The following is a 259,697-nucleotide window of genomic DNA, read 5'->3' on the forward strand; positions in this document are numbered from 1 at the left end:
TTCACTTGTTTCCTCTGCGTGATCAGAAGAGTAACTACAGTTGTTGCATCCCAGTTCCTCCCCTTACATTGCGATGGCAAGCCCAGGTCCAATTTCATTCCTACTGCACTGTCCTTACCATACTTCGCCTTTCCAGAGCACACACATTCTCTAAGCTTAATTTTGAAATATCTAAATTGTAGTCACAGGGGAAGTAAGCAGAAGATTCTTCAGCTGAGATTACATGGACGAATCCCAGTAATAATGATCTGTGAAGGGATATAAAAGATCACCTGTGGGATAGAGAATGGGAAGATTGAAAATACAGGTGTTGACCAAGAAAGGAGCAGAGCTGTAAGCTCTTCTTGACAGGGTAAATTCTCCTTATACCTCATGAAGAGGAAAGAGGTTCTGGTTTTGTGGGATCCCAGTGCTACCATACTCACCACTGTGATCCCTTCTGGGAATGATTAAAGCTTTGCACTCTAACATGTACCAGAAGAGCAATTATCCTGATACTAAGCTACTCAGGAGATGGACTTCAAGTAGAACAGACAGTACAGTCTGCAGATGCCTCCTCAGTTCACAGAAAAGGCAGTAATTACCACTTCAAAATCTATGTTCTTGTCTGCCCAGGGCACAGAACAATCAGACAAACTTTGGTTCTAGTTTTAAAGAAGTTGTGTGGAATTGGTGATCAAAAATGCTCTAGCTTCTGGAAGTGGCAAAGAGCACTGGCATATGCTGAGATCCAGCATCACTTCTGCCACCACTTGACCTAGAGCAAAGTCTTAACTAAAATGCTACAACAATCTTGGCAGCATTTCTTAAATTCTAGATGCTTCACTTTGCAACAGGGACTGGCTTTTAACACTGTAGTTCATAGTTCTGAAATACGTGCTCTAAATCAACATAGTTGTTGCATCATTAGTTTTCAAAACAGAAGTCTTCAAATTCTCCAGAAAACCACTGAACTCCTGCCATTTCTGGAGACCTAATGTTTCAAGGGAGGAAGAGGCAGGTACGCCAGGATCCCACTCCTCTCACACGTTAAATGAATACACATGACTTTATCTGGAGTTACTCTCACTGTGTGAAGTTTGTCTCTGGCTTTTCAAAGAACAGAACCAGCTAGAAAAACACCTTTCTTCACTCTGTTCTATAGCCTCCCACTCCAGTACTGCTCCATGTATTTGTATCTAGGCACCATGTGTCTTCAGAAGGAATTCACTGTACCTGCATTACCGGCCAACGTTTTGGTTTTACCAGCTTTGACACACATGCACACTTAAAACATCAGCTGCTCCATGCAGTGCTGTGGTCACGATACAGCCTTTGGTTTAACCCTCATTGAAACACAGTGATGCACGTGGGCACATGCATGACTGAGAGTGAGAACTGTGTGTTCTCCATGGTTTTCAATGGCTAAGGATTTCAGATGCAAAAGCTGACATTTTTTTTCTATTGGTGGTGGGGTTTTCTGCCCGTCTTTGCTTTGCATGCCCCTTCTGCAGGGCTGTGCAATTTGGCACCACAAGCTCTGCTCACCCCCCTCGCTCCCCAGAATTCCCACTGCTTTGGAAACTCATAGCCAGTGTACTTACAGAGCACAAGGCACCACAGTCCCTCCCACTTCTAGGACCTTAATATCGGCTTCTTTTACCTAGACTTGCTATTTCCCAGGTTCACCTTCCTTGAATTCAGCTTCTTGCTTCTAACCTTTCAGCTTATCAGCATTGATTTATTTAATATAAAGTAGTGAGGTTACCTTAGATCAATTATACCTTCTTTTCTGTGCAATTTCCAATGCTTAATATGTCTGTTACTGCTCAGCCGCAGGGACAACTTGTCCAGCTGGATCCTAAATTATTTCGATCCTTAATTCAATTGTATTTTTGCCACAGCCCAGCCAATGAGCATAATTCTTTTATGGCTAAGAAGCCTCTTTAGAAATAATCCAATAGCCCATATTAAAATATAGGTCATTGTGAAAACTGCCAAGTGCCTGACTTGTCATAACTTCAAAGGCAGGCTCTGAGTCTCCTTTGGCACTGCTGATTCTTTCAGGGCTCGAAGGCTTAATTTTAAAACAATCAGCTCAACAGAAACAATTTACTTGTAACTGTCCAAACTAGTCAATGTTAGATGGGAAGCTAATCTGCTACTTTGTGCTGCACTTGGAGAAATGCTACCACTGAGGGCAACTGGAGGTTTCCGAGCACTGCATCAGCTCACAGTACTTGGATCTGTTGCTATAGAACCGCAAAGGCTTTCAACTGTAAAAATAAGTAAAATCTATTCAAACCTGCTCATGATGTGAACACCCCTGTGAGACAAATGTGTAAACTCACACAGGCAAAACACACAAAAGTTCTTAAACTTTGAGAAGTCAGATTTGGCACTACAACTAATACTTGTGGTAAGACTTGGGTCCTTTCAAGTGTGTATGTTTATACAGATCCCCTCTTTTTAAAAGAAATAAAGAACTGGCCTTGTTCAGTGTTTTGGAGGAGGCTACCTTCAATTCCCTGCTGTTCTTTCTCCATCTCAAAGAGCTGGAATCACAACATCTTAAAGAATGTTTAAGAAAATCAGTGGCTTGTTTTACGAGTGCTCTTAGAATAAATGAGAAATGAGAAAATTGGATAGGTGAGGCTTTCATTTCTACATCTCCTCTCCAAGCATGTGCTTATCACTGCCACTGGTCAAAAAAGGGAGTTCTGGTTCTACACCAAAGAAAACACTTTAGTCCCAAATGTTCATATTAGGCCGAGAAGAAAGCACTGTCACTGAATAACAAACATTCTCAATGCTTGGGCTTTAGAGTAACCAGTGAAGTCAGATGCTATGCATTTGGAAAAAGAATGACCTGTCTGTTTTATTGTCTTCAGATACATGTGCATAATGCTTCTTAAAATGAATGAGTCTACATAAAGATTGGCTTTCAATTTGTCCAACAGCCAATGTAATACTCAACAAATTTAAGGTCAGAAAGCCACATTAAAGGGGCTATTTCTAGTTAAGGAAGATACCAGTACTCATTCTCAGTCTTTTTTGCAGCCTGCACAATTAGACATGTTTTACTTGCGGTACAAGCAGAGATATCAGCGAGAGACTGGCACGAAGAGGAAGGACAGGTTCTCCCAGCAAGCAAGGACAGATTGCTTCAGTTTTTTTGTTTTGTCTTTTCAACAGGAGAAAAATAACACCCAGCACCTTGTTATTAGCAGTGCAGTAAAAAAATCTACTCATGTGAAATTCAAGTTTTCGTATCGGCACACATTTTGGGACATCCCTACATCTAGCTCTGGACATTTAGGTGTCTACATTAGGGTCTGCAGGCAACAGAAATTACAAAGTATTTTTGTGAAATCCTCGATTAGGGAAATGCATGTAATCCTACGACCATGTGGAGTTCCCATTATCCTACTCTCATTTAATAATTAGGCTGTTAAAACACTTCACAAAACCCAGACTTCCAAATGAAGCCAGATTAATCTGGTATCTTATTTTGATAACTGCCTTTTATAAAAACAAGGACAATGAAGTAGATATTAACCTATCAGTAATTCAGAAAAGCAGTTGTTACAATGACAGTTTAATTGTTAACCTGAGCAGAGGAGGTGAGAATAAATAAAAGAACCGTTAAGGCAGGAATGAAACTGACAAAATAATAGTATGTTGTGTTGTAAGGATAATTATAGGCTTGGAATGAGGTTATACATCCCAAAAGATCTGTTATTGGGAATGAGCTTATTTAATATTTGCATTAATAATACACACATATAAAAGTTTGTGCTTGCTAATTAAATTTGGAGGTGGCGAAGTTGGCAGACAACAGCAAAGGTGGGAAGAATGGTGCTCGCACAGGAAAAATTGATGTTCTTAAGCCCTGGAATTACAAAAATGGAGACAAGATGGAAATGAACAGAATAAAATGTTGAACCTGGTCTTCAAGGATTAGAAACAAGAATATCTTCCATAAACTACAGGACTATCACCTGGAAATGACAGAGTAGAATGGGTGTTCATAACTGCTTCTGACCAAACTTAAAATACAGGTGGGGAAAAAAGCAAGCAAGATCCCCTTAAGATGAAGGTCATAGCTGATAATCATCAAATCAGAATCCTTAGAGTTGGAAGGAACCTTTAAAAGCCATCTAGTTCAACTCTCAGCAGAGCACAGGGACACCACAGCTCCATCAGGCTGCCCAGGGCCTGATCCAGCCTGCCCTTGACTGCAGTCTGCAGGACAGGGCAGCCACCACCTCTCTGGGCAACCTGTTCCAGGTTGGAATTATTTGTAATTCACAAACTGCTGAGAAGACTTCACTGAAATTTAGGCCATTTTTGTTCAAGGAAGGTTTCTTTTAACTAGTAAATAGAGATTGCACGTAGATAGAACAGGATGGACCAAAAAGATAGATCACAGCAGACTCAAGTGTTCTGGTTCCCTTACTGCTCAAAGCAGACCTTAGGTTGGTGAGTGTTCTCACCCTTTCCTGGCCCCTGCACAAACCAAGGTGAAAAGAAGAGGATGAAATGCACTTCATGCGGTCAGATTGAAAAAAGATTTTCTCCACACTGATTGTATGTTTCCTGGTTACCTCAGCCATTTTACACAGAGCAACACCCAGCCACAGAGCCCGAGCTGGAGTGATCCAATATATCTAAGATGAATCAGGTGCCATGGGATATCTGCCTGGGTAACCCTGATGGCTGCCTTGCAGAAGGCAACCAGTGCTGAGGTAGTGGGTCCCAGGAAATAAACCTGGGAGGTTGTGATGATCTCAAACAGCTTGACTGGAGAAAACAACAATGTTACTATAGTCAGTTATAGGAAGAAGTCAGTTACCTTCCCTTTTAACCTGGTTTTCTTTTGCAAATGCAATGTCAGCACATCCTAGAGAACTTCTATAATATCTGCCTTCAGCCTGAAGGCAGTTTGTAGTACGGCAGACCAGCTGTCAATATGCAGACTTGGACCAACACGGATGGGCCCTCTCGGTGAGAGAGATGTATTTCTCTGGTTGTAGGGATGAGATGCTATAACAACAGCCTCCTAAGAACACAACACAAAGCTTCTAAATGCTAAGTAAACTCAACATTTGGAATGGCAACGTGATCTTAGAGATACTGAAAAGCGAAACTTCCCAACCTGCACACAACAACCAACGAACTGGAGCCAATACATCTGCTGTCATCAAAAGGTGTCTCATACAGTCAGCAGCACGGTGTCCTCTACCTGATAACTAGAAAGATGGGCACACCCCTGCCACTGCCATGTTCCTATCGCTAGAAATTGATTTAACATTGATTTAGTAAGAAAGCTGTTCTCTACTTTGCTCCCAGTTCCTACCGCAATTGGCTATTGTCCGAGTTTCTTTTATCACAGAATAACCAAACCTAACTGCATTCAGCTCATGTGGTTCATTTGAAAAATGTTTAGTCTTTCAGTGCTGATAAGCCCAACAGCCAGAGTGAGCTCAGGGTTTCTGTGGATATATCAGGACATGAAATCAAAGAGGTGGTTCATACATCCTATGTCCTTTTTTAATCTTTTCATGATATATTGGATTACAACAAGGGCCTCCAAACCCAAGCTCTCACAAGCAACATCATCATGCAACCCTGTCCATTAAACAAAATCCTACAACCCTCTATACTCATTGCTCTGATACTTAGAACTCTTCTCTTTATCCAACTACCTTTATCATTACTCTTTTGTCCTCTGGTTTCAATGCTGCTGCTGTTTTGTTACTTGCTTTCTCAGTGATGCTTAATAAGGCATTCCCATCCCTTCTCAACCACTGCTTAGTCTGGCACGCATGCCAAGCTCTGTCAAGTACAGCAAACTTTGCACAACGCAAGACCCTTCTGAATGCAACAGCTGTTCTAAGACACACGGTTCGACAGAGCCCCTCTGGTGCTGGTTCACAGGAAGGACAGCAGCCAGCTCCTGCAGTTCTGCCAGATCAGTGGCAGAGGGCTGTGCTGTGCTGCTGGAGCCTGTGGATGCAAGCCCTGCTGTCAACGAGCCTTCACACCCGCAGCAAACTGAGGTCTAGGGGCACGCACTGAAGTGTTCATTGGGGTTTTTTTCTACATAGACGTGAAGGTATGACAGTGACAATCCCAGCTTACTATTACAACACAGAGTGTATTCTCCTATACCTTACCAAGAGAATGACAGACACGCATTTAAATAATTAATGACTAATCCAGCAATGCCTGACTATTTTTTAAAGTAAGATATCACCTATTTTCCAGTCAAAAGTGGAACACTGCTAACAGCATGCCATCTTGCCTGTCTCCATTGAGATTTCTAAATACAATATTCCCTTCCCTGACTGCCACTCTACCTGCTGTCAGGCTCCATTAGGCATAACAAGATCCAGACAGATTCAAGATTAAGCAACTTTTTTATAAAATCCAATTGAGGACTTTCTTACCTTGAGGGTGCAGCAAATATTACATTAACCAGATTGCACACACTTTCCATGCAAAAACTAAAGGCAGATACATATATATTTATATATATATATGCATGCACACAGTGATTTAGTTCTCCTAGGAAATAAGTGGGGGCTTTCTAGATTCCTCCCACAATAGATATCATAATCAAGCTCAGCTAATTGAGACCACTGTGGGGAAAAGGGTGTTCCTTAGTAAGGCCCTATTTTTCCAGAAGCAATATGTGAGTGCCGCTGCCTAGTGTAGGAAGTCTGTGCAGATTAGTCACGTGGAGAGAGAGGAACAAGATTTAAAAAGCTCCTTACTGGCCAAGCTACAGCTTCGGCTCTCAGCGAGACTGCAGACCCGGAGTGGCAGAAGCCAGAAGAAGGAATTCCCCTTCCATCACCTGCCCCTGCATACAAGTACCAAGGAATGGGCCAGAGACATCCCCAGTGCTACCTGGTGAGTGTCAGCAGGATGGCTTGGGGGCTCTTGGCTGGGAGCAGGCGCTCTCCTCATGCCCAGAAACAGCTCATCCTTCATTTGCCGCATGAGATGGGTGCAGGCTCAAGAAAACGCAGGGGATGGTGGGCACATGTAATAGCACGCATGTAAATGGAAATATGGGTGCTTATGTAGTGCTTTATGTTATTAGGTGGCTGTGAATGATGGGTGGTGTGAGGAGCAGGCAGCTGTGCAGTGCACGGGTGTAAAGATGTGGGAGCATGGCATGGACTGGGCCTGAGAGCTCACAGAGCACTGTGCAGGGACTGCACATGGGGAAAGTGCTTCAGGCATGCGTAGCATGAAGTGTCGAAAGGATCAGAGAAAAAAGTTTCATGTGATGTATTTGGAGAAGAGTGTAGAAAACTGTGGAACAGAAAGAGAGCGTCTGAACTACGTGTTCTAAGCATGAATTTGCTCTGTAACAGTCTAGATGCTGCTCAAGTATTTTTTCCAGACAAGGACTTTGCGAACCAAGTCACAGCTAAGGATCATGAGAAACCCAGTATGATGCCTTCTGTAATGCCAAGAGCTTTTGTAAGGCATGAAATCCCTAAATCGTCAATAGCTGCCTCAGCAGCATCTTCACAGTCAGAGGCCTAAAGAGATGAGGGGAAGATGCAACTTGCAAGCTTTAACTCTCTCAATTGAGACTATTTTTTTCACACTCTAAAAACCTGAGATTGTTTGTGAACTCACTGAATAGTACCTTTACACGCATTATCAGTCCTAGCAGAGCAAGTAAGGGTGGTAGGCTGTAGCACCACAGACAGTCCTGCCTCCGACCATTTCTCATTGATTCGAAGCAGAAAGAAAGTTATTTAACCTCACTGGTGGGAAGCAGCCTGTTTCTTCTGCTTTTGTAACTCAAATTTTTTTGCCCAGCAGACACAGAAGGGACAGCTACAGCTTGTGGCTGCAATATGAGGTGGGCCCGAAAAGCCCTGTTTGCCAACTTATTTAGACCACTTGTGGCAGCAGCCGCTGTTGACCTGCTAGCTAATTGTTTGCTCGTTTTACATCTAAAAGATCTGGGTCCCACTTAGAAGAACAGTAAATAATGTTATACAAATACTGCAGCCTGATAACCAAGCCCTACCTGTGCTTTCCAGGAAAGCAAAAGTCGGGCATCGATCGGTTTTAGCATGGGACTAAGAGCAGCGTCCAGCTCCGCCGTTCATGCTACACCCCCTCGGGTTCTGATCACAAAAGCCAAATTCTAGCGTCTAACCCAAGCACGCAGGGAGAGCTGCCTCCGTCCCGCATCTCAGCCAGTGAGCGGTGCGGTTCAGCTCCACCTGCCGCCAGCCGACTTCGGACCGCCCGGCCGTGGACGCGCGAGCAGGGCAGGGCAGGGCAGGGCCCGAATGTGATCCCCGATAGCCCCGCTGGGCAGCGCGGGGCGGGCTGCGCTCGGTGCCCGACGGGCCGGGCAAGGCAGGGCGGCCCCAGGTGCGCCGGCTGCCGGCCGCTCCCCCGCGGAGGAAGGGCGCGGGAAGCCCCGCTCCCTGGGGGCACCCCGGTCCCCCCTTCTCCCGCCTCATTTGCATGGCTCTTATTACGGCCGTGCCTCGCTCCTGCAGCGCTGACACCGGCGGGCTGGAGAGCGGAGCCGCCTGCAGCGGGCAGCGCGCTTCCCTCCTTCCCTTCCCCGCCCCGCCTCGCCCGCTCCCCCGCCTCAAGCTCGCTCTCTCTGGATGTTTAAGGCGAGGATGAACAAACAGATCCAGCCCGACCGCAAAGTGTCGGTGGTGGCCCCTTTGCCGGAGCGCCCGGGGCCGCCTCCCCCGCGGAAGGACGTGGAGCTGATCCTGGTGAAGGAGCACAACGGCGTGCAATACACCAGCAGCAACCTCCTGCCCGCCGCCCCCGCGCCCCGCTACGGCCCCCAGGACAGGGAGACGTGGGGCAAGAAGATCGACTTCCTTCTCTCCGTCATCGGCTTCGCCGTGGACCTGGCCAACGTCTGGAGGTTCCCCTACCTCTGCTACAAAAATGGAGGGGGTAAGGCGCTTCGCGAGGTCTCGCTCCCCAGCTCCCAGCCCCGAAACCCAAAAGCTGGGGGATTTGCAGGAAGGCGCCCGCAGAGGAGCCGCCGCTCCTCCCTTCTCCCCGCGATCCCGCTCCGCCAAGCTCCGTCGGGGCACGGACCGCTCGCCTCCCTCGGAGTTGAACTTAGTTTTGGGCACGGGCGTAGCTGCCTTCTGCTGCCGCGCCAGCCTTCTTTCCTTGGCAACAAATAGTATCGAGGGGAGAAAAAAAACTCGAGTGGTATGAAGTAGCATCTAGAAAAGTTAGCACTGGATCAGAAAAAGGTTTCTTTGGGGTGGTTTTAATGGGAGAGCGGGATTTCTGCCCTCGTGCTGCAGTTGAGAGGTTCTTTTTCCCAAAGTAGGTAGGAGACTTGTTACAAAGCCTCACCTCCTGCGCAGTTTGACAGCAACAAACAGATCACACACAATAGTTACTGTTAGCTCAGAGTCCTGGCACATCTTCAGGAAGCTCTTAACTGCATCGGCCCCTTTCATCTCCCCGAAAGTCGCTGTGTTGGCAGTGATGCCTCCACGCTGTGAAGGAGTAACACCATCTGCGAGCCAGGCAGGTGCCTGGGTGCTTTGAAATCTCACACAGGGAGAACAGACCCTGCCTAGCAGATGGAGGAGTGTGCGTGAATGGTGAATGACACAGATGGAAGAACTGCTAGAATGAAAGCACGCTCTGTAAGATAGTTAGGGATGTCTTGTTAATGTGGTTGCCTGGTGATAAAGGCTAAGGGTTCACACTTGTAGCATAAAATACTCGTTGCCCAGAAAAGGAGGAATGCAGGAAGGGAGAACCCTCAGAATTTAACAGGCTAGTAGCAAGGGCTGGTACTGAAATACCTCCTCCCATGTGTTTCCTCTAGAACTTCAGAAGAGGGTCACAGGATCTCTCAGCTCACTACCCAGAAAACGGTCAATACTGAAAAACAAACTTTATCCCTATTTCATTATTGTCCACAACTAATTCCAGCAGTTCACACCGCAGCAGTACAGTGCCCTGTGACACCAGCAGGCTGCAGGTGTCGTGGAAGCATCACTCAGGTGGCTCCATACATACTCACCTCTCCTATATCTCAATCTTAAAAAGTTTAGGGAAAGAGAAATGTTTGCCTATCTCACATTGCACACAGTGACACCCACAGTGTTTGAATTCCTTTCTATCATCCTTTGGGTAACCTTTTATCACCTTTATTCTTAGTTTGCTTCCTTTATAGTTTGCAGCTACTTCAGGCACGAGAGCTAACATCCTGCAACCTCCTTTGGATTAGTGTTTATGCATTATCTTATGTCAGTTCAGTCAGAGACACCTGCATCTTCTTTAGCATCTTTTGATTTAAAAACTTGCAAACTGGAGTGAACAGAAAGCCAACTACTTCACAGTCACAAGAGGCAGCGAAAAGTTTGAACCAATTCTTCCTTTCTGTGAAAGCAGAATCAAAACCTTTACAAGCAAAGGTAAGGGGGCCCTCTGCTATCAAAGTCTGTGGAACGATTGAAAACTGGTTGCTGATATCATAAACACAAACAGCCATAGGAAGCATCTCAATCAACACGCAGGGTGTCATTCTTGAACATATGTTTATCACAACACTCTTTACTGGCACTTGAAAAGACCTATTTTACCATAAAATGAAAGATGAGATAGTCATCATGATCAAAAATCAACAATTCAGAAGGAAAGATGCATGAAGACACATCAGCTTTGGCTGATGTGAGGACAAACTAATACTTCATGGTTTGATTGTGTTTGGTTTAATGAAGTTTAATCGTTCTGAGATTGTTTTTTTTCTTTTTCTATAATGTTTGACAGCCCGTGGCTACCACTGTATCAGCTAATAGTATTCAATGATGACAGTTTCCAGGACAGACCTTGAGCCGCGCAGTAGGGAATACAGATACAGGCTGTGACTTGTGAATGGCTCCATCTCATCCTTCTTTTTACAACAGTTGTCTTTATGGCATCTTAAAAACAAGAATTCCATCTGTTGCCTCCACAGTGGACATACACATCAGTTTCATTTAGCAGAAAATCCTGTAGGAGATTCAGCCTCTAAAAGTGCGAAACTGAGTAAGGCATCAGCTTAGTCCCTCATCTCTGTCACACTGGGGCTGGTGGCTTGTTAGCTCTATGGGTAAATTTTCCTACAAGAGCAAAGAAGAACAAGAGGCAGGGAGCAGAGATCTGAGATATTGTTGGGTTTCAGTTCTATCCTTCCAGTCCTGCACTCATTGATATCTTCTAAATGTGTTTTTTCCCACGCTGCTGCAGGAGGGAACCCTGTTAGCACCACAGCAAGCTTAGCTACCTCAAAAAGAATCCAGTGGGTTACATATCCATAAAGAAGATGTAATAAAAATAAAGGCACTAATTACACTGCCTTAGTATTTTTGCTAGGCTGCTGAGTGAACTGAGTGGTTACAAACTTGAGTGTCTTCAGACTGATGCAAAAAAGGCAGTGAAAAGGAAGTATCTTTCACTGCCACAAGCCCTAAGCCACTAAGGTATTTTAACGCCTTTGTTTTCAGCGTATCTTGTGCCATCTAGATGGGAAAAAAATTGCTATCCTTTCAAAATCTACACCCATATAAGTTCTACATCAGCTTACAAATGTTAAATGGGAATGTTTAAGGACATGGAAGTGGCAGAAAAAGGCATTTCCCTCCACGTTTGACAAAAATGACATGGGTGACATGGACTGTGATGTTCCTGAGACCAGCTATGACTAATTTAAGATGCCAGTGGTCACACTTAAGGGCCTTTCCATGCTTGTAAAAATAGGTTGTTCTTCATAAACCCTGAAACCTTCCAGGACCTTGAAGAGTAAAAATACACACCGTGTTCCCTCAAAGTTGAATTTTCAAGGAGGGAGACAGATATGCACATATATCCACTTCTTACTCGCCAAATCCTCGAGTTTCTTTCTTTGGTGGAGTCCTGGGAAGTTTCCTGATTAAAAACTAGACATAGAGGCTTTCAGGTTGAAGTTCCACGCAGACAAAAGTTCTATTAATTTTTAGTGAGTTCTACTGACACAGAGCACGCACCGCCCAGAGGTACCTATGTAGTCATTTCTACTGTTATGTTACTTTGGAGACAGCACTGGTGATTTCAGAAAGAAAAAAACACAACTATTTACATTTTAAGAAGCTCCCAGTAATAAAAAGCTAGAGGTATCCAGCGGCACTAAAATGCTGAATGAATAGCCAGAAACATCTGTGTTTTGGGAGTAGCCTGCTGAGACACCCCAATGGGACTTCAGTACAAAGATAGATGGCAGAATGTAACCTTTCTGATGACTGTGGCTTTTGGAAACAGTCTCCAGCTATTAAACAAAATAATCCCACGTTAAGTAGGACTGAAACAGCTGGAGTATTTGTCAGTTACCTGCTTCAGTACAAGCTGCCTGCTCATTTGGGCAGACCCAGTGGCTGTGTTACAACATGAAACTGGTGTCAGAAAACTTTCAGGACAGTTTATTCTGAACAGTTTGGATGAGATCTTGTCCTCACTGAATACTAGGAAGCAGGAGTGCCCACTCTGTGTGCTAAACTACTTTATAAAATAACAGGGATGGTACATTAGCAAGCTGCTATTATGCAGATAAGGTGACACTCCAGAAAGGGCAGAATTCTCAAACGTTGCCTTATCAGCTTGGTGATCAATAAACACTGCTCAGCTACTCATCACAACACAAAGGAGAAGCACTGTTTGCAGCAAGACAAATGCTTTTTGTGCAGTCCCAGAGTCCAAAATCAGCACAGTATGTCACTGGAGAAATCATCAACTATGGCTGTCCCTACTGGCTGTTCTCACAAGTGCTCTGAGCTCATTATAACTCATGTCTGGCAAGAACCCCTTTGCTGGTGATGGTGTTTGTTTGTTTCTTAAAAGATTCCCTAACATGTCCAACCTCTTAAGCATTCCTCAGATCAGTACGAGGCTGTGCTGAAGTAATGAGTGGTGTCAAAAGTAGAGCCTTGTCAATTTAGGGAAAGATTTGTCATGATAATTTCGATTACACCTAAAATGTTGCTGATGCCAACTGAAGTTGAGTAATGCCTAGCATGATTAACAGATGTGTTCCCTGTGGGGGAAGGCGATGCTCAGCCTTAGGTAACCAAGCTATTGTCGACTCTGTACCAGATACAATTAATATTAACATTTTTATTTAATTTTCCTGCATAATCTTTGGAAATGTTACTATTTCCCACTGAAATTTGTGGAAAAAGGATTTACCAACATAAAATACTCCTTTTTGTGAGTCAAAGTATTTGCATGGTCAGTTACGCTCCGGCTACTAATTGTTGGATTAGTGACCTGAGACTTTCTGTATCGTAACAATTAGATTAAGCTGTTCATGGATTTACAAACAGCAGCAGATAAATATTTTAACAGCTCTTTAGCTATCATAACATACACTTTTAATCTCCTCTGAGATATTATTTTCTTAAGTGTTCATAGATCACATAAGAAATCATTTGCTTCACAGTACAGCTCACCAGCAGTCAATACCTTTTAGAACAGAAGAATCTTACAGCTTATCATAATGCTTCATTTCTTATTCATACTTCCACAGGCTCTTATGCAGGATTTTGCAATCCACAGTGTAGGTACCAAAGACAATATGCAACCAAATATTCTCTATTATAAATAAGGCTAGTGCATCATATCACAAAAAACAAGATCTGATGCTGACCTGCAAGCTTGCTTTTCTACCAGGCACTGCACCCAAGTGTTTGCCAGCAAATTTAATCATTAATATGAGTAAGAATACAATCTGGCACTTTAACTCTCAAAGGTGGTTGACCTTTTTCTTTTAATATCAGTGTTTACATTCCAAAATAGCACTGATGATGATGATAAATCAACTTTGAAGCAACCTCATTACAAAGACTATGCCAAGAGTTTGACTCATTAATCAATCAAAGCATGGATGCAAATCAAGTGATTTTAGTTTCCTAATACAGGCTTTCAATTCCCACTATCAAACCAGTGACCTCAGACAGGTCAAACTGTTACACTGACATCCCTACAGTGGCCATGAGCTTTGTGCTCCAGGGCTTCACGTGATATTTGGGACAATCTCAGCTATGCCATGTTGACATCCCCTTCTTCCTGGATTCAATGGCCAGCTCACAGCTGCTCTCCTCCTTTTCCCACATGACTTCATCACTCCTCTTTCTTCTCTTTGACAGCTATTAATCAGCTGGTTTATATGTAGCATAGCTTCCGCAAGGCTCACCAGCACTGTAGTGCACATGCCAGCTACTGCTCTGAAATTCCCTGTTCTCCACTTGCCCATCAGTCTCGCTGGCTCCACAAAATAACTCTTCAGAACTGTAATTTCTCCAGGGTTATAAACCCTGGGTATATTTTATACCTACTATGTATGAAACATCCTGAATACTTGACAAGGACAAACGGAGTATTTTTGACCCAAATCTTGCATCAATTCTGAAATTGTAGTTTCTGTTAGACTCAGAATGCCATGAAGTAGTACAACATATGAGCTCCCAGCTAAATACCTTATGAAACAGAGAAGTTATCTGTCCCTGAACAATTCTAATGACCCTTAGCATGACAATTTTACAAAGGTTCTGGAGAAGATACATGGTAAACAGATAGAGGTTGCAACATAAGAGGACCATCCTGCATTCAGTGCAGGACAAGCATTCAGAACTGATTCAAGATCCTCTGCTCAAAGTGGTGTTCCACCTTTGCTCCTCCAAGACAGTAAAAGAAGCTGGTGTGACCCAAATGAGCTGTTTTTCCAACAAAAGCAAGCATGCCTCTTTCTCACTGCAAAGAACGAACATATTTTTTGATTACTGCTCAGCATCATTTTATTCTGAACTAAGAGGAAGGAAAGATATTGAGTAGTGAACTGCTACCTTAGTCCCACTGTTTGGAAACATAAAATCACTGCTTAAAGTGTTTTTCCCCATCCATTTCTTTATGCTCTTCTAAGTTACACGAAGAAGCCAGGCATAGCTCTAGAAAGCCCTTCCCACAGGACAGGCATTCCCCTTCTACAAGTTAGTAATGAGAGTTGAGTTAGGATCCTTTACTACAGATCCAGGAGTTTCTTAATTTGGCCAGGGATCTCAGCTTTAGGACACTCACTGAAGCTAACACAGCGGGTATCTAATCTTCATCTTCTTCTAGTCTGTTTTCTCCCTGACATCTTTTTAAGCTCTTTATTAAATTTGCTAGAAGCAAAGGAGAACAGAAAGGCCATTTCAGGAGTGTAGCAGCAACAGCCCTTCTTTATTAAAGAAATAAAGCATCTGTAAGGAGGCCGAGATGTGGCATGGATGATTTAGGGGCAGAATTTCTCTTTCACCTTTTGGCAAAATGGCACAAAGCTCTCTGTCAGTTCAGTGCATGTGTGAATACAGCAGCCTAAAGGTGGTTTTTTCAAAAGATGAATACTTTCATTTCCATACTTAAACCAATGTGAAATAGAAAACTAATAGAGCTACTTAAATGTAAGATGAGAGGGAGCATACAGTTCTGGCAAGTGTTTAAATTTCCTACGAGGGAAGTTATGATTAAAAGCAGTCCACAAATTACTGAGCCTCTTGCTGTGAATTAAAATGGAAACAAATGGTTTACAGAATTCAGAGCAGCTTAAGCAGCAACATCAAAGCTCACTGCCTAAATTTCTGCTGTGTACAGTGGGAGTCTCATCAGCTGTGCTCAGTTCTAAAGCCTTTGTCCCGCATTCACCAAATGATAAAACAGCTAAGTGTGGCTGTGTTTGTACTGTAGACTCTATAGCATTTACATACACTGTAATTACTAGATGATATTGTAGCTAATTGCTCTCAGCTATGTTGCAAAATAATAAAGCACAACTAAATACATTCCATACTTAGAGATGTTTGTATTAAAACACTGTAATTTAGGAGGCAGGAGACAAGTTTATACGAAGTCTTTGTAGTAACAGTCTGAGATCTTTTACTCCTACCTCTCTCTTTATACTTCCCATTGGCACTGTATATATTCTTCCCATAGAACATACAAAACCATGCTACTGGGTTTCAGGGAATCTTGCACTGAAAAAAGGATCAGTTGTGATTAATTTGCAACTAACTCTTCGCTTCTTGCCTCCTAATGTGACGACAAGAAAATGTTATTATTAAAGTTGAAATAACTTGTATTTGGGCCAACTCCCTCACCCCAATCTGCTTTCAGTGAAGTTGATGTAAAGATTCCAGGATTCTCTCACTGATTATAAACCTCCAATTTCTCTTCCTCAAGCCATTTGAGCCATATCTTGGCAACCTATTATTCTCTCTTCCAACTACAACTCCTTAATCTTCCCTTTCCTTTTCACTGCCTTTGTGACATCTTGGACCTGCCATAGCAGGATTTAAGCTTAATTGTGTAGATCTTATGCACTGGTGCCCGAGTGAGAATAGTTTCCAAGGAAAGGCTTTATTGCCCATCAGAACTTGACTTCCCAATCTGAATTTGAACATCTGAGCCCACTGGGGAATCAGCAGCAAAAGTGCCCACACCCCAAGTAATGGTGAAACAGCCCTGATTTCATGGAAGCCCTGGAGAGAGAACAGCAGTACAATTCAGCATCTCAGCTTAGATTCAGTGCACTTCATTTCAGCCCTATAAGATTTTGAAACTTTTATTTCATAAACAAGGAGAAAGGAGGTAGGAGCAAAGGAGAGGAAACAGTTAAGTTGCCTGCATTGTGACATTCTTTGTGAAGACCATAGAAAAAAACTAACTACTAATCAAGGGAATCCTTTGTTTTATTCTCACTCTTGCTCCTTTCCCCCATTCTGCTTTTAAACATTGTGCAATCTCTCTCTGAAGCATGACAAAGGTTGAGAACTAGGGTCTGCCATACAGCAACAGAAACCATCAGTGGGGAGAACTGTCTCTGTAAGCCACGTATTTCTTTACACCCATATTTATCCAAAGCACACTGGCAAGTTTCCAGTGCACAGAGCTCCATGATAACACGTTCATAAATAAAACACAGGACAGGAATTGGGCAGGCAGTTGTCTTTTGCCAGTCCATAAATGATTTTTGTGACTAGTGTTCTGATTGCTGGTACGCAGTAAAACAGGCTGCCCTTATTATATTGTAAGACTTTTTATAGAAGATGGTAATTTTTACAGTGCTCCTGCTCTTTGTTTAAGGCTTTGAGCACAACCACTCACTTCCAAAGGCACAAATAACTGCAGAAGCTGCACTATTTACATAGGCATTAACTGGTTGCTATTATTTGGCTATTACTATTGTCTAAGAATTTAAATTAAAAAGCAAATTTAAGTGTCTGAAATAGTCTCCAGCACTATCAGACTGCTGCTAGAGTACTTCAAACATGAAGCCTTTCTTGATTTGCTTTGTTATTAACTGCTTCCCTAGAAGATGCAAGTTACACTAGCATAAGCGTGCAGGACCAGAAGAGCAGAGATGGTTTGATCCAACCCCACTGAGGCACACAGGAGTTATGATTTCAGCAGTGAAAGCATATTACTCTTTCAGAGCTTGAGAAAACTATTGCACAAGTTCCAAGCACTGCAATTAGTGACAGAGTGAGCAACAAGCCATGCCTTGCTACAGCCCTCCTGCTAGTTTGAGAAACAGTTTCTGTGGTATTATGTACAGGAAGGATTGTAGCCGGGTGACTGCATGGCATTCCTCTTTACTGAAGGCTGCAGAATGGTGGGAAACAAGCAGAGGGTTTTCTGGCTCCTCAGCAGCATGCAAGAATTGCTTGCATTGGAAGCCTTATTGCTTCCCTAACCTTACAAACAGGCTGCTCCCAGGGATCTAATGTAAGCACTGAAAAAAGCAGCCAAGCACTGTGTACCTAGTTTTGTGCTCCAGGTGTACCAAGTAGCACTCTTCACTGCTTTAACTTTTGTTTCTCCTCCCTTTTCAGTAGTCAAACTCCCCTTGCAGGGTCCGTCCTGAAGCATGCCAAGGATGTCAACACAGTACTTTCCCTTAAAATCTGCATCTCTTGAGGAAAAGTATGAAACTGATGTCAAATTCCACCTTATTTTAAAAAAGAAAAAGAAAATTAATTAATTTAAATAAAAAAAAAAGAGGAAAGGCTGGACTTATTCTGACACACTGCTCTACATAGCAGTGTAACAGGCAAACTTTCTCTGGACCACAAGATGGAGCAGTAGATCCTTATAGATCTCAGTAGATCCTAATCTGATAATCTGAAAGCTATCTAGTATGCATATTGGAGGAAAAATGACTGGAGGACCTAACAATATGGCTCATGACTTTCTCATAGTGTCAGCAATGACTGCTCCCAGGCAGACCCTTCTTTGATTTCCCTACTCCTTTCCTTTAGTAGGAAGTTAACAGGAGCGGCAGCATTCAGTGATATGTAATTTGCACCAAGGGGTATCTTGGTCTGCCTCTAAAGCTCAAATATTTCTGCCCCCTTCCAAGAAGGGCTTAAATATGCACGTGGCATCTTATATATTAGCTTTATAACAAAATAAAGGAATAGCTCATATTGGGGTGTGCAGATGTGTCTGCGAGATCACGAAGCAGGTTTTGGCAAGACTGGTGATATTAAGGGATTTTATTTGGGGGAAGAGTTTGATCATTTGCTCCCTTTCTGTAATTCGTCCTTCATTTTCTAATAGCTCTACACAGCCTTAGTTAAAATCAATAGATTCATAAACCACAAGGGAGAAATCCTGACCCAGCTGAAGTCAATGGGTGTTTTTTTTCCATTGACGTCACCAGAGCCAGGATTTCAACCCAAATAACAGACGTCTCTCTCTTAAGGGCTCCTAAGTAGACAGAATTTCCAGACTAAGAATTTGCGAGAAGAAAAACAGAGGAAAGTAATAAAAAACTATTCAGACTAAACTGATATAGAAGACTTCCACTGACTAGTAACTGATCTGCACTTGGTGCAACAGTTCAGAGCTTCAGCCAATAAACAAAATGCCAGGACTTACATAGATGATGTTCATTATTACACAAAACGAATTTATTCTGTGAGAGTTAGATAATGACCTCAGCATTCTCCTATGTAGGGCTCAAGCTATAAAAATGTACTATTTTAAGAAGTGTGTTCTATTCTGTTTCATAGAGACAAATGATTAGGCAAGAATCTTTTTCTGGCTGTCAGGGCTAAAGAGAAGAGCTGGGAAAACACAAAGCGAGAACAGGACTTCAAAAACCAGGAGGCAAATAAAAGCACTGGACTAGAAGATCTTACATTTTAAGACACTTTCAATTATTCTGGGGCTTAATACATAGTTTGTAAATTTCTAAATTACCAGCTTTAGGAATAGAGCTGTCACCAGTTAGTCTCTTCCTTCACTCATTCCTAAAGTAAAGCAACAGAAAACAGTGATCAGACTTTTCCTAAACTGCAGTGTAATCCTTCACTACTCATATGGAGGCTACTGACAAAATCACCATCTTTAATCCTAACTTAAGGAACTTGGACATCTTCAAGATCACCTACTTTTTTCCTCCTAAATTTTATTTTACAATCATGAGGTGTTATGTCCTCAAAAGCTGTTTAGCTAGGAAAAACTACAGCTGTGCGAACCATCAGGAGTCACCAAGTTTTGCCACACTAACTAACCTCCTGTAAGTTCTGTGTTTGTGGTGAACAAAATGACCCGATTGCAAGCTGCAATAGGCAAGGCTCACATTCTCTTCCAGCATTTCAGCTCGGAGATCCCACACACAACAACAGTGATGGAGCACATGCTGGACTGCTTCAGTTAGGGGAAACATTTGCTTTGCTGCTGAGGAAAATAGTCCATGGAGAATTACTTCGTTCCTTATGGAACTGTGTTCATTTTCTACTTTCAAGCCTTGTATAAATATGCATTATAAATAGTTTAGAGTAGGATTACATTTTGCTTCCTGTAGAGGCATGAGAAAAACCACTGATCCCGAAGGCTTAATTTATAATGACCGAGAGTAAAGCTCTGATTGACCAGATTTCATACAGGTAGGAGTGTACAACTGCCCCATACTTCTGTGATAGAGCACAACCCTTTATTGACAAGAACAATTTAGAGGATTTTTGCTGTATAAGAGTTAGTAAAAATTCAGATAGCACTGAAAGTATTAAAGTATTACGAATAAATCTCTAGTGAAGCCTGGAAGGAAAAGGAATGTTTTGCTTTGGTCACTGTGTCCAAAAAATTAGACTTATAATTTAAGGTTGGATTAATCACTAAACGTACAGCAAATTTTAAGAGTACCTCAGGATGTTTATACTTGACTTTTCTGTAGCCGAATTTCAAGGCATTTACCCCCTATTAGTTTGTACATTAATCCTCTTGAAAGCTGCCTGGCACTTGCCTAGAGCTGATTTAAGATGTCATAAGCGCTTTGTTTCACCTTGGCACAGTTACGAATCTCATGATGCCTAAAACGGGTATTGTGGCCTCTCCAGAGAGTGCTCAACTTGTGGGTTGTTTTTAAGTTTAACAATTAAAGACAACCTGCAAAAGACAAGCAGTCTGAGAGGAAACACCCTCCATTTGATGTTGTGCTGGGAACTCCTAACTGTACTATTACACATGCAGAACAAAGTGCATTTCAGACTTCTTGTTTCACTGTGCACCTGGGTTAATACCAGAGCTCTAATGAGCAGTAGAGCTTAAACCTTCTCATTAATATCCCATTACATTTTGTTGCCATGAGAGAGGTGGCAGTAGAGGGGCACTCTGGCAGAATGGTGCCTGACATGGAAGCGTGTAGGAAGAAAAGGCATGACATTGAATTCCTCTGTACAGAAAAATAGCACCCATTGACATTCATCAGTGTTTGCTGAACAGATGGAGACCAACCAGTGGACGTGAGCACAGTGAGGCAGTGAGTGGTGCATTTCAGCAGTGGTGACACAGTGGTGCATTTCAGCAGTGGTGACACTGATCACCTCCACTGGTGCAGATTTTTACAAGTATGCATGCAGGCTCCTGTTCATCACTGGCAAAAATGCAGAGGTGACTGTTGAAAAAAAAATAGCGTTTTGTAGCTGAGAATGTGCCCCGTCACACAGTGTTATTGTGCTCTTTGCATCTGTTGCAGCTTCTGTGAAAATAAATATGAGGCATTACTTTTGGAGCAACCTGTGTATCTAACAATTTCTTCTGGCATCAGAATCAGACAGGTTCATGAACACTGAAAATACTCATTTTAGTTTACAACTGGCTGAAACAAAACAAATAACAATGAACATACAAGTTCATTGAGAAGGGAGAGAAAACTATTTCTAATGTATCTGAAGTAAAACAGTAGTTGCCAAAATCTCACTGGCACCAAGCAAGGACCTTCCCTATGCTTAAAAGAGAATCTGATGAAGTTATATCTCCTTTCATGTACATGGCTATATTCTGCACATTACAGAAAATGATTTTTAAAACACCATATTTCAGAGGATGCTATCAGATGAAGTTAGTTTACTGAAGATTTTCCACTGCTGGAATCCAGAAAAACTTGCTGATCTCGATCCATCATAAATAGCTTCTGATATCTTTGCTGAAAAATACTGTCAGCCAACCGTGCTCTACTACTGGTAAATCAGAGCACATTTTGACAAACACTTTGATTTCATACATCTCAAGTGCAGCCTACACCTTACATGGGTGGTTTTTTTGATATGATTCAATTGCAGGTGAATATATCCATGTGTCACATCTAATGATTGCAAGGTGGGGGGGAAAAAAAAAAACTGCCAACAGTGGAAAACTAATGAAATGATAGAAAGATTTTTTCCTTCTTAATTTATCAACTCTTAAGCTTCCAAGCACGTCTGTTATAAAGTAGCACCCTTCCCCAGATGAGCCTCTGCACCCTGACCCAGTGGCTCAGTACTGCTCGCTTCTCCCACCCCGCACCTCCAGAACAGCTTGCTAACTGCAAAGCTTGCTGCTTTGTTCTCAACAGGGTCAGCTGCTCTGTAAAGGACACCATCACACCTCACAAACCCCGTCTTGTTGCACATTAGTAATAGAGATTTCATAAATCTCATAACAAAACAGTCTACAAGCTGTCTCCACATTCCAGCTCACTTCTTCTCCCAGCGAGATAAAAAAGAAAAAAGCACAAAATGAACAAGATGGATTCGGGCAGGAATGTCAGCCACTAGACCTTCATGTTCATACAATCTCCAGGTCATTTACTTACCAAACTGTCAAAACCCAAGCAGATGCCAATTAATGTATTTAAAAACAAAGGAGTCAGCTACAATAGCAAACCTGGTACAAGGTTGGATAATGGTGAAACAAATGCTCTCACTGCCACCTCACCTCAGCTTGTTAGACTTCATGCAGTCACAAGAATGGCAGAAGATGGGAATGGCTTAATTCATTTCCTAAGCTTGCAGCAGTGAAGGTCAGCAGCAGAAATGCTGACAGAGCTCCAGAATTCCCACTGCCATGCTGGGCATCTTAGACTAACCTTACCTGTATTGTCTAAAGAAGCATGGTGGGTTTTATTCTTTAGTTTCCTTCCAAAGAACACAGGTCAGAGTTCTGTTCTTCTGAGGTTCTACGATTATCTCTACGATAACTACACACTGTTGTAAATATGACCATTTCATTAATTTATACAAAGGGGACCTTAGCCAATGACTTGGGTGTGATTTATGAATGAATCATGCTGCTCTGAGCAGCTGGGTGTATTTAACTCTCATTAATTTGTTCAAAGTAGCTACTAATGAATTTCTTTAGTTCATTATTCTCATAGCAGAAAGGTGAAGAGATTATTGGGTTTGCACGGAAGAGCAACCCATTCTTTTACATACCAGTAAGAGGCTTAAAAACAGACTACACTTCAAGTCTCTTCAAATGACTTCTAAGCAGCAGGTTAAGAGCTCAAGATAGTAAGTACATAAATAAATAAATAAGTAGAATAAATAAATAAATACATACATAAATAAAGGCTTCAGTTTGACATCAGCCTGTGTACAGCACTGAACCATTTCTGGAAACTATTTGTTTTCATTTTCTATGAGCAAAAGGAACACTATTAAAATTGGACAAAAAAAACCCTGAAGGCTCTTCCCCAGAGTGAGATAGATAGGTTCAAATCTAGCAATTTGTTAGAGCAGCTAAATACGAGGGTTTCAAAAGAAACACGTAAGTCAAGATGGTATAGCTCCACTGCTCCACTGCTTTTATGGTTCAGAAATGCTTTCCATAAAAAAGGCTGCCTACTTGGAAGATTTTATATAAGCAAAGCGCTGTGAAGTTTTTATAGTATGCCGTTCAATCTGTTTCGCAGAAAAATGTTATTTTTGACTACCATAATCTACCTCTGTTCAACATCATCATCTAGCTGCTGTTAAAATCATCTTGGCTTTGGCACTGAGGCTACATCGTGCTCCTTTCCATCTCTGACTTCTCTTTGCTGTACCATGCAAACCCTTACTGTTTTTACCCCCTAGGCAGTAAAGGTTGGGTCTACCCACCTGCTCCTTTCTACTTAGACTCCAACAAATACGGCTTGCTGCAAACTGACCTCCCCAGAGATACTCTCTATGTCTGGGCTGGCAAGCCAGTAACAAGCTTGAAGACCCAGAATTAGGATTTCTGTACTCAGAAATACCTCTCTTTCCAGCCACTTAGTTTTTCTATCTGTGCTGATCTCACACAATCTAGATTTCAAAATCTCTGCATTGGGGATTTCCTTTTTTATTCACAAGAGTCTTACAGTAGTACAGTTTCCACTCATTTTCCTTGTTATCCAGGGAAATTTACTGCATTTTCAATTGGTTGCTGATATTTTTTCAAGTACTCTTTACTCACAGTTTGATCAGGCACAGATCAGGTACAGAGATTAGCTTGTATTTCAATTCATCTTTTGCAAGATCTTTGTTTTTAGACTCTATTCTTGAACAAATACTGGCAACACTCCTATCTGAAAACATACTGCTATACTTGCCCAAAGTTTGTTAGCTTAGCAGACACCCCTGCCAGTTAAAGTTTTGACTACAATATCCTTGGTAACAAAAGCAGAAGGCTAATAATGGACCAGCAGGAGTACTTTAAAATCATTTCAGCTAACCCTGTCCTAGCCAGCTTCTTGTACATGCTTCAGCAAATTCTTCTAGGACAACAGTCATTGTTTAAATGATCATTCTCAAGCATTAGTAATTCACTGCTGCATTCTTTCTGGTATTCAAGAGTGAAATGAGTCCTTCTCATAGGATTGAGAGAAATATTTGAGGCTGTTTTCCTCTCTGCTTCCCCACTAAGGATGCTGTGAATGTTGGGCAACAGAGGGAGGAGAAATTCAGAGTGGACTCTCTTAGACTAAAATGAAAAGGCTGTTTTGGCACTCAACATAGGAATGCAAAACCTGTCCTGTATTTTGCCACATAAATCAGACACTGTAGTTCTTTAAAAACAAAAACAACAAAAACCACTGTGTGACTTTCAACTTGAAGTTTCAAATAGGTGGTTCGTGTAGAAGTAGAGTTTGACCTCATCTTATTTCACATAAACACAGAAGGCTTCCTTAACTCTGTGTGTACTACGGTACCATAAGGGAAGGAAGTGCGCAAATCTCATGAAATCCATAAACACTGAAAAGCAACATGTGCAACAGCCCAAGGGCAACGTGTGGCCTTTGAGCTACACGTGACTCAGTAGCAAGTCAAGCCAAGGCTAGGTTACAAATGTTAATTACTCCAGATTTTTGGCTGGGAGGGGAAAGTGGGAACCGTTAGGGATTACTGAGACCAGTAATGCTTTCTGGGCTGCAGCTGTGTGCTCAGCCCCATGCCCTCACACAGTGAGGGAGTGGAATCCCTTGAGCGCTATCAGGACATTGCTGCCAGTGCAGCAGTCCCACACTTACATTCCCTCAGCTCTGAGGTAGGTAGATCTTGGCTAGTTGCTCATCCAGTCTGAAATGCTAGCCAAACCGTGCGCTCCCTGAGAGTTCAGCTGACAGGGCTATAGGAACGTGCCGGCCTTTTGCATTCATGCAATTGGAGCACAGTAGTTTGCATGGCACAGGCAGGAGGGACACAGTTGGCGTCGCGTCACCCTTCCTAATGGTTTGGCTTTATAGACAAGTAGGCATTTGCTACTCCTTCAGAGAAGCATGTTGCTGTGCACAAGTTCACAGCAGCAGACCCCAGCAAGAGGCTCAGCTGGATGAATTTTGCCCCCTGCCTCATCTCTAGGGCGTTAGCAACAAACTCACAGGATGCTATGAGGTCTCCTTTCCAAAAAGGCCCTGCCTTTCACAGGGTACCGTGCACAAACCAGTCCCACTGTGGAGCCTTTTCTTCCTTGGGTGAGAAGACTAGATACCAAGATACTGACAAAAGTATGTGACTTTTGGTATTCTTTTACCTAAAGTCAAAACAAGAAATGCCCAGAAGTCTCCAAAAACATTTGAGACAACTTAACGTGAATAAGCATCCTTACTTTGTGTGCTTATTAATCTCTAATTTATTTCAAAATGCTTCACACACCATCTTCATTACCTGAAAAGTAACCCCAGCTATGAAACTCTACTATGCCATGTAACTGTTTTTGGCAGAAAATGACATCACGCTTTATTAATCCCTTGGGAAGGAGGAGTGGGAAGGGAAGGAATAGAAGAAAAACTTCATTTATCTAAAGCCTGGAATGATTTGCAGCCAAATATATGATGCTTAAGCAAGTGTGCATAAGTATGGTACACTTCACAGTTCATCAAAATATTAGTCATACTTAGAAAACACGTATTTTAAACTACCATTAATATTTATGTCCACTACACATCTCCAGGAGAGTTGTTTCATACACATATTTCCCTATCCAATTTGTGGCATAATTTTTCCATGCCTCTTGACATAGTTAATCAAATCGCACTCACGCAAACTCCAACACCTGCCGAAGGCAGCATGCGAGGTTTGTGAGTCAGATCTGTATGCTGTAGTAGCGTTGAAGCAAGATAAGTGTGGCACTTGAAAAGCTGTCACTTCCAAGACCTACAAATGGAAATCCACCTCAAATTATTTCTGTAGATATTGCTACTAATGAAAACAATATGAACTTTCCCAGATTGAATTAGTTGAGCATGCTTCAACACTGAACAACAGGATATCAAGTATGTAGAAACGCAAATATTTTTCCTCTATTTTCCTCTATATAAATAAATTGTAGTTCAAACAGTACAGCACTGGAAGGCTTATGAATTCCACTGAAATATTATTAAAGTATGCATCATTTGTACTGAGTAGCTCCTGCGATTATAGGCTGCAGTTGCACTACACTCTTTAGAAACATGAAAGAGAAGAATCATGCCTCCTAATGTGAGAAAACCAATGTATGTAGATTGCTCCAAAAGTAACGCCTCCAATTCATTTCCACAGAAACTACAACAGTTGCAAAGAGCACAGTAACACAGTGTAATAGAGCACATTCTCAGCTGCAAAACACTATTTTTCAACTCAGTCACCACCACTAGCTGTGCATTTTTTGCCAGCAATGAACAAGCGCCATAAAAATCTGCACCAGTTGAGATGACCACTGTCATCACTGCTGAAACAAACCACCCCTTGCCTCACTGTGTTCACATCCAGTGGTTGGTCAACATCCAGCAAATGTCAATAAATGTCAGTGGGCGCCATTTTTTGTCCACAGAGGAAGTCAACAACACGCCTTTTCTTTCTATGCACTTCCATGCCATTTGGTCAGGCTGCCCCTCAGCTGCCATCTGGCAACAAAATGTAACAGAATATTGATGAGAAGGTTCAACCTCTACAGTCATGCCACCTCTGATGTTGTGGGCCATCATAATAAAATAGGGGCATTACTTTCGGAGCAATTCTTGTATTTCAGCTGTTCAGATAAATTTGCAACACTTTAAGCTACTCTTTATTTCTGTTGCTACACGTTGGTCCTGTTTCACTACTAAATTTCAGCTTTAGAATCCCCGAATTTTGGACTGAATGCTGAATACATTGCCCTTACCATTACATTATAGCACATTACTTACTAGAGGTAGACTGTAGTAAGAGTAAGGGAACAGGGCTTGGCTTTGCATTATTTTTTCATTTCTCTCTCTGAGTAGTTATGCTAGCCAGCTCACTCTAGAAATAGCCATGAAAAGCAGACATGAAACATAAAGGAACAACAACAAAATTCATGCTGCTTACTGGCCTGCTGTAGGTAGCTTCAGTAATATCTTTAGCTTTTATAGACTGCACGTGCCTTCTGAAAGTTTATGTATTTAGAAGCAGAGCACTTATTTTCTTTTGCAAGCAGAGCTTTCAAGTGACTAAGCCAGTACAACAGGCCTTAAAGGTTTGCACAGACTCCAACTCCTTGCTGTTGGGAAAAACAGAACTTGCTGTTCCATTACTTTTTCTTTTGCTGAACAATTTTAAGCAGGTTTGTCGCAATCTATTTTCTTTTAAGTCGGTTACTCCTAAGGAGACCAGTCCATCATTCTGCATACTTAGCAATTCTCTCAGTTTCTTATTTATCACAACAATCCAGTCATTTTTTTTTAATACAGTTATTTTACATTAATTTAACTCTTCAGAATGAAGTAAGCTATGCAATGAAATGAAAACTGCACTTTAGAGCCACCACAAAGCAGAAAACTGAGTGAGTATCCAGTTATTAAGTACAATACCAACTGTAACTGATGATTCATACCATCACATATAGCCATCTTTTGGGGGAGTCTTCTTTCTTTGACTTGGATCATATAAAACAACTAAGAAATTTTCAGACAGACAAGAGAACAAAGATTCTTCTTTCTAGGAAGAATCTTTTTTCCTTCCTACTTCCCAAAAGCAGTAGCTTTTGTCTTTAGCCAGTTAGCTAGCAATAAAGTAAAATGTAATCAAAATATAGACTACAATGTCTAATTATTCTATTTTCAGGTGCTTTTCTTATTCCCTACATCCTCTTCCTAATCATTGCTGGAATGCCCCTGTTCTATATGGAATTAGCACTGGGACAGTACAACCGAGAAGGAGCTGCCACTGTGTGGAAGATCTGCCCAGTGTTCAAAGGTAAGCGTCCCTCTGCTCCCTTGGAAAGCACAGTGAGGGTGCCAACACCTGCAACCACAAACAAAGGAAAGGTCTTGTCTTTTCACAGACAGCATGATATTTGCTGACCTTTCTCTAACTCTTGAAGTCAGAAGCCTTTTTGTTACCATGGGTGAAGCAGAAAATGAAAAAAGCCGCACACAGAAATCATCTTGCAGGCTATTGCTCAGGAGCGCAGCAGAGAGCAATAAGCAGAAGGAACAGTTCAACCCTGCCCCCCTTTTGGCTGTACGCTGGGGATGGGGGGAGTTGGGTTTTTCTGGGTGGAAGGAGGGGCTGGAGATGCAAAAGATTAGAAATATCGAACCTCATCCATGTCAGTTCAGCCCTGTCCCCCTCTGCAACACGTAAGCAAGAAACAGCTGGGGTTAGCTGCTGGGGGCACTGAGGGGCTGCCTAAAGTGGTGTTTCTGGATGAAAGAAACCACGTGGCTTCTGTACGTGAAACACTTCTTAAGGAGCCTCAAGAATTTTCTTTACCATTGCTTACCAGCAAAAATCATGAGCTACCCAATGTAAAGTCTTTTTGACACAGAGCTATCAGAAATCACTGAAATGAAACCACTCAAGCCTGACTGATCCTAGAAGCTTATAATTCAGATCATGTTCATCCCATGACAAAAGCTGAAGAGCTTAACATTAGCAATCCAAACTCGGCAGATCCGGAACTTGGATATAGGTTATACTGAGTAAATGTTAAACTTCTTTCTCAAAATAAAGCTCTCCCCTTCCAGGAGGCTACAATCACAAAACAGGAGAACTGCAGAGGTTGGTTATTAATTCATATCAGTCAAACCCAAAACTCATAGTAAAATTAGAGATGTACTAAAAGATAAATAGGTGAGCTAGTAATAAAGATGTCCCTGAATTTAAAAATGAGGTCACGTAGGTTTGCCAAAGCCTTCTGTAATTCTTTCATGGAGGCAAAATTCATCCCAGCACCCAGGAACCTGCAGCCCTTGTTCAGTCAAAATTCCAGCTGGCCTCGGTTAATGACTTTGGATGACAAAGAAGATTCTGAAAATTTGACTGTAATAATTAGACCACAAGGATCTGAGTGTTTGAGCCCAGCAGCACGGTGCTCTGAAGCAGTCTGTTTGTTGACTTCAGGACTGAAACATAAAAAGACAGGAAAGTAGAACTTATTTCGTGTACAGGTTTGTTGAAATTCCAGCTGCTTTTTTTTCTGCTGACATATTCAAGGTGGGCTAAAGATACACTATTGTGATTTTTGAATGTTCTTATTACTGGATATAGATGAACCTGAGTTGTGTGATCCTTGTAATAAATATTGGATTTTATTTCATCTCAGTACTACTGCAAACTCAGTATTGTTAAAGTTTTGATCAATATGATAAAGCATGCACACATTTTACTGCTAAATTCATAATGCTTCTGAGTTCTTTTATGGTTTAACTCAACTGAAAAGTACACAGTCAACCCAAATTTATAATGGCTTTCCTAAAATAAAAGCATTGTAGTACTAATTTTAGCTATGAATATTATTGCCATGATCGCTAAGGGCTCTGCTTCTTGTGTGATGCTCTCATAATGCATGTGATTTAAAATATACCCTGTAACCTTTGCAGCAAAACCTTTTCATCTCTGCATTTTCCAGCACCTATTTTAGGGTGTGGGTGGTGCAGCGCTGCATTTAAAAAGTCAGACCTAGAAATAGGAGAGCACATTCATTCCTGAACATCCTCATAATTTCAAAGAAGTGGCATTGATGATATATTCAATAGAGTATTTCTGAATCTTGATATGAAATGTCTGCAATTGTCCCCCTGAACAGAGATCATCTAATTTCAGTGCAACTTATTATTCTCATTTAGTATCTTACCATTTATATTAACAATTAATTACCCTCTTAAGTGATTTATTTTTCTTTCTATTATGTTTATTGTAATATATCACTGGAGCTTGAGTGTTCATTTAAACACTAAGGATTTCAGGATACAGTTTTATCTTTCTTTTCACTATCTGTCCCCAGTGCTAGGGATGAACAACCTGGCTTGTATATACTAAAAACTTCTCAAGCAAGAAAAACTTTGGTTCAGTCTTTGAGCTGCCAGCTTCTTCAGTCTGCATCTGTTTCTTACGCAAATTTCAAACCAAGGAAAGTTCATTCATTGCTTTATCAGGGAATGTGACAGTTCAAAAATATCCAACTGTTAGGCCTCCAATGCAGTATTTTACTAGAGAAAATAAAAAATGAAAGTTTACACTTACGTGCTTGTGACACTGCTGTGATGGTAGCAATAAAGCAGATGAAGTCTCTACCCATAACACAAAAGAGAACCCTAGGATAGGATTCACAGATCAGTCCTGCTCATAGATTAATGGAAGAACAATATTAGCCAAGATAAAACACGCTTCCTGAATAATTGTGACAATAAGCTTTTATTCTGTTCTGCCGTTAAGTAACAAAGCTTCCATCTAAACTATTAAAAACCAGATATTATTTAAAGGAGAGAGCTGTCCCTCTTAAGAGACACTCCAAGCACACCTCAACAGTATGCAAAAATACAAAGAAATGTTTGAAGCATCAGAGGATGCTTAACACTGGAATTCACCAAATGCCCTGCCCAGACTTAGGTTTAAATTTTCTGTGACTTCCATTCTATAATCCTGGGGATATAATGATATCTCCAGTTTAGCAGAGTTTAGCCCCAAGACTGATATACAGTAAGATTTACTCGTATAACCACTTGCACCACTCAGTGGAACAGCGTAGGCTGTTGTGTGCATGTTTTGGACCTAGTCACAAACTGATAGATGCAATCTGGAGAGGAACAGTGGTAACGAAACAAAAGGGGAATGCTGTCTGATCCAAACAAGCTCAGCAGGAGGCATAGGGAAACTTCAGCTTTACTTTTCCAAGAAAAGTTGCCAAGGATTCCGACACAAAGATGAAATGAATTTCACTCCTAACATGGACTCACAGTCCTTTGCATTGGAAGAAAAACCCCAGTGGCGTTGAACAAAAGCAGATTTTGACACTGAGCTGCCTAATTTCTTTCTCTGGGAAGACAACTGGATTTCCTAAAGGCCAATCACTTTCCAACTTCATTAATGTAATTACTTGTTTTAAGATCAATGGCGTGCACGTAAACATTAAAAAAAAATTATCTGCCTGAGAATCTAAAAAAAATTGCAATTATGGCTGAGAACTAAACTACAGTGTTTGCATATACTGTTGCAGATAAAATGCAATGTATAATCTCCTTTTCCTTTGTCTTTAGGTGTAGGCTACGCAGTGATACTCATAGCTCTTTACGTGGGTTTCTACTACAACGTTATCATAGCTTGGTCTCTATATTATCTATTTTCATCATTCACATTTGAGCTCCCCTGGACGAACTGCGACAACAGCTGGAATAGCCCAAACTGTACAGATCCCAAACTCTTCAACGCGTCAGTGCTTGGCAATGGCACCAAATACTCCAAGTATAAGCTCACTCCTGCTGCTGAATTTTATGAGTAAGTGTTGACTTTACTATTTATTCAAAATTGTATGTCTAAGAGTGTTTCCACTGGAAGATAAAATAGGTTAGCATCCAGCCTCTAAAACATCTAAGCCTCTAAGCATCAGAAGACTAAGGTTAACATGCAGTGGTAACGTTTGATTTATATTCCTGTGTGATTAAGACCCTTGCGTCTGCAGGCTTCAGTTTCTCCAGTACAAATGCAGTATTTGCCACAGAGCAACATGGAATTCAGCAGAAGTTACAAATCTTTCTTATTATTCCATTTCTGTTCACATCAACTTTGCCAGAGCAAGGAAACAGAGCAGCATTATGAAAAAGACCACTGCAATCCAAACCAAACTGACTCTAAGGCTTCAAAGTAATCATTGGTTCTCCACTTGCAAAATGTCTCAGAGCAGAGCTCAGCAGTTCAGTGAAGTGAGACAAAGCACTGAGCAGGGAGGGGAGCACCACAGCTCTAAAAAGACGGACCTTTTCTAATTCCTGAGTGAAAGGGCGTTCTGCAGCATGGCCCAAGACAGGCAGACACACTCAAATCAAAGACTTGAAATCAAAAAGGTGTACAGATAACTATAAAACAATGATATAAATCTGCATATAAATAATTACATCGTGGATCCCCTGAGGAAAATGTTATTTGATTAGGAGAAAGATAAGAGGGTGAGCATCATGTGAATTGAATCAGCTGTTGAATCAATCCCAATAATCAATCAGTTTCTGTGTTGGAAATGAACAAATCTCAGGGCACGCATCTGCTGAGCTGTTGAAACAGAGGGACAACACTGTTAGCAAAAATAACCTGGTGTGTGTTACAGCACTTGGCTACCAGTAGGTCTGCAAGACTGAAACATTTGTGGCTGCTTGTTCCTTATTGAAGACAGCACAATAATCAGTAGAGAAACACTGCGGGCAGGGGTATGGATGCTTTGAAAACAGTAAGGGGATTTGAGTTTAAAGCAACTCAGTACAATGACAAATATTGACAGCCAGGAAATCTACTGCCCTTACACAGACAGTATGCAGTGCGTTCAGAACTTTGATATAAATTGATCATCTTTAGCAAAAAGCTATAGGAATGCCAAGAACATGACTTTAAAATGAAGTATGAGAAATTATATCAGCATCTTCAAATAAAGAACTGTATTATCACAGAACTTCATATGACCAGCATTTAAAGAAAGGTTTTCTTTACAGTTATCTTGGGCTTAAGCTTTTTTAAAGCAAAATGCAATCCTCACAGTCTCGCTTTTCTCACGACTTAAAGCGCATCTCTGCAGTTTCAGTTATCACATCCTGCTTGGGGGTGATTTTGTCTTTGTACTGGGTGCTGGTGGAATCTGCACCATGCTTTAAGCTCTACCAGTCCAGGAAAGAGCTGTTTGCAGTTCTGCATGCATACTGAAACTTGACTTATTAGGGTTCTTTCCTTGCCATGAAATAGAGTTGAATTACAGTTTTTTAAATGTAAGAATAAAAAGGGAATTTGATGTTTCATTGTGATTTGGCTTCTGAATTTTGAGACAGTTCTTAATTCCTTAGGCCCTGTATTCTTTAGTAGCTAGATTATATTGCAAAAATGAAAAAATTCATGTAACGCAATCAGTGACAGCTGCTCTCCCATCTGTAAAAATGGGGAATCACAAGGGGCATTATGTTATTATCCAGTATTTGGATTAGCTCATCAAGTCCAGCTGTAAAGCTCAGGTGTGGACCCATGCTTGTGCAGCTTCAGTGTGTTCAGATCCAACCTAGAAAAGACAGCCCAGTTCAGAAAACAGTGTTTCATCTTATATCCAATAACTGCCTTTGCTCCCATGGTCCTTTTGCAGCAGCCAGAGCTAGATCTTCTGACTGCAAAGTTTCATGTTAAATACAATGGAGTTAGGAAATAGGATGTGATGTGATGTTAAATTTGCATCAATATAGCACATTTACAAAATAATGTACCATTGTTGGATGTAGTATATTATGAACAAAGAGTTCAAGTAAAGGTCTGACTGGTTGTATTCCCTCTGAAAATCCCCTGAAGTAAAGTTCAAATATTCCCTTAAAAATACGAAGTGTCCTTACACCATCTTGCACTACTGCTTGAACTGCTTCTGAACTGGACCCAATTGTTTACGTAGGAATTACACTTGGTTTTCCTTGCTAGATAGCCATAAGACACTTAATTCTCCTTCTAGGTTTAGGTTACATCAAGAATATATGTAAACTTATGTAAACAGGGAGACCTGAAACACCAAACATCTCTTTTGGGTGAAAAGAGGTATTTCCAAAACAAGCCACAAGCATACAGCTGATGTGGCTGAGAGAAGCAGACACTTGTTCCCTCTACAGGACATAAGTCCTTGACAGTGCAAAGCTGGCAGAAACTTCCTAAAACCACCCAGCTGCCAGAGCTGACTCTCCCATCTCTATCTCCACTGCACAGAAAAAACTGTAGGAAGAGGTGGGAGTGCTGTGATGTGATATTACTGTGGTACTTCCAGAAAGGCACCACTAAGCTCCACAGAAATATGCTAATCCTCACTGCTTGTACCAAGACAGAGAAGGGAAAACTTGCTAAGGATCTAGGCCAAATCTTTCAGCTGTCCAGTGCTTGGCAGGGAGGGAGAGCAGGAAGAAATCACTAAGCCGCAGACTTGGAAGAAATCACTTCAAATCGTAATTCCCATGTCAAGGCATGACAGAGGCACTCTGGCAAACTTATCTAGATTTTGTTTTCAAGCCTCAGGAGTTGGGCAATAATGTGGGCTGAAGTGGTCCTACCCTTATGCTTTCTAGAGAGCATTTCATTTCACTGTCTGGTTTCAGTTATTCAGGCGCAATTCAGGCCAAGTTGTCATTGACGTCAATGGGTCGCTTGCTTAAACCAGGAACACAGGAGGGAATGGGACCTCTACAATACCTCATTAGTGATGGTTAAAATGAATTATAAGGCACATGCACACTGCAAAATTAACTGAGCAAACACTCCAAAATCTGACAGCGTCTTTCTGCTCATATTTAGCCATAAGTCCAGGAATAAAAAGTCCGTTCCACATTTCTTTGGAGATGTACTGATTACTTCCCTCTTTTGTGGCTTGGAATTAAACACAATGCAGAGGACATTCTATCCATTCAACATATGTCAAAATGATTCATTAAAAACATTTATTTGGAAGAACAGAAGTCCATCTCTCAAAAAAGGAAAAAGCTCCTCTATCTATTCCATAGCACTCCTATTTAAATATTTAATCTGAATTTGGGAATACTTTATTTTTGTTCTCTCCATCTTTGTGCCTGGAAAGAGTTGGTTTCCATCTTGCTTTCATTTATACTGACAATCAAAAAATACCAGCTTGAAGGAGCAAAAGCACTGCTCTTCTCTTAAGGCCCTGTGCCTGTAACAAAAAAACTTGTTCCTCCAGGAACGGATCTTGACAGTTTTTTAACAAGTAGTAAAATTATCAGCAAATCCATCGAGCTACAGCTATTTCCTTCTGATTCTGCTTTTCCCAGAGCTGTAACCCATTCTTTCTGTATAAGAAATAAAACACATTTTAATAGGAACATCTTCCCACCAGATTCAGTAAAGGAAATCAGAACTCACAAGTCTGCCGGCAGAGATTAATTGCAAAAAGGCTATCTGTGAACAAGGAATGAGGAGAGCATTGAGTTGCAGCAGTCCACATCTATCATATGTGTACACAGTAACTTATGAGGAGGATATGAACCAACAATACCCTGCAAAAATCCTCACTGTATAAAGTAAAGGCGACTTTTATATAAGAGGCTTGTGCTGTGGGGTACAAGCCTTCACAGGAAATACCACCACAGACTGACTGAAGCTCCGCATGGTTCTGTGACATAGCAAACAGTAACACCAACCTTCCCCATGTAAACAACTGTGAACCTGCCCAAAAGAGAGAAAGCACCAGCTCAACTGGAAGCACAGGGAATTGTGTTTGCAAATAAAAACTGAATCAGACAAGATGTCTTAATAAGAGGAGATACTTAGGAAATGTTTGAATGTCTTGTTTGCAAGTTCATAGTTTGAGATTTACATATGTGCATCCCTACACATCATATATTACTGACTTTTTGAGGGCAGAATGTTTTTGGACTCAACTAAGTAAATTAATAATCTTTTTCTTTTGGCTCAGTATACAGGAATTTTTAGTTGAAAGCACTTATGCACAGGAAAAACAGCTATTCCAAAAATATTTACATGTGCAGCTTTGAAATTTGCTTTTCATGTATGTTCACACCTCCACATTTGTTGGCCATTTACTTATACAAAGAGAAAGGAAATTAAATGTGAGCGCAGTGAAAATCAGTCCGCATGCGTTCGCATGTTCTTAGGTTTTGGACAGCTTTATGGAAATGATTCCTAACCCACAACAAGCCGTCTTACAACAAGTTCAGAAGACTGGAGAAATAACAACTTTGCCAAGCTAACTTTTCCAGAGGGTTTTCATGAGCGCACATCAAGAGCAGCACATTACACTGCAGGCATAACAGCCTGCTTTGTGCTAACTTGCAGGAAGAATTTAACTGCTTAGCTCTACACAGAATTCTTTGTAGTTTGGTAGCAGTACCAGGCTCTGAGCAATCATTACAGAGGCCGGGAGCACTGCTACAGCACCTCTCCTGGGCTACCTCGTATTTGAAGTCCTGGCAAGTCAAGGCAGAGCCCCTCTGCAGCACGTCCTTCTTGTGCTCAAGGCAAAGCCAGCAGAGGTGCCACACATGGCTTTTTGCCCCGCAGGTACAGCACAGGGATCCGTGCCCAACCCGCAGGTAACCAGCTCCAGTCCCCTGCCCCACACAGCTGTGCACGTTCACATTGTGTGCTCTTGAAACAGCATGGCAGTAAAAGCAGCGCTGCAACTGCACCAGAAGCATGGCAAACTGTGCAAAATACCTCATCCAAAGCTACTTAATCAGGGAGCCTTCCACAGGGAAAGAAACAACTGTATTTTATACCCTGAAGGAAACCAGCAGCGAGGACAACTGAACCATGGTTGCACAAACATATAAATGCAAGAGATGCATCTAAGAGAGCCTTCTAAATGAGTACAATTATCATGCCTAAAATTGCCTTCTAAATTGAGTATGTAATTTAATTTCTATAGATTGCTCTCTGTATACACTGTCAGTACTTTAACATCTTCAGACTACAATTTGCATTAAATTTTAAATCATAAAAGCTAGTCAAACTGCCCAGATAGGGAACAGCGCTCAGAAGATCAGTTCTATATCTATCTATTTTTCTTTATCAATTTCCTCAATACTCATTCTATGAGAACCACTTGGGCTTGATCCCGACAAGTGAATACTAACTGGAAGAAGTACTTGGCCAACTCCCTAAATTGTATTTTTGAAAGCTATAGCACATTTGTTTTGCATTCACTTGCCATCTCCTCCAAAACTGAGGATTAGCAGTCATTTCTCAGAGACAACTCTGCACTCAGAAGCGATGTTTACAAACACTAAAATCAAACAGATTTGTTCCTAATAAAAGCTTTCTGTTGGAAGAATTTCAGTTTGTTGGACTGTGAATCTGTTAGTTAAATAATTAGTTAGATAAACTGATTACATTTTTCCATCTAAAATCTGATACGAACCATCTAGAAATTGTTTGGATGAATGACCCTTCTATGGATCACATCAAATTTAAGTAAATTATTTTTACATTACATTTTTTAAAAAAGATTGTCTGAGCCCATAGATTTGTGTGGTTATATTAGTATTGGAAAAATAAAATTATGATTGATTTGGGATTGGAAAAGCAAGGCTTATTCCAAGATCTTTAACTTCACCTTTTTGGATAAAAATGTACTGAATTTCTAAAACAGCCTCTGAAATCTCCCCAGGGATGAGTTACAAAAATGTTTCCTTAGAAAAATGTTAGCAAGAACCAATCTGACAAAATCTAGGAGAATTCAACACCTAGAGCTCTTACCATCTCTTTTCTGGGTATGGATTAATGTTTTGAAGTGAAAAAAATTGAAGAATTTTCAGTCCAAGACCCTTAGCATTTCTTTTTCTTTTAAGTCATTCCTTCCCTATACACATCTTTGACCATCCCTAAGGAGTAAGTTCTCAGGTGGAGACAAAGGAAAGGGCTTTAGTCATGGGAACGCTAGGACTCAGGTTTGCGTCACAAGCTGTTACTGGAGTTGTGACTCCTCCAGTTACTGAGTCTGAGCAGCTGCCCCCTGCCTCCCCAATAACCTATGTTACCTAGGTTTTATATGTGAGCACCCAACAGATGGGCTTCCTGTTGGCTCTTTGACACCACATTAAAGAGCAACCAAGTGCTACACAAAGACATAGTGAGAAACAGTGATCCAGCAAATAGCTTGTCGTTTGCTGATTCCAGTAGAGGTGAACTTCTTCCCTTTGGCTAATTGTGGGGAGGAAGGAGGGCAAGAACTGGTGCCAGAGTTATGGACTGACTTGTGGAATCTTCCCAGCAGGGAGCACTGGGAAAGGAAGGACCAGCATAAATCTCCTGGAGAGAGAAACTCTGAATGCAGCTTCAAACTGAAATGATTTTATATTCCTGCTCCTCTTGCAATTAGGCAGACAGACTCTTGGGACCTATATTTACAGTCTCAAAGTCATTGCAGATGTAATTTACAGTCCCTTACATGGAAAGTAGTCTTGGCATAAATCAGGCTCCTTTGCACAAATGGCTGATAAAATTAATTTCTTATTAGCTCCTCTTTTATTTAGCTCAGCACAATATGTCCCTGTTCTACTTTCCATCAGCTCATCTCTTAGTGTCTATTCTCCATCCATCCTCATAATATTTTCTCATCCTTTTTGCATATTTTTCTCACCTATTTTCACCTTTTTTTTCCAATAATAAAGACCTTCAGGCAAAATATTAATTATTTATATCTTATTGCCTCTAACTATTGCTTTGTGTCTGACTCAGAGCCGTGACTTTTGAGTTTATTTTATTATATATGGACAAAATCTCTATACTTAGGAAACAAGAACCATTCTCAGTAATTTTGAGCACAACCTAAAGCAAATGACAGAAAACTGATAGCAAGTGCTACATCTCTCCTGGCTCCCTGATATAGGGACTTAAGAGATCCTACTTTGCCTGTGACATGTACACATCTTTACAGCACTGGGAAATGGGACAATCCTGCAGTAAGACAACTTCAGTATAGGAATGGATCTTGCATTATTCTGCTGTAATATCAACAGGTTGAACTTTGATATTTCAAGCTCTAAGCTTTATGAATGGAGAATCTTGAAGTACCACTTACTTACCATTTTCTTCTTTGTGGTCATTGCAAGGGAAGTGACTGAGTATAATCTAAAGGAGCCAGTCAGGAATCTATCACTCCACGTTCTTTAGGAGAAACAGAGTGAAAGCAGCCTCAACTGCTCCTGAAATAGAGTACTACTTAACGGGAAACAGGTTTAATTGTGGCATAATTGAGCTGCTAACTGGATTTGCAGCAGCATTGTTGATGTATGGTAACTTTGATGAACATGATGAATGCTAAAGTCTTTTCAGATTTGCCTTGTTCAAAAAATGACCATTTTTCAAAGTACATTCCAAAGCTGTACTTCAAGCCAAGAAAGTCTAGTCTAATAGTTTGACTGCTGCTTTTCCTCTCCATATATTCAGATGTCAGCACATCTGAATCCAAATCACAGTCTAGCTACTAGATCTCTTGCTTTTTGCTGCAGCTGGAACCCAAATGTAGCCTCTAATTGGTAAACATTCATGAATTGCTTCCCAGCAACCTTCAGAAAAGGCATTTTTCAGAAAGTTTCTAGGACTTAAGAGGTCAGAAAGGAAAAAAAAAAAAAGTAAAGGAAGAGGAAGCAAAATCCACCAGGATTCCATCTCAGAAACAGCAATGGTCTATGAAGATTTCCGTGCTTAGCTGCTCAGTTACACAGCTGTTTCAATGGGCTGCAGAATATTTTTTCTCTTCCTATTTTATGATCCCTTATCCTGATTAAGGGAGCAGAACTCCTGGTTTGGAGACGCTCCTGAAAATCCTGGGAATCTCACACTTGAAGTGGCAGTTCTGTCAAGTGTTCTTAACAGCAAGACACTGCAGGCTGCTCCTTGGAAAGCAAACAGAAGCACTCTTTTAAAATTCAGAAAAATGTTTAGGCAGGAAGAATAAAAGGTTAAATGGACACAAAGAGTGCAAGGTCAGGTTCTGTTTTTCTAAAGGTTCATCTGCACGTTGTAATCCAAAGGACTTTTTTTATAGCATCCAACCATAATAATGATAATAGCATAACTGCGACAGCACAAACTGCGCAATTTCTCCCAGTCTCTGTACAAATTTGCTTATCTGAATCTGTGATGCTCTTCCCAACTATATTTTTAACACTGCTCAAACTGGTAAGTTTAGAACAGAATCAAGCATCTCTGTCTAGAATCCATTCACGCCTCTGGATCCCCATGAAAACACACTCTACTAGCAGAAATGTGAATAGCTTCCATTTGCCTTCTAAGGAAAAGCTGGATTAGATCCACCTACCAGTTTACATTCAATGTTTTTTTTTTCTAATGAGATATCAGAAATTCTAGCTCTCACCATTTTGCTGTTGTCACAGATAACAGCTGAGCACTTAGCTATACAGTTTGTATAATAAGAGTTAAACTCATCTCGTACATTCTAAATAGGAAGGTTCTTTGAATATATGTCACAGGCACGCTGTCATTACCCTTTTAACGCCTGACATGTAATTATCCTTATAGTGCCACAGGAATTGAGCAGCTGCTTATTTTAGGACGATGCTTCTAAAAAAGAATCTTTTATTCAATGAGGATGTATAATAGCAACAGTCCAAGAATACAGTATTTCCTACAGAACAGAGCTACAGAAGCTGAACTGTTAAGTTCTTGGCCAATTACATCTAGATACTCTTGGTATGAAAATGGAATTATATGCTACACTTGTAGATTACTAAATGCGTTGTATCAGCGGGCCTTTATTTTCCCAGCACGTTTCTACAGTTAAATTAGTATAGAGACTTATTCAGTTTTCCCCCATTTAAGTTGACACAGATTGGCTGTGTCTCAGAGTTCTATCTGACTCATCTCTGGCCTGATAAGACAAGTGCTGAAGATAACTCTGAAGTACCAGCTAGCTAGTAAGAGAATGTATGCACAGTTAGTGGGGCAGGAATTGACTCCTCAGGCTTTACTGTCCACATGTCTGAAGTCACACAGAGCAAAACACTCAGTACTTCAGTTTCTCCAAAATGCAGTTATCTTGTATATGTCAAGGTCCTCCACTGATAGGGGATTCATCAAGTTCAGTTGTATTATCACAGTGCTAAGTCTGTTATCACAGTGTCGATCGAGGTCAACTATTTTACTCAAGCAGTACATAGCAAATAAAGGCAACAGAGAAAGATGAGGAGAAAGATAGAAAGATCACAATTACTTGTTCTGAATGAAAACTAAAAGACTAAGAAATTGCATCCCCAAGCCAACGTCCCATAGAACTGTTCCAGAACCAGGAGTTAGCTTTGCAGTTGCCTCCTGGTACAGGGCTCCAAACACAATGCCATTCCTCCTCGCAAATATAGCTTTAAGTGAAATATTTCTATGTAGATCTGATCAAGCAACACGACCCCTCAACAGCACAGAACCGATGGGAGGAAGGGAGATTCATGGCAACATTCGCCCGCATCCCTCTGTCTTGTGCACACAATGTGTTTTGGCAATTCTAATGGTGGACATCACCAGTCCTTGGAGAGATACTCTTTCCTACACAACTTTTTGTTGATCTCAAAAGAATTACTCTACTCTGCTAAGCAACAGAATTTCTTCTGCTATTTTCCCACTATTTCAATGAACAACAAAGAGTTCTATGTCCATTTTGAATTCACCAATTGTTGCTTTTCCTATCCAACCACTTCCCCATTTGCAGCCTCACAGAAACTCATTCCATCAGAAACTCATTGCCCATGGTGCAAGTAAGCTAGCTGCTTGCTTATCTAGCGTCACAGAACAATTTAAGTTGAAAGACATGGCTGAAGGATATCTAATACAACTTCAAAGGTAAATCAGCCTATTCAGGCTCTTTACTGGCCAACTTTTAAAATTTCCAAGGACAGAGATTCTTCAGCCTCTCTGGGCATCTGCTCAGTGCTTAAGGAAACTAGAAGATAATGAGTGACACTTCCAAAATGTGGGAAGCAGCACAACATATGGCTTCACAAAAAAACCCATTAACTGCTAGCAGTATCTGAAGAGCAGCTCCTAGCACAGTGCAGCATCCATTTCCACTGCCCACAGGATGGGATAGATATAAGCCCTTTTCCCTCAGTGACTTGGCTTTGTTTCTGTGTATCTGGTATGCAGGCGAGGAGTTCTGCACCTGCATGAAAGCCGTGGAATCCATGACCTTGGCTTGCCTCGCTGGCAACTTTCCCTCTGCCTCTTGGTGGTGGTAATCATTCTTTTCTTTAGTCTGTGGAAAGGAGTGAAGACTTCAGGAAAGGTAGAGATAATATTGTCCTTCTATCTCAACTACGTTCTTTGTCTTCTTTAAGAAGTGTCCTTATTCTAGGAACAAAAGACTAAATCACTGCATCTGAGGGATCCCTGGGGACTAAACCAAGCTAGAGGCATTCATATGTGTGCAGTGGAAGTACACAACCCAGATTCAGCCTTTATTTTATCTACAGATTCTGCTTGCATGATGTTTTGACTGGAAATTTTACTAGCATATTTTCAGTTCTGCATTGGTGGTCTCAACTGAGAAAATACCTTGAAAGACACAGATGCTTTAAATTGTCTGATGTGCATCCCATTCTTAGCCAAATGTGCTGATGTTTTCATGCTTTGTTGTTACATAAAATGGCATGAGAAGAAAAATAAATGCCTAATAAAAGGAATTTGAAGTTTCTCTGATATCCCTTCAGAAAACACCTTACCAGAAATTTTGGGGTTACATTTTCATGAAAGTATCACCCAACAACATCAGGCAGTGACAGCAGACCCTTCGTTATTCTTTACGTGTTTCCTCCAGGGCATTCTATAAAGAGCTTCTCCATAGAACTGAATGGACAAAGCCAAGAAAGCACCAGCTGTATTTTTCACACATTCTTAAATCTTCTGTAACAACTTGTTAACCTTTAGGATCTCTGTTGTCTGCAGGTTGTATGGATAACAGCCACTCTGCCTTACGTTGTATTATTTGTCTTGTTAATACATGGAATAACCCTGCCTGGCGCATACAATGGAATAAATGCATATCTGCATATAGATTTCAGAAGATTGAAAGAAGCCACAGTAAGTGTACTCTTCTGCTCTCATTCTGTATTATTAAACCTGTTACCAAGTTGAAATTATTAGTTCTAAACTCTGGAAATAACACAGCCTCATTTCTGCTTTTGAATAAGCATCCCCAGTATTTCCAGTAGTCTGAATTCCCAGCATCCTCCATGACAGGAGTACCTCAGCCTGAATTCAAACTGTGCTGATCACTAAGAACCTGCACAAAGGTGGTTCCATCTGCACTTGTCCCTTGAGAAGTTCACTCTTTGACTGTGCACCCTGTAAATAACACAAAAATGTATTGCACATGAAAATTGAATTATAAAAAATTCAGCTCTCTAAAGGCTGAGAATTACTTCAAGAAGAAAATTTTGCTTTTTGAATCACTTGGCAAAACATTAACCTGGCAAACAAAAATCCAGGCCTATAAGCACTGTAATAAATATACTAAGTCAGGGCTTTAACTCACCTAATCATTGTCATTCTTATGAAGGACACATTCAATAGCATGGTGTTCCCATCTTTCTATAGAAAGTAATGTACATTTCACTGTATCACTTAATACTGTGTCATTCTCATGAAATCCACCCAAACCAACTCAATTTGTGGAGTATCTTGAAAGTGCAAATTATTTCATCCGTTGTAAGACAAGATCGAAGTATAGTCATTAACTGATGAAATTGTCAGCATTTCAGACTAACAGAATGATGATCAGGTAAATCTTCCCAAAGTCCTATTCTAAAAATAATGCTGTCTGAGAAACAACTCAATATCTCTGTGGATAGACCATTCAAACAGATACAAAACTGAAAAGCAAGAATGTGGTTCTACTAGTAGGAAAAGAACTGTCTTGAAAATTGAAAAGCTCTTAAGAGATACCTGTGTAGTCTGCGCATAGTTTAACTGTATGTTTCCTATACATTCTATCTTGATTTTTTATATTTTAAGTACTGCTGAGAAAAACATCCCACATTCTGGATGTCCACGGAGCTGCGTCAGTTTGCATCAGCTCCAAATCGAGGCCTCCACACTCTCAGCTGTCTTCTGTGTTTGGAAGGATACTTCTGTGCACTGCTGTTTCTTGTCTTAACATTTTTGCAGCTGCTGCTTGGCTGACCCCAAACGTATTTGTTGCTATGACGTTTTCAAATAACTTAAAAAAATATTGCTCTAGAATAAGAGACTGGAGATGCGTTATAAGAGAAGTTTCCCAAACTGCTTATCATGTCAGCCACCCCTGCTGGCCCACAGAGCCACCTGCTGCAATACTGGATTTGCATGTTTGATCTTTGTGCTCAGCCCCAAAGAGCAGGCACTTGCTTCAGTTCTATGTCAGTGTTTCCCTGATTTTCATTTACAATTTCTTTTTACCAAATTATGAACTGAAAAACAACGAAAAAAAGGGTCGCAGTGATGACCTGCAGCAGTCTCTGCCAATGCTCCTCCACAAAGCACTAAAGCATCTTGCAAAGGATCTATGTCAAGGTCCTCTCATTTTCCAAGGCCATGTTCTGAACAGCAGTGAGAAAGCCCTAAGACACCTCAGTTCTCAGTGATATTGAACCCACAAATGATCTCTTATAAAGAGAAGAAAATATTCCCCTGAGGATCTCTTTGTTAGACCAATGCCCAGTAACATTCCTTGCTGAAATTCTGAGAGCTATGAAAGTCCCATAATCATCCCCAGTGCACAAAAGGATACAATAAACGTTCATGTAGGGCAGTTATATTTCTGCTCTGCTAAATGATTTGGGATTAAGTATGGAGTGAAATCAGACATTGAGAAGTACTCACTCTTTCATACACCTTAACAAGTCTTCTGAAGAGTGTATAGCATCTGGAGGTGCACAAATTGTTTCTTATCTACAGTAATTCTTTAAATCCATATACACAAGAAAATAACGTGTATTTAAATATAGAATAGTATAAACAACCACAAAGAAAGCTGGGAAGACTGATTACAGTCAGCTACAAAATGTTTGATATATATATATTTTTTTCATTTCCAGAGCATATATGAACAGTATCTTACTGTAAAATATTTTAATATTAATCAATCAGAAGACATTCTGACAGACTATGGACATAAACTGCAGAAGAACCAGTCCCAGTGATCATCTTCTGTCTCATTTTGTTATAACAAAGATGCTTTGCATTTAGTTTTAGTCCTAAGAGAGTTTCTAGTTTCTGTTCTTTTTTCATTTAAGTTGATCTTCCTAGTAGGTGATTAGGAAATAGAAATTATGAGCAAAGACTTTTACTGGACAACTAAACATATGTAAAACTCCTTTGATAGACACCTGCTGATCTCTTACTTGCAACTGCACTTACACAGAGACTTAGCGATACTTGAACAGTAAGAGAGGGGAATTATGATGAGTACAACTTCATTGGCAAGACACAGAAGAGCCACTAGCAACAAATGCTTTGTGATGGTAGCACACACATTTAAATATAACTTAGGAAAAACAGTATTTAAAAAAATTCAGGCATACAATTTATGGAAAGTGCTTTCTGAAAAAAAAAAAAAAAAAAAAAGAATAAAAAAATTAAAAAATACAGGAATTTTTACAATTTTTACCTGCACTCTCACCCACAAAAATTCCCTTTGAAGAGTACAATCCTATTTGATCGCTGCATTTGTGTGGAGGCAGAACATTAAGGTATAGCTGGGTACAAGAGGAATGAGCAAGGAATTCACTTTACAGGATTACATTCCTATTTAGTAAAAAATCCATAATCTTAATCCCTATACGAAATGCAACCATATCTACCTTTCCCCTGGTTCACAGTAAACATCATGGATTGCTCTTCAAAGTAATCACCAACTCTCAATGTCTATCTTCAAACCCAGAGCTCAATGAGCAGTTTTCAGTCATCAGCAAGCAGTAGGTGACAGCATCTACAGTGGGAAAACATAGATCACTAGCATAAATGCTCCTATGCATCATGTTAGGATTGGATAAAGCTCTTGGCTTGGGTCAAATATGAAGGGTTGACATTAACATCCAGATGGACTGGACGGAGTTCATAAGCATCCTAGATTTATTAGAGTCTCCCTGCTAAATAGATGAATTGGGTGTGATCTCGTAGAGAGGGATGAAAATAAAATCCGATGCTTTTTGTAGTTTCAAGCACTTGGCAGATTTAGCCAAAGATGAAGATCTCCTTTTTAGAAATGCTGGGAATTATTCACTCCACTGACTGTTGCCCTTGAGGAATTTAGCTAGAAGGTGCTTATTTAAATAAATATCTCTGTTCAACAACTGTATAAATGAAACCCTTATTAATCAGTGGAGACTATTTCCAGGTTTCTGATCCAGGAGACCAGAACTGTGGCATTGTTCCTGACAGCTGTCTGCACATCATGTGTGGATAGCATTTCAGAAAACGTTAGAGCATTTTAAAAAGTTTTCTCTAGTGGACAATTCTTAAAATGTCTGATCTGTGTCTAACCTGACGTTTAATGACTATCACAGGAGGAACTCCTCCAAACAAATGGGAAGGAAAGCAGAAAAAAAAAAACTTGGATGGTTCTGTTCACAGCATTTCAGTCATGCTCCAGCATCTGAAGAAAGCAAGCATCATCTAAGGCATATTACATGCCATGAATAAAGCTCTCTTATGGGAAAGAAAATGACCTGTAACTCTTGAGCCAGTAACTATTTTAGGTGTTTGGCTGTACATTACAAACTAACTCGGAACAAGAAGTAGTGGAAGTGCACCCCTACCAGCAAGGAGAAGAATTCAAGCGATCAGTTCAGTACTCATCAAAAGCTCCGAAGTACAAAGCGAAGTGGACTCCCCACAGAGGCAGTAGCATGCATGTTCTGCAGGCTTGTCCACTGTGTTAGCCTTTACCATTTCCTGCTCAGGGATTTCAGACCGTGCCCGTGCTACATGCTGGGGCTGAGTTCATGGTGCTGAGCAGTGCTTAACATTTCTGTGAGCATGAGAACTGATCATTTATGTTCAATACTGGTAGCTTTTTACCATCTTCTCATTTGCCTGATGTATCTTTTAGACTGAACTGACGCTCTGACAATGTTGGTGTCGTTATGCAGGTATGGATTGATGCAGCTACTCAGATATTTTACTCCTTAGGAGCTGGGTTTGGTGTTTTAATTGCATTTGCCAGTTACAATAAGTTTGACAACAACTGTTACAGGTAAGACAAGCTATTCTTTCTTTACTGCTTCAGAATAATACTCTTTTATTCGTTAAATGCAGCAGGAATAAATGCTAAACTTCAGTCATTAATGATGGTCAGACTTGTGTAGACGTAGCAACCAACTCAAAACTTGAAACAGTCTTGAAATTTTAGCAACAGGAACCTGCCAAGATATCTGCAGCACCGCAAAACAGAGTGGGATTAGAGTTAAGGCTTTGGACAGCTGTGTAAACTGCGCTTGTGTTTGCCTTTCAAACGTACCATTAAGAGCAACAGCGAACAGAGGATTAAAGCTTATTGGTCCAGGCACTAAAAGCAGAAGGACTCCAGTTTCTAGAACTGTTTTAGTGTTGTGTGATTGTTTCGATATTTTATGTCGAGCTCCAATTTAGGAATGTACTTTAAATCAAGTCAGCTTTTAAGTGTTTTGCTGAATCACCGCCATGGAAATCCAACCAAAGCTGTTCTGCACCTCCTGAGAACTCCCAACGTTTAGAAGTTTTGTTAACATTCCATCTTGGAATGAAAACAAGCATCTTAAAAAAAAAAATTCCCGTGCAATATAAATGCAGAAAGAACACTTATTATAAATACATTGAGAACTGACGGATAGCAAAAATGTTCCAGAGAAAGGATCACAGAGTCATAGAATGGTCTGGGTTGAAAAGCACCTTAAAGATCATCTGCTTCCCCCCCTCCCTGTGCTGTGGGCAGGTTTGCCAACCACAAGACCAAGGATACAAGAGAACATACAAATTTGAACAAATATAAATGGATTGAAACTAAAAGTGTGGAATATTTTCACTGACTTCAAAGAACTTTATACTTAACCAGGAGTGACTTTAGATCCCCTTATTGTTAACAGTAGGTGATACTAGCAGGTTTGAGAACCCTTCACCTGGAAGGCTAGCCACAGCAATCATCCAAATACCACTTATGGTCTCCTGCAGTTGATTTTGCATTAACTTCACAAGTAGCTTCCTCTAGAAAAGTTTTTTTCTTCTATATTCTCAGAAGTTTTACTCTGAAATGGAAGGAGTACACTTGAAACTATGAAAATACCAGAGACTATATGTGAAATCATATTATTTAGTTCTTAGCTTACTAAATTTGTCCAGTGTTACTTGATAAGACCGGCTTTCACTGTCAAATTGTCTGGTGTTGTCAAAGCATACCAATATCCAGAGAACAAAATTTGGCATTTGCCACCTATGTTTCCAGGTAGCATTACTGATGAAAGGAAATATTTACTTTCTGCTTATTGAAGCACCGTTCGGCATCACTAACGTTCACAGAGATATTCCCTCTATTCTAAAGATCACGTGCAGCAGGCAGCTACTTGTCAGCCATCCTGCAGGTTAGGGAGGCACCTACATTAGAGACCATGGCCAGACTTTCCTCAAGCTATGTTTGGTGATAGGGGCTGTTAATACAAAGGAAAACACATGTCTGTCATAATACTGTGGCAGATTGAAAAAATGACGGCTTTGCTACAAGAGCCAATTTGGTTTAAAGGTTAAATATTGTACAAATTGATTTAAAAAGTGAGTTGTGTGCTTGGTTTTTAAATGCCTAGCCAGCTTCATAGATGAAGGGGCCTCATTACAACAGATAACTATCATTAATCTGAGTGGTAGCACAGCTTGCTAAAACTGCACTGGAGTTATCTGAAAATGTTCCTGCATATCTCACATGAATTGCTTCTGACTATTTCAAGTATTCCCTAATGAGGCTCTCTCAGGGTACTTTTTTCCTATAGTATGGCTACCAGGATGATGAATTTACTCCTTGGTATCATAATATAGCTTTACTGATTTTCTTTTTGAGCAGAAGTCAGCGTTAAAACAAATTAGGAAACAGAAGTAGGTCATTTCGTAGCATAGTATGCTGATATGAGCTCTTGATGTTCATAACAATTGCATAATTGGAAACAGTCTTGTGAAACTGCTTTGTAACAATCCCCACCTTAGTATTGTTTTCATTTCTACTGGGCTATTTTTCTTTCCATCATTAGGGATGCTTTGCTGACTAGTACCATTAACTGTGTCACAAGCTTCATCTCAGGATTTGCAATTTTCTCCATACTGGGCTATATGGCTCATGAGCACAAAGTTAAAATTGAGGATGTAGCCACTGAAGGTAAGAAGTGAATTTTACACTACTTTTAATCCTCCTTTTCATCCACCGCTTCCTTGCAAATATGCTGATACTTGTTTCAAACAAGTGTTAAATCTCATGGAAGTGACCTGTGTGACATTACTTGGAACTAAAACTACGTGTAGATGCATTGATGAAATGTGAAGTAAACTGTGTTGATTCATCTCAGCTCTGCTGCATTGAGGTTTCCTAGCACCTTGCCCATCACAAGTTCAGCAAACAGATTTACCACTGTATAGAATCATGGAGGAACGTTGCTCTTTAATGCTATAGGTAAATGTTTTGAGTAGTTCTGGTGAGGTTTGCTGTAGTCTTTTCACTTGTAACAGGTCACCCATGGTCTCATTTCCTACATCTCACTTATCACATCCAAGAATTCTCTTGCCAAACAGCATAGTCTGCACCCACAAGGATCTTCTTCTAATACATAACCGAAAAATATCCAGTAAGAATGTGAATGCCCTAAAAGATTATTAAAAATGCAAAAAGAATGTAATGGATTTTATCTACAAAACTGTGATGAGTAAAACACTAATGTACTTTGGATATATTTCTTGCATAATGCAAGTTTTTGTTTTAACAGTTACTCAGAATTTGATGTGGACTGACGTAGGAGTCAACTTAGTCATACCTTATCTCATTAAAATGCACGCTATTATGAAGTTAAGAGACATATTTTTGTATTACTTCTCTTTTTCCTTTCTATTTCAGGAGCTGGTTTAGTTTTCATCCTCTATCCAGAGGCAATTTCAACTCTCTCGGGATCTACATTTTGGGCTGTGGTATTCTTCATCATGCTCCTTACTCTTGGCATTGATAGTTCTGTGAGTATTTTTTCCTTCTAGCCTTGACCATTTTCCTTTACCGTTATAACAGGAAAAGTATCTACCTGAAAGACCCGTTTTGTTGCTTTTCAAATAAACACTGTGTACCCTCCCTGAATCTGCTTTCAGTCACAGCCAACATACCAATGGCATTACTCCTTGCAGTATATTTAATTAAAGGCTCACAATATTGAAAAGGTTTAGGAAGAGATAAAAGTAACTTACAAGCCAGAAAGCTCATCACTTCTTTTTTATGACCTTTGAGAAGGGCTGTTCATCAATATTTATTACTATTCCAAGGTATGACCCAACATCACTGCTATGAACAACTACTACTACGAACCTGCAATGAGATTTTGGACTCTACTTATAAGATACAAGCTGCAGTGTGGCACTGAGGAGTTTCTAGAAGAGATTTTCACATGCACTCAATTGCACTCATCCGCTAAAAACAATGTCTGATGCTGGCCTGTTTTATTTATTTTTTCCTAAAAGCAGTAATACAGAATTTCCTGTAAATTTAATCAGAATAATTGTATCAGAATATTTCCATGGCAGTTTGATTTCATTATCTTACTATATAAATTCTAACTAATATAAAATGAAGACTGAGAAATACTGAAACACCTGTTTTTACAGTGAGGAAATAAGAATCAGTAACTAGGAATGACAAAATATGCAGATAAATTCAGTATTGAGTTCAACTTCCCAGCTGTTGCTCTACACTAAAGGAGTACATTTGACCTTTCTACAGTATGATGGCTTATACTGTACCGTGATACTCACAATCACAGAAACTTCAGCCTTGCAGAAATTACCCCAAAGGCCTGAAATCTACATCCTGACTCAGAAGTTTCAGCCCAGATTATATCTGGTTGTGTAGCTTAGTCATTTTTCATGTAGAATTAAGCATGAAGGATGGAAAGATCCAGGTCAATGGAAAGACATGAATGGCAGTGCAGAACTAGGAGAAGAAAAAGATCCACGTTTAGATCTAAAATAGTTAATTGTGCAACAGTGGTAAATTTAAGACAATATCTGGAAACATTTGAGTGACAAAGACAAGGCTTTAGATTGTAGAACACTTTTCCTGCAATCACATAAAGCTCTTTCTTGTGAAGTTAAATAAAACACTGTGTGCTGTTAAACCGTGGTCAGATTTTGCTCTTTTAATATATAACTGGAGGAGGAAACAAGGAGCAAGGATGCGCTTGTTAATGCTTTGTTAAGGAGTTTTTTTAATCACCATTACTGAAGAAAACTCAGATTGTCCAGCATCTTTTTATCATGGCCTTTTCAACTCTCTCCCTGATCAAGTACCTCGAGGGGAAAATTTAAAAATTTTAAGATAAAAATCAAAGAATCCCAAAGCTGTAGTTGAATAATTATATACAAACAGTTTTATAGGCATATAAACCTGCACTGGCACAGAAATATACAGCCATCTGTACAAAAATGGAACTGTCAAAATGTTTAAGCAAAGAGAAATCTGATCATGCAGGTTTTAGCAAGCAACAGTGAAAGGAGAAGAAATGGAACAAATGTTTGCAAACACTTTTTGGAGTATGTATCTAGCTTGACATGGGAGATTAACAAATGGAATAAACAGTGACACATTAAGAATTGGTCCTTAGCCAAAATAATACAAACCATCTTTTTCCACTTCAACTTTTCCACTGTCATTATAGCATCAACACAGTAACTATTTCTAAGCACATCAAATAATACCTCCTCTTAACTGCACAACACTCACTGATGCCCCCAGAGATTAGGAAGCACAAACCCACACCAGGTTTTGCAACACTTTTTGTGAACATTAATTATTTTTGGAAAAAAGCTTCACTGCCCCCAGCAACTTGGCTGACTGAAATCATCCATATACTAGAGAGACAGCTCTGCTACTATTGGAACCAGAGATGCTGATTTCACCACATTATTACCAAAGGAATCTTAAGGAAAGCGGCAGATTGTGTCAATACATCTTGACTCCTATATTGCACAAAGCACTCCAGGGTTTGCCATGATCTTTTGACATCAGAAAACACACAGCATCCAGCCTCCTCAAAAAATGATGAAGTATTAAATAAATGCATCATGACAGGAAAGAGGAATTAATTTCCCCATAGCTTCTTTGTGGAGAAGGGACAGAATTCTTTTCTTAGTGGAAAGAAAATTCACAGCTACCTGTATAACACAGCGATTGCAATGAAAACTTGGAAAGATATTTTCCAAGTCAAGCTCAGAATTGACTTCTAGGAAACAAAATAATTTTGTATTATCAACAGAAAAGTAAGATCAAACTTCTTATATAGTGAGCCTTCCTAAACATTTCTGTCTAACTGGATTTGATTAATCAATGGCTAAACTCAGTCTGTGTTCAGTGCCTTTTTCCTGGGTGTGAACTGCATCTTTCTCTTTACACAAAAAAATCTCTTAAGTAATTTAACTTCTTAAGATAAAACTTCTTCCTGAGCATTATTAAATGGATACTATTTTTCCCAAAGTAGCATCTTGCTATCTTATTATCCTGGTGGAGAGAGCAAATTGTCAGCAGAGGGTATGGGAAATCAAGCCAGCAAGCATGGCATTGGATGCTCAATTCCCTCACTCAGTTCTCTACCTATGACAACAGATTCTACCTCAGAAGGCCAGTGATGTGCGTATGAAATGTCAGAAATCACGCAGTGGTTGGGAATTCATTACACAAGCTATTTACAGTCTTTGTGCATAAAACTTTTCGGTACTGTTTAACCAGAGCTTCTGCCTTCCCTTCCTAGATGGGTGGAATGGAGGCTGTCATCACTGGCCTGGCAGATGATTTCCATATTCTGAAGCAGCACAGAAAGCTCTTCACCTTTGGTGTTTCATTTGGCACTTTCCTTCTTGCCCTTTTTTGCATCACCAATGTAAGTACAACAACAGTTTCCATCACAGGATACCTCAAAAATAGGGTTAACCTCACCAGATGGAAATAGAGAGGTTCAGGTGACTGTAATCTGGTTATAGACAAATTTTAATTCTTAAACAACCTCATGGCCAGAGTATTATTATTAGCCTTACCTACATGATAATTCTCTGCTCTTTTTAGATAAGATTATTAGCTATCAACTAGACCTACAAGCCTCTACTCCAAGGAAACTTTTGTGCTCCCAGTGTTATGTGGGGTTTTAAATTGAATTACATTGAGCAATTAGTTCCAATCCGAGGAATTAAAGATTTCAGGTGACCAGTCCATCAGATATTTGGTTATTGGATTTTTGGGTTCTTTTGGTTGGTTTTTTTTTTTTTTTTTAAGCAAATCAGAAGCATTTACTTCACGAGACGAATTTGGAGCAATGATCTACTTAGCCTCGAGTGTTTCTTAATGCTTTTCAATCTAAACTCTTATGCTCAACACCGCACAAATCATACAGACTACTGGATGTTCAGCTATAGTTTTCACCACCATTACTCTGAGGATTTTTTTCTCTTGAATGGTTTGCTTCACCAGGCTTTTGACAATGTACTAGGTTGGATGTCCTTCAGTGAGAACACCTTATGATTTTTGCCAAAAAAAGAAAAACATTCTGTAAGCAAGATGTCAAGACTACCAGAAAACAAGTGAGATGTGAGGTAGCCACTGTGAAAACAGATGTGCTGAACTTCTCTCCCTTCCTGGAAACAGTCTCCAGATCAATTATTAGAACTATTGAGATGGCATTCGTGTATAACGAACCAAGATCTATTAACGCTAAAAAATACCCCAACATTTCCAACCTTATTATATCTGTCCTTTTACTATCGTGCTACCTCTTATTGTTAACTAAAGACTTGATTGCATTCTTCTTCATCCTGAATTGCAACTGAGAAGAAACTTCTTTTCAGTACAAACTCAGTGGCTGGAAACACAGACAGGTGTCAACAGGTGCAACCCCACTGTCTTCAAGCAGGCTAAAGCAGCTCAAGATGACAATCTGGCTCTAGCTGTCACATTATGACACCTGCTTGGAATTAAGATCTCTCCACCAAATGGAATGCACTAAGCTGCCCAGGCTTGTCCAAATGCAATGGTGTGCATAACTGAAGACTATTTCTAATGCGTACAAGCTACTGAGAAAAACCCTTGTGATAACATCACATTGTTTGATTTCATCCTCTGGAAATTCGAGGCTGTATCCTCAAAACATGTTTCTAACAAAACTATTATTCACTTTGCTAAGCTTTGATAGCAAAGGCATTCATTTAGAGCAAGTGTAGAACAAAAACAAGAGGTCAAACTGAAATGCCTTTGAATAAGCATTTTCTAACACAACAATCAAAGTTCATTCAGTTTCCCAACATCCCCACAGAATTAAAAACCTAGACAAGGCCTAAGTACTGTTTTCTCTACTCTTGCAAATAAGCACAGCTGTTCTGGAAAACCATGAAAAAATAAAACTGATTGACTGCACAGATTAAAACTATCTAGAGATCTCCATAGTACAAAATTTATACCAGTGGGAAAAACAGAGAATTATACTTTTGTTCCCCTCAATTCTGAACAGGTGTAGGCAAGTTAAATTTGACTGTGAAAAAAAGACTTTAACGGAAATATACCGTGAAGTGAAAATTTTTAGTAGTTTATATTTGACAAAGTATATTCAGTTGAATACTGAATCCTGTTGAAACAAGTAAACATACCATGCTTTTCCACTCCTCTTTCGCTCAACTTCCATAAAATGAGCTGTAATTTGAACAAATTTGTACCAGTTTGTAGATCAAGAAAAAAAGTTGTCAAATTGCAACTTCAAAATTAAAAATAAAATCAACAGAAGAGTTTAGTAACTGCCATTGCAGTTCTCAGCCACAAGGCACTGAAGATCCAAAACATTCTGCAGTACAGGAAGATGAGCTAGGCTGCTCTCCCCACTTGGGGGGGAGCTTGCCAATGAAATTGCAGGGAAATCGCACGGCTCAAAGCTGCTCCCACAGGCTTAGCGTGCAACTGCTCCCTTCACAGGTGTGGAAAAGAGATATCAATCTAACACAGATTCATTGGACTACAGCCCTTGGGAACAAAGTGAGCAATAATACCTTGTGGAAACTCTTGCAGCACTCCATTCCTGCCCGTAATTTCGGAAGCTTTTCATTAGGGGCTTAGATAGTCCTACAAACTGCTGAGCATTCCCTCAAACTCCACTCAAATGCCACAAAAAACACAGTGTTGAGCACACTCTTTAATCACGTTGTACGAGGCTTCTCTTTCAGCAAGAACACGGGTGAAAGGGCAGTTCATTAAAAAGGTTTCAAGTCTGATTTCACTATGCCATATGCACACATGCACCCATGTCTGCAGTACCAGTACTAAAATGCTTGGGTTAAGAGATTTTAAGTAGAGCAGATTTCTGTTAACTTGTTACTGAAGTACTGAAATTACTCCACTTGTAACTTTGGTTTATTGCATCTTTTAACTCCCGCATGCTAGGGTGGAATTTATGTGCTCACGCTTCTGGACACATTTGCAGCTGGGACTTCAATATTGTTTGCTGTTTTAATGGAGGCGATTGGAGTTTCCTGGTTTTATGGTAAGAAATTAATTTTACTGTCAACAGCACTGTAAATATTTTGGAAGTGTGATTTAGAGGAGCCCCTCCTTTGGACGGATAAGAGAAATATATTCTGGAGTGCAGTATTAATCACAAACTTGTCATGAGCTCTATAACCCATCTAAGACTGAAAATCTTGTATCATACCTAAGTCAACTTATTTCAACAGTCCAAACTATCAGCTGAAGATAAAATTTCTTGATGCTAGATTGATTTTCCTGTTATTTTTCCTCCTTTTTTTCACTCAGTGAAGTCTCTATTGAACTAGCTGCCCTAATTCCTAGTAAGGTTGTTCTAGACCTGAAAGTCATATTTATTTCTATTCAGAGACAATGTTTATAGTTAATATGACTCAGATCTCAGCATGATCATCCTCACTGCCATTTCCCTACCTCAGTTACTGATCTATCTCACCTATACTACACCACTATATTCTTCTAGTCATCCTCTTACAATTAAAAGCTGTTGACGCGTGCATGAAGCATTCATGTCTAAAGCTGTTCAACTAAAGCTTGAAAGCTTTTTCTTCAGTAAAAGTACTGACTTTGTCACTCAGTGTCACTGTGGAGCTAGCAGTTCTTACACTGTTCTCTCAAAATACACGAGGACACAACAACTGTTTTTGTCCCTATAAAAAGAGCTGAATGCAGAAGAGTTAACTTAGCTTGGAAGCCGACACATGACAATATTGTTAGATTAGTAAAAGCGAGTTATTATCTGCCACTCTCAAACTAGGATTTATTGTGTTTTACAATAGCTACGCTTTGGATGTGATTCCCAGGCTAAACCAAGCTCAGCCAGGCTTTGTGTAAACATTGCAACTTCTGCCCTTCACCATCCTTTCCCTTCTCCCTCCTGCCTCCCCCATAATCAAGAAAGCATCTATTCCTTTGTCTTAAGCAGCTGACAGATACTTTTACTGACACAATATGACCTGTTGCTTTATAACAAAGAACTCTTTGCAGCCCCAGGTCCTGTTTTTAAGACTTTGACTGATTAAATCTGGCATGGCCTCATCTACCTCTTTTTCCTGATAGACCCCAGTTGCCTTGATGACCCAGCAAAACATTAAGCCAGCCTGAAGGCAAGCACTGACATTTTGGCAGAGATAAAAACGTGGAAAATCTTACATTAAGTTCAAATTATTACTATGCTCACTTATTGTGAAATCTATTGCAAAATACACCTGAATGCATAAGGGAGAAGGGAAAGCAAGTTCATTTTAATACAAGGAATGTGTTAGTTGTAACTGTTACCATTTTTCCTCTTGTGCAAACCTGATATCATCATAGGTTCTAAACTAATTCAAAATTCCTTTTTTCTTACTACTTTCTTATTTCAGTGCAAGTTCACTTGATTTTTTAAATTCATTTAAATCAAATACATGAAATTCAAGGTATTTCTATTAATTTTTACCTTCTAAATGAAAAATAATCATAAGCCAGGCTTGTGAAAGAAAACTACATAGGAATACAGAGTTAAACAAGACAGAAGCGGTAAATACAACATCGAATGAATGCTTGTAAGGCTCTGATCATCTGCTGAAAGTATTTCACCACTTTCTGAAAACATGCCAATAAAATATTTCAGCTATGGCCACTGAAAAATTTCACCTCAGAGCCAAGGATCTGCTCGAGAGCTTCTGTGCAATTCACATTGCTTTGCCTGCACAGCAAAATGACTTACAGAGCTCTGTCGTGTGGCCACTGCAGAAGGCACTGGCAATGTGTCGACTTCCATTCTCTCTGTACTCTGATCTCATCATCAATGAGAAAAAAAGAATGCTGTACCATCCTAGGAGGATAATGTGCATTTATAGCCAAATCTGTTTCCCACCTTCTTGCTCATTTTGTTCTTTTTCCATGTTGATTCCATTGGCAATACAATATGACATACATAGAGAGCAGGTCAAATTTTCTGTACTGTTTAACAGAAGGTTGCAGTAGAGACATTCCCAAGCAACTGCAAAGTTTATTAGTTCAGAAATAACACTTACATTCCCTTTGGATTTAGTGTATTTAGTCATGGGGCTGGTCATAGACTGTATGTATATCTTTCTTGTTTTTCACTGGAAAATCAAGGAGATTATTCTCATACCTCACACCAGTTCTCTGGCAACTAATCTGGAGTTTTGTTTGCAGTATCAGTTTCCTCCTGTGGCTGAAAGAGTCACTCATAGTTTAGGTATATCCTTCTGAGTTATCCTACAGGATCACCAAACAACTGGAAATGAGCAGCCCTACCGGTAGATAAAGCTAATTTCCACTTCACAGGTTGGTTCTTAGAATCATTTGAAGACTATGATATTGAAAAAACATGCTGTTGAAAAAGCAGCCTGAGAATAGGGCCTACTTATACCCCACTTTCAGTAAACATTGGACAGAAAATACTGTTTGAACTGTGAGTACATCTGTCTGGAATCTAAAAAAAAATTATTCAGATAACCTAATCTAGTTCTAGTATTTGACCTTCTGTTCAACAATAAATTTCAACTCTTAGTATCTGAAGCAGTTGAAATTCAGTCACTTTGAAGTTCACAGAAGGCACTGCAAATAGAATCAGATTGAGTTCAAAGAGCATTTACAGATCTTTTCTTAAATTTGACTACTTCGCTCCACCTGCATGTAATACTGGGAGGCAGTGGAGGAGGAGGTTCACAATGAGACAGAAGTTCAAGAGTCCAGACCTTGTAAATAAATATCCCTGGCTCCTGAGGGAATACTTGAGCTGCCCTCATTATTTAAGAAACACTACTAAACTGGTCCACACAAAGAGAAACTATTATTACAGCAAACAATACACCATCTCTATCAAATGACGAGCCACTCACAAAAAGCCTATTCTATTTCTACTAAAAGTGCTAAAGTGCTTATACATATAATTCATGACACTCAATGTAAATCTGTAAAGGAATTAGGAGACTGAGTGAAATGTCTTCCTTCCTGAGGACACATCAATTCCACAACAGTAAGTAACTTATGGTAGCAAACTTGTTTTTTTTTACCTTGTCCTGAGTAGAACAAACTGTTTCAGTGTGAATTGCCTGTCTAGATGGTGTTTCTGAATGAGTCTACAAGGTCAAGTGATCTTCCTTTCTGTGTTGGCTGCAGGAGATTTTCTACTGCAGCTATTTACATTGTACTCATATTTGTCCAAAAAAGGGCTTCCCTTTACCATTGTTACAGCTGTTAATACTCAGACTGTCAGAAGTACTAAGTACACACATATGTACCAGCATACATCCGAAATCTCAGACTATATGGATTCAAAGAACACTAAAGACTGAAAAGCTGGCACTTGGTAGCTCTTCTCCCCTCTGGCCAGTATGTCACAGTTGCTGAAAATGTTATTGTGGTGACTCTGTTTCCCTACATTTGTGATGCAGTGAATCCCAATGCAAGTAGATACATAGTTGTGAATGGAGTGGTATTACAGATTTTTGCTGCAAGTCTTGTGCACTACTTCATGCCTGCTAAATGTACTGAGTCTTGTAAAGAGACAATATCAAGAGCTGCTGGTTTATTTTGTACATATTTACACTGAACAGAAGAAGCACCTGTCCAGTTCCTTGGAAAGGTGATAAAAATGAAATGACATTCGTCATTATGTAATTAAAAATCTGCAGCATTTAATGAAACACTGAAAAGTTAGTAAAGCATGCCACTAACCAGAACTAATACAACTTCCTTTGAAAAATTATGAATCATACAAATCTACATCAATATCAGAAAGCAGTTTGTGTAATATATATACACTCACAGTAGTGCTGAATAATTAGGTTACAACAGTCCACAACTATTACAAAAAATGTATGAAGTCCATAAATCAAGTGCCAGATGTTTGTTAAGCTTATCTTTCCAACAGTAATGCTATTTGTGACAGACTAAGTGCTCACAGGTGCTTAACTCTTGGACAAAAGTAGGCTGCTCTGAAAGTAATGCCTCCTATTTGTTTCCATAGAAACTACAACAGATACAAAGAGCATAATAACATTACTGGATAGAGCAAGTTCTCAGCTACAAAACACTATTTTTCAGTATAGTCACCACCATAGCCAGTTTGCATGGATGAGCTGATCAAGACAATTTTCATTTTGTGGTGGGAAAGCTATACGTGGCCACCCAGAAAATGTCTTATCCTTTATGTTGCGGTCATCACTGCTGAAATGCACACCACCACTGGTTGGTCTCCATAAACCTTCAGCAAGTGTTGATGAGTGTCAATGGGGACCATTTTTTCTACACAGAAGAACTCAGTGACACACTTTCATTTCCTTCACGCTTCCATGCCAGACACCATTCTGTCAGAGTGCCCCTCTGCTGCCATCTGTCACACAGCAGCAAGAAGTAACAGAATACTGGTGGGAAGGTTCAGCTTCTTTTGCCATACCGCCATCATCTGCTGTGATGTTACGGGCCAACATAATAAACTAGGGGGCATTGGTTTCAGAGCAATCCTGATAGTAATATCAAAGATGCATCTATTCATTGAAAATCAATCAATTTAGTCTTGTACTTCTCCCTCATTTGGAAGTCTTTCTAAAATAAGATTTGTATTTTGGGATAGGCCAGCACCTTATCAGTTTAGATTAATGCCAGTCTGATCTCACATCCCTTCTAGGTGTAGACAGATTCAGTGAAGATATCCAACAAATGATGGGCTTCAAGCCAGGCCTCTACTGGAGACTGTGCTGGAAGTTTGTTAGCCCTGCTTTTCTGTTGGTAAGTGTTATTATTGTTATTTCATTATCAAATAACTGCCAGCACGTCTTTCTTAGAATATCCAATAGTTATCAGTCTGAGGTGATTCTTTTATGCCTGACACTCTCAGGGTGAATACAATTTAATTACTTCTTCCCCTCAATGGCACAGGTTGTATTTTGTGCATAATATTTTGCTTGTTCAGGAGAAGCTAATTGTGGCTGTGGTCATCTTCTGTTCCCTCACCTCTTCAAGATGTAAATTAAGCAAGTTACTAAAAAGACAGCTAGATGCAGCGTGCTCCCAGCATCTATGGACAATAAAAACATACTTCTGTTGCAAAAATAAACTAGCCAGGGATAAGAGATTTTACTAGGGCAAAAGGCTGAGCATATGTGATGTACCTGAAGTCAACAATGTTGAACTTCCCTTACTACTAAAGCTTTACATAATTTTATTTCCTAATGATAGCAAAGTGCATCTGAATGTTCAGGTTCATCACCCCTCCCCGTTCTCATTTCCGCTACTGTGGATTTCAGTTTAAAACTGCAACCTCCTGTAGCTGGCCTCATCTTTGAAGCAGGATTAAAAGGGTAATCTCAAGAAAGTTCAATGCAGAAGGCCTCAAAACTGTATGAAATTTTTAGTGAAATAGAAAAATAAAACCTTAATGAAATGACACTGTTTTATACCAAATCAAATCAGACTGTCTTTTTGGAAGGCACCAATTTAAAAATGTTAAGAAAAATATTAAAATAGATTCACACATAATTAAAGCAACCATTGCCAGCCTTCCCTAATTCCAGTAATAAGATGTTTTGCAGACTCTCCCTGGGGTTCTGTGATTACTGAAACCACGTTCAATCTGCTTTTCCGTAATTCTGGCTCTGTTACTTATTTCTGTGCATTTGATCTTCAGCACCAAGGCTCACTCATTCTGATTTTATTACATATGTCAAATCTAACTTTTAATTTAAACTCTGACTTTCCAAGAAGAGATGTATTGGGCATCAAGTTTGTTTCCAGACACTCAGGTTGATCAGGATTGCAGATCTTTTTCTTAAAGACAAATAATACAGCCTTTGCCTCCATGCGTTGAATCACCATAGACACAACTGTATATACTCATTTTCCCATCCTGACACCTGGCTACTGCAAATCTTTCACTCCTCCAGAAGTGAAGTATCATACCAAAAAGCTTAAAACCATCTACTAATGATTATATATAGCAGTTCAGGAAGATGAAAACATGTCAGAAGTTTTTACTTACTACTAGATTTCATTTCTCTCTTCTCAAGTATATATTACACACACCACTTCTTAAGATAGAGATCAGAGCAACATGCTCAGAAACACTGATTAAAAATCTCTGCATTTGTATTACATCTATTAGAGCACATCTTTCACTGGTAAATTATTTTATTGGAGGGCACCAGGATTCCCACCAAGATGGGATAAGACCTTAGAATAAGTCGCATGCAATTATACCCATTAATTACGTTGAGCAGATGTATTAATTATACCTTGTAAACCACTTGATCTGTAATGAAACAGTTGTGATTTTCATTTAGGAAAAAAATATCCTGAAATGTCAATATATCCTTTCTTTGCTCTGTGTAAAGTTTAGATTCAGAACATAATTGGTTTTGTGTTGGGATCATTTGCCGTGTGTATTTGTAAATCAAGACATCAGGGTGAATAGCATGGAAATCTGATCTTGCTACGATTTAACTATTAATTGCATAAAAGCTTTATATTCTTAGAGCACTGTTATACAAGTTTACAAAAAAACAAAAACAATATATATAGTTCATAACAAATTGGAGAAGACTATAAAATCGTAAGACTGCAGTATAATTGTTCCTTTAACAATTCCATATTTTCCTACCACAACTTGTCCTTGTTTGTGACCGGTAGCATGCTACAAAAGTTTCTAACAATAAATACAGTACTCCCTAAGAAAGGCAAGTTGGGGTCATCCAGATAACTGTTGTGTGGAAGCATCTCCTTGAAGCATTTTCTCCATACAAACTGCTGCTGTGTATATCATAGCAAGGAAATCTCATAAGGAAATAAGCATTTGTCTAAGAATTTTATACTGTTGGTTTCCTTTAACTCATACACTCCTTGCATAGCCTTTGAAATCCTAGGTTCAAAATTCTACAGCTTGAAACTGGACATGGAAGAGAACGTGCAGGCCCAATAAACCAAATCAAGGAACTCTGAGGAATACACAATCCATATGGATTTAACAAGAAAATAAAATGAAGGAAATAGGGTGGTACCTTAATCTTTCCTTCTCAGCCCTGGTGTTGGATAGGGTAGCAGCAGGAGGAAAAGAAACAACAAACGAGAACAAATTAAAAAAACAAAACAACAACAAAAAAAAACAGGCAAACAAACAAAAACATAAAAATCAAACACCTTTGTCTTCCAGGCCTTAAGCTGTATGGCATTTCCCTCACTAAATGAATTGTGCTGGAGTTTACGTCATGATTCTCACTGGAAAACAGGTATAAAACTCCTAAGAAAATAAAACCTCTGAGAAGCAGGAAAAACAAGAGATCCTGAAGAGGTTTTTCTTAATTACAGATTTTTGTTTTTATTCCTTTAACGCTAGTTTAAGTGAGGCCATAGTGGACAACAACACAATCCTCCCCCTAAAAGATCCAGCATTCAGTGTCCAGAGCAGCTGAAATGAATTGTTAATCTCAGCAACTGCAGCAAGAACTTCAACAGCATAAGCAGTTAGAGGCACAAAATAAATAGGATGAAGGTAAATGGTGAAGCCAACTTTAAATACTCCTTAGGGTGCTTGCCTAATCAAACACACAAAATTTGTTTTCCACTAAGTTTCTTCATGTCTCAAAGCAATGGTTGATTTTATTTTTTCTCCCCTAGTTTGTTGTAATAGTCAGCATAATAAACTTCAAACCTCTGACCTATGACGACTACACCTTCCCTCTCTGGGCAAATCGCATTGGCTGGGGAATAGCATTATCTTCAATGATACTTGTGCCTGCCTATATTATCTATAAATTTGTGAATGTGCGTGGGACCTTTAAAGAAGTAAGTGAAATGCTAATAAAATGTCATTAAATGTTGCTCTGAAATGAAATGGCTGGATCTAATGTGACAGTTTGTTTCTCTTGCTCCCCAAACTTATTAGTTATGAGTGACCTTTTGGATTCAGTTTCTGATGCACTGGGGGTTTACTGCATCCTTTCCCTGTTTCTAGATAGAAATTTTCTTTACAGAAAGCATAATTTTTTAAAACTGATTTTTGATACATGTAGTTAACCTGATTGATGAGAAAAAGTATTCCTCATTAGCAAAAAACATACAAACTACAATCTTTATATTCGGTTCTAAGTTATAGTCTTCACATAGTTACAAACTAAACCATGTCCAAGGTATCACCCTATGCTGTGGTAGTGTTATAAACCGTTCTGTGCAAATATAGTTAACTCGGACCTCTCCTGTCACAGAGTCTACATCAGTCTCTAAACACAAATCTACATGCTGGGAAGGCAAGATGCATCCTCAAAATAGCTCCACATTCAGGATTGCCATTGATCACGTAATAAGCATCCAGCAATAGCAGTGATAATGCTTTACTGGATCACAGCAATAGATTCCACTTTGCCCCGTATTTTGTCTTTAGCAGCAGCTACTTAGTATTTTAATTTCTGTCAGATATGTTCCCTTATCCTCTCCTTAGTGGAGTTGCTTCTATTTTTTGCTAGGGTTTGAACTCATGCAGATCTTTTTATTGTTTTCCACACTGATACCAGAATGCTTGGAAAAAAAAAAAAAAAAAAAAAAAAACACCTCTATATCCACACCAAGGTGCTGAAAAAGATCCAGAAATGAAGAAGCACTTCTAAATCCTATACTAAAAGGCATTGGTTATTGTATCATCATCTAGCCTCTTACTTCTGTACTTCAGTAAATGAACCAGGGCACTTGGCAGCAGGATCCTCCACTATGTAAACCCACTTAAGCCATAACATAGATGCTGCATGAACTGAATACAGCAAAACCTGAAGGAGTAACAATTTGTGACCATCTTATTAAAAGCAGCGGTATAATAGAAAGGCACTTAATTAAAGAAATCCTATTTCTAATGAATTTCCTAACAGTACAAAGTTTGACAAAATGCAGCCTTAATAGTGTGAGTTCCGGGGACATAAAGCCTGCGGTACCAGCTTGTTCCTGGTGTTCTTTTCCATATGCACTTGCTAAATATTTGGACTCAGTATTTGCATAAACTTTCTACTCTATCTTATATTAAATGCTAATATCAGGGGGCTTACAAGCAGCTTGATCTCTCAGTGACTAAGTTAAAGACACATGATGCAGTGATATTAAACATTTAAGTTACGGCTTTAAATAAAGTTCACACTTTCCCATTATAGGTTGGGGTTTACAGACATAATCCCACTTCATATGGCTGACTTTTTTCTCTTCTCTCTCTGGTTTAGAGACTAGCTTACTGCATCACACCTGAAAATGAACATCAGCTCGTGGCCCAAGGAAACATCAGGCAGTTTAAGGTTTGTACTCCTTTCACTGTGCTTTGTCTCCTTCCTGCCTTTAGCAGGGTTTGCATCAGCCTCCTCATGGCAGATGTCCACAGGTCTGCGGTCTTTTGTTTCTGCCAGCACGATGGGATGCAGGAGGCTCAGATCTCTGTGTGCCTATTGCTGTTTGGAGGTTTTTGGCACCCTCCTTCCACTCCATAAAGAAATAGCTAAGCAGAATTGATAATGTTACAGATCACTTCAATCCAATATCCTAGGTCATATATCTGAGTACAGCAAAATCTCACCACAAGATGAATATATTACCAGACTATAACATGTGACTGAATAGGTCACATCCTCTTCCCTGGTTATTACACAGCAATCTAAAATCAGATTTTCTAATCTCCATCAGAGATTATCAGAGAATAGGGTAAAAAAAGCAACCAAACATCCACTGTCAGTACACAGACAAAATAATAGTCTGAACAACATGGAATGGACTGCCCACAGGTATACATTTGATTGAAAATACTACTGGACACTTCTTAAGCAGCCATGAAATACATCCTATGTTTCCAAATACTGCTTTCCTTTTAGTAAATAAAATGGCCTTATTGAAATATAGGTCTTTTCATAGAAGATAAAAAGGATGCAAATATGAAACTTGTTACTGTTATCAGCATTCATGTTGGACCACTTTCTGGCTTCAAAGTTGAAAGCAACTACAATTATGCACGCTACCTCAAAACATGACCCAGATATTATAGTGGGGGTTTGTACACTGATATTGAAAAAAGAAATCTGCCTTTTGCCTGCTCTGAAAAAATATTGAAAAAAATACTGTTTGAAGTATATTTTTTAATTTCAGAAAAAAAAGAATCCAAGTGTAGATTCACAGAGTACAGAAAAAGAAAAAAAAACCCTGCAGTTTCCTGTTTTGTGAGCACTGTGTATATAATGTGGCTAAGATTGTGCAGTAACACAGCACCTCTTCGTTCCTTCTCATTACTCCATTTCTGCCCTCAGTTATTCAAAGATTTTTCATGTTCCAGCTGTAATAACATCATTTTTATACAGTCAAATGTTCCTATATGAATAGGCAGACAGGTAGTGATTGCTACACTATACTTCTGACTCCAAGTAATGGCAAAAAAAGGAAGCAAACAGATTTTGCTTAAATTAGAAAAATATACTTGGAAGCAAATCCCTAGTGATCCCTCAAAGGATGCCAAAGACCAGGGCACGTTATATTAACTTGTTGGCGCTTTCACTATACAGCTAGGAATATGTTTTATTGCTAGTTCAGAGTTGTGTGCATAACACTGACCAACCAAAAAGTACAGAAGCTTTCTTCACATCAGCACTCAGCACGTCTGAATTTTCAAACCAAGCTGAAAGCTTATCTCCATTTATCCCAATTTAACAATTCTTAAATTCAGCACATTTCTCACTGCTGACTAGAATCCACAGAAACCTATCAGTAGATTTAAGACTTTGTGATTCTGTATTTGTCAACAACGCACTTAAAATATCTTTAACTATTAAGCATCACTTGAATCAATGTTATTAAACAATCACTTATGTTCCCTTACAGCTTCAACACTGGCTAACAATATGACAACCAACAGGTTGAGGGAAAAAATAAAATCAATGTTAAAGCTAAACTGGGAATACAGAAAAGTCAAGTTCAAAGCTCCCTCAATGATGCTTGGACCAGGCTGGCTCAGAGCTTACCTACTGACTCTTTGAGGGAAGACGTCTGCTCTCTGTTCTCAATGCCTCCCTTCTATTACTTGGCTTCAAATGATCTTTAAAGACTCTGTTTATTTTTTCTTGTATCTTTTGGTGCCATGAGATCCCTACGTGACCAAAACTTGTGAGTTTTGCTATTAGCAGAAGTGGAGGAGGGGGGAGTAGAGAAAAAAAAAAAGCAATCACAGTACATTAAATGCTCCTTTATCATGAAGAAGCAAATTCAACTTTTCTGACAGTAATAATTACTGCAGATATGATCTGATTTAAACCAAGAACTGAATGTTCTTAGATCTAAGAAAGGGTACATCTCAATTGTGAGGAAAGAGCAACTTTACCTATGTATTAATGTCATTAGCTTTCTTGCCATGCTATCCTTTGGGATATGAGTTTGCATCCTTCTGAAATGAAGACTCAGTACTTCATTTTCAGTGGTTTGTTATTAATTTCTTCTCTTGGTGAAGAAGGTTGTCTTTACTGTACATGTCTGTGCCATTTTCTGTCCATTTAATCCTACAGGCTGAGAAGTAGCAGGAACAGAACAGAACCCTTGTAGGAGCTACTAAGTACAGAATCCAGTTTAATATCACACTGTACTTAGTGAAAATATATTATGACAACAATTAAAATGGCTTTATCATACGATCCATACTTTACTGACTTTTTCAGTTAATTGTAAAACATTTCATACAAATAGTCATACATTCAACTTTTTGTTTTACTTTGTGTCAAATAGAGTAGCATATATAAAATACATAGAAAGAGATAATGATTTTTAGAATTATTTAAATCTACCCAGAAGCACCAAAATACCAAACTTTAGTTTTATTCTTCTATTGTAAGCAAAGTGTTATTATTATTATACTCTTACTGGATTCACCTACCAAAACATAACAAGATTGTACTGAACAGCTTAGAAGGATAAGTCTATTCCTGCTCTTCTCTGGTAGCATTATGCAAGCTAAAAGATACAGAATAAACTCTGCATTTGGGTGCTGTCCTCATTCTGTGGCACATACCACTGTAGCATGTTCCCAGTGATCAGTAGATGTGGTTGCTCAGTTACTTCCTGCAGTTATTTATTACTCGATAAGCTTTTTCAGAAGCTGTAGCTTCTCAACTGAATCCAGCCTGGAGTTTACCTCTGGACTTTACCTCTCGTATTTTTTTCTTTTTGTTTTGTTTTGCCTCTGTATATTCAGTTCAGCTTCTTTTCTTTAAATGTATGTAGTGCTTCTTTTTAAAGAGATTGCTTTAAAGGATGGAGCTTTTTTTTTTTATTATTTATAAACCAATTGTTGGGGGTTTCTGTGTTTTTTTTTTCCTCCCCTATTCTTAAAATAGTCCAATTTAAAAGCCCCAAGCGATTTTAGCCTTTTTTATTTAGCTTCGATTTCTCTTCAAAATAACAGTAAGAAAACTTCTCTCCTTATTCATCCTTTTCCTCCAACAGAATCGATACTTTGGAAAGGATCGAGCACGATCTCTTCTTCTTAAAGAGACTGTGTGACAAAGCAGAGGTTTTATTTAAATATGGCTTTGAATCCAAAGGAAATTGTCTACTACTTATAAAGGCAGACATTTTCTGGCCCAGCTGATGGCCAATAGTGGCTTAAACCATGTTATTAAATATATTTCAATAATAAAGGAGTTTCAAAAGGTTGCTGTTCTAGTTCTGTAATTATCTGAAAGTCCATACAATGAAAGTGTCGATTGCTCCAAAGAACAGGGGAAAAGGAAAAAAAAAAAAAAAATACAACCCACCATTCCACCAGCTTTATAGGTAATCCCTTTTTTATTGTTTGCGAAACTTTAATTGTTATAAAGCTTACTTTTCAATACAGCTGCTTCAGTTATTGGATCTGCGAGGTTCAGAAATCTAACAAAGTTACCAAGTTCCAAAACTCTTGGAAGGCTCTTTGATGTGGAGCTTTAACAGCTACTCACATCATTTATGGTTTTGCTCATATCTGTAAATGCTAACAACCTGTACCAATGCTCACTTGTAAGACACCCCACTAGCACTCACACAGAAAATGTTGTTTCATGACCAGTTGGCTCTGAAATAGGTCAAATTTATTTAACGGAGAGTGAAATAAGCTGCATCCAGCATTTCAGGGTTTGACTGCATTTTAAATACCAACTTCCAAGGTAGCGATCCACTTCATTATTTTTATTGCTGTTATTGCTTAACTTCTTAAGTTTACTATAATACTTAGAGCACTTAGAGGACTCCACTGCACCGTTGCCACCTCATTCTGAACTTGGACAGACAAAGCTTATCATCTAAACAGAAAACAGGGAAATCACAGAGAGAAAGAAATCTATCACCAGGAATAGCGCTAATGAAAAAGATAGTTCATGATGCATTGCACAGCTCGGCTTTAAGTTCAAGATTTTGTCCAGAGAAAGTCTCTCCAAAATGACAGCTTCTGTCCTAGAGATGGAGAGCAACGTTCTTGATTCCCATAGAATAAGATGCTCAACTACCTCATGCCTCCTTGATGATAAATGATGCTGTTAGAAACAAACTAATATCCTTTCAAGTAACAAAAAAGCTTTAAGAAGACTGGGTATATAAAAGCAGGCAAAACTCTGGTACTCAGCTTCTTTCAGACTCCAGCTTTGAGCTCCCTAATACATTTTCAATACTGAAAATATCAAATGCCACTAAGATACTCATTTTCATTTAGTTCAGCCACTGTCAGTAAGATCCCCCAGTCAGGTTCTTATTAACCAGGTAATTACCTGCAAGTCTTCCTCCAAGGAAGTCTTGGATTTTCAGCCAAGCAGTAGCTCATCATTTCCCCATCTACTGTGGGAGCAGATACACTCTGGGGACTGGTTCTCCCCAAACATCTCCCTTCAATGATAAGTTACGCTGATGAAGTAAACAGCCCAATTCCAAAAAATAAAGTTTTGATTGCAAGCACATTCAAGATGCAATGTCATCAACAGTTGGCTGTTTTGGTAGCGAGGCCACGGAGAAAATTGGGTGAAGCATATGAATAGATAGCTAAACAGTTCTAGAAAAACACAGTCTTGAAAGCTTTGTTTTAATCCAATAAAGGCAGCAGCTGTCATACATCAGCATCTCATTTCTGACCAACCTTCCTTTCTTCCCTGTCACTGAAAAAGACCTGCCTGAAATCCTCGCTGCTTTACCAAGTCTTGAAGTTAACTAATGCCAAAGAAAGATCCTCTATTTTACCTTGTACTTCTGCTGTCATCCAGCAGGATAATCTTTCCTACAGTTGTTACTTTTCTGTAGTTAAACTACTAAAACTCCAGGGTTTTAGAATCTAGTAGAAAGATGGTGGGCCCTTCATGGGCAACAGCCCATAAAGCAATAGTTGTATTTTGTGTTTGGTCTCTGAACCAAAGCTTTTTTAGTCAGTCTTTCTTGTGCTCTCATGTGCTGATGCATACACCCTGGCAACACTTGAAAGATATCTTACCATAGTGAGGGGTTTTGCAGGAAATCCAGGATCAAACATAATATTTTAAATATAGAATATAGGAGGAGAAATTCTTGGCTGTTACTATCGTACATGTTCCCTAACTGCACGTGCAATGTATGTTGTATGTAATTTCCCCAGAGGAAGTTCCCTATAATTGGCCATTTCTTCCTAGTAAAATAACTTTTAAGCGCTATTATTAAATAAGTCAAGCTCAAACATCTTGTGTATATACACACTCCCCTGGTCTATTGTTTTGACATGAATTAAGTTTACTTTGGACTGTTAGGTTGTAGGAGGAGGGCACGTAGAAAGTCATTTTTCTTTTAATGCCTATTTTACAGTTCTTATGATTAATACAGTTGTCATTAAGATACTTTCTTTTTTGGAGCTGGTAGCTTTTCTTCTTGTCCTGGACTGATTCTGCTAAGTTTCATGAGGCATTGGCAAACAATCTCTTTCCTAACATCCAAATTTAAACCATAAATCGGGGACTTCAGAAGAGATGAGGCTTACAAATGTCTTATTTATTTTGTCCAGTTAAAATATTTTAAATGGGCCTGAGGTTCCCAGACATAAACAGCTGTCACAGCTCCAATGACAGCATATAAGTCTACCTGAAGGAATTATGTCTGCATTTTGAGCCCCTCAGTAAAATATATATTTTCTAATACGTTTTACTTTCTCATGGGCTAAGGATATTCAGTGTCCACAGGTTAGCTGATGTGCCAGAACTTGATCTCCCTGTATTAAACCATGATATTTCAGGTTGGTACCACCAAAAAAAAAAAAAAGAAAAAAGAAAAGAAAAAGAAAAAACAAACAAAGAAACAAAAAAACCCCACATTTGGCTAAGGTATCAGGATACAGTTATTTTAGAAACACTTTCAAACACTTTCTAGATGTTTTACTCAAAAAGAAAGTGTCACTTAGTTTCAGAGAGGCTCAGAGAAGGAAAAGGTTGCATCTTGAAGATCTATTTCAAATGTTTCTGCTCTATGGAAAAGGATTCATTTTATTCAACCATCTCAGTCCTTCTGACAGACTGGAATGGGAGAAAATACCAAGCACTTGCTTCACTCTACTCCACGTTCTTGATTTTTGCCAGCCATCAGACAAGGGTGCTCAAAATAACCAAGTAAGCATGTGTATGTTCTTTATTTGTGATTAAAAATACAGTTGCTTGGTTTTGACTGCTTAAGTTTACCCAGGGAACAAGAAGACCTGAACACCATGTCACATGTGGAGAAACTGCTACTAAGGCAAAATGTTTCACATTTTATACGTTGTTCATAGCAAAAATTACAGAAGTCCAAGAGCTGGTAATTCATACAGCAGTAATGTACACTGCCTGAGAACAAATTTAGACATCTACATACATCAGATCTTGACCACTATCAAGACAGATGTGTCAACCAGCAGATTGATATCACCAGCTGCTTTTGATGTCAGAATTTGATCACTTTTCCTTTGCCATCTAAAACCTGAATATATTCATCCACCCTACGGCTCACCTAGCAAAAGCACACAGAAATTGAAGTAACAAAAATCACAACTACTCAGCGGAACTGCTCTCCTTTGAAGGATGCCTACACACCTCAGTGTAAGTGCTGAGCAATGGTTGGAGACAGATGGAGGCAGGGAACAGGCAGGAAGGCTGAAGTCAGAGCCTAGCCTTCACTCAGAGGAACCATTTCTATACTGCCAGTTGTATGTTGAGGGCAGCAGGCATTTCTGTGCTTAAGCACTGACAGGAAGATTGGGCCACCTGTGTGTTATGCTTTCCTCCTTTTTAAAAGTGTTTTTTTTTTTTTTTTTTTAATGCCATGTTGGACAACAGTTGCTTAATTTCTTTAATGAGGGTAGCAGAATAATTTCAGCAAGCTAAGAAAATCACTAAGCCTTAAGCTGGCTCTCTTAAAGGTCTCATGTTGTTTCTTGGTCACAGTCAGAGTGACCTGTATTTGTAATTAGTTACATTGCACTCTCTGAACCTATCTGCAGGACTTGTTTGTGCCATGGGTAATATTAGTTGTTGAGGGAGTATCTCCAAATAGTATATTTTGAAAATAACTTCAAATAGGCCTAATGAAGATTTGCCTTACAGATAAAAGCTTTATAGTGAGCATTTACTTGGTTTGCACCAATGTTTTTTCTTAATTTTTAATGCATTTTATAGCAGTGACTAGAGTTTACCTTGGATAAGAGTACCTCTATATAGGAAATATTTTAATATTTTTACAAGTTTTTGTTTGTGTTTTTTTTTTTTTAATTTTAATAAAACATAAGTATAAATTGTAAGGCAAGAAATTCAACATTAGTGTAACAAGGTTATCACACAGGACCTCTCTCTCCATTATAAGGTTTTGTAATTAAGCAGTCTAGTTTAACAGCACCTTGGTCTTTGAGTATAAATGTTAACATGAGATAAAAGAATAAAAAAAACATTATCTACAGCTAATGCACATTGTAGCACAATATTCTCCACTGTTGCCTTACTTTCATAAGAGAAATTTATATAGTTTTTAATTTATATTCTTAAAACAAAAAAACAAACAAACAAAAAAGGCAACCTTTAGCTGCATTTTTTGTTAGAAGACATAACATTAAACTAAATGAGTATCAAATAGATCTACTTCCAAAGCAGGAGATTACATTGCAGTTTTTAGGAATAAATTCTCACAGGACTTCAGAACTTGCCACTCATAAAAATATTCTCCGAAGTGCCCCAGTGACCAAAAGTGTCCTAACAGCCATAATGTTTCCATGTCTGATTCAGTGCAATCTGCAGGTCCATTTCCCCCCCCTGCCCCCACCTTTGTTGTTTATGGTGGGTTTTTGTTTATTTTTTTAAATCTTTGATTATCTGGGGGAAATGGCATTCTACTTTTTTTTTTTTTTTTAAAGGGAGACACATGCCCTTGTGTGTAACTACAAATACCTACATTTCTTATAAATATGGATATGGATGTGCGTGATGTGTGCTGGTTAACTGTACTTAAAATGCTGATAAAGATGGTGAATGTTAAGTATTTGTCCTCATTCTTCTGTCTTTCTGTGGTCAGTGTAAATAAGACCTGTTTTAAGCTGTGCATTAATGTAACAGATTATTCCAATATTGTGTATAAAATTAAGTAAAAAATATCTGACAAATATGCACATAAAGAATATAAAGAAAAGTCTTATGTACCAAGAATTTACTTATGGCAGTCAATTAAAAGCTGAAATGAAAACTGTGCTCGTTGTCACTACTATTCCCAGCATTATATCTGACAGGCCCTGCTGTGCTGCTCCAGCCAAAGCTTCCTGCTGGCATCTGGACCTCAGTTCTGCAGTGACCACCCTGGCAATGGGAGGCCGCCCTCCCAGGGGAGCCCAGTACCCTGTGCCAAGGGTCTCCCCACAAGCCAGCCCTGGGCTCCCACTGCAGACCAGCAGCTACCTAGAATTAGAAGCCCAAATGTCTCTGTGCTAAGTGTAGCTCTCAGCCTCTGTGAGGTAGTTCGCAGCCTTTTAGTACCCTAGCAGACCTACTGAATTCCCCATGTGAACTCCTTTCAGGAACATAATTACAGGAGGGCAAATGAAAGTCTTACTGACAGGACTGCTTTCTTTCAGCATCCATGTTGTTAAGGCACAGCCTTCAATCGATTATATAACTCTGCTGCCTTCAAGCAAGAAAAACATTGTAGGTCACTACCCACTACGTTCCTTCAGAGTATGAGTACCAGCATGCTGTAAGTACATACTGTAAGAATATCTAAACGCATTAAAAGTATTCATATATTCAAATATTTACTACTGAAAGTTGTTCTAGCTGTATCAGACTGACTGTGTCTATAATATGAGCATTCTAAAGGACAGTTCTCAAAGTTCATGGTAACGAGACAAGGAACCAACAGCTCACTGGATATAAGCAGCCAGCTCAGTCAGCAAGTGAAGCAGCACAGACCCAGTTAAGGGAGCAACATCATTTAGAAAAACATGCACAAAAGCCTGCTGAAGGGAACCAACCATCAGATCTTTCACTTGTAGGTTCAAAACAAGTTGACACATTGTAGAGCTGTATGAAGTTGATGAAAAAAAATCAACCCCAGAAAAAATCTTTACACTAAATCCGGGCAGAATTTGCATGGCTGCTTTTCACTGGAATGTATCAGCTGTGGGCAGACAGAATGTGATGAGATGGGACAAATATACACAGCTCGTGTCATGACTAAATAAACTGTGGATTATTTTCAGATTACTTTTGCTGGTCAGAAACATGAGTGAATTTCTTCTGACTTAAACATTATGTTTTAAGCGTCTTTAAAACAGAGAAAATAGGAAGAAGTAAGTTAAGACAGCTTCTTGTCAAGTATCTCAGCACATCAGAAGCTTACATCTTGTAAATTAAACATTAGTAGCAGGCATGTTTTCAAGCATGCAAAGAATTGAGAGAACAAGACACAGCAGAAGAACATAAGGAGTCAAAAGTAATGAATTCTTCTGACTCTATACTTGACTGATCCACGTTTCAACAGAATGGCCAATTGGGGTCGGTCAATCTTACGAAGTATCTTAAAACCAGTAGAAGAAAAATGCTCATAAATTCAGTATCACCCTTACCGCATGCATTCAGATTTTCATAACACTTGGCATTCAAAACTCAGCCAACAGGAAAAAAGACGACTGCACTGGGAAGATCAGAGAATTACACACCCCTTTAGTCTTCAAGAACGCCTGCTTTTTTTTTGCCTTGCAAATTAGCTGCTTTTTTTCCTTCCTCTCCCCCCCCCCCCGTTGTTCTTGTAGAAAATATTTTAAACAACAGGTTTCTTAACATATTTGAAAAGTTGAAGTGATCCTTTACAGATCTCTGATTGCATTTCACGTTTGAGAATAGAAGAGCTCAGTGCTTCAAATTCCAGTCATTTTCCTGCCAGATATCCTGTGGCAGCATCCACAGATTTTAATGTATAATGTCTGTTGTTCAAATTAAGAAAGATGAATTACATGCACATATCCTTGGGAAAATAAGAACTTTGCATACATTCTTCTGGGAATTTCTAGTTTGCAAATTATTTGCATATATCTTTTTTCAAATGGCAAAAGTCTGGACTGTTTCACACATCTGTCGGTACAAGATCCAAATCTTGGTAGCAAGCATAAACCAATCTGGAGGAAGCCTATGAAATACAAAGGCTAGCAAAAAGGAACATCTGGATTCCAAGATGAGAAAAGGAGTTTTTACACTGGAATTTCCTTCTCAGTTTTATATTTTGTATTATTTCATTCATACAGCATTTTTTATAGTCCTCAATTCAAATATGAATTAAGGTCAAGACCAAATCCCTGCTCATCTTTTTGACATTAGAACTTGCACTTAATTCATTTGCTATGAGCATGAAAGTCCTTGATACAAATACTAGTTATACACTGATACTGCTCACTTACAAAGTACTATTTTTCTTTCCCAATTTTGCTTCAGAATAAATCAAATTATAAAGTCCTTTTCAGGCAAAAACATATGGTCAAGTCATTGATTCTTTGGCAGAAATGATTTAGTTCTCAAACTACATAGAAATAATGTCAATTTTAACAAAAGTATAACCCTGCATACATTTTCAGAAGCTAACAGTGTTGGTGTTTTATTATTTGTGATCACTGAGACTTTGAAAAAAAGTAAAACTGTTTCAGATACGGATATAAATAGCAAAGCATTTTAAGAATGAAAATCCATCTTATGTGATTTTCCTCCTTTTTGCTACAGTCAGAAAATCATGTAAGGAATTAATGTTGGCCAGTACTTTTTCTCCATCCTAAATTCCTAATCAAACTGCCCACAGATGGGCCTATAAAACATTTGGTTTTCCAGTTCTCAGCTAATTGACACAGAATTCCAGTTCTTATAAATTCATGAGATTAATGCTGAGAATAGCATTCTCAGCTATTTTAGATGAAGCATTTGCTTTCCACAAATACTAACATAAAATATATTGCTTCTACAGATATTTCTGCAAGCATTGCTGGCTATAATATAAACAAATGTGAAATAACAGTTTGCAAACAGTGCAAAACTAAAATTGACATTTCGGTCCAAGCAGTTATTCACAGTTTGGAGAAATATTTGCTCAGCTGTGCCCCTGTAATCCACATAGCTTGGAATATGGCACTAGGCTACACCATTTCCAACTTTGATTTTTGGTCCTCATGACTGCACGGACTCTTGGTGCTGCATTTGCCAGTGCTGTGGTGGTTTCTGTACTCCCTCAAGAGCTTCTCCATTACATACATTAGCACATAAAAACGCTCCTGAAATCAAGTTCAACATGTTCTTTATTCTAACATACATAATACCTTTTATTAAGGGGCTTAGTAATGAGTTGGTGTCCTACTCCTGACAAACCAAATATGCAGAGCTAAACCTCTTTAGCTGCAAAGCCACTTCTGAGATCCAGTGATTCTGAGTAACTGAGCAACATGGAAGAATTCAGTCTATCTTCACATGGAGAATAGTTTCATGAAATCCAACAAGGATTAAGATTTCTCCAGTAATACTACTAGTGACACCTCATTATTCATGTATTCTCCAGGCTTGTTACAGAGAGGATGGTGAAGCCTAATTCCTGTGAAAACTCCCATACACTACTCATTAGAATCCTTGGAGACTGCTTACACCTCCATTGTTTCTACTGTGTTCAGTTTCAGTGAAACTAAGCCAGGTGGAAATTAAGGCTCCATTTGACCTACTAGCTTCCTACTAGCTTTTTCTGTTGGAAAGTTTAAGGACAGTGATAACCTTCAACATTTAAATCGTTGCCTTCTTAGTGTGATTATTTCACTAGAGAGAAGAAACGATCTATGGCTGAGTTTAAGCCAAAAGGAAGAAACATTCATATGATGAATGCTTCCACTCAACAATTCCAGACAAGTTTATGCAAGTATTTGTTTGGTAATATCTGTACTTTAAAAGATGGATTTGCATAGAAAAATAGGCTTGAAAAAGAACCTGGCTTGCTACTTGACTCCAGAGAATAAACTCAATTAATATTACTGCTTTGTATATTGGATGAACTGCACAAATTAAAAAGAGCATGTCTAAAAAGAGGATTGTAACTGCTTGCCTCTGCTTTCAGAAGATGATTATTCAGATAGGAGATGATTTGTGCAGATCATGAAAGATGCACATCAGCATAATCACCATGGTGTCATCGTTAAACATAAGAAGATCATACAATTTCTCAGCCACTAGCAATAGTTCATCATACAGATGCCAGCAATAAGTAGCTTTTCATCAAGCAAACCTCTGAAGCTGCAATAGCCAATTTTGAGATCTCAGTGGATATAAACCATGTGCGATAATCTGATGGCAACAGATTGCTTACAAAGCTAATAGCTGTATTATGCTGCAGCAGATGTTCAGGAAAAGCACCAGAATCTAAAAAGCAGCAATCCTTCCTGCCAAATGATCAATTAGGTTTCAGACCGGCGATTTCATTTTGCCGTTAATATATAAAACAACCATCACTAATATTTTTGCTTATATCCAAAAATTATTTCCTGTAAAGTAGACAAATGCCTTGAAAAGACAAATTTTGAGATGCAGAGGGGCATGAACTCAAATCTTATATCCCAGATGACTGCTCTAATCATTACGTACTGTTGGTACAAGAAGTACCTCTCAGTTATTACTGATACTTGAGTCCTATTCACTTCTCTATTGGAAAGAAACTGGCTTTGAACAATGCACCACAAGATGTGTCTGGACTTCCAAGTTTGAAGAGCTACCATTTGGACACAGACCTCTGCCAAGCATTTCCACCTGGATAGCAGCTCTTCTGGACCTCGCAAGTTCTCTTCCTCTTGCACTAAATATGGAATCTTGAATTCTGAACAGTGGAAATAAACAGGCATCTGATACCTACACTTTTCAGAGTCTGACTTGTAGTCTCCTCATTACACCTTGTCCTTCATAGTAAAGTGCAAATACACTGAACAACAAGAGGAAAGGCCATGAAATATGAAATAAGTTTTCAAGGAAAACAGTTTACATCTCGTCTTCAAGATTTTGTTTTCCAAACTCATTTGAAGACAAAATCAAAAAGTACAGTCTGAAGGCAGCACCAAGCTATTTAGTGACCACTTTGTTAAAGTGGAAGACTACTTATCTTATCGACAGTTCATCTTAGCCCAAAGGAGACAGGACAGGGGAAACCAACTTCTATCTTTTATGAGTCAATGAGACGGCAAAATTTTGAACTCTGCAAACAGAATTCGATGATGCTACTGTGTTGGAAGCTCAACAGTAAATTTATATTTCTAGGAGCCAGATATTTAATCTAACATGATTGGTATCCTTACTGTTCCATAAATTTGATTTCCAAAGGAATAGCTTGCTCAAGGTAGGTTTGACAAGCAGAGACTGTTATAAACACGCCCCAGAACTGCTCACATTTTATTTACTGGAGAGCATCTGGTGACTTGCTGAGAGATCTGCCATGCACACAAGACATGACTATAGTGCAATCTATGGAATAAGGTTAGCATCTAAGCAGAACGCACTTTGGTATAGTCTAAGCAATAACAGTAGTATCCAACATGGAAAAGAAAAGAAATAACTGAAAAATCCACAAGTAAAATCCACAGGATAATATCAAGAGATGGTGAAAAAACAGGGAAACGGGAAGCATTTACTTGTGTGTCTACAATTAGAGTTGCATTCATTCATGTACCTATGGTTAGACAACTATAAGAGCAATCTCTACAAGGAAGTGAGAAGTTAGACACGGACATAAATGGCAGTTCATATTAAGGTATACACAGTGATTTAGTAAGTATTTCTCAAAACCACAATGTTTTGTTGATCTGTCCACAGTGGTCAGTTGACTGGAAAGATATTGTTTTGACCCCTGAACAACAGGCTAGGAGATAAGAGCATTACTGTTGTCTCTACAATAACCTTGTAGCAGCTACTTAAGAAGAACATTAAGGCAGTACTGTAAGAAACCTTTTGAGAGCAGAACTGTTACCTACAAAAGTTAATAAGCTGCTTCCTACTGATGTTTCCAAATACAATAAAATAAAGTTTAGGAGATCAGGGGACATGCAAACAACATATTTAAGAAAACACCGAGACAGGACTGTGAAATCAGTGTCAGTCACTGCTGCTTTTAGAAAATGCTTTTCATTCATATCCACACTTAAAGAGCATGCTTTCTTCCTGTATCCAATGCTAGATAGATACCCACACAGAAAGCATTGATCTAGGCTCATATTCTGTTCTAATTTAAGCAGACATGTTCTTATCTCTTGATGAAGTTGTTTGTCCATCCAGCTACAGAATATGACTGCTTGTCAGCACCACAGGTTAGCTTTCCACCCATATACTACCAGGATCTGCTCCTGATACTGTTACGAAGCTGGAAGAGTGGCTATGCAGTTTAGGTTATCAATAATTTGCCTGGAACATGGAGTGGAATTCAATTCCTTAGAATTCCACCAAATTATGTGATGGTTTTTGTTGTTGTTTGTTTCCTTTTTTGTTGTTGGTTTGGTATTTGTTTTTTTATTGGTTTTTATTGAATTTGGATTTTAATTTTTATCTTACAAAAATCTTTCTAGACATCAACATTAGACATAAAGCTGCTACAGATGGTAAAAATCATAGAAATATATCATGCAATTATCTGCATATTAAACCTACGCAAGAACATCTGAAGCTCCTAATTCACAGGTATCACAATGTGTCAACAGTTTTGCCATTGCCAAACATCTTATAACCATTTATTTCTTGCAGCTGTTTCTAAGGCACCTTAGAAACACAAACACATCCAGCTCCACATCAGTAAAACTTTACAATTAAGGAAGCTATCCTACACACTATTTTAAGCCTGATAATAACTCCTTAGCTATTTCACTTCTGATCAATTACAACGGAAGTTCAAATAGCAGATGCCTAGGTGTAAAAGCAGTGGAGTTTAAGGATCTTTTTTTCCTTTCTAAAATTCAATGCTTTTTGCCATAACAGTGGCATTTTTTTAATAGAAAGATGGAAAAAGAGACAAAAGCATGTTTTGCAAAAGATGTTTCAAGTCATTAAGATAGAGTGAAAGATACTGAAAGTGTCTATCCAGTCAATTACATCCACTTTCCATCATATAGAAACACAGGGAGAAAGAAGTGTACAGAAAGAGAGAGATGTTAGAAAACCTTTACAAGCCCAAGAGGTTCTGGAATGACCTTACGACTGTTAGTCACTTAAATCAACTGTTAACTAAGGAGTTCAACAGAAATATTCATCTTATCATCTCACCCCAAGAGCAGACAACTGACATGGAAATAAAGCCACAGCATTGGCAAAGCTGCTAGACGTGGGTAAGCATTGAAGCCTATTAACTGGAATACAGCAGTGAGAAAGAATATTAGCTTCCTTCTAAAGTGGGCATGTAACTAACTCAGCCCACAGCAGAGGAAGCTTCACTCCCCAATGCTGCTGTTGCTGCAAAGGCAGGCAGTAAGGGTCACAAAACACTGGCATCCCAGCAGGTTTATCTAGTGGCAAAGGCAAACATCAAGATTTTCAAATACTGCTTCAAAATAGCAATGCTTGTCTAATATTTATCTTAAAACGATAGAGATGAATTTAATTTAAAGTGATGAAAGATCTCACGATGACTATTAACCACTGTGCATGCATTAGTCCCAGTACAAAAGTCCTCCTTGTTTTATGGGGTCAGGAAAGAGAGCAAATCTAGAAGTAGATCTCTAGGAATGCCTGGATCAAAGGTAATTCTGAGTACGTGTGGTTGAACTGTACAGAGAGCTCATGTTCTTTCTTAAAGTGCACTATAAGCAGTGAAATAAGGACCTTTCTTCAGCACTTAACCACAAGTAATTCTCACCTTCCCAATAAAATAAGTTTGCCTTAAATCAGAGCTTAAAGTAAGTACAGGCAATTTGCTAGCAACCAAATACACACACAACCAAATATCCAAACCATTTCCTGCCTTCTTTCCAGAACACACATTAAAGGACCATAGACAAGAATTTTTGAGCCCGAGGTGAAACAGACACTACAGGATAATGGATCTTGTTTTGTTTTCAGTTCCTAGAACTGATTGATTTTTCTGCCACCTACTGTCTTCATTATAACTTTGGTCCTCAGACCTGAAAAACATTATGCCTTCCATGTTCTGCTAAGAGGTCTATCATAACTTCCCTTAAGCTTCTGCTTTCCAGCCTTAAAGTTAATTAAACCTGATAGTAAAGAATACATTTATTTAACTTTACAGCCTGTTCTTAACCCTGCTGCCATTATGCTTCCACCATCAATTATGAAGATTCTGAAGTGGACAAAGGCACTGAGGGCTGCGTGGTGAGATGTGTCACTGAGTAGTTCAGTAGAGAAAGGAGAGCCCTCCAGATGAACATCAAGTACTAATGAAGGCCACAGCACACCTTGACCAGCATCAGCTGCTACATGACACTACTACTGCTCCCTGGCTGCACTGCCCCATGTTACAGATTACTGCCTTCCCTTTCCTGTCAGATTTGGCAGCTGTACAACCGCCATTGGGGTTTCCCAATCATCTCTACTCAAAATAGTTTGAGCATTTCAAAGAAGGTGATGATTAAGAAGGCAGTCAAATAGTTCTAGACTATGAAACACTTTAGAACTGGTTCAGAAGCAGGATGTAAAACATTCCATCATCTGTGAAAATGCAGTCTGCGTTTCCCAACTACAAAGGTCATGTGTTAGAAAAAGCTGTTCTGATTTATGATGTAAATACTACATTTTACTTCTGGTTTCAGTGAGCTTAGGCCTGTTCCTAATGGCAGACCAGTAAGACTAAGAACTAACTATATTATAACTTTGATTTTCCAATTTTGTAAAAGAACAGTTTTTCAACTGCTTTTTTTTTTTCCCCTCATTAAGAACACCAGAAAAGAATAACTTGGGTGCTGGCAGGGTGTCAGCACACCTCCCTAGAAAGGCCAACCACCCATACCAGTTTTTCTCTGCTTTGAAACATTTACATGGAATCCAGGAATTTCTGAACCTATCTTTAAGTTGTCATTCTGTTCTTTTGCTTTTTATTAAGCATGTGACAGAGCAAATAACTGAATGTATCTACTGAACTGACCTCAAATCCCTTCAAGTATTTTGTTCTTTGTTTTTAGATCTATTTATTTAAAAATTAGACCTGAAATATTAGTGTCCCTCCCAGGCATATAGAATATTCTGTTATCTGAGAACAAAAAGCTGCTCCCTACTCATCTGATTTGTTGTTTTGGTCCGAGCAGTATGCCAGTGCACTAGTTCACATTTACCATTAACTTCTTGATGCTTTCTGAAGCTCAAATGACATTACCCTTTAAGTACACAAGGCTATCATCATTCAGAAAGAGGCAGCACAAAAAGTCACTGCATATAAAGCTAAGGTACAATTAAGTAGTTAAGAAGAAAAAAAAGAATTGTGATCAACTTGCTCCCATTCACCCCTTCCGTGCAGAGCCCTGCTGGGGATGTATTGACTCTGACATTCCTCACAACACAAATTAGGATAGCAGGCAAGTTCAGGTCAGAAAGAATTCAGTTCAGGCTCTATTCTTTTGTTTCAGACAGGAGTCCCATGCATCACAAAAATTCATTTATGTCATACTATCTCTTACCGAAGTTTTGTTTTAAGTGATATCCTTTGAAACATCTCAGGCATCACGGACACCCTGCCCCTCCAAATTGTGATGTATTTGTTCCATAAGGTTAAAGCAGTGTGTATAATTGTCATCTCCATTTGAGTTCCAGTCTATTACAGCTGAGATGTCTTCGCTTTTCATTAGCTACCATTAGCTTTTACTGGCTCCCCTTAGTCACAAATACAAACTCAATTCCAGGAATATTTTCAACACAGATACATGTAGTGTAGGTGCACCAAAATAGATTTATTTAAAATTTGTAAAACTGGAATTTAACAACTGGGGATCTAACAAAAATGAATTTTTTATTTATTTATTTATTTATTTTTTAAAAAAAAGGTTATTTTTAGGAAAAAGTTAAAGCTTTTGACAAGAGGACTAAGCTAGCTCTCCTTAAATTGCTACTCCTTTTTTTAATATACAAAGTAAGGTACACTTTACTGCTTTGTTTTACATATAATTTTGCTACAATTTCAAAAAAAAAAAAAAAAAAAAAGAACCACCACACTGTGTGTTACATGTATTTAACAGCTAACTCGTGCTCACATCCTTATTAAGATTGACAGACGTTATACAGAGTATATGCAGGTTATAGTGAATATTTTATTAACCTGACTTCTAAGCTTATGCTACATTCCCATTTCTGAGCCAGAAATGAAACTATGACTAAGACCTTTATTAATTTGCAAATAAATAAAAAGAACTGTTCTGTACAGATTTTGGTCCTGTACAAGATCAGCAGGAGTAAGTTGCTATTATACTCCACCAAGATTTCCACTGCTTTTATAGTGCCTGTATACCTTCCTTACTTCCATTGCGAGTCAAATAATATCCAAGAGCTCAAGAGAAATCGTAAGACATTCTCATGGATCTCCTTTATTTCTGTTTCTGGAAGATGACTTAAGTCTTACTAGGCAAGCAGAATACATAGTTATCAGTTAGAACTAAAGCATCGGGGTATCAAAATACGTAGAAAGCAATTACCACCTGGTTTTTCTTAATTTACAGGGTTTCACCTAGAACATAACCAAAACATAGAAGTGATGTGAGCTAAACACTGTTAATTTAAAAAACAAAGATTTGAGAAGTTTCAAAGATCTTCTGCAGCTTTAATATAATCCATTTTCAACACTGATTATATGCTTGAGAAAATCTGACATTTCCACATGTCTTCAGTCAGTTCGTTTACTTCCAATCTCCTGCTGCTCTCTGATGTTAGAAAAGGTCAAACTTAAAAAATTCCTTAAAATTTATTTAAACAATAAGAGTCAGCAAACTGGCCACAAACCACCACATAATTGCTCTTATTACAGCAGTTTAATCCAATTCAATGAGAAAAAGTTTTGGTTAGCTGTCTGCTATCAAACACATTCAGACAGTTTCAACTCTAATCTAATTGACAGAACATTAAGCTGTCTGGTTCCTGATAGAAAAGCTACCGTACTCAAAAAACTTGTACCTGATTTTATTTAAATATTTTTGAACTGTCTAAAACATTGTCAAACATCTTCCAGCAGGAAAGAGCGCACAAGCATACTAATGCATTGACTTGTTTACAAGCTGTCAGAAAAATCTGTGATTTTAAATATTAAACATTAAGTACCATCCAAAACTTAAGGTAGTCTAGAAATCTCTCAGAATGGAAAGTAAACCCTGAAGCTGAAGTTCCTGCAGCGTTTGCTCTGTGTGTAGTTACCATTGGTGTTACACCTTTTGCAGATATTCATAACACACCAAAGAATAATCTGATAATATGTATCAAGTTAGAAAAAGTTTCTTCACCAGAGAACTTCCACAGAACAAGGGCTTCATTAAAAAAAACTGTTACTGATCCAGCTTTCCCCACACTGCAGAGAACAGACTATTCCAACCCTGCCCTATTATGACCCAAGTACTCTGAGTTACAGATTCCTTATTTCTTGTTTATGTACTTTGTGTGCCTACTCAGTGGCAACTAGATTGATGCATGTTTACCCCAAGAGCAAACTCCTATATTAGATCTGACTATGATAAACTATAACTCAAATCCACTGACCATAGTTAGTGTAATCCCTAGAGAAGGGGCTTTAATAATTTTCTAAAATTTCCACAGCAGCAATATTTTCGTGAATTCCAACCCAGAAATATACCCAGACTCAACTGTATGAATAAACCTGTATTCATCTCTTGAAAATCCCAAAGATATCTGCAGAAAATACTCCAGTTTGGCTGTTTGGTGGGTGCACTGTCTGTTTTGAAACACTGAGACAGAATGTAGGACAGAGGAAATACAGGCAACAACTTCCAAGTACACATATCAGAACCCAACATGAAATGTTGAATTCTGCAAGCATGAGAGGGCTTTGCTCAAAAAGTACAGTTACAAGCCAGGTGATGGTTTGGTGATATTTCAGAAGTCATAGGAAAAGATAAATAACTAATCCATCGCTGAAGGCAGCGTAATCATGGCCTTCTGCAGATACCATCACAGCAGGTAACGTGCACTCGAAACCACTCCAAGGCTGTTCAGTACAAGCCAAAACATGAGGAAACGGATAGGAAGCGAATTAAAAGTACAATCCTAAATTTAAACACTAATGTACACATTTAGATTTCCTCTGCAGTCAGAAGAAAAATTCATGGCCAAGCAGCTTTAGATCTGTAAGGGGCTGAATTGCTTTCTGGAACATCTCTTTAATCTTCAAGAAAAATCTTGAGAGGCTCATAGCTGAAGCATCAACCACAGTGAGGTGCATTCACAATTTCTATGGTGTAGCATCCCAACTGGCCCACCAAGCTTTCCTTTCTCAATTAACATCAGTGTACAGTCTCCCGTGAAGAAGCTGCATGTATTTGCAGGCACGCACAGTCTCCAGATGTTATCACAGATGTGGACAGCCTGAGAATAGAAGTAGTCAGTGCTACAGCTAAATAAGTGCACAATAATCAACAAAAATCGCTGAGAGACAGTGAGAAAGAATCCCAAGCAATAGATGCATTCAAGGATTTCATCCATTCAACAGAAGCTTCATGCCAGGAATAGCAGCAGGGGTGAAGGGGCTGTTTTGTGAGCCATTAACAGCTTGATAACTGTCTTTTGAAATCCAATATACAACACAAACGAGCAGAGCTTCCACCAGTCCACGATGATTATGCTTTTTCTACTAACCATGAAGAATTTTACACTAAGTTCTAAAGCATTTATACAAGTACATAAAAGGGGAATCTATTCACGAACACACCAGCTTAATTTCTGTGCATACAATCTAGAGCCATAGTTACTCCTACCAATTCAGGCTGGAAGTGCCTGTTTTTTGCATTTTGTAACATTTTAAGACACTAAACAAGCTTGTATTTTTAGCTTGTCGTTTGAGGTAGTGGAACAACATCTGTAGTTTATTCCATGTTTCAATTTTCAAACTTCAGTACAGGCCTCAAAACATGAAAACATTTTCTAAACTTTTTTTTTATTTTAAAGAATCATGCACCCTGCCTTACTTTCTCTGAAGTATAATAATGCCCTTTCTATGAGAGAAAACAACTGGACTTCTCTCTTGTGACTCAACTAAAGCACATGTAAATCCCCAGAGAAAAGGTCCTGGCACTGCACAGGCATCACAGTGTTGAAATGAAATGATGGCACCAAGCAAATTTAAATAAGTTTTCAATTAGTTGCTATCGGAATTATTAATTTGGAACAACATTTCCAGCATTGTAAAAGGGAGCTCTCTCCATCTGAGTAACTGCCTTCTCTACTAAAAAAATCTCAGCCATTTATAAATAATGTTTACTACAGCCTTTGCAATACAATGCCTATAAATAGCATCTTCCTTGTCAAAAATCTATCAAAATACACAACCAAAACATTATTAATTGTTCCCACGTCACCAGATTAAAATGCAGACACACAGAAAGAAATTGAATCCCTGCTATAGATGGGCAAGGAATCTCAAACCTCTGACCTAGCAGGCAAATGTCTAAACCACAGGAAAAAAAAAACCTATGGCCCGTTAAACAGAATGACCGCTCCCTTCTGAATAAGGAAACTTGTATGCAGATGTAAAGGAAACTACCAACTGTGCATGCCTGTTCTGTTGCAAGAAAGGCTTTACTGCCCCAAAAAGGAGCATTATCAGTAATGCTGCCTTCAGAATCCATCATCACCACGAGCTGCTGTGGGGCATGACAGAAACTTCAGACCTGCTGTGGTACTACAGCCGTGCACCACATACACACATACTGCTTTATGCTGACGAGCAAGATTCTCAACCTTCTCTCTCCTAGCAGATGCCTTATACACACAGGGCAAAAATAGCACATGTTGTATAATTCACTTCAGCTCCTACATCCCCGTCCCCAGGCCCCACCAACTATAAGCAAGCCAGATCACTGCTGCTTTCCTGTGCAGAAATGTTTTTGGAAGTTGCCATTATACCACAGATCAGGGTTCCCAATTGAAAGAAGAAACTGTGGGAGAAAATGGCAATAAACAGAGCTTGCCCTATGTATTTTCTGAATCAAAGATCAGTACCACACAATTAAATACTGCCAAATTAACTTGTGTAGCAACTGCTAATTGTTTTTTACGTACTTTGAAAACAAATAATTAGTAACAGATAGCAATTAGCACCTCAGGACTTCCCAGCCATTTTTTGTGTCACTGTTTGGCTTTCACACAAAAACACCAAAGCTTAGGAGTGACACTAATAAACAAAGCCTGATACGACTGACTTTTATTGCAAAATTTATATAGACAACAACACTGAGAAGCAACGGAGAACACTTGAGTAATAAAGAACTGCTTTTTGTCCTCAGGAAGCACAGTGTTTAACTTTGCTAATTTATCCCATTCATACTCAAATTTGAAGAAATATTTTGCAATATTAAATGCTCATCTTATGTTGATTCTCTACATTTCCAAGCTCCAAGTGTCATGCTACATTCAGACCCACGGCACAGGCGGGGGTGACCCTGCCATGCCTTATTCTCCCCCTATAAATTCAGTGTGGCATTCAATTCCCTCACAGAAGTCTGTGTGCCCTCTAAATAAAGAGCAGGGAATTTAATACAGCTGCTTGGCTTTTCTTGTTAACATACTATACACAGCTACTATCGATGATTCATTCCCATTGAAGCATTCTACTCATAATATTGCTCTTCATATTGTCATTTCTGCACATCTATTCACTACCAGGGCAAATAGTGCTAAGATAAATAGCAGACAAGTACCAACATACTGTGTTGGAAACGGCTGTAACAGGACATCAAGCAGTGACTTTCTTAGAGTTCAGACATTGCTACAGAAATCCACCCACTGCCCCCAACATCTGACTCAGCCTTCCGTAGGCAGATGAGTTCTCAAGTAAAGAAGTAGTTCATGTATCAGACAATTTATCACAGCTCACTACTACCAGAAAAAGCTGCCATAACCCCACTCATGCAAATATAATTTTTAACTTTTTTTGAATTTTTAATTTTTGTATCCATAAAGCATTACAAAATATAATCAAGGGATGTCATAAGATTTGCAAAGATATGACATTTATAGATGGACAATAATCCACATCCTTCACATCTTTTGTAGTATATCTTGAACAAAGAAAGCCTTATTTAATCTTAATACTGATTTTAATATGAACATAAGTACTATTACCCCCAAATAACTATAAAAATACACAAAGCTAAGCAGAAACCTTGCTACTTCAGGCCAATTTTGTTCAAACTTTAATCAGAAGAATGAACAGTGCAAAAAAAAAAAAAATAATAACAAAAACACCAGGGGATTAAATGAGACAGAAGTGCCCTGAATTTAGAAGGTTTTCCCAACATTCAGTCCCACCACATTTGAACTTGCTTCAGTTTTATCAGCCTGCATGAACAGAACCTACTGTATAACATGTAGCAGCCAGAGCTATAACCAGTAGTCCCATCTTAATAAAAAAAATGAAAAAGATTTTATGGTCATGTGTTAAACTACAGACTGAAATAGTTCTGCTAGGAAGAGTCATTCTAGGACAGCTTAAAACATGGTAAGATTTGTGACCAGTATTTTTGGTTGCTAGTAGATCATGTAGGTGTTAACATCATTAGGATCTTTGCTTCAGGGTTTTGTTTGTTGCCCTTCAAAGACATAGTGATCCACTGTATCTTCAACAATAATCTTTCAACATTAACTCCTTACTGAAAACGGCATCACATTTAAGAGATTACCATAAAAGGACATTTTTTCAGTCCCTATGCATTACTGAGAAACCACACCACTATTTGCAGCATCCTGCAGGAAGATAATAGCTCATTAAAAACAAAACAATAAAGCTGGAGAGCAACCTTATGTACCAGTTCCAAAAGTCATCACAGAGACACACGAGGTCACTTTATAGCCTTATGTCACAGCATTAATCTTTCCATGACACATACAGACTAAAGCAGCTGGGAAAACCTGCAGGCACCACAGCGTCTCCAGTTGCATTACAAGGCCACCAACAGAGTCAATTAATCAGCATGTGCAAAAGTGTGTTCCCTGTAAGTTGTTCTTCTCTATCTACTACCTTATTTGTTCCCTTAACTGCAGGACACTCACATTTGAAGTGTAGCACTGGTGTGTTGGCTTCCAAACAATTTGGAAAGGTGAAGGACAGTAGCGTAAAGGGAGAAACAGCATAATGCAGATTCACAGCTGCAGCTCACTTCCCTTTGAGAAATGGGCCTGAATGCTCTCCTTCTCATGACATTGCAGAGTGCCCCTCACTCATGCACTAACCTCTCTGCCATCTATGCAGACTGCAATCTACAGGAGTTTTTTTCCTTATCTTTTTTTTTTTTTCTCCTCTCTAGCTAGATATGCTAGAAAGATGAAGATACAGCTTTCACTTCAAAGATCCTATGGCCAGTTATTTCTGTTTTCTAGGAGAACTGCAAGGACCACAACGTGATTCTATAATGCTGAGAATCTCTACCAATTTTTAAGAATATATCCAGTGTGGAGGCTGAGGCTATAGTGCTTACCACTGTGTAAGGGGAGGGAGAGTACAAACTCAGCTCCCTTCTCTTGCATGGAAATTAGAGGACTGATTAGAGGATCTGCTTCTGATCCCTTCCACTGATTTTACACAGACAGGTGGCTCAGCTGCATATTTGAATGGCCATATCAGACATCATCTTTACTCACTGCTGATGTAAATCCCTCCAACTGTCTTCTGAAGAACTCAGGATGCTAGTCTGCTAAGACACATGACATGCCATAAAATAAACAGCATTATAACCCTTCAGCTCATTGGAGAGTTGCAGATAGCTCATATAAACCCTTTATTAGAGAGAGTTCAGCTCAAAAGGGAAAAGTCTCAGCTTTAATTTCATGTGAGATTTCCTTCTAAACACTGAAATGTTATAAGACACAATATAAACCCATCAACAGAGTGCAATTAAAGAACTTGAGGCTCATCCCAGTAGGCATAGGTCACAGAGCATTTTTATAGTTAATAGTTTATACTATGTCTTATAAAAGCCAAGAATAAGATAACTGCAATACACTATGCATTCACTGGAATTCCTTATCCTACAAACAAAGCTGCAACAAAGCACATTTCACACACAATAGGTTTACTTCAGCAAGCTACACCTGCAGTGCTCTTCAACCAAAAGAGCTTTGTTTCAATTGCCCATATGGAACTGGGGACTTTGTTTCCTTTTGCTGTGTGTATGATGCAGAGTAGATAAAAACTGATGGATCCTAACTCCAGACACTTTGGACTTAAGTGGACACTCAGGTGCCTATGAGACATAATACACTGCAGAAACTGGATTAGAAGCATAGATAAGTCAAATACATGTGCAGGAAATAAGAATGGCACTGAATGAAGTTTTTGTTTCGCTGTGCTGCTTTTTTTCGGGATCTTTCTGGCAAGAGCCGAATGCCATTAATGGTCAACATTCAAATAACAGAAAAAAAAGTTTTCAATATAAGCACTTCTTTAGTGGTCATAAAACACCAAATAATCAAAGAGAACATCTATGCTCACATCTATAGGGAAGCCACAGCAGTCATTCCCTAAAACAGTTTAAGAAGTCATCGCTCAAAGAAGGGAAGGCACAGAGGGACTGGATTTGCAAAAGCCACCTACCCATCCAAATCCAGAGAAGAACGAGGTTCGCCAAGGCCCAGACTACTATTTTGGGTCCTTAAAAAGATTTTAACACAAATTTCAAGGAAATGAGTGTTATACCTGACCTTAATTCCATTTCCTGCCACAAGCAAAATGCAAACATCAGCAGTAGAAAGTGTTTATTTTTATATGGCTGACCCTATTTCAATGACTTCCACCACAAAAATGATGGGTTCTGTTTCCCCAGTAGCTGTTGTCCCAGAAGAAGCTACCACCTTTCAAAGATGACCAGACTACCAATAATTTGCTACAAGAATTTAAGTGTTTAAAACAAACAAAAGCTCCAATGGTTGCTATTAAAATGTCAGAACTCTATGGTAAATGCTGAAACTATTGACATTTTAAATGTCAACTATTTTATACTTGCAACCCTATAGAGAAGCCCTTTATCATTTAAATGGTACCTGTTCATTTTTTTTTTTTTTTTTTAAAAAAAAACTTTGTATCTGTGGAATTATTTTAATTTTCATCAGCTCTTGCAAGGCAGCATTATGTCCAATTTAACTCCAGCACATATAACCAAACCTAGATTCCTTTATATGACTTCCCCTTCCATGGCAGCCAGGCAGCATCAAGGCAAAATCTATCACATACCTTTCCTGTGTTATTTCTTACCTTCCCCCTGTCTAGAAAACATCCCTACAGTGCAGAATGACAATTAAGCATGGCTGCTGCCTGCCAGCCTCACCAATACCACCACAGTAGGGCAGGGGTATTTCTAAATGGATTCATTCCAAAAATCAACCTCTGTTTCCCTTCAGTTAATTTCAAAGGGATGAACAGTGCAATATTGATTTGGGAAATACTACATAAGTTAATACAGTTTCTACGGCCAAGAAGCGCTCTGCACAAGCTGCTTTCCTTGCATGTGTTGCATGTAATGGATGTCCACAGGCTTCAAGATGACTGATCAAGCTACCCATATATTAGCCAAAATTAAAGGTATTTGCTTATCCAGAAATAAAAACAAACAAAACCTACTTTCATATGCAAAGGAATTTAGCTAGAGAAAAATAAAGGAAAGCATGTCTTCATCAAAGCATCCTCAGAAGGGTTCATCAGCTCATGAGTCACAAAGAAGGCTCAGTAACATGTATTGCAGGAGTTCAGAAGCGCCCTTATCACAGATGTGTGGTCCCACAAACCCCTCAGTAACAGGTAACTTCATTAACTCTTCCCATGTTCCCAACATGGCTGCATAGGCAAGATTTCCAGAAGACTAGTGCCCATTTAGACTCCATTATAAGAGGGCAAATCTTCAAGTTGTATTAAACACAACTGAATGCCAATTCCAAATCTTTGTTGATACGCATATATAAAATTAAGTACTTTGCCTCCCTGCCAGGTCTTGTCTGTTATAACACTTTAGACCATAATGTTCAGAGGCTCTTGTTAAACATTTTACACATTTGTAGCTCTGCACAGCACAATGGAACCAAGATTTATTAGGCCTCTAGCTATAAGGCACAGAAAACTAAGAAATATTCTAAATAAATTCCCTTTTCCCCACTCAAGTGGCTGTTTTACTTCACTTACTGACAACTGAGCCCCAGGAGAGACATAAGACAAAGGAGAACACACAAAAATATTTGCCTTACTCTTTCAAAGCAGTTACCAACATCCCACTGTTTTCATAATCTTTCCTATGTCAAAGGCCACTTATGTTTAACTAATTAAAAATAAAGCCAAGAAAGAACAAACCAGCAGAGCAAAAAAGAAAAAAAGAGAAAAACAGAATAGATTCAGGAAGTATGAGCAAAATGGAGTAAATGTGAAAAAGGGCTAACATGACTCAACCTCACAACTCCCAGGTGACCTAGGGAGACATTTTTAGATATGTGTCAATGAAATCACATTTAACAAGTATTACCCTTGATATTTTTCACTCATCATTTTACACTTTTACCTGGAATTTTCCATAGCTGCTACACTCCACTGTTCAGTCAGTAATCATCAGCAACATAAAACAAGTATTTGCATTGTTTCAGTAGTAAAATTTATCCCTACTGAAACTAAATGATTACCCAATTTATTGCTTTTCTAGTGTCATTTCACTAAGTCCAAACATGAACTTGAAATAAATATTTTAAACCTTAAAAAGTTGAAGTCTGAGAGATGTTTAAAGAACTACCAAATCCTTAGTCAGATCATGATCAATACTAGATAATCTATCACTGCCAATTGAAATAACCAGTACCACATATGAAAAAGGAGCAAAGGAAGTAAGAGATGCATTAATTTCACTTTAAAGCAAACCGATTCAAGATACCTCAGCAGTCAGATCAGTGGCAACAACCACAAGAAACCTCACATAAGCTGTTACAGAATTTGTTTCTTCATGCTAATTTCTATAGCCTACCAGTTTCTTTTTGCTGTAGGAAGATTTGTATCATGTATCCAACTCAAGCAGCATCTCTGAGCATACTGCATTTCAGATGAACAGTTAACTCTAAACCAAACAAACTTCCACACCTTACTGCACTAAGTTCCACAACAAGCTCAGCAAACTGCAGCTTGTAGCTTAGCTCTCTTGCTATCACTGCAGCCAAAATAAGGACAACCCTACTCAGTACCTTAGAACAAATGAAAAAACAAACACTAAGTGTCTCCTCCAGTACGCAGTATGGAATCTAGGCCATGTTCCAGGGTTTGCAATTTCTGTAAAGCAGGCTTGCAGGTAATTGTCTCATGCATCTTCCACAGACTGCAACCCTCCAAAAATCTGTGTTCAACTCTGATCACATTAGTAATATAGCTTCAAGGGTTTTCCCAGAAAACTATCCTCAAAGGAAAATTAAGGCAGTGGTGAAATAGAAGCATGGGAACATGCAGCTTGGTAGCATTTTGTAAGCTGGTTTACTAAACTATTCAAAGTTACCACATCAACAGAACAGGAATTTATGGTAAAAGATCAGTTCAAACTGACAAAAGATGCTTCTGTGATATTTCTGATCATTCTAGTCACTCTGCACGTATCTTTAAAGCAGCACAACACAGACCAACTACTTAAACTTCTGTCCTAACACAGCTCATTTTTGATACCACAAAACTTTGTTTGAAATGAGCTCATCAGGAATTGTTCCTCCAAATGAAGGTTGATTCTGAGTTTAACTATTAAAAAAGCAGTTTCTGTATGCATTGTTTGTTTTTTAAATTGATACCATTGAAAACATCAGTAGTTAATATTAAAAGATACCATCACAAAAGTTAGCTAAGTAGAAAGCACACTGAGGGTTCAAGGCCTACCAGCCTGTCCCAACCAGAGTGCAATGTGGGGACACCAAGTGGAACTGTGTCCAATCTAACACTTGGAGAAGATGCTTTCCTCAAAAGCAGTTCCTTCAGGAACTTGGTGGTTCTACACACGGTTACACTCCATTCTCTCTGCAGCTTTTTATTTCATTAAAATCAACTCACCATTACCTTTCTTGAAAAGTGTGAAGTTTGGGAGTGACTCTTGATTACCACCAAAAGGTGAGAATGAAGTAGAGAGGTGGGTTGATTTGTGTCTATCTATATATGTATTTTTCTTTAATAAAGAGCAGTTTTTGAATAGAAGGAATCACATTTTTAGTATATTTTTTTTCCTGCTGAGGCAGAAAATGCATGAATCTAGCAAAACTGGTCAGTAGTATATAATACAGCAGGGAACAAGATTTGATGACTTCAAGTATTCTCTAAAGACTATTAAAATATAAAGAAAAAGCTCGTATGGGAGGCAGTTCAGTTTATGATTTGTAAAGGTGAACTTCAAAGATCTGAACTCAACTTCAGCTTGAACTTTTGGCTGCTTATCTAAACAACCAAAAATCTCAGGAGAGCAGGCATTTTCATGAAATAAAATCTCACAAGTTGGGGCAGGGGTGGGAGAAGAGAAGAAATAGAAGAAAAAACTACTTTTACAATGTCAGAGCTACAGATCTCTAAGCTTGGATGCAGCCTAGAAGAGAAGCTGGACACCAGAACAAAATACAGTTTAAAAGGATAATGACAGAACATTTTAAGACTTTTGAGATCTGTTTTGATGAGCCTTGGCCAGAAAACAAGAATTCTAACAACCAGTAAGTGTTTTGTTCTGCATCCAAACAAAAAATTACAACTTTCAAATTGAATTTTCTAAGAGAGCAGAATTAAAGAAATCAAAACTGACTCAGCAACCACAGCCCAGCAGTTGGTCACTCATTTTACAAACTCTCTTCTCCTTGTTCCAGATGTAGAAAAGCAGAAGTTTGTACTCATGTACACAGTAAAAATCCTAATGCTGAGAATTTTGGAGTCACACATTGAAAACCTTTGTCTCCCTTTAATCTTTGGAAAGGGTGCCCCAAAATCATTTCTGGTTTATTTCTGCCTATCTGTATCATTCACGTGTAACACAAGCTCTCACAGAAATTCAAAAGACTCCCACCTACAACAGGATAATACTTCTGGTCTACTTTTACCTTGCTTATTTCTTTACTTCAAAGGCCTGCATGTTTGAAGGATGATAAATTTTCTGATACAGGTGGTAGAAAACTGCACTGCTATTTGGGGGTAAAGTTCTTTCTTAAATATTAGAAGTACATCAGAAACTTTTTTTTTTTTTTTTTTTTTTTTTTGGTTATTCAGTCTGTAGCTGCTGTTCTTCCTGATTTAAGTTTGGTTGGAAATGCCACATCTTGCCTTGCTAGAGTTTCTTCTCTAGAAGAAAGCCTCTCCAGGCTTTATTTAGGGGAAGAACAGAAGTCTAAACATAGATCTTCAAGATATACAGCACAACTCCAGCACAAAAGGGAAAGGGCCAGAAAACCCCAGCCTAGTATTTGTTATGGGGTTTCCTTCACTAGTCTGGTTAGCCCAACCACTCATACACATGTCGATAATGTGTTCTGCAGTTAGTGAAACAGCACACCTCTGCAACCAAAGTCTGTTTCATCTCCTAATCACTTCCAAACATTTCTTTCAGATTCTTCTTGCCACTCTTTTTTTCAAGTCCCTAGTTGAATGGCTGAAAATACTTGGCCTTTAAGTTTCCTTGGTAAATAAGAGCATGTACTTTTGTGAGGCACGTGCGTGAAAAGCCAGCGCTTACTTCAGATTTGGAATATTTAGCAGCAAAAAAGACTTGGATTATAAAACAAACGGGACAGAGGAGTAACTACACACAAAGCTTGTAAAGGTAAGGTTTTAGTTAGGAGGAGACTGGGAGCCTAGGTTACATACACACTGGGGAAAACACAGCTTTTGGAGGAATAAGCTGAAGATTACATAATAAAGTGCCAAAGCTTTGAAGTCTTAGTAACAGTCAGTACTTTCTAATAAATTAATCCTTATGTGAGGCAGGACGCAACAACACGCTTGGCCAACACACCGTCATTCTTGAAAACAAGGTCAAGAACAGAACAGAATACCTCCTGTCCTTCTAGGTAAACGCAGCACATCGTCTGCAAATCGCACTACAGGCACAGCAAAGGTCTGCTGATGAACTCTCAACAAAATGGGTGAGTGTAGCTGCCCATTATCACAAACTTAGTACTCTTGCTACTCATATCAAAGGACAAATGCTTACACTGGAACGGAAAACAATAATATGTTGTGTTTGGCACAGCTCTGACATTCTCTTTTCTTAATGATAAACATTTAAACTTTCTAAAAGCAAGAAAGGACATTATTTTGTAGCATCTTGTACTTCTGTCCACCATTAGAAGATTTTTCTTGCTAAGTAAAGCCATTACAAGGGTCTTCTCTACAAAGGGTAGTATTGGCAGTATTGTCATACAAGTTTCTAGATCCAGACCAAAAACAACACTTAATAAAAAAAAATTAGAGCTGAGACTATCAACAACACAAATTCCCTATATAATTTTCTCAGAGTAATAAATTAAATGCTTCAAAGCAAAGTCAGACATATTAGCAGAAGACCAAGAGCCAGCCACAACAATATACCAGAAAACCTCAGAGACACCAGTTTTAGAAAATCCACAATTCTGTAATAAGTAGCATAGCCAACAACGTGGTGATTTCACATAAGTAAAATAAAACAGATTACCTCAGCAGGGCTCATAACTGCAAGCAGCAAACATTTCAACAAAGAATACATTAAATGCATGCCATCATTAACACCTGCTTTCCCCAGTCTCAGTTGTAGATATTTTTCCACAAATTCACTTTTCACTTACCTTGATGACTTCATTTCAGGAAGTCCCATTTCTATCAGGTCATTGGCTTGAAGAGTCTGAAATTTTATCTTGGAGTAATTTCACCGTGGTCTCAGCAATAAAGCTAAAAGAAACATTTTAAAAGTTATTTAGAAGTCTCATTTTCAGGGCAAAATACCTTATATAAAAAAAAAACAAAAAACAATTTAAAGTACAACACTCCCAAGGAATCGCAACTAAATAAAAATACACACAACTCTGCCATCTTAACTTTTGACCATCATTCTATACAATGTTAATTCATAGTCTTTTAATTCATAGTCTTCTTACATGATTTCAAGAGCATGGGGTAAAAGTGGTACCAGCCTGCTAGGAGTGCTAAATAGCCACAATATCCCATCTTTCTGAGTTTTCATATTCCATCTTCAAACATATGGACTTAAACAAGTCCAGGAGGCAGCACACCAGAAACTCACATTAATTTACCAAAGACTATAACATTTGCTACCAATTACAACTTACAAGAAGTGGGTTAAAAAAACCTACATAAGCCCATGAGCAAGGCTGAATAGTTGACAGCATGCTTATCATTAAATATTTGAGTTGGAAAGAACCCTTAAAGGTCACCTAGTTCAATTCTCCTGCAATGAATAGGAACATCTGCAGCTCAGTCAGGTTCTCAAGGTCCTGTCCAGCCTGACACTGAATGTCTCCAGGCAAAGGACATCCACCAGACCTCTGGGCAGCCTGCTGCAGTGCCTCACCTATAAAAAAAATTCTTCCTTACACCCGGTGTAAGTCTCCCTTCTCTAGTTTGAAACCATTTTGCCTTGTTCCACCCTAGCAGATCCTACTAAATAGTTTGTCCCCTTCTTTCTTACAGCTCCCTCTTAGATATTGAAAGGACACTATCAAACATCTCAGAGCCTTCTCTTCTCCAGGCTGAACAGCCCCAACACTTTCAGCCCACCCTTGTAGGGCTTTCTGAGCTGCAAGAACACATTGCTGGCTCATGTTCAACTTACCATTCATCACTACCCCCACATCAGCACAGCTGTGCTCTGCTTCCATCCCCCAGCTTATACTGATAGCAGAAGTTTGCCACAGCCCAGGTGCAAGAAACTGCACTTGAATTTATTGAACCTCATGATGTTCACCTGAGCCTACTGCTCCAGCCTGTCTAGCATCCCTTGGGTGTGTTGATCACACCACACAGCTTGGTGTCATCTGCAAACTGCTGGGGATGCACTTAAACCCACTGGTGAAGACATTAAAGAGCACAGGTCCCTGCACTGACCCCTGAGGAACACCACTCATCTCTGATCTCTATCCAGACATCGAGCCATTGACCACCACTCTCTGGGTACAATCTTGCAGCCAGATCCTCATCCATTGAGCAGTCTACCCATCAAACCCATATGATATTTCCAGAGAAGGATGTTTTTCCTCACACCAGTACCACCAGCAAAAAGAGTAGCTCAGATGCCAATACATTGGCAATGAAGGCCATTACACAATTTTACATACACATTAAATGTTTTGAAAAGTGCTTCAGTAAATACACAGCATTGCCAGAAGGTGCATTAGGCACTGCACAAAACTACGAAGGCTACTACTCTTACAAAGAAGTGCTGAGGATTATATAAATCCAAACAGGATAAAGATTCTATTTCCTTTTAATTCCAAACAAAGGGAAGAACAGCAGATTAGGTCATTTCTTAAGTATAGATATCTCCAAGCAAAGGGAGTAATCAGCTACAAAGGACTCCCACTTATGCTGTGTTCTGAGAAAAGATTATTAAAAAGGAACGTAACATTACCATGACATTTGCCAACCAATATGCTGATTTGCAGAGTAGAACACTATCATAAAATTCAGATTATGTAACTTCTATAATCATTCTCAAACCCATTGTCACATGAGTTCACCAGAAAATACTTGTTTTCTATGAACTTTTGTAAATATACATCTAGAGCTAAGAAATATATCAGTGCCATTTTGACACTGTGTGCATCCACTAAGAGACTGGGCTTAGGACAAAACCATCAGGGAGATTTGATCCTGCCAAAAGTTTACTTGGCCAAGAGAGTTGTTTTAGTCATCTTTGCTCATTAACAAGATCAGACCAAAGCCTTTTCCTCTCTTTCTCATTCTCCAAAATCAACAAGAGGATAAATTCCTACTTCAATTCCTACAGATTTCATAATCCAGAAGAGAAGCATCTTGGTTCCTGCCTTTTGGAGAAACTTCAAAAGGATGAGGACTGCACAAACAGTCCTGCAATACTGGGCCAGAGCCATTGGTAAACAACAGTAGTTGAAATCCAAGCATAACTGACCAGTTTGTTATCCCAGTTCCCAAATCCCAATTCCTCATCCCTTGAAGCTAACATAAGCCATCTGTTATTTGATAATTAGAAAGAAACAAAGGGCTTTTTCAACAGGTAGAAGTGGGTTTAGAAAAAAAAAAAAGAGTGGTTTGGTTTCTATCAAAAAATAAAAGTCTCTTGGCTCATTGCAACACAAAATTTGTGAAGTAGTCATAAAAATGCAAGAGAAGTTTAACACAGACACAGAATTCTCCAGCTAAATTTGCTGAGCGATTATGCCAGGGCTGGTTTATAACCAAACATATTAGTAGATCCTTGCCATTGAATACATTTTGGAGACTGGGTTTCAGAAACAAGCCAGCTCCACTTTTATGCATCCCCAAAGATCTGCGGCTCTATTTCTGGATAAGATATCTGCACCCTACATTTTGCTTCAGAGCTCAAGCTCTCCCCTCAGGCCCTCCCATGGACTTGGCTGCCCCACTAGCAGGCCCACTGTCTTTTCCTCAGCACTTACAGAAAGCACTCAGACACAGAAGCGCTGCATCAGCAGCCTCACCAGAGCTACTGAGGTACAACTCAAAGTTGCACCCAGAGCATCTGAAGTTTTACCTTCTAAAGCAAGAAAAAGATGGGATGGCCAGGTAGTATTCCAGTCACATTGACTCACTTTTCTTCCTTCTTTGAGATCAAAGGGGAAAAAAAACACACTGTGACCTGTAGCTGAAATGTATCTACCATATTTTAAACCACACTGAACACTTTTTTGTCTCTCCAGAGCAGTCCCCTTGGGACTGTACTTTGAGAAGGAGACAGTGAGAATTCAGTAGCTTGAGGGGCCATAATTAGACTGAAGCTCTTGTAAGTGGTTACCATAGTTAATTTTAAATAAAAAATGTTCCTCAAGAATATGCCTTCCCTCTCTCCCCACTGTTCTAGCACACCTGTACATCACAGGAAGGGCTGGCCAGCACAGCCCCCCTAACTCTTAACAGCGTGACTTGCTAACATTCTTAATTCCTGGAGCGCTGTCTTGATGGCATGTCAGCCCATGCAGCCAGTCCAAGGTAAGAGGTGATGAGATGGAAAGGTTCACTGTAATCTCAGACTTGATAGACAAGTCACCATCCAGAAACACAGATCTGCCACAGCCTCTAAAACAAAATAGAGTGCTTGAGACTGTATCTTTGGACATCACTTATAGCTCAGTTCTTAAATTCTGAGTATTCTAATAGATCTTTGCATAGCTAATGCCTGGGCCTGCCTTCTCACCAGCCACAAAGAGCAGGAAGGCAGTGGATGGTAGAGGGGAATGTGGAATGCAAAACACAGGTCCTAGTAGCCAATGCTTCTTAAGCATGCTTACCTAACCAGAGCACAAGTGACTTGAGGTCAGTGACTGCCACCCATTCAAATGTCTGAAATTAAAGTGACTGAAAGCAAACCTGTACCAGATGCCACTAATCAGTCTGCAGGAAAATTGAGCTGCAGGTATCACCTCTCCACTGTCTTCAAAGCCTACAGGCCTGCCTTGGGTTTCAGCTGTAACAGCAACTCTGTAACATCCAGGGTTGAGGACAAGGTGGTGAACTGCCACTTAGTATGGCGAGTCACCAGAAACAGCAGGTCCAATTGCCTCATTTGGTAAGCTTCTTCACCAGTTTCAGTGAATGCAAATACTGTTTTCCCCCTACTAATCAGACTTCTGGAATGGTTTCATGCTAGAAAACACTATTAATATCATTATTCAAAAAAATATTTACTATTTGTGAGCCATAATCAGGTCAATAAAACACTCCAATATGCAGAAAATTGGGAAGTTACCTATTATGTCTTTGCATGCAAGCAGTTGGAATTGTGACCTTTATACTTGCTGTTCGCTCCACATCTAGTGTCAAAATATGCTTCATGCCATAACATGAGCCTTGGCCTCAAAGAACAAGCACTATGCATGAGAAATTAAGGCTACATTGATTGTCACACAGGTGCCTTCTAGTATGGTTGCACTGTAGGCAAACCTGTTAGGAAAGCCTGCAGCCACCAGAGCCATACCTACATACAGGGTATGTGAACAGAACACAGCACAGGGCTCAGAAACCACTGCTTAACATCTGCTCATGGATTATTCCTTTTAGTAGTGTTGCAATGAAGCTATAGCCAAACTCAGTTAAACAAAATAAATCTTGGCTTGCTGAGCTCACCAAGAGAGGCTTCTACTCTGACAACTTGATCTGCCCTCTATGAAAAAGTCTTGCTTTTGCTTGTCTTAATACAAAACACCAAATCTAAAGAGTAAGGACCAGAATCATCCTAGTCTGCTGCAGTCATGCAACTCCATTCAAGATGTGGCTTATCGCTTTTACCAATCTTTATATTTTGAAGCTTTCTGCTTGCTGGAAAGTTTAATACACTAAGTGTAATTAAGCTGTTCTGGACTCCCTCAGAATTTACATTCTTACTTGTGACTGTGTATCAGCAATAGAAGAAAAAAATAAATCCCCATAGCTCTCTGAAGTATGATAGAATGAGAACGTGAGTTACGGCAGATATGTGACATAGCTCCTCCTTTTCTTATAGGCCATGCAGCATGATAAAAGCTTGAATCCGCCTGTGAAGTAGATGCCTCCTGCTTTTTGTATAGACTTCCAGCTGAATAGTTTGTCACAGCAGTTACTCTTCTTTTAATCATGTGTACAAGGGACAAAAAGCCAAGACAATGCAGTTTGCTCATCATTGGAAGAGCAACTGAAGCATATTTGATGTTGTAGCATTGTTACCAAAAACAGACCCTGCACTTCTGAAAAAAATGCATGTTTAGAAAGGAAACCTGGTTTACTTTCAGTGCAGAGTGCCAGATGCAATATTTCCACAAATCAAGCACAGCCTCTCGCTCAGTTTTTTTTGTTTTGTTTTGTTTTTTAAACATACTGTACTACATTATTAACAAGGTGGAGTAAAGAGACATCTACTACCTATATATTCATTGGGTTAAGCAAGCATTGTACTCCATCCCCTTTTTGGCTACTTTCCTTGGCCACCTGCACTTGAACATTGTATGGGGGTCTTACAGGACTCTCAGTGACTGTTCGGGAGTGCCCTCCTTACTCATTTTGCACAGTCCTTACTGCTTTTCAAGCTGAAGCATTAGGTCAGGCAGCACTGCCAAGAGCCAGATACATCTCATAAGTTGTTGCTAGGATCTCAGTCAAGTCAGTATTACCACTTTCATTGTTCATTTTCTTCTTCTTAATCTGATACAGACCATAAACTCTCCTCTACAGACCCAGCCGTTGCCAGCCTAGCAAAAAAAAAAAAAAAAAAAAAAAAAAACCAGCTGCTTTAAAGCTAAATAATGGAACTCTTGTCACCTATAAATATTAACCAGAACAGAAATACTAGTCAGGGTGAAGAGTTATTAAAGATAAAGGGCAACTTTGTTATGAGATCAAGCAGCAATAAAACAAGAACAAATCTAGGCTTGAAATCAGAAAGCTTCAGAAGAGTTCTTGAACTAGACTTCATATCTCAATAAGTTAAAAAAAAAAAAAAAAGTAGGTATTTGCAAGGGAGAACACATCCTATTCTTCCACATTCACAAAAGAGATTGCATTAGTTCAATCCTATTATCAGTTGTGGTTTATTTGCTCTTGGCCAGGCCACTATGATGCTCTAATCTAAATGTGTAAATCACTTATTTTAAACATCCACTGTTTTAAGATCTGGGATTGTTCCCTTGCTAAATAACAGCCATTCACCTAAGGTTTCAGAAGTTACAACTCTGGTCATTTCAGTACCTGAGCTCAGAAGTCTTTCATGTGAAACATGAATACTTCTATGAGGATGAGAAATGATGTATTTTGCAAATAATAAAAATACAGAAAAGCACAGGTTATTAGCAAAAACGTACACATGCACTGGATGCAAAGCCTCATTTCATGATGTCCTTCAGACTTCAGTGATTGCACTGGATTTTAATCTACCAGCACTGCTCCTGTAACTCCCCACTATTCTTTGTGGTAGAAAGCTCTTAGCAGCAGTGTAACACAGTGGAAAGCACAGCAGTGCAGCAGAACAACAAGGTCCTAGGCTGCAGAAAGCGAGGATTAGCTCAAACACAGCACCTGTGTGTACAGAAATAAAAGAGACTACTTACCTACAGAAGGCCCAAGCACACAAGAGGGTCTCCAACAAGATACATTTGCCTTCACTGCCAACCCTTAAACGAGGCCTGGGAAGAGGTGGATCCTGGCTCCACCCCTTCTGCTCACTCAGGTACACTGCTTGCACCTGAGCTCCCCTGGGTTGTCCCTGTCCTCCTACCAGGTGCTCAATCACTGCTTCAAGCTGTGACTTTGCATTTCCACTTCAGGCCACCAAGAGGAACCAAGCTTTATCTTACCTTCTTCTTCAGTAATCACACTGGCATTGAAGTTAGTATAACAGCATTATTACCCTAGATAGATAATAGTACTATTAACTGAACGTCAGAGATGGGCTAAGCCCGAACAGATGTTGGTGTGGTACTCTAGGAAGTATTTTGATATTTCAGGAAGAGGATGAAGCAAGTATACTCTGAGAATGGATTCTTTTCTGCATCATGTACTTCACCTTTTTCTTGTTTATCATAACACATTCCTCCTTTCTTCTCTCACATTTGCTTCTTCTATTTGCCACAGAGCTCTATTAGCCTTATAAAAGTTACTCATGTTTTAATAACTTCTTTACACGTTCTACCCTCCCTAAGCTGAAAAAATCTTACAATATCACAATGAGACTGCCAAATGAGCTGTAACTATCATTCACAGCTGGAGACAAACTTTGCTACACATAAAATGACAGGTTATGAAACAGCAGAGGCAAGATCCTCCATGAGAATTGAATTGAATCTAATTGATCCACCCGTGGACATCATTAAAGATGCTTCATCACCTGCAGCACTAAGTCTCCAGAATGACGTCTGTGGTGCCTTCCATCTCACAGGTCTGTCACGGTCTGTTTTGTTTAGGTAGCCACGTTACTGCATGGTTTCATTGCTGGCAGCAGCTGCAAAATCTGACTGTCCAGAATCTCTGAAGACCCCAGAATTTCATCCAAACCAAGAGTTGGGAAGAATTGGGAAACTTTGAACAGTCACTCCTTAACACACACCTATCAGGAGGCAACTCAGTGAGTGCTCAGATAAAAGTAAAGTTTGTTTAGTGCTGCCTCCTGCTCCGTCAAAAGCCTGGCTAATTCAGGAACACCTGACTTCAATCTCCATTTCTCAGGGCGGCCAGGAGCACGCTCAATAAATGCAAGACAGTAGTTTGTAAATCCAAAGTTCACTGCAAACTTGCAGTTAACATGAAATCTTCTTTCCCCTAATTGGAAAAAAAAAAACCAACAACCAAACTCCTCCCTGCCCACCTTGCACAACCGTTACTGAATTCTAATCAGTGTAGGCATGCAGTGTAACTGAAATCATTCCCACCTGGTGCAGCCTCCGTACCTCAGCAGCTGGGCTGAAAGATGGGACATCCTGGGAGAAGGAAGGGTTGAGTTTGCCTACTCCCTTTTTTTTTAATCTTTTGTGCTTTGATTGAATACCTTTTTCTCCCTCACATCAGCAGCTTCATCCTCACTTAGCTTTGTTGACCATACAGGCTGTCAGTAATGTTTTCTTCCAGAATCAGAGTTACTATCAGCTCAAAGGTACAGATTTTGTCTCCCAGCCAGCTCAGATTACGGTCCTTATACTAAATATATCATAAACATGTATTTTGTGAGCGTTGTAACTGCTCTCGCTGCCGATAGCTCACAGCATCGTGTGGGGATGCCTTCCTCAGCGCTGCCCTTCTGCTCCCCGATAAAAAGGCGGGAAAGCAGCAGCACGGCCAAGCGCGAGCCAGCAGCGGGTTTTCAGGCCTCAGCGCCGCCACGTGGCGAGGGGCGGGAACTGCAGCGCCGGCCCGCGAGCGCCGCCGCTAAGTTGCATCATTGCAGCTGCAAACAAAAATGCGTTCGTTCCCAAGGCTCCTGTGAGCTCCAGCACCTCGCAGAAATTCACACATGTCACGGCTTGGTAACAGTGCAGCGAGTCTGGAGTCTCTGTATGAGTCTTTGCCACAAGCTTTCTCCATGACGCCAGTATACAGAGCAACCAAGATCAAAGCTGGCTAATTCCTTAGGCACAATGGTGAGATCCATCTCATGGACAGCTTTGGTACCTGTGAGGCATACCTTAAAGTAAAAGAAATGTCAAAATCAAGTGAAGAGCAGCTTTTCTAAAATACATAGACTTCTTCCTCTCAACTTTTATCAGTGGGAATATTCACTTTTTGAACAGTTGTTCTCCAAGTTGCCTTCGCTGCTTCTTAGAAAATCTGCCACTTTCTGCTCCATTTAAAGATGTTATTGAGTTTCCCTAAAAACGCCGACGGGCACATTGTGGAACCCAGGATCTGACTGTGGAAATATGGTTAGTAGTGAGATTTTAATGAGATTTTGATACTTAAACCTGGTGTGAGAAGGGTCAGTCTCCTAATTGGATTAGACTTTGAAGAGATTACAGGAGGGACTTTTTCTTCACAGCCTCCATGCTGAGCCTCCTCTCTTCAAACAGGTCAGACCATCAATGTAACCTGATAAAGTGTTGGCACTTGATGCTGAATCAGCTATAAAGTCAGACATAAGTTTATTCTTTCTGCAGTGGGAAAAAGGACAACACCCCACTCCACACTTCTGCTGGAATAAATTCTTGGCATAACCACAAACGTCCAGTGAAACAAATGCTGGGAATTCTGACAGGATTTGTTCTGTCTGCAGACTTCACTGGCAGAAGCAAACCCACACAGATATTTCTGTGACTACTTCTATCCCCAATCTCACTGTGAATTTTCTCCAACGGAGGTACAAAATAGTACTTGAGGGCATCTCTGCCACTTCTGCTGCCATTTCTGTTCTGAACTCATGCAAAATAAGGGCATCGGGAGAACAACTTCTGTTTTCAGAGAAAAGCTTAGAGCTGGAGGGCAGTGAGGGAGAACATGCTGAAATATAAGTACATGGCCTAGAAGGTTACGTTCATCAGGATTTATGACTTGATGTTCTCCTTTCACACAGCTCTCCTTCTTCCACCTCCTTCCCAACAAGCACAGACCTTACAGCTTAAGACACCTTTTAAGTAATTAGATTTGCCTTCCACAGTTTTTCAGTAGCACCAGCATTTTATTTTTTAATCTAAATTTAAAATTGGTGTGTGCTTTGGAGCAAAGGTTGGACTCTGAATTAATCTCCCTGATTTTGCATGTAAGTTTACAGCCATGGGATCAAGAAGCCTTAAAAGTGAAAGAAAATCTCTTACTGTTATAGCAAGAATAACCTACTTTCTCCAAAGACATAATTCTGGGTTGCTGCTGTTCCCATGTACAGCCTGTTGAGGAAAATAGAAACAATACTACCCTAATTACTACTACTAATGAGAAGCAGAAGAGGCTGTAGTACTTTAACATCAGAATCAGTTTGCCATTCTAGGATGCAGCCTTACCAACTTCCAAGATTATGTTTTGTACTCTTAGTATGTATTCTTAAGATGCATGGCCTGATTTTACAGAGACTGTTTCCCTCAGTTATGTGCATTCTATGCCAGTTTTCGTTCACTACTCACATACCACTGGCAGACAGAAAAAAAAGTAGATTAAGTAAGTGTTCAGTCCCAAAAGAAAGAGTAAAAGATACTTTTAAAGCTAAGAAATAAAACATTGTAAAAACCACATTGTATAAAATCACTGTATAAACTTCAGCTCTGGGAACAATATTACTGCTAAGCTTTGTTCGTTGCAGAATTCTTGTCAATTTTAGTTTAAATGTGTGAAAAATGGTATGAGAGTTAGATGCTATCTAGAAGGCAGGGTGGAAGCACGAGAAAATATTCATCTGCTTCTTGTTTTTAGTATGCTCATTTTAATTGACTGGCCTGGCTGAGCACTTCAATAAGCTGTTCTAAGGCAAGAAATACCACCATAGATGCAAGGAAGTTGTTGAAGATGGTAATGAACAGAATCCAGACAAGCACACTTTTATGAAAAACAGTGCTTAAGCCAATCTGACAAGGAAAGAGTTATGCTAGCTAAAGCCCACAAACAAACATGGCCATGCTTCACCCTCGCACAGCTGGCCTCTGAGGAAGCTAATTGTACTTGCTCTTGAAAGAGAAAAGAGCAGATAAGCCACAAAGAGTCATATTGTGGGAACAGCTTGTATCAACTCTGGTGAAGGACATGAAAGGAGCCAACTAAAAATACATTCAATCCTAATTGTGGCCAGCTTATTTTGATGGAGACTATTTACATATTTCATTCAGATCTTTAATGTTTCTGTGGTGAACGTCTTTCTTTTTTGAGAAGCCTCAGCCATTAATTCCTTATTTACTTTTTTTTTTTTTTTTTCCTAATCTAATGGGAAGCAAATCAAGATATTTAGTCAAAGATGTAAATTTTAGAGCAGAATGAAACTTGTTACACTTGGGAAATTATTTTGGACATATAACAAGAAAATCCAAGAAGATATCAGAAAGAAATTCTTTACTTTGAGGGTGTTAAGGGAACACTGGAACAGGTTGCACACTGAGGCTGTGGATGCCCCTCCTTGGAAGCATTTAAGGCCAGGCTGGATGGGGCTGTGAGCAACCTGGGTTAGAGGGAAGTGTCCCTGCCCATAGCAGAGATGGAACTAGATGATCTTCAAGGTTTGTTCCAACCCAAATCATTCCATGATTCTATGATGCAGTGTGCTTTGCTATACAGAGCAGGCAGCTTTTGCAATGTAGTAAATTTATGTGACTTGCTGCCTATATTAAGTTTTAAATTTAGAATTTACGCATCTTAATTTTAAACTGAAATTCTTAGAATCATTACTGTTGCTTGGAGATTGAGTGTCCTGCAGAAAGAGTAATAGCTTCCTAACATTTGAAAGGCCCAACTAAAAATGAACTCCCACAGTTTCGGAGAAATTGAGGAGCAGCAATTAAGATCTGTTTCATAAGTTTTTTAACATTGGGTTCTTCCTTTAATTCTGTCTTCTGTAAACTATTTTGTATTCCCATGGCCAGCTGGCTGCTGATTTTGCCTGCTGCTGATGCACAAGGGAAGGGACTACACTACCAGTGACCATCCACACATCTTAGCAGTGACAACATTATACACAACTGCTGGACGTTAAGTCACAGTCTGTATAACAGATACACTTGTGTTAATTTAAATGAAAATTAGGATTTACTGACAGAAGCACATCTCAAATATGTTTCAGTCTGCTGAAGATAGGAGCTTTTCAAAAATACTGCTTTTTGAAATGTGAATGGTCTGTCAGAAAGGCAGAACTTAACTTCACTAAGATTCACTGCCTTCTCCTCCTATAGAAGTGCAAAAATACAAAACATAAAGAAGCTGCTTGTCATAAGCCCTCCAACTGTGTAGTGGCACACTGCCTACAGCTGACCTTCAAACGCTACCAATAGCTTACTGTATGTAAGCCTTGGAGCTTGCATCAGGAATAAAGGACTACGCTGTACCTTCCTGACAGTGGCATTTCTTTGAAAAATGGAAGAAGTTACATCAAGAAGACATCTTCCAAGTTGGAGCTGGCAGGCAAAACATATGGTGAACTGTCTATTAAAAACAAAACCAATTTTATTTGTAAAATAGTGCACTTTTTACTTCTTTAGCAGTGGATCCCACAATATACATGCATGCAGCATAGTCCCACACTCTCCTTATTACTTTTTATTTTTTCTTTAACATCATGGACACTCACTGGCCTACTTGCACAGCACAGACTTCATAAAGGTCAGAATCTCTGCCTGACTTTGCAATTAACCTGTTAGCAGTGTCATTTCTGTGGGCAACATAAGCATCCTGCCACATTTCTATTTCAGCAATGCTATTTACATTATTTATATTGCCAGAAAATTATAGAAATCATTAAAAGCTGGAGTGCTTCAGTCTTGCACACGCTACGCAGGGACAAATTAGGCACATCTCCTATTGCCACTCAGCATTAGCCAAGTATCCTTTTACTTCTGAAATTATCCAGTTTGTTCGCCCCTCCTACTCATCACGCACAGTACAGGCACTGGCTCTAACAGTTCTTGAAGCACTAGGACAAGCTGCAGGAGCTGACAGAAAAACAAGCATCGAGACTGCCAGAAGGAAACATCTGCCTGGGTGGCAGGTTCTCCTGTGGCTGGCTGAAGAGGCGTGCCATGGCGTTTTTCCTAACAGTGAGAGGTCTGCCTTCATAACGCTCAGGGCAGTGAGTGAATTTTGGTCAGAACTTGAAAACTGTACTCAATTTCCCATAGGCAGGGGCAGTCTATTCAGAGCTGCCAGAGCTTGGGGTGTGGCATGTGACCATTAAGCAAAAATCTCTGCAGAAAGCCATCGTCTACTACCCTGCACTGTAGTTCTGACTGATGCTGTCTGGTGTGGCAAATTCACAATGATGTGGTACCTCTTCCTGGGGGAAAACAGCACTTGGTATTGGCAGGATCTGCCTGCAAACCTGGGCCAGCAGCTACGTACGTAGGGGGATAATTACTCCCGAATGGAATGAGAACTTTTGACCTCTAGAGCACAGCATGAGGCAGTTTCTTCCTTCCCAAAGGAATTACTGAAGAAGCAAACATTATTATGGATGACGCAGATGAGAAAATGAGGAATGGGGACAGGGAGGAAAATGAATTGTTTAAATGGAAATTTTTAAATTTATCGTGTTTCGCTTCCTATCAGCGCGTGGAGAATTCAGAGAAATACAGTTTAGATTAATAAAATGAAAAATTACCACTCAACATTAATTTACAAATAATTTAGGTAACTGTGGTGGTATTCCTTCAAGCCCAGAGTACCACCAAACCAGGCAGCCTAGTGCCCTCTCGTGGATTTTACTGTCTAAAGCAACATTTTATTTTTCTGAAAACAATGTTTGTGCTTTGAAGGCTGAGCTGCACCAGGAAAGCAATGCACAGTTCCTCACAGAGAGGAAAGCAGCTTTTTGATAGCCTGCTTTTTTTTGATTACTAGTTTTCTGAAGGTGAAGGCTAAAGCAGGCAGCAAACAAGAAGTGTCCACTTTGTTCTAAAGTAGGATTCTTTTTTTAAAAAACATGTCTAATTATTAGAAATCTTGCCATAGAGGTTTTAGTCATAGTTAACTACATAGGGCTCTGTACAGATAGTACCAACTTAGTCTGGTTGTACTTTGATCGCAATGTTCTCACCTCCTTAACAGAAAAGGGTTCTATTGCTGGGACAGGAATGGAAGATGATCATTCTGTTACCCTCAGAGTAGCTCATTGCTGGTTTGCTTCCTTGACCTTTTGCAAGCTATTTCCAGGTTACACCAACACACCCTTTCCAAAGGAAGTCCACTATACAGAAGGATATCTTACCTAATTAGAACCTACTAAATCATAAGCGTTCATGAAGTACTGAATTAGTTTTTATCCACATGGCATAGAATAACCCTAGAGAACCCCATCTACTGCATCAGTAAGGATGTTCACTTGATTACTGATACTAAAAACACACCAAAAACACAACAGGCTACGTAGGTCAGGCAGTAGATGGCACTGAAATCCATCTATGAGATGGAGTTATGCCATCCAAATGCATAAAACTTCACGAGGACAAAGTATATGCATGTCTCAGCATGTTTTTATTGTAAGTTTAGATTTGGTGAAAGAAAATAGATACCTCATAGCTGGACCCACAAAAGTCAGAGGAATAAAATGATTTTGTAAACATTACCATTTCTGTAGAATACTTGCAAGTGTTAAAACTTACTGTTAATTTGCTTACTATTACTCATCCAAAAATGTAAAAATGATCTCTTTACAAAACTTTTTATTTACAAATAAGAAAGCTTTATTCTTTCCTTTTTTCCTTATTCTTTCAATTGCCTGAAGAATGTGAGTGAAATCAGTTTTTGTTTTCAAAACTTGACCAAAGACTGTTCTTGAAGAATCTTAATTCAGTAGAGCTCACCCTAAAGATGTTTTCTGGCTGTATTGCTGCTGGAATCTGCTACATACCAACACCATCCCTCTCCCATCTAGTATGTCCTATTTCCCAGAGAGAACCTGAACTTTTATAGTCTCTTACATAAAGAAAACTTTATTATATTGTTCTTATTTAAGATAAAAATCTGCCTAGTTCTAGATTTCTGCCTTAGAAATGCTATTACACAAAGTGAAACAACCAGGAACACTATTACAGCTGAGATGACAGAACTAAGCCTATCAATCAGCAAGATCACACAGATCAGAGCAGTGTGTCAACCCTGATCTTTCTCCCCATACTACTAATCCATCCCATAGTGGTCAGCTCACAATCATCCAATGTAAAGGATCACTGCTTTCCCACACAGCTAGAACTCCTGAGGGCACAATATCTCATTTGTGTTTCATGGTCTATAGGCATCGAGTAGATCTCAGCTATTTAATAAGGCAGTAGCTCCAGACCCACGAGCCTTTACTCACTTCAGCACAACACCAGGCTTTCAAGACTAAGTTGGCACCTCCACAGAGCAGCACTTGTGCCATCTGGGCAAACACCAACCCCTCTGCACCACATTCCTCTGCACAGTCTGGATCTGACTCAACAGAAGCACTGAAATCAGATCACAGAAATTCTGTAAGGTGAAGACAGATACAGTATTCCCAAGCAATTCACTATAGCACACAGAACAGAGAATAGGTTCAAAGTATATGCAACATTTTATTGAAAAAATACGAATGTTCTGTACATAAAGTACAACTCAATGGGCTTGACAAAATCTCCAGAGACTTATTGGTTAATAAAGGTCATCTTTTCTTCCTTTTCCTCTAAGAACAAAGCAGACAATGAAGCAGCAGGTCCCTCATACTTGTGCAAATGCAATCCCATCACTGTGCGTGTAGCACAGCACTTGGCTCTGCACACGGGACTCCAACACGTTCAATGTACTTTGATGGATGGTCTGCAAGAAATTTAAAGCATGGAGGAACTGCACAGGACTGGTCCTTCAATCAACTGATGATTCAAAATTTATTACGAGATCTCTGTATTCCTAAGCAGCCTTGTGTATCCATTATTTCTGACAAATAAATACAAAAATAAATAGGGATCTGGCCTCACAGAACCTCAAGTCTCAGAAGCAACACAATTTGTAGCAAGCTACATACATAATTCCAACTATATCAACATAATTTATTTAAATCTCTATCAATAAATGTATTAAAAGTATAAATTCTTATCCAATACTGAGAGTTTAGTTCTGGAAATAAACCCAGAAGAAAAAAAAAAAAAGCTTTTTCAGTTCTCTTACAATTTAGTGTGCTCTTAGAAAATGCTTTATAGCTGAACTTCAGCAGAAACTAGCTGCTATATAATGTTATTCTATTCCCCAAACCTAATATAAAAAGCTTTTAAAATCTTTTTACAGTAACTGGCTTTCACGTCCTAACTTTACATACAGTTACTAAAAATACTGCACATGGCAGTGGTGTCCAAAAATAGGTTTAATGGTAAAACTACATGCACAAATGCTGGAGTATCAAAGCAGAAACTGAATAATGTGGCAGCTTCACAATTAAATTATGTTGCTAATTGGATGGTATAACAACACTTTAACCCCAAAAGATATGTAAATTGCAAACGGAAAGACAATGAACAGAACTGGATGAGAAGAAAGTTAGGCAGAAAAACCTTTTCTTCTTCTCCAATTAAAACTGGAATGTCCGTTATCACCAATAAGGTAAATGTAGGCCAGCATTAGAAATTTGCACTAAATCAGGAGTAAATTGTGATGACTTCTCGTCCACCTCCTCTGACAAGTAATACTCTCTCCAGACCCTCCGTCAAGACTTCAAGAAACTCCATGTCTGTTTCAGGAAAGTCAAGGACAAAGAAGTGTTAAAATCAGAATGCACAGTGCCTCCCCCTTCCAGAACTGTAGTAAAACATTGGATTCAGAATGTTATAGGCAACGAAAAACCAGAACTCTGAGCAGTCCTTTTAAGTTTATACTTATTTCAACCCAGGACTCAATTTGATACACCTGTATTCATCCTTCTGAATATAGATAAGGTGGCAATAGGACAGAGTTAGGGAACTCTTATAATATAAACTTTAGGAGATTTTTGAAAGCAAGACTCTTTTACTTCCCCAGCAAAATGATCCGAGCACCAGGACACACAGACATTTCCTCTCACTTGTTTGTGAACACTGTATGCTGTTTGGTCACAAGGGCTCAGCCTCTCTAGGGATGGCTGGAGGAATAAGTAACATCACCCAAAGTTATCCAGAGCTTCAAGTTCAAAATCTCTCCTGCAGCTGTAGCAGCTGTGCTTGAAACACCCTTATGCTGTGGAGTGTTTTTCTCTCTTCTTCAGCCAGCAAGCTGTTCTGTGCCAACTGTTACCACTGTTTCCCTCCAGAGTTAGGAGAAAACTACAATCATTTGGTCTGTGATTTGCAACTCAGTACACATATGATACACATATTTTTGGCACAGTTCAAAGAAAGGCTTGCTAACATGAAAGTACAAACCAAGGCTGAAGAGAAGCAATGGGCAGAAAACTAGAATGCCAGGAGGCTTTGCAGATTGCAATCCCCAGCTCTGGCCTTGCTTAGAGGCACAGTGCAAGTATTCTTCTAGGTATCTAAATACTGTAGGTTTGAATTTTAATTGTACCAGAGCATTGCATTCACAGCTAAACTTCCAAATTCTGTTGTGAGAGAATATACCTGAGATATGCCCGCTCTATCAGCACTTCCTGCTCACTCAAGTTCAGACACTGTCCTGAATTCAGAGCACTGACTACTGTGAATGCCTCCTTAAACATCTGCTACATCCACTACTGAGAATTAATCTCCAAAGTCAGCACTGTAGACTTCATTCCCTGATGCAGGCCCCAGCATCTAAATGACACTGTCCATATGCCTTTCAGAATTAGCTTTTGCTCCTTCCCTAGAACATGTTAAGTGTTGTCAAACTGTTGACCCTTTCCTCTAGTGATAAAACAATCACAATGAATTGCATGTTGTTGCACAAGCAAGACTTGCAAGGACTTGGTAAATTACGTTAAACAAGAATCAAGACAACACTGATTTCAAATCTACAAGTCTTTCAGAGCAAATTCTATTTTAAGCAACTACTACGTTGCAGCCCCAAGCAAGTACTCTCCACTCAGTGGAAACTGTCATTTATTACAGTCTGACATTTGTGTCAAAACAACTTCAAGAACACACATTAAATAAAACATTTGCATGTGGATCAGGGCTTGACTGAAAGGATACAGTTCTCATCACCATCAGTGTTCTTCGGAGGACCAGGCATATTCAGGAGAACGAGTCTGGCATCATGGGATCTATTAACAATAACTTCATTCAGCTTCACTGCTGTGTGCATCCTTCGGACATTAGATTGGTTCCTGCAGAAAAGCACATTTGGACTTCCTGTTAGAAACATGCATGAAAAACAGAATGTCCAAGAAGTCCCTAAAAGCATACCTTAAGGTCTCCTAAATACCCCGTTCAGTGTCAACTCAACCAACAGTACATTTCTTCAAATAATGACACAGATACTAAAAAGATCTCACAAAGGCCTTCAGATACTGCCAGCCCATCCATCTTAAGATCCCTGGAGTTAGGTCTCCAAGTGTTGAAGTTATGCTGCTCTTTGGGAAGCACGTTTTATAAAGATCTAGAGCTCTCACAAGAAGCTGAAAACACATCCGCCCGAGGGGACGTGCTCTTTGACCATGGGTGCTTCTGAATGCAAAGTCTTCACACTTTTGGCAGCCTCCTCTAGATCCCCTCCTGTGGCAGCACAGACCTCCCATGGCTCAGTACCAGAACACCAGTTTTCTCAGACTCATCAGAATGAAGGCACAGGAGGGCAGCACTGTGTTCCATCCATGCTCTCTGTGAGTGGACTTGTCCTTTTGTGTGGAACAGCATTTGACATCTCCAGAAAAAGCCTGGTTTGCTACAACTTCCTACACTACGAATGGCTGGATGCACGCCTGCTTATGGGACTTTACTGATGTTTAATAAAGATTTTAACCTTTACTTCAGTTTGACACTAATCAACCTCTCTGCCTGGTTATTTGCAAAAAAAAGCCCTATGATCTGATCTTTAAAATCACAATCATGCTTTCAAATCTGATCAGCCACTTGATTCAGAAATTGTGGGAGACAAGAAAATAGGTGCAGAATGACCTTACAAGCCTGCTCTTTCAGAATCCTGGCACACAATTCTGTACACAGGCACATTATCAGTTTATCAGAATATATCACCACAAAATAACATCAATTCATGCAGGAATAGAACTGGAAAGTATCCGTTAGGAATTCTGAGTCAGGAACTGTTTCCTTCCTACAGGAAATCAATTATTATTTTGGTACTGAAAAAGGGAAAGCAAAACAGAAACAGACTGACAAAAAGGCAAATATATTTCCAGTTGTGAGGATTCTAGGATTTCCCACTTGTTTTGTTTCTTCATTTTAATGCATTAAAACAAGCTATTAGTAGACAGACTGAATATGAACACGCAGTTTTCCTGATTCAGTTTTACACATTATGAGTTAAAAAGCCTTTAGTAACCTTGCTGCTCTTCCAAATATTTAGTTTTGCAAGAAGTATTTTATATATACAGAAAATAGAAGATGCAATAGTATGATTAATATTTGTTATACTAACAGCAGTCTATCCACTTCAAATTACTGCTGTTATTTCAAGTTCCTATTTAACATAGAGCAAGGACATCCCCTCTGTCTTCACCATGTCAGCTTCAGGAAGCCACAGACAACACAGAGAGGCACCAGATTATGTTTACAGGAAGTGTGGAAGAAACCAGCACCAGAAACAATGCACTTCTATTAACTATATATAGTTGATATATATAGTTTTAGAAAAGTAATGGAAAATTAAAGGTTTGGTATTCTATGAAGTGACATTCAAAACTTGCATCTTTCCAGTGATGTGAAGGTGTAGACTATGAGAAAGGGTTTTTTGTTATTGTTCTGTTTGTTTGTTTTTTAAAGGGTCCAGAGACTGCCAGAAATAACAACATAGCACTGTGGAGGAAGGATCCACAGTTTGTGAGACACTTTGCTTAAGAAAAAAAGTTCAGACCTGTAATTGTTTGGTTTTTCTCCATGATTTGTCAGCATAACTTTCAATTTGTTACGCGTTATTTATGATGATACTTAGCTTACATGGCTAACCCTGCTCCCTTTAAAACCATTGCTAAGACTGCTTAATTCTAACTCACTTTCTGTTCTTTCCTTCCACAATTACATAGATTTTTCCTGCTCTTAGTTGAGATAACAAAGCGTTCCCTCAATCACCTTAAGGCACTTCTACGTTAAATAACAAACTTACAAGTTTTCCCACTCTCTGAAAGCATGGAAGAGGAAAAAGTACAGGCAGTTAACACCAAATTCAGCAGAATTTCTACAGTACACGAACTATATATGATTTCACCTTTGAGCAGATTTGATTCCTCACTGCTTTACTGCCAAGAAAAATTTGTAATTTTGTCAAGTATGCAAAGCTGGTGGGATGAACTCTTCATGCAAGATGCAATACATCAAGAGATCACAGGATGTTAGCATATTTTTATACTAAGCCACCATGAGCTTTACTTCTAGCTATTCAGGTGGTGCACACCTAGTAACACTAAAATGGTTGTTGTATGTCCATACTCCTTCAACAATAAATTCATCTTAAAGGGTTTTAATCACAAACATATTCTATTCAGTCACTCATCATCCTCACAGCCTCTTCCTTGCTGTATTAAACATCCATATTTGAGATTAGGTCAGTGAAGTTATCAGCCTTTTATTAACTGCCATTAGATCCGTGAAATTATCAGTCTGTTTCTTGGAGAGTGTGTTTTGTTAATGTATTTGGGAGGCAGGAGGAAAGAATAGGCTTTAATATCTCTGGTTCAGAATTGACTGTATCAAGTAAAATACTGAGGCATGTGTGCCAGATTTAATATGTTAGAAATTTCTCCGGATGCTAACTGCTGTCTTTTCTGTAGTCAGGTTCAATGTTTCCTGTGCAAGCCTAAACCAAGGATTAGAAGGGAAACATGATAAACTCATAGCACAACTAGACTTTCGGGAGGTGCAAACCATTGACTCTGACAAGACTCACGGTTTAATGCTGATGAGATCTCTAAAGCTCCCCACAGCGCTGCCTCGGTTCCGCTTCTCGGCATCACATTTCTCTTTTGTCCAGGTCATCTGAATGTTCTCAGGCACAGTGTCCCCCTCATCTTCTTCATCTGAGTACAAGCTTTCCAGACGTGCTATTGAATGTCTGTCCTTTACTAGCTGAGCCTAGAGGGCACGTGAACAACAAGGTGAACTCAGAGTTTGTTTTACCATTTACAGTTCTTTCTAAGCAATGAAAGACTTTTTGTTCTATTGCATCTTTTATTACATGCAGTCAATTTAGTGCCTAGTACAGCTCAGTACTAAATGCCTGCCCTAACTAAAAATCCTACATAATAACCTGACTTGGATGATTGTGAGCCGTGCAGAATTCAGTCTAACAGATACCTGTATCTATACAACAGAAAAGAAAATAAAAGCTCTCCATCTCACATCATGACATGATCTGAAACAACCAGTGTTTGACACAAAATTGATGACAAAAAATTGGACAAATGCATGCACAAAACTAAGACTGAATACTTCGAAGGCTAACAATCCAACCTACAGTGAAGCTTCCAGAAGGAAAACGGATTATTCTATAAACTGAGACAAGCCTCAGACATTCCACACAAAGCAAAATAAAAGTCAAAACTGGGTTCAGACTTACATCCTCACGTCACTGAGCATCATCTGCATTGCAAACAGGAACAACATAAATTGTTTCTGCAGCTTATATGCTGGCATTGTTTTTTCCTAAAACAGATGATTTCTAACATGGGTTTGCATGTGCAGCAAGGCTATTCAGTGACAACAAGCAATTCTGGGAAACAAAACGCTACACCAAAGATATTTCCTTTTAACTTTAGAATACAGGAGTTTAATTTAGAAGCAGCTATTATAAAACAGCACCCGGAAGGCACTGCGTCATGCACCTCAGCAGTCCACAGTAATCAACCACAAATGACATACCTCTCTTTCCCGCTCTGTTTTTGTCAGCCTCATTTGCCTCAGCATCTGAGACCTCTGCTCCATCATAAGAGTTCTCTCATAAGTATATGCTGAAATATCACTATTATGCTGCAGAAATAAGAAAAAAATATTGCTCTCAAGTCATAATCAGACACCATCATTTCCATCATGAAGTGAAAAACAGGCTCAAGTCCCTTACCATTTCTACCACTTCTACCTCTGCCTCTATTCGGAGTTGATAGAGGAAAGTAGCCAAGTCCTTCTTCATCTGGATGCTGTTGTCATCCATCTGAGCCACAGTAAAAATTCTCATCTTGCATTTTCTCCAAACCTGGTGAGGGAACGTGAGTTCTCAATATATTTGATTTAATAACACTCTGCTTTATGAAATGAGCTTACCAATATAACTACTGTTGTTTATCTCTGCAAACAATGCTACTGGGCCCTTTTTCTTTACAGTAATGCCTACTAAAGTAATTGGTAACAAACATTCTTTTTCTAAGCTCCTTACTTTGTGCTGTTTGAGTAGAAAAGGAAGAAGCATCAACATGCCTCCATCATGCACAATCCACCACACATCAATGTTGCCTTCATTGTAACGCTCATGGTTGCTGGGATAGAAAGACACATTTTTGGGAACCAGCAGAGCCAGGTGGGCTGCAGTTGTGCAACGAACAGTACCTGCCAAGAGGGGAAAGAACAAAGAACAAACAGTTACCTCCAATTCTGCCAGAGTCATTTATAGTAAAAAAAAAAAAAACAACCAAAGAAAAAAAAACAACACTCAATAAGCAAATGTCAGTAAACTACAAAAGTTATCACCTACATAAAGAAAAGTACATAATGGGAGGCTTGCACAGACAGATCAGACAAACGACACAGCTAAGATAAAATAGACTTACAGGAACACAAGCCCTATTTCATGTCTGAAATAAAGGCTGTGATCTTCAAAGCTAAATACAAGGAAGAAGCAGATGTTCTAATTTGTCTGTTAAGTAGTTGGATATCTGAGACAACAGGAGAATGACAGTGATAGGGCAAGGGCAGTGCTAGTTCCCATAGTAAAGATGGCTAGATTAGCACCCGTGGAAAGAGATTATCTAGGTAAAAAAATAATAGTTTGCCACCAAAACAGTATCTCTCAAGTCCATCATTTTGAAGCATTCATTAGAAAGATTAATTTAACTACTAAATCAATCTTTGAAGAACTTTCATAGGCCTCCTTGCTACAATAAATGATATTTCAAATATAAATCAGTTTTGTAAGAAATCATCTACAGACAACTTACTTATTGCTTTGCCTGAAAGCATAGCCATACTTTCCCCTCTCTCCTCAATCTCATCAGCTGGTCTCACATGAAAGATTTTAATTCCCTCAGAGCTTAGCCTCACTTGCTGTATTTACATCTTTTGTAACATAAATCCAGCACACACAACCCCAGCAATACCATGTAGTATATGAGACCACTTTTATTTTTTTAAGACTTAAGCTTTCTTAACTCAACATGAAGTTCATGATCAACAGAAGAAACAAAAACTGTAAAAATAATAATAATAATAAATTTCACAAAAATTCAGTTAAAATCCCCAGTGTGTAACGTATGTGTAATAATCACCTTGGTGCGCCATCTTTGGCCCCATCAAACCTTCAAAACTCACCTATAAACGTCTTCCATGACCTTGGATCTTCACTTTGCCTCCATCCATACGGCCATCCCAAAACCACAGTATTATGTTTCATGCCACCGAGCCCACAGGACTGGATCAAGTGGGCAATTCCCTCCCGAACTTTATTGGCTACAACTACTTGACAGAATCCTTTCACCTTCTCAATGTCCATCATATTTTTAATAGTCTGGAAGACAGTCAAGGAAAAACTTCATGTGCAAGAAGAATTCCATGCCTTTGTCTATCATTTGATTACAAAGTACGCTCCTGATACATAGGACCACAGGTAAAACATGCCCTAAGGCAAAGTTCAGCTCAATCACTTTCCTTAATAAAACAGAAGAGAAAATGCCCACTCGTATATAATACCTGATGCTAAAGCACACAAAGTTCCCTTCCAAACACAATTTGATACAAAGATACAAGGCAAGCTTTTCTTTTGGGTTTGTGCTATAATCTCTTACTCACAAAAACTGCAGCAGTTAGCAGTATCTGTTCCTACCCCACTTTCCATTTTCTAATCCTAAAACATCCACCTTTTTAAACACACAGTTAATTACCTTCACTTGGATTTCCAGTTTCAGATATCTATATGTAGTTTGATGTGTTGTTACATTCATTTAACGTGTACAAGCACTAAATCCCCACTTGAATCCCACAGACACCCCACACAAGAACTCCCTGCCCTCTATTTGTTTAAAAATTAAACTCGTTCAACCTGTAGGCCTATGAATTCATTTTTCCTTTTTTAACAGTGCTCCTGTACAAAAACCTTTGGGGAAAACAATGATATGCAGATAAGACACAGATGAAAGCAGGCCTATAATGTCAGGTTTACACAATGAGAAGGATTAAATGATTTATTAACAATTTTTCAAGACCATCTTTTAATGCTTTTTGAGATAAATTTATCACCCTGCAGAAATAAATACGTTTGCTAATTTATAATAATTGAAAGTCACTGAAATGTTTCTTGTTATGTCGAGAAACTAAATAGTCATCTTCCTTTCATTAATCAGCATACATAAGCTTCCAGGGTAATTACTTTCTATAAATAAACACAGTTATATGCGGTTGGGCTTCTTTTACAGGTTGGAAAGCATTCATCCTATATTTTCAAAGAAAACTGACAGCTGAAATGTTTGCAAGCTCTTTAACAAACAACTGTAGCACTACTCAGCTCATACTGTATTTCATGGAAGTCTTACTGATATGCTTTTTGCCAGGAAAGATTATGAAATTCCTTTAGGGACTGATTTAGCACACTGACCTGTTCAGCAGCCTGGGCTTCTCCATAAGTTTCCAAGAAGTTCCCTTGGATGACTGATCCTATGATAGTCAAACCTTTGCCAGCTTTCAGCTGGGATGCAAACGTTAACAATCTTGGGTATTTTACATGCAAGTCTTCATCAAGTTTCAAAAGCACCAGCAACTGAGGCCTGGAAGAAATTGAAAGAGAATTAATTTTTTTATTAATAAATTACAAAGACACTTCTGAAAAACTGCCTTATTCATCACTTTAATTGTACCTGAATATTAACTCTGATAACTACACTCTCTCCCCTCCATTAGGAGGGCTTTAATTAATAATTTATTTCTCTCGATTCAAAGCAGATTTGAGGCACTGAGGGAACTGTATTGTTTTGGCAGTCATAAAACCCATTCATGTACTTAGCTTAAGAGATTTTCATTAGTGTTTTATTACACGGTTGATTTTTCAAGGCTCTGTTCAGCGCAGTTATGGCACATGCTCTGTGAGAAAGGCTGTCCCTCCAGATCTATCTTGTGCCAAAAGTTTGGGAAATACAAATGCTTTTATCATTCTGCTTTTTGTTCCTTAAGATATTTTTACAGATTAGTTACATTATTCTCTCTCTTAAGCTAAGGTTAAGCAAGTTCAAAAAGACTTACAGACTTCTTTCTTTTTTTTTTAAGGGAGATTCCTACTCCTCCTGTTCAGAGCCTGACAAGAGCTGCGCAACACAACTCAGAGTAGAGTTCTGTAATCTGGCTTAACATACAAAGCCAGAGGGAGAAACGTTGGCCTCTCTTTCAGTTTTTAAGCCTCAAATGGTAGCAGTGCTTCTTCATGCTCCCAGCAAATTACAGTATGCCTCTGGAACTCTGCACGTTGCAATCTTTTAACAGGTTCCACTTCTGAATAGATATTCTGGGCATTTAAATTCAATCACACAGATCCCCAAAATCTTGCTTGGAATCCAATTTAATGCCTTATGTGTACACAGACAATCAAATCAGTGCAATCTACTCAACTAAAATGAGTACCTCCAGTTCTTTGTGTGTGGAGGACCTTCCTCCAGTCTGAGTAAGGCGTATCTCGCAGCACTGAGCGAAAGACCCCGGATACCATCACCCCATTCCTTCTCTGCACTGTGAAGAACACACAGTTTAGCCATCATTCAGTTTTATGAGCATTTAAATGCACATCCACAATCTCGACACAGAGAAATTATTACCTTATGAGTTCAGTACTGTGATGCACAGCATGCATCACACGCACATATGTATAGCTATGTGTGATGCATATCACATGAGCAAAATGCAAATATTTCAGTCAAATGTGTATGACACCACCTTCCTGCATGTAATTGTAATCAACACTCCAGAGGTTTCCCAAGCATAAACAACAGGCATTTCAATATTTGCTAAAATCAGGTTATACAACGATACCAGCCAGATTTAATCAGACATTAACAGCCTGCCTTCAGCTGTTCTGGGCCCAAAGTAGTTGTTTGTGGTAAATGAAAGGAAAAGTCCCCAACCAGGGTTTCTGCTTCTTGTGAACCACATAAGTAATCAAACCTCTTCAGAGACTTAACAAAACATGTCCCTAAGATTTCAGTGGCTTTCGATTAAAATACTGAAAAAATTATATATATATTGCTAAGAAAAACCTCTATGTCACTTTCTGGACCGTGCTATTCCTTCCTTAACTAAGATACAGGTTGGAGATAGTTAACAAGTAACACAGCCAGTCTTCTTCCTACCATCTCCTATTCAGTTAATACTTACCCTTGATATTCAATGTACTTGTAAATCATTCCTGCAATTAGCATAGCTACCAAAGCATAATACCAAGACGAAATGAACATCAGTGCCAGGCAAATACTCATGCCTAAAAATGAAAGAGCCCTAAAACAAAAAGCAAATATATTAGTGAGTAGTGGGATAGAAAAGCAAAGAAATTCTAACTTCAATTATTAACTCCCTCCTTTTTCTTTAAACATTCTATGGCTTCCAGAGAATCTCCTATGTCTCCCACAGTTTCAGTATCCCGTTGTAAGAGCAAAACTCATCCCATTAATTATCTGGGTCAGATCCGCTATGAATATTACACTGATGTCCCCTTGTCTAAAACCAATATCCAGAAAAGAGAACATGCCCACAGCTCTCATGGAGAGGATTCTCCTCAGATCCACGCTGTACATCACACAGCAGGTGCTGAGCACACTGGACATCTGCTTACCAGTGATAGTATTTAAATCGGGGCCGCCAGTTTGGAGTTCTAAGAAGCGTTTGTACTGCACATGCTAGGTTAACAAAGAGGTAACACATCAAGAAAAACCTGCAGGAACAAACATATAACATCAACAATACTTTTCAGCGTACACATTGACAGACTATAACAACAGGGATTATTTATTATCAAAGTATGACTACCATTTAGTTTTTATTAGCTGAATGATCAGTATACAGTTCTTAGATCTTCTAATTGGACAAATCGAAACATATCTACAACATCAGCCCTATCTTTTACAACATTCTGTATTGGAAACAATATTTTTCCAAAGAAAATATGCCCATACTTAAAACACAGAACATTCCAGAACTTAAACAAATAGATTTATATTGAGAGCTACAGGTTAGAGAAATAATAAAAAAGGAACTCAGGCTCCAGTAATTTGTTTTACCAGTTTAGGATGTGGTTATGACATACAATCAAATGACCAAAACTCAAAGGTATGTTTTCTGTGTTTTGTTTCAGTTCACAGTTTTTTGTTTGTTTTTACAGTAACCGCCCTGCTTCTTACATTGAGAGAATGGGAGCCACCATGTCAAGGGAAGCAATAAGGATTCCCAGCTCAGCAATTAACGCTGTTAATAGAAGAGCCCATGTTGGTTCGCCGTTTGCTTTGCCATGACCAAAAACCTGAAGAAACAGAAACAATTTGCAACTTTCACCATTAGATATCAAGCATATTCTCCACGTATTTCATAAGTATAAAATAAAAAAAGGCAATCTATTTAGAGAAACCGTAATAATTTTCTTAACACTTTTTTCTCTATCTAAAGAGAAAGGAGTTTCTGTACCTAAACATAGAATTCTCTATCTAAAGATAGATAGTTCTCTATCTAAAGAAAGGAGTTAACTACAATGGTTTTCCCTGATTCATCAAATTAGATGTGAATGTTCACAAAATTACCATATATGTAAATTCAAAGTCCTTTAAAAATATTCCAGTTTTTAACAAAGGAAAACAGAGCATGGAAAAAAAAAATATTGACCTTCATTTGAATGCTGGGAAAACAAATCTGACTTCCAGGAGCATAAAGTCAAATCACTGGCTAGTTACTATGTACAGAGTGTCATTTTTTATACATGTACCCAGAGGAAAGGAATGATGTTGTCCTTCGCTATCGCCTGCAGCAACCGGGGGGCTCCAGTAAGGCTCTGTAGACCTGCTCCACAGGTAGAAAAGAAGGACCCAATCACAATGACCCACGGAGAGGGCCATGAAAGGGTGCCCACCACTAAGTTCTTGTTCACTGCATCGCCGTACCTGCAGAGAGGAACAGCAAGACACTGAGATTTAAAGGAGAATTTTGATAGTCATGTTCAGTTTTCTTGGTCAGTTTGAAAATGTCATGTAAATATTAACTATCAGATATTCTTTGTAATGGGAAAGATAGAAAGTAGCAAATAATCTCAGTTACTTCTAATACACAGCTAGCAAACATCCATAACCCAATTTCAGCAATTTGAACTTATTTTTTCTATTACACATTATAAAATTCTTATTTCATTGTCAGTATGCAATTTCGTACCTGCATTGGGAAAGATCTGCATTTCTTAATAACAACAACAAAAAGACTTTGAAAACACTCAGCACAACCCAGCATCAGACAATTCTACAGGCAGATTTAGTGTTTTTATTTGGTAGTTTGGTTTGTTTGCTGTTCCCCTCAAACTTAATTATATTCACATGTACTTCCCTATTTGTCCACAGGCATGAGACAATCAGTGTGAGAGAAGCTTTAACAATAAAAAGTACTTGTAGACTCTGGTACTGGACACATCATTATGAGCTAACAGACAAAAATGTTAAATAAATAATCTAGGGGCAGAGTTAACCAAATATTAACCGTTATCCAGTCATGGATGTCTGGTTGGGTTTCTTATTTTGGTTTCTGTGTGAGAAACATGCAACTATGGTTTAAAAGTCACCTAGAGGTAAAGGCACAAAAATAGAAAACAATAATTACAGAAGATGGTGGGGGAAAACCAGCACTACTTGCTAAAAGAAAAAGAAAGTACAGTATTAAAGCAGTAAAGCTTAATGGTTACTTACTTATCTCTTAGGACTACACCTTCTATGCAGGCTCCAAATAACAATACACAACTGAAGTCTTGAGTACAGATCGTGCTAAGGAAGCAGGATTTATTTAGACATGGCAGATGAAAACTAGAAAGTATTGGGAAAAGTTCACTATCTGCCTCTGTCCTAAAGCATCTGAACTACACTATTTCCACTGGTGAGTAAATTAACATCCCACTGCTCATATATACTTTCTAATACAAGGGACAAACAGTTACTGTTCTAAGTTTCAATTTTTAAATAATACTGCTTGAAGTGTTACAATAAAGATGATAACCTTCTAGGAAGTACAACTTGCATGTAAATATCAATTTAATCTACAACTATAGAACAGAAAATAATATTAAAATACTTTTTCCTGCTTCTCCTCTTGTGTCTGAAGATATTTTGAACAGATGGCAAATAATAACAGACGGCACTTTCTCCTGTTGTGATTTCTGAGGGCATTCACATCACCAATAAGTCTTTGAATATTTATTTTGTTATTAAACTCCACTATTTCTGCACTGGGAAGTATAACATAATTCAATTTTCCTGGCTCTAGCATTCCAGGAAAGGTTTTGATCTGGTGACTGAAATGTAGATGTTTAAATCATAAGCTCTACTTCCATCTCTGAAACACAATTTAAAAATACAAAGTATAAGAAAAGAAGAAACACTGTTTTCTCCTAGAAATTATGTGCAAGCTTTCCACTGGGTGGTGTAATAATATTTACATGTGAATTTACATTCTGAATGAAAATAACACTAAAGCTTGGCCACCCTGGTTTAATAGGTATTACACTCAGAGGAAATATTTTTATTGCTGTTGGCTGTTTGGGTTTTTTGTGTTTTTTGTTTGTTTGTTTGTTTAAGTACAAGCTCAGTTCCAGTAATAACATATGGAAAAGACAGCTCCTAAAAAGCTGGGATCCTGACTTGCAAGGTCTGGCAAAAAACAGTTTCAAAACAGCAGAAGATCCAGAAGAAGCACCTCTGCAGCCAAGCACCCCTTGGGGGCATTTACTCAGAAAGCTCTTAAAATTTTACTTCAAAGGTCTTACCATTAGTGTTTTTTGGTGGTGGTGGTTTATCATTTTGGGGTTTTGTTTGTTTGCTTGGGGTGGGAGCTTAGAGGAATGGGTTGTCTGGTTGTTTTTTTTTTTCAGAAAGTCTCCTATCCTGATAAATTGGGGCTTAGGAAATCGATGGCCAGCTGAAGCTGACAGACATCCCTTTAGCAGGAAAAAAGATTTTTAAGAAGACAGCTTTTCCTAAGCAAAGCTCCCATGGCTCCATACACGGAGCCCGAGATCTTCAACTGGAACAAAGGCTGTTCCTGTGAACACACTCAGCACCTAGAAATCCAGATTGAGGGACATCCTCATCATTTGCAAATAAAGTGCTCTGTTCTCACTGGAAATTATGAGTCATTCACAGCAACACAGAGCTTACTACTGAGTACAGTCATTGTAAAACTTCCACACCTGCCAGCAGGGGATGTATTAAACAACTAGACTAGTTTGTCTTGTCTTAAAGTGCTCAACAAAGCATACACTACTTTAAATCACTCAAACCAAACAGACATTAAAGGACCTGAAATTTATGATTTCTGTGGATGAAGCTTTCTCTCATCAGACCACTACATCCTAAGAAAAATATGAATTTGTATTTGTATAGTCTGAAAAGCTACAGACAATTATGTAGCAAAGAAAAGCAATTAAAATACAAAAGAACAAAACAAAACACACACAAAAAAAAGGAGTTGGAAAACCATAGGATAGCAATTTAGCTTCCAGGCTAAGAACTTCTTTTTTGTGTTGGAGACCAATCATACTCACACTAATTTAGTCACCTGAAAGCAGTTCCACAAATCAGATACATAAGCACTCCTGTGAGTCACTAGCAATGCACCAGGACTGTACTGACTTTAAAAGGATACAGACTAATGACGTGGTGACAATAGCAAGAATTGTTCCAACAGGAATGGATTTTTGTGCATCTTTGAGGTCCCCTGATCTGTTTGAACCAGCCATGATGCCTGAAAATACATTACGGACATAAGATCAAGGTTAGAGACCCACAGTGTCCCTTTCCCTAATATTCTCACCTGTCACTGATGGGAAGAAGATGCCAACGAGCACCATGAATGAAGTAGATATATCCGAAAGCACATACAGATGAAAGTTGCTCTTCTGGCCTGCTACATCAACAGAGGGATGATGTGCTTTCTCCAGTATCTCTCCCTTCTCCAAATAATTGCTCCACAAGTTGTCTTCAGCATCATCATCACACCACAAAAAAGTAAAGCATATTTCAGTTCAGACTTGTTCTCATTGCAGTGAATCTACTGCTGAAGATTACAAATGTAATTCTTTCAATTCACTGAACAACACGAATTAAGACACGCAAGTTACGGGAAAGAAAATTTCTATTTCATGCTTTCAAAAACAAAACAAAATGAAGACATACATGCAAATGGTCAACACAAATCTAAGCACATTTTATCCTCTGAAATTACCACACGTAACTTTCTTTTAGCTTCATACCAATTTTAATCCCCAGAAATACACTAAGCCTTTTTAATGGGTAACTATATCCATATACACACAACTGCAAATTAACAGCAGCAATATTTATCAGAGATCTGGATTTATACTGGTTTGCTCTTTAGATAGGGGAAAGCATATGGAATTATGCTGGACTATTTTTATACAAGTTATATATTTTTATATTTTTAGAAGCCACACCTTTTAAAATGCCACTAGCAGCTCCTGGAATGCCTGCTATCTCTGTAACATTGTTCAGTAGAAAATATTCATCACAGTTCTCAGTGGTTAAGTTTGTATTGTGGCAGAAGTTCTCCCAAAGCTTAGAGGCCACGGTGATATTATCCTTAACTATGGTTTTGGCACAAACATCAAACTGATCTCTTATCAAAGTCCTGTTGCCCAACATGCAAATTCTGGAAGGAAAATGTAAAAAACAGCGTTATTATACAGCACCTACAGTATGAAATCTGCCATTCTCCATCACCCCCCTTTCTATCATGGAAGCTTCAAGTGGCTCTGGTTTTCTACATTATTTCTCAGCTTCAAAAAGATGGTGGTAGCAGGAAGAAGACGATGCATCTGTTTAGCTTGAAGGTTGGATGTTTCCACCAATTTTGGGAGATGTGTAAAATTGTGATTTAATGAATTTGGCAACAGGGATCAATTTACATTAAATAAGGAAAGGGAAACATTAAGCAACATTTTTTTTTCATTTTAACAGAACTGTAGGAATGGAAGATACTAAGAATATCTGAAGATACTGTGAAAGGCGTTATACCAGTTTCTGAGCAGCAGCACTTAAGTGATTTCTGACATTTTAGCTTCAGAATTAGAAGTATACAATTCAGTCACAATAAGCAAACGTTCTTCTTGTCAGAAGATAATATTTATCTTTCCTGGAATCATCCAGTGCCTGTTGTAATTCACCTCACCACCTAACTTTATTCCCAGCATTCTAGATTTTTAACACACATCTCTAAAGACAGATCCACAGACAGTGTGATACAACATAAATAACAGCCTGCTGCCATTGAAGTTTATTCAGCCTCTCTTCCCATTGCCATAAAATGCTCACTGAGAGCAGGGCGGGCGTGAAAATTTGCTATTTTCTGCCATTTTAATAAGTTGTATTAGTTCACAGATCTCAAGCACTCAAGCCAAGAAAATGGAAGACACAAGGCCACTTCTTTAGGATTTAGAGCCTTGGCCTCCTGTATAAAAGATAAGCACAATATCCAGTTATTGCCATAAAAGAAAAAGGAGTACAGCCCAATGAAGGGTGACAGGGAGTACATTCAAGAACAATACAAAGATAATGAGGGGAGGTGAAGACACTATTTTTTACAGCTGTGAACCTGCCATTGTTGTACATTACTATAATCTTTGGGCCCTAAATATCTGAAGGGAGCATTTGAGGGTTGCGACTGCTCAGTCATGACACTGAAGTGTAGATAATTATGCAGCCTCAACTCCTCTATTTCCATATTCCATCTCCTGCCAGCAATATCAGGAAATACTGTTTGCATTTCTGGTAAAACACATGCATACACATTATTGCTGCTTCAGCTCTGAGTTTAAGAATCCTTATCACAAGCTTAACAAGCCAAGGGACGTACTTCCAGAGCAGAGCTTCTCTTGCAGTAAACTCAACTACTTTCAAATTAAAGGGAAGCTCCACTGGAGCTTCAGCATGAACTCATCATACCTCCCTCATTCCCAAGAGATGTTCTACTTCTGAGGGAGCAACTGCAATGCACCACCAGTTTCCAACCACAAAGGCAGCACATTGTTTCTTACTGACCAGGGGAAAATGGAGCTGCCACGCTCTTCCTTGTTGAGGAGGATTGTATAAATTCTTGCCTGAAAGTAACTCAATAGCTGTAGGCTAAGATACTGGATTGTCTTTGTGGGAAGCAGAGAAACATCAACCTCCATCAATCTTGTACATAAACAGTACAATCTAGTTCTATTGAAACAGTTAAGGAATGTGACAATATTTTAGCCCAAGGAATTTCTATTCCATAAGCTCTGCATATACTATACAAGTATATATTACTATATACAGCTAAAAAATAATCTGAAATGATTCACAAAAAAGAAACTTTGACAATGTATTAGGATAAAGTTTTAAGTAACTTCTACTGAATCCCAGCTTCCAAACCTGTAGTCAAAGCTATACCCCACCAAGGAAGAAATATTACTCACGGAAATTCAGGTGGATCAAAGATGGACTTGATAGCTCCAGCATAAATGGATAATATGGATATTACTACGCAGGCCAAGAAGAGGGAAGCAAATTTGTTAACATATTTCACACCTACAAAGACCACCACTGCCATTAAGATGAGGAATACAGTTCCATACACCCTCATGTTGTTTAGCATAGCACTGGATGCATCATGGGCACCGGATGGATAAAAAATTGCTGCTTGTGGCACAATATATGTCTGAAATAAGAAGAAAGCAAGCTGAAGGAGCACAGAAACAGAACTCTGTCTATACTACAGTAGTGATCTTGTTCCCATACCAAAAATGTTTATCACTGCAGCATGCTCTTCACCAGGAACCATCCTTGAGTTTACAGGAAAAAAAATCGAGGGCTACTAAACCCTATTTCAGTAGGGCAACTGAGCCAACATTATCAATGATGAGCATGGGTCTTTAATTTAGTCACACTTTCATCCATGTTTTCAGTAGACTTTGCATTCTAGATATCGACAGTGTGTATAACTTTAAAAGGTCAACACTGACCATAGTGAATTAGAGACCTTCTGGTCTGATTTGTGAATGTGTATGCAAACATGGGACAAGAATACTGCAGTATTTTCTGCCAGCTGTCTTAAAATCATGACTATTCCAGTATTACTCACCAATAAAATCTCAATGGCACCAAGAATGTACATCGCTCCTGCAAATGTTGTTCCCAAATAAAAGCACAGCCCTACAGCTCCACCAAACTCTGGGCCTAATGACCTGGATATCATGAAATAGGAGCCACCAGCTATGAAACAAGAGATGTGAGAGTAAAATTGTCATTTCTTGATTACTACAACAACAAAAACGTACAAAACTACAGTGCATACCTGCTTTTCTAAGGTTTCAATTAAACCAATTTTTTATCAGTACAGTGATAAATAAAATATTTTGCCTAATTGATACTGAAGAGGAATACTAGGTATTAATTCAGGCTCTGTATCCTGACTTAATTAAATGTATCTGGAATAAATCATGTTAATAGCTTACAGCAAAATTTTTTTCCACTAATGAGAAGCATCAGACTACACTTACCTGGAACAACACCATTTGTAGCAATAGCACTCATTGATATGGTTGTCAGCATAGTCTGCAAAAACAAGAAAAAGGAATTAATAGGGTCAACAACATATCCAAATTTTAACTTATTCCTTGTTAGAGTAAACCTCCCACAATATTTCTTTTTATTATACCTTGACAGGTCATTATCTGAAAGAAAACAAGAGTTAGCAGGAATTTAATCATCGTTCTGTTAAGGCTTTTGCCTGAGAAATGCCTGTTGTATCAGGTCAAGCAATGGCTGTCTGCAGACAAAGCACACTAACAGAATAGGCGTCCCTCCCTTCACAGAGCTGGAATTCTGGCAGAGGCTTCTGCAGCAAGGCAGGCAGTCTGAGACAGACAGAAAAAAACTGTTTGCAGAACCAACACCACTTTTTTTTTTTTTTTTTTTTTACTGTATCTACACTAGAAATAGTTTGACAGTTTAGAAATATTATCACACGTACATTAAAAATAAAAATCACATGCCTATCAAACAAAACAGGAGAGCCTAGCATAAATCTGGTTTTTCACTACACATACATCTACAAAGAAGCCTCCCCAAGTTTCTTGACAGTTTCACAGGGGTTACATGCTAGGCACTGTTTTAGCTATATACTTACACAGCAGCAGCAGAGTAATACAATCAGGAAGGACTGAAGAACACCAGCCATTCCTACCATCCAAGTCAGCCGAAGGAAGAGAATAACCCCAAAAATGTTCTGCATGCAAGGTAAATACACTCCCATCAGGGTGCCCATGCTGGGTGACTGAAAAAAAAAAAAAGTACATAGCATTCATTACCTGGAATTATTCAAAGCACAGGTAACCAAGATTATACAACTTCAGTTTCTCAAATGACACAAATCGGAGAAACGTAAGGGAGATGTACACCAATTACTACTGTCCTCCACTTCCACAAAAGCAAACTGCTAATACTGAAACCATCAATTTATAAACAAATTCACATCTATCCTATGAGAACAAGCTGAGAGAGCTGGGGCTGACCTCATTAGCAGCCCTCCAGTACCTGATCAGTGCCTATAGGAAAGCTGGGGAGGGACTTTTTGAATGGGCATGTAGTGGATGAGAGGAAATGGTTTTAGACTGACAGAGGGTAGATTTAGCCTAGATATCAGGAAGAAATTTTAGACTGTGAGGACGGTGAGACACTGGAACAGGTTGCCCAGAGGGGTTGTGAATGCCCCTTCCCTGGAAGCATTCAAGGCTTTGAGCAACCTGGACTAGAGGGAGGTGTCCCTGCCCACAGCAGAGGGGTTGGAAATGGATGATCTTAAAGGACTCTTCCAACCCAAACCATTCTATGGTTCTATGATCTTCACATTTGCAATCATATTCAGCATTTAGCAAGAGTTATTAGGAGTTATTATTAAGAGTTATTAAAAATACATTTTTAGTTATTTTATCGTAGAACCACAGAATGTTTATGATGAAACCAGGTGAGGGCTACAGATTCACAGTAGGATAGATCCTATCTTACTCCTAGAATTCAAAACATAATTTTGTGTTATAAATACAAGAGATTTTGAAGCAATGTAGAGAAACGCATAACGTATTTTTTTCATTCTGTGTATTTTACATAAATCAGGGATCAGAATTAGAATCAGTGATTCTACCTTTCTTCTGCTTAAATCTTTTTAGCATCAGACTGAATTACTTTTGACAGTGACTGAGAAAATGTAAATTACTCAGGTGACTTCACAGGAACTTCACATTGCTGGCATCTGACACAGTATCTTACAGAATTCTCTTTGCCTAAATAGTTACTTTCAGGGGACAGTCAGATCCCAAATGCTGATATCAAAGTGTTGCTGGTAAGGATTTTATTTCAAGGAATAGAAGTGTTTCCTCCATTGGCACATCTGACACTCACAGAAATTCAGTCCCAAATTGCTGTGGTTTTCTGCCAACGTTTTCCACTGCTTCCATTTCCTAAGGTTTTCTTTTATGTTTAAAATTACAAAGAATGCAGAAACATGGGGGAATAGAGAGTAGACTTCTAAATACCTCTCAATTTTCATACTTTTTCCTATAAACAAACTTGAATTCCTAAACATATTACAGATGAGTAGCATCTAAGGAAACCCATGAACAATTGTCTGAACTACAAGGATGTTAAAAGGAACTACTGACTCAATTTTTTGAAGTAAGCTTCGAATTCCCTCAGCGACTAAAGTTAATCAGATCAATCAGTTTCCCCATACATGCTGTAACTTGTGTGAACCTCTTGACCACATGCTGATGGTCTGCAATGGACATACCATTGAGACCTACCAGAATGGGGCAAGAGAGCTGTTACTCAGCAGCTCCAGTGCCACACTACAAAGAAGTCCCTAAAACTTCAACTGCCATATGTACAAAAATTACCATTCTACAGAACTAAAAGCTGTGCCATGATTATGTGTAAGGATGGAAGGAACTGTCATCTTCTGACACTAACAGAAATGATTTTTAAATGAGTTGTTTCAATGCTACAGTAGAGGATCTTCTCAGGCTGTTCTGTATAGTATACCTGTTTCCTCTGAACAGGTTTCTCCTCTGCAGCAAGGGCAGGTGGAGCACAGTTGTTGTATATTCCATATGCAGTTTTCCAAGCACTAGCAAGGCAGGTGAGTTTTTAGCCTGTCCTTTACACATCTCTCAGCACCTGCTTCCTTTGCATAAAAATCTGCCTTATTCCAGCACATTCCTATTTGATCCATTTGGCAGATTTGCTCCACCGTTCATCATCTTCCCCTCCCCATTCATTTGAAATAGCTTTTTAATGTGCATCAAGTTACAACTTAACTCTAGCCACAGAGGAAGAGGAGCCGTGCATTAATTGCACAGTTATGAGACTACTGCTGAGCAGAGCAGCTTAGGAGATGCGTAAGTGACTGCCAGCAGACAAAACCCAAACCACAGAATTACTAAGTGTACTTGAGGCACTTAGGACAAATTTAATACGGAGTTTACTCTGTATTTTCCTGCCCTGAGGAATATAAAATACCACCATGAAATGATGCACAAACCCTGCTTGCACCAGCCTGCTCACAGAAATATTTAACATGAGTTAAACTGCAGCGACTTAATCCTCTTTACACATTTTATAATCAACAGCCTCCATTGGAATGAGTGTAACGAAACCTGTACTGAAGCCTCAGCAGAATACAGTCTGAAACAAAAAGGTTATGAAGTTCAGTCTCTACAGCTGTCAAACAAACAAGTTAGTTGCCTCACGCTGCATAAAGGAAATTAAGCAGACGTTTTGAAGAATGTTTTTGTTCAACTGAGAAGGGAAAGAATAATCTTGAAAAATCTCAGTTGCAATGCAGATCATGTTTCTGCATGCACAGTGTTCACTCTTATCAGCTGTAGACATGATTGATATCAGTATTGATCTGAATCTGAAGGACACTGTTTCCATTGTACCAGTATGACAGGTTATCAAAGCACTTTGCTGCAGGGCTCAGGGACATAGATCAGTAATGACAGCTTTTGCGGTTGCTCTGTAGCATGAGGACAGACAGCAGCACAGAAATGCACTGCCTTATTAAAGATACATGAACTGAAATACTGAATGTAATTTCTACCGTGAGAAGGGGATATTTTCACAGTGCTGTGACCAAGTGCTTTAATATAAGACTGTTCTTAGAAAACATTAACAGTAATCAAAATCTCTATCCTATTACAATTTTTTTCTGATGTCTAAAGAAGAATTATGCAATCAAAAATATTTAATGTGAATGCTGAAACAGGGTAGCATGCCCATATCAACCTCTTTTCATAAAATCGTAGGGGTTTTGCACTGAAATTCTTCTCATCTTTGTTTGCACCTTCTACAAACTGTGTTGATCATTCCAAAAGTTCAGAAGGGAGGACCATCACGTAATATATTTTCCGGAGTCTGTGGAAATGTCAAGTCTCTTTTGGTTGTGTCACCTGAGAAAGCAGACGTCACAAACAAGGCAAAGCACATCATTCTCTGCTCACTTAAGCTTAACATTTGGAAGAAAGATCTCTTTTCTTTTTTAAACACCTGCCATTCGGATTTCTGTACTAGATGTGCACACAGTTTTGTGCACTTTCTCATGCTCTCCTCTCTAATTTAAAAGGGTACGATTTGGGGAATACCAGATCTAGAGTCTGCTAACCCTCCTCACTCCACTTCTGGTCTACAAGATGCCAATTCCAGTAAGTGACACAACAGGACAGGCAGCTCACATTTGGTCACACCAGCTGGACACATACTAGCTGAGCACAGCTGACAGAATACTCAGCAATCAATCAGTTATCAAAGCTAATGCTCAAAACCAGAATGTGCCACCTGCTTCTCATCTGTACGGTTCTGTAACAATTATAGTCTACACCATTGTATAGTTGCTAGTTTTGAATTTTCAGTTTTTAATCATAATTATTGGTCAAGAACTCAACTATATTCTACAAGATGTTTAAACTCTCACATTGCTTAAGACAAGATGGGGATAAGAAATTCAAACTACTGTTATGATATTGCAAATGATGTAATTTATCTCCGAGACAGACAAGTTAGGCAAATATTCACTTAAGGAAAATACAGTGTTTACATCGAAAATCCTGAGATATTAACACAGGATGATACTGTCACTTTTGGAATAGTTACCCAACTCACTTTACAGCAACCATCTGAGAAGTCTGTAAGCACACATTTTAGTAGGGCATAATTTTGGACAACCAGAAGCCCAAAGTGCATGTTACCAAAGAAGCAGGGCTTTCACAAGGACTGTCTTGCCTTTAAGTTAAAAACAACCTCTCACTTGCCTGTTATTTGCTGCATTTCTTTCCTACAAAGCTATACTGTAACTTCTTTAACCAACATTACACTACACCACCAAATTCTCCTAATTCTTTGTCAACACAAAAATAAGCAATGAGCTTTCAGATTAGACTGCATCTTACTTTGGTATCCTGGATGGGCAGTTGATGAGGAAATAAATGGGAAAAATGCACAGAACTGTTTCAAATGGTAATGGCTGTACTTATTTGAATCTCCCTTCATTTTACCTTTGTTAAGATAATAATCAATCCGCAAGAAGTAATTTATTTTTTTTTTTTGGTCTTATGCAACATCACCATATTAACAGCTGATCTTTGGCTTTATTTCCCTCAAAAGCATGCTGAACATAGATGCAGATGAAATTTCATATTGGTTATATGAAGGTAAAAACTTTGAACAGACTCAACAGTTAACGTAATACTAAGTACCATACAAAAGCAATGGTTAAAATGTTTAAATTATTTTTTAAAAGTAAGGTTGAAGTACCAAAACCCAGTTACAGTACCTAGACAACCTTCACTCAGACCTGTAGTGATGACATACTGACCACAGTATCACAATACTTTAGCATTTGTGGTCTTGGATAAAATTCAACTTCAAGAATCATGTTGACTAAGTAACTTTATTAACATGAGTGTAAAAACAAGCAGAGTAAAGAAACAATGTGTGTAAGAAAGCTGGAATCCAGCAGTCAGCAGGGATTCACACGTTTCCTCTTTGAGAACAACAGTGCTGTTTTTCAGCATTATCACTTCTTTCTGTTCAAAACACCGAAGACTTTCTGACAGTGCTGTAGGATGAAATCTGTAGGATTCAAATGCTATCTCAGTTTTTAAAATTTTCTTTTGAAAGAAAAAAAAAATTGCAAGCAAACTGATAGGCCTGCAAATGCAATAAAATGCAACCATACCAGTAAAATTTTAGCACTAACTGAAGTGCTTGCCTGGCTGCCAGACCACTAAGAACAGCAGTTAGAACACAGTGCTTGCGATAGAAATCAAACAACCAACAATCAAACCCCACCTTCAGCTTAGTTACTACAGCCAGCCCAAAGAGGCTAAAGATCTCAATTCAGATCCTTTGGGGTGGAATTCAGTTGATTAAACGCCTAGCAACCACAATGATACTTCAGCTGCCCCAGGGCGCCCAATCTGACCTCCACCCACCACTCTTGAGGGGTGTTGCCTCCTGCAAGCCCTGCGTCATACCTACCAGGCTCACAGATCTCAAATGCTTCCAGGAACCTAAACCAGCACTGTGAAAAAGTTGTGGGCTTTTTTTGTCACTGTTGATTTGACTCACTGCTAAAAGCATATCCTATCTATCTAAATCCATACTGGGTATATGCAATGGTACTGTAGTGCTTTATCCCCAGCCACTGTTTTGGTTCCAGTTTTGTTTTTGTTTTTTATCATCTTACTACTTACCAACAAGCTCTTTGCAAAGCTATCATGACACCTTCAAACTACAGAAGTTAAGATAAAGCGGAAAGGAGTCCAGTTCTCCAAAACCACACATGGAATCACTGAGTTGATTAGCTGGCCATGGAAAGAATCTTTACTCACTTTTGATACTTTCTTCTTGGAACCATCAGTGTTTTCTGCTTCTTCATGTTCCTTAACACCTTGGGTAAGATTAGTGTAGTTGACCAGCTTGCCAAGCAGAGATGACACTTTTGGTCGTATATCAAGTTCTTCCTGTGGAAGAAGACAAACAGTCAACTTCTGTGAATCACAGCATTGAGGGAGAGCTGCTGGGATCAGGCCTTCCATGAGTAAAAGCAAGGGAATCAGAGAGTATTTAATTGCACTGATAAGAGGATTTATTTTCTGAAACAAGGGCAATTCTGCTAGGAAATGGCAACAGGTGTGCATTATATACCCCCCCCCCCCTTCTCCTTAGGTACTGATAAAACAAATTGTATCAGTAAAGACAAATTCTGAGCTCTGTGGCTGTAAGAAATTGAATACATGCCTTATATGCAGCTCTAACATAATTGACAAAAAGAGATACACTTTTAAAAGGGTCAAATTTACAAGTAAGGCAGCAATATCATTGCAGACTGAGGTCTGATTGTTTTATTATATTTTTCAAACTTTGTAATCTTATTCATGTGGATCTAAATTTCTTTTTTTTTTTTTTTTTTTTTTAAATCCCAGAAGCCACATCTGCAGTGCCTCACAGTTTTACATTCTTCCCATCCAACATCTGCTTCTGAAAGCATTTTCAAGGCCAAATCTGTGGCTTCTCCAAACAAATACTTTCCTCAGACAAAGGAAAAAAAAAAAAAAAAAAAGCAGCCCAGTGAAACAGCTAGCCTGCAAAGAAACAAAACCAGGACAAAGTCACTCCCTTACTCTCTCCCTCTGAAACTGAACTGCTTTACATGTCAAATTGCACAATATGTAATGCAAGGCAAAGAGAAATTACTCTCTATACAGAAAATAAAAAGCTGATTAAGACAGATTTCATTGTCTGGAGCTTTATCATATCTTCATGTGTTGTCACGAACAGTTTCTAGGAGGATCTGATGCATAAACCCACTCCGAACGGTTGAAAGGATGCCATGGACGAAGTATCCCTTTTCTTACTCTTTCCTCAGATCTCATCTGTGAAATCTACAGGTTTCATCTTCAAAAATCTGGTTATGATTACTTCCAGAAAGAGGCTGAGGTAACATGCTCCCCATTCAGTTGGGCAGCATAGCCTTTGGGATGTTCTGTTCCTCCTCTTTAGTACTACAGAAACAGCTTGCAGTCCTGCTCTGCTGTTGCTTATGAGAAAAGCAGGCGTGTAAGTAACAGCAGATCAAATTCCACAAACTGCCAGCCCTCCACAACATGCAAGTGAGTTCATCCTGATCACAAATTTACTGTGCTTTGGAGGAAGGAGACACCAGAGCTGGGAGCATGCTTCAAAGTCTTTAGCTCAAGCACACTGCCATAAAAACAAAGTTGTAGTGTTTCCAGGGCAGCAGGCACATAAGTATGTGTTAGGCTGTGTGCCATACAGCTGAACTCTGCAGGGGTCAACCTGGCTGGGCATAGGAGCTGAGTTCCCAGCATGTGAAACATAGGGTGCAAGTTCCCAGGATGGCTGTGAAGCCATTACTCAGGAGCTTTGCTGGAAAACAGCTGCAGAGCCAATCACATACTCTCTGCACTGCTCCCCAGAACCTCAACTTCTGAAAATACCTTTTAGAAACTTGGTCTTGGCAGACCATGACATATTTTCACTTACTGCAGTGCCAGTGAGGTGAGGAGGACGACTGTGCTCAATTTTGTATGGGTCCAGCTGGTGTAACCACAGCTTTGCTGTTTAAACTACTCAGGTCACTTCTGCTACCATTATGTTTTAGTACTTTATAGACTTAAACACACCAAAGGCTTTTAGATATCAGGTTCCCCATCAGTGAGAGTTAGGTACCAAAGCACCTGAGCCTTTGCAATGCTCCACATTCCACTGAATGATAAATAACATATATTCAGTCCCTCCCGGTTTGGAAGATCACAAATCACATCAAAACTGTGAAAAACAGTCAGAAATTACCTCAAACAGGGCCAGATTTTTGTCATAGTAATCACCTCCTTTGCTGGCTTCTGAACTGTTGAGAAAAGGGCTGTTTTCTTTATGGTTGCCATGACCTGAAAAGAAAAAAAGAAATAGGTTTTGGAAAGAGCAAGAGAATTCCCAAGGAAACTTTTTAACGCTGACATCAGAAACCACAGGGAATAAACTTGTTTGTTCAACTTAATCTGTTTCTTTTTAGTATCTCATGTTATGCAACAGAACCTATATCAGAGCTGTTACTCCGACAAAGGAGTTTCTTCTGTTTCTGTTCCTGTTTTCAGTAAAGCAGATGAGCAAGTCACCGCAAAGCAAGGCGTACAAGCAGGGGCACAGCTGTCTGCACCTCTGTTCTCAAATGTTTCCTTTGATAACTGCTTCTTACACAGAGCTGTGACAAATGAAAAGACGCTTCTTTCACACCCGGAAATCACTACTGAAGCCAAGAGAACCGTTTGGGCACCATGTGCAAACACACTGGGTAGATCTAATGAAACTGAACAATACCAAGACCAAACTCTGTTATTACAATACTTGTAAATATTAACCAGAAACCCCTTTTCTTTTTCCTACTCTTTTCTTTTCTTTTTTATTCCTCCCTCCCCCACCCATGCTGACTAATTTCTAGATCTCAAAACATGCTCACTTCATGAAGTATTGTGAAGCCTTATCCTTATTGTGTTTTGAACGCAGGCTGTGCATTCTTCACTCCTCTAATTCTTTCAGATTAAGACCTAACATCAGATATAGTAAAAGTAAAGCATAAGACAACCTGAGAGATCAGTAGATCTTTCTGAAATAGGTAGAAATTAAATGAATAAAGGGCACAATGATACAAAATTATCTCTGCCAAAATTAAAAAGAAAAAAAATGAAGTTGATTCCAGCAATAAGTTCTCTGACCTGTGGCTCCCCTTACAAAAATTCCTTTCTTTTCCCTATAACTCTTCCCTCCCTGCTCTTTCAGCCAATACAAACTAAGATTTCCAAGAGTGTCTCCTTAAGAGAAAATCAATCCAAGGAATGATCTTTCTCTTTACAAAAACAGTAACCACTAAAGAAATTGAAAATGAAAGGAAAAATGGATTGTCTCAAACGGAAAGACTGCAAGCTAAAGTACAACACACTGAATGTATAAAACAGCACAAGATTAAAGATCTGGATTTTTTGGTGCATGTTTTCAACAACTATGGTAATCAATTGAAAAAGGCCATATTAAAAATAATTTAGCATAACAGAAGCGAACGCATTTCTGCATTTTGAAGTCTAAATCAACTTAGAGAATTAATCTAGAAAGCAAAACACACAACTCCTCCCCTATTCACATGGATCAGCATATACCACCACACTGTTACAAGTAATTGCTATGGGCAAAATAATAGGACAAATGTCAGTGCTGTTCTTACTGAGGGCAAGTAACGTGAGGGAAGAAGCGCTGCTTGCTTGAAGCTGCACACAGGTGCTTCAGGCAAAGCTGTTAGGGGAAAACAAGAAACCACAAACAACAGATGTCTTAGTAAGTTTTTGGAATAATCATCAAGCTGACCATAAGCACTTGTAGATAGCAGTGCACTGTGATTATGAGCCTATTGCTTTTCTCACAGTTCTCACAACACCAAAATGTGACACAGCAGCTGCCTTGCACAAGTGGGCTCAGACTACCTGCACACTTTAATACAATGTAAGAGATGTTGATGTTGCTGTATATTGTAAAATTTCCGCATGACTTGGAAAAAACAACTGTAGGCTTAGCAACACAGTATGAAAATAACATGTTTTCCAATTCCAGTGAGACAAATATTTAGTAAACAAGCCATAATAATTGCTTGCTTGCTGTATGCGTTAGGTCTTTGATTGGCAAAGAGAGCATACTAGACCAATTTTATTGCAGTACATACTGCGTGCTGTGCTGAAGTCCATTCTATTCTATTTTGATCAAAGCACAGTTGCTATTCTTGCTGAGGAAATTGAGTCACAAGTTTTACACGAAATTGAAAACGGGGGGTCTATTTGACTACCAAAATTGAGAAGTTGAGTCTGTGCAGTACCTCATTACACTTTGTTTTCTCACCTCTTACATACTCCAGTAACTCTTCTTTTTTTAAATAAAAATAATATTTAAAAATTATTTGACGTCCTGGATTTCTTTGTTCTTTCAACCTTACAGAACCTGCTTATCACTGTCTTGAAAGCAAAATGGGTATTCCATTATTTATAATGCTTATAGAGCTTTTTTTTTTTTTTTTTTTTTTTTTTAAGTATATTAAATCACGCTGTTGTCAAGACAACCCATACATTCAATCTCACATTTTCAGATTAGATGACAATTGCTTTGCTCATTCAAAATGCCAGGCCACACATCTTCATTTTACTCCACTTCAGAATTTTTCACAATTGGACTCTTCAGAAGCTCTACGTCTCTCTCAAAAAGAACATCTGACTCCTCTCTATTCACCATTTGTGTTTTCTAGCATCACCAAATTCCTTCCCTCTTGCCTTTCCTTTTGAATTTAATTCCTTGGTGGGATTGCTCTGGGTACCCTTCTGCCCAATGGAAGCCCAAACAAAGCTAACTGCAATAGGGAAATCAGTAAAACAAGTGACTGGAATTAGAGTATTGTTTTTTGCAATTGCTAGGGTGTGCTTTTCTCTATGAACATTAACTCCCTTCTCAAACACTGTGCTCCATATCCTCCATTTTCAGGCATGGTAAGCTTACATTCAAATTCTGTGGAAGGACATCAATCTTTTCATTTTACCAATAGGTGGATCTGGGTGCTGCAAAGTTGTGTCCCATATCAAAAAGAGTACTATATTGAAAAGTTAAGAAAAGCTAATTAAATGGTAGCCAAAATCACCTTCACTAACTGTTGTACATTCAGTGTAGTCTCTGCCTTTCATACACATTCTAAAACACATCATCAAAGTATTAATCTGATCTCCTCTAGTGATTTCTATATTCTGTTTCCAATTTCCTCAACAAGAATCACAAGTGTCCTTTGACCAAAATAACATCAGATGGAGCGTAGCAAAGCATGTAATACAAAATACAATAAAATATTTGTCCAGTATATTTTGTTTGCCAATGAGCAATACCAGCACCTTCAAACAGACTTACTTGCATGGGAAGAGCTTGTTATCTCCGTTAGTTTTGGAAGAGAGCGGAGGTGACCTCGGAAAGACACGCCAGGGGATTCTTGCCCCAGCTTCACGTGAGGATAGCTTACATTCTGAAGCATGAAGTCTCCTGGATAAGCACCATCTCGTGACACAGGTACTGTTTTCCACATCCTTAATTACTGAGCCTTTGGTCTTGGACAGTAGCTATGCAGTGTTAGCTTTCATGATGCAACTGTTTTGCATGGAACGTTTCATAAAGAGAGAGCTACATACTCTGCAACAGAGAATAATTTATTTGCCTTAATTCCTAACTAATTTTTTAAAATTATTATTATTTTTAGGTATGTAAACTACATTCCAATTTGGTTGATGTTTTCACTTGTTTCATTACTTCTCAGTCTTCACTATCTTTCAATAATGAAGGCTTCTTAATTATTAAATTATTAATACCTTCTGAATCCTGCCAATTCTCTTCCAAACCAAATCATTCTGTTTACAGCCACCACTTCAATTGTACAGTCTATCTTCAGCTCTCCATCACAGTTCCCTGAGCTTTTTACAGCCCACCCACCCAGGCATGGACACAGGTCTACAGAACAGCATTCATCGTGTGAATCACATGCGTTCCATAAAACTTCAAAGATGTCCAATGAAACAAAACCTAAAAATCCGAAGTATGCACGCTCCTATACATGCAAACACATAAGCCCAGGAGACAAACCAAAAATAATTAGAGGATGTCCAAATCTTTACCCTACATTTACCTGGTTGCCATGGTGGCAGAGCTGCACCAGGCAGTCGGTGGACAGGTTTTATTTTGTTATTGTCTTAGAGAAGCTAAGCTTTTTGGAGAAGGCTAAGAACAGAGGACAGTGTCCACATTATTGTGTTGTTTCTGGACACATTGGGATGGAGAAACAGTTTTCCCACTAGAACGCTGTATGCACAAGACTTCGTTGAAAGCCATTGCATTTTGGTTAGTGAAGGATTAAAAAAAAAAAAGAATTCAAGGAAAACTACAGAAAAAACTCAGGCTAAAATAACGATAAGAATGACAGATCAGCAAGTATAAAAGGAAGCCAAACAATTAGGCACAGTGCAACTGTCATAAAGAAAGACCAGGAAGCTTCACAGTGATAAAGTGTACTCGGCCAGACTGGTACAAGAATAATCATCCCTTTGAGAAGCTGGCAGGAGCAGCTGCATGACTTCACCTGTTAAGGTTTTGTTCTCTTCTATTGTCAGTTCCCAAACTCCCTGAAAGAAAACTACCACTCCCCTAGTCCTTCATCATGCTCAGTTAAATGAAATTAGTATTTCCTTTTGGACATGACTAATCCAGAAACATTCAGCTAGTTCTTACAGTTATTTATCCATCTTACAAAGTGCTTTATCTACATGACAAGTTAAGGCGTGCTGAAGGCACAGATGGACATTGTACGACTAGCTTTTGTCTAAGCTACACATAGAACAAGGAAAAATACAGTAATGCAAATTCATCTTAAAACTTTTTAAAAAGTATTCCAAGAGCACTTTGATCACAAATCCACACTACTTTGCTTTTACAGGCATATATCTGGGTTGATTAAATGAAAGTCAGCAGAGGCACATACACCATGCTCCCATCACACCTGCACTCAGAGCATCTCAAGAGGAACCCAGTCTCTCCGATATGCTTCGCAGGGCAGGCAAGCTGGACAAAGCCCCCAGTTACAGCTACAAACTGTGATGACAATGTACTGAGTGCCCATCATTCTCCCTGCCTAAAGTAACAATTCTAATTCTTAATTTATGTATTACATCCTTTGAAATCAGAGCTAGAACTGAAGTGTTAGGTCTGAAAAAGGAAGGAACTTGTTGGTTCATTTACCTCTTCATAACTGAGGAACAGTAGAGATTCACTAAAAAAACAGAAGCTCAAATTAAAGTCTTCTCCCACAACACAGTTTCATTTCTGGAGCAGTATAAGAGCTAATGTCTTGTTTGTAATTTTACTATACGCATACAGGTTCCTTTCTGCACACTACAGCAAAAGTATTTTTGTAATGAGACAGGCTGCACAGCAGCTAGCAGCACTTTTCAGACATCACTGGTCACAAAGCCTGTGACAGCTAGAGATAAATGGAGAGGTTTTCATGCACAGAGAACATTACTACATCTTATATATTTAATCTATCCCTTATAGTTTTAGTATTCCATCTACAAATTAACAATTAGAAACTAGAATGGATACACAAACAGCTGGAATGGGATTCCTTTAGCCTAATTTCAGCTATCTAAACACTAGGCAGTTACGTTCAACTAATCATGTACCTCACTCTTTAGTCAGGACAAAGCAGCTCAATCTGTTGACCCCTGGAGAGCATCCCCTGTACGTGCATATTGGCAAGCTGAAAATTATCCAGAATTCAGCTGGAAATTTTGCCCCAAAAACAAGAACAGTTTGCTATACTTATTGTTCTCCCAAGGATGCAAATGGATACACACATGATGGGTATTCTAGAGCAGGAAAAGTTATAGAAACAATGGGATGGCTGCAAACAAATTATATTCAGGTAGAATATTTCTTTACTGCACAACCAAATAGTTTTATTAGTCAATGCAATTTTGTGCAGACATTTGTTCACAGCTTTAAGGATTAAACTTCCATTAAAAAAAAGCTCTCCAAACCCATTTCCATTACACTTCAGGGTTTGTTGTTGTTTTGTTGTGGTTGTTTTTTTTTTCAATTTGTTTGTTGTTATTGAGAGGAACCGTTGTGACAGTTTTCGACAAAGCAAATTCCAAGTGTTAGTAGTGATAATACTTCCCCAAACAACTGTACCACAAGATAACACTCGGTTCCCTGATAAAGGCTGTGCAATGCTCAGATAGCTTTCCTCATACCATACAGTAACAGTGAAGTTCTGCAGAACTGAGTGTTGCTGAACAGAAAAGCCAAAATAATTTTCTTGTCTTTTCCAAGCAGTTCAAGAATCCTGATACCTCTGCCTTCAGCAGCAAAATACTGAAATTGTTAAAGTGCATGAAGGGACCACCATGTTAAGATAGCAATCCATGCAACAAGGCTGCGTGGGAGGAGAGAACAGCAGAATGAAAGGGCAGATCAGTGATCTCTACCCAGACAGCTTTTTGGCAGCAAAAGTAAACTGTGCTTTAAGCAGGCTCAAACTACCACTTACACAGACAATACTGAACTCTCATGTGCCACAGTTGGATGTTTACTTCTAGAAGAATCTGCAGTTGAAAGCCAAACTATTGATACTTGTGGGTGTTTTTAAGAGCGTAATTTGCTCATTCACTGCTATAAGACTAGCACATAACATTATTTACTTCACTGTGGATTAGCACTCTCATTAAAATTTTGTATTTACTGGATTTTACCCCGACAAGTGAAGTGCTTCTTAAGCACTACACTGCAGATATCTACACATTCACACTCACCAGCTTCAGCACCTGCAAAAGCTACACAAAGCACGGTTTTACCAAAGATAAGTTAAAAGCTGTATTGCTGATAATACATTAGTTCTTCTGAAACAGTTCAGAGTTCCAAACACTGTGTTTGTGGTCTGCGTGAAGGAAAGAGACAAAGCTTTCCCACACAACCTACACAACACTTAGGCTGCAGCAAAGTCAATAACTAAATGAACAGTTGAGCAGAGGTAGCTGATTTCTCCCTAAATAAAAAGGCATGAAATTACTACTGGTCTTCTTTGCAAATCTAGGCTAGGGAACAGTTCTACCAAACAAATTAGCTAATACTTCACAACTCAAAGGATTTAGCAATGTAATAGCCCACTGTTTCAAAAGTACAACAATTTCACTCTTCAGTTAAGATACACTGATAGCTTCAGAACACTATAATCCTCTGTGGATATTAATATCAACATGAAGTACTTACCCTTCAGCAATAACTCTTTGCCATTTGCAGTAATTTGGTTTACCATTATTCTTCTTTCTGCTTTTAGTGCGTGCTTTAGAAAATGCCTTCTCTGGCAAGTCCTGAGGATCAGACAAGTTTAATACTGTATTCCCAAAAGAAGTTTTTCTACCTCCTCTGACAAAGTGACTGCTGCCTGCAGAGCTGAATGGAATCGATCTCTTTCAGGAAACAAAAGGGTTCCTTAAAGAAAGCTAAGCCAACGCTGATACAATCCTGGCAAATAGTGAGAAAATAGGCAAATATCAAGATCTCACTGAAAACACTGTTTGTGAAATTGGACTCAGCCACGTCCAAGAGGCACACTGCACGCTGTTTGCACACTTACTCAGAAGAGTGTGAGCCACAAACCTGCTGCTTGCTTAGTGTGGAATCAGACAGCATTTTAAACTAGCTAATGCCATGAAAATTACAGCTCTGTGACGTTTGCCCTCCGGGCATTTCAGCTTTCAAGTGAAAACAGTGATGTATTTCTTTCCATCTTCAATAACTTTTACTATGATCACCCATTAGGGGATAAACCATATGAAAGATGCAACAAAATAAATAAATCTGTACGATGAAATGGAGGCTTATATAAGAGACGTGTAGATACTAACAATGGTTTTAAGTAGTTCATAATTACTAGAACCCCATGCATTCTGTTTGTTTATAAGGTAATCTTCCAAATACCACACACACCACACCAGCTCCTTTATCCAGCAATCACCAAGAATGCCTGTGATTAAAATGCCAAGTCACTTTTGAGAAAACGGATTTAGGAACTCACACACTGCTTCAGAGCTTTCATAATCTAACTCTTCATTGCCAGCTGAAAAACACTACAGTGAAGTACAAAGGCTGTTTTTATAATACACTTCAGAGGTTCCTTCATGTGGAAGAACTCCAAATCGTTTCTCACGACTATCATCCCCGAAACTCAGTCCCCTCACACGCATGAAGGCATCTCAGATAGAACACACCCTGTGTCAAAATACAGCAAGGAACATGTTATTGCTATCCCTGTCTCAGGGGAAGCCTCTTTCCCTGCAGAAAAGCAATCCCAGTTTCTCTGAGACACCAACACACATCCGTGAGACTGGCATATAGGTTCCATGCAAAATTTACTTCACTTCTCTCTTTGATATCAAATAAGGGAAATTGTTTTCAGCCTCGTAACCCATTCAGCTGACCACAGGAAGAAAGATGAACATACATAAGAAACAAAACATATGCCAAAACAAATAACAACAACTAGAAGCCATGGAGTGAGAACAAGCAGCTGGGAACAGCTCAGAGAACTTCCTACAGAGAACACATAGAACTAATGGAGATACAGGCAAGAGTGCTTTGTATCTCCAGACATACATAAGATGACTGAAAAAGGTTTAAATTACTTTGAGAATGTCTGTACATTTTATGCATTGCATTGCACAATGCACACACATTTACTGTCCATTCCTGAAAGACAGTGGGAACACATCTCTAATCAGTTACAGCTTATACTTAAGTTCCAAACGCTTTATTCATTTTCAACTAATTCGTATAGAAAGGAGTTAGTAACATTTTTCTTGCACTGAAAATTATTTACTAATTTTTAGCCAAAGAGGGCTGCTGGTGGTAAGCAGAAGGACAAAAAAAGAGCTATGCTTCTGTAGGCACCAAAGATGAAGAACTGATTTTTCCGTGTGGTGTTAAAATAAAAAACAAACCTCACTGCTCCATTGGTTACAATACTTACAAAATGCTGAAAAAGTCAAATTCAGCCTGGGACATCTCCAAGCAAAGAAATCACTCCCTCCCTATCAAAAAATTTGGAGGGTGGAGACATTGCTTATATGATAAGCAACAAACCACATTACTGGTAATATATATGTGTATATGTATACGTATATATATATATATATATATATATTCCAGCACACAATTATCCAGAGCTTGTAGCTCTTCTGAAATAGCACAAAATACTACATGCTGCAGCACAGCACAAAACAAGACAAAGCCAGGTGTCTGGAAAAAGCAATGGCTTTTACCATTGTTTTACAGAAAGTTTGTCAGTTTGCAAGAGCATCAGAGCAAATTGAGAGCAGCATGTGACAACACATGGAGACTCTTCACGGGGCAACAGGTAATACTGGTTCACTTCTCTTCTGCTCCACCAGTCAGGAGTTAAATCGAGTACATGCAGGAGAAGGCTGGTCAGAAGAAACTCATGGACACGTGGTGGAGCTCAGCCCTGCTAAACGTATACTTCTACCAAAAAACCCAGATCACAGCATCTTCAAAGAGGGCAAAGGCAAAGCAGCACATTAAAAATTATTCCCAGCACGCTGCCTTAAGTTACAGCTCTAAAGCTTCATGCGTGTACACTGGGGGATATCTTACGAAAAGGCACATAAATATCCTACTGCCTGGTTAGTCAGTATTGGGTTTTTCCTGTCCTATTTGGCTGACGCGTCCCTGAAATTTATCCATGACATTGCTGCTGTGTTCTCTGGAAAATACAGACACATAAAAAATGAATGATCTGTCTCTGCTTGAGCAATGCAAATTCCCTCTAAGTTATATCTGTACTAGAACTGAATTTGGATAAGCTTGGCAGAGTTTGCTTCAGGTACTCCAGAAACAGCTGTGCTCTGGAAATTATGCCCAGTACAGGATGCCAAATACAACTTATGAATGTAGGGAAAGGAAGAAATCCCAGGGAGAAGTGACAAAATACCTTAAACTAGTATTCCTGCTGAATATTTCATATTGTAAAAATGACAGACTGGACAGTAATGACCTTAGCAGAGGAAAATCAGAAAATGTTCGGGAGCGGTCAGTTCTGAAATTAGACATGCAGAACCATCAGGGAACATCTACTTCAGTATTATGTATCAGCTTTGAATACAAACTTATACAAAGTGGATCAGGACGACAAAGCTTCCAAACACAAAAGTAAAAAACAGAAGAGAAGCAGTTAATGCACTATCCTCCATCAAAGAGCACAGCAACCATAAAGTCTCCTTGAACTGCTCAGGGCCTGCCTCAGGCCCGACCTCCTACACGGAAATGCAGAAATGGACTTTGCACAGTGACTACGCTTGGGGCTGCTCAGATCAATAGCTCAGAGTTATAACACAAGGCTGCATTACTATCAATAATTTTATGAAAAATAATTTTACTCCAGGGCATTTTTTATTTTATTTTATTTTTTACTGCAGCAATCAGCAATATAAAGTATGCAAGAGCAAGTCTCAGCAAGTGGCTCCTCCTTAGAAGTTACCCTCAATCAGCAAATAAGTGGTTTCCCGTGGCACACTATAAGAATCCCTATTTTTTCTTTGACATGGAACTGAAAGGCAGAAGTTTAGCCTAAATGGCTCTATGGAGATACCTCTGACAATTGAATGGTGTTCTAAATCCTACAACACAAACAAATTCTGGCTATAGACAGGAAAATGAAAAATGGTAATTAGGCTATAGAAAGAAAAAAAACCACCACCATTTTCATTCAAGCTTAATTAGCTTGAACCTATACATAGTACAGCATGCCTCTGTCCTAAACAGAGCCTGCGTCATCTCTCCTCTCCCAGGGTCTTGTTATACAATCCCTGCTGCAGCTCCCTGCGAGCCAACTTCCAGCATAAGCTTCAGCTTTGATCCTAATTGTCAAAGTAATCAATAGATTGCATCCTAGTTACGTTACAGACCTCATGTCAGTCAATGAAAGAGCTGGGCCTCCAGGAGCATGCAGGTCATCCTGAGCAAATTAACTGTTCTGGATTTGAGAGGATGGACCGCTGGGACAAATTTGCAGGGGATGAGGCAAACCCAGAAACAGAGCAGCAGCAGAAATGCTGCTAAGCCACATCCAACACAAACCAGCTTCCTGGTTTCTTGCCATTGCACAGTGACCACCCACACAAAGATGGTACGACGGCTGTCCCCTTCACTAGTACAGCAGTCTCCTCTCTCACCTTAAGCTGCAGCTGCCCAGCACAGCCTGGCACCCGCCTTCCATCTTCCACTTAGCAAAATGCCATTTCATTTACATCTGCAACAAGTCTCAGGCTGCCTCCAGCGAGCAAAGACAGCTAACTTGGCAGTTTTGCCAAGTGATCAACCTTCCCCACTCATCCATAAGCTAATGGAATCAAAGCTCTTTTTGGTCAATTAGTGCTTTATTCTGCACATTAAATCCCACCTCTCTGTTCTACAGAGCGGAATGAAGATCAAAAGATGATTCAAAAAAAATTCCACCAAGTACCTTTAATAGCAGCAAATAACTGAGGGGAAAATGTATTCCCAGCACTGTCATAACATATACCTCTGTTGCTTAGACATGTATTAAGGCTGCTGGAAAAAACCAGCCATCTTTTTCCAGGCCAAATGTAATATCTACCACAAAAAAACTAAATCTCTATTATATGACCTGTTTGAAAAAATGCTACTTCTTCAACTCCAGGAACTTCACAAGTGATAATTTGAGACTCTGGAAGCAATGCTTAAAAAATAAGGGCAACTCAGGACAAACAGGCAGTACGCACCCTACAAAACAACCTCCAGAGAGGTGTGCACTGAATGACATAACAAAGGTACCTGCTGCACGTGCTACCTCTCATATTCTGAAAAGAAGAGAGCTGTACTACAAACCAGTTTACACAATGCTGTCATACCCTGAAGAGAAGCTTGCCATACAGGGATTATAAGACCCGTATTTTCCGTATTTATATTACTAGGGTTCTGGCAATTATTAACTACTTAGAATCATTAAATTAGTATCTACGTGACTCTTACATGACTCATACAGATTTATCTTTCACATGATTGATCCTCTAACGGGTAATCACTTTATAATTAAAGACAAAACATAATAAATACCTGTCAAGATCCTGCTAATATTTTTGGTGTATGCTGTTTCTCTATTTTGAGTACTGTTTGCTTAGCACTCACTAAGGCAGCCAGAGTGAAAGATGCACAGTTCTCCACATGTGACAAAAATTGAACTATACTGAAAGAAATCACCCAAAGCAGCACAGTGAAAGAACAAAACACAGCAATACTCACTTGGCATCATTTAAACAGATGTCTACTGAAAACCAATAAAGAGGCTGTACAAGATCAAACAGCAAAAAGTATTGAAACTTAGTCAACAAGGTTACAAAGTACCTTAGCCACCATTCTAAGTAGAACTTCAGAGCAGAAGTCAAATTTAAACCTCACTTTTAGGAGCAGGCAAAAATGTAATCCTTTATTTTGCTGCAGCTGGGGTGAGAGAGAAAAGGCAATGTCAGTATTTTCTTTAAGGAAATGAAATCCTGCAGAAATTTGTAAGGGCGAGTTAAATGAAACAAACATAAATCAGTTTTATATGTGAGGGAGGTAGGTACCAAAAACACAATATAACTAATCCAAAGACTGATTTTAATTTCTTTAGGGAAGTACAGAGATTGAACAAGAAACACCGCTTCAGCATGCAAGAAAAATAAGAAACCATAGTTGAGGAATAGCTTGGGATGGGTACTCAGCAAGTCAAAAGGAGTGTGCATTTACAGAGGGATTTAGATAGAAAATCCATGTACTTTCACATGCAATTGCTTAATCTTCTAACAGAGGTGTGCTCCTAAGCAAAAATAAATACATTAGTAAACCAACTGCTACAAAAGACTGGCAGCAACTTTTCCTTTTTAATTCTTATTTTTATAACCCTTTTTTTTTTTTTTTTGCAACATATAGACCTGTCCACCCACAGTCACAGGAGTTGCCTCCAACTCTCTTAGACATATCACAAAGATTCTCTAGTGAGCTTTTCCAAATAACTCAAATTCCAAAGAACCCGCAGAAAGGACCGTGTTTTCCTATATTTAGTGAAGTCTCCTGCAGCCAGCAGCTGGCACACAAACCACTTGGTGCTGGACAGCTGCAGCCTGACCAGCTCTGCCTTAACCACTGCCCAGCTCAGAGGTATGAGAAATGTCTTTACCAAAAGTGATCGTTTATGCAGTAATCTGAACTTTTTTCTCCTCTCATACAACCATTTTTTTAAATTGAATTTAACTCAGTAAAGCTGCATGGTACGAAGAAGATCCAGGAATTTGAGTATCTGCCATGGACTCCATGAAAGCCAGGCACACCAGATCTCACACCAGATCTTAGAAAAATTCCTTTGCTTTCAGGTTACAATCTCTTTCACCTACCCAAGCGTTACACATAGCTGATGGTGTCACAAAGCACTTCTCCACTTTCATTTTTCACATACCACATGCTTATCTCTCCTTATCTCCAGCAAGGGCCCACTTATCTCTGCACCTGTGTTGTTGAGAAAAGCATTCTGGAGTTCTGTGCTGCAAACAGTGTTGTGCTAACTGCCAATGTACAAGGAGCAAAAAAGCACTGGGCTTCACAAGGATGACCGTGCTGCTAAGCCTCCTTTCAGGATCTGCATTTCCAATGACAACCACAGCACTGTATATTAATTATATTCACTGTTGAAGGGATTAACTCAAATCAAAATATCTCAATCTCTTCACATAACAGGAATGAATATTGGCATATTCAGTACTCATAGGACTCAAAATTCCACTTTAAGCTTTACGGAGACAGGAAATTGTGATGCAAACCTTAGCAGAATACGGTTTCTCTTGTTGCTGTTTTCTTCCCAACAGAAAAGAAAAAAAAAACCCTTCCTCATTAAAATTAGGTTTAAGGAGATGTAATATCCATACCATTTTCATCAAAACAATAGTTAACTATTCACAAGAAGAGGAAGTTCACTGACATCAGTGTACTTCTCAAGTTATTTTTCTCCCTAACAGTTCCGAGCTTCTGCCTCAAATTCCCAAGCCCCCTCTTGCATGACTTCTTTCTGCAGTTTTGAGGCAACAGGAATACTGCTGAAGGCACACATGCCACAGGGCTTACGCAAAAACCTGCTGCTATGACAACTCTAACAGCACCACTTACCCACATTGCTGCTAGCAGAAATTTTAGCTTGAATTTAAGATAACCTAAAATATTTTTAGCCACTTACTTCTCTCATCCCTATTTAGCTGTAGTATCTAATTTGTTATGACTAACTTTATCTTGTCTCTGGTCTTCGCCAAAACATTCATATATAAGAATGAAGTGCTTTGCAAAGGGATTTGCTTAACTCCATTAGATGTACCTTCAGATGTATTTTATGCCAGCTTTATCTTAAGTCTCGAAAGCAACTTAAAACCTTTACTAATAAATTATTTCATACTTAAAGCAGTGGACTGAGAAAAAGCTTAAAATAAAAATTAACTGTCATCACAGGAGAACTTCCTTGATCCATGTTCTCTGGTTCAAAAATAGTTTATTAAAACCAACTGGCATTATCTGCTGCTGCACAAGGACACTGCATACTGATGCAGACTGTAAGCATGAGGAAAAGATCTGGAGTCTAGTTAGAAAAATGTGGGCTAAAAAAAAAGCATGTGATAACTAGAACATAAGCAGAGCTATTCATTAGCAAAAACTAAGAGCGGCAGCTGACCAAAGTTAGTTAGTGACACCAAGCTGATTAGCATCTCATTTCCACAAACAAAAGTCACAGGAGGATAAATAAGTTCCCTCAGGAAACATGATGTTGTCTCATTTCAGTTAACAGGGTGTACAACCACTGTAAAGCTGAGATTCTTATTACAGCAAAGCTTATTCACTGTGGGTTTTTTTTTCATTTGTTTGTTTTTTATTATTATTTAGATTCCACTTTCCCATTTCTTACCCTGTGTACCCAACCTAACACACTGGCGTTGTTTCAAAGACTGAAGAGATGCCAAATTCACATTTCTCATCCCTGCCGGTCCATGAAGCAAGGCTCACATGTTTGTCATAGGATCACAGCATTAGTCTTTGTGCTTCTTTTTCTAAATGGAAGATGTCAAAATCTATTATGAGCAGCAGGAAGGATCTGCTTATTCACAACCAAACAATGAAGCTGTCTGGGAAGGCTAAATTATTACACACTGACCAATATCTCCTTAGGCAAATTGTTGATGAGAAATTCTGGTGCAGAATGGCTTCACTTCTGTGTTGCTGAGATGACATCACATCACTTGACATTCTAAGTGAAGTTGAATTTAAAAAAAAAAAAAAGAAAGAAAAAAATAACAAGGCTATGATGAATAAAGGTTTGAGTAAGAAGGTTAGGGGGAAATGACCTCAGAATCATAAGCTCCAGAGATGGTGCAAGGAGTGTCTGACCAGCTGACCAAATCTGCTACTTCACATGCAGAACTGAGTAACAATGCTCAATCCTAAGCTTGAAGGGCCATATCATCACTCAGTCACTTTAACCCATCTCCAATCAAACTGAGCAGCCCGAAGAAGTCTTTAAAAGTCTTTGAATAAGGTTTCTGACTAGCAAGCTGCTTTAACACTTGCCTGGAAAATATTCAGTAATTCTCTTATACTGACTTTGGTGGCAGTACTTGACTGAACAGGAAGATTGGACAAATGGCATTGTTTGGGCAGCTATGTGTGCATTCACAGCACCAGCATGAATCATGTGCACTTGGATCGGGCCACAATCAAAAACTATGAATTTGTGCATTTAAGTTAAAGTTTACCTTATCTGGAACCACAGGTGTCACCAACACCAATCAGTCAATTCCTCCAGAGCCCCATAATCAGCTGCCACAGAAAGCTCTGGAAGGCTGCTCTCCTCAATGTTGCAGGCTCTGGCAAGCATTAAGCAGCTGTAAGGTACTTGGGCTTCAACGGCAGGAACCCAGCTCTACCATGCTGTTTTTTCAGCTCTTCCCTAGGTAGCAGAGGCTTCTTTGCTCTGCACAATATATAAAAGGAAGCAGCAAGAACCAGAGGAGTAATTTGAGTGAGATTTTAAATTCCCCTCTACTGAACCATAACCCAGGAAACCTCGGAGAAGACAGAAGAGGCCAGTGGGGAAGAACACACTTGTCACTACAGGTAAGGAAGAGAATGTATCTGTATACACATAGCCTGAGGATATGAAACAACTTAATTACTGTGAAAGTAAATTAAAAAATAGAAGACAGTTACAGTTCAAACAGAAACAGAACTCAACTACCATACGTTAATGGAGATTTTCCAGATGTTTAGCAAAATAAAGACTAAGCTGACTTCCAGCAGCATGGTTCTGCATGCAGCACAGACCACAACTTGCCAGCTACTGACAGACTTAGAGCATGCTGCTCGCACACATCCTACAGGCACTGCTACCCAAACGACAGACAACTTGAACTGACTGACCTTCCCTTTTGCACCACAGCACTTGTTTCCACAAGTCCCAACCAACCCGTGGGGACAGCTAACAAGGGAAGAAAGTACCCCACAAAAGACATCTATTGCTGCCTTACATGTTAATGATATAATAAGTAACATGAGCTTAACACAAATCTGTTCATAAAATGAAGTCAAGGCCATACACAGCCTTAAGGTTAGCGCCTCAAATTGTCTGTAATAGCATACAAATTGGGAAGAAAATTTATCTTTCATCGCTCCTAAGTGCCCAGGTTAGGAAGAACTAACGTAATAGGCATGAGACCTACACGAAATCTAAAATTCTTTTGAAAACTATGCAAAAGAAAAGAAATTGTATGTCAGAAATTGAAACACTGAAGTACAAATTCAAAGAGAGCCAAACAGGGTGCTAAGCTGGGAACCTGGCGTTCATCTCATGACAGCTGAGTATCATCCAACGAAATAAACCTTTCCCATTCCTTGCGCAGAGTTCTGAGCAGCATAGGCTCCCTTCAGCAATTACATTGTGCACCCCATAACACCTGCATTCCGAAAAGTCTGACAGCACAGACAAGGGAGAACAGGTCAGGTGTTTACTGATTTTTCTTTTGTTGCCTAGAATCACAAGTGATTCACAGAGGGCAAGTCAGATTCACACACTGAGTACAGGCGAACCTCTTCCCAAAGGTTACCAGGCTAGACATAACCAGTGCAAAAAAACACAAGAGATACTGCAAAGAGCTGAAACAGCTTTTTACCAGAACTATTCCGCTCTCTGAATCTGAGCGTTCTTCCTTTTCTCACAGGAAACAACCATCCTATTTACGCTGACTTACTGAGTTACAGAAAAACACCAAGACAGGCTGAGCGCTGACACCGCTTACTTAATGAAGCCGTACAGCCTCCTCACCGCCCAAAATCCCGTCCCGTTTACAGGAACCTCTTCTGTAATCGGAATTCATTAGCGGCTAACAACAAAAAGCGGAGCTGCCCAAGAGGAGCAGCCGGGAAATCCTCCCGCACACAATGCACTTGCTGTAGCACCCAGGGCCCGGCTAAGGTCTCGCCAGGCAGAAAGGTTTTGTAACAACAGCAGCAGGAACAGCAAGCGATCACCCGAGATCCGACCGAAGAGAGTGCTCTACCGCCCGTTTCTCCAAGGCGGAGAGCCCAAAATATCTGAGCGTACCTCCACGCACCCCCATCGGCTCCGAAGCCGCGGCTTGCGGGAGGCCCGATAACGGCGGCGCGCCGGGCTACCGGCCAGCGGGGGAGGCCCCGGGGCGGCTCCTCCGCGCGGCCGGGCACACCCCGACCCCGCAACCCCGGGGAACCTCCCGCCCGGGAGCCGTCGCCGGCTGACAGCGCTGCGCGCGGCGCCCCGGCGCCGCTGACGGCGGAGCCGCCGCCCCCGAGAGCCGCCTTTGTCTGAGCGGGGATCCGACCACGCTCGCTCCGGGAGCGGCACCGGCGCCCCCCGCCCGGCCGTGCCCGCTCACCGTCGGAGCTGACGGTGTCGTAGGAGTCGCCGGCGGCGGGCGCGGCGGCCGGCTCCCGGTAGTCCACCCAGCTCAGCCCTTCCACGCTGTCATACTCGGCGCGGTGCTTGTCCTCCACCGGCACCACGGTGAAGTGCGGCATGGCTGGCGGGGCGGAGAGAGCTCCCCGCGGCACCGCGGCGAGGCAGGCGGGATGCGGCGCAGAGCCGGCGGCGCATTCCTGCCCCGTGCGGTCACTTCCTCTCAGGAAACCGCGCTCCTCAACTCCACCCATTCCCCTCCGAACGCCGGGGCGGTGAGGCGGAGCGGCGGCCGCCGCCCCCGGGGCCGCGGGCGGGAAACGGGGCGCGCGGAGGGGGTCGCGCCGCCGGGCGTGGGCGTGGAGGAGGGGCCGGAGGCGGCGCGGACAACGGGCGCCTTCCTCCTCCCGCAGCCGCCGCGGCGACACCGGGCCCGAGGGCGGTGGGAGTCGGGGCGGGGCGGGCCTCCCTCCGCTCCGCGCCCTCGGGGGACGCTTCCCTCCCCCGCCGCCATTTGCTGGGCCTCGGCAGGGCGGGAGCCGGCGGCCCCAGGGATCGCGAACCCCGGGAGACCGTGCCGCGATGGCAAATACAGCGGGATGCCGCGGTAGCAGAGCACGCCAGTTAGAAACGCTCGCGAATACCCACTGAACTTTAAGTCCCGGGCCTCGGTTGTTCGGCAACGGCTTAATTAAAGACACGCTGTCATCCCGAGAGCCGGTTTGTCTTTATCGTTCCAGATAACGATATCGTTCCAGCTCCAGATGCGGCAGCTGCCCCCCGTTTCCCGTGTTTGTGCAGGCGGCGGGTGGCTGATCTGTGCTGCACCAAAGCCTCAGCAACAGCATGGCGAACAGCAAGCCCGATGGAGGCAGGGAGAAAAACGTGACTGCACAAAGAGGCTGGGGGAGCGCGGAGTAAAATCCCTCTCTCGGGAAATGTGAATGCTAGCTAGAGCCGCGACGTTCCTAGCCCTATGCAGAGCAGACAGTTGCTAAGGCAGCAGACTGCCAGGACAGATCAACTTGGCCCCTCTGCTTAGGAGGGAATGCGAGCCGGAGCCGCACCGTTATTAATGGCAGCCCGCCGGTCCATAGGGCCGGGCACCGCTATGTCTCAGCCTCGTCACCGAGGCAACAAAATTCTATTCTGCCTGCACGTGAGAAAAAAAAAACTGGCAGGCACCTCGGCCTGTTTCATAGTTGTAATCCTCATATGGGCTTTAAAGATCAATTAATAGTTGCTAAAGCTATTAATTGTCTGCTTTAGGAAGTTACTCTTGAAAGCAAAATGATCCCTATTTAATATATTATGCACTCATCAGAGCAGAAAGCTTTACAGAACTGCTTGTGCATTTTGCTACATGTGTTTTACTACAGAGTATCAACTCAAACTAGTTTTGTAGATTTTTGATTGAAAATACATCTTAATAAATCAGCAACAAGTCAATCCTGAACTATTCTGTTTTGTTTTGTGCAGGAGTCTGTGGGAGGATGGAAGCCCTAGGACAGAGACTGAGGGAAGACTTTCAACACTCCTTGTACTGAGAAAAACCTTATCTCTAACATTAAGAATTTGTCCTGCCTTTTTGACCAGGCAACCCTTAGGTCACTTAGAGAAAGAAAACCTGTAATGAGCAGAGGAGAGACAAGCAAGAGGGAAAATGCTTTGTTCACAGGTAATGTCTACTCTTAATTAGGTGGGTTTTGAAATAAACGGTCAGAATCCATGCTGTGGAGTGGCTGCAGCCAAGGGGTTACAGGTCTCTCAGTTCACTTCACACAAACTTGTCGATAGACCACCTCTGGGGAAAGCCAGAACAATTACTCCTCCTAGCACTGATCCGACAAGCGGAAAGACTTCTAAGACTGCTGTATTTTCATATACACTACCTTCTACTTGTGTCATTTTGCTCAGTTAAGGAAGACAACAGTGTATCTTCATGTGACCATATGTATCTCAGTAACAACTTCTGTGGGTGGGTAATTTAGAAAGCATTTCTTTTGATTTTAGAAATGTTAGTACAGACAGACAGGAAGCATGCTGGTGTGCTACTCCTTCCACTGACTTATCTCCAGCAATGTATTTTCTCCCAGAGGAATGCATAAAAATTGACCGAAAGGTAGCATTTTCTGCTTAACCTCTTAAGGTTGAATTCCATTTCATTACTGCTCACAAGTATGAGAGTCTAGAGTCCACCAAGAAAACAGGAAAATTAATGATTAATTGACAGGGAACAAAGAATTTTACATAGAAAGACAAGATGAGAACTTACCATTAAGTAACTTAGTTTGTGCTTAGTCCCGTGTCTTCATTTCTGTTTTTGACTTTATAGAACTCTGGTCTAAGTAAGCAGTCCTAGAGGGAAAAAAGGAAAAGATGGAGATTATAAGAATTTTAAAGGGTTAATATTTTTGCAGTCACTCTTGTTCAGGAAGAAGAATGGTATGGCAAGGAGCTGTCTTGGTTTAGGTACCAAAAATGTATCAAGGCCACTACAGAATGATTTAAGTGCCATTAAACTGGTGGCACTTAAATTGTATGCCATTAGGGAAAAGAAAAAAAGTCAAGCTTATCAACATAGACAGACAACTCCCCTCTCTGGAATGGAAACTGTATCCAAATGTTTTAGGAGAGAATTTGGCCAAGGAAATACTCAAGTGTATTGAAACAAAAAAATATTTCTTTTGCCTGAAGAGGATGACTTTTTACTGATTTGTAGACCACCAATATTTATAGATAGGAAGCTGTCTGCCTATATCAACTTTTTTAGCATATGGGTTGTAACAGAACTGAAACTTCAACCTAAGTGACTGGGGTTTTTTGGTGTTGTTTTGTTTGTTTGTTTTAAATATGAATACTGACTTTGACTTCTAAAAAGCCACCACAAGCCTTACAAGTTTCTAGTATCAGTGCAAAACTAAAGAAAAAAAAAAAACCAAGCTGGTGTAGAATACTATAGCATTTGTACAAAATAATGATACCTCTAATTAAATAATTTAACTCAAAGAAGAAGGTTGTATGAGAAACTGAATCTTCTGGAAGGATGGTTCACTAAGCTGCTGAAGATCCTGATACAAGTCATCCGGGCAAGCAAGCAAGGTCAAGTTTGCCTTGAACACTTCATATTACAGGTGACACCACTTAAGTATTTAAAAAATAATCGTAATTTTGAAAGCTTGGCTTTTACATTCCAGCATGAGATAGCAGCTGCATACAGTGTTTGTTAGTTGTTGACTTACAAGTGCAAGGTGTTCTTTCACATCCCCAACAGATGACGATATACAGCTTCTGGCACGATTTGCCTATGCTCATCCTAGGAGAAAGCAAATGCAGAATTACTATTGGTAAAGTTACCACAGCTTGACTCAGCCTTCACCAGGTGAGGTAGTACATCAAATGCCTTTTTGTATGAGCCCCAGAGTACTGTTAGCTTGCAGACTTGCAGTGTGCAACGTTAACAAGAAACAAACAACAAAACATAACAGTATTTCAACTCCTTCACAGTGGAAATGAGTTGCTATTTAAAGATAAGACAACCCAGCATCAGAAACTGTGTTTGGAAATGGCTTTTACGTTTCCTACTTCCTGGAAGGAACAAATACTTGCAAGTTTTAAAGCTAACACATAAATACAGATATTTAAATACCACAACTTCAGCTGTACTACAGGCTGCAAGTATTCTATTTGGACTACGATGGTTTGCTCTAAGGAATTTAAAGGGTTATTGCAAGGGATCCAGATGCCCCATCATGTTGTGCTGGTATACGTACCGCAACGAGTCTGTAATTTATTTGTTTTAAGGGACTTTTTCCCCCACTCAAATTAATTGGGTGACAAGCAGCCTTGTGCTGACCATCAGAAAAGCTGTCATAACAAAACATGCCACAGCCAAGGTACAGCTCCACTGAACACAAGGCTTGGCAAAAATCCTGCAAATTCACTGCTAGGATTTGATCACAGTGAGCTTCCTTTTTCAGCACATTCCTGCTTCTCCACATCCGAGGATCAATCCAGCTTTATGAACAAAGCAGGCCAGAAACTGGTAACCTGGTAGAAATATTTCTCACTGCCAAATGTTGGCTTCTATTTAATGATAAGCAGTCAGTGAAAGAGGTCTGCTGGAGAGGACAACGTGTGCATCTATGCATTAAGAACTGAGCAGAGAGTAATGAGATTTTATGGGAGATACAAAGTACAGTTCTCCATAAGACATTTCAGGGGAAAAGTAAGGCAAAGAAAGGTCAAGCTGTATTTGTACAAGGGCTGGTATGTTACCTGAAATGGAACATTTTTGCTGTTTCTCTCCTAGAAAATATGCCATGGCTTACGTATTTAAAGACCACAAGAGGACACTATGGTGCCACTTATCATCAAAATTTGTTTACTTCAAGGAACTTCCTCCTTCCCCACTTTCAAAGTTACTCATAACTGCATTTGGTGCATGAAATAGACATTTTCTACAAATGCGTATTAAACTCCTCTTTAGACTGAAAAATTACTAAGTCTAAATATTTTTATTTCTCCCTTCAAACTCAGTTTTAGTACTTTAAAATAAGACAAACTAGACCAAAGTTTTCTCCACTAAAATTGTTAAATATTGCAGTAATTTTCAGTGGAGGATTAAGATGCTGAAAAAACACTCCGTGGTTTGTTGTGCTTCCTTTTATCCTTCCAGTTTTCTTTTTTTTTTTTAAACATAAAATTTTTCAGTTCAGGTGGATTTTCAGCACTTACATTTGCTGTGATCTATTTATTTTTTAATGAATGACTCAGAGAAGAAACTTCCATTTTATTTGTCTGAGAGAACTCATAGTAGCTTCAGTTCTAGTATTAGCTGTTTTAAAATCGATTTTGTTTCTCAGCAAAACTCATAGAGAAACCTGAATTCTTGCTTGCCAGGTATCGTGCCTTTCTTTCATTGTAAAACTGCTGACTTCATAAGTGAAAGAAATGTTTTATGAAAATACTGAGAGGAGATTACAGAGAAAGAACTTCAGAGAAAAATACCCACCCATAAGGGAGAGAATCATCCTAGCAAAGTTTACAAATCAACAGAAACAGAGCAAAATGAAGCGATCTCTCACTTGAGAGGAGTAGAAGCAGCAGTGTTTCTGTGAGGTAGGTTAAATGCTGAACATTCATTACACTGTTTTTTTATAGTTTTTTGGCTCTCATGACAGATTTTTTCATGACAGAAGCAGTTGAACCAGGTCTAATATCTCCTCTGAGATCACAGGAATATGATGCACAGAAGAAAGGTTGCTTGCTGCTTTTACTCTGAATGAAAAAAATCATGAATTGCAACAGCTTCTCAGACAGCATACAGACGAGGTTGTCACCTCTGCAATTTGAGGAACTCACTGTGTGAACAGCTCATCTGATAATACTAGACAACAGGTAACCAAGGTTTTATCTTAGTCACCAGAGATCTTGACGTTTATGAAAAACAGAACTGGGATGAAAATACTTTCCTCCTATGGAATTTTGTTTTTCTCTGACAAAAATTACATAATCATCTTATAAATAAATGTGAAGGTTAATAAAAGATTTTAGGTTCAATTATTTTTTTTTTCCCCATCATAGGAGGACCAAACACCCAACAACCATCATAAGGTGTTTTCTTTGTAGATGTCAGGCTTCTAAGTTGTCAAGATAATTACCTGAAAGGAGGTCGTAACAAGGTGGAGGTCAGCCTCTTTTTCCAGGTAACAGAAATAGGATGAGAAGTAACAGCCTTTAAAGTTGCACAAGGAGAGGGTGAGGTTAGATATTTGGAAAAATTTATTCTTTGAAAGAGTGGTGAGTTATTGGAACAGGCTGTCCAGGGAGGCAGTGAAGTCACTGTCCCTGGAGGTTTCAAGAAAATAGTAGGCGTTGCACTGAAGAACATGATTTATTGGGCATGGTGAGGTTGGGTTGACAATTGGACTAGATGATTTTAGTGGTCTTCCCAACCCTAATGATTTATGATTCTATGATAAAAATCAATATCAGATGAAAAATATGTTTAATAGAACACTGACTTAAATGCTCCAAAGTGGCCCAGGATAGTCCAGCATCAGCCTGCTCTGAAAACAGTTCAGCTAATCTACAGGCTGCTCTGGGTCTATGAATCAAATCTAATCTAATCAAATTGTAAGCACAAATGCAAATGTTTGTTTTTCTTTTTTCAAGAGAATGGAGGAGGAAAGGAGTTGTAGACTAACTACTTTGCATTTTCAGAATTTGAAGTAAGTTAATCTATTCCACATGCGTTAGTTCAGGGAAGGGTGAACAAATGAGCAACTTATCAGTAACGTAACAGGGTAGAAAATGCAACGACAGCAGAGCAGCAAGATCCCATGCTGCAGCTAGTGAGAATTTGCTGAAACGTAACATAAGGGAAAGAAGCTGTTTACATTCGGAAGGCCTCAGGTACGCAGGGATCTCCAACAGTATACATTTGCCTCCACTGCCAACCCTTAAATGAGGGCTGAGAAGGGGTGGATCCAGCTCCCCTGGGCTGGCCCTCCCTTCCTACCAGGTGCTTAATCACTACTTCAGGCCATGACTTAGCATTTCTGTTACAAATAGCAGAGTAAATCCAAGCTTCAGTTGCTGCAGTCTTGCTCTGCTTTTCTGCTTCTCCTCTAATTGTGAGCACTTGACTTTGTCAGAGATGATCAGTAAAAAACCCATCATTGGAGAGAGGAAAAGAGTAATTCCAGATAGATCAGCCTCCTAAACTAGTTTACCATGTATTTAAACAATCAGTAATGCTGTCACAAGCGTAACAATGTGCAGCCAAGATTCAGGGTAGCACTGAAACAGTCAAAGTTGACAGCTGTACTTCACTTCAGAAGATGATGGAGATGTGATGATATTTGTCCTTTCAAAGTTGATTCTGTGGTGCAGATACCTACTGAACTTTATGTTTAAGTTCTCAGCATCCAATGTAAAATGTGTAAAAATCCTTTTGTGGCCTAAAAAAGTCGCTCACTGGGTCAGTCTCATGCAAGCAATTTATTTGAAGTTTTCTCAGATAACTTTGTAAGGAGCAATGGAAAGCGGGACTTCTGTGTCACTGCACATCTGTGCAAAACGTTGTAAAGTAGAGGTTATCTTACCTTGATGCAGTCTGTCTAGTTCCACATAGCTTGATCAAGTGAGCTGCTGCCAGAACACCGTCATCAAGGACTTGCTGCAATGACACTGTGTCACCCACATTTCCCTTTCAGAAGTACCTGCTAAAACTTCTCTCCAGGTTAGGCTGCATTTGAATGAAGATGAAGCTAACTACCCACCTCCAGGAGCCTTAAAGCCCATAGGCTTAAATCTATCTGACTTTCTTCTGTCTACCGTGGCGGAACTAGCTTCCAATGCAGAGAGGCTCAGTAGCCTCACAATACCATGACCTTCCTTCTGCAGCAAAGTTGCACAGGGTTTATTTCAGGGCTTCATATGGTTTTGAACTTTACACTGTTTTGTGAGATTGCAACAGCATCTAGAAAATTTTAAACAATATTTTATTTAATTTCATAGTTTTCCATGGGATTACAAATAAAATGTTACACAAAAGTCAGAAAATAAGCACAGATACACTACACATAAAACAAGGAAGTAAACCACAGTTACCTATACTATCATGAAATCAGAACGATACAAAGGTATTATCCACACCTTCAAGGAGACAAATGTATTTTGAATCCATGCTTCAGTAATAGGAAAAAGGAGGAGAAATTAGGCAGGAAATTGACAACACAGAAATAAAAAGGCATCTTACATTTCAAATATGCAATTGACTTACTATCACAGTACTATTTTTGTGAACAGAGACCATGGGTGGCAGTTTTCCAGCAGCTTTTGAAACTATTAGCAGAAGTAAGAATGCAAAGTAAATATCTACATTATTGCATTTATCATTTGACTAGCATCACGTGCTTTAAAAACAATTTGTGATACCAGTTAAGCAGTATTGAGAAGACAGAACTTGTGCTGAAATTCTCCACTGTATATCCATAAATAGTCTCAGTATTTGTTGAGAAACTATTCTTAAAAACTTGGTTTGTTTGCACTAAAATATTCAACACAGCTTGCAAATAATTCCTCAAGTGCCTCTAACATATTCAGAATATACTTATCAATGAGACCAGCCTATTCAGACGAGCTAATTAAGCTTCATTTTGAAGCAACAGCAGGAACTGTCTTCCTCCAGAAACACTACTGGCACACGTACGCAGGAATGGATGGCAGGAGCAGCCTCAAGTTATTCTAGAGAAAAACTGACTTGCTGTTTCAATTCTGTTCCTGCTTGACATTATCCTCAAATTAAACAAGAGTACCTACAACACTACCTGAACATCTGCTCCTTTATTCTGCTAACATCCGAATATGAGCCACCTACCTTTTCCCTTCAGTAATTCTCCAGCTTCCCATTGTCCTGGTCAGGGTTCAAAAATGAGTTTAGTACTACAGAATAGCTCTCTAAAGCTAAATGTAGGTATGAAAACTGAATTCAAGTATCCACATTATCCAGTTTGTTGTCTAAACTAAAAACAAAAACCAAAAAACACACACAAGCACTCTTCTACACCTACTAGGGTGGGAGCGTCTTCTTCTTCTAACCAGTGGTGACTCCTGTACCATGTAAAAAGAAGTTATGTTTGACAAAATCCTGGTACAGCTGTCTCAATATCATAATCGTGCCCACTAAAGCCTGTGTGGTACTGCTGATTCTAGACCCTGGTATTAACATCAAATGCCACAACATGTGTACCAAAATCATGTGTCATGTATTAGAGGATTTGTTTATTAAGCACAACTATTTTCTATTTACAAAGTTGCTCCTGGTTTGATCAGGGTGATAGAATTTCTCACTTCTAATTCTAAATGCTTTTGCCACAACATTTAAAATCTATGCTAACTTTCAAGTGTGCAGGTGAAAGTATGGAAACAGTATTAAATATTCTAGCCTAGGTCTACATTAACAGCTCGTCCCTCAGAAGGTAACTAGTGGCATAAATTTTCTTCATTCTCTCCAGAATCCACGATACTATAAATAATAATATAGTATTAAATATGGTACAAATACAAGTGATAGACTAAATGACTGTGCCATAGAAGGAAATCCAAAAGACCTGTCAGGTTGAATCTGAATATTATGTAGGTCTAGGCGACAGGAATTTTGTACTTCTTCATGAGGAATTTCACTCTCACCCACATCCATCCATTCTCCATTATTGTTCCGCACCTAGAAAAATTCAAAAGATTGCTACGATGGCAAAAATCTTAATGTAGCTGGCAAATTCAATGCTATTTCAAGTGAAGCAACTCAAACTGCATTGCAAAAGCATATTTGAACTCGAGTAAAACAACATCATTATCCTCATATTTGCATTCCAATGAAATATTTCACAGTAATAGTTGCAAATGAATTACAGCAATAGTCACAGTACTGGCTTTTCTTTGCCTCAGCTTCCACTGCATGCAAATGCATTAATTGAAAGGCCGTAAGTAAACAAACTCATAAGCATTCTTCCATAAGTCAGCTCATATCCACAGGACAGAATTTCCAAGATGTCTAATTCAGAAGGAAGAAGATCAGAAAAAAATCGCATAGGCTGATAAAGTATGATGAATGTCTGCCTTTTCACATCAGGTTGCCACACATACAACTCAGCAACAGGCAGATATTCTGGCAGAGTAGTTGGAATAGTACAAAACTCCTTAATTTCTTTACACATAACATACCTCAAAAAGGTAAATGGGAAAAAAAATACATTGTCTATAAGGTCTTGTGTATAATACCTACTTATTAAATTCTGTAAAGAAAAACAAGAATAGGCAGGCAGCTTGCAATTTGCAACCTAGGCCTTTTCAAAAGTTATCACTTAGGGTATTCTTACTTTTTTCATACTATCTCTTTTCTTGCCACTTCTCCCTCATTCTTCTTGATTCCTTTCTGACATTTGTACTTCAAGTTTGCTGTGATCTAGTTGTTACACTTACTGTCTGTTAGCGACCTAGTCATGACAAGAGCCATTTGGAAAGGAGACTGATCCTAGGACAAGAACTTAATTGATTTTCAGGAGTCAGCATTCCTTACTGCATCAACAAACACAATTAAGAAAAAGGTTTATGTGGTAGGAAAATCATCAGCTTCTCCAAAGCGTGCAGTGACTGTGTTTAGAGGTCAGTTATGTTTACTTGTCTACACTACCCCAGAGAGAAAAGGCCCCACAGAGTTCCATCCACTCTCTCTCTCACTTCCCTTTATTCTGCTAATATTCTCTTACATCTCAGTTTCTTTCCTGGCGTTTGGAATTACTACTGTAAGTACTTACTTTCCCTCATGACTCTCTCATTGTATATATAAAAAAACCAATACATCAGCAGTATCTCTCTTCCCCTTAGTAAGAATCAGTATTCGGTTTAGTTTTTAGTCTTACGTTTTCCACTTCCCTGAAGACACGGAGGAAGTTTTCCTTTAAGACCCCTTTTAGTTCAGTTTCATTCCACCCTCTTCTAAGAAGTTCCTCAATCAAAGAAGGGTATTTTGAAACATCTTCCAGTCCCTCAGGGAAACTGTTGGCAAGAGCCACACAAGAACATTCAGCACAGATCGCTTAAAAATGTACCAAAATATTTAAGTAGTCTTTTGCACATATTCTCTTTTAGAATGAGCATTTTTTATACCCACTTCTTCCTCTGAGATGTCATAAAAATGAAGAATCCAACTGATGTAACACAAAGCAGGACTGAGACAACATTGAAGACTCTTTTTCGCAGAGAGGATCTCAATAGAACTAAACTATGCATTCTGAAAGGAACACGCACTTACGTGCAGGCAGGACAACAGCATCGAACCTCCTATATGTGGCCTTGAGAGTAGGAGGAAACATCTGTATCACCAGATACAGTTGCCCAGAAATGAACAGAAAAGATTATGTTTTTGACAGTTCACTATGTTCTGCTTTCCTCGAGAATATGCCAAGGATAGCTGATTGAGCCCAGAAGGCAGGGGTGGTTACACAGCCCCAAGGCATTTTAGGCTTTTCCTTCTAGAAAGTAACAGCAGAGAGAAGAGTTTTGCAGCAGTCACAGAATCATAGAATGGTCTGGGTTGAAAAGGACCACAACAATCAGTCCTGGGGTAACTCATTTACCTTCTGAAGGGTGAAGCGTATTTTCTGTAATTCATCACTGGTCTGGAAGAAGGCACCCTCCACCATCGTTTCTGCATGCACAAACTGCTGCCTACAGCACACATTTGCAAAGCTGACTATACATTAGGGCTGGTGTCCTCACTTAAGGCACTCATTCTTGCATGTAATATTTGTGTCCTTTCTTCATACAGCTTGTTTAAGCATTCATCACAGGAAAATGTACTAAGACTCTTTTAGTCTATCTTCTTTTTTTCCCAAAAGGAATCAAAATTTAAAGAGCAAATATCAATGTGTTTATGATTTTACCAACCGTTCCACTCCATCATAGTCACCACCAATTCCTATTGATTCTGAACCTGCAATTTTCTTTATGTGATCAAAATGATCTGAAAGAAAATAACAAAGAAAACAACTTGTAAGCATATCCCAGGAAGAAATAATTCAGTTCAGACATACTGGCACCAGACTACTGTTCATAAACATGTATTCGTAGTCAAATTATTTTTAAAAATAGCTCAGAAGACACCCTGATAATACTGGTTAAATTTTAATAGCACAGTCGATGCATTCAGAATATTTACTCGTGCTCATCTGGGTATTCTATGTTGCAAAGTGCATCAGATAGCAGTCTTCAATATAACATCTAAAGCAGTGAGATATAAACGAAGAAAAAGACGCAGTCATCTCTGCACATTTATTCCCAACAGAAAGCCCAAATATACTAACAGATTTTTCATTACCCATTACATACCAGTGTTTTGGACTCTTAAGTGGAAAGGTTTAAGGTATTTTCCAGCAAGTAACAATTACTTTGGGATTAATAGTTCTTGGCTTTATGTAGGAGTATCAGTTCCTCAAGCTATGCACCCTGTAGCTCTTGCTATAGTTTAAATGAACATCAGCTCCAAAAAGACTCAGAGCTGGGATAGTGTGGGGAAGGAAATAAGCAAACAGTACCATTTACACAGTCTGAAAAATGACCCAGATGGCAAGAAATTCTTGGAAGCCACCCACAGAAATCAAAATGTATTCACTTCAAACCTGCTAGGGTAGAAACATTAACAACTTTTCTGCCACAGGCCAGTACATCTGCATTGAATGTCACCATAATAATCCCCTTGTTCTTTTTCTGAAAGAAAGGAAGAGACTGGTGATGAGTGTCCGTATGTGTGTCCTGCAAACGTCATAGGCATCTTGTGCAGAACCTTTTCTATCCATCCACCAGTGAGCATAACAACAATACACATCAAAGGTCAGATGGCAACACAAGGCTTTGCCTTTCTGCCCTTCGCCCTGGATTCATTACATCCTCATATGGCCTGAATCACCAGAGTCCGGTGACAACATCAAACAAACTCTATCAGAATTTCAAAGAATTTGCGACCACTTTATTCTTGTAAAGAAAGATAAAACACAACCCAAAGAAGATACTTCAGAAGTGAACGTGTAACTTGCTGCTCTGGGATCTGCTTAAATCCAGTTCATAGATGAGGGGGTGAAGTGTAAACACTGTGATTTGCATGTATAAATTTGCCTCAGACTAGTCAAACACTGGCACCTCCCCCTCATTTTGTTGCTTTTGGTTTGTTGTTTGTTTGTTTGTTTGTTTTAAAGCACTCACCAGGTTCAGGAGGATATCATCAGGAACATTTCTGGAGTGATTACAAACAGAAAATGCAGAAGAATGGCTGAAAATTACTGGTGCTTTTGAGATACGTAGTGCAGTTTTTGCTGTGGAATATGAAGTATGAGATAAATCTATCAGCATACCCAGACGATTCATTTCCTTTACCACTTCCTAGAACAGATTTACAGACAACAGTGTCAGTATTGTGTTTCCTTAAAGGAAATTATTTAGATGATGTATGTAACCAGATAAATTCTGCAGCTGTCAGATTTATTCACTCACAATTAACTACAATACCACCACATGCTCAAACCAAGCTTAATCAATCCAAAATAAATTTTTTGAATTGTTATTCGCATCTCACTACTTCCACTTTATTTCACACATCAGAACTGTGTTGAAACAGTTGTTAGAATGAAATCTAATACATAAACATCACAAATTCATACTTACTGAATCCTAATCACTCCTAATTAGCAAGCACTTACAGAAATAGTTTTTAATGATAAGTTGTTCTTGAAAAGGTCAGAAGTTGTTAGTTGCATGAGAGATTGATTAGATTATCAATCAAAAAGAGATCCTTACTTGGCCGAATGCAGTCAAACCAATAACATTAGGATAAAAGTTGTGTATTCCTTTAGATGAAGATTCAGACCTTAAAAAGAGGAGTGAGAGAGGAGAGTCATATTCTGCAGACTACAATATCAGCTACTGAAACATCATATGTTATACACAATAAAGCCATATCACACAGCCAAACTGCGGGATAATGAGCTGCACAATAAGTATCTTGTTCACATAGTGTTCCATATATTTACTGCTCAGGTCTGTTGCATGTTTGTGTAAAAAAGACAAGCTTCCCAATGACAATGACAAGCCTGAATTTTTCTGATTAAACAAAACTTCATCAGAAAGCAAATGTGAATTGTCAGCTATCCGTCAGCCATAAAGCCAGTATGTTTCAGACTTCTGCACACAGCTTTCTTTTGCCTTAGTTTAAAGGAAGTTTGTCAATTCAACAAAGAGTAGGTACTCATACTCTGAGAGAGGAACTGAGTAACCATCTCCATAGCCGCATATGGGACCCATGATTTTGAGATGATGGCTTTAAAGTCTTCTTACTGCCAAGTTCTTAGAAAGCATTTACTAACTTTAAGCCACATTATATTCATCATCTTATTTTGTTGTTTTTGTCTGTTTTGACCGATGCAACCCTCTCTAATAAAACAAAGCAGAAGGCAACTTTCCCGTTTTTCTATTGCTAACAAAGTTTAAAAGTTTCTAAATTGTCAGTGCAGGAAGCACTGCACAACAGATCCTTCAGACACCCACTTGCTACAGGGCAGGTGATCGACCTCCCAACCTTGTCATCCTTGACTTTGTTTGGACTGAGTATGACACAGGCAGACTTTATTTGAATCCACATTTTTCCCCCTCCTGGAACTGCCACCACATTGCATGATATGGTTACACAAACACATGCACATTAGTTACCAAGGAGTATTGCAGGAATGTGTTAAAGTCATGTAACGAACACCTAGGTCATAATACATCCTCAATGCTGCCAAACTGCTGTCAATGGAGTGACCGCCTTCTATTCCAATCAAACATGCAATCTTCCTACTGTCAGAGATACCTGGAAACATCAAAGTAATTCCAAAGCAATTTCATACACTATCGAGAAAAAATGGTTATTCAGAGTTGCAAAAATAATACTGATGTTTTCGTAAGACAGGAGCTTTATTTCAGTGTATACTTATATGGAAAATTATCTTACAGCTGCAGCAAGCCAGGGCTTTGCACAATCAGATATTGTAGTTGAATAGAAAAATGGAAGTTACTCTTTAAACTAGGATAGCTAACTTGCTAACTTGCCCGCTTACAGTTTCTTCTCTTCTGCACATGCTTTTGGAAATCTAATTAAAAAAAAAAAAAAAAAACAGCTGCAAGAGAGAGTATCACCTTGGGAAGTTGTTACAAGTTCAAGCTCTTTGTAGCTGTTACACATCCTCTTGACAACATCAATTTGCTCTAAGGTCAGACGCACAGCATCCTTGTTCTGAGCGCTGCAAAGAACATACACTGACCAAAACTGAAAGAGACATTGACAAGTAAACTAGATGATCTGTGTTCCAACTGGGAAGCTACAGATTGCTAATAGTGGAGTTCACAAGTACAGGTCAAAGTGATTTCTTACAGTTTACAAGCTACTATAATTTTTCCCCTCTGAGCAAAATGTTGTGCAATTCAGCTCTCCCAACTTACTAAACAACTCCACAATACATGCGGAAAAGCAGATGTAACTTTTTTAATATAATTCATTTACCAGAAAGCAATTGCTGCTGTTTTGATTAAGGGTAGCTGGATTATAAACACGAACATTTGCAATACAAATGACACAGAAAAGTGCCTGTTGCTTTTCAGTATCATTTTGTCTCTCAGAACAGAAAGAGCCAGAACCAGAGCCAGTAATACCTCTGTGATTGGGAAGGGAATGAGACAAGTGTAAAAATGCGTCCTCATACAGGCTCACTGCCATGACAGTACGTACCTGAGCTCCCACATAACCAGCCTTAAGTTTCAGAAGGTTCGTGTGTGTCTTGTTGATTTCTCTTAAGTTGACTTTACTGATTCTATTTTGGTAAAACATTCTCAGCCGTAGCACAAAGTCATTGTGGCTAGAATAGAAAACAAGTAGGGTGGAAATAAATTGTTCCTCTCCTAATCCAAATGTAATTTCTTCTATTCTTCTTAGTTTTACAGACCAATAACTGCCAATAATCCTGGTTTAACAGATACTAAAAGTATCCTTCCTTTGCAAAGCATCTTTAATTCTTAAAGCTCCTTCTAATCAGGACAGCAAGAAAACTTTATGCTTCTCACTTTTACTGCTGTTATGCATCTGTATTTATTTTTTTCCCCTCTATTTCTGAAGGAATGGAAGAATAATATCTTCATTCTAATTCATGCATTCATGCCCATTCATGCTAATATCATCCACCATGCTCCTTAGAAGCAAATGTTCATTATAACCAGTGCTTCTGTTCTCAGGTTAAAACACATCAGAGATATCATTCCTTCTAGTTGTAAGGATACTCTTTCAAACCACGGTACCTGCCTTCTAACTCTGTAAAGAAGTCATCACTACCAAAGATGCCACTAAATTATGGGAAGGAGACAAGGGCAATTTCAATTCAGCATTGAAATCTCACCAGAAAATCACAAATGCATTTAGAGTAAGACATTCTTGCATTAACTAGCCTATGAATTGGAATTCTGTCCAGCTGATAAATCTCAACAGTAGCTAACTACTATGTGCCAGGAATAGTCTGCATCCCAACTTATCCTAACACATTTTAGCACCTCTTCCTCACTTATGAAGATTCATTGAGAGTTTAGTTGAAGACGTTTACATACCCATCAATTAAACGTGTATCTTGCATCAGTTTGATAGCTCTGTCTTTCATTGATTTCTCACAGATGAACGGCACCGTATCAAAGAGGAACATCAACAGCCACAGCAACAACTGTGTTGGATTTTGCTTCATTTGCAAGTTTGTTAAAGCAAAGAGATACCACAGTATTCGCTGACCACAGTTAAACAGGAAAATTTCCGGTCTGCAGATGCAGGTTTAACAGTACAAGCAGAGCCAAAACGCCCTCTTCCTGGTAAAGGCAGCAGTTGGTTCTGTAAGAAGAAAGAAACAACAATGAAAAGAACGAAAGGTGGGAACTGGAACAGTAAGATAGCTGCATTCTCCATAAAAATTTAAAATCTGTGGCTATTATGCTTTTGCACCTATAACCACTCCATAAACATTGCTGCTGACCAGCTGACAGGAATCATCTCCCCATTTGGAACTGATAGTGAGCCTGACAGACTCTAGACCCCCATTTCCCCAGAGCAGCTCCCAAAATACCATAACAAGATAGTTTTTCCTGTTAGAACAACTTTAACTGGTTTGTTGCCACTACTGAGGAAACCTGACACTGAAATGGCATGGATACATTTTTTGAGGAATTCCAAAAAATAAGCTTCTCCCTTATCAGCAAATTCCTTTTTTGTTGAAACACACAGCTCACCAGAGCTTCTGCAAAGGAAAGCTATTGAAACCCTGCACTTTCTCTAAAGTACGCTTTGTGCCAAATTTCAGAGAGTCACTTTATTTCAACGAGGAAAATGAGAAAATGAGTACAGTAACTTCAAGAGCAATCAAGGTATCATTTGTTGGTTAGTTTTTTTTGTTTGTTTGTTTGTTTGTTTTTTTTGTTGTTTTTTTGTTGGTGTTTTTTTGTTTGTTTTTGTTTTAATACAGTAGTAAAGCACTTATACAACAGCTTTTTACTTGCTGAAAAACAAGATGATTTCACAAACAGGCTAGAAACACCTGTTGTCTAGAGAAAAGTAAATGTAAGATCTGTTAGGAAGCAAAAGGACATTTGCATGGAGAAGCTTTTTTCCTATATTCAGAGTTACTGGCAAAATTACTATAAAGCTGTTTGAGAAGCAATCACCTCCTTTGTGCATTGTAGTGAAATCCTAATCTAGAGGCACTTAATGAATTATTTCAAACCAAAGTTCTGCTAGGATTCTAATGTTGTGCAGCCAGAGCTGAAGTTTTTCCAAAAGGCAACAACAAAAAAGAAAAAATAATGCTAGCTTTTCGTTTGTTGCTCTCTGAGTTAACATAGTTGGTGTTTATAAACCATTTTCCAGTAGTACAATTTTTTTTGTTCTTATTACTAACAGAAATTGTTTTCATGAATTGTTTCCAGAGATAAAAACAAACACCAAATCTCTAAAAGGTGATAAAATTAAAAGGCAAAAAAGACATAAGGCAGTGAAAAGCAGCACAGTGAAAATCATATTCTTAAGATTCTTGTATTTCCAGACTACCTACACATGGCTTGCTCCATAAGTAATGTCTCCTCGTTATTTCCAAATACAACAAAGAGCACAGTAACCCTGTCTGAAGAGCAAATTCTTATCTACAAAATGCCGTTTTTAAACATAATGACCACCATCAGCTCATCATATTCAACAGTGATGAACAAGAGCCTGCATGCCACACTCATAAATATCTGCACTAATGGAAGTGACCCAATGTCACTGCTGCCACACACCACCCACTGCCTCTCTGTGCTCACATCCACTGGTTGGTCTCCATAAACATTCTGCAAGCATCAATGAATGTCAGTGGTGCCATTTTTTCTGCACAGAAGAATTCAGTTCCATACCTTTGCTTCATACGCACTTCCACATCAGCTGCCATGGAACTTCCACATGCACTCCCACATCACTCTCATACATTCTGTTTATTGCAGCTGACAGGAGAACAGTGCAGTATACAAGAACTCCTTCAAAAGTAACGCCTCCTATTTTATTAAGTTGGACCACGACAGCAGAGGCAGATGTCGGTGGTACAGCAGCAGGAGGTTGAGCTTTTGCATCAATATTCTATTTCATCTTGCTGTGTGACAGATGGCTGCAGTGGGGTAGACTGATAAATGGTATTTGACACGAAAGTGAGCACGAAGCATGAAGAAACAACTTCACAACTTAGATTTAGAAATACATAGACTGCTATTCTGAAAAAATCCTTCTACTTTGATGTAAATTGCTTTTTTAAGAAGCTGCTTAGGCCTTTTCTGTTCCTTTCACAAGATTTGGGAGTGTGCTAAGTTGTGCACACATGTGTCAGAAAGTACTTTTGAAGAGAAGTATCTAACCCTATGTATGGAGAAGTTTAGAATCAATCCTGAAGTGGTGTAGGAAAGAAGACATAGGACAGGTGAATAAACACAACAATATGCAGAAGGTCTGCAAAGCAGCCAAGTAAATTGCTCTCCCGCATACTGCTTTTGTTCACTGCCACATCTTTATGCTTGTACACAGCAAAAGTTACTGGAAAAGTCATTTTCTCATGTTGTTGTTTCTTTCTTCTTTTTTTCCCTTTTTTTTTTTTTTAATACTGTTTTTAGCAGAAAAAAATATTGAAATGCCATTGGTAACCACTGTGATGTGTCAGTTCTGAACAAGCAGACTTCAGTTTTTACTTTCACTCAGACAAACTGAATACTGGTCTTGTTCAACATCTTCATCAGTGATCTCAGTACAATTGCTTTCCAACCCCATCATTCTTCTGTACGCAGTGTAGCCACAACAATTTGGAGTATCAGACTTAGAAAAGCCACCAGTAGAAAGCCCAGAAGAAATGAGTTTCTGAAGAGATGGAATAGGCACAGTCAGTAAATTCCTGACAGCCTTGATATTAATACTTGTGTTTGCTGAATTATAATGCTCAAATGTGCAATAAACTAGAGCTCACAATTTGAGCTAGTAATACTGCCTGAAGAAAGTTCATCCTCACACAGTCCAGATAAGCTGAGAGCTCAAGTAGGTAATAGTAGGGTATTTGCTACTGAAGTATAGGAGATTGATTGCTTTGCCCTTTAAAACAATTCCCTCAGAACTTCTCTCAGAAAAGGACAACTACTGAATTTATTTCCTGTTAGGTTTCCACACTTTACTGTTGCTTTTTTTTCCCTGTCCATAGTTTCTAAGACTTTGACACATTCAGATTACTGAATCCATTAATTTTTAAATAGATTGGAGCTCTACAAATGCATCTTATTATCTAAAGACTACAGATGAGAACTATTTTCTCAGCAGTCCTAAATAACTGAAATTCTTCTGACGTCAGGACTGATAAGCATTATGGTGTAAACGCAGAACAAACCAGAATAGCCTGCCAACTACTTCTACAACACTGTGTCAGAGCACATACCATCAGGCAGAACTTCCTCCAGGTTAAGAGTTCTGACCTCAGTGTTGGGAGGGAGATCCCCAGGGGGAGTAGGCTGGTCTCCTCTTGCACAGACACAGCAATGCTTCTTTCCTAGACTGCAAACCAGAACCCTCAGAACAACATGTACTTGAGCAAACAACTCTTCGGGGTTTCCCTCTGCAACTGTACTCCCAGTGGTATGGATTGCATTAGGTTCCAAAGATACAGACAGAAGACTGCATTTGAAAGGGATTCCCTTCTTTCCAGTCACCCCATTTGGGCCCCCTGTCACATGCTTCTATTGTGGTTTAAAAAGTTTCACTTCTCCTGTGATCCTCTCCATGCTGGCACAAACCATGTCCCCTCCTGACTTTTCCCAACAATTGGGTTTTTTTAGTAGGGTTCTGCCAAGTTTTGAAATATTTCCCATATTTTTCAGATGTTTTTCTCCATCATTCAAAAATAATGCTACAAAGCAGAAAGATACACATACAAAGGCCATGAAGATGACCATTAATGAGCATTAACAACTGAGTTTTACCATAATGAGTATACTGCTCTGATAGGAAGTAATGAACTTTCCTTCATCAACACAAAGACGCTTGCTGAAGTACTTGTGCCACAGTGAAGTTTATCCCCATACCCAAATATGAACTCTCAAATAAAGAACAATTTTAAAAAGAATGTTTTCAAACACACCACAAATGTTTTATCTTTTCGTACTTGCCCACATTTTTTCAAATCTGAAAGAGAACACAGTTCTGTTTTCTTCTGATTGTGACACGCAAGAGAAAGATTACGGGGAACAGCAGTTACTGGAAATGTTATCATTCTTGTAGTCCTTCTCAAATGGGAGTGCAGCCCTTGAGAAGTTGTTTTTCTTCTATAAACATATATCAGAAATATATGGACATTGTAAAAACCCCAAAGCTTAAACAAAACAGCATTTCTATAGAACTGGAAAAAGCAATATGTTAAAGCACACATGTAGACTTGTTACTACAACAAAAAAATCTTTCTAATTTATAAAATGTTCGTTTTGTTCTTAACATTAAAGTATGTAGGATGTTAAAGAAGGGAGAAAAAAATTACTCAAGCATCAGAACTTATCACAAAGGCAAATCAGCTTTTGAAGACAATCTTCAATTTCAGATTCTTCATTTTAGAACACAACTCATATCTGCAGCCTCTTTCTCTAGAACTCTACCAGATCCTAAGAAAATGATTGAAAAAGGACATTCATTTGTTCAAAATTCCTAATGAGAAAGTACCAAGCCTTCTTCATTCAGTAACATTGTTCTGATGCTACATAAATCTGTTACACACTATAGATTTGGATCCAAACACTCACTCTTTTTCCCCCAGTATTATGTCCATAGCGATTTTCAGGAATACTTTTAAGCATGAAACATACCTGCACGTTCCTCAAGCTGTTCAACTACTAACAGTAATCACTTATATATTACCAATTCTCCATTCTATGTATTTGTTCAAAAACGCTATGAGAATTTCCTACTTAACATTAGTCTCAAGTTATTATAACTCAGGAACACACAGTAACAGTATTTTCTGTTTCATGCTGATACAGCCTGTGTAAAATATTCTTTATATTTTGACAGTAGCACTAATTTATCTTTAAGACTATTTAGGTAAAGAGGACAGTCACTTGTATCTTTATTCAGAAACCACTTCTTGAAAACTGAAGGAGTATTGTAAGCACCAGGCTAAATTAAGAACATGATATACAAAGCACCCGTACTTGAACAGCAGTTAATATAAAAAAAGAAAGCCGTACAGTTTTTTTTCCATGCTGACTGAGCAGAGTTGAGAAGTGGATGTTGACATGAGATTTATAGCTTTTTCTGATTTATCTAAAGGCTCCTTAGAGCAGGTTACCTTCTTAGGAAAATGTAGCAGAGTCGTAATCCACGTTCCTCTTGTCGAATGCAACTGTTAAAGCCTGGCACCAGATCCTCCTGGCATCAGGACAGCAAGCAAGTAATGTCCTCTATTTCTTTAGCTCACACGTTACAGGCTTCGCACACAACAGGCGTCTGGGGATTGCCCCTGCACAGGAATGAGGTCTGTGAGAAAGTTTCCAGCTCAGCTACCGCCCACTCACACAAGCATCGGGCCGCACCGTGCGTCCTCCCTCTTGTGGCAGACTTCTTGTACAGTACATCATGGGTCTGTTCATAAAAAGCGATGCATTTAACATCACTCTGTTTTAGACAAAGGTGCCTTCTATCACAGACCGATTTATTTTGGAAAGGATTTTTGAAGAGACATCATCTAGACCAGCCTCCTGACCGCAGTTAAGCTAATTTCAGTGTTAGATCAGGTTGCTCAGACATTTATTCTGCCTTCAAGGAAGACCATACAACCTTCCCAGGCTCCTGTTCCAGTGCTCAGTTGTCATATTTTTTTCCTTAAATCCACTGGAATCTCCTCTTATGCAAACTGTGATGGTTGCATCTCTTCCTCTTACTGATCCGCTTAGAGAAGACTCTCAAAATTGAATTTGTAGGAAAAACAGGCACAGTATGCACTTCACTGATGACCTGATTTTGCCACATTTACTATATTCTAGACTTTGATGCTATACCTACCAGGTTTTAATCAGGACTCACAATGCCATTGTATAGAAGTTAAAATACTCACAAGTTACAGATGACCTTTTAAAAAAATATTTCCCTCTCCAAACTTCTATATTCTCTGTCTTAGAGCTGTCAGTTTGGAAATACAAAAGAAGTACATGCAACAGCATGATCCTAGAGGTTCACAAGAAATATAGTTTGCTAATAATCATTTTTATTCTACTTTACGCTTTCTACAGAAAAAGCAAAGCATCACCATAATTCTGGTTATGCACTGCAAAGAAATAACCAAGTCCCAAAACATTCACCAGGCTGTTGCACAAGGCACATTCTGACTGGAGCATATGTATTTCATCAGTCCACTCATCCCCAGTACGTGGAAATTTAAACAGAAACAAAAACATCTACATTACTAAGAACGTTAATTTGATGGACTTCACTTAAAAATTTTCGCCATCAACTTGAGTGGACCAAAGCACACTAAGTGAAACAAATATTTTCTCTATGAAGTAACTGCTGCCTTATCTAGGCCAGATCCATTTGTATACACGTGACAGGAAACCCTCTCCCAAGTATAATTTAGAGTTGCAAATAACAGATTAAAACAGGCTCACATTCACTTTCCTACTTGTGTTCTAGTTCTACCTCATGTTTCTTTTTTAGTTCTCATCCCCTTCCTACAAAAATTAATTAGTATCACATAACTATAATTGCCTACAATTTTTCCTCCTATCTTCTCTATTTCCTCTCCTAGCAAAGCCAAGTTTAATCTCTGAAATGATTTCTATCTAAAACTATTTCCACATGCCTCCAGGAAAATCATGCTTAACAACAACCCCTTGTTCAAGAACAACTTTTCCTGAGCCACTAAGCTACTGTTATAACTTTTAATGGCTTAACTCTGTAGATTCAAAGCATAAATAGATTTTTAAAGCTGCTACGAAGCAACTTATTTGGCTCACAGTCATTTTTTATATCATTTTATTTCAGTGGCACTAGATGAGCCTTAATGGCTGTTTGGTTTTGATAGTTCTTATAACGTGGCACTTGGGATCTATGGCTTTCCTGCAGAGTCCATCTGGCAGGACTGTTCTCTTAATAGATAGCCAGAAAGCTATTTTTTATTGTCCAGAATTACACAGCTGCTTCTGATAATAGCTATCCCTATGTTTATATCATGTTTTATCCATCTCAGATACATTTTGGAGCAAGCTGAGAAGCTACAAACTAACAGCAGCACTTACACTCATAACAGCTGCTGTCAAGACACAAAGGGAGAACATAATGTGTTGGAGCTTTTTTTCACAATACAAAGACTTGTTCCATACTGAGCAGAGCTCAAAATGCTAGCATTTTCACTACCCACACAGATTAAACTACAGATTAGTGCTGCTCAGAAAGCAAGGTTTTTGAGTTGGTTGTTTTTGTTTTTTGCATATGCAGATGTGTATGGTAGCAGCCAATTTAAAGTGAACTTGGGTTTCTCTAGAATACTTGTACCCTACAAACTCACAGCAACATCTTTCTTGCATGCTAGCAATCTAAGCATATGGCACGGAATCTGTGTATGAATCAGCTTTTGAACTTCACCATTGCACAATGGCTTAAGGATGAGCCACACTAACTTAATATTACAAATGCAGCTTACCAAGTACTTGAACATGGTGTCCTCCAAGAAAAGATTGCAATCTCCTAGAACATCACTTTGACAGCTCTTGAGCACAGACATCAATATTTTAAACACAAAATGCTAAAACATGTTGGGAACAGGAAATCCTACGTATCAAGATTTCTGTTTGCATAAAAATGGCAATATTGGCAGTTTTAACTATTGCAAATGAAATTCCAGTTGTTTCTTCTACTGATGCCAGTATTACTTTCAGGTCCTAAAATGGAATGAGTTTGTACTCAGACTTGGGAAGTTCACTATTTGTTCTAATCTGTTGAAATCAGCATAGTTGCAATATGTTTCTCAGTTAAAACCTCACAAGAAAAAAGTCATCTAAACTTGAGAACCAAACGGGTCATGAGCCACATCAGTAAAGTTGTTTTTACTTTTTTCCCCTATATTCCTCTGTCTCGGTTTTGGGGATGGCTGAAGCTGCTACAGTTTCATGACCCCAGTTCAACCACCATCAATGAAAACAGTTAAATTATGCCATCTGTTTATGAACTTAAAGAGCCACAGTGTCTGACAGTTATTGCCAAGTGCAAAAGAAAAAGGAAGGAGTACAAAGATGAATGTTGTGGTTTTTGTTTTGTGTGTGTTTTGTTTGTTTTTTAAACCAGAGAGGCTTATTTTATTTTCTTGTGTTTGGAACAGAGAAAAGGCTTCATGAAGCACACAGAGTTTTGTAGTTATAGGAAAGCTCAATGTTTCCCATAACTGAAAGTAAATAGAGCAATGAGGTCAGTTACTTTACAGGATGGACACAAATGTGTACTTCTTTGACACTCAATGACTTTCAGCAACGTTTTGTACGAAAACCAAAATTGTTGGAGGTTCTCCTAAGTAAATATTGTAATTCAGAGTTAGTTTTTGCAGTGTATTAGAAAGATGAAACAAGCAGCTGAAGCGAAAAAGACGTTGTGACAAACTCATTTAAATTTTTATTTTAAAATACTGCTAATATTATGAGTCAATACCCAATTAGCAAAGGAAACCACTAATCTGCTTTCTCTGTTTCTTTAGCTGCACATTTCTGTTTTATTTGTTTTTAGTTTTATGCGCTTTGAAGAAAAGGAAAAGTTCTTGCCACAAGGTGGCAGGCGCTTCCCAATGGAAAACTAATCTGATCTTCGAACTGAGGACACATAGGTGGTTGCCAAGACTGTATGTCATTTCTATGAAGGTCACAAAGCTTTTGTGGACAATAGAAGCTGTTGGTGACATCTAATCTTTTAGTCAAACTATAACCAAAGACTTCTTGGATCTAAAAAAAGAAAAGTACTTAGAAAAATCATTTTCTATTCTGGATTGATTTCTATACACACATTCCTGCTCAAAAGCAGAATTCAGAAAGCTCTATTTCTTTCACTTCCCACTCCAGTTTTTTTTATTAGGGCAAATCCATTCATATCTATTTAAATTAGCAGCAACTCCTTGTGACATTTAGGCCCCCACAGCTGTGCAGGGCAACAAGCTCCACTGCCATGCATGCATCTGAGCACAGAATTCTGAGAAAAGCCAATCTTTGTGGCATCAGTAAGAAAACCCAAAATAGAGTGAGAGTTTACTTATCTTCATTTCTACCACCTAATAAAAAGTGTTTTTTAAATTGAGTTTGACATTTTGCTTTGAGTTTTCTGGGGATTCCTGTAAGTCATCACTGCTGTCTCTAACCTGCAGAATACTTCCAGGTTGATTTTCACAGAAGTCTGAGTCTTCCTTACTCCTTCCTACCCTTCCCTGACAGGAAGCAGCTATTTTGTTTTTGGCACCCTGCTGGTATAATTCTGAAGTACAGATCTGGACTGAAGCTTCATATGTTGAAAACTAAACTATATTTTTGGGTAGAGCACTGAAAATTCTTTCTGTGCCTTGGCCCAAGCAATGTTTATATTCTGAAATATATATGTTACTTCTACTTACTTCAGGATGATTCTAGGGAAATGAAAGATCAGACTGCTCAGGAAAGACAGAAGTGTTACATCAGCTGAAGCAGCCCAGATCATGCAATCAGCAGCAAGGACATTAGTCAGGGTGACTTTGAGTTGAAGCGTGTGCTGGTGCTTAAGACTGTTCCCACAGAGTACTCTCACACCTATTGTCACAGAACCACAGGTGGATTGTGGTGGTAGGAAGGACAGTGTTTTTAAAATAAATGAATTAATAAACAAAATATAGTAGAATAGTAAGATAAACATTTCAAGCATTCAGTCTAAGAACGATTTGACATTTTTTCTTACATTTTCAAGCTCATTGTGTGCTACTTGTTCTTCTAAGTTGTAGTTATTATAAAGTGTGCTACCAAGACATAACAAAATATACTATAACAAATACATTTCTGCATAAACATAATTGAAGTTGTATGAAGTATTAATTGTAGATTATATTACTTTAACAAGAAAAATTATATTTAGCTCTTAGCAAACCCAATTTTAAGCTAGAGCTGAACATATCGTCCTTCTCACCCTCTTTGCGGGTGTAAGAGCCAGCCAAGTACTTTCAGGAAAAAAAAAAAATCTCTTTCGAGAATCAGGCAGTTCTACCAGAAAACTATTACAAGAACAGCTCTCTTGTACAGACATCTTTAACTGCAGGTTTGTCAGCGCACTTCAGTATATTGGAAGAATCTAGGTTGTAGATTTCTTTAATTTTAGTTTTATTTCTACTGTTTAAAACAACACTGTTTATGTTCCATTAACTTTTTGTGCAAATATTAATTCCAGGGAGAAAGCCAAGCCATTTATTCTATAAGATGCTGGTGAGCATGACAGTATGTCAAGAATCTTGCAGTTTTTTTTTTCCTTTCACTTACACAGAATAAATTGAGGCAGCTAAGGTTTTCTAAGCATCTTCCCAGTTTCAAGAGTTAACTCTGACATTTTCATTCTTGACAAAACCTTTTATATTTATACACACACATGCAAACACAGAGAGTAAAGACAAACAGTATTTGGATTCTACCATAACATCCGTGGGTCACTCCGAAAGTAACACCTCCTAGTTTATTACCTTGGCCCACAACATCAAGGCTGGATGTTGGTGGTACAGCAGTAGGGACTGAACAATCCCACCAACAGTGTTACACGTTGTTGCTGCGTGACAGATGGCAGCAGAGGGCAGTCTGACAAAGCAGAGTCTGATGTGGAAGTGTGTAGTAAACAAAGGTGTAGAATTAAATTCCTCCATGCAGAGAAAATGACATCCATTGATATTCATCAACACTTGCTGAAAATTCATGGAGACCAAAATGGTGGATGTGAACATAGGGAGGCTGCGGGTGGTGCTTTTTTAGCAGCGACATAGGAGGCAATCCTTTCAGAGTGACCTACTTACCTACCACGTCACTCAGCTAAGCACAGAAGTTGCAGGACAAAGGAGAGCAGTGAACTAAATTAGAATAGGGCTACAGAGGGTCTAACAAAGATTGCTATACCTCATTATACTCCAGTACAGCTACGAATACCACAAACACTTGTTAAATAGTAGGTTCCTACTGCGCTTTCACTGAAATATACGTAGGATGCTCTGAAAGTAATCTGATGTGAAGCATAACTGTGCTCTTAAGCATTCATAGCTTATGTAAAAATGAAAACACATATACATGTATATATACATTCAAAGTATTCCTAAGAAACCTCAAAGCACATTTGTATTAGGGCCTCTTTGTTAGATTAGAAAATTTGCCCTCTGGATATTCACTATTTCTGAGATACTTTTTAATCTATACACCATACTGTGATGCTTAAGAACAGGTTTCTTTAATTGAGGACAGTGTCAGTAGTATTAATAAGGCTGTAGATTAGGAAATTTATTTGGTTCCACTGGAATAAGAGCTTCCTTGCAGCAGTGAGATGAAGTTGCCATGGAAACCTATTTGCTAAGGTGACATTAAAACGCAGCATGGACACTTATATTTCTCTTTTTGTAATAAGCAACATTTAGTGATACGGCCAGGAGTGACTGTTATTTGCACAGCAAGAGACCAGGTCTTACTCAGGACAATTACTGGAGAATCTTTGTCATGCTCCAGGGCTGGCTAATTGACAGTGTATCTTGTTACAGAAAGAGGAGTGTTAGGAGATGGATCAAGCAAGTGATCTGAACTAACAACTAACCAGGTAAGACAAGTAAACATGTACACATGAAAAACAGGTTCATGAACTGACCTTAGCGTAAGTTATCACCGTGGGAAGCTATCTGAGGATATTCACAGAAGAATCTACTTTTCAAATCAAACTACATTGGAATTGTAATAGCTTCTCACCTTCCTTCATCTAAACACTAATAAATCTGGCATTTAACAGGGGAAGCATCTCTTGTCCACTGTGAATTTCTCATTCTAGCTTTCACAACACAGGAACAGATCCTCACACCCTGCTGGGTGTGTGATTGCACTTTGCACAGAATCAATGATGCATTTACAAATAATCACATAAGAGAATCCAAATCAAGACCTCTTTTCTTCCTTGCAAGGATAGAATGAGAGATATCACCCATACCACTTCGACCACGCTTAGTTTGTAAAAGAGCTGTGTACAAAACCACAGGAACACATAGGAAGAGACATGTCATTGGGGTCAAGACAACAAGCCAGAACACATTTATTATTCTCTACCAAAAAAGTAAGAAGTATCAATGAACATCCTGTTTCAAAGGTTTGGTACTTCTGATCTAGTTTAACATATCTGCCAACAGTGTATGCACAATGATTTTCTGTAACTTTATTCCAATCTGATTTCTTTTAAAGCCAAGATCATGATCTGTTACTCACTTGCTTGGTCATGAACAAATAGCAAGCTTAGTCAAACAAATCTACCTGCTTCATCAAAAATTAAGCTGCATAGGAAAGGCTGCAAGCAAAGCACAGACATGCTGCTTTTGACTGTTCAAATGAAGTAGTCCGACTTGTAAATTCTAGGTGAGGCAGTAGTAACTTAGTGCTGATTGTAAATACTCCATCTTCCACACATTTATCTCTCCAGCAAGGAAGACATGGAAAAGTCATGTGAAGGATTTAGCAGCACACAAAGGAGTGTGTGTTCAGTCCGACTTGCCTTATCATTCCCATCTTTGAGCATACTTAGGAGACTTGAAATCATCGGTATCTACTCCAGATAACTGTTTCAAAGAAGGTTACTGAAGTGCTCAGCAAAGTTAAAGGCATCATATGCTTCAATTTACAGAGAGCCAATTATCTCCATACTACTGCTTATAGTCAACTGTGTGACTGTTGTAACCGTTGTGTCCCCTAAAAATGTCACTGTCTGAATTATGAACTGTTGCAGTTTTTAAGTTTCCATTGCCTAAAGTGTAGAGCCCATGGTACTTTGTTTGCCAAGTATCTAGCTAAAGCTGAGGGGTTTTTTTAATTATTATTATTATTTTTTTTTTTACTGGAGCATTAATTTCATTTCTCATCTAAATCATCAGCATAGCAAAAGTTTTTCATGGATATTTGGAGCATCATCATAACCTCAAGTAATTGAAAAATACTGTTACTGATTCTTGACCAAGAAGGAAGAATTACTGAAGGCTGGAGTCAATAAATCAACGGTAGCTGAGCAATTCATCTTCCTAGTTTGCTATTCGGCTTGGATATATTTCTGCTAGCACTCTCCAGAAGTTACAGAAAAAGCATTCCCAGAGTTCAGGTCACAGGGATACAGTTAACATAGATAATCTGAGAGTTAACTGTTAAAACCAGATTTTGGGTTACTGGGTCATACACTGTGGAAGTTACAAGATGTCAAATAGCTTAAGGTAAAACTGATTTTTGAGAAATTGCTTTCCATGTTTCATAGATCTCCTGAAATGTAAAGAGAAGAATGCAAATGTATGTAATTCAAACCTGCTGGGGAATAACAAGATTGCTTACATGCTTACACAACATGGAACTTACATAAAAACACTCCCCCTTGTAACCTTACAGAATATCCAACTACAAATGACTCAGCTGAGATGTACCACTATTATTACTCAACTTCCCCTAATGTGAGCATATATTGCCCACTGAATTTAAAATCTTCACTGCAAATCAGAGTAAATTTTGCCTGCCTTTCTTGCTAGTGAAAAACCTGAAGTAAAAAAAACAAACAGCATAAAGTTCAACTACAGAGAAGGACTTGGATTAAAAACTTGATGCAGAACAAGAGAAGGCCAATTATATCCAGGGTAGCATCAAAAGAAGGGTGGCAGCAGGGCAAGAGAGGTGATTGTTCCCCTCCTCTCTGCCCTCACAAGGCCCCATCTGGAGCACTGCATCCAGGTGTGGGGCCCCCAGCACAAGAAAGTTATGGAGAAACTGGAAGGGTTCAGAGAAGGGCCACAAAGACGGGCAGAGGGCTGGAGCACCCCTCCTACAAAGAAGGGCTGCAGGAGCTGGGCTTATTCAGCCTGAAGAAAGCTCCAGGGAGATCTATTGTGCCTTACACTACTTAAAGACAGCTTATAATCAGGAGGGAGACCAAGTATTTCCACAGGCAAAAAGTGATAGGACAAGTGGGAATAATTTTAAACTAAAAGAGGGGAGATTTAGATTAGACATTATGAGGAAATCTTTGACATTGACACAGCTGTACAGAGAGGCTGTAGATGCCCCATCCTTGAAAGCTCACAAGGCCAGGTTGGATGGGGCCCTGGGAAAATTGATCTAGTGCCCAAGTTAGTGGTTGGCAACCCTGCCTGCGACAGGGGGTTGGAACTAAACAATCTTTAATGTCTCTTCCAAGCCATTCTATGAAAAATACAGTTTTGAACACCAAACATTGAAGTCACAAAAAACATGGAGTAAAAGAATTCTTTTTTTTTTTTTTAAAGTAGTGTCTTCATTATATGCCCAGCATGCAATAGCTCAGCTTTAAAGAAAGAAAAAAACAGCAGATAAGGTATTTAACATAGCATATGCAGCATGCAAGCATTATTGAGACTCCTTAGCTTTTTATCATATATATATAATATATATAATATACGTAATTTTTATATACAATATATTATATAATACATATAATTTCCTTTCTTTAGCACATTTTATGTTCTAGCATTTTAAAAAAAAAATCTTTATCTAAGCACACAATATTAAAGAGCACCTCAAGAGATAAAAGAGCTTGGCAAAGATTGTTATCAGTTGTTTTAGTTACTATATGGCAGGCTGCTCAGAGGAAGATTGGACAAAAATGTTTCTGCTTCCTTGATCTGCATCAGGTTAAGTATGATCTGTTTATTACCACCATCATTTTCTACCTTGGAGACTGACTTTAAAAGTCATTATAAAACAGCTCTCCAAGAATGAGGAAAGGCAAAGCTTTTGAAGCTTTCTACAGGTGCAGTCTTAGACAACTGTCTGAATGTGAGCAAGTACATCCACAGATCAGCGTGTACATAATTTGGCCACCTAAAGTAGTAATTATGTAAAAGTTAGCTTTTATTTATTTATTTATTTTTAATCTGTCCCATGAGTTTCTGAACACCTACCTTTGTTTTTGTTATATATCCGAGAATATTCTTTTGCACTGGAATTGTCCCCTCCCCACTACAGGAACATGCGTTCACACAGCCTACATTATCCAAGCAGCAGTTTGTCTTTAATCTGGAATACACTGCCCGCACTCAGCAATTGTATCTGAGCAAGTTGGGCAGTAAGCATGCAGACTATTTCGTTCTGTGGCCTGAATGTCCTAACGGCTCTCCTTTGAAGTTTTTAGAGATACTTTCTATCCTTATTACCCTCAAGGAAGAAAGACTGAGCTCCATGGTATAATTCATGTGCAAATATACCTGCAAAACAGATAAACTACTTACATAAAATACAACTAAGTTATTTCTAGTGAATAATCTGGATGTGCCATGAAATGAAGAATAGGAAACCGTTCACCAGTACCCTCAAGTCAGGGCAAAACAAAATAGGGGGTTTTTTTGTTTGTTTATTTTGGTTTCTAGACTAAGGCTGTTCCATAAATCTATAGGAAAGCAAATTGGCCGTACGCTTCAGCTCCGTCTGCAACCCAAAAAATTGAATGAGAGAAACCTGAAACTCACAAGATTGACACATTGGGAAGGACAATATATCATGAGATCAGTGCAGTTACAGCACTGAAGGACTTCAACTCGAAACAAGTTATTTATAGTTCCAAGTACCTTCCATTAAATCAGCCATTATTTTAATAATTATAAGAAAAAAAAAATCAGGTAGAATTTTACATACAATTATTTAACCTGGGAAACAAATCAACAGCCTAATCAGATGAAGAAATGATACTTCACACTTGTTCCTTGCAAATTTTAGAATAAAATGTAGCAAGAACATCTGCCAGATTAGAATATTTTCAGTGTTTTGTTCATGGTATTTAGTATTTACTTAGTCTTTGCTAAGTACTGAAAGCCAGCAGAAGACAGCTTGGAGAGCGAAGTGAAACAAGCCACAAGAACAAAGGATAATTAGCAGTCTCTGGTCAGAAGTATGTTGTTGAGGTAAATGTTATTTATATTAATTATGAATATATTACAACTCTCTTCTTTGTGGGGCTGGAAATGGAGAGCACAGAACACTCTCCTGTTTGCCACGATTTCAGTGTTTAGCCTATATTAACATCAAAGAAAGTGCTTTGATTTGCTATTGTTGCTTGACTGTATATTCGACAAGCTCAAAATTCAGCCAACACATAAGTAACACAATGTATAGCCAAAAAAACAGCCTATAACCCTATTATTAAATCTTACTAAAGGGAAAAATAATGCAAACTGAACTATCAAAAAAAAAAAAAAAAATCAGTAAACCTCACTTTGTTGTAAGACTTAATTGTACTGTCTCAATTGCAATATCACGGGGCTCAGCAGCTGTGCTGGAAACTGTCATCAATTAAAGTGAAAGAGCTATCTTCTCAATTGCTTTAAATCTAAATCCTTTTTACCAGAAAAGATTTTTACAGCTCAATAACATGCTCATGTCTAGTTGATACTCCTCAAAAGGGAACAAGATCCATCGTCACAACTGAGACTTCACTTGCCTATGTGCAGCATAGTATCCTTTCAGCTAGCTGTATGACTAAATCCTTTCTGTTCACTGAAGGCTCCCCTTCATGCACAAATGCAGCCTCATAACAACCAGGCAACTATTGACCAAACTCCTGTCCAGCTATCCAAGACTAAAAAGTGGGAAAGAATGACTCTTCATTACCCCAAATGTTCCAGTTTATTTCAGACACTATGACATAGTACAGTAACAATTTTGAGGTTTTCATGTTTCTATCTTTTCCTATCACACTGTTTTTGGCATTTTCACAGTCCGAGTAGGATACACATCTAGGGGATGTTTCAGTTCTTTCATGAAAGGATTACATGGGTTGGAAAGGAATTGAATCTGGACTCTCGTTTTCTGGGCCAGTGTATACAGAGCAGGCAGCAGGACCTCCTGCCTGTCTCACGGTCATTCTTCAAGAGGAACAGACACTGCACGTTCTCTTACCAGGGTACAACCAGGCTTGAGAGCACAAGAGTGGACTGCTGGACTGCCACAGTCCAAACGCAGGTTCTTCAGATTCACCATTGCCTGTTTCCTAGGAGCTACATCTAAATAGCTCATCCCTCAGCCTAATGTACTTTTTGGCCCCAGTCACCTTATTGAAGAGTACAGTATATGAAGACAGATGCTAAACTCTAGGCTATGCACTGGACTTTTGAGGCTGGATGCCTATTTGTTCTCTTTTAAATGAATCTGGGTCTGAGATGCAATCCACTTTCTTCAGAGAAAGAGAGAGGAGCATGACAGTAAGACTTCTGCTCCATGTGAGGCTTGAGTGGCCTCCTTTCACTCAAAAATTAAGACCATTAGAGAGCTAATGCAGAGGTATCAAAAAGCTGAGCACAATTATGAAGCCAGTAAGAGTGATTTGCAACATGGCATTCAGCATAATTAGGAGCTGAAGCACCCATTAGCAATCAGAAAATGGACAAATTGGTTTGTACCTATGTAGGCTAAAAATGTTACCATTTCAATATTACCATCTAATGTTTTGTTTTTTGACTCCTACCCTCATTCCCAATGCTGACTTCTCCCTCTATTCTCCTAACTGTGGGAGTGCTAATTTGTTAAGAGAGCTCCAGTGTTGTCATACTTCTACAAGACCTCTAATACCTCTTTAGTGATGATTCTTCATGTGAGGCCAATGCTCTCATTTAGCCTGAAATCAACTCATATGAAGGTAACTGCATCTGGAATCCATTTCAGTCTTGATCTAGGCGACATCTGTCAAATCTTTTAAAGAACAGCAGAATTTGTAGAGCTAATTTCACACTGCTTGTTTCACATTGATTTTATGGTTTCTGTATTTGAAGTAAAAGTGCTTAGGATTTTACAATACCACGCAGTACATGAATGGTGCTAGCAAGTCAGACATTACATCTTTCCTTGTTATTTGTGCTCTAGCACTTAGAGTTTCTTGATTTCTTCCATTTAGCTGGACTAATAGATATGGCTTATGTGTTAGTAGGGTTAGCTCCCTACCACAGCATTTGCTGTGGTATTCTCATGGATGGGGAAAATCACACGGTCAAAACCAGACCACTTGAAGTAGTTTAGAAATAGCAGAAAGAGCAAATGAGAAGCTTTTGCCTTTTTTGGAACTTTTAAATATCACAGTAACCACAGTTTTAGGATAAGTTTTTGAAAAATGTGTAAATAACAAATGGAAATTATTTCCTTTCAAGTAAGACCAGCCAGGAATACTCCCTCAGCAGCCACGCTCCACCTGAAATCAAACTTGCAGTATATCAGATCACCACTGAAAACAAGCTGAGCTTTTCCACCTGATTTGCATAGCAGGTCAATAATGCTTTCCATCCAGAACATTCACACTCCTTTTCACTTCCTTCCCCAGTCAAATCTCTCATTGAATTCTACAAATGCTAGAGCAGCATAGAGTGGGGCTTTTTTGTGTTTTCGTTACTTTCTTTTTTTTAAAATTATCTGAATTGTATTCCAAAGAGGGATAGAAAAGCCAGGAACACCCATTTTGCAAGGTGTAGCAATAGGGCAGATTGGTACAACAAGAAAAGTACAACAACAAACATGCAATGACAGAAGGACCAGCATAACAGAAAAGTACTGTAAAGGAAGAAGATGACTCACCTGTATCAGAAGATTCCAGGTTCAGAGGAGGAAGCTTTACCAAGGAAGGATCTGCAAGAAGAGATCCTTCCCCAGTGGCAGTCAGCCATTAAGTGAGGTCTAGGAGAGGTGCAGCCAGGCTCCATCCCTTCCTGTCACACAGCTGAATTGCCTTCACCTGTGCTCCCAGGGCTGACCGGGTCATTTCCCCAGATGCTCCATCAGTGGTTCAGGCCGTGACTCAACAGTTACCATACATAAACATTTTGGAGGTTTTTGAAAAATTCTGCATTTAAATCTGATGAAATCTAAAATCCCTTCCTCCTTGTTAGCAGAATTGTGCTTTCTTATTCCTATCTTGTGAGTAGTGCATCGTGCAAGCTTTTACATCTGTAAGCTGTGTTTGTTCTGCAGGTTATATGCAAATTCCTCCACCTATTGTCTCAACCCCCTTGTAGGAGAAATTACTTGTGTTATACTTGCTTATTGTTCTGCTTAAATCCTATATAAGAAAAAAAAAAAAAGCATGCATTTACTCTTATTGCTGTGGGTTCTTCTTAAATAATAGTTTCTGGCACGACTGCACTAAACAAACAAAATCAGCAGATAAAATTAGCTACTGAACGACCGGACGGAGAGAATGTTGGAAAGGGAGGAAGAACACAGAATGGCACAGGAGTGACCTGCGAGCAGTGAAGGAGGTGAAATGCCGGTAGATGGCACTCAAATCATCGGCATAACGCTGGGCTTGGGGGTCCCTGAAACCTGTACGTTGAAGCAGTTGTTCGCGAGCTGAGAGCACAGATCCTAGCAGCTAAACAGATTTGTGAGACTGCAATATTTAACAGTGTCTGAGTTGCTATGCCTCAGCAAGCAGAGCTGCTGGAGTGCAGAAGACCAGGGAGGTGCAGATGGAAACCACAACTGGTTGCAGAGAGAGGACGTTGTCTGGAGGAGGCTGGTTCAGCCATAGCGATCCGCTCACTGGCACGCAGCAAAGGTAGATACATCTTCCATTGCAATTCAAACATCTCTCACTGTCTGCTTCCCATCTCACTCTAGAGCCAGCCTCAAAACCGTGGGTGCATGCGGGTGTGGGAGGAATACAGAGCCTGGCTTTGCAACAGGTTTTAAACAAGACTATGCGAGCAGGCTAAATAAGGCAACGCTACCTCTTCTCTCAACAAGAGACAAGTCACAGTAGCTCTCAGTTTCTGCAATTTGTTTCAAAAAATAGGGGACTCCCTCCGCCCTCATCTCCTTATGAATAAGAGCTAGAGAGGTTGCACTTTGATCTAGTCCCTAAACTTGGAACCACTGAAAACGGAAACATGTATGCTTCTATGCAAGGGGCTACAGTGCAAGCATAAATCACTGCGCAAGTACTGCTAATATTTGCCTGAACTTTGTTCCCTCCTTCCTGCCTGTAGGGTTCACAGAATGTCTTCAGAAATAAAAGGAAACAGACTATCAAAAACGAGTTGCTTAGTGCCTCTTAGAATATGCATACTTTTTGTATATGCAAGTATCAAAAACATAGAAACTAAGCCATTAATCCTTAATGAAACACCTTTTAAAAAAAATCCATCTCTTCACTAGCAGTGAATATTACAGCTGCTCACAGCTACTGAGACTGAACCTTTCTTTCTCCAGAGCAAATACTCTTGGTACTGTTGGGCTGAGCGCAGATGAATCTACAAGAATCATGAATATTGAGGCACTAAGGGATTTGGAAAGAACCAAAAAGACGCAGGAGCAAGATGCTGAATCTAAGGCTTCTCCAGGTTTTTATGCTGACAACACCACAATCCAGATTGCTTCATGCTCTAACATGTGCACATTAAAAACTGAGACAAATAACAAACACTATTTTGTTGATTAAAAAAAATATATATAGCTTTTTTTTCTTTTCATGTAGACAGTTCCAATGCTGCTCCTTATAGTACTGCACACAGAATCATTTAGTATCTGCTGCTCCATCTATCCCTTTGGATAGAAACTTGTTTTTGCTTTTTTTCCCCTCACGTCTAATATCATATGAAGACTGAGCTGATAAAGATTAATCTCTGAAAGGCTCAGGTCTTGCACAGCACTTTTTTTGCTACCACAGCTCCAAGCAGAGCTGGAAAGCAGGTACGACAGGCGCAGCTCCAGGGAGTGGTGTGGGAGGGAAGCTGAATAGGAGGAGCGTGAGGAACCCAGGCTGCCACTGCTTTACCATTGCTTCATCCTCAGCCCTCCTGGCACAGACTTATCCTCTGTCACAAGATCTCCTCCATCAGCAGCTACCAAACCTCTTAGATGAGACCAGTTCCTCAGAACCCTTTGTGTGACTTCCTGGAAGATACAGAATTTGGAAGAATCATCTGAAGAAAATTGCTTCCTAAAGCAAAGGCACAGGGCATTGGAAAACTCAAGCATTCAGCCTCTGGCCGCCATTAACAAACACAGATCTTCCCCACAGCAGTCAGGGCTGCAGCAACTGCTCCCTGGTCTGCAAGCAGCCTAGATCCATGGAGGAGGAGGAAGACAACTTTATGCTTTTCTTTGGGGCCAACACCAGCAAGTGCAGCCTTGAGACTAATCAAACAGGAGCCCCACCATGCTGGTCAGGGCCTGCCAAGGGAGGTCCTGAGGTGGTGATCGTACCAGTGCTTTTTGGTTTGATTTTTCTCCTGGGAATGGTGGGGAACACACTGGTGTTTGTTGTTTTGGGTCGTCTCCGGCCTGGGAGACGCCCATCACGCAGTGCCACCAACATCTTCATCCTGAACTTGAGCATTGCAGACTTCTCCTTTTTACTCTTCTGTGTCCCCTTCCAGGCCACTATCTACTCCCTGCCAGAATGGATCTTTGGTGCCTTCTTTTGCAAGTGGGTTCACTACTTGGCCATGGCAACAATGCTGGTCAGCATCTTTACTCTGGTAGCCATGTCTGTGGACAGATACATTGCTGTGGTTCACGCCAAGCGTTCGTCCAGCATCCGCAGCAAGCGCAACGCTGCCCTCGGCGTGGGTGTCATCTGGTTGCTGTCTCTACTCATTGCCATCCCTGTGGCCCAGCACCAGGCCCTTATGAGTGGTCATCAACAAGCACCCAACAGCTCCTTCTGCTGGGAGAATTGGGCAGAGGGCTCAACAGCCAAGCAGACGTACAAGGTTATGATCCTGCTAGTGGGATACCTCCTGCCTCTGGTGCTCATCACCTGCTGCTATGCCAAGGTGGGTAAGAGGGATGAGAGAACATTCAAAAAGAGGAAAGGATCATTTCCAGCCTTTTGCTGGCTTGGATTCACACATGCAAACTACTCAGCCAACAAATCAAACAGATCCAATTTAATTGTACTCCTTGCTAGGGTAGGATGCTTCTCTGGTGTTGGGAGGATACGAGGGGTGCTGTAGAATAGAATGAAATCACCAGCTCACAAAGGACTGAAAAACATTTCTGTTCAGGTACAAAGTGAGGAACTGCTACAAGTTCACTCTCAGCTGACACCCAAATTTGTTAAAAACTTTTGCTGTTTTTTGCAGTTTTTAGTTTGTCCTCTCTTAATAAAAATTGATTACTCCTAGGAAGAAAAGAAAATTATAGAGGAAGCAACCATGCAGAAAGTTACAGAAAAAGTGTCAGAGAAAATCATTTCTGCCATTTCTTTATTTTACTGAACATGAAGTCCTGATTTTGTGTCTTGCAAAGACTTGAAAAAACATTTTAGGATTCAAGTCTTATTCAGCAAGGCATCTCTTTCTTACTTCTTGTAGATTGTTACTGATTTTTTATTTCCCCTGATTGATCTTTAGAATGTCTGAGACAGATGGTAAACCTATGAGTTGTGCTAGACTTCCAGAATAATTTTTCTGTGACTTTTAATTAATCTCTTATTGTGCAGCAGCTTGTGACTGCCAGGAAGTGGACTTCCTTATCTCTAGTCAGTTGCAGGTCAGCTCTCCTGAAAAAAAAAGTCTTGGAATTTTAGTACATGTCTGTTTAATCAAAAGTTACGATACTTTCAATGCTACTTTATTTTAATATCATCAGTGCTATGAAAAAGGGAAGGCTCTTAGATTTAAGCTATCTGCCTCTCAGGCCCTGCCTGTCACAACAAGAAAAAGCCACTAGTTTATATATTCTGTCACTGTACTCCAGCTGTTTTTTCCCCTCACTGCCCTTGGTGAGCACAGCAGCAAATGAGAAGTAAGGTGCATTTGACAAAGGCTTTATTTTGTCCATTAACTGCTTTAGAAAATTCAATCTTTTACCTCCAAAAGCTGAAGTATAAATGCTGTCAGGTCACAGTTGTGCTATAACCAGGGGCATAAAGATTGATTTAAATGTCATTAACTGAGATTTTCCTGACAGTGCTCTAACATTTCTTATGACCCTCTCCGAAAGGGAGATTTGTCAGTGTTGCACTCAGGAGTGCCAAGGCAGTCATACAGTGCTGGCAGCCAGGTCTCTGCCTTTATATGTAAACAGCCTAGAGAGTAAATGTAGATGATTTAAGTACAGTCTAAAATTTCAAATCCACGTCAAGATTCCTGTCAATTTCAGCACACAGCCAGTTGAGCTCTTACATAATGCTACATCTTCTGAAAGCTTAGTGTTTTCACCTTCAAGAAACAAGCTTTGAGAAGAAAATTGGGGAGTGCTTAAAATCAAAAGTCAGAAAGCATCACATTCAACTTTGAAGTTACTCTAGAGCAATTCTTTTAACTTTTAGTGCTTGTGTATGAAGTTCAAATACTAATATAATTCAATTTGCTGTTCAATTTATTGTTCCTTCTTTCAAGGTTTTGTATCATCTCCACACAAAAGTAAAGAATATTTCTAAGAAGTCAGAAAGATCAAAGAAGAAGGTAAATATCTTTGATTTAATTTGTACACTAATGTAATTGATATGTCATGTTTTTTAAATAACTAGTATCTTTTTCAAGTTTCATTCAGTTACAAATGTCATCCATGTCTTTCAGCTGAAGTTCAGATTCATGTTGTCAGTTGTTGTATCTTTATAGACAGCACAAAATGAGGCCATTATCGAATTGCTCTATTGATCTCCACATACATGCCTGCTTGACTGTCTTTTGATTTTTTGTGCTATAATAGAAGTCCTACAAATACAGTATTTTTACACTGACAGCAGAAAGATACTCATATATAAGAAGATCTAGGTATTAGAGTACACTTCAGTAAGTTAAAAGGAAAGGACCCTGAAAATGAAGTACCTCAGTTTTGCAGCTGTTTGCATTGCAGTTCTTTAATGTTTGCAACTATTATTTGGTGGATTTAGACCTCGGTTGGCACTTTGATCCCTTTGTGAGGCAAACATCAGGGTTATTTCATTCAAGCTGTATGAAATACGCAGATTTGCAAGAATTTACCAAGGAAAATACTAAAGATGGAATTTTCTCACTAAGGATCTTTGAGTGGATAAGCCATAATTAATGTGTTCAGATAACAAAACACCAACAGCAGTGATGAAACATGAGATTTACAGGACACGAAAAAGAAAAACTCTCTTTCACTCAGAAATGTTAAAATCATTGTGTGTGCAGTGATAAGAAAAACTGTAGGTAATCTGCCTGGTTAAAGGCAAGTTGTAGGGAGGCACTATCACTAGGTGCTGGTAGGACAATCAGGTCACAGTTTCTGCCTGCAGCACAGCAACCATACAACCCAAATGATCAGTAAGCGTGCCACCAACTAGATGTGACACTCAGAGGAGATGACTGGGAAATGCTTTGATTTGCCAGCCCACCAGCTACCATGACAAAAGGCAGTGAAGATCTGTTGATGAATTTATTTCAAAAATAGAAATGAAGTGATAAAAAATGCAGTTCTTTTGCATAGAATAACTTCATGACTTCCCAAGTTTACCCAGTTGCTTTAGGTGTAAAAAATCTCGAACAAATCCCTAAACAATTTGTATGGTTTAGATTTCACTCCTGTTCCTTCCTTGCCTGTGTATTTATGTCCCAATACAAGCTTATTTCATATATTTGAAAAGAATGCTACCAACAGTCAAAGATTACTAGCGTCATCTTCCTGCAGTGCACTGAAGTTACAAAATATTTTTTCTTAAATGACACTCATGTCTTCAAATGCATCGTTCTGCACTGTTTCCACATTTGACCTGTAGCATTAAATGTAAAACAGTTCCACAATTTCTCCAACTGTTTCCTGATTACACAACTGAGAGGACTAATCTTAAAATATACCTTCGACTGCCTTCTCAAACGTGTCAGTGATAGAGCGCTTTCTCTCTCTCCTGTTAAGTACTTCCCTAGTCATAGCTCTGAAATGCCTAGAAGCTATTGTTAATTCTGGCACTTAGACCTAGCTAAACTGTTGATCCAAAGATTAAAAAAATAAAATAAAATCAGACATCACACCACACACATGCAAACTATCTTCCAAAATTTGTCTCCTTACGGCATTTTCTGCTGAGAAATCTCCTTTTCATCTAGCTTTTTTTTGCAGACCGAACAGCATCTTTGGCATCCCTAATGCAACTACTTTTTGTTCTAACGACTTCTCTTAGAACTTTATAAGGCATCCTTCTTGCACAGTGTGCACACTAACTCTGTTCCCATGTGTGCTTTCAGAGTATCCTTGAAACACACTGAATGTCAATCATTTAAAGCAGATCTTCCTAAGAACACTTCACATTAGAGCCTAATAGGAAATTCATATGTACACGTCAGTTCTGTTAAATTAGCTTCTTTCATATGTATCTAATTGGTCCATTAAGGACAAGCAGCTGCACTTGGTTTTAATTCAAAAACTTCATCAGAGATTAAATGAGCATCTTTTGCTTATTTTACTCAGAATTTTGACAAGTGAATCTTGCTCCACATTTGGAAAGTTAATTTAGCCTATACAAAACATCTAGCTTTATGAAATACACATGTAATTTCAGTGGAGACCCTTACCACCTTGGATCCATCAAAACCAACTGTAACATAAAAGCAAGATCTTACAACATGAGGTGATAAAATTACTTGGTTCTTATCTGCTGTTTTTTGGCATGCATTTGATCACGCTGGCAGAAAAAAAATCAGATACTGATATAAAAAAAAAGAATTCAGTTTGGATCTATGGCCATTCTTACTTCATTCCTACAAATTGAAGAAAACAGGCAATTGAGCTGATATCCTTATCCCACCTCTAGGAGAAGGGTTTTAGCGTATGGCCTGTCTGTGTTGCTTCTGTTTTTAACAGATGAGCAGTGAATTTTGTAAACAGCTATTCATACATATTTCATTACCTACATCTATGCTGTTCATGCAAGCAAAGGTCTCAAAAAAAAAAAAAAAAAAAAAAAAACAAATTGCAGACACAGAACCTTGTTGAACAAGAGTTTCTAGTGAAATGTTGTCTGCATTACCACTACAAGCAAATTGTTCTGCCATGAGCTCCCATGGGTTTGCTACTCGGAACCCCAGAAACTTTCTTTGCGCTATATGGGCTCCTGAAGATAGAGTAAGTTCAAATAAAACATGGTTTAGAAATAAACTGCATGCCATAGAGTTCAGGGAAGGGACTTCTCACAGACAGCACTCCAGAGGTTAGCTGAAAACACACTGCTATTATAGCACTATAGGATCCTCTCAAAACAAACAAAAAGCCTTATGATTGGGTAAGATTTTTTATTTTTAAACAGCTTGTTTCAGGATCTAAAGCATTTGGTAACCTCATTGGAGTTTTACTATTCTTATTCTATCCAACTCCAAATAATAATGTAGTGTTGGTAATATACAGAAAAGGCCTCATCCTAATTCACACGATTTAAGCCACTGAATAGAGAAACTGATGAATGCAGTAGGGAAGCTTTGTAGGGACAAATCAAATTTAAGCCACTTGAATGGTTAGAAAGGAAGCATATTTGATCTGCCATAGGTACATCCTCTGAACCTCAAATCAACACGTGAAAGATAAGGCCAGTTTTTACAGAACATGTGAGAGAGATTGCTAGATGCAAATCTAGGGAAATTTCTAAAACCATAATGATCACATGGCCAAGTGAACAATTCCAGTGTTGTAGCTGTATATTCCTGACTTTCTTAGTTGCAGAGCTGCAACAAAGAAGGCAACATAAAACTGTATTTAATTCCATCTGAGCACATGGACTATAGTATACAATCCAGATAATTGGTACTGTACATCAACCTCATCCTTTAAAGATCATACTGTAACTTCAATTAAAAAAACAACTAACAACTGAACTTAATGAAATATGCTACAAATTTTTTATTCTAAGAAGTCATTTCCTTGTGTCTTCCATCAACTTCTTCTGCAGTTTAGATGCACAGCATGATTTCCTGTGCCCGCCTCTGCAGCAGTGCTCTCAGCCTTTCCCTGAGACCTACGCAGAGTGTGCTACCAACACACCCAGCAGAAAAGCACCAGCTGCCCAGAGGCAGAGCAGAGCTGCACAGGCAGCCATTTTTCTTTCTCTCCAGTTATTTCCTATCTTTCTACCACTGTCCCATTTGCCACAGTATTGTACTAAAAGTTTACATTATTTGAGGATATGTGGGAGCTAGAAGGACAGACAGGAAGGCCCTGTTTTCTAAGGCCAACATACTAGTAGGAAATGTTTAGATACATGACTTTTAAAATTACAGCAAGTTTGGTCTGAGTGAGCTCAGTTTATGAATGACCAAGAGAGCTCAGACAGTCTGCCCACCCTTCCTACCCTCATGCCAAAAGTCAGCATTCAAAAAATTGCTGAAAGTAAAAAGTTTGCCTTTAATAGAATCCAAGGATGATATAAAATGCTCCAGGTACATCTGTCACAAAGGAATTAAAAACATTTGTGCTTGGGATGCAATTGTAAGCTCTTAGTAACAATGTGCTAATTGTTCAAACTACTACAGTTGTTGTTGTTTTTTTCAATTTATGCACATTTGAAGCTGTAAGAATTTCAAATGCTCAAAGGTTGATGCATTCTGAATTCATACATCATTATCAAGAGACTGACCTTTAATTCACATTCCAACCTCGCTCATTTTTTTATGTAGGCTTATCAGCTACATGTCAATGTTGGACCAGCTCAATTTGATGTGCTTTTCCATTTATATGTAACATTTGTACAGATCAGGGGATAAATCCAGTAATTTCTGCTAGTTGGTGCTGAAATTCTGCATCCTGAACTAAGCCAGACCGTGCATGCAAAAAATGCATGAATGCCAGCTTCCATATTTAATTTCTTGCTAGCTGAACATACTCACCAACCTTACAGCTGAGATAGTGAGATGCTACAGGCTTCCCCTTTGCAGTTTTGGATAATCATTTACTGAGGCAGACCAGGACTATGTGCTAAGAAATCCTGTGCACTTCTCAATCACAAAATGTATTTCAGATCTGCTATTTGTTGTGTATTATGCATAGTAAAACTACAATTTATCTCCAAGGAAAGTTAACAGCTCCCCACTTAACAGTGCTGAAAAAGTGTTTCCTAATAGCCCAGCTCTAGGAACTCTGAACATACATTTGCAGTAAATCAGATATTTTAATAATGGAAATGAATGCAAAGCAAGATTTATTCTGATCATGAACTGGCCCTGTGGTGCCTTACTGGCCTCTGAAGCACACCAGGGTTCCTAAATGTTTACTTGGTTTTGTCCTGTACATCTTTAAAGAACAAACAAGTTGCAAACTGAACAACCTGAATTTTTTTTCAGGTTTAAAAAGGGTATTAGGGTTATGAATTTCACAGCTATTTTGAAAGCACCCTTATAACGAAGGAAGAGTTGTGGAATTTTTAGAGGTAACAGTGGTCAAAGGCTCCAATTAACAGACCAGTTGAAACATCTGGATCTAAAAAATAAGTACAGTTCTTCCCTCTTATTTTAGCTACAATAAGAAGGTGAAAAGATGGGAAAACATATCCTTGTTTGTTCCATATTCTTTTCCTAGTCATTCCTAACATTTCCCCCCTAACGTTTTCTTCTTACCACTGTTTGAGAACAAGGCTAATGTGTTTACAAAGCACACAAACCAAAGATCATGCTCCAAAATTACACTAGTCAATTTAAAGCACAACCTCCTTTATGAAGCTAAGATTGTTTTCTTTCTCAACTTGTATACTCATAATCCTACATTTACCTACATATAAAGTTCATCTCTCCCAGAGCTACATGAGCACAGATACACAGAGTTGATTTGGGATGCTCCTTGGAGCAGCTCTTTTTGAAAGTCAAATTACAGTTTGAGGTAAAACATTCATAAATTCTTCAAGGTATTCTGGTCAAAAGCGTTTTGGTCAAAAACTGCTTTCTTGTATGCTGAATCCTTTATCTGACTACTGTTCACACAGCCAGAGGGTTTTCGTATAGTCTTAATGATTATGATGTTTGAGGTTTAAGCACAACCGCCTCTAAGTACATCAAAGTAGCATGGAAGATCTTGGGATCAATTCAATAGCAGCAAAAAAATACTAATCAGAAGTAAAATCCTACAAGTTTTCTTGCTAATAAGAACCTGGAGTAGCAGAAATAGAGAGCTTCATTGCCAATTAGTAGATAATGGAATATCATAATGCTCATAAGCATTTATGAATACAAAGTGAGCCAGTATTAAGAGCATCAGAGGGGATTAGTAGCAAAATCACAGAATCAGAGATGTGCAGGGGAGCAGTCAGACCAGAGTGATCAAGCTTCTAGGGGAAATGAAGAGTTCACCTCTCAGCTTGCTGTGCAAACAGCCAAGATGGACGGATTCGATGAATCAAAGTTCATTTCAATCCTTCCTCTTCTTGGTAGCTAACTGCCATTTCTGATTGCAAGAAACAAAGAACAGAATAATGGAGAAAAAAAACAAAAGCATTTTCAGTGCAGTTTTAGACCAATTTAGATCAGTTACACCAGAGAGTAATAAAAGACTAGAGGGCAGTGAGAAGCGCTTCATAATCAAGTAACAGACGAGTTTTCTCTGAAGCAGAATCTTCTACCCAACATTTAAGCTGGTTGAAAACAGATACAGACTTTTTTGAAACATCTGTTTTGAAACATTATGTGCTTATCACTGAGCCATAGTGATTTCTGTAGTTCAAGTTGTGCTTTGGGACCTTCCTGGTGTTTGAACTTCACGGAAAGTCAGGCTTACAAATGCATCAGTGGGATTCAGATTTGCGAACACAGAAGAAAAGAACTTGACACGAGGAAAAGAGAAAACTTGACAGTTTTCACTTCTGCACATTGGCTTAAAGAGGGACTGGGTTCTGAGCAAAGAAATGTCTGAATCATTTCTGTCTTCAGAAAACAGAGCATGCTGGAATTGAGGGCGAAGTTGGTATGTACGTCCAGCAATACAGTAATAGATGTGCTGAGCCACATATCCTTTCCGGGCACTGATGCAGTGCACTGTCTAAAAGCAGAAGCTTAGAGCACTGTGGATCACTACATTTTTTGCAGAACACCAACCATAGGAGATTTACAACTTATAGCCAAAGCTGGCACTTTGTAGCTTACCCAAATCCAACATGAGGTGATCAAAACTTGTACAAACTGTCTCTAAAACATTAGGGAAAAGGAGATGTACTTTAGAGACAGCAGAACAGGAGAAAAGAATTTATCAGAGAAAACACATTAACTTTGTATTAGAAGACAAGAGAAAAGTACTGGCCTCCATACAGAGGCTGAGGAAGTACGGCATGGTGTGAAGAATCAGCCCTAGCTATAAAGGCTATAAGGCTGCCTTTGGGCTCACAGCAGTACATCATTAATTGAAACTAGTTTCGGTGAGTGGGGGGAAAGAAGACCCCAAGCATGGAACAAATTCATTATATACACTGTCCTCCCACACAGCAGTTTAAAAAAAAAAGGATGAGTCAGTTGTAGTTAATGAGAAAGTGCAGAAGAACAGGCATAGGTTTCCTTGTGCTTCTTCCTTTGTAACCATGGAATGGGGAGAAAAAAACCTCCATCCTATTCTGGAAACAGCAGTTTCCCTGCAAGCAAGAATATATTGTTCAATGAAAGCCTCATTGAATGTTCTTTCCCATTTCTGTGTGGCTGAGGTATCTATACAGATGGATAGTCTGATCAGCTAAAAATCTGGCTAAACTAGATCAGGAACGTGACAGGCCTTCTCTCCAAAGTCTCTGCTTTTAGACTGCTCAGCCCAGTGCATATTTTAATCTCAATACGGTTTGTTTATCTAATGCATCAGGTAGTTACACAAAATATAGATAAGCCCATGGAATACTTGAAGCATTTGATTCATTACAGTGCAATCCTAATTTTGCCCTTGACAAGTTGAAGCATTTTCATTATAATTTCATCAAGAATAACAGCTCCAAAACCACAGTAAAATGCTAAAGACTTCATCGCCCTGCAGAATGAGCCATCTCCCTCAAAAATAGGTCTTTAAACATGTTTCCTATTGCTTTTTGAAGGGCAGAAGACAACCAAAAGCAAGACATAGCTTGTTCAGGGCTAAGGAAAATAAAAAAAATCAAAGGGAAAGAAAAGAAAAGCAGGAAAGCTATAAATAAGGTTCAAACCATAAGTCACTTGGGTTGGAAGGGACCTTAGAGATCAGCTATAAAAATAGCAGAATAAGGGGAGATGGAGCACCCAAGGAAAAAAATTGTTTATTTAACAAACATATTTATGATTTCCCCTGGTCTCTACTTCCCAGCCTGCCATCGATCCTCTGTGTAGCTTAGTACACTTCCTTTGTACTTTAGCTCCAAATGAACTGCAAGGTTGTTTTGTGAAGCTTGAAAGTGAGTGTGAGATATTACTAAGCAACAGTTAAATAATCCAATACTGGCCACTGTACATGCCTAACATGGACCAATGAGGCTTCAGAAATGAATCATAGGGTTAACATGGGCACAGCTAGACCAGCATTAACAATTCAGAATTATCTGAACTGACTGAACAAACTCAAACAGTACAGAAGTTATTTGGATCAGTCTTCTGCAGCTGTTTACAGTCTGTATTAACACTATTTTTGGTTAGTGTCATGTTAAAAGTAAAACAACACATTGTTTTAGTTTCCCCTCTTAACCACATACCCCATAATTCAAAAAAGAAAAAAAAAAAAAAGATGAAAATTCAATTTCCAAAACATGTTCCTTGAGTTATTAATTATGTATATAATTGCTCTGCTATTTTCTATATTTACATCTGCAAAATCCCAAAAAGTTGGATCTCAGAAATAGCTTTGTGCTAATACACAGCAACTGCAGCTTCGTTTTTAATAACTAACCCTATGCTGAATGCATGGTTTGTCATTTCCTGGTAAGAAGAAAAGATAATCTAGATTGGTAGCCCCTATTAAGAAGAATTTTTCAGTGCTTGCAGCCTCCTAATTCAAGCACAGGGATGCTATCAAAGATAGTCTTGGTAACAAGCCTAAGCTACTTATCATTGATACAGGGCAAAAAAAGTAGCACCATTATTGCTGGTGAGAGTTAAGAGAGCTACAAGTCATTAATAATTTCATTAGCACCTATCATACCACAGTAGGCAAGCTAGACCCAACAAGACTGCTTCTTCTGTGTCTTTCAGTTCCATCAACTTCCTGTCATATCAGTACCTTATTAAGGACAGCTTCTGGTTCCCCATGTGGTCATTTCCAAGAGTTTGCAAGCAGAGGTCATTTATTCACATAGGAATATGCTTTGTCACCATATATGTCAGATAGCATTCTGGTGTGTGAAATAAGGAAGCACCTGAGATATACTAGAGGTAAGATGAATCTAAAGGCCTTTCAAAATGAACACAAACCTACTTGATGCATTAATTTCAGTTAAATCTCTCTCCTCCCTGTATTTTTTAAATTTATTTTCTCTAATCTGCACAAAAATCTTGATCTGATGAAAGAAGATCTTCCTAGACTTCAACAGATTTGATTGACTTGCAAATGCAATTAAGAACAAGTGAAGATAGCACTGTTGTCTCTCGTCCAAACATATTTTTCTGTTTCAATGATCATCTGTTTTTATTGCAGGAGATCATTGCTGCAGGCCCTATGTAAACACAACAAAGATATTGCCTGTCCAATACAGAGAACATCCCCACATCTCATCATGCAGTTGACTTTTCTGCAGGGTTAAACAAACAGGGGAAAAAAACAGTTCCCAAGAAACCACCGTTAGGCTTCACCCACGTTACTACTGTTAGCGTAAACAGAATTTACTTAAAACATATTAGCATGATTCATTCACATATAAAGCCAGAATGAATATATGTTATAAGCAGTAATTAAGTTGTAGCACACCCACATGTTCTTCAGATTTTAATGCAGGTTTTAGAAAGGTCAGCACAACATGAAAGTCCTGAACTAACTCCATTTGACTAGATAAATAAGTTCCAGCAATAGATTTAATGAAGAAATGAACCTGAACACATGACCATAGCAGTTTCTGAGAAATGCATGGTTGTTTTTTTTTTTGTTTGTGTTTTAAAAATGAAGTCAACCCCGAAGGATTTTGAAACTTCAAGAGCATCATAGGGCTGTTACTGAAGTGAAACAGAAGAATCTGAAAGACAAGTGGATTTCCTGAAATTTTGCCCCATATCTTTGACCTCTTGCAAAAAGATGGTTTATAAATATTCAACACTTGTTTATAAATATTTCTGCAGCGGCTCCCATAAGTTCTTATGCATGGGACTGCGGTCACTTTTTAGGACCAGTGACTTTACGCAGCAATACCTAAGCATCTTACTTACTTTCTTCTTGAAAAGAAATGCCATCCTACTCTTCCTGGAGCATGCTGTCATGTTTCCTCCATTGCTGTCATCACCTCCAGAACATGATCTTCATAGTTGGTCTGCAATACAAAAGCCCCCTGTCAGCCTATATGCATTCATGTACATTATAACCTCCTTTACTGATACAGGAAGAAAGAAAAAGCCCTGAATGAAGTAAACTCCAGATGAGTGAAGTGTATTGCATTTTTATTGAAGCACCACTGACAAGGGAAATACTGCAAATGCTCTGAGAATCAAATAGTATTTTAAGACACCAGAGAAATCATCAAAGACGTGATCCCTTTGGAAATCCAGCTTCAGTTTTGTTGCTCATTCAATTCCCCTGTTTTCCTCATATTATCCTTTATACAGCACTAAGCATGAAGACTTAGGAAAACAAGCTGCAGTTTCTGTCTCACCAGAAACACAAAGAGTATCAAGGGAGGAGTAAATGACTCTTGAAACATTTTCCCATTCTACTGGGAATCCAAAAATCTTCCTGCTCAGCTCAACTCGACTCAACCTCTTTAGCCACCAGTGAAATACTGCCAAGGTGATCTGCTTATTTTGGCAAGTCATACCAACTGTGGAGTGCTGATGAAAAGTTGGAGCACGTACAGAGGATTTTCAGCAGCTTTTTCACTTGACATATTGCAAGTCAGGGATAGATTCGCTTTCTCCTAGAAAAGCTTAGGCGCTCTGTTGCTGGATAAACATAACTCTGACTCTTTATAACCTCTGTTTATACATTCTAGCATAACAGGTAAGGTGACAGAGTGCTACAGTAATTTTAAATGACATTTGAAAACCTGCAGGTGTTTCTCCAGCAAACAACTGTTAGATGCAGTCTCTATAACCAGTGATTAAATGAGTTTTTTGTTCACTAGGAAATTATCTCTGTTCTAGCAAAGTGATTGCTTGCTGTTTGCTTGAAATTATGGCAGAGAGGTAGTGACCGAAGCATTGACCTAGACTACCAAGACTGTAACACTTAAGCTGAAATGAAGCCCACGTTCTCATTTTTCTTTTTCTTTTTTTCCTGCTACTTATACAACAACTCACATTTTCCTTAGGAGAAAGATAAGACCTGCATATTCACAAATTGTTACATTTATCCAAGCGACAAAATAGAAGTGATAACCTCTAAAGCACACATTTTGCTGAGAATCAGTAAGGAGGAAAAAAAGTTACCTGATAAAGTTCTATTACAATGTTTCAAGGATGGATTGAATAGGTTACAGAAAAACAAAATCAAACAAAAAACCCCTCACCTTCTGGTACCTTTAGTATTTCTGAAAAGAGATGGAAATGGCCCTGCAAAAACAGTAGGAAGGACTCTCTGGGGCCCAAGTCAGTAACATCTGAGCTTTGCTCATGTATCCCCTGCCTGCACTACATGTAGAAAGTGAGATAAAAGCAACACTCTGAGGCTGCTTAAACTTGAGAAGAGGGATTGTGACCACATAGAATCCCCACTGCAGAAAGGAAGCTACGGCCGGTTATAGCTTGCTTCTACTAGTAACTTAGTCAATGAAAGAAATCATCTTCAACAACTTCTTTCTGTACTTTTTTTTTTTTCCTCAGAAGTAATTTTCAATGTCAGACAGACTCTAAACTATACTGGGCCAAGCAGTTTTTGTTCTAGAAAGGAAAAAAAGCTTTTCAATAAATGCTGAGTTATTTCTTGTTGTGCATCCTGCAGGTGCTCTCAAAATAAGTTTCACAGCAACATTCAGAGGGCAAGAGATTTTACCTACATTGATGGGGATCTCTTTTCTGTGGTTAGCAGACTGATTTAGCTCCCAGCCCCAAAACACTGACACCCTGGTCTTTGCATCCAACCCCCTCTCCATCTGGGTTCCCTACAGCCAAAGATTCAATCCCCAAATTACCATTGCCTCTCAATAGGTGGAACGAAACCCTAAGAAACAACCTGTTAAGTATCACATAAAAATAACTCCAGCAGCTCACACCACCTTCCTTTTCTCTAGGCTGCCTCTCATCACACCCTTCCCACTCTGGCAGCCAAGCCCATCAGATTACTTCACCACCTTGCTCAGCCCTCCTGAGGCACAGACCTTCTTCTTCCCCAGCCACAGCTATTAGAGGCCATCACAGCTGTGGCCAACATCTTAAGCTATTACAAAAGCTAAAACCAGGAAATTCTGTTTTTGCAGGGAAGAAGCTTGGTTTTCAGCATTCTTACAGTCATAGTTTGCTCACCTAGCAGAAGTGTTGCCTGTATCATGTGGCCTTGGCTGTGGAGCTGAAACGCATATCACAGACTTATTGGAGCGCTGTAACCATTTAATGCCTCATCTCATCTTTTTCAGACAGCACAGACAGTGCTTCTTGTGGTTGCTGTGTTCCTGCTCTCCTGGCTGCCTCACCACATCATCACAATGTGGGCAGAGTTTGGGCACTTTCCCCTCAACAACATCTCCTTCACCTTCCGCATCATCTCCCATTGCTTGGCCTATGGGAATTCCTGCATCAACCCCATCATTTACGCTTTCCTCTCAGAGAACTTCCGCAAGGCCTGTCAGCAGGCCTTCAACTGCAAGTGCTTCCTGCAGCCAGTCCCCACTGAGAAGCTGGTCAGAATACGCATGGAGAACTTCTCTACCACACACTCAACCACTAATGTGTAAGCGGGGCTCAGAAATACCTTTCAGGAGAAGAAAGGAGGGCGGTGTCTGACAGAACAGCTATACAGGGGCATTTTAGGTACCTTGCTGCTAGGCACCATCAGAAGTGTCTCAATGCCCTTGTGGTTTCCCTAAGAGGAAACAGCTGTAGTTATGTCCATAAAGGATAAGATGTGTTTAAACAGAAGGTGTAATTATGGACAGACATGAAATGAGCAAGTTAACAATTCTGCTTGTGGGCTGTTATTAGGATGTGAGCAATGAGTGACGTGACATTTACCAAGGGCGCTGAGAAGCAGTTTGGTAATCTAGCTAACATATCAACGAATGTGTCCATTTCTTAAGCAATCATTTTACCACATGTGAGCTGTGTATGTTTTTAGCTGTGATGGAATCTCTAAATCTCCTGCAAGTCTTTGCCATAATATTTACTTACTGTGTAGTACAACATGAGGTCTCACTGATGCTCATGTCTGCGTTTGATGGCTCTGTAGAGGCTTGCATTCCCCAGGGTCTCAATGTCTGCATACTCCTGGATGTAATTATGGCTGTTAATGACCGGCTGTAATAACTGCCTAACTAATAATTATGTGAGATTTCTCAAAATATGCCTAAAAGAACTGTTTTTGTCTGAAAGTGATATTTACACAAGGCTTTATTGGTGCATGTGCTGTTCTCTGGGCATATCTACCCAAAGCTTTTTATTGGACGTGTTCTTATACAAATGTTAAAATACCTTCTTTTGATTAAATGTTTAAGTTTAAAGTTATGATTTGTGAATATATAAAGCACGTGTTACTTCAGATTTAAGAAGCATATGGCCAGAAGGCTATTACAGTGTCACCATATGGTCTGATGTCATCACTGTGTGCTTCAGTCCTGACTGATCCAGCGTTATTCTGGATTCACAGACTCTTAAGGAGCTTTTAAAAGTGTATTATAGAAGTTTAACTTGAAGTTTAACTAAGAACCATAACCACAATACCCAAATACGGTCTCGATTGCCTTCAGTATCTTTTACGACTGCCTTCAAAACGTATATGCCAATTTCTGTGAGATGTACTCCATGCACCAAACATTCATATTTTTTATTAACGTGTACGTTTTACCCCGGCCTCAAGCCCACTGCTGTGCTCAACTGACCAGCAGTCGCCCCTGCGCCGCCATTACCGCCCCCTCAGCCGGCGCGGCGCGAGGGCGGGCACGCGGGGCGGCCCCTTCCCGCCACAGACCCTCAGCGCCGGCGGGAGCCCGCGCCCCTCGTGAGGGGACACGCCGCCCCGCCGCCTCAGGAAAAAAGAACGGCTCTGTTATCGCCAGTGTCGCTTAGTTGCTGATAGAAACCAAGCCGATGCATTATGATCGTTTGCCGGGTTGTTTTGGCTGCGGATCTCCAGTCAGAAGCTGATGTTTACGTGACATTATTTAACTTTTCAGAGCTATTTTCTCCCCGGAATCGAACGTTACCTGAGAGGAGGCAGTGTTGTAGAAATCAGTCACATTATTTAGCTGGGAACTGTAGGTAGCAGAGCAAAATACTACAGCGCGGACCTGCAACAGCAGTTGGGGTCCCAAGCGAAAAAAGAAGAAAAAAAAAATCATCTAAAAGGGCAAATATACATGAAACTGGGAAAGCCATTATCACCAGCTCACTCACTCAGGAGGACGCTAAAACACAGTAACTCCACATTCATGTAACGTGGGGAAGCGCTGCAGCTTTGAAAACTGCCTCCTGTTAGATTGAAACTACGTGACACCTGAGGTGGTCAGCCTGAAAGCAGGCAAGAAAATATTAGCTTTTTTTTTTTCCTTGGAGTTTAATAAAACTAATTCATCTAAGATAATCAGTGTATTCATGTTAAAGCCACTTGCAGGACCTGACACAACACAAGATGTGTTTCAACAAAGAGGGTTTTCTGTGAATTATAATCCTACAGATTGCCCCCAAGTTTAAGTATTTACTCTCCAGGAAAGCACACATCTGCCTGCAGATGCACAATTGCACAATTTGCCATGGAATGAAGTTTGGAGTGCTCTACACAACTAACGGGTTGCCCTGTCGCTTCATTCACAAAGTTGAAAGCCTTCTATTGAAGAAAATAACTTTACCCTAAGAATCCTGTAACTGCAACTGATCAGAATACACAGCTTCAGTATCCAGCAAAAGGTTATAGCCTTACGCTGAAGTGGCTGTTGAAGGTTTCTGTTTCTCCAGCTTTCACTCATACTAAGCTCCAGAACCTTATTTGGTTGGAAACTAGATACAGAGACACTGCCATGTTCTTTTCAGTTAACAGATTTCTACATACTGAATTTTAGGAAAGGCAGAGATGGATAGTACAGAAGAAAGAGCCACTAAAAGGAAGAGCTGCAATAAGTCCCCCCAATATAAGTCATAGTTAAATTACTTTTTTTTTTTTTTTTGAGTGATTATTTCCCATGGACGCAAATGAGCAGCTAGATACAAAATAACCTCAGCCTCACTTTAATCTTCTCAGTTTAAGAGAACAGTGACACCACACCCAAAAGAAACTTTCTGCATCTGTTCTATTAGAATAGAATTTGAGTCAAAACACTTTCTTTCCTGCCATTGGAGACATTTCCAGCTTTTTTTTTTTTTTTTTTTTTTAATCACTTCAACAGACATGTCATATGGAGAACAATCAGCAAACACATAATGCCTTTTTTAATACAATAAAGCAGCACCAATGTTTATTCTCAGTGAAAGACATCAAAGCCTGAAAAAGCCTTCAGTTTTATTACACAATTTTTCTCCCACCCATCTTTAGAGGCATCTGGTCTACAATCCTCTGAATAAGCTGCCATAAAAAAATCCAACATAATTTGTCATTTTGCCTTTCCACCATGTAACTAAATTGGGCCAAAGATGTAACAAGGTTGGGAAGATAATTTCTTTTTTCCTGCCAGTAGACACTTTAAAAAATGTTTAGCTAGTGATAAGGGACATTGAAATGCAACAGAACCGCACATCACAGAGGCACATTCATGAGTTGTGATGCCTCTGGAAATGATTTTTACAGTTTCTGAAACAGTGCACCAAGTTAACCAGATCATCTTGTTCTGAAACTCAATTCTCTATCATTTCAGCCTACCTTACACACTTACTTGTTGTATCTTAATTGATTCAATTTAGTCCCTACCAGGCCATTTATTACCAACTCAAATCAAGCTGCTTTAGGAGGATGTTCATTAAGAGAAGCATCCATGCCTGGGAGACCTGTCCTTTTTCGAGCAGCAGTCTCTATTTTCCGCACCAGGTCCACATCCCATCGATGGGTTACAAAGCTAACCACAACTCCAGGTATCTTGCTTCCGACCCGCCCAACACGCCCCACACGGTGTAGGTAATCCTGCAGGGTGTTTGGGAAGTCATAGTTGACCACAAGCTGCACACTGCTAGTGTCCAACCCCCGTGAGGCAAGGTCAGTGCAGATGAGGACAGACACATCTCCCTTCTGAAAGGAAGCAAAGATGCCAGCTCTAGCAGCTGCCAACATCTGTCCCTGTAATCTCAGGTGCTTGATTTTGTGATCATCCAAGATATAGCCCAGCCAGTTGACGGTGCTGGCACTGTTGCAGAAGATGAGGACAGCCCCACTGGACGCTGAGCGCTCCTTCAGGAGCTGCAGCAGTTCAAGCAGCTTGTCCTGGCCTTTGAGACGGACAAATTTCTGCTGGACATGCGAAGGCAGGCGATGCAAGCTCTGGGTGCTGATGTTGACAAAGCAGTCCACGTCGACAAACCTCGCAAGCATCTGGCTGAGCCCCGCCGGGAAAGTGGCTCCTACCACCACCACCTGGGTCCTCTCCTCCCCGGGGCCAGCCGGCGCGGGGGCACCCGCGGCAAGCGGGGCGTGCGCCAGGACCTCCTGCAGCGGCGCGGCGAAGGACTCGTCGTCTATCAGCGCGTCCGCCTCGTCCAGCACCAGCCAGCGCAGCCGCCCAAGGACCAGAAAGCGCCGCCGCAACGCGGTCCGCAGCGCCCCCGGGGTGCCCAGCAGCACAGCGGCTCCCGGTGGTGGCGCCCGCAGCTGCCGCCTCAGCCCTCCCGCGGCGCCGCCGCCGGTCAGCCCGCGCACCAGCAGCCCCGCAGGGCGGCACAGCGCCTCCGCCACCGCGCCCACCTGGGCCACCAGCTCCCGCGACGGCAGCACCACCAACCCGCGGGGCGACGCCGATCGCGGCCCCGACCCCTCGGGCTTCTCCACGGCCGGCTCCAAACCGGCAGGGCGGGCCAGCAGCCGGTCGAGCAGCGGCAGCAGGTAGGCCAGCGTCTTGCCGCTGCCCGTCTCGGCGGCGCACAGGGCGCTACGACCGCGGCGCAGGGCGGGTATGGCGAGGCGCTGCACCGCTGTGGGGCGGCTGATTGAGAGGTCCCGCAGGGCGGTCAGAAGGGCCGGCTGCAGCCCCATCTCCGCGAAAAGCGGGCCCTGCCCCGCTTGGGGCTCCGGCGCCAGCAGGGCGGGGGCCACTTGCTGGACGGCCTCTAGCTGAAAGTAGTCCCCACGCGCCTTCCTGTGCTTCCAGCCCGCCGACACCAGCTGCGGACAGTCCCAGCGCCCCACCGTCTGCCAGCGGGGCTGGCTCAGCTCCGGCCGCCGGCTCCGCAGCAGCAGCTTACCGGGCCGCACTGCCGCCGTCTGTCCCCGCCCGCGCCGGCAGCCCCGCTCGCCCCGCTGCAGGCGCAGCCGCAGCGCCCAGGGGATGCGCACCACGTTCTCGGGGGGCTGCGCGCTCGCCGCCCGGGCCGCGGCCACCCCACTGTGCCTTAGAACCATGGCCTATCCCGCGTGATAGCGGCGGCGCGATCTGATGACGTCACGACGCAGCGCCTCGCCCAGCCGGCGCCGGGCGAGGAAGGTGAGCGCGTGCGGCCGTACCTCGGGTGCCGACCTCATCCCGCCGTAGCCTCTCGGCGGGCCACTGGGAGCTGGCACGGCCCCGCGCCCCTCAGGTCAGAGCCCGTTCCCCGTGCAGCTGGCTCCGGGGTCGCTGCGGCCTGCGTGGAGCCTGTCAGGTTGGCAGCCTCAGCACCCACGAAGGGAAGCTTGGGGCGCTTACTGGTAGGGGATGCTGTTTGCTAACACCTTGCCCCCCGCCTTGCTTTCTCTGTTTTAAACAGCAACGGGAATGACGGTGAACACACCTCTCTGCTTCAGGGGAAAAAACATCCTGGCCCCCATGGTGCGTGTGGGAACGCTGCCAATGCGGCTCCTCGCGCTGGACTATGGCGCCGACATCGTGTACTGCGAGGTATGAGCAGGATGGCTGGGGACGTTGTTATTGCCAACAGTAAAGGAACGTGGGTGGATAGGAAATCTGGGGATGTGGTTGCAGAGAACTGAGTACAGGAACAGACTTGGCTTACTCAAGGACTTTCCTTTTCCATATCCTTTCCATTAAAGAAATGGATAGAGTAGCTCAGCAGAATGCTGTGAGTTGCCATCAAGTCATGGAAGACCCATGCCATAAGGCTGCTTAATTACTTCAATTAATTTAGACAAAGCACTCACTATAAATTTATTTATATTTTACAGCAGTAGCTTACTTTTGTTTCTAGCATGGTAGATAAGTGTTTGAGCAGAATATATCTTACAGAAGTACTTCAGCACACCATTGTTCTGCTCATAAAGAAGTGAAATTGCTTCCTCCAGGTTCCTGACAATAACAGGCAAAGCATTCACAGGTAGGTTTTGGTGGCTGGCCCTTATGTTAGCCCAGGATGGCTCTACTCTAGGTCCACATGTTCTGGTGGCATAGAGAACAGAGGTGCCAACAATTTGCCTGTGCTCCTTAGGCCAGCCACAATCCTTCACCAGGTGCTCGATCGCCAGCTCCAGCCATGACCTAACAGTTCCCCTACAGTCATCTTTCATAGTTTGAAACTTTGAGTGCAGTGCTTCGGTTTGTTTATTTTGTTCTGCTTTTGATAGTTTTTTTTTTATTATTTAATAAAACAGATAATTCCCTACAGCTGGAAGGTTTGTATGCTTTTACTCATTAAGATTTTTCCCCCTTTGTTCTCAGGAGCTGATTGACATAAAGATGATGCAGTGTAAGAGAGTAGTAAATGGTAAGCATGGTATTTCTTTTGTTAATATCTGTAAGCATTCTTTTTTTTTATTCAAGAGAAAAAAATTACTTTGCTGAAGTCATCTTACAGTGATCACCATGAGATGTAGGTACCTATAATCCTTCTAAACAGCTCATAGAAACCTAAATAAGCTTTTGAAGTGCCATTCTTACACCTGTATGTTTCTGTACGGTTTCAGACTTTCATTTCTACTTCTCCAGGCACTTCAGTTCTTCAGCCAGGGAAACCACAAGTCTTTTTAGAGGACTGAGCTAACCAGTTAGTAACACTGTAGGATACTGAAAAAAAAAATACTAACATACAGTTCTTCCCTACCCTTTGGGGAATAGGAGGAGAAACCTCACCATTGACTTAAGCTGCTGCTGGGATTCAATGAATCTTTTGTTAAATTTTTTGACAGATCTTAGGTCACTGGGCGTGTAGGTGAAGGGGACAGTGCTGGGCCCAGCTCACGGCCACCCCTGCAGCTCCATCTGCTACCAAAACCTTGTTAGCCCACTACAGTGGCCAAGAAACACATTCATTCAGACTTTAGTAGAGACAGCTTATGATCAAGAGTCCGTTTAAGTATTACCTGTTGGTAGCATTATTAAGGAAGCAATGAATTTGAGGTCTTACTGTCATTCTTTCCTTAACTTCAGGTCTGGGGCCTAGATTTGGCATAACATGATTTTCACAGCCAAGTTCTTAAAAGACCTTTGTAAGTTTCACAACAGCTGGGTGAGATGAGAAACAGCTTTTTATAGTATCCCTGTCAAGGAACAGAAGTCAACCATAAGTCTGTATTCCATTCTTGCCTTTCTGAAAACTGTAGTGTTACATTCATTCTGGCTTGTTTCAGTGCTGTTGCTCCCCCAGCAAGTTGGGAGTAACAAGTAATGGAACTTGCAGTTTGCAAGAAACGTACTGCAAAGGTTTAGGGAAGATCAGGTGTCACTGGTTGTTCATGGAAATTTTGCTTGGTAACATTTAGCTTATATACAAATTGTATAGTCACTACTTCCTTTATGATTGCATTTGTATACTATTTGTCTGTTTTATGTTCCTCGCTGCATATAGAAGTTCTTGAAACAGTAGACTTTGTTGCACCAAATGACAGAGTTGTTTTCAGAACCTGTGAAAGGGAGAGGCACCGAGTCATCTTTCAAATGGTAAGAAAGCAAAAGCAGGTACTCTCCTAAACCAGAAAGTGCTAGTTACAGTCTTAATCCAAGACCAAAAGAACTCTGTATTACAGATTCTCTATTCTTTGATGCTTCAGATAAAGATAAGATTTCGCATAACATTTGTTACAGAATTTTTAAGCTGTTTATACTCATGCAGTTAACATGCTGCTGTGTAAGTTTTCCATACGAGTGTTTTCAGAAGAAGTGATTAAGGTGAATTCTGTGCTCTCCGAAGAGATCTTGTTTTTGTAATCAGTTTCTTTTTGTATTTTCAAAACATACACATACCAGCAATGAATTACAGTGACGCTTGATCACATGCTTCAGTCTTGCACTGCAAGCCTCACTGGAAAGACTAAACGATATTGTTTGTCTGTCTAAGAGGGCATTAGGATGTGCATTAATGTTGCTAAAATTGATGGAGGATGGAGGCTGCATTAGACAATGAAAGACTTTTTCAGGGGTAATGATAGTGCTGGAATAAGCTGTGTGTAGAGGCTATTGACTCCTGAGAGATGGAAATACTTAAAAACAGGACATCTAATTGTGATAGACTGAGAACATTTGGTACTGTTGTAGGTTAGGAAAGAGGATTGATCTCTTAATTTCTTTTTGCATCACTTATTGTCATTCACTGGTTGACATGCTTAAGCTAAATGTTTTTGCTATCTTGTGCTGTGAAAGGGTCTCTTTTACATTGTACTAAATGCTTAGAGCAAATATAGTTTTCCATATATGGAAGTGTACTTTTTTTATTCACTTGATGCTATTTTGTAATTATATACTCTTTATTTTATCATCAGGGTTCAGCAGATGCTGAAAGAGCCTTGGCAGTAGCTAAGCTTGTGTAAGTCATCTACTCTCACACCATTCCCACTCTGGCTTCATAGTTTTATTATTGGTAGTGGTGGTTGTGGCTTTTGTGGCTTTTTTTTCTGTTGGCTTTTTTGGGAGGGGGTTATTTTAGAGAAGACAAATTGTAGTGATTGAAAGGTTGAAGGTAGGTCCTGATAGGTTCAAGAAAAGTGTTGGTTTTCTTTTTTGAGGACTGAACAGTATAAGGTAGTTGATCAACAAGATGTGAATCAGTACAGTAGAACAATGCAGACTGCAACTTCTATTTAAAACAATTCATACTCAAAATAGTAGCTGCATGATTTCTATGCAGGGTTTGAATGGCACTTTTCCAGTGCAGTGGGTGTGTCCTTGATCTTTCCAGTGTGAAATTCTGTGGCCTTATTAGCAGGTGTGTAATATCCAGTATGCCTGCTAATAACTCCTGTTTTTGCGTGGTTTGAAACCTCTAGTAAAATATTGTGCAGAAATGAGAACTGAATCTCAAACACTTTGAAAGGTGTTTTTAAGTCTCCATTTTAAATAGATGGAGTTTCCATAAGACTTGTTGACACTGGTGAATTTGGTGGTGGATGTGGTTTACATCACTTAATTCTAGATAAACACAGATGAGTATTTGCAGCTTCTGCACACTGTTCATCAAAACACTTAGTCTGGTTTTCAGACTGCTGTTTAAGTACATACATAAGCAAGAAGCTGAAAATTCAGAAGTTCAAATAAAAGCTTAACCTTGAATTTACATTTAAGCCTTATAATGATGAAACATACATCCTGGTAAGGTATCTATTTCCTAGTTCTTGTTCTAGTATGCTGAAACACATTCTTCTTATTTCTTCTATTTCAGAGAGAGTGATGTAGCTGGTATTGATATCAATATGGGCTGTCCAAAAGAATATTCTACTAAGGCAAGTGAATTTTGATTATACTGGATTCTTTCTCTCGTTGATACCTTCTATAGAAAAGGCTTCCAGTTCAGAAGACTCAAAGCTCCATTCCAGGGAATAAGCCTGGCTGTTGCATGTAAACTTTGTCTTCTGGTCTTTGTATTACTGGCATTTTTAGTATTTGGAACTGTCATATGGAACTATAATGCTTTGTCCTTTAAGCAGAGATGACAGTATATTCACATTATTAATACTTTCTCTTCCTAATTTTATGTTATCACTTCTTTCCATCTGGAAGCTTTTACTGTTCTTCTATTAAGGCAAAAGGCAAATGAGAGCTTGAAGTCTTTCCTGCCTCCTATTACCAGTCTAAACATTTATAGAACTTGGATATTGCCTACTGTTAAAGCAAGTTGCATGCAGATCAAGTACACTATTCTTTCCATCCCCAAAATAGAACCCCGTGCTAGTTTATTGCATCTGGCTCACAAATAGACATAGCCAATTGAAATGAGATATCTGGTTGTTAAATGCAGTGTTCTTAAAACAGGGAATAGTAATGGCCAAACCTGATGCTACCAAATATGCCCATACCTTGCATGATGCTGTGACATTATACAGATCTCTCATTCTCCTTTTCCTGTTTTTAAGCCAAGAGAAATAAACATTTTGTTTAAGTGAATTGTATTTTCCAGAAATAGAATACATTTCTCAATTAAGTTACTTGAATAGGAGAAGGGTTTATTCTAGGTCTTAAGGAGAGAGAGACTACATGAAGTTTTGGAACAGAAGAACCAAAGAGCCCTAACGATTGTATGTAGAGTGTTTAAGAGATGACTGATGGATTTTGCCCTCACAAGGAATACTTTTTCCCTTGTAATATGTAATGAGCTTAAGAACAGAGTAAGGCATCTTTCAGGTATTTAGTACCTTCACTTAAGTAGTTTGTAGTGTTCTAGCATCTGTCTTCCAATAGTCAATGTTTAGCATCCCAGGAAATGATAAAAGAGAAGTAATAAAATTAATCAATTCTTAGGTAGATTTTCTCTTCTGTTATGTTTAGCTTTGTAGATTAGCTTATAGTAGAAAGAAGAAATATTTTTATTTTTCTAATATTTAATTAGAGATGGTTTGTCTAGGTAGATTTCTTGGGTCATTCCTGTTTTAGTCCCATTATCATTTTTGTTGCTTTAATAATCATATCTGAAAACAATGTAGGGAGCATAATACAATAACAGAATAAAAAGCACCATAATAATAGCAGAATGGTAAAGTCTGGCTACAGCAAATGAGAACAAACATAAACATAGCAACTATAGACATAGAAATGAAGGAAAAGAGCTACTCACCTTTGAAAAGCCTCAGGTAGACAGGGATATCCACTAAGAGATACCCTTACCTCCATTGCTAGCCCTTAAATGAGGTCTGGGAAGGGGTGGATCCTGGCTCCACCCCTTCTATTTACTTAGGTACATTGCTTGCACCTGAGCTCCCTAGGGTTGGCCCTGGACCTTGGTGATCAAGAGGGCTAATGCCATCCTGGTCTGCATTTATAATGTGGTCAGCAGGAGCAGGGAGGCAATTATCTCTTCTGTACTCAGCTCTGATGAGGCCACACCTTGAGTACCATGTTCAGTTTTGGGTCCTTCTCACAAGAAGGTATTGAGGTCCTGGAATATGCCCAGAGAAGGGCAACAAAATTGGCAAAGAATTTGGGGCATTAGTCTTATGAGGAGTAGCTGAGGGAGCTAGGATTGTTTAGTCTGGAGAAGAGGAGGTTAACTAAGTTTACATTGCATAGGCAGGAACTACTTATAGTGAAATCCTGCAAACATGATGTGTAATGCTCAAGCAATATATCCCAAATGCTTTGCTGTCACTTAATGAGTAGGAATAGATGATTACAGTTACAAAAAGTGGCTTTTTGAAATCTGCTTTCTCCTTGATGTAATGGGAGCGAGTTGGTGCCCTGAATTACTGCTTCATTATTCTGATACTATTCCAGGAAGTGTTTCACCAAGCTGTTCACTAATGCTCCTGCATTACAGATTTCTCCATTTTCTACTTTCTTGCTTTAAAAAGCACTGCAGTACTTTTGCTACAATCAGCTGTTAGATGAAATAATCAAGTTGAAAAATGTTTTTCATGTTCCTAATGTCACAGTTTTTATGTATTTTCTCAGGGAGGTATGGGGGCAGCACTTCTATCTGATCCTGACAAAATAGAGTCTGTAAGTATGATCTGTGGTTATCATTTGTTTTACAAGCAGCATTGGGTCTTTTGTCTATCAGATAAAATGATAGACTCCATTAGTGATTGTGTTCCTTAAGTATGTAAGATTCTCTATAGAGATACAATAACCAAATGTTAAACTCTTCTAATTTAATTGCATCTTGAAGTAAAGAAAGTTTTGTTCAGCTCACTTCTGTTATCACATTTCTTGTCTTTTTCCATCTCCAGATACTGACTACTCTTGTGAAAGGAATTTGTAAGCCAGTAACCTGCAAAATCCGCATTTTGCCCTCAGTAAGAACATGAATTGTTATGCTTGTTTATTTTAGTTTAATCCTGTGATTTAAAATCAGTTCTAGTACATGGAGTTCTTATAAATTGACATTTTAGACCTGCTCTTGTGAAATAGCATTTGAAATTGTAATTTGTTGGGAGTGCCGAACTATTCTCCTGTAATGCAAAAACTCAAAGTACTAAACATAAGATGTTTTCACATGGCCTTATTCTATTGAATTCTGAATGTGGATATTTCCATAATCATGGCTTGCAGTCTTGTTTATTGTAACCCACTGAGTTAATCTTAAAGGCTTTGCTGATGGGTACATGCTGACTGAAAAATAAGAAGGGGCAGTTATTGTTGAAGGCTGCTGCATATGGAACTGATAGAGAGTAATGTGTGTGTGTAGGCACAGAGTGCTGGCCTTTGAATGCAGTGGCAGTCTGCATGAGACTTAAATGAAAGGTGAAGCTGAAGAGGCGGTGTTACTTCTCCAGCTCCCAACATTTGTGTTAGCAGTGAAGATTTCACTACTGAAATTGTATTTACAGTTGTAACTGCTTGTGCTCTAGAAACTACTCATATTCTGTGCAGCAAGGAGCTTTGTGTTTCTCCTGATTAAATGTATGTACAAACGCAGCAATAATTACAGATGATACAAAAGGTTGCAGAAATTGTTTGATAGATTGAACACTAAAATTGCTAGCTTATATGAGGAGATTCATAATCTTTTGCAGAAGCAAAACTTCCGTCACATCTTTAGAATGACTTCCTATAGATAAATTCTTGAGTAAAGTCATTCATTTCAAGGGAATTGTGATAGGAGTTATTTTGATAGAACTGCTGCATTTTATTTGTCAGTGTCTTTTCTAAAGTATAACTACTAAGAACACTGTGAAAATACGTATTTTTAAATCTCCAGGTGATGTGCCTGCTCCTCTAGTGAGTGATGCTGAAAATCTGTTTGATTACGTGTTTAGTTGCTGTGATTGCAAATAACTGGGTAGGCATTTCTGTAGGTGGTTGAATTGTAATTAAGCTAGCTGTTGTTCACGTGTCATGTGCATGTGCCCTTAAATGATCATACAAACAGATGAAGTCTCTGATAAGAATCACTATTCTGTTTCAGGAGTGCTATCTAATATTGTTTAACAATAACAAAAGCTGGATCTTCTGCTTTTGATTTCTATGACTATCTTAGAGCCTCTTCCAATTTTTTCAAGCTGGTTTTACATAGCATGTCCACTGTCAGAGTAGCAGGTGGGCTTCTATCTCTGTGTTTGTGCTACCTGGTAGGTGTTGCATTTTTTGGAGACTGTGCTATTTAGTGATGAGCCATCGATTGCCTTCCAGCTTTTGAAAAGAAAACTGGCATGTAAAAAAAAATCTCCTTGGCCCTGAAGCTGCAGAGCTGTATAAGGCAGGCTAACTAGCACCATACCAAATTTCTTTCTGCCTTTTAACAGCATCTTTCCTTTTTAAATAAATATTGGGAGCTTCTTGTTCTTCACTGTTTCTTTGATTCACTAGTCATGTGTGAATGCCATTTGTATTTTAGTTACTAGGTAACTCTGAGACGTTTCTGATAGGAATATTTATGAACATGATTGCATTTTAGATTGATTTCAGAAGGCTTTCTCTTAATCATCCGTCTAATGTGTGTTTTAGTTACAGCTCACAGAGTGAGCTATGGTTAAATAGGTTAAATGGTTAAAGAGAACTTGCTGTTTGGTATTTCAAATGAGCCCACAAAGTACTGATGGAAAATGCTCTTCAGGAGGGTATTGTGTTATCTGGCTCAAGAAAGTTTGCAATCCATGGTTTTGAGAAGCTATTGAAAATGGATTCTTGTTCTTTCAATGAAGTATGTGTTAAGTAGGTACATGCTGTTGGATTATGGGAGTCATGTTTCTTATGTCTCTTACTGAAAGACAAGAGTTCTGGCATTTGTTTTCTATCTTTGAACTAAGGTTGTCATTCTCTCCTACCACTCAGGTTGAGGATACTGTGAATTTGGTAAAGAGAATAGAAAAAACTGGTATTGCTGCCATTGCAGTCCATGGAAGGTAAATCTGTTCCAGACAAGAGTTTTACATCCTTGCTACGCTTTGCTGGCAAATGTTGCACAGTAAGATATGATTAGAATATATTCTGCATATAATATGTAATTCTCATTTCAACTGCTAGCTAAATAAGTATTCTTAAAAATCAAGCTAGTCATTAGGGAATTGGTCTTTTTAGTGCTAATGAACATTTACTGCTATTTTTCTAGATTTAGGCTCAACAAAAAACAAAACTGTCTTGCACATGGTGTCTAAAAATCCCTGCTAATCTGGATATGGAGTTATAGTAGCAACAACTTTAAATGTTTTTGATTTCAAAGATTCATGCTTGAAAAAAATGAAATATATGAACAACAAAACAAAGTAGCAGAAGTACAAAGTAGTACAAAGTAGTACTCAACAAGAAAAACAAGTATTTAAAATTTATGAGGTTCTGCTGTGATCTAAATATGTAAAAGTTTCTTAGGAATTTTGGTCTTTTTCCTTTGTTGGAAAGGAAGAAGGAGGAGAGGCCTCAGCACCCTGTCCACTGTGATGTGATCAAAGCCATATCTGAAGCAGTCTCCATTCCAGTAATAGCAAAGTAGGTTGGAGTAATCAGCTGGTTATTGTAATATACCTGTACCTAGCTTAAGATGTACTAGTGCAGAAGAAAGGAGATTTTTCATGTGGGGGCAAATCTTATAATACAGGATGGGCAATAATTACAAAGTATCATTTTCAAACAATGTCAGTGTAGTTTTTTGTGTGCCCTGTCCATTAAAGATTTTTGGAAGTATGCAGTTTGTTTAAATCAAACTGTCTTCATTCTGTTTAAAATAAATAAATAAATAAATAAATAAATAAAAAGAAAATTAAAAGAAAATGTGCAGATAATGGAAAAACGTGAAATGTAATCAACATTTCAATGGTCTATTGCTAACATAACTCAGACCCATTTTTCCTCTTGGTTTTGAGATAATATCCTGAACCCAGTATCATCATTAATAATGTAATATCGCATTTGAAAATACAAGGCTGTATTAAAGCTTATAGAAGAGCAAATAAAACTTCCTGGATCGTAACAGTGATGTTCATCTGTAGTGGAGGATCTCATGACTTCATCAAAGAGTATACAGACATTGAGACCTTCCAGAAAGCAACAGCTGCCTCATCTGTAATGATAGCTCGTGCTGCTATGTGGAACCCATCTATCTTCAGAAAAGAAGGTCCTTTCCCCTTGAAAGAAGTCATGCAAGATTACATCAAATATGTATGTATTTTTTGGAAGATTTTCCTTGTGATTAACATTATTTAGAATTTAGTCCAAATCTTAATACAGTGTCTTAGTTCCTGTTACTGTCAGAGACTTAAACTCTGGTGATATTTTAAAATACAGCATATTATGAGAGTCTTGTGAGTAAATCATCCCTGCTTCTGTTTTATATTGTGTTCAGTAAATAATTTATAGAAATCATTCAGGAAATGACTTCCAATGATTCTTTTCTTACATGCTGTTTCTTTAGTCCTGGTTTCTTGGTGACATTTGTGAGGCTTACAAGGCTATCCAAAAGGCTTTCCATCCAAGGCTATCCATCTAGGAATTTGGAAAGTCTGTGATGAGTAGGGCAATTCTCTTGATGTTGTTGGTGCAATTAATGTTGAACAGATAAGTGAAGGAATATTGATTACTCAGTTGCTGTCAGCTTTGTTGTTAGAAGTTAACTGCCTATCACAAATAGGTGTTTAGCAGCCAGGAAGCCAAGGTTAGGTGAGTAATCTTGAATATATTGAGAAAACTGTACACTGTATTTTGCATCTCAAAAATGATTTTGAAATTCATCAAGAGACATGCAGATTACCTAGTAAAAACTTACATGATATGTTTTTATATGCTTTGTCTTTCTCAGGCAGTGAGATATGATAATCACTATACCAACACAAAATATTGTTTGTGTCAGATGTTAAGGGAGCAGTTGGAAACTGCTCAGGGTAAGAAGCTGCATGCAGCACAGTCCACACAGGAGATCTGGTAAGTGTGAGCTTCAGAAACAGAAATGGTGTTCTGTATCAGACTTGCAAACCAGTTCTTTCTGTAGCACTGCCTGGCACTTCCAGCGTTCAGAAATTGGAAGAAAAAAAAACGTGTACTTGCTGAGATATGCAATACACTGACCAGTTTCAAGCTTCCTCCATGTTCGTAAGTTAAAAGGGTTTAACCTTAAAGATATTTATATAGCCTTCAGCTAATTTGAGAGGTGCTCAGACAGGAGTTTATCTACTATTTGCATTAACTTATTCAATTAAAAAATATCTTTATTATTCTATAAAAGTAATTTAGATGCTTGTCTTTCAGAGCTGTGGGTTGTTGTGGGGCTTTTGTTTTTTTTTTTGTTGTTGTTTTTTAAAGGAAAGCTTTCCATGTGCCTGTGGGTTCTTCATGTTCCTGGGATTTTTATGACATAATGCTTGTTTTAAATGAGCATGTAGAGATGAACTCAAAACAATGTATGAAGATAGTCTGTATGATACTTGCATGCACTTCTCTTGTGCCACTTTTCATATCTAAACATTTGTGACAACTTTTTTGAGGAAATTGCAGGTTAGTACTTGAACTGCTGCGCTTAAAAACAAACAAACAAACAAAAAAACCAACAAGGAAGTTGCATAGGCAGATGATAGGTGAAGTATTTTAAAACTAAAAGATGGGAGATCTGGATTAGTTGTTTGGAGGGAGTTTTCTACTTAAAGGGTGGTGGGGCACTGGCACAGGTTGCCCAGAGACGTTGTGGGTGCCCCATCCCTGAGGAAATTCAAGGCCAGACTGGATGGGGCTTTGGGCAGCCTGAGCGGGTGGGTGGCAACCCTGCCCACAGTTGGGTTGGAACTGGATGATCTTAAGGTGCCTTCCCACCCAAGGCATTGTATGGTTCATGAACCATAGTAGCATTGCTGTCTCTTATTCCCAGACCTCTAAAATGAGGTAAGTTCTTGGAAGGAAAAACTTCAGTTTGCAATCTGAAACAGTTTGTTTATATGAAAATAAAAGAAATGTTAAACTTGAAATATTCTGCAAATGAAATTACTGCTTTCTGGCAGCACTTGATCAACATTCTGTTCATATTTGAAAACGAATGTAAGTGCCTGCAATTCTTTTATCTGTTCACTGTGACTTACCAACACTTTCTCTCTGTAAACACCACCACCCACCATTATGTTACAACAGCCAGAGAGGGGACTTGTATTTTATGTATAAAAGGAGCCAGACTCCATTAATCGTAGGGAGCAGTGGAACTTGTAAAATATACTTACATTTTGCAAGTTAGTTTCATTTCTGCAGCGTTGAACAGATTTTTACTGTAGTAACTTGCTCTTTTTTGTGTAGAGTTTTCTAATTTGGTTAGGAGATCTGCAGTGTAGACCAAAATTGAAACAGTCTTTTACAACTTCAAATAAATATAGCCAAGTGGATGGTGGTGTTCTCTAGTGAATTAATAGTAAGGTATATTATGCAAAGGAAAGGAACTGTGAAGTAAGGTGCAAGCCTTTAAAGAGGCCATTGGGGGGGTGCAGTGTATGCATATCTGTTCTGGGTGAAGGTCTGGGGTAAAACTATGATACTTCTGTGCTGTGTAGTGATTCTTTAGGGCCTTTCTGCATTGAACACCGGTGGGTTTTATGTTTGTGATGCAATAACAATTGCAAAATTGGCTTAAGCACTGTGCATGCATAGGGGATCTTAGAAATTCATTTTATCAGTTTTCATCAGCAAATGCAAAGCCTTCTAACCATTTTTCTGAACTGGCTGGTTAATATCCAGATGAAGAAATAACTTTGAGTTATGTAAGATGAGCCTATAGTCAGACAAAAATGTTAATGCTGCTGCCTTGTGGTGATGATGGTGTGTTGCAGCCCTGTGGGATTTTAGCCTCAGTACTGAGTGCAAGACAAAGGCTGCTGCATTTCAGATGAAAGAATTTATGTAACACCACATTCAGCTTCAACACTTTTCCTCTTACTGCATTGGAGATAATGCTGTGGCTAGAGTGCATTTTATTGTTGAACAGCCTGGTATCATTGAGTATTCTGATCTTATTCAGCATGTAAGTTTTCCAGTGCTACAGGCTTTACTGTTACCTATTGAAAATTAGTAGTCTCATTATTTCAGAGCAGATGCAGTGGAAAGGTCTGGAATTTAAAATGATTTGAAGCACTTGACAGTGATCCAAATCTCAGTTTCCTGCTGTGTACTGGAGCTTGCAGATAATGCTCAAATTGAGCTAATAAATTGAATGAACACTGCAAGATGTGTATTTCTGATTCTGCCTGGAGTTTCACATTGCAATTTAAATATATAGTGATGGAAATAAGAACTTCTACTTGCATTTCAAGTGTGTCTGAGAAATGAACGCGAAACAATATAATGTCACCTATAGAATATAGCTGTACTTTCATGTGATTCTCTGCACATATATACTCTATCTCAAAACAATTGGTTACTTTATTTATTTTATCATAATTGGTTACAAAAACCACAGTCTGATCTCTAATCCAAAGAAATTCCATTTGAATAGTGAAGCTTTTGAAATGTCTGAGTTCTACAAAGAAACAACAGCTGTTTTTGAAGCTAAGAAAACATCTTTGGAAACTAAGCAGCAAGATGAAGATGACCAGGTGGAAGATCCAGATATAATAAAAATGGCTGTTAGATTTGACAAGTAAGCATGCAAATTCATTTTATTTCAGTGGCTCGCATTTGTAAAATGAATTTAACAATATTTTATAGTTTTTAGAGTAATGATTTGCATAGCAGCATGTGCAGAGTGATTTTTCTTTCTATGAAGCAATTTGTGCATGTAATTAAGTAATCACTAGTGTCACTTTTCCTGTGCTGTTTAGATGTTATGGTATTTACATCTTCAGTTTCAGGCATTCGGAGACTCAGTAATCTATTGAAAGTGCTAAGCAATTAAAAAAATCAAGTATCTGTAGATAAACAAATACAAATATACAAAAGGTATTGAGTTTTTAGGTGTTAATTGAATTGTCTAAGAAGAAAGTGGCATTTTTCTCAATTTGAGCTGTAAAAGCAAACCACAAAGAGTAACAGGTAGCAGAGATCCAATGAGCAGCACTTATATTGAGTTATTGACCTGATTTAAAGTAGTTCTGCTTATTAAGTAAACTCTAAGCACAGTTATTGACCACAAATGTTTTTGTCTAGGCGAGAATATCCACCACAGATTACTCCAAAAATGTATCTTCTGGAATGGTGTAGGAAAGAAAAGCATCCTCAGCCTGTTTATGAAACTGTGAGTCAGTCAAAAAACCTTTTCAAACCTCTTCCTGTTGTAAAATTGCCATTCTGAGGCTTGGTGTAGTGAGTTCAGTTTCCCAGTGCAGTATTGCTCTGCAGTAAGATGGTTCAGAAATTATGTTATATATATGTGTGTGTAAATATATAAAATGGCATCTTATTATATATATTATGTGAAAGTGAGGTCTTCAGTTTCTGTGAAGGTGAAAGAAGTAGCTGCAATTACAGGTCATTACACAGAAGTCCATGACTGAATGACTTCTGTGATGTTAGAGTTTGGTTTCAGAATGTTTTCTTCTGTTGCTGGACACTGTTGAAAGTATGAACTAAACTGGACAGGAGCAACTGCTTGTTTGGGTTGAGGTTGTTACTTACTGTTGTGGGTTCATTCTTGTAATGCAGAAGTATTTGTAGTTTGGAGAAATCTTCTCTTCTAATCCTGATTATGTGAGGTTAAAGCTTTAGAATTAATTACATTAGTTGTAAGGGTATTATTTAATAGGGAGTAAAGACAAGAATAATAAGGAACCTTGACAGTCTTTGCTATTTTTGACCTGTCTACCTCTTTAATTCTTTTTTTTCTCTCCAGATTCAAAGACCACTAGATAGACTATTCTGTTCAGTGGTAACAGTAGCTGACCAAAAATACAGATCAGCTCTGTGGTAAGTTAATGCTTTTGTAGATGTACTGTAGTTATTTCTGATGTGTTGCTTAAAAGTTGTGTGACTTTAATAAGAAGATACCTCCTAAAGCTACCTCTGGGAGAAAGAAAGGATTAAAACTTTCTGAGAATTGAATGTGACGAGAGATTAAGTACAAGTGAACTATTATTCTATATCTGAATTCACCTAATGTGATGGTCCACAATTTTAGTGGGAGGGGAGCACATAGGTGACCTGGTTCAGTTGTGCCTGCAAAGAGTCCGGTAACAAACCAGGGGAGACAGAGGAGACATTTTGGAGGGGGTAATGTCTTCAGCCACTATAGCAGATCTCAATACCAAGTCAGGATTAGGTGACTATAGTGAAGTAGAAGACACAGTTCAGTGGCTAGTCAGACTTCACAGTTGATCAACAGTTACATCTGGTTTCGTGGCAGTTTTCTTTTTTATCATCTGTTAATACTGGGATTGGCTTCAGGCATTTGCACCTAAGTTGAGCCTGATATAACTGCGGAGTTAAACCTCAGTATTGGACACTTTAAAGTGGATAAACGCAGACAACAGTTACTGGTATTTCTGGGACTACTGCTCAGAGACTTCAGGAAGCAAAGCTCAGCTGGTATGAAATTTTAAGAAAACATTTTCAAATATTGAATTTCACAAACATTTAATCTGAAATCCCCCTTGGAATTGACAGAATTTTTATTACTATGGAACAGCTCCTGCTTATGTCAGTGAACGTGTACACCTACAAGAGATCATATTTGGGCCTGAGGTATTTTTTCAGACAGTGATAATTTAAAACTCAATGTTGTTTAATGATCATATTTGCAAAAGTCAGCTTATATGAGGATTGCAGCTTCTTGTCCCAAACATACACTGACCTTTGAAATGAAGAGTTTGAGATGCAACTGTTCCTATCAGCGGAGGCAAATCCACATTGACACCTAGCAAGATTCAAATCACTCTGGAACTGCTGTTTTCTACTGTGAAATGACTACTGATGCTGTTTATTTCACCGTGTTACGTCAGAGACAGGAAAGTAATTGTTTTGGCAGTGTAGAGACCTCAGTTTCTACTTTTACCTATGCTCTGTCTGTTTGCTCTTCAGGGACAAGTCAAAGAAACTAGCAGAACAGGCTGCAGCTATTGTCTGTCTGAGAACACTGGGTGTCCCAGAGGGAAAGCTGTGTGAGGGAGAAAACCACCTGATTAACAAACGCAAGAGGGAAGACCAGGAGTGCTTGAACAACAGAGATCATGGAAAAGAACTTGCTGAGCCTTCCCATAAAAAAGCTAATTTTGCTGAAGAAAGTTCTGACGTGAATGTGCCTAAGATGCAACGGTAGCATGGAGGTCACAGGCTTCATACAACTACACAGAAGCTAGAAATTAGCTCCTTTTGTATATCTTGCTGTTCACACTTTGTCTGGATTCTGAGATGGCTAAATTCCCTAGCTGTGGAAAAATGCCACTAAGATTTACTGTTTACCACTTGCTATCCCCATGGTGCCTTTCAGACAGGATGAATTAGCAATTTGATTTTAGAAAACATCGAGAATATTATCTCAAAAAATAAATCCTTTTAATATCAGATTCTCTAGGCTACTTTGTCATTGACTTTATTGTTTCCTTTAAGGTATTTATGATATGCTGGTAAGAGATCTGAATAGTAGCAGTAAGCAGATGGAGTCATTATGGAACTAATGTACAAAAATTTTAGTTGCAAGTAGACATGGTTTTATCAAATGAGTTTCATGTATGACTTGAGGCTTTATTTCTTCCATCATATTGACAGAAAGGATTTTGCAGAGAGGAGAACTTGAAAATAATAATGCTAAGCATGAAAATAACATTTCTTGATTAACTTCTACATTCTACTCTCCAGAAATGTGACAACAGAATTAATCACGCTTTCCTGATCTTATTGGAAATTATCTAGTGTAATACCTAAGGAATTGGAGCTGAGCTTGGTAGTTGTGAATAATTTGAACAAATTAAGCTTTGAGCTGTTTTGTACTTTTAAGCTTGGAAATACTAGTAAATGTCTACGTGTATATTACTAGCAATATAGGCATTAAAGTATGGCAGGCACATCCAACCTGCAGCCCTTGGGCTGCATGCAGCCTGTCTCAGCTTGCAGTGCAGCTGCCCTCTGCCCCATGCCATCGTGGTTCATTGTTCAGCATCAATCAAATATATCAGTGCACTGTTAACCCTACATGGGCTGAAGCCAGGACAAGGGAAGGGAACAGTGCAGTTCCAACACAAGTTAGGAACTTTGTTTTGCTGCATTGGATAAACAGTCCTCTGAACAGCAAAAAAAATACAGTTTTACTTTCAAATTCCTTAATCACAATGGAGAAAAAGTTTCAATTTTTTTTGTGTATTTGCAACTCCATTTTCAGTCAGCATAAATACATGACCTGCACATTTCAAATGGAATGGATAGAGTTATCAGACATTCAACTAAGAAATCTGATCACGTCTCTTTACTGGACTCACAAGCCCTGTGTTAACAGAGAAATGTCCCTTACCTCGCAGTCGTGCCTTATGTGATTGATTTTGGCAGTATGTATATTTGTGAATAACTGTTTTCAAGGATGCAGCATGGGAAAAATGAAATTTCATCAGAAATCTGACCAACACCTTGAGACCTCACAAAGAGTTTAAACCACTGCCATTGAACCAGATTGAGGCTTCACAAAAACAAGGTCAAATATCCCACCAGTTGTTTGGTTTTGTTGATATCCTTTGTTTTAACAAACCATTAAACATTAAAATGTTTTGTTATTCATGTTAACTATATTACATATTTTATGAGGGCAGCTCCAAAAACTGTCTCATGATGTCAGAGGTGAAGGTTGGTGGTGTGGTAGTAGAGGTTGAATCTTCCTGCCAGTATTCCCTTAGTGTTTTGTTACTGTCTGACAGATGGCAGCAGAGGGTTGGTCTGATGGAATGGCATCTGGCATGGAAGTGTGTATGAAACAAAGGTGTGTTCTGAATTTTTCTGTGCAGAAAAAATGGCACCCATTGAGATTCATCAATGCTTGCTGAATATTTATGTAGACCAACAAGTGGGTGTGAGTGCAGTGAGGCAGTGAATGCTATGTTTCAGCAGCAGCAACAGTGGGTCACTTCTGCTGATATAGGCTTTTATGGGAATGGTGTGCAGGGTCCTGTTCTCACTGATGATAATGCAGAGCTAATATTGGTGACTGTGTTGAAAAACTGTGTTTTGTAACTGAGAATTTATTCTATCAAAGTATTACTTGCTCATTGTATTTGTTGTAGTTCCCATGGAAATCAACAGGTGGCATTATTTTTGGAGCAACTTATATACATGCAGCCCCAGACAGTTGTTCTTCACCCAGAGTGACCCAGGTAAGCCAAAGGGTTGGACGCCCATGAAGTATGGCTGTGTGAGTTCTTGAAACTTGACTTGATTTGCCTCACTTGGCGGTGCTGGTGGTCTTAAAATCAACTTATCATCATCTTCAAATCATCAATTCTGGTCTGAGAGCAAAATTACAGGGATACCATGCCGTGATTTCTGGAGTACTGTGTAAGCATGCAAAATACAGTGTGCTTGGATATTCAGGATATTCATCAAGTCTTCCTATTTAAAATTTACCATCTTTTTCTTAAATGATGGTGCCAGTATGAAGCCATTGTTCTGTAATGGAAGAACAATATCTCACCAGAGGTATTAAATATAGATATACATTCATTTTTAAAATGTCTGCTCTTCAGATCACAGAGTAATTCCTAGCAAATCTATCCAGTCATTCACTTTGTATGCTGCTCTAAACACAGTTCAGCATACTTGAAATTGATACAACTTTTGTATTAGAATTTTATTCCAAAGCTGCAAAATAATTTGCAATATTAAGCAGAAATAAAAGAAGTAGCCATTTTCCTACTGAATGTTGTCTGGTGGCCTGTGTTTATTTATAGTTCGGTGCCATCATAGAATAACTGAAGAAAAAGTAATTTTTTAGGTCATGCTAGCACTGTGGTGGCTTGCAAGTTCTCAGTGTCATAGATCAGATGTCCTTTCTAAGATCAAACGTTACATGATTCTAACTCCCCCCTGCTCAAAGCAGGGTCAATAGGAGCAGGTTGCTGAGGACTGTGCATAGCTGGGTTTTGAGCATCTCCAATGTCGGTGAGTCTGCAGCCTTTCTTGGCAACCTGTTCAATCAACCTTACAGTGGGGAAAAAGTCTTGTTTCTCATATTTTTCTTTTCTAATAAGAACATGTATTCAAATTGTTATTTAAATTATTACGTGGTCACCAAGGCTTACAATTTATTTGTCTTAATTTGTTGTAATACACTGATGAAATGGTCTGTGCTGTTGTTCTGGATGGGCACAACTAGGCCAAACGGTTGGAGCATGTGAAAACGAGAGTGAGAGTCACTCTGTTGGAATGAGCATTCAGTGCTAAATATAGAAGTGCTGTATATTCTGGCAAATGGTGAGAAAGCAGAACATATGTTGGATACCCTTGACCAGTGTCAAAAAGGGAAGCTGCAGTTGTTTGTGTGTACCTGCGTATGAAAGTATTTTCTGCTTAATGTTTGTTTTCTGTCGCATACCTTCATTTCTCTTAATTATTTTACAGCTAATGTGTGGCTTCCTGCCCCACGTCCATCATTCATCTGAATCAGTTCCAAAGTTAGGACAATTTGTATTTACTATAAATATTCCTTCCTAAATACTGGTTTTAAAGTAATTCTGTTAGCACGGTGCTTTCCTTCTAGGACTTGCTCTGTTCAAAGGCAAACTGCATTAGTGAGTTGTTTGTAGGACAGCTTCTGTTTTCTGCTGTACCTTCTATAAACAGAAGGTGGCAGATATTTCATTTTTGTTCTGGAAAATATGCTGACTTCTGCAGTGTTTAATGATTCAGCCATTGTGCTTTGGCATTCTTACATAGAATGGCAATGGAGACTGCAGTTGGGTTGGAGGGTATTTAGCCTTCAGAATTTTTTTTTTTTCAATATTTAGTTTAAAAAACAAACAACAAAAAAAACAAGCACCTCTTAATCATAAGGAATTCAGTCAGGCAGCCTTTCTTTCCCATCACAAGGCAAGTAAACAGGAAAGCAGTTGGGTTTGATTCTTGGTACTGATGTTTCAGTAACTGTTCATGATATCTGCTGAGGTGTGATCCATGTGTACAGGGAGTACTGTATCTGTCCTCCCTGAGGCCTATTTGTACACTGCTTATTAGAAGCATGAGTGGGAACGCAAAGATACTTTTACTAGCCTTTTAACATGGATGTGCTTGCTGGGCTACCTCTGGGGCCTTGCTGGTTGGAATGCTTTTTGGAATGTCCCAGGCTCCGAGCCCAACCCCGCCCTGGAATGTGAGGTTAAATGTTGGCGGTACAAATACAGAGTTTGAATATTGAAATCCTAGAGTTCTCCAGCGCTGCAATTTCAGAAAGCTGGCAAGTGAACCACATGTCAGCTCAGCTGCTCTCTGATTCAAAGAGTAAGCATGCCTTGGGTTGCTGGGGGAAGAGGAGGAGGTAGGATGTTTTTTGTTTTGGTTTGGTTTTTACTTACCCGTTATGACCTGCACAAGAGCATGCTTTTCAGACGTTAACTGGCAAGGTTGCAGGAGGTCCCAAACAGGTGCGAAGTTGAAAGAAGCCTTTATTCACAAAAGTGTTTTATCAACACTTCTTTAAACCCGCGTACTGTAAGCTCTTGCCTTATTAAGAAGTCTGCCTGTATTTGAAATTGTTTCTGAGATGGCCTACAAGACTGGATTCCATCTGTACAGCAGTGCAAGAGGCCAGTGTTCAGACTTTTTTTCTGAGACTATGATGGTGAAGCTGATGAGAAGCATTAAAAGCAACATGCGAGCCCTTTGGTGAGGAGGGAGTGCCTTGTGTATTGTTAAACAGCAGTTGCCTAGGTCAATTAAGGAGAAGAACTGATGAGCTCCAGAGGGAGCCTAGTCTAGTCATCCTTACTCAAAGGAGTATTAACTTCTGTTTTTATGAGAGGAGGCTTAAAAAATATACACATTTGTGGTGTTCACTTGGCTTCCAATTGAAATTCTGTTGCAGGAGTTAATGTGAATCTGCCCATTAAATATCCATTAGGTAAATAAATAAATGCTTTTCCCTTGCTCTGGTATGGTGGGAGAGTCTGTTTTCCTTTTTTAGAAAGCTGTTGTCTGACAGATATCCTCTTGCAGGAGGATGCAAAGCACTGGACATTTTACTCATTTTACTGACATTTTACTCATACTGACTTAATTTTCCTTGATGGTCTCTATGTATTTGTTAGTACTTTAGTTTGAAATTTTGTTTGATATGTACAGTGGGCTTCTTGCTTAAGTGTTTGGTCAGTGATTGTGACTGAAATAGTTTTAATTTATTCACAGTTGTAAAAATAGATTTTTTCGATTAGTGTTTTGTGGGCTTGAGCTCACAGCTGAATTTGAGTGCAGGTCTTCAATCTATCCTGTTAAACTGTTTTAATATTATTTAAACACTTTACCTTTCCTATGAAGTTTTTTGTTGGTTTGTAAAGTTATCTCTGTGATGCTGGGACGCTGCATGTGCCGCACGTCTGTGTACTCACCACTGTGTATGCAGTGCACAGCTGTTACTGAGAGCTGTTAGCATGTTGTCATAGGTCTGTAAGTGAAACTTCTTAAACTGATACAATGTCTTCCCTCTTTGACACTGGAGAAAAGCCAGAGTTACAAAGATATTAAACTGAAAGTTAATACCTCTTCATCTTTTTCGATGTTGGAAAATAGTCTTTTTTGGAGTTAGGGAACAAAAGGACTCTGATCAAGGTTCATTAAGAAGTTTCTCAGTGACTCGCATTACTTGATTCAATGTGTGCTTATCTCTTAAGAAATTAACTGTTGTGGTTTTCAAATTTCTCATGTAGCAAAGCTTGGAATACCACTTAGTACTTTACTGTCTCAGTAGCTCTCTGAATAATCATAAAATTTAAAGCAAATATCTTGGCATCTGATGTATCTGCTCTAGTTACATATTCGTATGAGTCCCAGGCAGCAAACAAAAGTTGAAACCATAATCGTTTTCTTCTTGCTGTGCTGAAATAGAGCAAATCCTGGACGCCAGACAGAACACAAGTAAACATGTCTGGGTAGATGTACCTATACGAACCACAAAACCCATGAGATCTTAAGGGTGTTAAAAACAATGTGGGACAGTTTCACTTCAGCAGTAGCATACATTTCTTTTCCCCTGCATGGCACACAATGCTTTTTTTTTTGTAATTTTTCAGGGGTTAATCAAACACTAAGCATTACAATCATTAGATGGGAGGGAAATGCAGATTAAGTCTTTTGTACTGCCGTAAGAATTGTAAGATTTCAGAAAATTCAGGAGTAAGCAAGTAAATCACTGTTAGACTGCGATGCCTACCTGTCATATCAGTGACTTGTTTAGTGTGCCCTGTGACATTATCTTATTACAGCTAACACCAGCTTGCTTATTTTGCACTGCCTGAGCATGGAAAACAATTGTAGTAGTACTTAGTGTTTATAATTCTTAGGGTATATAAATACTGCATTGTGAATACTAAATCAATACAGATTTAATAAACTATCTTTTCTCTTGTTAATTTTTATGAGTAGGCCAAATGTTACAATACAGACTGTAAAATCTGTTGTGGTTTGTTCACCAGTATAGGTGATGTATGAAAATTGCAGTGTGATCTGAGATGTGTTCACATCCTATAATAGCAGTGATGCTACCAGAAGTTAAGAGATGAGTAGAGCAAGTAAAAGGAGAACTAGTCATAAACATCTCACTGCACAGTTCGCACAGCTGAATGCATTTACCTGTAGATTCTGTCTTCAAAACCATTTTCCTGTGCTCATATTCAGTGGAATGGAGCCAGAGTATACTAAGATTCTCTCCATTCTTTGTTAGAAACAATGACTGACATTTCAGATTGTCACTGTTCTGTGGAAGCAAATGCAGCTCCAAGTAAGATGGAGGACAGCTTGCATCTTTTGCATCTTTTTTCTTCTTGTGGAGAGCCACACTGAAGGCCAATGGATTTGCTGCACCCCTACTTGGTTCTTTTTTTCATACATCTTAATTTAAGGGGAAAAAAAAAAAGTAATTTAGATGAAGAGGAGATTTTCCACAAAGGGTTGATGTATTTCCATGAAAGGAAGAGCTAACCTCATCCTGTTAAAAAAAATCTTGCATTTTCACCTATCGCTGCTAGATTGCCATTATGCTTACCATTTCTTTCTCAGCCCAGCTTGTGTACTCACCAGATCACCTGGTCAGAGAAAACATTTCGCCCACACAGTTCACACTGTTCTCACTTCCCCTGTGTTTTAGAACACTACACGCAAGCCGTTGTTGTAGTGATATCCTATATGGCCCAGAGAACAGATGTTTCTGTGTGAATGCATGTACAAAAAGCAAACTCTCTCCTATACAAATTTCACTTTTTTGGGTGGAGTCAAACCTGATCTTCAAGCTGTGAAATCTCTAGAGAGGTAACATAGTAGCTGTCCTGTTCTAGGGTGTGCCAATCCTTTGCTTCCTTGCAGAGCAGATACTTGGGGACAGTGGAAAATGCTTCTTTTCTGAAGCCAGAGGTCTGTAATTTTTTACTCTTGGTTGAGATGTTCTTCTTTAATGTTTATGTGGCCTACTCTTTTTCTTCTCTCTGCAATAGTTTTCCCCAGGGCAAGTTCATGACGAAGTGTACCTGTGATCAAACTTCAGCATAGTATGAGGTGGTTCTGTGCTTTTGAGCAGCGCTGTTTAGAAGGACTGGAGGATCCTGGTAGATGAAAAACTTAACATGAGCCAGCAGTGTGCATTGTCAGCCCAGGACAACAAGATTCGGGGCTGCCTCTAAGGAGGGGTGGCCAGCAGGGAGAGGGAAGTTATTGTCCCCCTCTGCTCTGCCCTTGTGAAGCTCCGTCTGGAGTACCACATCCAGGTCTTGGACCCCAGCTCAGGAAAGCAGCTCGCTATATTTCATATTCCATTGGTAAATTTGATCGGCTTTTCTGTAACTGTGACTTAAAATGATTCTGTCTAAATACAGCTCAGCCTTTAGACAAAAAGCCTTTCATACATTTTTAACAGATTTTGGGATACTGACAAAAGCTGCTCTTGGCTTACTGAAGTTATTCTTCACTCCAGTTGGTGTGGGACTGGGAAAGGGTGTCCTGGAAGGGTAATTCAGAATAGTTTCTGGTCTCAGTTGTTTTCTTAGCTTCACTGAGGTGAAGTTAGCTTTTGTAAATACCATTCTTTTTTCCATTTCAGTATTTAGAGAAGGCATGTCAAGCTCAGCAATGCTTTTATCTGAACATAAATAGTTACCATGTTAATCCCCAAATTTCCATTGCAAGCCTTTCTTACATCCCTGGGTGAATGAAAATGAATAACGCGCTCGAGTTACCAGTGCAGTACTGTGCAGGTGTTGACTTCTGTTCAAGAAGGTTTGTAGCTGGGATGAACCAATTAATCTGTTTTCTTCCTATCTTTGCTTAGCAGTGATTGTTTCAGTACTATGTATCATGGAACAGTACAAGTATCTTTGATTTTTGTCTTGTACCACCTACTGCACTCAATTGATGTTGGTACTAGTTGTCACGATGCTGTTACTATAACACCTCCATTTATACATATGCAGACAGTAAGGAGGCTTTAATTAAAGTGGAATAAGCTGCTGGTTACAGTCCAGTTCTTAGCATGAAATATCCTGTTGACAACCTCTGCACAAAGATCAGTGGCAGAAAACAAAAAAAGCAATTAAAATAATTTTTAGTCCTTTCAGGTACAATATTTCCAGGTCAGCACTCAGGATTAGGTGATATGGGGCCCTGTGGAGTTTGTGCTGTAGCTGATCTCCTAAAAGAATTCAATAATGTTCATACTTTGACAATTTTATGTGACTTAGCGCAGACACTAGTGAAATGAGAAGGTACAGACCAACTGGATGTGCAGTTGTTTGGTAAGGTTCTGTATGATTCTTGAAATGGAACTGGGAGATAGCTTATATTTCTGCCCAGTACGCTCGTCATCTATTTACTGCTCAGTATTTTGTAGTCAAGTTCCTAACTTTAGCACAGCTGAGAAAAGCTACCAAATTCATTCTGTTCATTTCTGTAGATTTCTCCATTAAACAGCAATACATAACATTGAGCTCTGTCAACAACTTTTGTGTTATAAACACATCCACAGTTCATACTGAACTGCTGTAGTTTTACACAAAGCTAGCACCGAGAGGATCTTCCTTGATAAGTGAGGAAGTTGCATGATCTGTCATTAGCTTCCTCCTAACGAGAAACAACTATCTTGAACCACATCTTTTAACTCCCACACCATTGTGGATATTGAGATACTAAGCTCGGTTTATTTTAAAGGTCATCAAGTGAGATCTAACTATAAACAAAACATAGTTCCACAGGAGGAAAATGCAGATTATCAAAAGTGAGTGAAACTTAATACCAGTATCTAAAAATAGCTTTTCTTTATGGCTTAAAAACTTTAGCAATTATGCACAGGGTTCGTTTTTTTGCTGTTGCGAGATAAAGTTTAGGTCTGTGTGAAAGACGGTTTTATTTTCTATATAATAGCAACATCCAAAATAGGCCAAGCGCTAGGAGTGTACAGAACGTTCACTGTGAAGAATTCACTGTCTAAGAGAATGAACATGAAAGGCAGAGCAGGCAGGATATACCATAAAGAGAGGGTAGAAAGTGGGGAGGAGCAGAAAGGTGCCTGATCCGCTTTTCAAAAGGGCAGAAGAGAAGATGGAGTTCATCTGTTTGTGTTTTTGCCTTCCCTGTGAAAACAGAGATTGGATGAGGTACTGAGCGAGAAAGCTGTGACACTCAAGAGTGGATTCATATCATGGTGGAAAAAAGAAAAGCATGCATAAGGCTGCTTAAAGAATGTATTGTTGGATAAAGCAGTTAGAAGAAAGTTAAAATAGTCAGGGACCTGGAAATGGGGATATGTGAAACAGTATCAGCGTAATGGAGTATGATTTACTGTTGCTCTGAATGCTTGTACTGGTGATTTAAACGTAGTTCTGAGATGTTGGCAATGTTCTGAATTCAGTTCTACCCACTATGATGATAGCAACATCATTGCTTTTATATGATTCCTGACAGTAGATGATTTAAAATGGAGGTCAGCATTGTTTCAGGCTTTTGCTAGCTGTAAAGCTTTAGACTGAATTATTTACAAAGTCTGAAAGGCTGTATAATTAGTTGGATTAAAGTTAAGATATTTTGAGGGTTGGACTCAATGATCTCTGGAGGTCCCTTCAAACCCCTACAGTTCTGTAATTTTGGATCTAAGCTCTTACAAACTTAAGAGCTACTTAGCTTGGAATTTTGCCTTAAGCATTTATTCTGCTAGAAGTTTTAGAATTTTGTGCTTAAAAGAAAAGAACTGGTTTCCAGTACTTCATGGAGACTGCATAGGACTGTTTATGAAACATACTTTACTGAGATTAGGGATGGATTGAGGGATGCCAAAAAGGGACATTGAATGACCATTGTTTAAGGAAGTTGCCTTCTGTCCTCCAGTCTCATGCGTACTAGAATGACACTGTGTCTGAACTACATTGCCAGTATATTCCTAGGACTAATTATTCCAGAAAAAAATAACACACACTTTTCAAAGAAGCTTAAAGCTACAGGTGACTGTAGCATTTAATTAAAAAACACTTTTTTAGGAAGAGAAAAATGTGGAGCTGTAACTAAGTCAAGGGATTGCAAAAGCTGACTTGACATCTGTTCTGAGCTCTTTCATTGAGCTATTCAGACTCACCAACTGTTTCATCCTTTTACAGTTCCATTCCTTGGTGCCAGATACACACAGTATGTTTTCAATGCTCACGTGCTAGGTTATGGTTCAAGCCAAGATATCTTATCCTTGCCTCTAATTTCTTAGTGCAACTTCTTATGGTCTTCACCACCTCCACTGTGCCAGCACAGATGCTTGCTAATAGTTGCTTTTATTCTTCAGGTGAGCCTGTCAGTCCTGTGTTCTGATTCACTTTGGGACCACACAAGTGGTGCAACAGCAAGGGTGACACTTAGGCAAGAAAGGCTGTGCAGTGGCAGACAGTCCCTTATGAGGGGAAAGAGGGACTGCTGGAATCAACAGTCATCACCTAGGAAAGGACAGGACAACCACACCCTCATTACTTCCAGGCCCAGAGAAGTGTCTATCATTGGCCTAACCTTTGCGTTTGTGCATCCTAGCTATGTGCAGTGTTGTGATTATTCAAACCAGAGTTATAATTTTTTGCATTGAATTATTGCTACAAATAGTGAGAATCGTGTCAACAAAAGCCCTCCCAAACAAGAACGCTGTCCATTGGGAAACAGTTTGCTCTGCAAATTCCTGAGAACAGTTATGATGAATGTTATTTCCATGTAATTGAAGTTGCATTGTTAAAATAACAGCCAGAATGATTGGCTACTGTCAGATGAGCTAGGCCAAAAGAGACTTCGGAGCCAGACTAACTTCTCAAGTTCTTCAGTTTTGTAGAACATCGTGCACCAGTGTGGTGAAATATGTACTACAGGGATTTTGCCAGCAGCAGCTAATACAGCTGCCTTGTAGCCAGCATGGCTATGCCTGCACGAACTATAGCTCTTGAAAATGCCAGCAGTGTGTGTATGTTGTCACAGTGGAAGAAACTGGTGGGTCAGTATCTGCATTACCTAATAGCAAAATAGCTGTAATTCTGACAGAGTATCCATTTGCTTTGATGGATGTCAGTCTAAGTTTGATGGAAAACTCCATTTCTGAGGATAGATTGTGATTTTGGGGAAGACTGTGTCATTTAAAGCATTTTATTACTTCTTGTTAGCCCACAATAGGAATTGCAGCAGCTGAGAAACTATCTATCTAGACAAATGTAGAATGTAAAAACAAATTATTTGTTGGATTCTTTTCCTTTCCCCATCATTTCCTGAGAAGAATATTTTGAAATTGTTATTGAATCCACGACTCATTCTATGAATTTATTTAGGGATTAAGTGCTTTGGGAAAGGTTTGCATCAGTGCTTCTACAGGCTGAAGTCCTCTGTCTGTGACTGAGATACAGCACAGTCAGTTTTACTGTTGTCTTGCAGAGTCAGTTCTAGATAGGTAAGCCTGGGCACCTCTTCCTGCCTCCACATTACCCTCTCAGTTCTTCAAGTGCATCTGTGCACAGCTGTTCGACTGCCTAGACTGGGGGGCTGCTGCAGGCTGAAAACAAACCAGCAACATGGAGTGTTCTTGTTTGGTAGATTTTTGTGATAACCAAGGGCCACTGCTGCCAGAAGTGCTCTTACTCTCATCCAGGGTGACTTTGAGTCAGGCTGTCTAGTTCCAGGGCTATCCAGGGCCCCACAGTTCACATTACCAGATACTTTGGACAGTGTCTCACTCCCAAATGAAAAGATGAAAATAGATACTTTTTCAACACAGAAGTGGCAGCTGTAAGTATTTAAAGGGTAGATATTGGCAACTATAAATGAGCTGTAATGGGAGCTAAGTGGATACTTGCATGGCTAAGAGACAAATAGCATTCTTGCATAAAGTGAGTTTTCTTTCCCGGTAGTAAGGCAGTCAGAGTTGCTTCTTGACTGTAACAGATGCTGTGCTATTCTACATACACATAAGGTAGCAGCATATGATATTGTTGCAGGGTTAGTCTGTAACAAACAAAATCTGTAGCAATTCAAAATTTGGACAGGAGATGAGGTTTGTTTCTTCTTGCAGCAGTTTCCGAGTTAACTGGTTTTAATTGTAAAAGATCATTTTTAAAACAGAATTGCCGGAGGCAGAACTTTACAGATCATTAAAATATGAAGTCTTTTTTTCCAAATGGTCATCAGTTTTTCTCTTTAAAGAGACTGCTATACAGTTGCTTACACCTATGGTATTCCTTAAGTGAGATTCTAATCCTTTCTCCTTTAGCTAAACCGTGGCATTCATTCACTCTGTTTTGGGGAATTACTAGCCATGGTAACTGTCAGTGAGCACTCTGTCCAGTCTGTGGAGTAACAGGAGCCAACGAAAAGGAACACTTCTCTTTCATTCCTTTCCAATGGTTCTCTGATCATTTGCCATGAAAAGCAGATTATTTTGACAGAACCAGGTTAGGGAGTGGCTGCATGTGTAGTCAGACTAGCAGATCTGAGAGGACTGGCAATTACTGGGTGTGTGAAGGACTTTTCATCCTAATACAGATCAGCCATACAAGTCTGACCATGACACTGAGTTCAGCAACGCTCCTTATCTGTTCCCTCTCAAATCTTGAGATCTGATCTCAAGATAACTTGTCATATCAGTTCTTCTTTCAAAAAAGGAGGCCAAATAAATATTCTGTTTATGGTCCATATGATTTCTGAGTGATGAACATGAAGTTCTGATTGCTTTAGACAGGCAAACAAACTGGATCCTTTGCTTTATTTGGCTCCATGCTGAATTGGTCCCAAAGAGCACAAAGGATGGAAAAATGTAAGGAGAAGGCAAAGGTTCAGTGAGAAGGATTGAAAGAAAACTTGTGCCAGGATCCACAGTAACCACTTTTCAACCGTTTCTGATGTTCCACATGAGGATTATTTTCTGAACTAAAGCGGTGACATCTTCCACAGTATCTTCTCAATGAATCCAGGTACTTTTTAGAGCTGATAAGTGATAGATAAACTTAATGTTATTTGTGGGTCATTTAACATATATCTGAGAAAGCATATAAGCTTTATGACATTATTTAGTCTAAAGCTCTAGGGCAAATTGGCAAAAAAAAAAAAAACAAAAAAAAAACCCCAAAACCAAACAAACTCTACTGTTGGCTCCAGTTTCCATGTTCCTACCACATCAAAATAAGCATAGATAAGATAAACGTTCCTTTAAAATGGTTTATGTGTTTTAGTTTTCATTTCTCTCCTGGCTCCATATTTTTGTCTGGAGAATAAATTTAAAAAAATAAATAAATAAATAAATTTAAAAAAAAAAAAAAAAAACACACAAAAAAATAAGCATGCAGAATTGCCAAGAATCATTTAAAAAGGGAAAGATTTGGGTGGGGAGGAGCAAAACAAAAGTGCCCCTCTGTTTCCTAAAACAAAAACATATTCTTTGGAGTCTCTTTGACAGCTTGTAAGTTGATCATTATGTGAAAGGTACTCAGTCTAGTCCCACTGCCCTTCACAAAATTTACCAGGGTCTGGCAGTATCACTGGGGAAGCGAATATGACCTGTAAACTGATCAAGAGTTGGGGATTACCTCCTCCCTTATTCCAAAACAAGTACTGTATTATATGGAGTAATAACCCAGCCCAGTATTCATAAAAGCTGGGAATAAGCAGCTGCTTAACAGTCCTTTTCTGAGCCTTTAAAAATCTGCCTATGATTTTTTCCCTACAAATGCCTCTATTGTGTAATCTGGTTTGGGGATAGGCAAACATACTGGGTCTTGCAAGTCTGGAAATTTATGTGCGGTTATAAAATAGTCTGCATATTTTAATATCTAATTTTCCAATAAACTGCGAGAGTCAGTAACAATAAGCTTGTTCATAAAACTGCTGTACGCAACTGCAATACCATCTAGGTGGGAGGGAGAAGGGGAGACCCCCTTAAAGAAAGAACTTACTACATTGTGAGTTCAGCTGTGTGCGAGTCTTTTCAAGTGGGTATCTCTTTGGTACTCATAACAGGAGTCTGAATTATAGGTAGATGGGGTTGTGGTTTTTTTGGAAGAGAAGAGCAACATTATGTAGTTCCTGCATAGAAAAACAGCGGATTTCACTGGGAGTTTTGAATGTTGAGAGCTGAGATATCTGTCAACACTGCTGACAAGAGGTATTTGTCAAATAATGTCCTGTAGATATTTAGCAGCCAGTTGACTTGGATGCCTGACATTGGGCTTCTCTTGAGGACTGCTAGTCCAAGGAAGTATTAACCATACCTGTATGTATGGTGGAACACATTCTCAGCTATAAAACACTTCCTCATCACTGTCACTGCCACTAGCTATGTGTTTCTGCCAGCGATGAAGAAGAGCCTGCATGCTGAGCTCGTAAGAAATCTGTACCAGCAGAGGTGACCACTGTTTCACAGCTGCTATGATGGTGTTGTTGCTAGGAATATGTTGACCACACAGTCCTACTTTTACTGTGCTCACATCCACTGTTTAGTCTCCATTAAAGTTCAGCATGCATCAATGAATGTCAATGGGGAATAGCAATCTTTAGGCTTGGAGTATTCAGTTCCTCACCTTTGCTTCATACATGTTTCCACGTAGCTTCATTTGAAGACAACGTTATATGAACATGGTTGTTTGTGGAACCTGAGTTATTTTTCAGGTTATTTAAGTGGAGCAATTTGGGTTAGTACTTTGTACCTAAAAATCAGAAGTTGATTTGCATGTTGACTATAAAATGGAAACAGTGATTTCTTTAGCTGCTTCCTGCCAATTTTGCCATATCCAAAAAGGAAACATTATAGAATTAGTGACTCAGCTGTAATTTAAGTCGTACTGTTTTAAAATAAATTCCTTCTGCTTTGTTAACTAATAACAGTAACAATTCCTGGTAAAGGTTCTGAACTGCATGCAGCTTTTCAGCTTTCACCAAAATTTTACTTTACTGTACCATTGTCTTTTTCAGTAACAGGAGACAAAGTCAGTTTACATAGGATAAGTCTCACTGTAATCTTCTATTTTTAGACCAGATTTTTTCCCTTACAACTTCTGAAGACAAAACACTATGTAAGAAGTTGACTACTCTGATTGTATTCCAGCTGAGAATAGAAATAAAAGTGCCAGCAACATCACAAATAAGCTTCTTTCTCACGAGACTTACAGCACTTTTTTTTTTTAAACTGAGAGCGTTCAGATGAATATTCAAACTCCTAGATGTTTATCTGAACTATACCCACATTTTTTAACCTTCTGTAGCATTTACTTCTATCTGAGACCAAAAAATACATCTATCAAAGCCATGGCTTAAAACAACAATTATCCCTAGAGGACACGTTGTTTGTTTTCAGTTACTGGTATGAATTGTGGGGAGGGGGTTCATTTCTGAATTTTTGTCCAAGTGGTTTAAAGACTCTCCAAAAGGGAATACAAACCTTAAGTTTCAATCTGTTTTTCCTCATGATTCACAATTGCTTATCTCTTATTTCTAATGGTGATCCTTTGAAGTGATTATCTCTCTCTTTGCTGAATGCAAACCTCTGTAACTAAGGCTAACATGAGAAAATCCAGTACCAAATAATTCAATTGTCCTGGCGCTGTCACTTGCAATAAGCCTCAGTACTTGCTTTTCAGACTTACTTTCTCCTAGTTCGATCAACCTCATCACCTTTTTTTCTGAATTCACTCTGTAGGAGTGTATTCACAGCATTTACCTTGAGATAGCACCAATTCATTTGTAAGCTTGTTCATAGAGTCTTTTACTGGCACTGGTGAAGAGCGTGGATGCATCAGCAGTGGATTGGAGCATTTTTCTTGAGCTATTGCCCCTTGAGGGCATCGCGCAGTTCCTGGTCCTGTTTCATTGCACGAGGTGTTTGGCAGCAGTAGTAACTGGAGATGTCCTTGGTCTGCCTTTCTTATTGCAGGCGCTGCACCACCCCTGGACAGCTGTGCTGACACAGCTCATTGTGGGGCCGCACTTTGGATCAGATCATGGAACTTATCCAACCTTAACAACCTCTCTCTACCAAAATAAAGAATGAAGCTGGGCCTGTTCCTCAATCTGGCTCACAGGTGGTCTCGCAAATGGCTGTGCCAAAACAGCTGAGCAGATAGCATGATCCCATGGGAGAAGAAACCATTAAACTGCAATTGCCTAACACCATATCACCATATTCTGATTAGTCTCAAAGTACAAATAGGTATAATTATTAAAATTATTTCCTAGTACTTGTAATTGCAGTTGACCCTAATGGCTAGGTTGATGATTTTAAGTGATTAGAGGAGGTTTTGAGACTTAGATGCTGTACTTTATCGTGTAGCCTAAATTCATTTATTCATTCAAATTGATTGAAATGTTGCTAGAAAATCTATACCAAATATACTCAGTTGGCACTAGTTTGGCAGCCTGATTAACTGGTATGGATCAAAGCATTGCCTCTTTTGCTAATTATCATTTAATTGCTAAGTTAATATCATTTTTGGTTTCTGATCAGGTGCAGTAAAGATACATGCTTAAAACAGCAACAAAGGTCCTGCACATTGGGTCAGGTCTGGCTCTGTTCTGTAGATTAGAGTATGCTCTGGCATTCAGTCAAATTGAACAGATTCCAGTGATTTGTGCACTGAGTATGACTTGTGCTGGCTTTTCTTCTAAGACTTGTGGATCAGAAACCTGTGATTGTGCGTTTGCTGTCTTGCATTCGTTCTCCCTGGTTTGTTCTTTGATCCATCTTGCTGATGCCCCAGTGTTTCAAAACCTTTTTCTTTTCCCTCTGTTTATGTTGAGGAGCAAGGCAAGCAATAGAAAACAGTATTGAAACAGCATATTCCTCCTCATTAGTACTTTTTTTTTTTTTTTTTTTTAAGAAGGTATGTTAATTTGGAACAAATTACTCTTTTAACGGAGGTGTGCAGAAGGCACAGAAAGGTAGAGGAACAGAAAGGAGCTATGTGCGAAGTCTTCCACGCAGCTCTTGTGGCATCATTGAAAAATAGGAGGAAAGCTCCAGCACACACCCAAAAGCCACCACCGAGAGCTGGTTCTGGGGCATAGGCAAGTGAGTTGTTGATGAGGACAACTGAAGTGACAAGTTATAACCACGATACAGGTTCCATCCTGATTTTCAGTGTAGATATGAGTTCAGAGGTAGCTAACACAGATCTGCTGATTAAGCTGTCTGGGCTATCATGGCAGATTTTAGCTGCAAAGGCAGTGTTGCAAGCTGTGTAGGTGGCTGTGAGAGGCACCCTGCTCACCCAGCCAGTGGGACACGTACCCAGAGCCCCAGAGGCGAAGGCGGCAGGCCGAGCTGAGCTGAAAAAACCTGCTGCTTCCAAGGGAAAGCATTCCCACCCTGTACTGCCTCAAACAGAAAATTAACATAGCAAAAGTGAGTGAGACCTTTTCATCTGGTTCAGAGAGTGAAGTCAGTTGTCCGATGGCCACTGTGGGGAAAGCGAGCAGAAATCATCCGTCCTGTGGCGGAGAAGTGTAGGGCCACTGCAGCCAACTTACTGCCCCTTTACTTAGTCTGTTTTTACCAACAGCTTCTAACAGGTTATGCTGGGTGATTTGTGACTTACAGCTGAAAGATGTTACTGTTCCCTTCTCAGAGGTATCAGATTCAGTGAAGTTTTATCCGTTTAATTTACTAGCTGCCATATTAGTGGTCTCTAAAGCTAATTATAGTTGAAGTCACTATTTAGACTGTGAACTGTGGTGCTCATATAAGATGGTTACCAGTGACTGTTGGACAGCTGGTGGTCCCGGGGGTTTGTAGCCCCTTGCATCAAACTTGTGTGAAACTGAGCTCACTGAGGTTCGTCCCCTGTGCCATTCACGCTACCAAATAATGAGCCAGTTCAGAGAACCGACACAAAAAGTTGCTTTCTTTGGAGAGCTGCTTTTAACTGGCTCAGATCCCTGAGCTGATTTCCTGCACAGTGCTCACATCAGCACAAATCTCTGAGCAGCTCAGAGAGGATGGATAGTCAGGCTGTGGCAATTGTGCATTAGGTTGGCTGAAGGTGTAGGAATACATCCTAAGCTCAAGTGGGAGAAACACAAAATCTTTTCTTTAAAAATAGTGTTTGGGCCACTGCTGAGAACTGCAAAGATGTTCAGTACAAATAAATTTAAATCCTGCGTGATTTTACTTTAACTTTTGAGTCATATTTTGACCAGTTATATTGAAATAGATTTCCCAAAAATAAATTCTTCCCACCCTTCCATTTAAAGACTGGCCATTCTGGTGATGTTAGGGGTTAATTAGTTCATTTTCTCAAATGTATTTCTGGGATATATTCCCTTTAACTACTTCGACCCATAACCTCATGTTCTGAGAGTTACTTAACCTTTGGTCTTGTACCATTTACTGGCAGTCATTCCTTTCCTTTTAGGATCTTTCTTATTTGTGATTCTTTTAGCAGTATTAACCACATATAGCTACTGTTTCCTACCATGAACCCTCAGTGAATTGATGCTATGCTTTATTGACAGAAGGACGTATCTCACAACGTTACTGACACCAGGAACACTCTGTTAATTCTAAATGTTGACATGATTTATTGTAATATATCTTGTAAGCCCAGATTAAATTCCTATTAAAATATTCACGAAATTTATTCTCCAACTGAAGGATTGCTAAAGAGTTAACTTTGCCTGCGTATACTGTATGAGGTTCTATGCCTTAACAAGCTTGGATTTCTTTCAAGTTTTACTCTAACAGTAACGTTTCTTGGCTTGCAATTGTTCTCTACTCTAAGTCATTTTAAAGCTTAATTTTAAACTTTTACCATCAATTTTATAACAAGCTCAGTATAATTTGTCAGGGCATTCCCAGTGGCAAAAAGAATTAAAAAACAACACGAAGAAATCCAGTAAGACTGTTCTTAATACTCTGAAGGTATATAAATATAAACTTTGAAACTATTTTTAGTTTGATCTTTTGTCTGATTCACTGGTACGTACCACTTGTTTTCTACCAAGCACAGTCAGAGCCTGGTAGCCAGTTGAACTGGGTTTACAACTTTGGAAGCTGCTAGACAAATAATTTTCATGTGCTGTCTTGACTGGAAAATATTCATTTCCAGTTTATGGCTATACTGCAGCAGACACACCCCTCCTTTTGTGATAATAAATATGAAACACTGTTCTGTGAAATGCATGTTTAAATATTGAGTTTTTGGAAGGTTCTACTTTTAAAAAAATGACGAGCATAAATTAAACTTTTTCTTAATATAGGTAAAACTCGGTGCAAACAGTTTCCCATTTGGTGCCTCTGGTGTTTCAGAAGGCTTTTCCTTTTAATGGTTCTTGAACAACTGTATAAACCCAGAGGATTAGAGTCTGCCTGCAGGAAAGCACCAAGAAGGGCAGCTGTTGCTCTCTTCAGCATTTTTTTGCTGAGCAAAAGCATGTCAAAGCCATCAGAACAGCTTAATGCTACTGCATGCTAAAAAAGCCATGCATTATAGTGATTGTGGGTGCATACAATACTGCTGACTGCTTCCTGCTGAATCCCTGCCCAGCAGAAACCACTTCACGGCTGATTGATTTTTTCTTGTTTTTCAATTGAGCAAAACTGGAGAAGATGTATATGTTTAAATTCAAATGGAAAACTCACTAGCAGATTCCAGAAACTTTGCCTTTTCTTGTCTGTGGGTACATTTAGTTCAGCAGAAGGGTTTAGTAAGTTAATGAAGAAACTTTCAAGAGGAACTAACACCTCCCTGTATTTTATTCTTTTATGTGTTAGTTTATAAATACTAAAATAATTTTTCCAAAAATAACTTGGCCCCATCCTTTTGTTTAGAAACGTGTCATTTTGGGTGGGTTTATGGTCTAATTAGTTTCTATTTTTAACTGTATTTATGGGATATTTTCACTTAAGCTGCTTCAGCCCACTGCCTCCTCCTCTAAGAGGAACTTAACCAAAAGCACGCTATTGCTTTGCTCACTGTTGCTAATGAACACATTATTCCTCATGATCCTCCCCTTGATTGAAACCCTTCTCTTTGCAGAAAACATTTTAGACTCTCCAGCACTGCAGACTGAACAAGACTTGGAAAAGATATGCTTGGTTTTATTTCAATACGAAATAGGCTGAATCAGTCCTGATGCTTATTATGGTGGGCTGTATCTACCCAGTTACAATGACCAAATTGTAGTCATTACTGCTGTAATCTTATGAAAGCGTGTCCTTTTTTGGCCTACCTTAGATTTCAGGCTGAATTTCAGATTTTGCTTTAATTCCAGCTGTCTCAATGGCTGACCAGATAAAAGTCCTTATATGTGGCACCTATTTTCTTTCATTCATTTGCTGTGGTTCTGAGGTGGGCACATTGCTCGCACACAAATGTATTTACTCATTTCTTTACATCACTCTTCCCTTTTACTGTCTTCCTCTTCTATAATCTTCATTCACAACTTTCCATCTTTGCATAAGAACCCTTATATTTACTGCCTGTCTGTTTTCTGTTTACAATAGGATAAAAGATAGATTCTATATTAACAGCAGATATTTCAGCTGGAAAAATCATCCATCTTTTTAATAATGTCTTGTTTGGCTTTTATTCCATACAAATTCAAAGGCTGAAGGGAGAAAAAATCAGCAGAGCATACTTCTTCAAGCTTTTTTTTTTCCCCCTTGTAATTAGATGAAATCCCAACTGGACTACCTTCCTTGCTGTTTTCTTGACTTCTTTTTCTTTTTCTTTTTTCTTTTTTCTTTTTTCTCTTTCTTTTTCTTTTTCTTTTTTCTTTTTTCTTTTTTCTTTTTTCTCTTTCTTTTTCTTTTTCTTTTTCTTTTTCTTTTTTCTTTTTCTTTTTCTTTTTCTTTTTCTTTTTCTTTTTCTTTTTCTTTTTCTTTTTCTTTTTCTTTTTCTTTTTCTTTTTCTTTTCTTCTTTTTCCTGATTTCTACCCCACTGTAATAAGTTTATTAAAAAAATGTAGCTTTTAAACCTTATTATGTCCCTATCACAGAACACTTTACTCTTTGCCATGGAATAGTTCTGACCTTTTTTTAGATCTTCACCAGTGTTGCATTCTTTTTCCTCCAGATATATGCTTTATAGCAGCTGTGGCTAAAACTCTGGTTTGTGATAGTCCTCCATCTGTAGAAAAAGGCTTTGAAGGTCATTTGCAGAGTACATGGCATCTTTTCATCTTCAGGTTAATGGTCGAAGCTTTATCAAATCCATTCTGACCAGCATCTCTTTCCAACTACTAGTTTAGCACTTAGCAAGTGTGAACAGAACAGAAATATCTCTGGTACCATCACTGCAAATCAGTCTCCCCACTATAGAGTATCACTGGAGTTCATGGAGGTTCATCCCAGGTTCATCCATTAGTTTATGCCTGAACTGGGGAGTTCTGCTTTTCTTTGGTGGTGTTGGTCTGGCATTCTTCACAAACTATTTCCCTCTAGGTTTTAAGGAACTTAATTTGTGAAGGCCAACACATTTTGCTGTGCTGCTGTTCCCTCACGGATGTTATGTATACAGTATGTGGAGATTTTCTAATAACTTAGTTTTGGCCTTGCAGCCTACTTTCTCCTGAGGTAGCTTTGAATTTTGATATAGTGCCTTTCATTTCTGGATCTCAGACTATTACCAATTGCTTTATTTTCTCTTGGAGATGACTGGATGGGTTATCTTGTCTCCTAGTTATTACTACCATTTGAGATGCAGCTACAATATTTTTACCTGAGGCAGAAATTAGATGTAACATAGAAGAATGGAGAGTAGGCTGCATTCTGAGCAATTGTTGTCTACTTTTTGCTCAATCTACACATTATGAACTTTGTTATCAGCAAGTGCTGCATAGATGAAACAAAATGAGCAAAAACAAAAATAAATGCAATGCAGTTTTGCACTGGTAACCACTGCACAGAACTCAGAATTATTTACCCATCCTATAGCATCATAATGTTGAATTCAACAAATTTAACATTTTCTCCTACCAGTTGTCTCTGAAAATATTTGTTCTGTAGCTTGCCATTAGTTACCACCTATTGGAATATTGGTTCTTAGTGTACAGGAGCACAGGCATGGCCTGCAGAGGACTTTGCAGAGGTCAAACATTAATTTTTGCATTTGCAGACAGATGATTTGTGACGTGCACAGTGAACCCAGACTGCATATTCAAACATTTATGGCCTTTTCGATAAAAGCAAAAAGACTGATACATGATTTGTTTTTATCCCTGACTAGATGACAACTTTGGGATAAAATTTCCAGTTTGAATATGTTTTAAAAATCCATTTTATTTGAGCATTCATTAAAACTCTCCCTCTTTTTTTTTTTTTTGTTCAACAAAAGTTAGCAGCTAACCCATTCTTTATGCATATATGAGAAATGAAAACACAGCAACTGCAAATACAGCAACAATACATTTATTTTAAAAGCATGAACCTTTACCAAGTAATATTCTTCCACACCTGACTTTGTTAATAGAACACCTTGTTGTCCAGCTTGGAAGAATACTGAGTATTTAATCAGTTCTTGCTATCTTTTTGCTTTTTCTGCTTTCTCTTCATTTTTAATATGCAGCAGTATATACTGCAGTCCAGTTTTGCACGTAAGGAGCCACAAAGCCTATTCCTGGGAAGGGGTTATGGTAGAAAGATAAGGACCAGGACTAGCAGCCTCGTGTCTGATAACTGCTGCATTGAGAATTGATTCTGAAACCAAATCAAATAGTTAAACCTCCCGACCCGTGCTCGGTCAAAGAAGCATCAACCCTCTTACATGCGATCTGGTCAGCAAACCAGGCAGAAACTCGATCAACTCAAAACTGGCTGTCAGTTCTGCTTTTATTCCAATGCAAAGGAAAAGCTAAATGCGAACCACCTGGCTGCCTGTCTGACTTCATACTGGCATGGATCACAGAAAAAAGACACGCAAGCACCTGCCACAGCTGGGACATGGCAATCCTGTTCAGCACCTGTTGCCTCTCATCTGAAAGCTGTTGTATCCAAATTAAGATTCTGGGTCAGAAAGCTCATTAGGCACAGACCAAGCAAGTGGTGTGTGCATGTGACCTGACGACTGCAAAATGAATCCACTTCACAAAGCTGAAAGATAGCAGTCCAAAAGCCAAACTGCCAGCAAGCCTTTGGAGCATTCTGTGCATTACAGCCTATTGTTTTCTGTTGGCTTAGTCTGACCCAAGTCAAGGACAAAAGTAATTTGCACAAGGTTGACAGGGCCTTTCACTGAAGAATGAGCCCTGCAGGCTTCATGCAGGCAGTACACTTAGACAAAACAGAGCCATGTCATAGGATTATCGTATTATGTATAGATCCTATAGAGCTAGCTAGAGGCTCAGAGACTGGGGTAATTTTGCTATGACAGTTGTGTGATTGCCCAGTTTGGCTGCCTGGCTGTTCAAGCAGCATTTAAGAGCTATTTCAGACTTCAAAGTTCTTATGCAGAGGCGTGTGCAATCTAAGTAAAGGAGAGACTACAAAAGTTGTGCTGTCCTCACCTTAGAGGGTAAATAAGGCAGCATTTGTAGTAAATATACAGAGAGCAAATTACTTATGTCCATTGGGAAAGTCTGAAAATTAGCCTACGAGAAATTGGAAGGCTGGAACAGAACCCATATTTTCTAAGTCCCAGTGCTGTACCTTAGCAAGAGAACTGCCTGCTGGCTGACAAACATTCAAAGATCAAAGTTGAAATAAAAGCAAGTAAAATGCCCCCCAGTCTTTGTATCAAGCCTAAGAGCTCTTATGAAACCTCATTAGAGTTTCCACAAATATTTATCTTATGCAATCATCACTGTGCATTAAAGGATTTTGTTCTTTTTCTGGTAGCAATTGACAATCTCAATTGTCATCTGATTTCACTCCCAAACCACTTTAGGTTTTGTAGTAAGACTCTAAGGTACCTGTGAAAGCAATCACTTCAGGAGCAAATACCTGTGCCTGGAAGAATGACCTTATGTTTTAATTCCAGTAATAATGCTGCTGTAATTTTATTTTGCTTTCACTGGATGAGCTGAAAGCAAAATACTGTGAACAGGAATTCTGTGAGGAGAGCCATGCAGCCGAGTGCCAGACTTCCAAACCCTCTGCTCTTTCTAATGTGTGTGTGATGGTAACTGCCAAATAAGACTCCAACAAGCTCTGTAAAACTATAGAAATATAAAGCAGCAGAAAACTTTATGAAGTAATGTGTGCAGAATGTTAAACAAACAATAAAGCAAAGCAATGATTATTTAATGTGAAATATATATAGAAGAAAAATATACCGCAGGGTACTACTGTGACTGCAGGAAGTTTAGGGGAGCGATGAAGCTTCCTGGGGTAAACTGTAAAATGGGTAAATGAGACTCTATGACCTCATTAAATTTTTATGTAGGTGTGCTTTTGTCAACACACACCTTGTAGGCAATCCTTTCTTTCTTCCTTTCTTTCTTGCTTTCCACTTTGAAATCTTGTTATTACAAATACCCCATTGATTCAGTGCTGAGCATGAGAGGGAGGTAGGAGTACTGCAATCAAACAATCAAGGCATAGTGAGTCTTAAAAGGATGACTGCAAATTTTCCCTGAAAACTTAAATTTATCCAAGTTCAGTCACACTACTCCCTTTTACTCTATTTTCTCCTACTGTGTATCTGATGCCTGAATTAGGACAACTCCTAATTTTCCTACAAAACTTTCCAGTGCTCTGCAATATACTTTTGTTTTTGTTTTCCTTTTAATTCCCCAATGGCAGAAGTTTCACATTTCACCCAGGCACTGGTAATTAGCCAAGGAAATTATTCAAAATGCCAGATGTCACATATTAAATATAAATAACCTATGACCTTGTGTGCAGAATGCAAGACCCTTTTCTATATGGCTGCTGAATTTAACTGTCCTGAACATTGCCTCCTTACTGAAATAGTATCTTTCTCCTACATAACACTCTTCTGCATGCTTAAAAAATGGATTTGCCTTGCTAGCTGTGAGTGAAATAAAAGCTATGCTATTTTGTTTGGATGCCATTTGCAAATGAATGCAAGTGTCTAAGGAGATATTTGCAGTGTTTTTTTTTAATATATATATATCTCTCTCCTTTCCTGTACTCATGCTTTTTCCAGTATTAGCTGTAAACAGCATGACCATAGATGCAGCCAGAGAGCATTATCTGCTGATTCCAGGAGTCCTTCCCTGTGCTTTCTCATCTGCCCTTTCCTTGCCACACTGGTGTGTGGCTTCTAAACAGGTCCAGATCCGACCACAGAAGGGAACGAGATCAAGCATCTGAAATACAACCTTATGCATTATATTCCTAATTCGAGGCTGTTTGGTTTATTGAATCATGCAGAACAAATGCCTGGCCATGCTTCTTCCAAAGCCTATTCTGGCTACAATTGCACAGCTGGGTTTGATTTGCTGCCCATAGGAAGGGGGAGGAATCCCTGCTACTCCAAGACAAATACAGATCTGGGATGTGGCTGCAGCTCAGAATTCCTTGCTATCCAGCATAGGATGATGCGTGGAAAATAAAACACAGCACAATGCAGCCCTCAGGTTTTTGGAGACGAAAGTCACAACACGCCTAGAAAATAGCCCCAGTTTGGAAAGGATTCAACCACCACAGGAAGCATGCTCTTTCCTTCCCAAGGCACAGGCAGTAACTCCAGCTTCTGAGCACATCAAGGTGTATCCCCATCTGGATGCAGTAACGCAGCCTGAAAGCAGTGAGGAGAGGAACCACCTATGCATACTGAACAAAGGAGTACACAAAAGCATTGCTGTGGCACAAAACCACGGTGAAAGAAGGCCGCCCCGGTTGTGCTGCTGGCTGAGCTCAGGGCAGCATGCGTGTGCCAGGTCGGCCATTCGTGCCGCAGCCTGGAGCATCGGGCTGACCCAGGTCCCTGCAAATTGGTGCAAACCCACGTCAGTGCACTGAGGGCTGCTGCCAATGTGGTTATGCCCCAATTACTCTTTGGCTGCGTGGAAAGGTTCGCAGGTTTTTTAGGTTTGGGGGATTCAGTACAGAAAGGATATGTGGTGCAGTGGGGGAGAGTGAAATGAAAGATGTGGTGGAGAAAAGACAAAGGATTGGCAAGAAGCACAAAGAGCGGGATATGTCTGACTTTGAAGTACAAAGCCTTGTGGAGATAATTGTAAATAGCCATTAATTGCTCAGAGTGCAGCCTTACTTTCTACAAAGTCTGTAAGTTGCTCCTCTTGGCTTGATGGCCATAAGATAGCAGATTGCTCCACTGTATTTCAGGGTATAAAGTCCATGCAGCCTTTTTTTCCCTTTCACTGACAGCACACCCTGATGACCTGAGCTACCACTGGTTGCTGGATACCTGCCTCAAGCAGGACACAAAGGATATGTTTTGCATCTAAAGGAACAAGGCAGTATTTTACATATTCAGCATGCTGATTAAACTTCATGATGAACATCTTATCAAGGAACCTGGATTGCATTCACGTGGCCCCTTACAGAGAGAACAAATTTGGTTGTATTCTTCTCCAGGGACATGCATAATGAATAATCTCCTGGTACAGCAGAACAGGAAACAGCTACAGTTACTCCACGTGCTGTAATCTGACACAGCCATTATTTAACAATAAGATGAATTCTGATATATCTGCTTTGAAATTGTGAAAGGTTGCACAAAAATTTTCAAAGAAAAAATAGCCAAGAACCATTTTATATATACCAGATCATCCCAAAGTGCTCATTGTAGACCTCTTTTCATTCAGGACTGCACAAAGGCTTTTTTAAACCCTTGGTCAATCCAATTACGCATTCTTTTCCAGCTTGCCTTGCTGCGTGACCTTGGCCTTAGAAGTAAGAGGAGGCTGCAGCCAGGGCTGAGCTCATGGTGTGGGGCTGGGCTTCCCAGAGGGAGACCCAGGTACACCGAGAGCATCACCCACAGCCTCAGCACTGAGTGAACAGCAGCTGCAGCCCCACATGCATTTCATAGCAAGGAACAACCACTGCGTGGGGAGCAGCAACAGAAAGGATGCCACATTAGGACAATAAGGGGGAAGAAAAATGTGTGTTCTTTAGCATAGATCACTGAGCTTCCTTCTCTCCACATCAGTTTTCTTGTCTGGCTTCTACTCAGCCTATGAAGAGAATATCCAGTGATAACACAGGAGTGGGGCTGGCATAAGTCCGTTTGGATCCACCTCAACAATAACAAGACAGACGGGACTGCTGGAAAGCCCAGTGCAGAGCTTCAAAGATGATGGGGGGCCTGGAACATCTCCCATATGAGGAAAGGCTGAGAGCTTTGGGGCTGTTCTGCCTGGGGAGGAGGAAGCTGAGGGGGAATCTCATCAATGCTTACCCATATCTAAAAGCAGGGAAGTCAAATGGATGGGGCCAGGCTTTTTACAGTGGTGCCCAGCGACAGAACAAGGGGTGACAGGCACAAACTAGAACACAGAAGTCCCAGATAAGCACAAGGATTAATTTCTTTACTGTGAGGGTGACAGGGCACTGGCACAGGCTGCCCAGAGGGGTGATGGACTCTCATTCTCTGGAGATACTCAAACCCACCTGGATGCTTTCCTGTGCAGCCTGCTGCAGGAACCGCTCCAGCAGTGGGGCTGGGCTGGGGGAGCTCCAGAGGTCCCTTCCAGCCCTTACAATTCTGAAATGACAGTCTTAAGAAGCTCCTGTGCACCGAAACACGTTCAGTTTGTCATTTGTGACCAAGACGGCATGATTAACGAGGTGATAACACACACAGACCTTCGGTTTCACATGGCCATCACAGGAGTGGTTCTAGTTAACTGATCTTAGAACTTGGCAGCACAGCCTGGTTCCTAGTGCCTGAAAGGCACAGCAGGGCTAATTCCAGAAGTTTATCAGTTTCAATCACAAATAAAACTGTGAACACCCCATAACTGACCTTCAAGACCACACGGCTAGGTACGAGCAGGACTTGAGCTCCCATCCGTACCGACAGCACAGAGCTCGATAGAACCTTCCTGCTTTCCCCATTTGAGGAGCAACACGGCTGCACAGCACGGGCTACACGGAGTTTCACCCTACCAGCTCAGCACACCCCGGGCCTGCAGCGGGAGCGTCGGCACCGCCCGGGACGGCTGCAACAGCAGCCGCAGCTCCGCACGTGCTTTCAGCCTTTTCCTTCCTTCAGCACGAGATGCGGGACAACGCACGACGACGCTCTGGCGTTCCCACGCTCTACTCCGGGACCGCGGGGCCGTTCCTTCGCACGGCGCGCCGTCGGCCCACCCCCACCCCGCAGCCCCCAGGCGCTGCCCGGCCGCGGAGCCGTTGCGGCGCGAGCGGAGCGACACGTGGCACCCCCGCCCCTCGGCACGGCCGGCCCGCTCCCGCTGGGCGGCGCCTCCGCGCCCGACGACCGACTACATCCCCCGGCGGTCCCCGCGGCGCCACGGCGCCGCGTGACGTCCCTCCGTCCTTCGCCGCCCGCTCAGCGGCGCGGGTCACGAGGCGCCCTCGGTGCGGCCGACGTCACGGGCGAGCGCCGCGCGAGAGGGCGCGGGTGTGGGA

At 39.4% G+C, this 259,697-nt stretch overlaps 5 protein-coding genes and 2 long non-coding RNA genes across 12 annotated transcripts; 4 read left to right on the forward strand and 3 right to left on the reverse strand.

Annotated features, from left to right (window-relative positions):
- Window positions 1-8,337: 8,337 nt before the first annotated feature.
- SLC6A2 (solute carrier family 6 member 2) lies at window positions 8,338-73,164 on the forward strand. The gene is made up of 14 exons (XM_052685188.1): window positions 8,338-8,943; window positions 27,852-27,983; window positions 31,268-31,505; window positions 41,862-42,000; window positions 42,660-42,794; window positions 46,844-46,947; window positions 48,965-49,089; window positions 49,819-49,931; window positions 52,709-52,837; window positions 55,375-55,474; window positions 60,116-60,216; window positions 63,097-63,264; window positions 64,680-64,751; window positions 66,316-73,164. The coding sequence occupies exons 1-14, from the start codon at window positions 8,637-8,639 to the stop codon at window positions 66,337-66,339; spliced, it is 1,887 nt and encodes a 628-aa protein (XP_052541148.1). The 5' UTR covers window positions 8,338-8,636; the 3' UTR covers window positions 66,340-73,164.
- An 11,362-nt stretch (window positions 73,165-84,526) lies between these two features.
- LOC128081699 (uncharacterized) lies at window positions 84,527-103,437 on the reverse strand. The gene is made up of 3 exons (XR_008207379.1): window positions 103,371-103,437; window positions 96,909-97,011; window positions 84,527-85,487 (listed from the first exon to the last, which is right to left on the reverse strand). It is a non-coding gene; the product is annotated as an uncharacterized LOC128081699 (long non-coding RNA).
- An 8,508-nt stretch (window positions 103,438-111,945) lies between these two features.
- SLC12A4 (solute carrier family 12 member 4) lies at window positions 111,946-157,872 on the reverse strand. 3 transcript variants are annotated; one of them, XM_052685185.1, is made up of 24 exons: window positions 157,630-157,872; window positions 139,844-139,938; window positions 137,860-137,991; window positions 132,102-132,248; window positions 131,473-131,527; window positions 131,055-131,185; window positions 130,390-130,631; window positions 128,383-128,597; window positions 127,743-127,907; window positions 127,575-127,673; window positions 125,627-125,684; window positions 124,663-124,837; window positions 124,088-124,206; window positions 123,523-123,621; window positions 123,069-123,188; window positions 122,322-122,426; window positions 121,306-121,474; window positions 120,027-120,222; window positions 118,879-119,048; window positions 118,567-118,698; window positions 118,368-118,475; window positions 117,397-117,581; window positions 114,528-114,661; window positions 111,946-113,110 (listed from the first exon to the last, which is right to left on the reverse strand). In XM_052685185.1, the coding sequence occupies exons 1-24, from the start codon at window positions 157,769-157,771 to the stop codon at window positions 113,019-113,021; spliced, it is 3,285 nt and encodes a 1,094-aa protein (XP_052541145.1). In that variant the 5' UTR covers window positions 157,772-157,872; the 3' UTR covers window positions 111,946-113,018. The 3 variants fall into 3 exon arrangements, with proteins under 3 accessions (XP_052541145.1, XP_052541147.1, XP_052541146.1); XM_052685187.1 differs by lacking the exon at window positions 157,630-157,872 and adding an exon at window positions 157,320-157,350; XM_052685186.1 differs by lacking the exon at window positions 157,630-157,872 and adding an exon at window positions 142,979-143,239.
- Window positions 157,873-157,913: 41 nt separating this feature from the next.
- On the forward strand, window positions 157,914-163,409 carry LOC128081700 (uncharacterized). The gene is made up of 3 exons (XR_008207381.1): window positions 157,914-158,589; window positions 159,129-159,327; window positions 162,833-163,409. It is a non-coding gene; the product is annotated as an uncharacterized LOC128081700 (long non-coding RNA).
- Window positions 163,410-165,134: 1,725 nt separating this feature from the next.
- Window positions 165,135-192,701, reverse strand: LOC128082251 (dipeptidase 2-like). 4 transcript variants are annotated; one of them, XM_052686224.1, is made up of 12 exons: window positions 192,600-192,675; window positions 179,108-179,278; window positions 173,841-174,111; window positions 172,975-173,101; window positions 172,386-172,515; window positions 171,918-172,059; window positions 171,009-171,078; window positions 170,418-170,594; window positions 169,838-169,925; window positions 169,107-169,182; window positions 168,080-168,215; window positions 165,135-166,881 (listed from the first exon to the last, which is right to left on the reverse strand). In XM_052686224.1, exons 3-12 carry the CDS (start codon window positions 173,969-173,971, stop codon window positions 166,684-166,686), a joined length of 1,275 nt encoding a protein of 424 aa, XP_052542184.1. In that variant the 5' UTR covers window positions 173,972-174,111; window positions 179,108-179,278; window positions 192,600-192,675; the 3' UTR covers window positions 165,135-166,683. The 4 variants fall into 4 exon arrangements, with proteins under 4 accessions (XP_052542184.1, XP_052542185.1, XP_052542183.1 ...); XM_052686225.1 differs by lacking the exon at window positions 179,108-179,278 and having other exon boundaries at window positions 192,600-192,701; XM_052686223.1 differs by lacking the exon at window positions 192,600-192,675 and having other exon boundaries at window positions 179,108-179,318.
- A 1,537-nt stretch (window positions 192,702-194,238) lies between these two features.
- LOC128082475 (galanin receptor type 1-like) lies at window positions 194,239-210,625 on the forward strand. Its single transcript, XM_052686638.1, has 3 exons — window positions 194,239-195,799; window positions 197,369-197,434; window positions 209,617-210,625. The coding sequence occupies exons 1-3, from the start codon at window positions 195,092-195,094 to the stop codon at window positions 209,932-209,934; spliced, it is 1,092 nt and encodes a 363-aa protein (XP_052542598.1). The 5' UTR covers window positions 194,239-195,091; the 3' UTR covers window positions 209,935-210,625.
- A 2,909-nt stretch (window positions 210,626-213,534) lies between these two features.
- On the forward strand, window positions 213,535-231,077 carry DUS2 (dihydrouridine synthase 2). Its single transcript, XM_052685859.1, has 16 exons — window positions 213,535-214,213; window positions 215,069-215,205; window positions 215,980-216,025; window positions 217,106-217,197; window positions 218,016-218,059; window positions 218,912-218,976; window positions 221,138-221,181; window positions 221,412-221,477; window positions 223,456-223,526; window positions 224,020-224,106; window positions 224,607-224,775; window positions 225,413-225,534; window positions 228,077-228,220; window positions 228,727-228,814; window positions 229,409-229,482; window positions 230,593-231,077. The coding sequence occupies exons 1-16, from the start codon at window positions 213,535-213,537 to the stop codon at window positions 230,828-230,830; spliced, it is 2,166 nt and encodes a 721-aa protein (XP_052541819.1). The 3' UTR covers window positions 230,831-231,077.
- The last annotated feature ends 28,620 nt before the right edge of the window (window positions 231,078-259,697 follow it).

Source organism: Tympanuchus pallidicinctus, unplaced genomic scaffold (assembly GCF_026119805.1).
Source record: "Tympanuchus pallidicinctus isolate F22 unplaced genomic scaffold, pur_lepc_1.0 scaffold22, whole genome shotgun sequence".
Lineage (NCBI taxonomy): Eukaryota > Metazoa > Chordata > Aves > Galliformes > Phasianidae > Tympanuchus > Tympanuchus pallidicinctus.

Excerpts from the sequence above, each read along its gene's own strand:
- LOC128082475 (XM_052686638.1), top strand. The coding sequence starts at position 195,092 with ATGGAGGAGGAGGAAGACAACTTTATGCTTTTCTTTGGGGCCAACACC. Across the intron at positions 195,800-197,368 it reads TCACCTGCTGCTATGCCAAG|GTTTTGTATCATCTCCACAC; the intron begins GTGGGTAAGAGG and ends CCTTCTTTCAAG. Across the intron at positions 197,435-209,616 it reads CAGAAAGATCAAAGAAGAAG|ACAGCACAGACAGTGCTTCT; the intron begins GTAAATATCTTT and ends CATCTTTTTCAG.
- SLC6A2 (XM_052685188.1), top strand. The coding sequence starts at position 8,637 with ATGTTTAAGGCGAGGATGAACAAACAGATCCAGCCCGACCGCAAAGTG. Across the intron at positions 31,506-41,861 it reads CCTGCTGCTGAATTTTATGA|GCGAGGAGTTCTGCACCTGC; the intron begins GTAAGTGTTGAC and ends TCTGGTATGCAG. Across the intron at positions 49,090-49,818 it reads TGAGGATGTAGCCACTGAAG|GAGCTGGTTTAGTTTTCATC; the intron begins GTAAGAAGTGAA and ends TTTCTATTTCAG.
- LOC128082251 (XM_052686225.1), bottom strand. The coding sequence starts at position 173,971 with ATGAAGCAAAATCCAACACAGTTGTTGCTGTGGCTGTTGATGTTCCTC. Across the intron at positions 170,595-171,008 it reads GTTTGACTGCATTCGGCCAA|GAAGTGGTAAAGGAAATGAA; the intron begins GTAAGGATCTCT and ends AATCTGTTCTAG. Across the intron at positions 166,882-168,079 it reads TCTTCAGGGAAGTGGAAAAC|GTGCGGAACAATAATGGAGA; the intron begins GTAAGACTAAAA and ends GAATTTTTCTAG.
- SLC12A4 (XM_052685186.1), bottom strand. The coding sequence starts at position 143,150 with ATGTGGAAAACAGTACCTGTGTCACGAGATGGTGCTTATCCAGGAGAC. Across the intron at positions 127,674-127,742 it reads CTTCTTCCCATCAGTGACAG|GCATCATGGCTGGTTCAAAC; the intron begins GTGAGAATATTA and ends ATGTATTTTCAG. Across the intron at positions 118,476-118,566 it reads AGGTAGAAGTGGTAGAAATG|CATAATAGTGATATTTCAGC; the intron begins GTAAGGGACTTG and ends TTATTTCTGCAG.
- DUS2 (XM_052685859.1), top strand. The coding sequence starts at position 213,535 with ATGAGGACAGCCCCACTGGACGCTGAGCGCTCCTTCAGGAGCTGCAGC. Across the intron at positions 221,182-221,411 it reads ATCCTGACAAAATAGAGTCT|ATACTGACTACTCTTGTGAA; the intron begins GTAAGTATGATC and ends TTCCATCTCCAG. Across the intron at positions 223,527-224,019 it reads GCCATTGCAGTCCATGGAAG|GAAGAAGGAGGAGAGGCCTC; the intron begins GTAAATCTGTTC and ends TTTGTTGGAAAG.